Source organism: Capra hircus, chromosome 9 (assembly GCF_001704415.2).
Source record: "Capra hircus breed San Clemente chromosome 9, ASM170441v1, whole genome shotgun sequence".
Lineage (NCBI taxonomy): Eukaryota > Metazoa > Chordata > Mammalia > Artiodactyla > Bovidae > Capra > Capra hircus.
This window is the reverse complement of record NC_030816.1, coordinates 68,165,142-68,371,145: the sequence shown is the minus strand read 5'-3', so window position 1 is coordinate 68,371,145 and position 206,004 is coordinate 68,165,142. Positions and strand designations below refer to the sequence as shown.

The following is a 206,004-nucleotide window of genomic DNA, read 5'->3' as shown; positions in this document are numbered from 1 at the left end:
AGGAGACTGATGCTGGGAAAGATTGAGGGCAGGAGAAGAGGGTGACAGAGGATGAGATGTTTGGATGACAACACCAACTCAATGGATATAAGTCTAAGCAAACTCCAGGAGATAGTGAAGGACAGGGAAGCCTGGCATGCTACAGACCATAAGGTCGCAAAGAATTGGACACAATTTAAGAGACTGAACAACTACTGATACATAAAACAACCTGATTCAATCTCACTGCTGAGTGAAAAGTTGTTCTCAAAAGGTCACATATGATTCCATTTGTAAAATATTCTCGAAATGACAGAAGGAGAGATGGAAGAGATTAGTGACTGCCAAGAGGTAGGGATGGTCAGTGAGGGAGGTGGAATGAGGAAGACCTTTGGGTGATGGGCTAGTTCTCTATCTTTACTGTGGTGTTGATGCATGTAGTAACATGGCATGGAATTACACTTGATCTTAGCTGAGAAGTGATGGCATGGAACTACAAACACTCACTGTACCAATGTATACTTTCTGGATTTAACATCTGTAGTTAAGATGTAACTTGGTGGAAACTAGATAAAGAGTGCAGGAATCTCCACAATTTTTTATGAATTGCATCAAAATTAAAAGTTTAAATACCTTTGCGTTGGCAACTCATGGCCCTTGGGCCCAATCTGAGGCTGCATGATCTTATAAATAAAGTTTTAATAGTACCCAGTCAGCCCCATTTGTTTATATATCTATTGCTATTTTCAAACTACAGAGGTAGAGTTGCATAGTAGTTGTAACAGAGACCAAATAGTCTGCAGTTATAAATACTTTTTGGCCTTTACAGAAGTAGGTTGCTAATGAGTGAATGAAAATGTAGTAATTAAAAATGATTTGTGGGAGAATAATAAGAAAATTTTAAGATGCATTTTATTCATGTATTTACAGATAGACTGGAAGGATATATATACATATATATATATGGTACACATACAACACATAATTACCCAGAGTGCAAAGAAAAAAGGTGAAACTTGAGTTTCCTAAATTTTCAATTTTTCTATATATATTATGCATTGCTGTTTAAAAGAAAGAATGACATTTAAAAAAACTTTTGATAGAAAAGATTCTAAAACAATGACATTAACTTACCTATTTCTAACTTTACCCTAACTGGAGTCTCGGGAGACTATTAAAGTGGCTATTGTTTTTATACATTGGTTCACAATCTTAAGACAATTTTTAAAATGAGGAAAGTGATCTGGAAGCGATCAACAGTTTTGTCTAGTATGTTAACAATGATAAATAAGCATTACAAAATCTCAGTTCAAAAATTTTATAAGAAACCTGGAGAGGATTATGGCTGCAGTGAAGTTGGAAAAAATTCTACTTGAGAGTAGACATTCTCTTTCTGAGCTGGAAGTTAAGATGCTTTGTAGAGACACTTATCAATCCACATTACTTATATTTCACCTTATAAAGACATTGCAAAGAAGGAAAATTATTTAGTTGTCAGTGAATCAAAAACTCTTGAGTCCTTTGCAGTCTAGAACATGCAAATACGAGCAATACAGACATCTTTCTGGGCCCTACAGCAAAGGGGCTGGCATACTAGCCAAAACTTATTATCTCAGGAACATGAGTTATAAAATAAAAGGAATTGAGACTAAGGAAATTAGGATGGCAGAGAATACCCCATTTTCTTTCTGCTTTCTCCCCACATCCTATGGTAAAGGGACTTAGAAACACGGAGAACCCTGAGGACAGGGAGGAATGAGGACAAAAGAAAAAAAAAAACAACTGGAATCCGGAAAGCTGAGGACATGGTAACCAACTTGGAGGACATAAAACTACATCAAAATCCACTTCCCAAGCTGATGGCAGAAAAAAAAACCGAGAACCATCCAGATTTACACACAGAACCCTTCAAAATCACAGAAACTTCTGAAGCAGGACATACCTCTGACACAGGGACAGGATACATGAGGAAGAAGAGATTGCAAAAATATGGAGAATCAGGGAGAAAGTCTTCTAAAAAGAGGTAGAGATTCCTAGACTCTTCTCCCTTCATCCCACAGCCGCTGCGTGATTGCCTTTCTCCAACTCTAGCAGAAGACTACTCTTCAGAAAGGATAAGACGGAAGGTCTGTGTACGAGTCAACAAGAGGCACAGCTGAAGGCATGGGTAGGTAGACACCACTCATATACACATAGTTGATTCTCAATATTTGTGCTAGTAACATTCCATATATCCCTGCCAAGCACTAAATGGGCAAATACTGACATTACTCCTGGGGGAAATACAAAGTTAAACTCCTGAGCCTCTGGGTCACATTTTAACCTCCTTTGTATTTGTTCAAAGACACCTTAAATATAGTTGATTCAACAACACTGAACTCATAGCCAAGCACATACTTCAAGCTGGCATGAAGATTATCTAACATATTTTAGATATGTAGCCCTGCAACACTATGCGTGGGAGCCTTTTAAACAGTGAAACCATCAAGAAAAAGTACATCATTATGAAAAGCATGGCATGAAGTAGACCATAAAGTGTTCACTTGTTTACAGTAGGACAGCTGAAACAAGCAGGCAGAGCGTCACATCGTGCTACCCTACCTGGGAGTGTGGGTGTTAGATGACTCAACTTTTAAACTGCTATGTACATGGCTGTGATCAGCCGTGAAAGCACCTTTGACTACTGATTATAAATTTTATGGAGTAGGTCAATTTGCAAAGAGGAACTCCATGGTTAATGAGGACTAACTGCATATGTGACATATGTGTGCATAATCTAGTGATTAATCTCATTTACAGTGATGCTGAAAGCAGAAAATATCCCACACCCACCTTCCTCTACTTGGCTCACAGAACTCTGCCTGCCAGACCCTTACTCTCAAGGCAGGATGCAAGCTTTCCTGAGAATATAATCATTCCATGGAGAAAGAGCTAAAGATACTGACACTGGGAAGATTCAGGAAACAGCTCACCCCAGACCACCCTACAATAAAAGCTCAAAATCATCTGATGCTACCCATCCATTCAGTCTCCAGTGTTTTCTTCCTCCAATCTTAACTGTGAACAACAGACAAGAATTTCCAAAGATCTGAGGGAAGTCTCCAGCATGTAAGCCCATAGCAAACACTATAAAGGAGAATTCAAGCTCTTAGAAATTAAAAGCCTTACATGAGAAATTGCAGGCAGAATTAGTGGAGTCTCCCTAAAAGTAGAGTAAAATGACAGAAATACTGAAACATAAGCAAATTACAGTACCTCTCCAGAAGGTCCTACTCCAAAATAGAAATTCAGGAGACAAAGGAGAAAATACAAGGAAGAAAATAAAAATAATTTTAAACTATTTCCAGAAGTGAAAGGACATCAGTCTCCTAAGATACAGCACAAATGAAAATAGATCTGTACCAGTATTATTGTAAAATTTTATAACACTGGAGACAGATTCTATTGACTTAGAAAAAAGTTAACTTACAAAGTATCAGGAGTCAGAATGGTTTCAGATTCACAAACAATAAAAATGAAAATAAGCAGGGAAAATTTTTCTAAACTTCTGATGGAAAATAACCTGCAATCTAGAGTTTCATACCCATACAATCTACCAATCAGATATGGGGGTAGAACACATTTCCAGACAAGTAAGCCTTCAAAGACTACATCCTATGTTCTCTGTCTCAAGAATTACTGGAGGATATATACTCCACATGGTGAGTACGAGATACAGCAACAGGCATTCAACACAAGGGGGAGAAGGATGACAGGACGACAGCTGGGCCCCGGAGCTAGAGAAGCAACCAGCTCCGACTGGAGGAGAGTGACCAAGATACAGATATGCTGAAGGTAGTCAGAACCTAGATATTCACAGCCTTTGTAATCTAAGGATACTATCTCCTATATTTATCTGGCTCTCATTCTGTTCTGTACTTGGTTTACTTGACCAAATCCCAGAAAAGTGCCTACTTGCTCTTCATATTGATGTCTAGATCAGCTGAGGAGACTCATCTCACTCCACAGGAAGGCTCTGCACTCATCTCTTCAGAGACGGAGAGAGGTCATGCTAAGTGGAGAAGCAGAAAACAAAACGACTAAGCAGACAGCCGCTAAGCCTATTTTGGCAGGAGATCCAGGATGCTCCAACTGTGGTGACTTGTGTTCCCAGGACTCACTCATCACCCAGTTCAGACATCTACACATGGGGTTCCTTAAACACTAGGAGCTGAAGACTCAGACTATTCAGCTATCTTCTCAAGGATGCCTTGATCAAAGAGTCACTGACCTAGACTTGTGCTTCTCAGGTGTTCAAAGCTAAACAAGATATTGTGTTCATAGGGATACCATGCAGATGTCGATTAATATAAAAGTCTAGATTGTAAGAGTTACCAAAGGGAAGAATAAATTGAATAAAAACACACAGGTGGTTTCTGTGTTCTATTTCTTAACTTGAATAACTCGTTCTACTTAACTTGAATAACTGGAATGTTTATTATATATTCTCCTGTAAGTTTTACAAGTAAAAATCAAGGCCATTAGAATCTTTACCTTCTTCTGACCTTTAACTGGAACAAGTAAGCTGAATAAAATATACTAATGGCAACACACAAGAAGGAATATAAAAGCATTGATAATTCAAAGTTACTGACAATCTTTATAAAGTTCTGTAGTGGTCACCTGAAGTGATCTGATGACATCACAATGGATGTGTGGATACGTCATAGGTGGCATAAATTATAACAGCTCTCGATACTTTGACTTGTAAAATAAGTTCTAAAGTATCCAAAAAAGTGACTTTATACCAATTACAGACAGTGTTTAAACAAAATAGGTCCTTAAAATACAGCAGGCAAATTCTTAAGTAATTTTTAACCACTATCTGGGATGCCTGAGGCCTTCTTTCTGGCTAAGACTGAATCTAGGTCCTTTTAAATTTAAGCAATTCTTTTCTGAAATATCTGTCCAAATAGCCATTCATTTTATATTACTTACTAATCACTTACTGAACGCCAAGCTCTGTTCTAGACACTGGAGATAACTTTGTAAAGAAAAATACTCTGCCCTCAGTGTGTTCTAGTGAGAGACTGAAAAGATAACATCTCAGATGCCAAAAGATGTTACAGAGAACATAAAAAAAGAAAGGAACATAAAGAATGCAGAGAAAGGTTTGAGCTATTATGAAAAACATGGTCAGGGAAAAGTTTATGGGGTAGGTGACAATTGAGTATCACCCTTAAGAAGATTTATTTACAGTTAAGGGCACTTCAGAGGGAACAGCAAGTACCAAGATTCTCATTTCAAGTGATACTTATCGCAATGACTTGACATTGCTGGTCATATTTTGTTGCACACACCCTGCCCCCTTGGACAATGCTGTCCTTGAAGGTGAAACTCCCTTATTACTTAGGACACCATACATTTAAACATAGAGCTGAAGTTTCCAACCATTGTTTATACATGACTCACATCATAAATATTTCAAAAAGTTATGAACTTATGTTCCTGATTAAAATCAAGATCTTTATATTTGGAAGATAATCTGCCCAAATCACAATGTTTCTCAGGAAGACTAATGGTTTTTAGTCACATTCTCCTAACTGCAAAATATATAACATGTTGACTTAAACCATTTGAGTCAGGTGTGGTAAAATTAGAAGTTCCACAGATGGAGTGTGAACACCACCAAGTCAAAGTAACATTCCACATCTTGTTAAGATTCTTGTGGTTTAAAAAACCTCCAAATGAGACAGCTACCAAAATATATGGTCATCTCTTTAGGATTTAGTACATTCCCAAAACAAATATAAATCATCATCTGGCCCTTTGCTTCTACAGGTTGGCATTTAAATTCATGCTCTCCAGTTTTCTACTTCTGTAACAAGCTCTTCAGCAAATTTTTTTTTGTATCAATGTCAGTAGAGCACTTAATGCTACTGTTTTCCACAACTCTTTAAATTCTACAGTAATTACTTAAGATTTAGAATACATAACATACAGAGAAAGATAACACCTATCAGCTTAGGAAAAGCCACAATTAAATTACAGATGAAGGCACTTCCTAATAATTTAGATATCAAATATAGCTTACCTGCTAAGAATGGTTGGGCCCCAGCCATTCTGTACCCTGCTCAGACCAACAGTGTCCAGATTTTTTTTTTTTTTTTTTTCAGAACAGTCCAGTTAACAAAGCATTAGTCACAGACACATGAACAAGGATCACTAACAACTTGTCTGTTGCAAGAAAGTCACACTTACCAAATAATTAACAATTGTGATGGTATCATTGCTTGAGCCTTGAAAAAGTTAAAAAAAAATCTCACCAAAAGACCGGGAGTTTTTTCAACTATGTATTTTAATCAGTATGAATGGTTCCAAGCATTAAATAATACTGAAAAGACAAGCTCTCTAGTTTGAACTTAAGTAAATATTTCTGATTTTGAGCCAGGTACTCACTGAAGCCAAGGAAGTTTTCTTGATTATTTCTTGTTTCCTGTCTTCACTGTTCCTAAATTCCAAAAACAAGTCAGCCAGTAACTGAGTCCCAATGACCTTGATATTGTTTTACCACCCTTTTGAAATAACCCTTTGCATACAGCAATGGGAAATTTAGCTTCCAACCAGTGGAACCTTCTCAAGGAAGCTTTTCTTGCCACTCTTGTTTCAAATTTGAATTTTTAACTGGGTTACTTTTCAACATACAGGAAATCAAACCACTTAAGTCTTGAAAAGGAGTGGAAAGCTTTCAAAGAAATATTTGAGAACATCTGCAAAAGGCAACTGGGACAACTGTACAAATAAATGAAGAATAAATCAATTCCATTTACGTTACGAAGATATTTTTCCTTTAATTTATCCAAACATTTCATGTCCACTGTTATTTATTTAAGCAAATTTAAGCCCATATTAAATTCTAAAATATTACCATATTTACAAGACAGCTGGCAGAGAAAACCTGGTGATATAAATACAAATACTGTACTGTTTTTTGTTTTTCAAAAAATACCTGCCAATAAAAATGGCAGACTGAACAGTTTTCTCTCTTTGAAGATCCTCGTTCATTTTTTAATGTTTAAGTCCCTAATGGGGAAAGCACCTTATCTTAAATGTTCCACTATCATAGCTTTAGCCCCTCAACATTCTTCTTCAAGTTCAGCAGCTCTTTTTCCTGCCTTCTTTTCTCCAGTTTGAAGGCTAATTTGTTAGCTTTCTTCTCCACTCTCCGTTCCTGTGCAAGAAAATGTTCATGTCACTCAGATCTTCACACTGACGTAGACTAACTTTACAAAAGAAACTCCCCATGAGCATACCTGCGCCGCCCCAGCTCTTTCTGAATCTCACATCTGAGACTAGTTTACCTTGCGCTCTTCTTTGATAGCTTGCTTTCGTGCTCTTTTGTCCTCCTTGCTTTCACTTTTAGAACGTGGTTGGGTTGACATCTTAGGGAGATCACTGTTATTGATCATCTGCATTCGTTCAACTTGCTTTGCTGTGAGTCCTTTCTTAGGTAAGACATTGAGAGGTATTCCTGTTTTAGAAGATAGTCGGATTTGTTTGGGCTGAAAGAAAGATAAAATGGAAATCGGGTTCTTTTCCACTCCTACTAAAAAACAGCTCACTAATGGCACATATTGTTGCTTGTCACAATGGTGTTGAAAGCCACAAAGAGGTAAAGCCCTGAGAAAATAATCTGTACACTCGTTCCTACACTGCATACTTCAAATAGCTCAGAACACTATGCCTTACCTTTGGTTGATATTTGATAAGCTGTGGATGGTTATATAAATTTGAGTATGTACCTTAAAAAAAAAACACAAACACACAAAAATCATGTATTAACAAGTCCACTTTCAGTTCAGCGAAAACATTACCGAGTTCCTCCTATATTCTTTAGTGTTTTCACAGTTCAAAATAACAATTGTGTCTGCTACATTTTTAAATATTTCGATTTACAACTAAGAAACTCCAGTACTTTGGCCACCTCATGCAAAAAGTTGACTCATTGGAAAAGACTCTGATGCTGGGAGGGATTGGGGGCAGGAGAAGGGGACAACAGAGGATGAGATGGCTGGATGGTATCACTGACTCGATGGACGTGAGTCTGAGTGAACTCCGGGAGTTGGTGATGGACAGGGAGGCCTGGCGTGCTGCGATTCATGGGGTCGCAAAGAGTCGGACACGACTGAGCGACTGACTGAACTGAACTGAAATGAATATTCACTGAAAGGACTGATGCTGAAGCTCCAAATCTTTGGCCACCTGATGTGAAGAGCCAATTCACTAGAAAAGATCCTGATGCTGGGAAACACTGAGGACAGGAGTTTGAGCAAACTGCGAGAGAGAGTGAGGGTTCAGGGAAACCTGGTGTGCTGCAGTTCCATGGGGTCACAAAAGAGTCAGACACCACTTAGTGACTGAACAAAAACAAACTGAAATATTTTCCCAAAATATGTACTTTTCCAAAAAGTCAATGTATTCAGTACTTTAAAATTATTACTGTACTTTCAGCAGTAAAACAGATACTTAAGATACTTACTACAAATAGATTCACAATCCCACTTTTCTTTGGCTTCTTCAAGAACTACAGTAACGATCTCTTCCTCCTCAGACCCATCTAGCTCATTCACTGGCAGGTCCTGATCCTCGAAGGGTTCAAGAGTATTCAGTTTTACACAACTTTTGGTTGAGTTTTCCAAAATGAAGATAGAGGAGGGGAAAAAAATACCACTTATTATTACACTATATGTTACTGAAACTACTAGCTAAGGAAACAACAGCCTTTTTTCAAATTCACAGACTCATTTGCCCCATCTGTTACTTCCTGTCACAATTAGCTCTATCCAGCCTTGCCTTTCCCCTGTCATTCTGCTGACAGGAAGGAAAAACCTATCTGTATCTTAACACAGTTTTAGCACATTAAACAAGATGGAAGTTTTCCTATATAACATTATCTTTTTTAAAGCCTTGAAAAGCATTAGCCCATCTGTCTCATCAAAGTATTCAAATAACTCAAAAAATGTAACCCTTGTCCTGCACTGGGATTTACATATGATAGTCATCAGGCAACACAGACCTTTTGAGCAGATGTAAACACCTCATTAGTTTCTCTCAGAGAAATCACCTTGATGTGGGTGATGATTTACCACAACGTTCAGCTAGAAAGTTATGCTAATCAGGTTGAAGAGACAAACTCTGATCTACTTCTCAGAACACCTTTTCATGAAGATGAAGAGTATATATACTGAGAAGTCAGAATGGTTCTTCAGCCGAAGAGACTAGAAGTACCATATCCTCCAAGTGTACGTGACCTTGTACTTTAATCCTGTTATTCCATCATGACTCAGGTCAAAGCTACAGAAAGTGGCTCTCAGTGTTTCCACTTACTGTTATATTCAGCTTCAGGACTCTTAATAGCAAAATACAAGTGAAAGGTTAGGGAAAATGTATTATTTTCAAAACACGGATTCTGACTGAGTAATTTTTGAGATTTTGCTGTGCGATTACAGACTTTATTTGAAAATGAAAACAAGCAAGAAGTCAAAGAAAAGTCACCATACTTCTCTGCCTTCTCTTTATAGTAGTCATTCAAAACTTCCTCTAAGCGATTGCTGTCTACTTGAATGGAACCTTCCAATTCAGCATTATCCAGAGCTCCAATTTCATCATCATCATATTGCTCATAAAACTTGAATGTAAAGAGAAAACATAACATGAAAAGTGAATGTAAAGACTATAGCATTTAAATGTTAATTTTACTCCTGTACAATATTTAAGGACTACCATGAGATCAACTAATCAAGTATTAGGAGAGATTTAGCACCGTAATCATATGATGTGGAAGACATTCTACTCAGCATTCTAAAACTGACATCAAGACTGAAAATAGGCTTTCATTTAACATGAAAATGACCACTGATATAAGAAAAAAACGCCTACACAATGGGAGAAAATATTTGGAAATGTTAAGACCATTAAAAGGTTAATACCCAATATACATAAACAGTTCATAAAACTCAACACCAAAAAAAAAAAAAAAAAAGCCCAAATAATCTGATTAAAAATGGGCAGAAGACATAAACAGACATTATTCCAAAGAGGAAATACAGATGGTCAACAGGCCATAAAAGATGTTCAAAATTGCCAATTAGCAGGGAAATGCAAACCAAAACTATAATGTGGTATCCCCTCACACCTGTTTGAATGGCTATCAGAAACAATAAAAATAACATATACTGGTGAGGATGTGGGGAAAAGGGAATCCTTGTACACTGTTGGTAGGAATGCAAATAGATGTAGCCAATATAGAAAACACTATGTAAGCTTCTCAAAAAACTAAAACAGAATTACCATATGACCCACCAATTCCACTTCAGGGTATATATTTGAAAGAAACAAAAACACTAACTTGGAAAGATATGTGTATCCCAATGTTCATAGAAGCACTATTTATAATAGCTAAGGCACAGAAGGAACCTAAGCACCCATCAACAGATGAATAAAGATGTGGTATGTGTATACACACCTATAAACACACACACACAAGACTACTACTCAGACATAAAAAAGAATGAAATTTTGCCATCTGCAGCAACATGGATGGACTTGAAGGGTATTACGCTAAGTGAAAGACAAATACTGTATGATATTGCTTATATGCAGAACCTAAGAAAATGCAATTAGTGAATACAAAAAATACTCAATATGGAGTACAAACTAGTGGTTACCAGTGGAGAGGGAAGGGACGAGGGGCAAAATAGGGGCAAATTAAGATGCATAAAAACTATTAGGTATAAAATAAGGACATACTGTACAATAGCCAATATTTTACAACTATAAATATTTCATAATAAATATAAATGGAATATAATCTTTAAAACTGTGAACCACTATACTGTATACCTGTTATTTATATAACATTGTACCTCAACTATAGTTTAATTTTTAAAAAGAAAGGCAGTCATTCTGTTCAGCTTGAACAAATCCTAGGCAGAAATCTTTACCTCAGAATATTTCAGATACTTCCATATTCAATGATTATGCAAGCTAATAGATTGTGTAAATAAATGGTGTTAATGCACAGATTTCACTCTTTGTTTAGATGATATTTACTGTATTATTCAAATGCTGTAAACACTGTCAGGGTTTGTAGAAGAATTAAGGGGTGATGTAACTCCTGAAAAGTGAGGTTATTAATAACAGTTTGCCTATTTCTTGGAGAAAAGAGGGAAATGAATACTCACTGAAAAGACAAAGTTAGAACCTTTATCTTAGGTATTCCTTGAAGGAATTTATTCATCATTTATTTAACAGTCTGAACTTCTGCCATACGCCAGATACCATATTGGTCTTGGGATATAACAGTAAGAAAAACACTCAAAAAACAAAAGAAAAGGGAAAAAAATAGAATTTTGTTTATGCCCTGGCCAATGCTTGAAGATAACATACTCTTAAGAGATTAGGATCAGAGAGGTTCAGAATCAAATTATCAGATTCTACGAGGAATGTCAGGAGGTTTGATCAGTCACTTTCTGACTTAAACACATTCTTTCCAGAATGAAAACTGGGGCCATTTTATGATCTGTTATTAAAAGACACAGTCTAACACTGAAAGTTCTAGCTTTGGGTTCCAATGCCATAATGTATACTAGGAACTGGTGTTAAAAGGCTCCCCATTTGGAAACCTTACCTTTTCAAACCTCTCATCATGTAGGGTCAACTGTTCATTCCTCCTCATGACTGAGGACGTCAAGGAATACTCAGTAAAGCGACTTTTTGTTTCCTCTTCCCAGAAGAAGTGATTTTCTACAGCCCCAAGAGGTTTGCCAGGGGCAGACAGATCCTCATCTGATGAGCCTGCACGGTCGTATCTACTGTCATCACCACCTCCTTCCTCATCACCCACATCTTCCCACTCACTGTCATCTTCGGCCTCAGATTTCCTAAAGTCAGAGCCATAAGTTAACTGTCAAAACAACTTGAAAAACAACAGAACCAAATGACTTTACACAAGTAAAATTTGAGGGTATTTCAGGCAGGATGCTTGTTTAGGCAAGAACAGCTGTGCTGTTTGACCTGTATGATTTGGTTGGAAAACTAATGAACTAGCAATCAAGCGACTTGGACTTTAGCCCCATCTATTGATGGCTTGTAGGGACCTCAAGTCCTAAAATGAGAAGACTCAGACTGAACGCTCTCAAAGGTCTCTTCCAGCTATAACTAATGGTTATAGTCCTACGGAAGCAACAGTCAGGGCATTCCTGCTTCAAAACAAGCCACACGTACTGTATCTCCATTCCCTCTTCCTCTTCTGTTGGCTTACTGGCCTGAAGGATGAAATCATCTTCAAGTAAGTTATCCGGATTATCAAAATCAAAATCATCATCAAGAGCTGCAACAATGTCAGGATCAAAATCTAACCGAGGTCCTAGAAGAAAAAACAAAAATTGAGCAGTAATTCCCAAGAAAGCATGATTCATTCACTTAACTAATATAATTCGGCAGCTATTACATGCCTGACTCTACATACTAAAAAACAGTGACTAAAATTTTTAAAAGTTCAGGAATAAAAACATAACTGCAAGAAAATTTAAAAAAGAAAAAGTCCCTCTGGTTCAAATACTCACTGGTAAAACATAGATCTAAAATATTAAGCTTTGTCTATTTAGCAAAATTCAAAGCTTTTACCCACAGGAAAAAATTGGGCTTTAAGTTCACCTGTTAGAAGAAACAAATTATTAGGCTGGTACAAAAGTAGTTGTGGTTTTGGACTGTGAATTTTACATCATTATAACTAGGCTCAAACACATCTTTATTAATCAAGGTAGGAACCATTATAATCAACACATTTTTGCTAATGAGAAATAAGCTTATTCCTATAGTGTAAAAATCCATGATTCAGGATTCAGTGAACTCCCAGAAAGTATTTTCTACATCCTATTGGTTGTGGAAGTATTTTCCCTGCAAAGTTGTTGAAATGCTTGAAGAAGTGGTAGTTGGCGAGAGGTCAAGCAAATATGGCATATGAAGTACAACTTTGTAGCCCAATTCATTCAGCTTCTGAAGTGTTGGTTGTGTGATGTGTGATCAAGTGTTGCTGTGGAGAACTAGGCCCATTATGTGACCAATACTGGCTGTAGGCTTTGCATTTTTTGGTGTATCTCATTGATTTGCTGAGCATACTTCTCAGCTGTAATGGTTTTGGTGGGATTCAGAAAGCTGCAGTGGATCAGGCCAGCAGCAGACCACCAAACAGTGATCATGACCTTTTTTGGGGTGCAAGTTTGACTTTGGGAATTGCTTTGGAGCTTCTCCATTCAACCACAGAGCTGGTTATCTCCAGCTGTTGTATCAAATCCACTTTTTCACTGTATGTCACAATCTGATCAAGAAATGGTTCATTGCTGCGTACAATAAAAGACATTTCAAAATGATTTTTTTGAGTTTCAGTCAGCTCACAAGGCACCCACTTATCAAGCCTTTTCATCTTTCCAATTTGCTTCAAATATCGAATGACAGTAGAATGGTTAACACCGAGTTCTTGGCAACTTCTCGGGGAGCTGTAAGAGGATCAGCTGTGATGGTTGCTCTCAATTGGTCACTATCAACCTTCTCTCATCGGCCACTATGCTCCCTCATCTTCAAGGCTCTCGTCTCCTTTGCAAAACTTCTTCAACTACTACTGCACTATAAGTTTCTTAGCAGTTCCTGGGCCTAATGAGTAGCTGATGTTGTGAATTGTCTCCACTGCTTTACGACCATGACCCAGTTTTGAACTCAAAAAAAAAAAAAAAAAAAAAAATTGCTCAAATTTGCTTTTTGTCTAACATCATTTCTACAGTCTAAAATAAACATGAAATGAACAGCAAGTAATATGTCATTAGTAAAAAAACACATAAAGCAGGAAATGCACATTAAAATGATGTATAACATAACCACTTTTGCTAAAGAATGGATTCCCATATCAAAGGGCAAAGTTCAATAATGCAAATCACAATTACTTTTGCACCAACCTAACAAGTATCTGTAGCCTGTGAAACTCCTGTCTTTTCAGACTTTTTGTCCTTTTAGACTATGAGATTTTATCAAATCCCAACCTGTTTCTTTGGCTGTGTTCTTCTATATGTAAAAATATTAGTCCTAGAAACACTTTCTAGTTCAAACCTGTAAACTGACATGGCTTTCAACACCCTTCACAGAGTGGCCATTACTTGACCTCCAGCCTTGTTTCACATTAACCCTTACCCTTCCTTCCAGGCCTACTACAGATAAAAGGTGTGCAGATTCCTATATTTATGCTTTTTCTTGGAGTATCCTCTCTTCCTCACCCCACCTCCATCTACCTACTTAAGTTCTACCTAAGACATCAATCACGACATCTTTGGGGCTTTACAACAATTCATTCATTTGTACTATGATTGTAATTTCCCATTCTTTGTCTATCTCTCCCAGCTGATGATAATTAAGAGGTCAGAGACAATGTTTTTTTCTGATTTAACCCAAACTCGGTCATAGTGCAACTAAAAAAATTTGCAGAATGGATTAAATGAATGAATGACACATGACAAGTGTTGGTCAATAATTAAGGCAGTTTAGTAAGAAATATCAAACACCACATCTGTGGACTTCTGTTTGTTCATTTTAGTCCTGGTACTGCAAAAAAGAGCCCAAACATTATTAATTTTTGGTGTATCTAGAATAAACGGTAAGATGGACTTCTATAAAATACTTCTCTACACTCTTGGGATAAATTCTGAACGCAAACAGATTAAGTATTTTCATGACTGCACGACATGAATGTAAGGCTGAGTTATCACTGTTTCCTTTGTGAGAGGTTAGGTCAAGGCTAAAATTCCCCTACTAGATCACCAAAAATAATTTTCCCACTTTTCTCTCCAAATAGGAACTTTAAAGATTAAGAATTTGATGGCAAAAAAGAGACGCTGATCACAGTTACCCTTCCTAATTTAATGATTTCTAATCTGAATTCAAATACATCTCAACTGTTCCAACACTTTATCAGGTACAGAAAAACTTTGTATCATTACTATATGTTGCTTTTTGTAAAATAAAGCTCTGTCCACTTGAAGTTAAAATTATACATACCTGAAACAGGAGCTGCTTTATTTAACAATCCAACATCTTCCTCAAACTCTGATGCAAACACTGAGGAAGGCAACTTAATTCCACTGGTCTTGAAAAATAAATTATGCAATGGTTAGATTTAGAAATACTTTTGAACTACTAAGAGTTGAAGTTCCCCCCAAATTCATGTCCATCCAGTTCAGAAAGTGACCTGGTTTGGAAACAGGTTCCTCACAGATGTAATTAGTTAAGATGAGATGATACTGGATGATGGTGTGTCCTTATAAGGAGGCCACGTGAAGACAATAAGACACACAAGGGAGAAAGGCGTATGAAGATGGAGGAAGACTGGAGTGCTATACCTACAGGCAACAGGAAACTAAGGATTGCTGGCAACTACCAGAAACTAGGAGACAGGCACAGAAAGATTCTTCCTGTGAGGCCCCGAGAAGGAACAACCTTCCAAAAGCTTGCTTTCAGACTTCTTGTGACAGAATACATCCCCGTTGTTTTAAGCCACCCAGTGGTAATATGTGGTAATTTGTTACGGCAATTCTACTAACATAACCATATTCTGCATTGTCTCACTTATACTCCAGTTACCAATTTTGAACATGCATATCCCCATCATCTCAAAAGCAACTTCCTTGTAATACTTCACAAAACTTAATCTAGTATATCACTTCACTTAATCCTATCGACTCCATGAGTTGTCAGCATGTTTTAGTCAAACACAAGCTATGAAAGGTTAAATGGCATGATTGCCTGAGACTAGTTAAGTGAGGTTTGGGGGATTCAAATCCTGGTCTCACAACGCCACTCTTCAAATTTCAAAACAAAATTAGTCTCCTCCTACCTAAACCAGAGGTAATGTCCTCAGCTCTGGTATTGGCACAACTTTTCTCTGAATTGGCTGCTTAAATCCTAGGAAGATCATATATCATTGTTACCCACTCACTGTTTTGAACTTCTGCATACAGTTACTTCACATCTATTTCCTGGGCACCATCTTACTCATGGCTAACCAGGGCACAGATGACAGTTAGATGTTGCTTAATCTACATCTAGTCCCATCTTTTATTCAGTTCAGTCGTTCAGTCGTGTCTGACTCTGAGATGCCATGAACTGTAGCATGCCAGGCTTCCCTGTCCATCACCAACTCCCGGAGTTTACTCAAACTCATGTCCATTGCAACAGTGATGCCATCCAACCATCTTATCCTCTGTCGTCCCCTTCTCCCACCTTCAATTGTTCCCAGCATCAGGGTCTTTTCAAATGAGTCAGTTCTTCACATCAGGTGGCCAAAGTATTGGAATTTCAGCTTCAGCATCAGTCCTTCCAATGAACATTGAGGACTGATTTCCTTTAGGATGGACTGGTTGGATCTCCTTGCAGTCCAAGGGACTCTCTCAAGAGTCTTCTCCAACACCACAGTTCAAAAGCATCAATTCTTTGGCACTCAGCTTTCTTTATAGCCCAACTCTCACATCCATACGTGACTACTGGAAAAGCCATATCTTTGACTAGTCAGATCTTTGCTGGCAAAGCAATGTCTCTGCTTTTGAATATGCTGTCTAGGTTGGTCCTATCTTTCCTTCCAAGAAGCAAGCGTCTTTTAATTTCATGGCTGCAGTCACCATCTGCAGTGATTTTGGAGCCCCCCAAAATAAAGCCTGTCACTATTTCCACTGTTTCCCCATCTATCTGCCATGAAGTGATGGGACCAGATGCCATTAGTTTTCTGAATGCTGAATTTTAAGCCAACTTTTCACTCTTCTCTTTCACTTTCATCAAGCGGTCTTTAGTTTTTTGTTTTCTGCTGTAAGGGTGATGTCATCTGCATATCTGAGGTTATTGATATTTCTTCCAGTAGTCTTGATTCCAGCTTGTACTTCATCCAGCCCAGTGTTTCTCATGATGTACTCTGCATATAAGTTAAATAAGCACGATGACAATATACAGCCTTGACGTACTCCTTTCCCTATCTGGAACCAGTCTGTTGTTCCATGTCCAGTTCCAACTGTTGCTTCTTGACCTGCATACAGATTTCTCAAGAGGAAGGTCAGGTGGTCTGGTATTCCCATCTCTTTCAGAATTTTCCAGTTTGTTGTAATCCACATAGTCAAAGGCTATTACTGCCAGATTAAAACTCCTTGTCTACTCTGTGTCCAGATTCCTTACTGTTACTCAGTAATGGAACCTCCACATAAAATCAAGTCCAGTTCCTTACATCATGGACTAATTCAAAGTAATTTATGGAGCACACATGTGCTAGACACAATGACCCACAATACTACCTCATGTCCCTTCTTTCTGAATGCAATGATCCTTCTCTCTTCACTAGAATCCACCCTTTTTAGTGGCCAGCTCAGTTTCTTTGTTCTCCATGAAGCTCTTCCCGATTACTGTTCTGGAACTTTACTGTGTCAACTCTCTCATTCTGCACACCATACAATCTACTTCAACATGGGCTGGCACATATTTTCTGACTGGTCTCTAAGCTTTAGTTTCATATTTTCAACCACACAGTTGACAATGTAAGAATCACTACACTGTGTTCTTGGACCTCAAAACTGTCCCATCCTCAGTCAAGGAGCAGGCAGGAAGCCAAGCTGCACACTCTCACCGGCTCACAGACAGAGCCTGCTGAAAGCCACTGAAGAGCACAAGGGCCTATCTAGTAAGCTCCTAGGGCTTCTAAAAGAGTTTTTTCAGGCGCATAAACATGGGCAAAGATTTGGCTTTCTGCTATAGAATCCTATTTCTTAAAAGATTTACTGACATATGGTTCACATATTACACAGTTCAGCCATTTAAAGTGCATAATTTAATAATTTTGATACATATTACAATAACTTTTTAAAAACTGTTGTAAAATATGTACTTTTAAAACACTTTGTGATTATCTATCCTTGGACTCTGGGGTTAAAAAGAGGAAGATCAGCTTGTGCTCAATGAATTACCTTTGGAGAAAAGAATCACATATATAGAGTTTAGACAGTAACTACATTTTGGATAAAGGCCTGTCACTTTTTTAGTGGTTGCAACGATTCTGAATTGCTCTCTGCTGTGACAGCACCTGCTTTACTTCATGAAAAATTCAGGGACTGATCACACATTACTAATTTCTTCACTGCCTTTCTGTACTGCTTTACTTTCTGTTTTTAGGGCATATTCAGTACTCCTAGTTTACTCACTTTGGTGGTTTGTTACACGTTACAGCTGAAGAAACACATGGGACCCATCCATATTTTTGCATCATGCTACTGAAAACCAATGGCACTTGTTTTTCCAACATAATCCACATATCCTTATAAATATCACTGAAGTGCCCTTCAATAGTCTTAGTCTGTTAGAAGAGTTAACTAGATAGTGGTTAATTTTATCCAAAATGAATTAAACAATCTTTTACTGGCCAATACAATTTAGCCAGAAGAATGTTAGGACTTCACAAGAATACACAGAAGAACTGTACAAAAAAGATCTTCAAGACCCAGATAATCACGATGGTGTGATCACTCACCTAGAGCCAGACACCCTGGAATGTGAAGTCAAGTGGGCCTTAGAAAGCATCACTATGAACAAAGCTAGTGGAGGTGATGGAATTCCAGTTGAGCATTTCAAATCCTGAAAGATGATGCTGTGAAAGTGCTGCACTCAATATGTCAGCAAATTTGCAAAACTCAGCAGTGGCCACAGGACTGGAAAAGGTCAGTTTTCATTCCAATCCCAAAGAAAGGCAATGCCAAAGAATGCTCAAACTACCGCACAATTGCACTCATCTCACATGCTAGTAAAGTAATGCTCAAAATTCTCCAAGCCAGACTTCAGCAGTACGTGAACCGTAAACTTCCAGATGTTCAAGCTGGTTTTAGAAAAGGCAGAGAAACCGGAGAGGAAATTGCCAACATCTGCTGGATCATGGAAAAAGCAAGAGAGTTCCAGAAAAACATCTATTTCTGCTTTATTGACTATTCCAAAGCCTTTGACAGTGTGGATCACAATAAACTGTGGAAAATTCTCAAAGAGATGGGAATACCAGACCACCTGACCTGCCTCTTGAGAAACCTATATGTAGGTCAGGAAGCAAGAGTTAGAACTGGACATGGAACAACAGACTGGTTCCAAATAGGAAAAGAAGTACGTCAAGGCTGTATATTGTCACCCTGCTTATTTAACTTATATGCAGAGTATATCATGAAAAACACTGGGCTGGAAGAAGCACAAGCTAGAATCAAGATTGCCGGGAGAAATATCAATAACCTCAGATATGCAGATGACACCACCCTTATGGCAGAAAGTGAAGAGGAGCTAAAAAGCCTCTTGATTAAAGTGAAAGAGGAGAGTGAAAAAGTTGGCTTAAAGCTCAACGTTCAGAAAACAAAGATCATGGCATCTGGTCCCATCACTTCATGGCAAATAGATGGGGAAACAGTGTCAGACTTTATTTTGGGGGGCTCCAAAATCACTGCAGATGGTGACTGCAGCCATGAAATTAAAAGACGCTTACTCCTTGGAAGGAAAGTTATGACCAACCCAGATAGCACATTGAAAAGCAGAGACATTACTTTGCCAACAAAGGTCCGTCTAGTCAAGCCTATGGTTTTCCCAGTGGTCACGTATGGATGTGAGAGTTGGACTGTGAAGAAAGCTGAGCGCCGAAGAACAGACGCTTTTGAACTGTGGTGTTGGTGAAGACTCTTGAGAGTCCCTTGGACTGCAAGGAGATCCAACCAGTCCATCCTAAAGGAGATCAGTCCTGGGTGTTCATTGAAGGATTGATGCTGAAGCTGAAACTTTAATACTTTGGCCACCTCATGCGAAGAGGTGACTCTCTGGAAAAGACCCTGATGCTGGGAGGGATTGGGGGCAGGAGGAGAAGGGGACAACAGAGGATGAGATATCTGGATGGCATCACCGACTCAATGGACATGAGTTTGGGTAAACTCCAGGAGTTGGTAATGGACAGGGGGGCCTGGCGTGCTGCAATTCATGGGGTTGCAAAGAGTCGGACATGACTGAGTGACTGAACTAAACTGAAAACGTTTATTACTTAGGATAAAGAAATTGAGCCACTTTCCCTCCTTTAATGGGTCATTGGAAGGAAATGAGTCAATAAGATACATATCGTACTCCGGATATAACAGGCTTGGGGAAGGTGTAGAGAAATAGGTTCTGGTAAAGATGTGGTAATGGGGTATGTGGCCTCCCAAGAGAGCTACAACCTAGTGGATGAATGATCAGGTGAACAGTTATTGTTAATAACTCTTTGGTATAACATGCTAATGCCTAACCCTTTTGACTTTTCTTAAGCAACAAGTATGGACTGGAGGAGCTTAGGATCACATCTTCCCCAAGGAAAAAGTGTAGACCATGGCAGGACTCGCGATGAGAAGTAGGGGAAATTGACACTCTTTGTATCTCTCCTTTCTGTCTATAAGCCCAATATATTCGTCTTTTTTTTTTTTTAAGTGCCAAAAGTGATATAAAAGTTTCACAGGAAAATTTACTATACACTCATACTAAACTAAAAAGAAGGACTTCCCTGGTAGTACAGTGGGTAAGAATCTGCCTGCCAGTGCAGAGGACATGGGTTTGAGTCCAGGTCTGGAAGATCCCACCTGCCGTGGGATCAGCTAAGCCCGTGCTTAGAGCCCATGAGCACCAACTATTGAGCGCAGATTCAGTTCTCTAGCTGACACCAATTTTTGCCTCAAACAGTTACCGTGATTTAAAAGTGATGGTTTACTCACTCACGGCCCTTCACACACACTCATACTCAAATTGCTAAAAAGTCTTACTGAAGTTACTAAAGGCTCTTCTCTCCCATCTCCCCTGTAAGGTGCACCGAAGGTACTTGTGGGAATGAGCTCCGAGGGGCCAGATGGTTCCTTCAGGTGCTGCAGGTAGTCATAGTCATCGTCAAAGAATACTCCATACTTCCTCTGCTCTGCTCGCCTTTCTTCATCTTTTATCTAGGGTAATAAACAAAATGGACATAGTACCTGTTCCAAGGATAAAACCCAGGAAACTTCCAATGAGCACAACTTTCAGAACATGGGGCAGATGACCCATGAACACTCTAGCTGATAGGAATGAGACAAAGACTTCTTGACAAACTCAGGAAACACAGGATGCCACATAAAATTAAAATGGAATGAAAATAGTTCTTCCTTCCATTAGACACTTCTGTACAACAATCCAAGCCAAGAAACACACACACACTATTTTACCAGGTTATGTGGAGAATTAAAAGACTAGGGCGCACTGAAAGGTAAGTACAATTTCCTGAATTTATATGCAAAGAAACTTCTCAAGGCATAACACCAATTGGCTTTACAACAAAGCTGAATATGCCTGGGTTCCCCAATACTTCCTTCCACATTACCCATACTTAACAAGTATACTCTGACTGATAATTACCAAATCGACCTCTTAAAAGCTCCCTTGCATTTTCTAAAGCTAACTCATGAGTTTTATATTTCATGAGATGACCAGGAGGCAAAAATACAGTTTGTGGTTATGAAATGCCAATATCTCATGGAAAGCAAAGACTGAGCATATGGTTGTGCCCTAAATAACACCATAAAGCATTGTTGCTGATGGATTAGTAAATATCTTCCATTACTCTACAAGAGTGCTCACTTAAACATCTCCAATAAAAATATTCTCTCAACAAAATAAACATGCATGATGTAAAAATGAACATATTTACTGAGAATTAAATCACATATTTTGTTTCCCAGAAGATCAGTTATCTGAGAACAGCAGCTGACTAATATAATTAAAAACAATCAACAATCCACCTACAAACTTACTGGCTATAGAAGAGGACCTACCTTCTGTGTAGGCAACAGAACCCTCTGGGGTGCAGTCTCGTCTGCTGCTAAAGGATCTCTTTGGCTCCGGTGGACCAGGTGAAAAGACACAGCTTTCTTCTTCTCTATAAAGGGTTTTTTCTTCCTGTGAGGCTTCAAAGAAACAGAATCACAGTAATAAATCAGAACAACAACAAAAAACACTGATTATACCCCCCACAGGCATCTTCAATAAGTTATGGGAAGGATCAACAGACTGTCAAAACTTGCACTTTCAGGGCAGGAAACATCAACTATGTTAAAAAAAAAAAAAACAACAAACTACCTTCCTTCAACAAACCTTTTTGGGGGAGGTACTCCGTGCCAAACCTAGTTACCAGTGCCGGGAATATGGCGATGGGAAAGTTAAAGTTCCTGTTCTCCACAGGCAAATCACCGAGAACCGGGTTTCAGGTGAAGGCAAGCAAAACAAGACACAGGAATGGGTAACGACTCATCAGTTACTTTAAAGTAGGGGCTCAGAGAAGGTCCCCGAGAGTCTGAACCAGAATGGGAGTCCACCACAGGAAAATCTGAGGAAGAGTTACAAGCAGGAGAAACACTTCTGTACCAACTATTAAAACCATGACACAACAGCTGAAGTTGAAATACAGGATTCACCATCGTTCTACCTTCTCGTTTCACTGCTCAACCTCGAGTTTATAAACTGAAAGATCATTCCAGTTGAGTAGGCCCAATCTTAGAAGCTCGTCTTCCCCAGAGTAGACAGATGAGCAGACACCTGCCACTGCAACGTCTGGAGACACGAGCAAACCCCTCTCCGCCTGACGTCACGGAGCACTGGGTGTCGCATCTGTGTGCTTTGTTATAGGTTGTTAGGCCTCTAGGAGGGTAAAGCGTAGGCCATCCCCTTCTGTCTACTCCACAGGCACGCTAGGCCGTAGAAGCCCCGCTCTAAACTGCAAACTATGCCCGCGGTGGTGAGGGTGACCCAAACCGAGACAATGGGCCCAAAGCCGCCTGCCTTTACCTTCGGACGTGCCATCCCAGTTCCAGGATGCAGAAGCCATTGGCTTAGGGGACCCAGCCTGGCCTCTGCCAAACCAGGGCGCCCCAACTCCTACTTACCATGCTTGCAGCCGCGCGGCGCTCACGCCAAACAGGGACGACAGCACTCTCCTAGTCGGACGGACGGTGACACGGTATCTCCCGAACGCCTCTGAGAATCAGCTCACCGCCCAGTCTTTAACTCCACTCCACACGTGCGGCTCCAGGAACCGGCTGGAAATCACTCAGCAGGCCGTGGAAACGGACCAATCGCCGAAAGGCTGAAGGATCACGACCGGAAATTACGCAAAGCTCACTCCGGCTCAAGGATCGCGAGAAGCTATTGGTGGGTGGGGCTGTTTCCACTCACGGGAGGGCGGGGCTCTTCTGTCCGTAAATAAATCAGCTGGGGAAGGGAATCGTGGGCGCTTGTGTGAGATGAGGCGCGAGAGGGGGTCGCTGTTTATGGGCGAACTTGCTTTTATATCGCCCTCTGCTGAGAACAGAAGCCACGGATCTAGCATCCCCATTGACAGTTGTATTTCCTGACTATTCCTCGCCGTAAACAAGACAAACAGAGCACACAAATAAACTACACAAAAGAAAGGTGGCCCCTCTCCTGGGTCCCCGACATTTCAGGTTCCCTTTTTGGGTGGGACGCAAAGCAACGGAGGAGCCTCAGTTCAGTCGCTCAGTCGTGTACTCTTTGCGACCCCATGGACTGCAGCACACCAGGCTTCCCTGTCCATCACCAACTCCCAGAGCTTACTCAAACTCATGTTCATGGAGTCGGTGATGCCATCCAACCATCTCATTCTCTGTCATCCTTTTCTCCTCCTGCCTTCACTCATTCCCAGCATCAGGGTCTTTTCACATGAGTCAGTTCTTCACATCAGGTGGCCAAAGTATTGAAGTTTCAACTTCAGCATCAGTCCTTCCAGTGAATATTCAGGACGGATTTCCATTAGGATGGACTGGTTTGATCTCCTTGCAGTCCAAGAAACACTCAAGAGTCTTCACCAATACCACAGTTCAAAGCATCAGTTGTTTGGTGCTCAGCTTTCTTTATGGTCCAACTCTCACATCCATACATGACTACTGGAAAAACCAAAGTTTTGGCTAGACTAGACAGCTTTGTCTGCAAAGTAATGTCTCTGCTTTTTAATATGCTGTCTAGGTTGGTCATAACTTTTCCTCCAAGGAGTAAGAGTCTTTTAATTTCATGGCTGCAGTCACCATCTGCAGTGATTTTGGAGCCCCCCAAAATAAAGTCTGACACTGTTTCCCCATCTATTTCCCATGAAATGATGGGACCAGATGCCATGATCTTCATTTTCTGAAATGTTGAGCTTTAAGCCTACTTTTTCACTCTCCTCTTTCACTTTCAAGAGGCTTTTTAGCTCTTCTTCACTTTCTGCCATAAGGGTGGTGTCATGTGCATATCTGAGGTTATTGATATTTTCTCCTGGCAATCTTGAGTCCAGCTTGTGCTTTACCCAGTCCAGCATTTCTCATGAAATGGGGCCTTGCTATTCTAGGCAGCACTTGGGCTTAATCAGGTCTTTATTTTCCACTTAATGAACTGTGTTCAAACATCCAGTTAACAACCTTTCCCCCCAACTCTGTTGCCAGTCGAGGCATTCAGACTAATATATTCAGAATCTCTTTGGTGTTTGCATACCTTAGCTTAGGAGGTGGAAACTAATGTTTATTATTTTTCAAGCTATCCCTCAAACATTTGGTCATAGTTTGAGCAAAGGCTATAAGCATATCTACTTAGGGCTTCCCTCGTAGCTCAGTAGGTAAAGAATCTGCCTGCAATGCAGGAGACCAGGGTTTGATTCCTGGGTCGGGAAGATCCCCTGGAGAAAGAAATGGCAACCCACTCCAGTATTCATGCCTGGAGAATCCCATGAACCGAGGAGCCTGGCAGACTACAATCCGTGGGGTGGCAAGAGTCAGGCACAACTTAGCAACTAAACAACCACCACCATTATCTACCCATCACCACCACAAGATTTCAGATGGGTGCTGGCCCACTCTCAGAGCTTTTCCTGGGCAAAAGAGGATGGTAGTGTAGTCAAGTTTTATCAGCAGCCCTTTCTTCAAATTTGTATTTCCTCTTCCCAATTGTTGGTGTCTTTCCAAAGTCTAAGTTTCCTTGAATTGTGTCTTTATATCCTACCTATGGTGGTGCAGTGGTAAAGAACCCAACTGCCAATATAGAAGGTACAAGAGACATGGGTTCCATCCTTGGGTCAGGAATATCCCTCGGAGAAGGAAATGGCAACCCACTCCAGTATTCTTGCCTGGACAATTTCATGGACAGTGGAGCCTGGCAAGCTACAACCCATGGGGTTGCAAAGAGTTAGACATATCTGAGCACCCCATGCATTGCTATTATAAATTTGTATGGAATATTATACTTTTATCACAGTGAAAATTACAGACAATTTAGGATCACAGAACTTGTGTTGGAATAATGCTTTGTAACAGGGATACTATCAATACAGAAACACTCCTATGTGCTACACATTCAGTATGACTAAGCTTCATGAGTGAAGGTTTTGTTTTGATCTGTTTTGTTTACTACCGTATCTATCTTCAGGACCTAAAATAGTGCCTGGCTGGTACACTCAATAAATACTTGTTTAAATGAAGTAACATCCTGACACTTTACCTGAATTATCTTAGATCTTCCTGACCATAGCACTATGAGAGAGATACTATTATAAACACTGAGTCAAAGCCAAGTCAAATCAGAATTGGATGGGTTTGCTTGTCTAAAAACATGCATCATTTTCCACTGAAGCACAAATTTCCCCCTATAATATTAAATAATAATAGTAATATACTTGGTATACTAGCTGAAATTGGTTTCTTGCCTTTGTTTTATTCTTATTGTGTAACCTGGGGCAAGACACCTTCAGTTTAGTGACCTGAATGTAAAATGGGATGAGAATATTATTAACACTTACCTCATGGGATTGTTGATGGGTTAAGTGAGAAACCACACGTGAAATGCATGGACCTGTGCATGGCTTGTGATCAGCGCTCCATGAAGGTGAGCAATTGTTCTCATCTCAGCTAAGTGTAATTATTTACCTATCATCGTTGCCTTAGAATCACCAGCTCCTGAAACTAGGGCCTTCAGCATCTGAGATCTGTCAGTGAGTATGTTCTTTGCCTCACTTCACATTTCACATCATAGGAATCTGTAAGCTTGCATCTTGACCCAAACTATCGGCTTCCTGGAATCCTAATCCTTTTGCTTTCCTTTCATTTCTGGTACCTTTCATGTCACTTAGATTACATGCATAGATTTTTTACTTGCTTCTAGTCCATAGTAATTGTATGTTCTTTAAAATTCTTTTTAACTGCACAATGATATTGCTTGGCTTTCTGCTTACTGACTCCTGTTCTTAGAGTCACAAGTACGTACATTTCATTGGTGAATACACTTTGGAAAGACTGATCCAAATTAATTTTCTTTACTATATCTTTCCAATTGTAAAATGATTTTTGAGTGTTTTTTTGTACGTTTCAGTTGTGTTCAAAGCACTCAGATGATGTGTAAATGAAATGATTTTACAGTCTTGGAGACAAAGTCAGGTGATGAAGAAATAGTTTATTAAAATTTCATTGTAGTACTTTCTTAATAGTCTTAGGCCCCATTGTCTACGGGGGTGTTTTTATCCTTTTCCACAACTTCCGTTACATGTGCTGATGAGTCTCATCTTCCTCTCTATAGCCCAGACCTTTTTCCTGACTTTCAGAGTCATGGATCCAACTGTACACCTATTGGCATATTGCTGTAGATGTTAACTCTTCATAATTGAATAAATACTCTAGAGAGAAAAGAACTGGCATTTTCAGTGCTCGTTGACCTAACGGTGTGTTCCTGGATGAACTTTTAACTTTGGTTGGCCCAAGTCAGACAATCTGGAATAGGGAGTCCTCAACGTAGAAAATAATTTGCCCCATTTGTTCTTGTAGGTATACTCAGCAGTTCAAATTCAAGCCATAAATGATCCCCTCCCACAGTTTAATAAGTTTGTTACCTCTTTAGTTCAGTCCCTGATTCCTTCGAAATCTTGGTCATTGCCTCACTGAGTCTTCTCCAACCTTTATTAACCTTGCTACCATATTATTCTTTCTTAAAGACAACTCTCGTATTATTCTGACTCAGAATTTTCCAATGAGTCTCCACTGCCTATTCAATACTTCCCAGGGGCCTTAGTCAGCCCTCAAGATCTTGTGCAGTTTCACCACAGACCACAGTTTCACACTACCTTCCTTTTATTTTTCACTCAAATTGAATGAGACCAATTTTCCCCCCAAATACAGCAGCGGCTCTTTCAGCATTACTTTGTTTACATCATTCTCTCCAACTGGAATTTTCTTCCGTTTTGTGACATCCCACTCATCCTATTAGGAGGGACTGAAATTTTTCTCCCACTATTTGCTTCCTAGAAATGGCACCACTTGTAGCTAAAGAGCAAAAAATCTTTACACAAATGTTACATTTTAAACCTTTCTCTAGAGTTTTATGCATTCTACTGCTGGCGTCCACTTTCTACAGGACAGACTTCAAAGTTCACAAACTGGACAAGGACTTGGGTTGTCTGGACAGCAGTGCTTGGCAGCAACTCCATGCCACGTCTGAGTTTATGTTCCACGAAGAGTTTAGTCGAATTTAATAAAATATCATCAATTTGATGCTATGAAAGCACTGCAGAAAATGAGAAAATTGTCTCTTACCTCCATTCAGTTTTATCTATTTATTGGCTGTGTTGCACAGCATGTGGGATCTTAGTTCCAAGATCAGGGCTTGAATCCACACCCCCGGCACTGGAAGTGCAGTCTTAACCAGTGGGGAAGTCCCTCTGTTAGGTTTTACAAAGTAATGTTTCCATTACTGATTCTTTTGGCTCTTTTCCCTTACCCTACAAACCTGAAATAAAACATTTTGGTTATGAGGAAAAAAGAAAGTAATGGTTCCATGTAGAAACTGGTTTTGTGTGAGAAAAATGAAAAGTGGTTGTTGAACTACTACACCTACCTTGGAGATGCACCCCTAAGTTTTAATAGCATACTTGGGTCCAGTTTTCAAACCTACTCTATTTTTTTGGTCCCGATCTTTTCTCTTACAAGTCCTCTCTCTAGGGTTGTTTTATTTCAGTTGCTCAGTCCTGTCCAACTCTTTGTGACCCCATGGAACTGTAGCAACCAGGCTTCCCTATCCTTCACCATCTCCCAGAGCTTGCTCAAACTCATGTCCATTGAGTTGGTGATACCATCCAACCATCTCGTCCTCTGTCGTCCCTTTCTCCTCCTGCCTTCATTCTTTCCCAGCATCAGGGTCTTTTCTAATGAGATGGCTCTTTGCATCAGGTGGCCCAAGTTTTGGAGCTTCCATTTCAGCACCAGTCCTTCCAATGAATATTCAGGGTTGATTTCCTTTAGAATTAACTGGTTTGATCTCCTTGCAGTCCAAGGGACTCTTAAGAGTCTTCTCCAGCACCACAGTTCAAAAGCATCAATTCTTTGGTGTTCAGCCTTTTTTATGGTCCAATTCTCACATCCCTACATGACTACTGGAAAAACCATAGCTTTGACTAGATGGACATTTGTCATAAAGGTACACAAAATTGCTTTTCAACTTCCATCTCATACCTTTGCTCTTGTCTTAGAGCATGAGGGAGGTTCACATATAATTTTTAACTACTGCTGAAAAACAGGAAAAGTATATTGCAATTCCTTTTCTAGTCAAAATATGTTCCCAAGCTCTCTCCTTGCTTGTAAACATATTCAATAGTAGGCATAATGAGGAAGTCTGTTTATTTTCTATATTACTAACTCTAAAGGGACTATCTTATTTTTTACACATTATAATGTGAATGAAAATAGCATTTTCAAATCTCTTCAGATGTCAAAAAGACAGACATAAAAAGACAGCTTATTTTTAAATAAAATGTAAAAATAAACTGTAAGTTGCTGTTTAAAGCAGTAATTCTTTAGACAGATATTTTTAATTAAAGGTACAAACCATGAGGACTTGCATACAAAAAGTTTTAAGTCAGGTGGAGTTGAAATTACAGGCAATTAGAAAAGCTATCTTATTCTTGCTTTACAGGTATGGACTCTGAGCTTTTAATTTAGAAATACTGAGCCCTGTCTGAATACAACAGAAATTGGAACAAACTAAAGCTGGGATTTCCCAATGATTTTATTGAGGTAACTTTTCCCAATTTTATACATATATGCATTTATATATACTTAAGAAAGCTAAACAATGTTCTAAGGCACTTGGAATTGTGCACGGCAAAGCATACTATAATATCATACAACTACACAGAGCATAATTTTGCATTTTAAATAACACAAACACCAATACAGAATAAAAAAGATAATACATAGTCTTTCTTTCAGGTTACAATAGTGGAATTACATATACATATGTGTGTATACTTGTAGATATTTATACCCACATACTATAATACAGTACAGGTTTCAGAACAACACACAAAAAAGAGAAACTGTCATGTTAATCAGTATACAGTTCCAGTTATTTACAGTCACAGATATTATACCTGTGTAATATGTAGGGTAAGATCACTCACTGGAAATTAGAAATCAGTCAGCCTGATAACGATCACAGCTTACCATTCTTATCACTTTCACCAAAGCTTGAAATAACAGAAGAATGTATATAGTTCTTTATTTAAACCTCACTGTTACGTAGAAAAAAAAATGACTAGGTTGAATTTTTAGTAGGTACTCAGTCTGGTGAAATTGGTACAGAATGTTTTGAATGCATTGGCACATCTCTAAGCCACAGAAGAAATATTTTTAAAAATAAAAATAAATAATTAGTGCCTCTATTTTTAGTGATGAAAGTGGTTTGACCCTAGATTCATTCAGGTTGTTTATGAATGCTAGTTAGCACTGCCATGGTGACTTCTTCATGTGGAAGCTCTCTAAGCAATGTAATATAGTCAAACTATAACAAAATATCCAGTAAGGGAAAAGCCCCCCAAACTGGCAAGTGGCACAAATGTTATTGGCATTTTAACACAGCACAAAATTGACCTGAGGGTGGAGTGGCGTTCTGCCTCATTTACTCCCTTCAATTTATTCTTAAAAAAAAAATTGGTATTTAACAAGAATTCTTAAGCACCATCTTAAAGTTCACAATACAACCACTTTTATTGGCTGAGTTAGTCTGCTTCAAAAAAGATTTAAGAAATTTTCATATTGAAAAAAAATTATAGTAGCTGACTTAATTTGATCCACTAGTCACAATTCATCCAATTATTTCAAGACACATTTATCATTCAGTTTTGATGATAAAAAGTTACAAAGAGAACAAGTATGTTTATGTATAGTTAATATAATAATACTTCCCCCAGGTAAAACTCGTTTTGTGAATGACTGTCATTGAAGTATGGAGGACAATATGCATGCAATCCAGAGCTCACCCTTCTTTCCTTCATAATTTAGTATTCACAGATCTAAAAGTTAAACTGCATGACTGTCTCTGCAGGGGAAATGCAAGCATTTGCGTGTCAATTAAATGCTTCTTTAACAGGATAAATGAGACTGTTTAGGAACTCATGGGATGCAGCTTACTAGGTGAAACCTAAATGGTGATTTTCAGAGACCACCAGTTTTGTTTATGTGTGGATAGTTAGCAGTCGTGTTTGTGGTTAAGCCATGCAGTGATCCTCATGACACTGACTAGGGCTACAACCAACAGTGTAGTTGTGAGGTAAAATTGTGAGGCAAAAAAAAAAAAAGTGTGCTTCATGTGAACTCTGTCCTTTACATACAGGGACTAACCAAGTGATGATGCCTGTTGGAACTGCCAAGCCTACCCAATAACCTTCTCCATGAAGAACTGGAAAACTAAAGTTGCCATCAGAAGGCTAGATGCGGAAGGCAAGAAAAATGACAGGGAAAAATGATTCAGGGCCCAAAGAAATGCAAGGCAGTCAAGATGAGGTTTTGAGATAGACACTTTTTCCTGTGTCCTCAAATTGCAGTAGACAGTGGTATTTAAGGGAGGTGGCACTGCCCTCCCAGGAGGGCATTTGAACATGGGGGAGGGCTTTTTACTTTTAGTATTTACAACAGTTGGGCATACTACTGGCATTTAGTTAGCAAGGGCCTGGGAGGGTAAACATCTTGCAACGCGTGAGACATTTCTGTAGAACAAAGAACTGCCCAGCTCAAAGGCCAGCAGCAGCCCTACTGAGAAACACGGATGGAGTGCTCTGCTTACATGCACAGCTATGCCAGCTAAATGGCATTGTTTCTGTAGTAAATCCTAGCATGGCTAAAAAATGACCCTTGCATTGAGGGCTGGCCTCCAATGCAAATAGCTGCTATAGGATTCTCTCTCTTTTTTTGGTGCCAGAAATCTTACAGTCTATACAATAGGGTTTCTTAATTTGGGATGACTGTCTTCAAAAAAGCACAAGTGGACTATTTTGGGGTTGTTTTCTAGAAATGCTACTGGTGGTCTGCCATTTCCACAAAGAGTTTAAGCTTATTGGTTACAAAAAGTAAACAAAAGTGAAAATGAGAATGGTTTGGGAGTATTCCACCCTATTTCTACCACCCTTTGATCACTAACAAATTATAATAGCACCTCATGCTGCTCTTTGAAAATTGGGTGTCCTCTATCTGGAGATGTGCTCTCTCTCAGAAAGATGGTCCTATTAATTTGATGATTACTTTTGCTGTTGCATTCGCCTCTAGGAAATAGTTCAGCTGGAAAAGTTCATTCTGCTTTGGCAAGTGAAGTACTGTGACAGACACTTAAACACGCAACAGTGGAAGACTAGCTGGTTCAAGTGGCCAAGGGAAAATTCTGTAAATAAGTCGTTATCTTAGTGGTTCCTTAGTGCTTATAACATTCTCTAACCATGTGAAGAAATTAATTCTTGTCTCAAAATATATATTTTTTCATTAGTAAGGTTAGGCTTCATAATATGATTGTATCTAGGAATGTTTAAGGCTACCATACTGATGAAATGACATAAATTTATGTCTTATACTAGCTTGATTCCATCTTACCTCCTTTGAAGATTTCTCATTAGATGTAAAAGGTGCTGCTGGAACCACTTAAAGAAGTACTCTGACGTTTCTGAAGAGCTGTTTAAATGTGGAGACACTGTATGAGACAGACAAGGTTGCTTTCTTCTATTGTGAAAGCAGTATAATTTGCGACAGTTGTGTCTGCTTCTATTAAGGATAAATACAAAGCCTATTTTGTGTTAAAATGTGGTACACATTAGGATATCTGCATTAGTGCAGATTTTTCTCTTTTAGGTGTAAGCTATTGTATTTTTTTTTTTTTTAAGTGCCAATGCAGCACTGAATTAACCACAGGTTGTAAAACTTGAGTTATGAGTTTTAAGGACTTATCCTCATTTTCAAAATTTGATGATTATTAAGGAGTGTATTCAGTTCCTCTATTTCCTTAAAAAGATTTTCACTGACATTTCACAAGTTTCTCCTAACACAATATATTTACTAATGTAAGAGAAAGATAAGTGATCTCAATCAATATGCTAATATAGGATATGAAAATGAAAGCAGAAAGTCAAATTTTCTGGATAAATCAGATAGAATGTGTTTTTTTCCCCCCTCAATTTGAAACAGCTGTTCAAATATCCAAACTAGTTCTCTACTATGGATTTTAGGAATTATCATAAAGGTAAACTATATTGAACAACAACAACAAAAAAATGCAAGCTATTTCACACATGTAGGAAATTATCAGGCAAGGCTGCCTAAAATTAACACTAATCGTCAGAGAACTAATTTTGTCAGACCATGAAGATAATGCTAAAGCTCATGGCATCTTCTTATTACCTTAACGTTAAGGTTCATTTTCTCTATTTTAAAAAAGATGGAAATGACCACTTTGGTTTTTACAAAACCAAACTAGTCTGTCTAGTTCTTTCGTGCCTGAGCTTTTCTGGAGATGGACTTGTTTTTCTTCCTTAATCATATCTCAGGGACTCAGAAAAAGCACTTACTTCTATGTCAGCCTAATGTCACATATTAAATAGGAAAAACCCTGATTCTGTACTGGAACAACCCAATTCACACACACACATTTATTTTTACAGAACCACAGCTTAATGGCTGGATTGCAGAAATGCTGGCACTAGGCTGATACATAATTCTATGGCGGCTGGTCCACATCCTTGTGTCCTTTCAGAGCTGCTTTGCAAGAGACCTCTGGATGGGCTGCTGATGTGGATATGCAGTGTTTCTGCCTTTTAAAACTAGCTATTAAAACAGAGCTTCATCTGTGAATGTAGCTTAGCTCATAATCCTTCCATTCTTTTTATTTAAAGGATTATCCCAATGAAATAATTCATGGTTTCAATTCTTAAACTAGTAGTGGTTAATATTTTTTTTTTTACTTTTAAATTTTCTTAAAAAAAGAGAAAAGTTTAAAACTTTTCCCTAGACACATCAATCAGTAGAAGAGAAAGTATGGGTAGTTCATAAATCTGACATATCACAGAAGGAAAATAATATATTGAGGACCCAGAATCTCATTTTCTTTTTCAGAGTCTTATTTTTTGTACTAAGTGCATCTCACTATAGGGAATAAAAAATTATATCACATGTACTGCTAGGGGGAAAAAATTGTTCCTTTTATCAACCAAATAGAGACTTTCTATGACATGCATCTTGAGTGATAAAACAGTGATAAATGTCTTATATTTGCCATTTTTATAGGAGCCTTGTGACTAGAAATCAAAACAGTGTTCTAGGATTATAATATAGAAAATTAAAATAACATTATAAGCCTTGGTATTTTTCCTAAGACACTAAAATGACAATAAAACAATACAAAAGGAAAAACATGACTTCAGCAAAAAAAACCTGGAACATAGTTAATATCTATGGCTGGATTTAAACACTATGAAATGAACAAAATTTCAACCAGATTAAAGACACTAGGACATGCAGAAAATTTTTTTCAAAGCAAAAATAAGTTATTCTATCAAAGAAATGACAATAGTGCAAAATTCTAGGTTTATTGTATTAATGCACACAGCTCTGTACAGCAAGAGATGCAATGATGCCAGCTACTTTTCTTAGTTAGAAATGGTCCTGGCTTTTTGTAATAGGCCAAGTGGGATGACATTTTTTATTTCTTACAAATCCAATTTTAAGTGATTCTTTAAAATATAAATGAGTGGCAGGACCCACATTTACCCATTAGATTAAATGTTTGCTTTTGGTTGAATAGAAAATTACAGTTTTCCATACAATGAACCAGAATCACTTCAGAAAATCGTAGTCCAAACTCCAAGAATAAAATAGTCTGTTTAGATCCTGTCTTGTTGTTCTACATCACATGTGTTTTTAACCAAAGGGGCACAAAATAATTGTGAAAGAACAATTAGATGCAAGGTAGTATTTACACGTGGTCATAGGTACTTGGGAGCGGAAGCCACGCTATGCCCATGACTCCATGGAAAATAGCAAGATGACAATAATGGCTTCTTAATGTAAACAATATTGACTGTAGGCTCATGGGGAAATCTTTCGTAACTTTGATTCACTGATCCTTTTGTACTGAAAGTCAGTTCTGTATTTATGGATGCAATTTGCAGACTCTTAAAATACCAAACGAGGTTCTCCTTACTTAACAACTTAGCAGACATTTTCTGTTCTTTTAAGTCTTTGGGTGAGTTTTTTTTTTTTTTAATCCATGTGCTTTATTTTTTTTTAATAGCAGCAATCCAACTTAATGCAGCATGAAAACTAAGTAGTTCTTTCCATTCCCATTCAGAGCCAACTGCTGGCAGAACACCTGTATTTTGCTTAAGTTTAACTTTGGATTCAGACTTTTTAAAAAGGTGCCATGATTGTAGATAGTATCTTCCTTAAATCAAGTAGGACTGTTTCAACTTTGGAGATAATTAAGCTAGGGAAAGACCAAATGATTCGTTTCTAAAGCTTGCTACAGATTTATAGGGTCACATTACATCTTGATTCCCAGTCCTGTTATCCTTGTGGAAGATTGGTATGTTAGGTAAGGAGTATTTAAAAGAATGTAAAGTGTGTATGTATAGCTATGCTACTTGAAGCATGCAACAAAATTTGGGTAAGCATGCTTATTAGAGTCAGTAAAAGCCTCTTGCATTTAAGAAAAAGATACATGAAAACACTCAAACTTATTTCTGGCAACTGGATTCACTGGCACAATGACAAGAAAATAATGGTACTACGCTGTACCAATATAATGGTGAAACAAGAATATTCTTCTGGGATCAGGTCTAAGAAATCCACATTCAGTGATTAAACTCCCAAATTCCTTAATAAGTTCTCAATTACCCAAAGCCTCTTCAAAAATACATTTATGCTTCTATTTCCTTTTTTCATTAACGTAATGAAGTATTTCTCTTGCTTTCTGATTTTCATCACCCCTCCCCCCCCACCCCCACAACCCTTTCCAGTGCTCAGAAATTCCATTCCCCATTCTTTAACCCACACTCTCAAATGTGGTTTTCTGGCAACAGCGATTGTCTTCTGCTCATCTTCTTTGATTAAAACTCCTGATGAAGAATAACTGGCATAAACATGGTGTCCCTTACCATCAATCCACATGCTGGATAGCAGGGTCGCTGAACAGCCGGGATGCTGAACCATCCCCTTTGCTTGTTGGCCCACCCGGGCTGTACAAGTGGGGAGCACTTTCCACACGCTTCCTTCACCACAAGTTAAACAGAAACACATACATTCAAATCCCAGTGCAATATCAGGTTTTCAGGAAGCGAGGCTTCCCCGCAAGATGATCAGTCTGTTTCCCAACAGTCTCATGCTTCATTATGGACGATGAAACCTGAAATACGAAACAGAAACTCTGTGATGTGGTAGAGAAACACAACTCTGTTCAGTGACGTGAATATGGTACAATCATGTTTAGCATCCCCAACCAAATTACTGTTCTCTTAATAAATTACTGTCATAACAGAAGATTATTATACATGTCATGTGGGAAAACAGAGACAGCTCTGCAAAAGATGCTGGTTTTATCATCCGAGATAGAGAGTAATCAATACACAAAAACATCACTATCTTGAGGGTCATGTTCTAACCTATATTGAACAAAGTGAGATGTTTCACAAAGGATTTGGTTACACCTGAACTGTCATTACAAAAAGGAAAACACCATCATGTAGACAATTTCACTAGCTTCAGCTTCTCTTCACTTGCCATTGAAGACTCCAAATGTACTTTCTATACCTGAATTTTCAAACACCTCCCAGGCATTTCCTTACAAATGTTCCACAGGCAACATGCTAAGCATGTATACAACAAATTATCTTTCCTTGTGAACCTGCCTTTATGCTTTCTATCTTGTTAAATGTTATACCTTTAAAAATACTTTCAGTCTAGAAGCCTAAGATTGCAATGTTCTCCCTTTCACCCTCCACATCTCATTAGTCACCAAGTCCTGCCCCAACTGCCTGTCTCTGGATTCATTCAAGCCTTCACCACCTTTTGCTGAAATTACTAACGATACTAACAGCATGCTAGCTAGCTGGCTGGATTCATGCCCCTCCATGAGAGTTCCTAAACAGTCCTTGTGATTTTGTAGCCCTCTGCTTTTGAACATGTTCCTCTCTAATACTGCAATCACTCCCTTCATTTTCCATATATATTTTCATATCTAAGATCAAAGTTAAAAGCCATCTTCTCCAGAAGCCCTTATCTGATTCACTTCTTCAGCCTACTTCTGTGATTCCACAATTATGCAATTCTACTTGGTATTTCACTTATCTTGCCTATTCTCATGTTCATTTGTTCAAGTAAAATCTAATGTTCATCTGCCCAGACTCCAAATTAATTTCCTGCTCAGGCTCATAGACTGGGAGATCAAATCTATGCTCCACACTGTCACTGGCACTATTACCATAAATACTGACCCAATCATCCTAGATCTTTGTTACTATCATTGCACTGTTCCCCACTATTGATAAAATTGAAATTTCTTAAAGTGATGGCTGAGGCTTTTCAGGGTGTGGCCCAACCCATGTTTCTAACTTCACAACCACTCCCTAAATTCCAATCACTTGCCCTCCTAAAGGCTCTCCACTTTTTCCTTTACCCTTATCTTTCCTCCCATCTCCATCTCCTACAATCTTCCTCTGTGAGTCCTCAAACTCCTTTTTCCTCCACCTCTCAGAAAAGTAATAAATGCTCCTATTCTGTGTACCCACAATATTTGGTTTATACCAGTCACTGATCATTGTGTGTGTGTGTGTGTGTGTGTGTGTGTGTGTGTGTGTGTGTATGGGTGTATCTCCTTTTAGACCGTGAGATGCTGAGAAAAGACTTGGGCTTACTTTCATATACTCATAGAATACAATATCTAGTGTATGGTATTACTTAATAAATGTTGCTATGTTGAATCAAGCATTAAAAATGAAAAATTAAAGACATAAGAACAGATGAAACAAGATTGGCTATAAGTTGATAACTGGAGCTATATGAAGGATGTACGGAGCCTGTGACATGACGTTACTTCGGCATGTTCGACAGAAGTCAAAATAAAATAGGTTATACCAAGTTTTCCAAAATGAGCAAACACGTTGTGATTCAAGTAGGGATGTGTCCACCGTGAGTTCAATTCTTGACTCTATTCTGTCCACAACCTTGGGCAGGTGTGTGAACCTCCATGTTCTACAGTGTTACACAGGGACAACATGACTGTTTCAGTTGCCTGAGCTTTATTCCTGCCCTCTGATCATGCAAAATCCTTGCCACCTCAGGCCTCTTGCAGCAGCTCTCCCCGCTACATTAGCTGATACCCTTAGGGGAAGTGTTTTTCTCTCCCCAAACAGTGCTGACAACTTCCTCTTGTCATTTAAATCACAGAGTAAGTTTAATTTCCTCAAGAGACCCCGTTCATAGCCATTCTATCCATATCTACCCTCACTCTTGGCACAGTGTCCTGTTAACGTTTTTTTTTTTCATAGCACTTAGCACTGTCTGAAATGATCTTTTTTTTTTTTTTTTCATAGCACTTAGCACTGTCTGAAATGTCTAGGGACTTCCTGGGTGGTCCCACGGCTAAGACTCCGTGCTACCAATGCAGGGGATCTAGGTTTGACCCCTGGTCAGGGAACTAGATCCCATGTGCCGCAACTAAGACCCAACATAGCCAAGTAAATAAATATTTAAAATAAAAAAGAGCACCCACCCTTTTAAAAAGAAAAGAAATGATTATTGTCAACTTGTTCATTTACTTGCTAACGGTCTGTCTCCCTCACTACAACACAAGCATGTGCGAGTGAGGACTTTGACATGTTCTAAACTCCTAGGGTCCAGCAAAGTATGACTCACTCTGTGCTCCATAAATACTTGCTAACACATGAACGATTGAGTACATATATACAGGTGCACTTGGTTATTTGATTACTTGTTCTGTAAGTAATTCTATGTAACTGAAGAGTTTAATCATGAGATTCACTTAACATTAATTATAGGAAAGTGAAGTCGCTCAGTCGCGTCCGACTCTTTGCGACCCCGTGGACTGTAGCCTACCAGGCTCCTCCATCCATGGGATTCTCCAGGCGAAAATACTGGAGTGGGCTGCCATTTCTATAACTGAGCAATATACTAATCCATGATAACCCATTGCTGTCTAGGAAGAGTCAACTATAACCTGAAGAAAAACTATGGAAATTGTATAAAAATGTCTCAAGAGCAATCGAAAACCTCTTAAAATCAAACATATAAAATGTGAAAGAAAGGCAGATAATAATAATACCTAACAATTAAATTTGGTGCCCCTAGCAGTAAAGAATCTGCCTGCCAATGCAGGAGACATGAGATGAGGGTTCTAGCCCTAGGTCGGGAAGATCCTCTGGAGGAGAAAATGGCAACCCACTCCAGTATTCTTGCCAGGAAAATTTCTATGGACAGAGGAGCCTGACAGCCTACAGTCTATGGGGTTGCAAAGAGTCACACGTGACCGAGCACACACATTAAATTCTACTATGTGTAATCTTCAAAATAATCCTAGAGGTAAGTACTCCTGTATCCTTGTTGTACAGATGTAGAAACTGAGGCACAGGCACAGCGATGCTCAGTCATGTACTCAAGGCAGACAGCTTGAAGGCCAGGCTCTAGACTCTGTATTCCTAACCTATCTGAGACTATGAGATTAAAACATGTCTATCTATGCATGCGTGCATCCTAAGTCTCTTCAGTTGTCATCCATGCTTTCATTCAAAGGGTACTTTTGTTGCTCTCTGGGTAGAATGGAATGGAAAACATAATCAGTTGGATTTCTACATTCACCAGTTTTGATCAATTCTGACCAGAGAAAAATCTTGGTCCATATTTCTAGGCTACACTTTGATTGTTACAGTTGTCTCAAACACATTTGCCTTTTGCCACACAGCGAACTAGATGAAAATGGGCTCAGCACAAACTTTCTCAATTACCAGAAAAAGCCAGGCCAGTGATGCCCTCGGGTGGGGGGCGGCAGGGAGAGCGAAACGAGAAGCAGGACAGAGGAGCACCACCCACACCACGAGGAGGGAGGAGGAGCACCGGGAGCCCTGAATACACAAACATACCGCACCTGCAGGATCTTCACACCCTGACCGAGCAAAGATCCCTCTTTGCTGGATTCATTTCCACCCCCCCCCCCGGGAATTAAATATAAATTCATCCAACTTAGCAATTTTCTAAGGTCTCTCCAAATTTGCAGGACCAATCATTCCACAGTGTCCTAATCTTCACTTGGCCTTGGGTTCCAAGAACAAGTGTGGGGAAGACACAAGAGGCTTTCTCTTCAATCAGTAATGTCTCTGGGAGGAAGACGGTAAATTAAGAATAGGGTTGGGTGAGACCTCCCAATGCAAGGGCCCTGGGTTCGATCCCTCGTCAGGGAACTTAGATCCTGCATGCTGCCACTAAGATCCGGTGCAGCCAAATAATAAATAAATAAATATTTAAAAAGAAATTGGGTTGGGCAACAATGGGAGTAGCCAGTGGACCAGATAAGATTTAGCACCTTTTAAAACCCAGCATTTTCCTGGAAAGTGTCTTGCTTTTAATTTCCAAAAATTAGCAGGACACTACAATTTTTTTGTGTGTTTTTCTGCAGACACTATTTGCCCATGGATCCCATTACAGAATGAGTTCACAGACTGGATTTTGTTGGAAAGTCAGGCCATCAGCATAGCGTCTAGACTGGGGAGAAGACGACAACTAACCAATACTCTGAATGCAGTAATATGCTGACAAAGCTGGGGGGTCAGAACTGTAACCTCTCCTTATAAGCACTGCCCAGATCTGGTCAAAATACCCATATATTTCCTTATACTATCCAATCAGAAAGGAACATTTATATCCTGTTTAAATTAGGCATCTTATCTTCAAAATCCACTCCAACATTTTATGGTTAGAGGTGCTGAAAATGCAAAATTATTCTTAAGTTTGGTACCGCTCAGTGGTTTGCATTCATTTTGAGGTACACGAAGTTCAGCTTTACCTCCGGGGAAGTTTGCCTACCTGACAGAATGACAGCTTGGCTTTAGGCTTCAAGTTGATGAAGCAATAAATAGCATTACTGTGCCCTCACGATACTTAAGCTTTTCATCTACCCTTTTTTCAGAACTTTCCTGAAACTCAAACTTGGAAGCTATATTTTCTTCGCGTTAAAAACGTCAATAATTTTTTTTCTTATATTCATAGTTTTGAGAGAGAGTGAATAGGAGCAAAAAACTAACTTTAAGTCATGGAATTCAGGTAAAAATAACTCTTTCCCATAATGGCTCCTCCACAAATACATAAAAATTTCTTCACCTTCCTATAAATTCAGTTCAGACAATATAAAATATGAAATGTCTCTCTAAGTGTAAAACATTACTTTCCTGTACTCTCCTAGTTGATATTTTCAGAAATCCTGAGTAATTAATTTCCTCTTTATTTAAAAGGGTTAAATGGTCAAGGCACATACAGTTATGTTAAACAAATGAGGACGTTCTCCTAGACCACTGCTCCTTGTTCAACTGAAGTCAGATCACATGCTGGATGGGAATTCGTGAGTCCGAATACGAAGCCATGCTTGCAACTCTGGGGGTCTAAGCGACATTTTGCAATTCTTTTCAGTTTCTGTCCAGGCAGCAAGGAAATGGAGCCCTCAAGAGAGTATCTCTACAGAAGCAGCCTTCTCATTCTCTGTGGTGGTAGTGGTTTAGTTGCTAAATCATGTCTGACTCTTGTGACCCATGGACTGTAGCCTGCCAGGATCCTCAGTCCATGGGATTCTCCAAGCAAGAATACTGGAGTGGTTTGCCATTTCCTTCTCATTCTCTGCGGAGGGCCCTTAATTAAATTTTTTTTTTTTTTTTAAATTTTTGGCCACACTGCACAGCATGTGAGATCTTAGTTCCCTGACCAGGGATCGAACCCTTGCTGCCTGAGCGGAAGCACAGAGTCTTAACCACTGGACCACGACGGAAGTCACTGGATTAATGTTTATTGAGGTCACAAGTATAGTTCTTGCCATGTCGCATTTTGATAAGCCTGTGTAGAAAGCTCAAAGGGTAGTTTAATTTATCTGTAAATCTACATAGGCTATAATAGCTCAAGATGTCACAGAATGAGATAATTACCGTATTAAAAAAATATTTACTTATCTGGCTGCACCAGGTCTTAGTTGCAGTATGCAGTATTTTAGTTGTGGCATGTGGGATCTAGTTCCTTTACCAGGGACTGAACCTGATTTCCCTGCATTAGGAGTACAGAGTCTTAACCACTGGACCAGCAGGGAAGTCCCTAGATAATTACTTTAAACACACACACATGCACAAACACACTTCTCAACATAACTACATTAGGGAAACTTGAAAAGTAGAGAAAAACTCCCTATAGGTCCACTCTAGGACACACCATTAAGAGTTGTTTTTTTTCCCTTAAGACTTGGCATTACTTATTTTTATCTATCTATTCATTTATTTATTTTTATTGAAGTAGAATTGATTTATAATATTGAGTGTGTTTCAGGTGTACAACAAATAGATTCAATCATATAAAGACTTTTTTCAGACTATTTTCCATTATAGGTTATTAAAAGATACTGAATATAATTACTTATGTTATATAGTAAATTATTGTTATCTAGTTTATGTATAGTAGTTTATATATATTAATTCCACACTCCTAATTTGTCCCTTCTACCCTTTTTCCCCTTTGGTAACTACATGTTTGTTTTCATGTCTGAGTTTGTTTCTGTTTTGTATATAGGTTCATTTGTATTTTTTAGATTTTGCATATAAGTGATATCAGATAATATTTGTCTTTCTCTGTCGGACTTACTTTACTTAATAGGATATTCTCTAGGGCCATCCATGCTGCTACAAATGGCAATATTTCATTCTTTTTATGGATGTTTTAATGTTATGTCCCAATCTTTCTCCTATGCATCTGAATTTTAAAACAAACCACTGCTACATACGTATACTTTAGTCAGTATCTGGATTTCTCCACTCAACATTATGCCAGTAATCTCTTGAGGCCCATTTTGATTCTAAGAGTTATCAATTTAATGATTCTTTGCTTAATATATTAAGCAAATAATATAGAAACTAATAAAATTATATAAGGGGCTTCCCAGATGGCTCAGTGGTAAAAGAAACCTCCTGCAATGCAGGAGATGTGGGTTTGATCTCTGGGTCAGGAAGATCCCCTGGAGGAGGAAATGGCAACCCACTCCAGTATTCTCGTTGGCAAAATCTCATGAACAGAGGAACCTGGCAAGCTTCCATCCCAGAGCGTCAGACACACTGAGCAGCTGAGCACCCAAGGCACATACATGCACCCACAGAGAATTATACGTATGAAAGCATTATTTTGCACACTCTAAAAATGTTCTTGTTTACAAAATTCGATGTTTATTTTTTAAAGCAATATTCTCTCTTGATTATAAGTCTGATACATGTTGACATTTTAAAAAATTTGGAAAACAGAATATTCAAAGGTTACAACTAGTCATAGATCCTACCATTCAGCTGTAACCATTTTAAAGTTTAGTTTTTTATGTAAAGTCTTTTCAAACAATTTACATGTCTTTATAATTTAAAGAATTACTTTGAAATTGTAGAAATCCCATTTACTTTGGAAAGGGAAGTGGGTTTTCTTTGCCATGGTGATTTCTTTCCAGAATGCACTGGCCCTATTTAATAGTCCAGTGCTCTTCAAATGGTCTTTTGGGGTTTGAACAGTGGACCAGGTGGGCAGCTGCTGGGGTGGGGAGAAATGCAGCTGGACAAGCTGAAAATGTTCTAAAGAACAGAGGTTAGAGCTTGGTACCTTGCAAGCCAAAGGATGAACTCTTATACGGGCCACTTATCCTCATGCTTCTCATATGGCCCTAGAATGTGTTTCAATTTCAAGAGCTATCTGGAGAAACAGAGAATCAGATGAAGGAGTGGACCTTTCCACTCTAGATGGATGGGCTACAATCCATCTTCAGGTCAAGCGTTCAGAGAACGTACTCATGACGGAGTTTTTAGAAGTGTCTTCGTGGTACACCAATAGCAGGCATGTCACGGTAGCAGTGCCAGCACACTACTCAGGAAAAACCACCATGCTGGAAACCTCACTGATAGAAAGACAACTTCGGAAATGGATCCTTCATTTTTTTAAAATTTAAAACCATGTTCAACAAGGTGATACATTCTCATGTTTCAAAAATCCAAAAGGTTCAGAAGGGTAAGTAGTGTCGTCTCCCCACCGTGCCTGGCCCCTAGTCATCTAATTTCCCTCCTAGAGACAACCAATGTTACCAGCTTTTTATGACTCTCTCCGGAGATACAGAGCTAAGGAAGGGAATGGGGAATGTGGGAATGGGTCCTCCTAGAGTTGACTAACACATCACTATGTGGGAGATTATCTCTGGATAAAGAGGTGCCTGGACAGACGAAGCAGTGCTGTCTCAATCCTTTTATTAACCATCCTAAATCCGCAGGCAGCTAATAGGTTTAGATTTTGAAGGGAAGGCTTCCTCTTATAAGCAGATAACGCCTGGCACTAATGAGAAAGGCTAATAATTGAGTTGCTCTATGTCGGGTTCCATTTAAAGAGCCAGGTCATGATTCATGCCGTGTTTATTCCCTCTAAGGATGGCTGGGGCTAAGAGCACCATAATCTTCCATATGAGCAATTTTCTAAACGTAAAACATTATCATATGTTTGTATTATTTTGATAAGACTCAGCAGCATTTACCAAACCTCTTACTGTTTAAAGAAATACTGAAAACAACTTGAAAATCATAAGTATTATTTTTATAAGTTTCAGAGCCTAAATATCTCAACCATAATGTAACACTAATGATGTAATATAAATTAATGGAAAAATACCAGGAGACATTTGCTTTACTGCCAAGTTTTAAAGAATACCTAAGCCCGGAATATTCATCTCAGTGATATGAACACTTTTTCCTTCTCTGGAAATTTAATTTTCTAGAAAATGGAACTGTAATTGACTTGTGTGTGCTTAGTTGCTCAGTCATGTCCGACTCTTTTCGACCCCATGGACTGTAGCCTGCCAGGCTCCTCTGTCCATGGGGATTCTCCAGGCTAGAATATTGGAGTGGGTTGCCATGCCCTCCTCCAGGGGATCTTGCCAACCCAGGGACTGAACCCAAGTCTCCTGCATTGCAGACGAATTCGTTACAGTCTGAGTCACCAGGGAAGCCCAAGCATACTGGAGCGGTAGCCTATCCCTTTTCCAGGGGATCTTCCTGACCCAGGAATCAAGCGGGGGTAGGGCGGGGGGTCTCCCGCATTGCAGGCAGATTCTTTACCAGCTGAGTTACCTGGGAATTATATTTGTTTCAGATATACAACATAAGTGATTCAGTATTTTTATACATTATGAAGTGATCACTATGATAAGTCTGTTACCATTTATCACTGTAGAAAGTTATTACAATATTATTGACTGTATTTCCTCTGCTGTACATTACTTTGCTGTACATTACTGGTAGTTTGTACCTCTTAATCCCCTTCATCTAATTCACCCACTCCTCCACCAATGTCTTCAAAGACATTTTAAAGAGTGTTAACCACTATATTGTGGGAAATACTTTTAAAGCTTACATTCATATCAGCTGTTACCAAAAACAAAACAAAACAAAACCCATTGCAGATACCATCACACCCTGATGTAAGGCTGCTTTACAGAGGCTGTTTCTAGTTTTGGGATCAGTATTTGCTTTCCAGAAAGATCTACCATGGTATTCTTCATGTAATCATCTGTCCCAGTAACTTTGTTTTTTTTTTTTTTTTAAACAATGTAAGTTTCAAAGTAAGGAGATCAAATCAGTCAATCCTAAAAAAAAAATCAACCCTGAATACTCATTGGAAGGACTGATGCTGAAGCTGAAGCTCCAGTACTTTGTCCACCTGATCACTGGAAAAGACCCTACTGCTGGGAAAGACTAAAGGCAAAAGGAGAAGAGGGCAGCAGAGGATGATATGGTTGGATAGCATCACTGACTCAAAACATGAACCTGGGCAAACTCTGGGAGATAGTAAGGGACAGGGAGGCCTGGCATGCTGTAGTCCATGGGGTTGCAAACAGTAGGACACCACTTAGTGACTGAACAACAACAGGCTTCAAAGATTTGACTGACATGCAAATTCTTTGAAAAATCTTATAGAACATCTGTTATGTATATATAGCAAAGGGGCTTCCCAGGTGGCTCAGTGGTAAAGAATCCACCTGTCAAAGCAGGAGATGCAAGAGATGGGTTTGATCCCTGGGTTGGAAGATCTTCTGGAGTAGGAAATGGCAACCCACTCCAAGATTCTTGTAGTGGTAAAGAAGCTTGCCTGGAAGATTTCATGGACAGAGGAGCCTGGCAGGCTTTAGTCCACGGGGTGGCAAAGGAGTCAGACACAACTGAGCACACACACACACACATATAGCAAAGCTCTTAAACCCATACGAGAGAAATAAACAGAACACCTATGAAGTACGGGGGTCAGACTATATGATCACTCAAGCCTCTTCCAGTTTTAGCGGCCTGTGAAACTGAAGTGTGTTGGCAGGAAAAATGGTAGGACTATAGTGAGCTTCTGTGGCATCAGTAAAAATCAGATTCCTTTCTAAGCTATGCCTTCTAAAAACTGAGCTTCTACCCTTTCTAAGCTATGTCTACTGTGAGTCCTAAGTAGACATGTCTGTGCCCACACTGACTTTCACCAGCATCTGTTCTGGGCATAAAACTTCAACTGAGTCTCTTTAAGAGCAGAATAAATGATGCTGACGCTTGTTTTTTGGACCAGAATATAAAACTAAGAAAAAAACCAAAACACAGCCGTCTAGAATGATTTAGACTTCTTTGGAAGAAAACAAACAAAAAAAGGGACTTAATTTCAGAAATGTTCACTAGATGGTGTTGTGCTAACCTATATTTTTTAAAAAATTAAACTGTGATGAAATACATGTAACATAAAGTTTACCATCTTACTCATTTTTAATTTGCACAACTGCATACCTACCTGGTAAACTGTCGACTCTCTTCATGAACTTCCATTTCTGTGCTTTTAAATTCATTTAGTTCTTTCCTTATTGCTGCCTAAGTAGGAAATAATAGATAAACAGAATTTCTAGTTAGAGCACACATTTCCTCAGCATATATAGAATCAATGAAGCAGACATTCTTTTATGAAGTATCTTGAAGAAAGGAATTTCAAGTTCCTACCTCTAAAGATGGGATAAATGTAGTATCGATACTACAGCCAAACAAAAACCAGGACAGATCTCTGCAAGTGTCACTGACAAGGCAGAGAGGAAGGGGGCCTTTGCCAAACCCACCCTGGGGCCTGATCTATGAGTCACACACCCACTGCATCCTCGATGACCACAAGGATAGTACAGGTCATGAGTTTTTCTGAGAAACAGTATCATTTTCCTATGAAAGTTCTGCATTTCATACCACCCACAGCAGCATGGCTTTGACAAGCTGCCACAGAGCTACAGAGAAGGCAACTGCTCTTTATTCTTTGGTATTGAAAGTTTAGACAATTAGAATTAAACATTTCAGCACAGCACTTAAAGCCACTCAAAGAAAATATCTAAGAGAATGCTGTTTCCATTATTATTTATTGAATACATCATCCAAGCCATGTACATGCTGGGGTTGGAAGAGATGCTTACAGGTTGAAAAGCTGAGATACTCATTCAAATGTGAACACCGGTTATCACTAACAATACTGGCTAGATCATGGATGGTTTTTTGGTTTCAATTTTATGCTTATCTTTACTTTCTAATTTTTCTATGAAGAAGATTTTTTTTTTTTTGGCTGCTTGAGATCTTTGTTGCTGGGAGTGGGCAGATTGCTCTAGCTGTGGCAAGCAGGGGCTACTCTCTGGTTGTGGTATACAGGCTTCTCATTGTGGTGGCTTCTCTTGTTATGGAGCATGGGCCCTAAAATGCACAGGCCCAGTAGTTGCAACTCACGGGCTTAGTTGCTCTGAACCATGTGGAGTCTTCCTGCAACAGGGATCAAACCAGAGTCCCCTGCATTGGTAGGCAGATTCTTTACCACTGAACCACCAGGGAAGTCCTTATGAAGAAGTTTTGTAAATGAAAAAATACTCATAAAAGCATCCTCAGAACCTCTGAGAAATGGACTTCTCAGCTGAAACACAGAATGAAGTTACAAACCACGGTGATAAGAAAATCTACTTTGTGATTGGGGGGCTTTCCCACTAACTCATCAGGTAAAGAATCCACCTACAATACAGGAGACACAGGACATGCAGGTTTGATCCCTGGGTCAGAAGGATCCCCTGGAGGAGGAAATGGCAACCCACTCCAGTTCTCTTGCCTGAAAAATCCCACGGAACCTGGCTGGCTACAATCCAAAGGGTCGAAAAGAGCTGGACACGGCTGAATGACAGAGCCCAGAATACACACTTTGTGGTTGGAAAATGATGTATTTTAGAAAAGGAAAAAAAAAAAAAACAGAAGAAATCCCTGAGGCTTCTCTCTGGCTTTCTCTCATCGCTAGCTATCACTCTGCAATATATAAGCTTTTCCCCAATGCTGTTTTCAATCTTATGTTTAAATCCTACAGTCACAGATTGTTTTTCTCTCCAAATCTATTCCTCAGTCCCTGTAGTTTCTATGAGGAACCTGAGGCTGGGAACTGTGGCCATGGTCCTTGCCACTGGCTTTTGAAAGAGGATGAATCCAGTAGAGAAACATTTCAGGGCCCAAGTCCCCTGTGATAAGAGTACATATCTTGTTTCACAAATGAGATCAACAGTAAGGACACTGTTCTTTACTCACTGTAAAAACTGATACCCAGAACCAGGAGCTAAAATAGTGAAGAATGGGGCTTCCCTGATGGTCCAGTGGCTAAGAATCCACCTCACAATGCTGGGGACACCGGTTTGATAGCTAGTCTGGGAAGATCCCAAATGTCAAGGGGCAACTAAGCCTGCATGCCACGACTGCTGAAGCCCACGCTTAGAGCCTGTGCTCTAAAACAAGAGACGTCACCACGAGAATCTTGTGCACTGCAAGGAAGAATGGACCCCACTCACTGCAACTAAAGAAAGGCTGAGTTCATTTCAGCTCATTTCAGTCGCTCAGTCGTGTCCGACTCTTTGCGACGCCATGAATCGCAGCACGCCAGGCCTCCCTGTCCATCACCAACTCCCGGAGTTCACTCTGATTATGTCCATCGAGTCAGTGATGCCATCCAGCCATCTCATCCTCTGTCGTCCCCTTCTCCTCCTGCCCCAATCCCTCCCAGCATCAGAGTCTTTTCCAATGAGTCAACTCTTTGCATGAAGTGACCAAAGGACTGGAATTTCAGCTTTAGCATCACTCCTTCCAAAGAAATCCCAGGGCTGATCTCCTTCAGAATGGACTGGTTGGATCTCCTTGAAGTCCAAGGGACTCTCAAGAGTCTTCTCCAACACCACAGTTCAAAAGCATCAATTCTTCGGCCCTCAGCCTTTATAGTCCAACTCTCACATCCATACATGACTACTGGAAAAACCATAGCCTTGACCAGACAGACCTTAGTCGGCAAAGTAATGTCTCTGCCTTTGAATATGCTGTCTAGGTTGGTCATAACATTTCTTCCAAGGAGTAAGCATCTTTTAATTTCATGGCAGCAGTCACCATTTGCAGTGATTTTGGAGCCCCCCAAAAATAAAGTCTGACACTGTTTCCACTGTTTCCCCATCTATTTCCCATGAAGTGATGGGACCAGATGCCATGATCTTCGTTTTCTGAATGTTGAGCTTTAAGCCAACTTTTTCACTTTCACTTTCATCAAGAGGCTTTTTAGTTCCTCTTCACTTTCTGCCATAAGGGTGGTATCATCTGCATATCTGAGGTTATTGATATTTCTCCCGGCAATCTTGATTCCAGCTTGTGTTTCTTCCAGTCCAGCATTTCTCATGATGTACTCTGCATAGAAGTTAAATAAGCAGGGTGGCAATATACAGCCTTGACATACTCTTTTTCCTATTTGGAACCAGTCTGTTGTTCCATGTCCAGTTCTAACTGTTGAGCGCAACACCAAAAACCCAACGTAGCCAAAAAAGAAACATATTTAAAACAGCAAAGACTCTCTATACTCATCACCAATTAACATCTATCAAAAAGCTTCCCTTCGTCTACTCAAGTGTCCACTGATAGATGAATGGATAAAGAAGATACAGTATATGTACATACATATAGTATGTATGTATACTATACTACATATAGTATGTATGTATACTATACTACATATAGTATGTATGTATACTATACTACATATAGTATACGCACACACGTATACACACACACACAATGGAGTATTACTCAGCCATAAAAATAATGAAATCTTGCCATTTGCAACAACATGGATAGACCTAGAGGGTACTATGTTGAGTGAACTAAGTCAGACAGAGAAAAATAAAGTATGATGATTCATTTATACGTGGAATCTAAAAAAACAAATGAACAGATATAACAAACAGGAAACAGATGCATGGATGCAAAGAACAAACTGGTGGCTGCCAGGGGTAAGAGGGGTAGGAAGAAGGATGAGTAAAATAGGTGAGAGAGATTAAGAGGTACAAACTTTCAGTTATAAAATAAATGAGTCATAGGGATATAATGTATAGCACAGGGATACAGTCATTATTATTGTGACGACTCTGTACGGAGACAGATAGGCCCTCTTACTTCAAGTCCCACACTCTTTCTAATAAAATGAACTCCAGGGTCTATGTCATCCACATAACTGTCTCAGATCTCTACACTATGTGTGCTGGTTATAATTAGAAATGCCGAGTCAATTACAGGCAGTGAATATGATAGGAAATTACAGGGGCTGGTTATTTGAAAAGATACATCAGGAAGATGTGACTCTAGGCAGTTAAAGGAATGCAATACTCATTTAAAAAATCTACTGAAGAAAGACCACGGCTTTGTTCCACAAGTTACTCCCTCTTATCATTTAAAGTTTCCTGAGAGAGTTTTGAAAGGAAAAAAAAAGTAATTAAATGTCCTTTATGTTAGGGAAATGCATGGACAATAATCTTAACTCCTTTCTATAAAAATGAGACCAGAATTGAAGTCTAATAACTATTCACATAAGTATAAATGGCACTGATATTTTTTTGAGTTGTTTTTTTGTGTGTGTTTGTCTGTTTTTGGCCTCACTCTGCAGCATGTGGGATCTTAATTCCCTGACCAGGGATAACTTGTGCCTCCTGCATTGAAAGCATGGAGTCTCAACCACAGGACCACCAGGGAAGTCCTGGGACTGATATATATATATATTTTTTGAAAGATAATGGGACAGGAAGAGGTAGGCAGAGTTAGTGGGATTGGAGCCTGAATGGTGCTGAGTTCTATCAACCATGGGAAGTCATTCAGCCAAAACTAGGTATTTCTAAGATAGAAACAAATCAAGCCCACAGAAGACAGTACTGGCACCAAGTAGTAATTTTTGGTACCATGAGAATTATGAAAGGACAAACGAAAAAAACAAAAAAGACTGGAACTAGGTTTAAAACTGATGACTGGTTACTTGTGATGACTGGTAACAGAACATCTATTTATCCCTCCCAGTCCACTCAAGGGTCAGCCTGGCCAGAGGCAACAGGTGATTTGCTGAATACACAGACCTTGCTGCTTTCTCAAATAACATAATCTGTGAAGCCACGATGAACTAGAACTCCCATCATTTTCATGTCTTTTGTTTATTTCTTTGATAAAAATCTGATATTTAACATGGAGAGGATTTCTTGACTACTCATCAAGATCAATGCCATGGGTAGGTAAGTATACTCAGCTGTCTGGGTAAGCACGAACAAGCCAAAGAATATCTCCATATGGCATTAAAATCTCAGTCTTTCCTAGGACCTGTTTAGACACTGTATCCCTGGAAGGGTGGTATGTTCTATTCATTCTTATGTTCCCAGCATTTAAGATAATACTTAATATATTAGGAGGTTTTTAATAAATGACTACTAGGTAACTTGTTGGACAAACCCATGTATCATCTGAAAAATTCTGGATTCTCTTTCATTGGATACATTTAGACTAGACTGTAAACTGAGGCTTCAATGAGTAGTGAAAATGTCACCAGTGGGGAACAAAGCTTCAATTATCAAGCCTGACCATGAATGTAATACTGGTAAGAGTTACCATTTATTGATGAGCTGAAACTTCACAAATAACCTACCTAATTCTTAAGATAGATCTAATTGGATCTACTTTACTAGTGAGGAAACCCAAGTTAAATGCCTTGGCCAAGGTCAAACATCTACCAAGTGGCCAAGCAGGAATTTAATCCATAAGCACCCAGCTCTAAAGCCTGCCTTCCCCACCCATGGAGCTTCCATGGCCAACCCCAGGGAAATGGCAACTGCTGTGTGAGCCTTGGTCTTCAAGCCAAGCTGATGGCCTTCTCTGGCTCTACTTGTCACCTTAGGGTTCATCTACCTCAGCACAGATACTGATATAGGCCATATGTAGATTACATAGGCCACATATATCTTACTATATGTGTATTTGTTTCTTGTGCTCTACCCAAGCACTGACTCAATGGACATGAGTTTTGAGCAAACTCCAGGAGATGATGAAGGGCAGGGAAGCCTGGCATGCTGCAGTCCATGGGGGGGGGGTGGGGTCACAAAAAGTCAGACACAACTAAGCGACCGAACAACCTACCTGAGCACAGATATTCTAAAATAAAAAATTTTACCTTAAAGGTGACTTAAGCTCCATTGAGTCTGCAATTAATAAGGCATTTCCCCCACCACTTCTCTTTCCCATTGTGGGCAGTTTAACATGACTACCAGATTTAAGGGTTTCTCTGGTGGCTCAGATCGGAGAAGGCAATGGCACCCCACTCCAGTACTCTTGCCTGGAAAATCTTATGGACGAAGGAGCCTGGTAGGCTGCAGTCCATGGGGTCGCAAAGAGTCGGACACGACTGAAGTGACTTAGCAGCAGCAGCAGCAGCTGGTGGCTCAGATAGTAAAGAATCTGTCAGCAATGCATGAGACCAAGGTTCAACCCCTGGCCTGGGAAGATCCCCCTGGAGAAGGGAATGGCTGGCTACCCACTCCAGTAGGCATGCCTGTAGAATTCCATGGACAGAGGAGCCTGGTGTGCCATACAGTCCATGGGGTTGCAAAGAGTGACTAACACACACCAGGTTTATGACATTTCCCAGAGCACCTGACAGTGTTTTCATAGACTGGGCATTGATTGGTTATTGACTAATTGACACTGATCCCTTTTCTTTACACTTGAAGTTCAAAGAAATTTTAAATGCAAAGTGGTATCTTAGTGGGGCTAAGAAAATAGCACTAACAAAAGAGAGAGAAAGGATGGCTTCTTTAGCCTGGCAGGAAGTTCAGTGTTTATTCTGAGAGCAGAAGTAGAAATATTTACTTTCAATAGTTTTTTTTTCTTTAAATGGGATATATAGTTCAAAAGCAAAACTTCTTAATATGAAAGGTAAATACAAGTTTTTATTATCAATTAACTAAAACTATATTATTATAAATCTTATTATATATTATGAAATGTTTTAAGGTAAAAAGCAACAGATATCCAGAAATGATTTTTATAGTAATGATAATTAGCATACATTTTCATTCTAAAATAAAATATATCCTAAGACTGTTGATACTTTTAGTATCTCTGGGCAATAAGTAACACTTCACTATACAAATCTTTTAACATCAAGAGAAAATAAATGATCTTTCCCAGTGTTAGGTTAAAAACAACATTTTTAGGAACTCTTAAAAATATCATGCATTGATATGCACTGTAATTGTTATTTTCTCATCTTGTACTTTTGAATATTCTGATTTCTGCCAATGAACATGAGTCACTTGTGTGTATACAAAGTACTATACATTAAAAGCATTTTTATTTTCTTTTAAAAAATTTTTGTTGAAGTACAGTTGATTTACAATCTGTTAGTTTCAGGTGTACAGCAAAAGAAGTATTTTAAATTGCCTTTTTTTCTGTCTTTAAAAAGTATACAACATTTTTTTTCTATCTAAAAAGAAATTGTTCTTATTTTTCTTTAAGGAAGGAAAAAAACCTACAATACAAATCCAGTTCTAAAAATGCAGTCATCGAGACCTTCGGAAATCTTAGGGTTAAGGGGAGAGAGAATGCCAAAGGAGAAAATGAGTCTCGTGTATGGGTAGAGAGGCCCCTGGCTTAGCTCTGCCGCTCAGGGTTCAATCGGCAAGGGAAACTTGAATGTCATGTGCTTTCAAGTTACTCATGAACAGACCTTAAGCCTGCAGAAGAAAACCTGACCAAATACATATCCCCTGCAGCCTACAAGTTCAGCACAAGAATCTATTCTTGTTTCAATAACAAAATTTAAAAGAAAGACCCTTTCTGTTATTATAGCTCGAGGTGGATAAACTTTACCTTCCAATAACAAACAAGAGTTAGGAAGGAGTATTTCGAGCATATGGGAAAATGCAGTTTACACACGAGGGTGGTTAATCATTTAGATTCTCACTGCTTGTACACTCTGCACTTGCATGGGATTTCTACTCATTTACCTGGCCACCCTCTACCTGCCTTTCTGAAGTTCAACATTTGAGTAACATAACAACTAGGAATGGTGGAAATGGCAAACTGCATTTTCCAAAGATGGCAGCAATAATTATTCCAGCTCACACGCTCTTCTGCAATCTGACCTTGCCACCATTCCCCCCACTGAAAGATAGAGCTAATTATCTTCCCTTTGAATCTGAGCTGACCTTATGACTTGCTTAGAACTAAGAGAATGTTGGGAAAGTGAGGCTGGGTGCCTTCTAAAGCTGGGTCAGAAAAGTCCACGCAGCTTTTACCTGGTTTTCTCTGGGCACGTGCTCTGGGACAAGCCAGCCACCATGTAAGAAATCTGACAACAACTCTGAGGCCACCATGCTGAAAAAGCCACATGTTGGTGGTTTGGTGGACAGCCCCAGCTGAGCCTAGGGCTAAGCCTAGCCTCTGAGACATCGTCAGGTGGTAAACAATCTGCCAGCAATGCAGGAGACCGGGGTTTGATCCCTGGGTCAGGAAGATCCCCTGGAGAAGGGAAAGGCAACCATTCCAGTATTCTTTCCTGGAGAATTCCATGGACAGAGAAGCTTAGGGGGGCTACAGTTCATGGGGTCCCAAAGAATCAGATGCAACCGAGTTACTAACACTTTCTTTTCACTTTTTGCCAAGGCACCAGATATGTAAACAAGCCACTTCAGACCCTCCACAGAAGCCCATTTGTCAGCTGAGCAACAGTCAATGACCTGGTCTCTCTTGCCTAAGGGCAAGAGACCACATTAAGTAGTTTACAGGCAATTCTTGGAAACCCATAAACTTGACTAGTTCCTTCAGGAAACGTGGTAGTGATTGATGGTGGGCTTGACCCAGGACCTGAGTATCACAGTCTCCTTCACGCCCTCATGGCTGCCCTCAATCCACGTGATTCCACCTGCCTGGGAAAGCCTCCTCCTTCAGTGCACCTTCCTCCGCCTCGCTGACCATCCCACCCTCAAGGGTTTTCTCCTCACCTTCTCTGCATAAGCAGTGACTTGCCGCTCCATTGATTATGCACCACTCTGTCACTGACTGACTTTTTCTCCCAGAGGCAACCTTTCCCTTTCTTTTGGCTCCTTTCTCATGGCATAAAAGATGGCTCGAGTATTTCCCACAGATTAGAAAAAAAATCATTCTCTTGATATTCTCATTTTCCAAATCTACTCACTCAAGCTTGCAGCATCCCCAATCATTCTCCCTCAAGTGACTAGCTCATATTTCTTCTTCACAGCAAGACTCTTGGGACTGTGTTTTATTGTCAGGGTTCCCACCACAGTCAGACTTCCACCTGCCAGTCTGTTAAAATGCCTCCTCTCACTACGTAACCAACCACTTGTGAGCGGACACTCCCCTCCCCAGGCTGCTGGGCTAGCTCTTCTCTCTCCCCACCTCATAGATATTTCATTTCAGTGTTTTTTAATGGCTCTTCATGTTGGCTTCAATTCAGCTCAGTCGCTCATTCGTGTCCAACTCTTTGCGACCTCATGGACTGCCGCACACCAGGCCTCCCTGTCCATCACCAACTCCCCGAGCTTGCTCAAACTCATGTCCATTGAGTCGGTGATGCCATCCAACCGTCTCATCTTCTGTCATCCCTTTCTCCTCCTGCCATCAATCTTTCCCAGCATCAGAGTCTTTCCCAATGAGTCAGTTCTTCGAATCAGGTGGCCAAAGTACTGGAGTTTCAGCTTCAGCATCAGTCCTTTCAGTGAGGGACTGATTGGCTTTCCTGGGTGCTATTTCTCAGCCTCCAGAATTCCCTTTTCATTCGGAACATTCTTCCTTTGTGACCTTACTCCTTCCTAGTTTTCACTTCTTATGAGCTAAGAATTACTGACTCTATATCTCCAATATGAGCCTGACTCAAACTAGGTGCTTTACAGAATGAATTCAATTAAATGGTGTCAGCATAGAGTATAACTAAACGCCTAGTTCTAATATTAAGACTGGGTATGACATGGGTTTATTTGATACCAAATTTTGTTCAGAGACAAAAATTAGGAACCATTATTTGGGAGATCAGGAAAACTTTAAAATGAAAAATGTAAAGACAAGCAACTGATTGGCAAAATTCTTTAACTATGTAATCATAATACTCATAAGACTGTCTTTCTTCATGATGGAACCCTCTATATATATCTATATATTTTTCTGAACCGTGAGGCATGAAAGAGATTGAGGGTTGGTAAACCATGACCCACAGGCCAAATGTGGTCCACGATCTTTTTTTTTTTTTAAGTTTTTAATTGAAGGATAATTGCTTTACAGTTTTGTGGCTTTCTGTCATATGTCAAGGAGAATCAGCCAGGGATACACCCATGCCCCCTTCCTCCTGGACCTCCAGCCCATCTCCCTCCATCCCAACCTTCAGCCTGTCACAGGGACCCTGTTTGAGTTCCTTGAGTCATACAGCAAATTCCCATTAGCTATCTATTTTACATTTGGTATTGCAAATTTCTATGTTACTCTCTCCATAAATCTCCCCTCTCCCTCCTCTGCTCCCACCATGTCCATAGGTCTGTTCCCTATGTCAATTTCTCCACTGCTGCCCTGAAAATAAATTCATCGGTACCATCTCTTCAGATTCCATATATATGTGTCAGAATACAATATTCATATTTCTCTTTCTGACTTACTTCACTCTGTATAATAGTCTCTAGTTTCATCCACCTCATTAGAATAGATTCAAATGAGTTCCTTTTTATGGCTGAGTAGTATTCCATTATCTATATGTACCACAGCTTCTTTATCCATTCATCTGTTGATGGACATCTAGGTTGCTTCCATGTTCTAGCTATTGTAAATAGTGCTGCAATGAACACTGGAATACATGTGTCTTTTTCAGTTTTGATTTCCTCAGGGTATATGCCTAGGAGTGTGATTGCTGGGTCATATGGTGGTTTTATTCCTAGCTTTTTAAGGAGTCTCCATTATGGCTCCCACAGTGGCTATATCAGTTTACATTCCCACCAGCAATGCAGGAGTGTTCCCTTTTCTCCACACCCTCTCCAGCATTTATTGTTTGTAGACTTTTTAATGATGGCCATTCTGACTGGTGTGAAGTGGTATCTCATTGTAGTTTTGATTTGCATTTCTCTAATTATGAGTGATGTTGAGCATCTTCTCATGTGCTTGTTAGCCATCTGTATGTTTTTTTTTTTGGAGAAATGTCTCTTCAGGTCCCTTTCCCACTTTTTGATTGGGTTGTTTGCTTCTCTGGTATTGAGCTGTATGAGCTGCTTGTATATATTTGGAAATTAATTCTTTATCAGTTGTTTCCTTTGCTATTTATTTTCTCCCATTCTGAGGGTTGTCTTTTCACCTTGTTTGTAGTTTCCTTTGCTGTGCAAAAGCTTTTAATCAGATCCCACTTGTTTATTTTTGTTTTTATTTCCATTACTCTAGGAGGTGGGTCATAGAAGATCTTGCTTTGATTCATGTCATCGAGTGTTCTGCCTCATCATCTGTTTTTATAAAGTTTTATTGGACCACATACAGATCCACTCACTTACATATTGTCTATGGCTGCTTCCCTGCTATAAAGGCAAAGTTGAGCCATTGTAATAAAGACTGGATGGCCTACAAAGCCTAAAATATTGACTTTCTGGCCATTTATAGAAAATGTGTGCCAGCCTCAATACACATCAATACCTTTTCCAAGAATAACTTGTTTATTTTCTAAGTGTAAGGGTAAATATTGGTTGTGGGAAAGCACTCTCCCACCCCAATTCAGATTTGTTTGCAGATGGGTTACATGGTAACTAAGAACAAGTTTTTTTTCTGAAACTCAGTTGAAAGAACTATGTCGATATTAAATATATCACTTAAGCGGCTTAAATAATCAAAGGCAGAAAAGTATTAGGATATTTGGTAATACTTGATCTCCCAAGATGACTAAGTAGAGGGTAAGTAGGTACTGGCAATTTCAGAAAAGCAATAAAATCATAAATAAATAAAATCATGGCTCATGCCACTGAAGTCTTGCCTTGTCTGCAGGTGTTAACCTGGCCCAGGGCTTGTCTGCCCGGCGATCATAGTCAGGTGAATCGGTGACTTCCACATACTCGTTAAACCGCAGGATCCTTCGAGCCTGCAGCTCTGCCACTGTGGGTCTCAGGCTGAGCTGCAGGAGGATAAAGAAAAAAGGATAGTTCAATAAACCATTTACAGCCTCATGGTGGCATGTTTTTCTATAGAGAACTTCAAAGTTATAAGGTCACTTTCAGATATCAAAAAAAAAAAAAAGGCAGCAGCATCTTGGGAGTTTCTAATGAGAACTAGAAAGCAGTATGCCCTAATTTTGAGGCTATAAAAATCATCCTTGTTAGATAGGTCACAATCTTTGGCAACTGGCTGCATTGTGCTATCTTCCCCACCTTGCCTGGCATCTCTGACATGGGGAACAGGAAGCAGTACAGACACAATAGTAATCCAGATATGGAATGGCTGGCTTAAAGATTGAATTATCAAAACAGAAGCCCTACAAACTGTAGAAATGAGAATAAAAATCCCTGTTCCTTCTACATTATACCTGCATATTCACAGATGCACAAAGTTATAACAAAGAAATAGTCCAGTGAAGGGTGAGCCTACAACAGTCTTCTGTGAGAGTCTAAGGACCCAGGCCAAGATTTGACATTTACCCTTGGCCAGGGAAACTGATGTGCAGGAATGATGAAGGGGGGACTTACTGGAAAACTGCACTTTAGGGAGGTCACAACTGCTTAAAACCAGCTGCAACCTTTAAGACACTTCCAGTGGATTCTGTCTGTGGTCTTTGTGAAATTCAAATTTACAGTTATATTTAATCTACCATACCCTGTGCACATTTGCTTTCCTCTTTTGGACCCTTCTCAAGCCCAAGAATAAGACAGAAATGGTTCTTAAGAGACTAAAGAAACTTAGCCCCTGGTTGACAGGTATCATCCACTCTCCAATATAAAGATTCATGATTTTGCAACCTTTCTCAGTTGGGAGGTGTCATAGTATTGTCAGTTTGGTAGACTCAGTCCTCTGTTTTACAGAAAAGGTCCATTTTCAGTCTCTCTCTCTCCATGTGTATATATATATATGTATATGTATACAGCCAGACTATCTATGATCTAAGTGGACCTCTTTGGAATCATTCCTTATTTGCATGGGCTCAATTTTTGGAAAAATTAAGCATGCTCACCCCAAAATGGATGCTTTTGTAGTCAAAAATATTTCCTTTCTTCAGCTTCCTCTTGAGTAAAACCAGAGGCTGAACTGTCAGTGCCCTAACATTCAAGGCATTCAGGGATTCTTAGATAGTCTGGGTCTACACCCTGAACCCATTTGACCTGGGATATAGCAACTTGGCTCCTTCTATATTCATAAAGCCCTGGTAGGTGATGGACAAAGGAAGGAACAATCTAAGTGGTTTTGTTATCGTCTCAGTTACTGTCCTATATATATAATGGAGAAGGAAATGGCAACCCACTCCAGCATTCTTGCCTGGAAAATCCCAGGGACAGAGGAGCCTGGTGGGCTGCCATCTATGGGGTCGCACAGAGTTGGACACAACTGAAGTGACTTAGCAGCAGCTTCTTACTGCCTTTCCAGGGTGGATACAGTTGAGGAAGTAGAGAAACCCTTGCCTCTGGTGACTTCCCAAAAGGCAAGTAACCAATGGCCACACAGGTTAGAAATTCTCCATCCAGTCTTGTCCTTCAGGGCTGTGCCAGTCCCAGGGTGGCTATTAGGTCTATGGAATGTTTTGCATCTGTAGGAGGGAGCTCTGTGCAGTACAGGCAATCGGAGGTAGGGCAGGTCTGCTGCCTCCTGGAAGCCCCCAAACGGATTGAGAAAAGATCATATGTATGACAGGAGTGGACTGAGCAAGGGGAAGGGGTTATTGCTCATCCGTAGTTGGTAACATGCGCACGAAGTTGCCTTAGTCGTGTCTGACTCTTTGTGACCCTATGGACTGTAGCCATCCGGGCTCCTCTGTCCCTGGAATTCTCCAGGCAAGAATACTGGAGTGGGCTGCCATACCCTTCCTCCGAGGGAGCTGGTAACTTAACGGCCATGAATTGCTAGAAGAGCCATCTCTAGAATGGCTTACAGCATCTTTCTCAGCTTATTATTTGATGTTTAGGCTCTTTGAGGAAAAAAAGAGATGAATTAAGGATCTTTTGCCCTAAAAATCAAAACCAAAACCTCTCGACATACAGTCTCCACCCTTCCAATGGGAATGGAGTGCTTCTTCTACCTGCCTGTGAATGCTTTTGCTGTGAATCCACAGCCAGCCCAGATTAAATGTGGGTCAGGTCACACACTTTGCCGCAGATGTCATATTTTAGTCTTCCTGCCTGATTCAGGTGTGAAAGGTTTATCTAAAGAATGTCTGAACAAGGTGTTTATAATACATGAAAATTCGGATAGCGCTTAATTTTTCTGAAGACTATTACTATTTTAATACTTAAAGAAAAAAGCTATGGTCTTAGTATCAGATTTTTATTTTCATAAATCAGTAGAAACAACTGACTGAGTTTTGGAGCAAAACCATTTGTCAACTTGGGTAACACTGCAGCAGGCAAGCTGGATGATTAAGTTCACTTTATAAATTACTCACTCAGTTCAGAATCTTCAATAATAACCAAATATTTATTCAGTATTTCAAAGACCATGTGGAAAGCGTGAGCGTTTTTTAAAACTATAGACTGAAATGTTAATAATGGCTATTATGAATAGGAGATATTTGCATGATTTTCCAGTCTTTTCTGTTTCTTGTGGTGTTTAAGTTTTTTCACACAGATTATGCTATTTTCATAATTGGCACATGTAATTTAGAACTTTTGATTGTCAACTTTTCAAAATTAGCATATTATGCAATTGTTAATATAAACATAATTTACATTATAAGCATTGCATTTATTTTAATGTCCGTGATTAGTTAGCACGTTAATAGGAATGTTTATGGTTAGTAGGTTAATAGGAATATTCCTAAATATCAGATTTACATGTATAGCACTGATCTACAGTTTACAAATGAAGTATATCTCAAAATACACATGCTCATTAACAGTCACAGTTTCATTACCTTTCTGCTGAGTCTGCGTTTAAGTTCCATTTTTGCTTCTTGCTCTTCTTCTTCATTTTTTTCTGTTTATTAATTGAGTGGGGGAGGGGAGGAAAGGCATGAAGATTTAGTTACTATAAAAGATTATATAATCAGAAAAGTAGATTAGGCCAGGTATTTGACTTCACATTGATCAAACACTTCACCAACATCTTTAAAAAGCTGTTCAAGATTCTGCAGAAAGATTGATCATTAATTTATAGATATATTATTTTTTTCCTTACAGCATTGGTTTATTTACTAACAGTAAAACTTTTGCCTCCTGATTTCTTGTTTCCTTCTGAAAAAAACCCGAGAATGCCCATACTCTGGTGAACGTCTCTCACTGCTGATCATCTCATAGGCGTATAAGAACAATCTATCTGAATTCAGATAAAAACATTACTGGATCTAGTCTTCATGTGAAAATCTGAATCACATCAAAAGAACAAATTAAAACCATCTGATGCATGTCTGAGTTGCTGATTTCCATTCAAATCCAAGCAAAATACTTGATTTTTTTGCTTTGATTTCCATAGAAGCAGAATGTAATCATTTCTTTGGATTTTGCTTTCAAACCAGAATGTTCTGAATGGGGTTATGGTGTTTGGTTGATGTGGATGATTTATTTTCTTGTGACTCTAACTTTCCAAAGTCTTCTCTTTCTCCAGCGCTTCACCAAGTAGTACAATTTAATGGCCAACTCAAATGAATGCTGTCCAACAGATGGGATTAAGAAAAAAATGTCCAGAACTTTAAAAGAAATAAACACTGCTCAGGATTTAATGCTTGCTACTTGATGAACTTCTCTTGGTTGCTTCCTGTCGCTCAGTATTTGTTTGGTAAGTGAGCACAGATTCTCGGATACCAAAGCTTATGAAAGATTATCTTTTAGAAAGTGCCATAATGAATTCTACTGAAGGAAAGTCACACTTAGTATAAAGGCTCAACCAAAGAGCTGAAAAAGTCTCCTCTACAATTTTTAAAATCAAATAGACTTCTTACTGTTAAGACTGTTTTTACTGTGAATATAATATCAGTATTCAATATTGCAACATTTGTATTTGCTTGCTGAGCATGCTAAATTCTCTATTAATTTTCCTTATCTGGACAGGGAAAAGTTTTGATGTTCTTCTGAAATGCTAGTTTTAATTCATAAGAAAGAGGACAATCTGGTTATTTAGACAGAGAGTGGACATAAACTGAAATCACCTTGTAAGACAAGAAATGACTAGTTAGTATGTTTTCATTAAGTGTCTGAGAGAGCCAAATAAAATTTGATTATAATTCAGATTTCTTCTGAAAATACTGTAGGTTTTTCAATTGCTTCACAAAATATATATCCTTTGATATCCCTAAAATACATCCTTAGGGTCAAATACTTTATATGAGTTGGATAAGGCATGTGGGTTGTAAATTACTTGTAACAGACAAACACCAAACTCGTGGTTCACGTGATCCAAACAAGGGCTTTACAAGGTTAGGTATTTGATGATTTTAAGAAAAAAAACATAATCATTAAAACCTTTTTAGTCATTCTTCCTATACAATGATTATGCTACAATTTTCAAAAGTACTTTTCAAAGACAAAATACTCATCATCTAATATGACTCAAAGCTAACAAATGCCCCAATATTCATTAAATATATGAAATTTCATTTCCTTGAAGAGACTATTACCTAATTTTGCTCTATGAAGCACACTGCACATCTAGGTGTCAGCCAGTGATGTTTTTAAAAAAGAAGGGCCAACTGTAGTTAGTTAAATACATAGGACTTTATATACCAATTGGGAATTCCTCTCTAACATCAGGAACTGACTTCCTTACATTTCCCATTTTTGAAATTATGTTTCTAAAGAAATTAGAGGAAGAGGGTGAGATGTGGAAGAAGCCTAATGTGATTCTTCCTCTGAATGTGTTAAATAGTCATTGTTAAATCTTTTACTAAGAGTCAAAATTAAACCTTAAACTTAGTTTGAAAAAATTCACCAAGTTTCTAGAACTTAAAAAAAAATTATTAGAGGGTTAATTATAAAGTAGGATGTAAACATGTCACTTTAAACAGACTGGAAGAATGCTCATGAAGGAAGCTGCTGGCTCACTGACAAATCTTGCCCTCAGTAGCTCATCAGAGTCAGAACAGCCACAGAAAGCACTTGCCGTGAACCCACAAAAAATACACGCAGTTGAACATCAGTGTACACTGCAGGAAACTTGCCCTCCAAGTGCTGCCCAGAACCTCATATGGATGAGCTAAAAGGAGAAACAGAGAAGCAGCAAAGTGCCAGCAACCGGAGTGACGATACTCTTCACCAACCCAGACAAGATGGGTTCAAAAAAAGCTAAACATTTTTTCGTGAGATTGTTTTCACTTTGTGCTGTTTTACGTTTCTCTATGGGTTTTGTTAACAAACAAGAATGCAGTAATAAACCTACTTTGAAATGCATCCAAAAACAAAATGACTCCATAGATGGACAGATGTGTGACAAAGTAAGATGTTAATGGTAGAATATAGATAGTAGATACATGCATATTACTGTAAAATTGTTTCAAGTTTTCTGTATGCTTAAAAAATTTCATAACAAAATGCCAGGGAAAAATACATGTAGAACTCAATGACTTAACACATGTTTTTTTCTATGGAAGATTGAGCTGGAATTATAGTCATAACTAAATAGTATAAGAAGATCTGAATATTTTATCCCTACCCTGTCAAAGGTGTCCCATGAACATCTCTTTTCCTGATAAGCAAAAGCTGACCTTTCAAGCACCAAAAGTTGCTTTCTATTTTAACAATATTAAGAAACTAGTACAAAAATCTAACTTAAATATATATATATATATATATTTAAAAAACACCTAGATGCATTAAAATAAGAAAGAGATCAAGTCAGGTGTGATACTGGGAATGATACTAAGAAATAAAATTTGTCCTGTGGTCTCTGATTAAAGCCATGAGCGTTGTGTGCCATTTGATTCATGTTTATGAAACTAGTGACAGGCTTGGATTTGAGAACTGTTGAATGTTTTATGCTGTGAATTAGCTCCCTAATCTGTCAAGAAAGGATGACCCAGTTAAGCATGTATCCTTAAAAATCACACACCACACACACACTTCTTCAAATAGACAGTCATTATTTCTTTTGAACAAAAGGCTGGAGATGAAACAAACAAGAGTAATCTGCATGGAAGAACATAAATATGACCCGACTGATGAGTAAAAAGTAAAGTCAAGGAAAGTAGAGGAGGAAAGAGAATGGGAAAATGAAGCCACCTGGTTCCCTGGGACTGCTCAGAAGAATGTTCTGGGCGACCTCCACCAGTTCTCTTTTCTGCTTCCCTTGGCCACACAATATTGTGTCAGGAGATCATAGCCATTTATCAGCCTCTATAGACTGGAAACGTGTCTTTTGTTTCCAGAATAAGCATGCACAGACAAACTAAGAAAGAAGTTTAAAAAAGAGGGGCTGGAGTCAAATCTGAAGTTGACTTTGGCGTTTCACCCTTTCCTGAACCTCCAGGAAAATGGAGTATTAACGCCAAGACAGCACTTAAGATCAATGTGTGATAAATTTCTAGATCTATGAAACAGTTCCTCAAATAACCAAACACCAATGTGGTTTGGCACAGTCTGTCTCCCAGGAACAGGAAAGAATTACCCAGAATTCACTCTTTCTTTTTTTCTAGGTATTGCATCAGGCAGCCAATAAGACACACTCTGTGTTTCAGGAGCTTATGGACTACATTTGAGCTTATCTACAATTTAATTCCACCAGTATTTCCCAGGAACCTATTATCAAAAGCCATGAGTCTTTCTGGTTTAGGTTTTTTCTCAAAATTAGACGTTGCTTTCATTCTTCTTCCTCAGAAAGCTAAACGCAAATTTTTTTTTTTTTCTTATCTAGCTGTGACTTTTTCCATCTCCAAACTGGCTTCTCTACACACTGATGATCACTTAAGTCCTTGGGTTCCACTTCAGTTATGCTCACAGCCAGAAAGAAACCTTCCCAAGGAAAGAACCTCATAGACAGTCTTCATAGTTGGCTTTTCTTAGCAAAAGCAACTGCAGAATACATATGCTGCTAAAAAAAATCTTTCTTTTCCTTTGGGAAAGAAAACAACCTACTTGGAGAATGGGGATCATCCAGACAGGCCAACTTGACTCTAAAAGCCTGGTTGAAAAAGATTTCCCACACACTGGCGACTCATTACTATTACAGTACTCTCTGGAGTTTTGCCCAGCCCTACTCTTTGATATTTCATACAATAAAAAGCTCTTTTGAAACTGGGCTAATAATATATAAAACTACAGCTAGGCTCAATTTAAAAATATCCATTACTTAACTCACTGCGGTTAGTAACCACATCGATCCACTACAGCAGGACAAGCTGCTTCTATTCATTTTATAGCTTCAACATATGAACTCCAGTAACGTAAATACGACCAGACTGATGAGTAAAAAGTGAAGTCAAAGAAAATAAAGGGGGAAAGAGAATGGGAAAATGAAGTAGGAAAATGAATGGAGAACTCCTTAGGAGCTGAGAAATTATAAATAACTCAGGAGGGAAATAAGTGTTATCATAACAAAGGAAAATGAAATGGATTGAAAAATTCCTTTTCCCAAAATCCTGTTTTAAATGGAGTCATTTGTTAAACCTGGCAACAAACTGTATTATTAATAATAATATAGGAATGTTTGATTTATTTCCTTGTGGATTCTTAGGCCTTTTCTTTGACATTTAGTTGCAAGCACACTAAAGCATTTTCTTCTATTTAGTATCTGGGTGAAAGAATACATGGAATATATTTCATGCTTTTCAAAAACAAATGTCACAACCGCAACTGCTGTGCGGGATATCAGGCTTCAAGCCATAAAATTAAATTCATACTTCAAGAAATTATTTTTAACACGACAAATAAATAATTGTATTAAAATGTGATCTAAATGGGTCATTTCAATCATTTGTGAATAAATATATTAAGGTTCCCTGTTGATAAATGGATCGTCTCTAGAGGGAGCTTGTTCATGTTTACCCAAGGAATTCACTGTGTAGTACATGATACTCACGCTTCAGGATATTTCTCTGTTCTAATTCTTCAGTGGTGGGCCTCTGGCTAAGTCTCCTATGATGACAAAACAGATACACGGCAGGTTACAAACAAGGTCCCCTTAGTGGGAGATGCAAAATAAAGCAACAAGCAAAGCTGCATTTTTTCATGTTTTGAGAAACAAAAATCCATTTAAAAATTATTTATTTATTTGATTGATTGTGTCAGCTCTTAGTTGTGGCACATGGGATGTTAATTTAGTCATGGGGGATTTTTTTTTTTTTTTTTTTTTTTTGCTGTGGTGTGCAGGCTTAGCTGCTCCATAGCATGTGGGATCTTAGTTCCCTGACCAAGAGTTGAACCCAAGTCCCTTAACTGCAAGGCAGATTTTTTACCACTGAATCACCAGAAACGTTTCACAAAAATCCATTTTTAAGCCTACAAAATAAAAGCCTCCTTTCCAATAGTTTGGAGACTGGAGATTGTGGCTAAGACTGCTAACTACACATCCTCCCTTCTTTTGTCTAGAAGCAGAACTCCCAGAGTTTTAGCTAAACACACAACTATAAATTTCTGCCTCCCCAGTGGCAAGGTACAGTCACGTGACTGAGTTCTTGTGATCTGGGATGTGAGCAGAAGTGGTGTTTGTAACGTCTGCTTTTTACCCTTAAAATGACTGGGAGTGTATTCCCTTCTCTCTCTTTCCTTCTTCCACAGGCCAGAACTTGAACGTGGTCATGTGGGCCAGCTCAGATTATACAGATGGGGATATCATGGAGACCAAAGAGCAACACGATGGAAGGCACCTGGGAACCTGTCTGACTGCCAGAAGCTGCATACCCCACCCACCCTGGACAGCCCACCTCTCTCTACACTGCTATGTCAAAAAGAAACAAACACGTCAAAGTGCCTTGCTTGGACCATGGCACTTTTTGGTCTCTGTTAAGGGGCTTCCTTGGTGGTTCAGATGGTAGAGAATCTGCCTACAGTGCAGGAGGCTCGGGTTCAATCCTTGGTCAGGAAGATACCCTGGAGAAGGAAACGGCTACCCACTTCAATGTTTTTGCCAGGGAAATCCCATGGACAGAGGAGCCTGGCAGGCTACGGTCCATAGAGTCGCAAAGAGTCAGACGTGAATGAGCAATTAACAGTTTCTTTCAGATCAGCTTAGCCTGTACCCTAATTAACATACAAATCATTAGAATCTAAGAAAAGGCTGCTGCTCAGGGATCATACCAACTCATGAGATGATCAATCTCTAATGTACAGTGTTTTCAGGAAAACACTGCTTTGGGATCTCAAATAATTTTACCATGCATATAAAGTTATCTCGGGCTACATAAGCCCTTCCATCTACCTTTGAGAAAAGCCAGGCTCAGTTGGGATTAGTACCTAACCATTTATACATAAGAGCTCAATGTCCTAATAACCCTTGGTCTTGGTCTTACTTACATTACTAATTTGTTGTTAATCACTGACAAAAACTTCCTCTGGATGTAGACTGAATCTGTGCAAATTAAACTACTATACATGAAAGGCAATCAGTACAAGACACTGTCAACTCTGTTTATGGCTGTATAGAAATGGTATGAAGAATTAAAATCAATGCTATCTTGAATAACTCATTAAAAAGTCTAACATTTAATCTTCATTAGAGCTATCCTGACAGAGAAGGCGATGGCACCTCAATCCAGTACTCTTCCCTGGAAAATCCCATGGACAGAGGCGCCTGGTAGGCTACGGTCCATGGGGTCGCGAAGAGTCAGACACAACTGAGCGAATTAACTTTCACTTTTCACTATCTTGCATTGGAGAAGGAAATGGCAACCTACTCCAGTGTTCTTGCCTGGAGAATCCCAGGGACGGGGGAGCCTGGTGGGCTGCCGTCTATGGGGTCACACAGAGTCGGACACGACTGAAGTGACTTAGCAGCAGCAGCAGAGCTATCCTGAAATTCACTTAATATGTGAGCCCACCGGAAGCCTCAGTGAAAATCTATGCCAGCCAAATTCTGTGCCATTCATGTATCCTATATTACATATCTGTACCTTATTGTCCCCCAAAGACACTGTTCTTCTCTTGCTTATGGACTTTCTTTATCTGGAATGCCCTTCTCTCCCTCTTTGCCCACTGAAATCTCATAAATTATTAAAGGCTCCTGGTTCTTTATCCCTCTACAATGGTTCTAAATAAATTATGAAAGTGAAAAAGTGAAAGCTAGTCACACAGTCGTGTCTGACCTTTTGTGATCCCATGGACCATAGCTTACCAGGCTCCTCTGTCCACAGAATTCTCCAGGCAAGAGAACTGGAGTGGGTTGCCATTTCCTTCTTCAGAGGATCTTCCCAACCCATGAATCAAACCCAGGTCTCCTGAATTGCAGGCAGATTCTTTACCAATTGAGCTACTAGGGAAGCCCCCCCGCCCCAAAAGTGAAAGTCACTCAGTAGTGTCTGACTCTTTGCAATAGTCCACGGAATTCTCAAGGCCAGAATACTGGAACGGGTAGCCTTTCCCTTCTCCAGGGGATCTTCCCAACCCAGGGATCGAACCCAGGTCTGCCACATTGCAGATAGAGTCTTTACCAGCTGAGCCACAAGGGAAGGCCAAGAACACTGAACACTAGAGTGGGTCACCTGTCCCTTCTCCAGGGGATCTTCCCGACCCAGGAATCGAACCAGGGTCTCCTGCATTGCAGGCAGATTCATTACTAACTGAGCTATCAGAGAAGCCCCACATAAATTATACATCTATTAAATTAAACATTAAAGAACTTATCAACATAAAGATAATAATCACTGCATACAGTGAGAGCAGCCATGAAATCAGAAGACGATCGCTTCTTGGCAGGAAAGCTATGACAAACCTAGTGCGTTGAAAAGCAGAGACATTACTCTGCCAGCAAAGGTCCATATAGTGAAGGCAGCAGTCTTCCCAGTGGTCATGCATGGTTGTGAGAGCTGGACCATAAAGAAGGCAGAATGCCAAAGAATTGATGCCTTAGAACTGTGGTGCTGGAGAAGATCCTGAAAGTCCCTTGGACAGCAAGGAAATCAAACCAGTCACTCTTGAGGGAAACCAACCCTGAATACGCTTTGGGAGGACTGATGCTGAAGCTGAAGCTCCAGTATTTTGGTCATCTGATGCAAACAGTCAACTCACTGGAAAAGTCTGTGATGCTGGGAAAGATTGAGGGCAGAAGGAAAAGAGGGTGTCAGAGTATGAGATGGCTGGATGGCATCACTGATGCAATGGGCATGAACTTGGGCAAACTTCGGGAGATGATGGGGAGAGGGAGGGCTGTGTGCTGCAGTCCATGGGGTCGAAAAGAGTTGGACACCACTGGGCAACTGAACAACAACAACATGGTTGTTTCATGGTGTCAACTTCTCACAGTGTTCTTCATCAGTCCCTGTCTTGGAGTGTTTGGGGTCTGTTTTAATTTGTCACTGCGATAAATACCCTTGAAATAAATATCTTTGTAAAATATAGCGTCTTTTTTTCTCCCCCTGGTTGGATTATTTCCTTCTTGTGTAAAACCTTCCAGATAGTATTATCATGTAAAGAAATACTGCTTTAGAATTATTTTCTCATATTAAGTCGCTCTTCAGAAACACTGAACTAGAGCAATGTAGACATGTCTATTTTTTCATAAAGTTGCTGACTTTGGGTTTAATGTTTAGAAGTGTTTTACCAATTTAAGGGATACATAATAATTTAACTTAATGAAAAATACTTAATTGTATTTAGTGCTCACTAGGATCCACGGTTTCAGTGTACTATCTATTTTACCAGCATAAGCGCTGGGCTTGGCCCCAATCTGTAAAACAGATAATGGCTTCTGGAACCCTCATGGCCAACCCTGCAGGTACATCACAGTCATAGAAATCTCCCACGCTCAAGCAAGGGGAGGACTTCTCTCCCACCTCCAAATTTTGTTCTGGTGGTTCAGACTGTTCTCTTCTCCCTAATTGATGCAACCTGTTTTTTTATGCAGTGTGAGGGAAGGTAGCAAAATAATACTTAAATAAGCTTATATCGATAATAAAAAGGAGAGCTTCAGCACTCACTGCTATTAAAACTGCCAGTTATGAATATACGTGGCATCTGGTAAAACAATATGGATGAACCTATTTCCAGGACAAGAATAGAGATGCACACATAGAGAATAGACATGTGGGCACAGGAGGAGAAGGGGAGGGTGGGGCGAACTGGGAGATTAGGATATATACACTAATATGTGTGAAATAGCTAGTGGGAAGCTGCTGCACAGCACAGGAAGCTCAGCTTGGTGCTGTGATGACCTGGAGGGGTGGGATGGGGGGAATGGGGTGGAAAGGAGGTCCAAGAGGGCAAGGATGTATGTATTCACGTGGCTGATTCACTTTGTTGTACAGCAGAAACTAACACAACATTGCAAAGCAATTATAAAATACATAACTCCAATAAAAATAATACTTAAAAAAAACCTGCCAATTACATGGCTCTCGAAGACACAAGTGGCAAAGTAGACATCCTACAATGACTAAAAGCAGGAAGTACAGTCAGAGACTATTTATTTGGAGTAAAAAGTGGGAAGTTTTCATTAAGGGGCTATGGTTCCCTGACTTGGATGTAATTGGCCACTGACACTAACTAATATTTCTATCGTCTCACAGCCCCAAGGGCAGAACCTTGAGGCAATCACAGCAATGTTAGGGAGTCCATGAATCAGACCAGGAGATGAGCAAACTATGGGTGGCTGGGCAAACTGTGGGTGGCAGGTCAAATGTGGCCTGTTGCCTGTTTTGGTGAAGAACGTTTTCTTGGAATGTAGCCACACTCATCCATTTCTGTGTTGTTTATGGCTGCTTCCATGCTACCACAGCACAGTCCAGCAGCTGCAACAGGGACTGTCTGGCCAACAAAGCCTAAAATATTTACTAACTGGTCCTTTATAGAAAGAGCCTGTCCCTACTTGGATCAGGCTTTGGCGACCTCAAAGCCAACTGGCTAGCTGGACCAATAAGCAGGTGCCTTGCACTTCCTCAGTGGTTCAGTGGTTAAGACCCCAAGCTTCCACTGCAGGGGGCATGGGTTTGATCCCTGGTTGGGGAACTAAGATCCCATATGTTACAGGGCATGGCCAAAAAATTAAAAAGTAAAAAACAGTATTTTTTTTAAAGCCAGGCTCATTAAGTGATTTACCATTGAAGACCAACTTTAAAAGATCAGAGAGGCCACGTATGCCCTTCCAGGAGGAATTCACAGTGATCTCAGTCAGGCAGGGAATTGCAAGAGAGGGAAAAGTAAGAACTCATCAGAGCTCTTCCCAAACGTCAGCAATCACCTGACGAGCTTGGTTCCAATCTGCTGTCGGATTTCCTGCCTCTCTTCTTCAGATGTGCACTGCAAGATGTTTTTGTCCTCTAATTCCTTCTTAGATGGTCTGTTGCCAAGTTTGATAGCAAGAGTGTCCCTTCGTCGTATCTTGCTTGCCAAAGCACCTGAGGATTAGAAAAGGCAGAAGCCCAGAGAAAGGCTTTTAACAAGTGGCCCTCAGGTTACACATGGCAGAGTCTTTTTAAACAGAGCCAGACCAAATTCTTTATCCACATGCAAGAGCAGAATTTCAATTAACCTAAAGTAAAAAAATGTTTCGCGTTAGATGCAATTCATGCTGAAAAACTGTTTGTTTTTTAATGTTCTGAAAAAAGTCGGGAAACTCTGGAAAAACCTGCAACTATCACCTCATCATTTGGACAGTGATGATGAATGAAGTGGCTCAGTCGTGCCTGACTCTCTGGATCTCATGGACTGCAGCCTACCAGGCTCCTCTGTCCATGGAACCGGACAGTGGTGTCTGAAGTTTATTCTGCTGAGACAGCATATCATGGAAATCACTGAATGCATAATACCCTTTTCTTTTCTTTTTCAAGTCTTAAAACCTAGCCTCCTTGCTTATTTTGTATAGTAAATCTTTGTCTTCTCTTTTCCTCCCCTCACTCAGAAAACCACACCAAAAGAAGTCTATCTCCAATGCACACACGTGTGCTAATTCACTTTAGTTGTCTCCGACTCTTTGTGAACCCATGGATTGTAGCCTGCCAGGCTCCTCTGTCCATGGGATTCCCCAGGCAAGAATACTGGAGTGGGCTGGCATTTCCTCCTCCAGGGGATCTTCCCGACTCAGGGATTGAAACTGTGTCTCTTCTGTCTCCTTCACTGGCACGCGGGTTCTCTACCGCTAGTGCCACCTGGGAGGCCCCTATCTTCCATACCAATGTTTTAATCCTAAATTACCCAAGAATCTCTGATATCTCAGAGGATAGTAAACACCAGAGGATGACAATGATTTTTGCTGTTGCTTGATTTTATTGTTGTTCAGTACAAACTAGAAGGAATTTGACAAACTGCTATTTAATCATGAATATATTAATAACTTTTCATAAACTGTAAATTCCATAGCGAATCCCTCCCAAGTCATCCTTCTCAGAAGCTTTTTAAAGAATAGCGTCCTTCCAGTTGCCTAAGTTATATGTACATGGTTGGCCTTATCCACTTTACTATCATTCCTTCTTAGAAAGCATACCATTATATTATTATGACTGAGTGACTGCTTTTAGTTCTTAAAAGGTATTAGTCATTCTTGACTCATTCCTCATTTTAAACTACAGTATAAAAGTGAGTGAAATTCTCAAACACCTCCCATGAGTAATCCAGCGAATCCCCGTTGATGCTCATTATTCAAGAAAGGCCCCAGGGTAGAAGGGTCATCTCGGACCAACCTGAGGAAGGCCTCTGTCGTCTGACTTTTTAGACAAGTTCAAATAGGCATACTAGCCTCATAGACTGTCTCCCTCACCCCTCTGCCCTGTGGAATCATCTTTCAGAAAGGTCTGTCATCTACACTTAAACTTCGGAAGATAAACATTTCTAATCTGAGAAGAGCAGATGAGGGGAAAGAAAGCATCAGGTGTCTGGTTCCTGATGACGCTTTTGTTTTTTCAGAATGCACCTGCTTCTGGCCACCGTGGACTTCCCTCCCTCCCTCCCTCTTGAAAAGTCTTACTTTCTCCACTGCCGTCCTCGTCCTCATCTTCTTCATCGTCGTCGTCATCAGTGTACAAGATAGGTCCGTCAGAGTCGGAATCATTGGCCTGGTATTCCCTTTGGCCTTCGTCCTCTGAAGATTCTCCCATCAGCCCAGGAGTCAGGAGCCGAGGCGCTGCCTTCCCCAGCTCGTCTTTGGTGGTGAAGCTATGAAAGGCACAGACACATGGGGGTGGTGTGAAGCTCAGAGCAACCCTCGAGCAAGATGCCAACACAGGAGACAGAGCTCTAGTTTCATAAGCATCCTTTGGGCTGTGAAAGGAGAAAGCAGACACCAGCCAGCTAAAGTCGCTGAAACAGGGCAACAGTACTGCCGTCCTTAATTCTCAAGGTTTTAGTCTCATCTGGCAAATGAAAAGGATTGACCAGGTAGTGACCAATACATTTAGTATGTGAATACTGGAAAACTGTATTTTGAAAATGTATTTTTCCCTAGCCTTAGGGAGGTTCAGTGGAAAGAACAATGAGCCAGAAGCGCTTGGATATTTGACTATGTACTTTTTCTTGAGTCTGTAACTGACTTATCCTTCCTGGTCTAGGTTAGAGACTAACTCTCTGAGGAATATTTCACTGCCCATCAAACTAGTACCTTGCCTCCCTCTCCCTACTCCCATGGTGACCTGACGCCCACCCTACTGGCGCACTTAGCACATGCATCTCAGTCTGCCTCCCCAAACCTGCAAAGTTCCTTGACAAGGAGGACTCATCTTGTTTTACAGCCCAGCACCTAGAAGGCTCCTGCCACAGAAATGTACATCTTCTTCAACTGCTATGTGAATGAATCCTATTTTTTCATCACAGCCAGTGTACTGTCAAAAACTATATATCTTCTTTGTGCTTCAATTTCTCCATTTATAAAACTTCTGTCATATTATATGATATTAACATTACCATAAGATGCTGGGAAGGATTGGGGGCAGGAGGAGAAGGGGATGACAGAGGATGAGATGGCTGTATGGCATCGCCGACTCAACGGACATGGGTTTGGGTAAACTCCGGGAGTTGGTGATGGACAGGGAGGCCTGGTGTGCTGCGATACATGGGGTTGCAAAGCGTCAGACATGACTGAGTAACTGAATTGAACTGACGATTATATTAACAATACAAGATGGAAAATGTGAAAGCTAAGTGGCCTCTCTAGAAGAAAGATGATACGTAAGGATGCAACGATTTTCTATTATTTAGCTCGATAACAAAGCTTGCCAATTTCACAGACTAGAATTTTAAAAATACTTTACATCAAAAACATATCACATCAGAAACAATGCAATCTTCATTTTAAGATACAGAAGCTCCCCACACTGCTTTCTGATATAAAAAGAATCCAAATTTGAATGTCACACTTCTGAACGACCATTTAGTGCCAAACATGTGCTTGTGGTTCACACTGCAAAAGAAATTTTTTTTAATAGTTGTTTGAATGATAAAAACAGGTATGCTTTGTCAGACTCTAAGGTATTGAAAATCCTACTTTGTGTTTGATAAGCCTGAAATAGTCAATTTTAAACTTATTAGGAAAATCCAACAGCCAAAAATTCTTATTTTCAAGTGAGGAAATACGAAATTTGAGAAGGAAATGGCAACCCACTCCAGTATTCTTGCCTGGAGAATCCCATGGACAGAGGAGCTTGGTAGGCTACAGTCCACAAAGAGTCGGACACGACTGAGTGAACCAGTGGTAGTAGCTCTTTAATTGCATAAAATACATAAAGCATAAAATTTACCATTTTAACCATTTTGAAGTGTTTAGTTCAGTGGCATTAAGTGTATTTATACTGTCGTGCAACTGTCACCAACATCCATCTCCAGAGTTTTTCATCTTCCCAAACTCAAACTCTGTACCCACTAAACAGAAGTGTCCATTCCTCCTCCCTTAACTCATGGCAACCACGTTCTGTCTCTATAAATCTGACAGTCTTTGGTGCTTCTTTACGTGAAATTATGCAACACTTGTCCTTTTGTGTCTGACTTACACTCACTTTGGATGTCTTAAAAGTTCCTGCATGTTGTAGCATGTGTCAGGATTTCCGTCCTTTTCAAAGCTGCTTAGTGTTCCACTGCATGTATATGTCACATTTTGTTTATCAGTTCATCATTCTATGGACATGTGGGTTGTTTCTACCTTCTGGTTGTTGTGAATGATGCAGCTATGGATGTGTGTGTGTGCTCAGGTGCTCAGTCATGTCTGACTCTTTGCGAGCCCATGGACTGTAGCCCACCAGGCTCCTCTGTCCATGGGATTTTCCAGGCAAAAATACTGGAGTGGGTTGCCGTTACCTACTCCAGGGGATCTTCCCACATCTATGGACATTGGTGTATAAATATCTGTTTGAGTACCTGCTTTCAAATTTTTTGGTTATATGCACAGAAGAGGGCTTCTCCAGTGACTCGCCAATAAAGAATCCACCTTCAGTGCAAGAGACGTGAATTTGAGCCCTGAGTCAGCAAGATCCTCTGCAGGAGGGCATGGCAACCCACTCCAGTATTCTTGCCTGGACAATCCCATGGAAAGAGGAGCCTGGCAGGCTACAGTCCATAGGGTCGCAAAGAGTCAGACACAACTGAAGCGGGTTAGCACACACACACAGAAGTAGAGTTGCGGAATCATACAGTAATCTTATGTTTAATTTTGTGAGAAACTACCACATTGCTTCCAAAGTATGAAATCTCACTTTAAATACGAGAAGATTTATTTTGTGGAAAAACTTTTTCACAGTCTGGATTTCTAGTGTACTGCCACTGGAGGCCATTCTTGCTTGGAGAGTCTGCCACAGTGGGTGACTGAAGCACATTAAAAAGATATGCCAACTATTAACACATTCTGAGAAGCAGAACAAAGCTACCTCAGGAATGAGTCCTAGTATTTGCTCATATCACTGTTCATTAATTTATCATGATACTGATTATTATTTTAATCTTATCATTTGCGTTTTATACTGCTTTGCAGTTTTTAGACTTCTGCCTACATTGACAACTTAACCATTGTTCTACAGCAGCAGTCCCCAACTTTTTTGGCAGCAGGGACCAGTTTCACAGAAGACAGTTTTTCCATGAATCGAAGTGGGAGATGGTTTTGGCTTCACCTGCTGTTCACCACCCGCTGTGTGGCCTGGTTCCTAACAGGCCATGGGCCTGTGTGGAGGGGAGACCTATGTTCTATAGTATAAGGATGGCAGGTAATGTATAGTTCATGGAACCCAAGAATGCCATGAACGAGCTGCCCAAACAAGGTGGCAAGTCCAGTCTACAACCCAGACTCAAAACTCTATCAAATGTTATGTTATTAAGATTCACAGTCTACCTATCAAATGTGATGTTATATTTTAATTCATACCTAATAATATGTTGATATATTATATATTATATTTAATTTAAAGTTAAATATTTTACTCTAAATTTTTATCATTCAATTCATGACTTGGCTCTTATTTTACCCCTACATTTCTTGGGCACACTGTAAAATACAGTGAACTCTATAAATGTTTGTGGATAAAAGAGTTGAATCTCATTTGGATATGGGCTTCAAATGGATGCATTAGTTTCTGCTTTACATTACACCAGAATTATACACTACTAAAGAACCTACCAACAAACAGAAATCTACCAAATAGTTACTAGTCTGCACTATGTGAATAAAAGTAGGTGTTTTTACACAGGGCCACTTGTCTTCTTTCAAGTGTTCACATTTGCATTCCCAACAAAAGCCTCTTCATAAAATGACAGAATTTTCATACATTCGTTGACTAAACATAACTGAGGGAGAGTTCTAAGTACAGAAAGAGACGAAGAGCCAGAAATTCTAATTCACATCTCCACTTAAAAACGGAAGAAAGTATTTGGAAGGAAATTTGAGAGACTACTTACTCCAAGCTCATTAACTCAAAAGCAAACACAAACTGTCCCTGTGGGATGAACTGTAATTTAAATTTTTAATTTTGAAGAATGTACAGAGAAGAAAATCTCCATGCCCTCTTCTAGGAAAGCATTATAGTTACCCTGACTGACAGGAAACTCTATTCTAAATACCTTGTGGTCTAATGATGTTCTCAGCTCACTCCCTCTGATCACAGTCCCAGTGGAAATGGAGCAGAGATCCTCACCTCTCTTGTCTGTCAATCCTCCAAGTACTCAGGCTAAAGACGGATATTAAGCCTCCAGCATGAAGCTTAGCACTGTATAGTGCCCTTCCTAAAATGATTCTGCTAGTGAGCTGGACAGAATCAGGTCACCTTTGGAAATGGGCTTTCTCAGCGCTTGAGACTATCCGAGGAATTATTTCATATTTTATATCTTGTTCTTTTATATACTGAATAGTGAATCCATGTATTCAATCTTCTTCCCTAATTATTTTGGTAAAAACTAATCTTGGTTTTTTTTTAATCTTTTTTTTGGGGGGGGCCATGCACCATAGCATGTAGGATCTTAGTTTCCTGACTAGGGATCAAACCCACGGCCCCTGTTATGGAAGGGCAGATCTTAACCACTGGACTGCCACGGAAGCCCAGGTAAAAACTAATCTTAATTATAATGTCTTGTCCACTTTTTTTATCTTTGGTGCTTTATATATTGCCTGGCACATAGCAGGCAAGCAAAAAATATACAGTCGAATGACTGTTCTGTTCTAAAGACTGGAATTGATGCTGATGTTAGCAAACACTAATAATTAAATGAAGACATCTGCTCTGGGCTGGAAGTATTCAGGACAGCATAAGAATTCAATATATTCTTTTTCATATCATTTATTAAAATATAAAAAAATTGTACGTTAACATTTATGTATCTTCCCTTGGCTTTCTTTTGAATGATAGTACTCAAAATGATAGAAACAAACACAAAAGAACCTGCAAAAGAAGTAGAAGCAAGGGTTTGGAAACTTATGAAATTCCATAGTCATGTATGGATGTGAGAGTTGGACCATAAAGAAGGCTTGAGCACCAAAGAATTGATGCTTTCAAATTGTGGTGCTGGAGAAGACTCCTGAGAGTCCCTTGGACAGCAAGGAGATCAAATCAGTCAATACTAAAAGAAATCAACTCTGAGTATTCACTGGAAGGACTGATGCTGAAGCTGAAGCTTCAGTACTTTGGCCACCTGATGCGAAGAGCTGACTCACTGGTAAAGACCCTGATTCTGCAAAAGATTGAGGGTAGGAGGACAAGCGGGCAATAGAGGAAGAGACAGTTGGATGGCATCATCAACTCAATGGACATGAGTTTGAACAATCTCTGGGAGACAGTGAAGGACAGGGAAGCCTGATGTGCTGTAGTCCATGGGGTCACAAAGAGTTGGACATGACTTAGTTACTGAACAACAGAGCACTGAATTTGATGTGCAGCTCTGGGTTTGTATCCTGTCACTTCCTACCTGGGTGATCTTGGGCAAACTCTCTTATCTTTTTTGGCATCAATTTTTTCACCTATTAAACAGAAATACTTCAGGAGAAACGGATGTGAATTAAATAACTGGCAGTTCCTGACATCAAATAAGTATTCAGTAGATGAAGGTCAACATTATTAGCAATTAAATAATTAAAGTTGATACTTGAGTCTCTTGATCCAAATCAATTTAATTAATGTACAATCTTTTTTAAGTATAACATACAAAGTTTTTTTGAAAGGAGAAATAGTAAATTAAACAAAGAGTGAATTTGTATATTATTCTTAGAAGAAAGAGACTGGATTTAAGAGCTCCAGGGCTTTCCCAGACAGAATTGGCAATGACATCTACTACACTCTGACAGTCTTCTCATACTCAAGGGACAGGAGAGCTAACGTGTCTTATTGATCTTTAAGTAGAAAATTTATAGGACTTTGTGAGTGATTGGATCTGGAAAGCAGAGGAGAATGAGCACCCTATGATGAATTCTGGCTTGGGAAACTGGATGATGTCATACCTATGTCATACCAGATTTTGTACTGGTTGCTGCAGATAAGAAGCAAATAAGACACAGTGGTTAGTTCTGTCCCATGTTGTTGTTTGTGTTTAGTTGCTAAGTCATGTCCGACTATTGTGACCCCATGGACTGTATCTCCTCTAAACATGGGATTGTCTAAGCAAGAATACTGGAATAGGTTGCCATTTTCTACTCCAGGGGATTGTCCCAACCCAGGGCTCGAACCTGCATCTCCTCCACTGGCGTGTGTACATGCTAAGTCACTTCAGTAGTGTCTGACTCTTTGTGACCCTATAGACTGTAGTCCACCTGGCTCCTCTGTCTGTGGGATTCTCCAGGCAAGAATACTGGAGTGGGTTGCCATGCCCTTTTCCAGGGGATCTTCCTGGAAGGCAGGTTCTTTACCACTGAGTCACCAGGGAAGCCCAGTTCTGCCTCACAGTTGGGAGAAAAAAAGCACTGTCAGAGTATATGTAATAGCCAATTTTGTCTGGATGAATATCAAAAGGCTTCAGAAAGGATAACACTTAAACTGGGTTGGGGACTGAGAAAGCAAGAAAGATAATCACTCTAAGGCTGGAGGAAAAGGAGTTGGAAAAGAGTTCTTTTCTGATCCTCTTTATTTTCTTGGAGATGGAGAATGCTAAGCAACTTGTTGAAATGAAGATGGCTTTCAGGAGTGGGTGGAGCAATCTGGACACTGGTGGTAAAGATCTAAAATAATCACTAAGAGGAGGAAACTGTTTAGGAAAGAGAAAAAGGACTGCTAAGTACTGATGAAGCAGACTCTACTGTTCTTGAAGCCACAGGTCTGAATATCTGTCAGTAGGACCACTGTCTCCAGCAGCCCCTGGCAATCCTGGGGCAGGGCTATGAAAAATCAAGACTCATGCACCCCAATGCTCACAGCAACACTATTTACAATAGCCAAGGCAGGGACACAACCTAAATGTCCATCAACAGATTAATGGGTAAAGAAGATGCGGTACACATCTATCTATATATATGAGCGAACAGTACTCAGTCACAAAAAGAATGAAATAATGCTATTGGCAGCAACATGGTTGGACCTAGAGATTATCAGGCTAAGTCAGACAAACACAAATATCATGATATCACTTATATATGGAATCTAAACAAATGAAACAAATGAACTGATTTATAAAGCAGAAATAGACTCACAGAGAAAACAAACCTATGGTTACCAAAGGGAATAGCAGGAGGAGGGAGGGATAAATTAAGAGTTTGGGATTAACAGACAGACTACTTCCAAGCAGACAGTGTTATATATGGTAGTATATAACACTGCCATATATAAAAGAGATAAACAACAAGGGCCTATTTATACAGCACAGGGAAATATATTCAATATCTTTCAACATATAAGGGAAAAAAATCTGAGAAACAAAGTATATACACACACATACATACATACATACATACATACACATATATATATATATATATATGAATCACTTGGCAGTACTCCTGAAACTAACATTGGAAATCAGCTGTACTTCAATTAGAAAAATAAATCGATGATTGGATTACAGGTGTGCTTAGCTAACATTAACTAGATTACATTATAAAAGAAACCAAAGTAAGTCCTTCATTGCCAGTAGAGTGAGTTAGTGATCTTTAGTTCCCAGCTGCATAGTAACATGGACAGAACATGGGGTTTTGCCCCAACTCACCATTTTCCATTTTCTCTGCTAATACTTATGCCAGTGCCTGAGCGGACAGTGCTTCTGTCTGTCGCCTCTTCAGTCCAGAGAAGCTGACCTGGGTCTAAGGCAGGGAGGTCGGCTCCATTGCTGATCAGGACGACAGGGGTGTCCGAGGCCACAGCATTCTGCTCCTCCCGAGGGAGAGAAGGGGCGGGGGTGGGAGGCGCTGGAGTCACCGGGGGCGGAGGGACTGCGGACTTGGGTTTGCCTGTGGTCTGCTCCTCGGCCCCAGGGACAGTCTGCTCGGGGGTGAGACTCTCCACCCTGGCCTCCGAAGGCTCCCCTTTAAGGTCAGATGTGCCAGAAGTGGTTGCCTCTGAGGACAGTCGAGACGTTGGCTGCTTGCCAGTTTTCTTCTTGCCCTTTGTGATTCCCACTGTCCCCATTTTGCTAGAAACTGTCTCCTTGGAAGCTTTGGGACGAGATGAGGTGGAGGAAGTAGACGGTGAAGCTGATGCTTTGGAGCCAGTTGTTTTTCTTGAATGAGAGGATCCAGCTGAAGCAGAGAGATTTTGCATTAAGAGTCCAAGAAGAGAACACATTTTAAAAACAAATAACCGAGTTGTAATTGCCAATGATACTGTTCCCTTTAAACTCTAAAACTCTGAATAAATGCATTAAGGAAAACAGGTAAATGATAACAATGGTCTGGTTTCCTGGCCCCTCCCTGCCCCAACCTAGAAGGGAGCAAGTCATGCTTGAGGCCAAACCCTAAGGTACAAGGTCCTCTCCCTCCTCCAGTCTTTAGCTGAGCCAAAGAGAATGCCTCACCTCTTTGCCCTATGGTCACCTGAAAAAGTCTCTGTATGCTCCAAAGAAGGGACATTATAGTGTGGAGAGGACAAGACACCAGCAGCTACCTGGGCATAGTACAAGCTTCCTCTCATCACAAACTATACACATTGTATGATGCCTTTCTGGGAACAGAGCAGCCCACACTCAGAAGAGGCTGGTGTCTATACCATCTGCTCCTTTCTGGCCAAAAGCAAATTTACTCATCTTACTGCTAAAAGAGCGAACTCCAAACCAGCTCTCCCCGGTGGCTAGAGACAGACGCTTGCCATGCTGCCCTATCTCTTCGTCATGCAGGGGTGATGGGGCAAAGGGAAAAAAAAAAAAAAAACACATGGTCGCATACGAAAGACAAGTCCCTTTCAAAACATCAAGAGGCAGAAAACAGTCTTTTTTTTTTTAAACCAAAAATGTGTTAATGGGTAGTGTTTGAATAAACTGAAGGGAAGGAGTATCATTATCAGATCTTCTGAAACTACTTATGTTCCTAGAAGGAGGACAGCCGGGGTCATGATCATGGCCGTGGCACGTTGGTCTACTTCTGGACAGAACTGCCTTCAACCAAACCATTTTCAGGGAAAATAAAATTTAACCCTCTTTTTCTTTATATCATAGAAATACATTTAAACTAGTATTTCATGACCTTTATGATCAATGCATTTCCCTTAATTGCTTCTTCTGTGACAAGGCTGTACATTCCCTCTTTTTCCTGAGGGATCAAACTATCTTCCACAGAAAAATTAGAAAAATCTTGTTAGATTGTGGAGCCAACCCACACTGCACACAGATGTTATTTATTGTAACTTACCTCTGGTTATAACTTTACTGAAGCCAACTGGGAGGGTCAGGAGAAGAACAAATAAAGGAATAGACAATGAGATGTATGACTCTCCCAACTCTGACCTACCGAGAAAAGCCAGTCTTACTGTGTGTGTGTGTGTAAAGACGCAGGCTTAAAACAAGTCTCTGTGGCTTGAGGGCTTTATTGTTTTAGATACCTGTAATTACAAGAATTCTCCTCCCCCATGTCAGGGCTTGTCAATGTTTCTTTGAAATAAACAATCTTCACTTGCTTATTGGACAAACATAGGAAGCACACTCTGGAGTCTAAGTACAGTTGAAATTTATCTTTCACAACCAAGATGCTAAAGACTTGCTGTCTGTCCAATCATGTTCAGTTAGGTCTTAGATAAGGTGAACAGAATTTCTTCTACACATCAGTTCTAATTATTTTTTCTTTTAAAAAGTTCTTTCTTTTCTAACAGCAAAGTTAACTTCAGCCTTGCTTAAGAAAAAAGAATTTTTAAGCCTAGTGTGCAAATTCACACCATGTTAATATATTTCTCTTTGACCATCTCCTAAAAAGAGGATTTTGCTGAAGTGTTGCTCAAGTTACATTTAATTATGGCTACGATTAAAAATGAAATGCTACCTCTTCTCGGTTAAATATTTCTGTTGTTAACAGAGTGTATAACAACGAGAAAGAAAAACATATAAGATGTTACTTTACTAGCAAAGCAGGTGAATGTGCTAACCTGCATCTGGTGATCTGGAGGACTAACTAACTTAGTAACACAGGAAGAATCTGAACCAACAGATTTTTTGAAACAGCATAAACCTTCTGACTAAAAATCGGGAGTTACATTTGAAATAACTTTTCCGAAATGTCAACATTACTCATATAAAGCAAAGTTACCAAGTAGAAAGTTCCAGATGGTTACAAATGGAATATGAGTAGGATTCAGAAGGAGCATGACTGACATTCAATAAATGGATCTTCACACGCTGGGCTTGGTAGACTTCAAGGCAATCCTGTTTCTCTCTGATAACCCTGAGAACAGCAACCTTCTTGTTCACACTAAGGGCCAGTTGGGCCTCTTTTAATACAGTGGATAACATGACTGTACTTTGCTCTTAAGAACATCCTGAGTTAATAAATTAGTCTTCAAATAAAATACCTGGAAATAACTCAAAATCTCTCCTGAAGTAACAGAGGACAAGCCAAGTCTATTGTGAGCTGCTGCTGTGTGGGGCGTGGGGAGGTGGGTCTTCATGCCCAGAAACGGGGTAGGACTTTCGGGCTTCTCTTCAGGAAATAAATCAGCAACAGCCTCACTTGAAGCATTTGTCCTGGGGCGTGCTAGGTAGTCTGGGTGATACACATAGACACCAACAGGAGCGGACGCTGATGTGTGATGGCAGCTGGTCCCTGAGAAAATGGCCTGTAGGCCCTGCAGGCACAGCATTCTGAGATGTTCATTTCAGAGCTTATTAGAAGAGACCCAGACAAGCCAGGTCAAAGGTGGACAACAGGAACACTGGCAGAGAGCAGCCTATTTACAGTGAGTTCTGTTATACTGTCACCTAAGCCATTCCCTGAACCTGAGCATTATGCGTATAAATTATCATGGGGAAAGATCAACACCAAGGCATATCGTGGTAGTTGATTTTGAGAAAGTGGCTGCTGATTTTAAGGAGAATAAGGTTTGCTAGGCACAGCAGACCTTCTAACATGGAGAACTTTTATGCATGTGATGGGAAAAAGCCGCTCAGCGTATGTATTTGGATTAATATCCTTTTAAAAGCTGGATGACAGGGGAGGCTTCTTCATTCCACTTTACTAGAACGGTGACTGCACTTTGCATTAAGCATGTCTGACATGGAAGGGAAAGCTGGACACACACGACATGAAGTGACAGAATCACCCAAACATCCCCTGGTGATCTGCAGTGGCAGCTTGCAACCGCACCCCTTGTAACATGTTGAAGTTTATGGGGTCAGGAAGCGGACACTGAGCATGTAACGTCCAACTCTGTTGAGCAGTTGTGACCTCAGTAGAGAGTGGGGGAGGGGTGGAGCAACTAAGTGATGTGAGCCCTTTCTCATTAGAAAGATGACTATAAGATTTAAGACATTAAGATCCAGCAAATATGTCAAAGATGTGTCGTGTTGTAATGTGCAAACTTGAGATGTTTTGAAAGAAAAAACTCAAGCCAAAGAGCCACCCATAAACTCAATAGGCAGGCCAGTCGAAATTTCCATAATGTCAGATCGTGCATGCTAAGTCGCTTCGATCAGGTCCAACTCTTTGTTGACCCTATGGACTATAGCCTGTCAGGCTCCCCTGTCCATGGGATTCTCCAGACAAGAATACTGGAGTGGGTTGCCATGCCCTCCTCCAGGGGGTCTTCCCAACCCAGGGATCAAACCCACCTCTCTTATGTCTCCGGCACTGGCAGATGGGTCCTTTACTACGAGTGGCACCCTGAGAAGGCACTAATGTCAGATCATATCATCGCTACTCATCAGGCAGACAACTCCCTGTATCCTTCTGCTGGGTTTTGTGCAGATAGTGGAGACTCAGGAAGAAAGACATCTGCTCACCCTAAACCTAATGAGGGATCCACCTGGTAGAGATAGCAACAAAGGAATCTCCAGGGCATTCTGTGTTACAACTGAATCTGCTGGTGTTACATCCAAAGATGCCAGACTCCAAAAAGACTATCGTTCCTAGAAGAAGCAGTGAACCCACCCCAGAGCCAAGCACCCTAGACTCAGCCCCACAGAGGGCATACTCACCAGCCTCTCGGGTTGCATTTCGGCTTGCCGGCTTGGGTGGTGGGACGGGGACCTGCTTACCAGGAGCCTTGGTGTTTTTTTTAATAGGAGGCACTTCGTCACCCTTGGGGCTGGCCCCAGCAGCGGCCCCTTTTGGAGGCACAGGTGTTTTTTTGGGCTTAGGTTTGGGTTTAGGCTTAGGAAGAGCTGGAGGAGGTGGAGCAGGAGTTGCCGGTGTTTCAGAGTGGTTTTCAGTGTTCTCTACAAATGAGAAAGTGAACAGAAGCAGACTGATACAGACACACACCATACAGATAGAAGGAGCGAGGCACAGGGCGACAGTGATACAAACACGTGGCTGCTTAGCCCTGGGAACCAGCGGGGCTTCTGCACCAGAGAGGCTGAAGGTTGGGGTAAAGGGGATCAAAGGCTGAAAACCAACCTGGGGTGTGTTCTCTAGGTCCCTTCATCACTCCTGTGATAAAACAAGAGTTGCACAAGTGACTGTGATGAGGTCTACGGTGAGTGTAAATGTCCACCATCAGGGGCTGACACCTGGATGGGGGGTTGGTCGACAATGATGTGGGTATGAGTGCTAAATTCTCAAAGAAACTGAAGGGCCCAAGGAGTGGCAGATCAGTGCATTACACACACCGCCATGGGGTGGGGGCTGACTGCACAGCTGCGGCTGGGCTCAAGGTTACCCTCCACTGAGGGACTTTCTCGGGAGAAAAATCCCCATCAACTTGAAAGGGATGTGTGCCCTGTGTCTGTCTCACTGTGGTCAAAAAAATCAATTATTTTTTAAGTGAAGGGAGACTCTCTAGAATCTGGTACAGGAAACACAATGCACCGAAGAATAAACTATTTTCTGCTACTGAATTTTTCTCAAGCTCTCCCAGTGTACTCGGGCAGCTTCCTGTTTTACTCTAACTTCCTCTGACCTTTTCAGTGTCACAACTGTAGGTAGTGGAGGGTGCAGAATCCAAAAGAAAAAAAAAAAAAAAACCACCAAACTTGTTTTGTCATGTAAACACAAGTAACAAGTTTGAAAAAATAAAGGTTAAAATTCATTTAAAAAAAATCACACCTACAAACAGAAGCCTCGTGTAAGATTTTGCATAACTAGAGGAGTATTAGTCTGTCATTTTAAAAAGTGGAGACGCTGAATGTTCATTCATATTTTCATATCCTTATCTTTTCTCATTGTGACTAATTAAAATTAAAATACAGTTTGGATCCAAAGAGCTAAGCAGCATTTCTTTAAAAGTGGAGCACAACAGAAAATGTAAGACAGTGTTAAGACAAGACTAAGCCTTTACTGAAGGTGTTGTTCTATTAGTAAATGACCAAGAAAGGATTTTAATATTGAAATGCATCTTATTTTATTATCTCTTTCGTTTCACTGCTCACCCCAGTGCATGTGAGGTGGGACTCCTCCCCTCTTTTCTACATCCCCATCAATTCATGTATAACTACCATAAAAGTGATTTAAAGTGCAGTAAGTAATGGATAAAACTTTTCTTTTACCTTTCCTCAGCCATGAAACCCACCCATCACAACAGCCCACATGGAGCCCTCCTGCATTTGAACTTAACTGTACACATAGTCTGAGCTCCTCAGTCAACATTTATCAGAGGCTCCTTTGTATGTGTGCCTTTCTGTTTACACATCTTGACTCCTCAACTAAGCTGCTAAGAGTCTTTAACACAGGAATAGCTCTCCTAACCCACCTGGTCTGAACCGGCAAACCAGTGCATCACCAAGTGTTAGTTGGGGCTGAGAAAGAGATGAGTTGACAGTCACTGAAAACATCTTAATGTAAAACTTACAAATACCCATTGACTTGCTAGTCTTTTGATTCAGGGTAGAGGACGGTTCTTTCAATACATCTTTGCACCTTTAGCCTCCTGCATGATAATCCAGCCCTATAAGAGCACCGTCCAGACTGAGAGCCAGAAACAATGATCTGCGCATTTGGTCCCTTAATTCTCTCTTGCTACAACCCTCGCATCTCTTATTTTCTGCCTTTATGCCATATTACTGGGGGATCTTTTTTAGATCTGCCTAAAGGTTTTCAAATTCTAAAGTTATCCAGCTACTGGGTTTGAGAAGGAGATGGTTCACTCTATGACAGTTGGGAATGACAACCCCTCCTGGATTGAGAATGTACTCACTACACAAAATTTCTGGCCACTCTTGGAGAAGCACAGTCCATCCTCCTTCCTCTGTAAGTTCTATCAATTATCTGTGTGTGTTTGCCAGGTAGCCAATGTTTATGTTTATTCTCTGGTGATTCCTAATGGGTGCGTGTGTGTATGCGTGCGCATGCATGCAAACAGTATGCTTTTCTGACTAAATCATGACCTCCTTTTGTCTGAAGTGTTACATCCCATCAAGCATGATGCTCAAAACATTATGTCTGTTCAGTGAATGTGCCTGATCAGCTGACAGATATTAACACACACATCAGGAGGGAGCAAACTCTTGTATCTGGGAGACAATGAACATAAGTCAGGAAGTATTTTTTACTATTACCATATGATCTGAAGAAAAGACCGATGGCGGAGAGAGTATAATGTTTTCAAGAGGAGGTTAAGAAAGGGCTGCCTGTGCTCTCTGGCTTGATGAGGATACTACATGTCACAACAATGGTCTGGAGGCGAGTGGCAGACTGCTACACTTCCAGGTCTGCCTCCTTCCACCACATCGAGAGTCAAGTTTAACAACACTGCAGGCAGCCTGAATCTTGCCTAGAATGCCCTTCTGCCCCCAACTCCCTACTTCACCTGACTGCTTCCTTCTGGTCTCCTCCAGGTCTCCATTTGGAAATATCTTCCTCTAAGATCCTATTTGGTACCTTGCAAGCTCCCTGGCTTGCTGTCCTCAGGTCTCCCAGAGCACTTTGCACTTGCACTGCAGTGGCCTGTATACATGCTGGTCTCCATAGAGGCCACGATCTGCTTGAAGGCAAGGATGTCTCTCACGTTCACTGTGCTCTTTGATTGGCCCCTGTGGCCAACATCTTCATGCTCACATGGGGAACAACTGCACACATGTGACCTGTTACTTCACGGAAAGCCCTCTACAACAACTCAATAGAAATAATATCTGATACTTTTTCTGATTTCTCATATTTAATACCATGCTATATTTAACAGATTGCAGATCAGTTTTTCTGCCTCTTATATATTTATTGAGAAGGAATAATGAGAGACTAACAGACCCAGAAGGCTTACGGGAAAAGTCTCCAGCGATAGGCAGAAAAGGCCACACTGCTCCAACTCCAGAATGGGGCACTTGGGAGCCTCTTGGGAGCCCCAGAAATACCATGAGTCCTAAGTAGAACCTACCCACAGAGTAGGGTAAAGGTCATTTGCCATTTGTTTGTTCTCTTTGATGCAGGTATTTCAAATAGTAAAATGTCAATATGCTGTCTTAAAAAGATACACAAGCATCCAGGTTGGCACTAGTTTTGCAAATATAACCAATTAACAGGTGAAATGAAGCTCATGGGTAAGCTGATTTAATGCAAAAGGAAGGGGAACACTGAACCCCCAAATAAAGGATAAACTGAGAACATGGGAAGGTGGATCTACACAGCAGTAAGCTCACATAAGAAGTGAGATCAGAAGAGGAACAGAGATAAGAGTGACTCTTAAGCTATATATATATATATTTTAGAATTAAATGCTGTCTTTCCAGAGCAATGAATTGGTTGTTTAAAAGGTATTTTCTATTTAACATGATACTCTGTGATGTTGGTTAGGACTGATATTCCTTTCAGTGTCAGCAAACGGCTTCTCCTCACTCAGCATGGCTTCGGTGGGGACACTGTCCACACAGTGAAAGGGAGGCTCCTCTGTCTTACTAGGGCTGTGGTAGCAAGACCAGCATTTTCATCTCCTCATGTACAGACCAGCCAAAGCATGATGCTATCTCGGACCTTATATTTGACCAAAACGAACAGAATGTACTAGTCCAAAATAAAAAATAGGAAAACAAAAACATCTCTCAAATATCCATGAACCTATGAAGTCTGCCATCTTTATGGAACGTCCAGGCCTGAGGGTTTAATTAACATAAAACTGTCAGCAACTTTTTATTATGCTGATAAAGGAAACCCGTCCTTTGAAGCCTGTCCAGTCCACTGACTGATACTCCACATGGACAAGGCAAGCACTAGAGATAGCTCTGTTACACAATGAAGGATGTGAAAAGGCTGGACCAGGGCAAAACCACAGGTGGATCTAAAATTTAACAATGTGGTGAGACAGGACAGTTGGACTGAAAAAAAAAAAAAAGATATAAGTAAAAAAAATGAAACGACTGCACTAATGCTTTCACCTAAATACTCTTAAAATCTATTCAGGTCTGTTTTGCTTTTATTTTCCAGGAATCGTATCACTAAAAACACTAGTAATTTCTTATAATCAGTATTCTTAAGCATAACCAGAGTTGTTCAACAGAAAGACTAAAGTAAAGCTCCATGAGCACCATACTTAATACTGAATAAAGCAAAATAATTTTCAACAGGTTATTAATAGAGGCTTCTAAAAACTTTAAAGGCTAATTTACATGCAAATAATAAGGCGCTATGGACTACCCGAGGACATGATCTTAAATTATAACATCTGTCAAATGTTCTTTCATTCCCTTTGTCTTTGGAAGATCTGGGTCAAGAACAGAGGAAGAGAAATTTCCTTCCAGCAGTTTCTAAGAGTCTTCAAAACGCCTAGAAAGTTCAGATTAGGTCTGACAAATTTTTGCCATCCAACTCAGAAGGAGACATTATGGAAAACTAGCCTACTTCCTGACGATTCATTTATATGTAGCAGGAAATCATCTAAACTGTTCCACTGGGCATTTCAGTTCAGGCTGGCATAAGAGGCTTGGGGGTTCCTGCAGCTGTGATAGATGTGGTATGGATAATGCAGTCTCTGTCAGTGCCCAGGAACCCCTGTGAATGTTCTGGGGGTCCCTGACAGACATGTATTTTGCAGCTCTGTAATTTACCACAGTATTTCACACGGGAAACCAAGGTCTCAAAAGAAAGCTTCTGGGAATGGCATAATCGTTTCTGGCATATTTTAAAATTTCCAACTGCACAGACAAATCATGGGGCAGAGGCTATGGCCACTCCAGCAATCCAGATCCCTGGCATTACTGGGAACCATTCCTGGTCTCCCAGAAATGTCTGAGCCTGGATCAGAACTACAGTGTTGGGTGTGTGGATGCTACCAGCCAAGCTCCCACTTCGGAAGAGGTGGTGCTGGGCTGAGTGAGCCATCTTGTTTTGCTATTCCTCCAAGCTAAGCTGCTATAACTGTCAAGTAACCTGCAGAGAAAGGTTCAGACTGCTGGCTTCTTTTTTTTTTAAAGAAGATACTGAGAAAAAACTCCTGATGAAAGGATAACATTCCCAGACACCTCTAATGATAGAAGAAGCCACCACTTCTGATTCTTACCATTAATTAGCCCTCTTTAATAAAACATTAAATGATGTGCTTATAAAATGTATGTATCTACCTGAGGAAACCATCCCATTTCTCTTTGCTAGTTATCATTTCTCTCCTTGTATTTATAGAACTCCTCTCTATTGGTCTCAGGGTCACTATGTGGAGCCCAAGACCTGCTTCTCAACTTTGAGCTGTAAAAGAATTGTGGGGTTTCTCTTGATTTTACCTTTCTTATCTTCTGCCTTTTCCTCCAGAGGTGGTCCTTTTTCGGCTACAGAGCCATTACCTTCTTCAGATCTTACTACATTTTCCTCTCGGGTAGATTCCTCTCCGATGGGTATCATGTGCCCGTTTGAATTTTCAAAGTTAACTGTTACATCTCCATCTACAAATGGGGAGAGAAACACCTAGATGTCTAACTCTGACGGCTTTCTTAACCCCCAGTTTTTCAGGTACTGGGAACCAAATACATTCTGGACTATTTTCACCATGTTTTACTGAATAATTCATTCAAATGAAAGAGCCAGGAAGTTCTTAGTGTTGGGGGAAAGTAGCTATGGAGGGGGTATTCAGATGCCATCTCAAGATAGGAATGATTAGCCTAATTATAAAATATCCCTGGACAGGAGAGTCCCTCTCTTCTTGGACTTAGTTTTGGTTGAAGTCACACTTGGGAGTCTCTTTGTCATTCAGAAACTGAACGATAAAAGGAGGAATCTGAAAAATGGAATAAACATTTTTAACAAGCACCAAAAACACAAGGTGAATGCAAATACACAAATAACATGAAAAGCAATCACACATACAAACGATTAGTGGGAGACATGAACATTTCCAAGCACCACTGTCTTCAGAATATTATATCCATGACACGTTAACTTTACACAGTAGTATACCCTCCGCTCTACTTAGGGAAAGATGTCAGTAAGGCTAACTGTATTTTCATTTTTTTATTTATGGAAATATTAAAATGTACTCAGGGAATTGTTGTATATTGCTGGCCAAAAAGTCTTTAAGTTGGGTCAATAATAATTTGAAAACATTAAGAAAAAAATGTTAAGAAAAAAGCAATTAGAGGGAATATTTTTAAAAATAAAAACTGAAATTAAAATTTAATGTTATCTAAACCATAAATAATTAATTTAACACCCATGAATGTTTATACATTTCTAGGAGTTTCTAAAGTAAGAGAGATTTTGCAGGAACTCTTAATTCAGTGATGCTTGAAAATTTAACACTAGTTCATACCAGGAAAATTTTAAGAAGCTGTGCTACCATTGGAAAAAAAACTAATGATACTATTTTTACTTAGCAAACTTGAAGAAATGTATAATTAGAGCTAATTTTAGGCAAGTTTGATTAATTTTACTTTGGCAATTATTCTGAACAGAATGACCATCTCCTAATTTTTCTTTAAATATGATTGAATTGCTTTGGCTCAACAATAAAATCCACTGGCCTTTTTGACAAAAACAAATATGGCATTTTTAACAAGTAAAATACATATAATGCAATCATATTAAAAATGAACAAATAATTGTCCCTCAGTCATGTAACTTCTAAGCACCTATAATCTGATACTTGTATAAAACTAAAATAGATAACTGGCAATGTTATTGCAAGTAAATCTTAACTATGTCAATAAAACTAAGGTAATAATTTTTAAAAGACTATATGACAAATCAAAAAGAAAAGATCCTTGGTTCTTATTACTGAATCCCAAGAAATTTACTATTAAAAAAAGAGGGAGGGGAGACACAATATAATGTTCAGGTATTGGATTCAAAACAATAAATAATCTAAGAATGGAAAATCCCAGACAGAATAGAAAACCATCTCTTTATATAAAAAATCCTCAGTTTTTAGGTAACTCAAATACAAATTTATTTTTGTTTTCTATGACTTTCCTAGTAATACAAACATGCTGAAATCATGTTAATGACAATTTAATTCTATTTTAACCATATTACATTAAAAATTCTTTAGTAGATTAACTAATTTTTAAAATTCAGAACAAAAATGCTAGAGAGAAAATTAAACAATTGTGGCATAAGAAGAAACTGGATTAGCACATGATAAAGAGAAATGGTCAGTAATGTATAAAAATACTTACTGAGATATTTATATGAAATAAAGCTAAAGTATAGGCAATAATAGAAAAATGAGCCATGTTTGTAATAAATATGGAATTCAAGAAGAAAAACAGAGGAGAACTAAAGTTAATTAACTAGTGTGTGTACTGAAAAGGTTTTCTAGTTTTTTGTGTTGTCTTGGAATTAAAGTAAGTCCTGAGCCAGGCTGCCAGTTATAGTAAGATGTCTTACAGGAGCATTTGTATGCAAAGAAAGGAGAAAACTCAGACAAGAGTCCTAAGCTTAAAGTAAACCAAGAGATAAAGCATACAGAAATAAGTGGTTAAATAAGAAGCAAGAGAGCCTTTGAGGGGTTTCCCTCTTTCAGGTAAACAGGTTCTTTGGGGATACAGTTAACAGAGGAACAGAGACAAGAAGAAAATCATGAACAGAAGATAAGTGACTCATTAAAAAAGGCATCCCAGGAGAAAAGGAAAAGAGGCTGGTATGCAGACAAAAACATCTGCATGCCTTCAGGTTAAAGCTAAGGGAAAAGAAAGGTAAGAACCAGAAGATGACTAAACTTGGATTAGATCATGGACTTCTCAGGAGAGAAGACCAATCACTGAATTTTTAGATTGAAGTTAGATTTTGGTATAAAAAAAGGTCATCTAAGAGGAATAATAATAGCTGGGAGTAAGGGTATGGGGTGGAATGGGACGAGGTCAAACCCAGGGTAGTTGGCGGTACTTTAAAAGTCTATTTGGCTGACCGAATAAAGGGCATAACTGACAAGCACTGTCAAGAGCTAAGGCAAGGTCAAGAACATCAAGGAAAGAATGAACCTTGACTGGCAGAAGAGAGCAGGTTGTCACCAAGCACAGCAGTTTCCAGTTTCTGGCTAGGGCTGAAAACAGACTGAAATTCTCAAGATAACTGCTTTTGGAAAAATGACAAAAACTATTTTCTACAGCCCCTGGCTGAAACGGGGGTGGGGGTGGGGGGGTGGGGGAAAGGAGTCTATTTACAATAAGCCTCACTGGGAACTTCTAAGTATTAGGTAATTTATGTAGTTCTATATAAGGGCACACAAAAAGTAGAAAGTAAAATTCAGTTAATTGATGACTTCCCAAACATTAAACCTATTACACCATGCTTAGGTTTAAAGCTTAAGCATGTTTGTTATTTTATGATTTGAAACTTATAATGTTCAGTCTGCAAACATTAAACAAAAAGACTGAACAGAGTTAGACTTCTGGAAAATAAGTAAACGAAATTGCAATCTATCTTGCAAATAGCTTAACAGATTAGGCAAAATAAAAACCAAGCAATACTAAGCATTTCCTTAAGCCACTTGTTTTTAGAAAAAGTAAATGCTTTTCTAGCTATAATTTTAAATGGATTAAAAAAGAGACCTTTAGTCTCTATCTTTAATATTCATTAACAGTTCTGGTCATAAATTTTTCCACTTCTTTTTCTTCCTTTAAAAGGTTTCCAAATAAAGGTTACCAAACCAGTGCAGTGGCCCATCCTGTAATGGTGATCACCCAACACGGAGTTTTCAGTGGACATGCAATTTCTCTGCCTTTTCCAGGGAGATAAGAGAGGAGGCAGACTTTGATACTGCAAGTCCACCTTCAAGCACAAAAATATTAAGGACGTACATTTTTTATTTCTAAAAGCCCTAGGCAGACAATGAATAGCTTCAAGGTTAACAGAAAATTAGGGGCTACTTAAAAGTTCATTCATAAAATGAAGTGAAAGTGAAAGTCACTCAGTTGTGTCTGACTCTTTGCAACCCCATGGTATAGGCCAAGGAATTTCCAGGCCAGAATGCTGGAGTGGGTAGCTGTTCCCTTCTCCAGGTGAACTTCCGAACCCAGGAATCAAACCCAGGTCTCCCATATGACAGGCGGATTCTTAACTGTCCGAGTCCAAAATAGAGTGAGAGAAGTATAATAAGAAAAATACCTAAAATTTTGAGGGCTCAAGAAAAATGGCATTATTTATTCAGGACTTCCCTGTTTTCTTTAAAGCAGGAATAAAATAGGAAAGCATCTCTTAGCTTCTTCTAGAATATTCATACGTTGAATATCATGTCATTTGGATTTACGAATAGTGAATACCAAAAGACGTTAAGCTCTTTGCAAGGAACATATTTTAGGAAAAGAGGAGTACTATTGTTTTGATTCTAAATTAATAGCACTTTATTGTGCCCATAAAAGCACAACAATATTTTACCTCAGTAAGCATTCAGAGGATGAAGTGAGGAAGGCATGAGGTAAACCAACAATGTTGCAACAAAAATTTCCATAAGTTTTATAGTAGTGGGAGCAATGACGATTATTCACTATTATTTATTTGGAGAAATAACCAATCTCGGTATCTTCCTTTGAGGGTCTATCTCAGTTTCTATCTAATCCTTGTCTTTTTGAGCAAGATTACCCCTTGGGAGGATAGAGGGATAAAGGGAAGAAGATTAGATGTAGGGGATAAAATACTTGGAAACAATAATTGTTAGTGAAAAGGTGAGGCAGATTCGAAGAAATGAAAAGAGAACAAAGCTGGGAAAATTACTTGAGAGGTGCATAAAGCAGACTAATGTAATCTGCCCATTCATGCCTTATTGAATGTACATGAGTGTATTATAGAGAATAAAGGACAAGAGGTCCGTTTATCATGTCTGTTTTCTTTTACTGGTAGACTTAAGAAACCAAAAGGCATGAGTTAAAACTTTGAGCTAAAACTTTGCATTTACTCAAACAATTGAGTTTACTTGTAGAGACAGACTGAAGCTCAAGAACAGAGCATGAATCAGGTAAGCATTTGTATCTTGTCTGTATCTCCTGCCACAGAGAAGCTTTGTTAAGCTTTAGGTTTAGGATGACACATGGTGAAGGACTCACCAAAAAGTTCATTGAATTTCTTCTTTAGAATACCTTAGATACCATGCAGCCCACAAAGGCTGTCTGAATTAAAGCAAGATTCTCAGATTGTCGTACTTTATCTCCCAAAGACCATGATCATCTTAAATTTCAAAAGAAAATGAAAGAAAGAAAGATCAAAGAATGAAGGATCAAATTACTTTAAATGTATGATTAATTTCCTCACCTTGATCAGGCAATTCCTTAAGAACTCCCCTTCTTATCAGCTCCTCTCTACTTTGTCTTGTAGAAATCTTCCTTTCTAATACTTTTAAAAAGAATAAGCACAAGTAAGAATCTTCATTGCTTAAAATAATTATGAAAAACATTCCAACTAGAATTGAGTATATTCATTCTGTTCACTTGAGGGCTCAGACCCCAGGTTTTCTAGTTGCCCCACAATCCACGTGAATGGAATCAACATAATCAGGATGGGCAAATGACCCGAGCTGACGATCTGAAGCCCAGTCGCTGTGTCTTGTCTTCCAAATGATGGTATTTGGCCTAGAATTCAGACACATTACCTCAAATCAAGTACGGAGCACCAAAGCTACTTCCCACTTTGAAATATTCCTTTCTTAATGCATTCTAAAACATAGGCTTTTATGAATGGACAATGAATACAGAGGCTATGCATGCTTACATGAAAACAAACTTTCAGTAGACATTCAGGTAACTCATCTGAATCCCAGACAGAAGGACCACTTTCCTAGTGTTTTCTTTCTCACACCGTCTATTACAGAAGTCCGACATTTATGTAATTCTTTTCCCTGCCATACTCACAAGTTCTAGAGTATTCTGGTGTATTCCCTGACAAATACCAAGTTTTGGGAGGATGGAGTCAATTCATGCTTTCACAGAATGTAATGGGACAGGAAACTCAACAGTGATTCTTCTTCAGGAAGAAATCTAAATTCCTGGTGCAACTTCAGAATGGAGCTTAGGGGCTCAGGATGAGACTTCAGTAGTAGTCATCCTATGTTTACAGTGTTACTTCCTAAACCTTACATGTCATATAACCACTAGCTGCAGTCCCCACTTTCAGGGGCCAAGAAGGTGTGTCAAGTTAACACAGGGCAAACCATCTATGAATTCTTTGAATCAACATTCCTCACAGTGCATTCTGCCATACTCTATTTCCTCCAGATGCCCTGTTCAAGAAAGCACCTTGGCACTCAAAAAAGGGCCAGAGCAGGGGTCAAGCCAGGGCTCTTTAGGGGAGAAGGAAAGGTTCATTGGTGGAGAGTGGGTAGCCACAGCAGGACTAGATTCTGACTCTCCCTAAAATTTCTACTCCTGGCCTCGTAATCTGTAACTCCTAAAGTCACCCTGGACAATAAAATTCAAGACCCAACCAGAACCCCATTACCCTACGCCATCAGTTCAGTTCAGCTGCTCAGTTGTGTCCAACTCTTTGCGACCCCATGAACTGCAGCACCCTATGCCATCCTTAGCACATACAAACAGAGCTCGTAATGACGCTAATAACATGCCTTTTGGGGGTTCTCCAGGTGGCCTGAAGCTAGGACACTGGGGAGGGAGTGGGGAGGGAGCCGGGGGTGCCTTGGATCAGCAGCTTTGTATTAAGCAATGACATGAACCCCAGAAGAGCTACACTGAGCATCTTTTGAAGAAACTGGAATATTTTTCTCCTTTCTGATAACTAGGAATTGTGTATCCTGGTTGCCAGAAAAGTCAGAGTAAAGCTTGATCTATACCACCGATTTCATACGGCAATTCATGGATGAATTCTGTTTCCTCCTTCTTAGGGACCTCACTTCATTTACATTTTATTTAGCGCATATGTGTTCTTTGTTCTAAGTTTTGTCGAACTTTTTTGGGCTGAATCAAGTGTAAACAAATGAGGAAATGAACGAGTGAATGAATGAAAAGTCAAAAGAATAATAATGAACATCTCATTGGTTCACATGAAGACACACAAAGAATTCGCCCTCCTTCCTTTAGCTCACTCACCCACCCTCCAACATCCCTTCCAGAAACAGATGAACAACAGCTCACTGGAACGTTGGCAGTTTCAACAGAACAAAGTTAATTGGGTGTGGGGGCCAGCAGGAGTAGTGGGAGCTCTTGTTTGTAAAAAAGAGTGCTGTTACTTAAATGTAGCTTCAGTGGGTTCAAGCTTTTGTCAAAGAGGAGAGAACTCCCTTCAGCACAGGAAGCCAAATGCCACCCCCCACAGTGATGCTGGGGCCCTGCCCAGACAGAGCAGGGTTCAGCAAGACCCTCGCCACTGCAGTCTCCTAAGGATGGTACCATCCATTCATGCTTGACTGGGGCTCCAAGAGGTCTAAGACCTCTTGCAGCCAAGGTCTCAGCCCCCACTTTTGGGGGGTGGGCCCTGATCATGCCCTCCCTCCCACCCAGCTGTGTGCAGGAAGCTCGAGGCTGCAGGTGCCACTGGACACGGATGAGGCCACATCCTGGGAAAGCGAGGGCACTGCTGATACAGAACAGTCATTGTGGCTGTCTGTCCCTGGTTCTTAGGAAACAGAGCTTCTCACTGTGTTTGCTGCTTCGATAAAGTGCCCTAAAACCCAAAACAGTTGTCAGAAGTCCTGGATTCTAGTCCCAGAACTTCCACGGCCAGTTGTATGATGCTGGGAACTCTTCAGGTTCCAAGGCTTTGATTCATTAGCTGCAAACTGAGGGATGCGATTCAATGGCCGCTAAAGGACAGCCCATCCAGCTCAAATATGGGGTGATCCTGGATCATTAATGAAGGCCATTCTGTAATCTCTGTTTGTGCATGCGTACTTCACCCACGGCTGGCTCTTTGCAACCCCATGGACTGTAGTCTGCCAGGCTCCTCTGTCCACGGGGATTCTCCAGGCAAGAGTACTAGAGTGGGCTGCGAAGTCCTCCTCCAGGGGATCTTCCTGACCCAAGGATTGAACCCAAGTCTCTTGGGTCTCCTGCATTGGCCGGTGACCACTAGAGTCACCTGGGAAGCCCAATCTCTGCTTCGGGTATCTTTAAAAGCTTTCAAACTTGAACTTAAAAAAAAAAAAAAAATCAACAGACGGCCCAGAAGTTATCCCCTTGTTGTTTCTGCCTTTCCATTATGGATCTCCAAGAATCCCTTAGTTTTAGAGTTAAGTTTTCTGTTGCTTTCATTCTAATTTAATCTCAGCTAAAAATCCCCCCTCTTTCTTCTGTGTAAATACTGCAGCTAGAAGCGGCAGCTTGGCTTCTTGCCAAGAATCAAACTTGACAGCGTTGTTCTTTCGCTCTACCTCGCATAAAGGGGCCCTGATAGGAAAATGCCTTTGGATATTTGTTTGGTCTTTGGCTGAGGGCATTTTTAACACAGATGCAGATAACTGTGTCCTGGGCCAAGGAGAACAAACTGCAGGCGACTAAGCAGGGAAGGTATGCTGTCAGGGCACCAAGTTCCAACCACCGCGCTCCCAGAACAAGCATCTCACTCTTCATCTTTTAAAATATGTGCCTCATGTTTACAGAGTGTCTGTCTGTTTGCAGAACACATTCACAAGACAGTTTTTCATGGGCCCAGAAGTGTTTTGCATTGGAATGAATCTGCGAGGTCATTCTAGTCCAACATGCCACACCAAGCAAGAGTCCTTTCAGGAACATTCCTGAGATGTGCTCACCTGTCTAAAGATATTTGAAGGCAAGAGGGTCCCTTTACAGCAGAGTCCCCTCCAGTTCTCCATCGCTTCTCACTTCTCACTTTATTCCTCGTAAGAAGGAATTCAAACTTAACATTCAAAAAACTAAGATCGTGGCATCCGGTCCCGTCACTTCATGGCAAATAGATGGGGAAAAAAATGGAAACCGTGGCAGATTTTATTTTCTTTGGCTCCAAAATCACTGCAGATGGTGACTGCAGCCATGAAATTAAAAGATGCCTGCTCCTTGGGAGAAAGGCTTGGACAAACCTACACAGCGTATTAAAAAGCAGAGCCATCACTCTGCTGATGAAGGTCTGTAGAGTCAAAGCTATGGTTTTTCCAGTAGATGTGAGCTTGAGCAAACTTCAGGAGAAAATGAAGGACAGGGAAGGCTGGTGTGCCGCAGTTCATGGGGTTGCAGAGTTGGATGTGACTTAGCAACTGAACGAAGAAGTCACCACTGCACTCCATCCCTGTAACTGTAGCCATTAATCAAGGTCACACTCCCCACTGCTCTAGACCTGAGCAAGTAATCTGCGAATGGAAAACAGCACAGGTGCCACTGGGTCCACTGGGAGCAGAGCGTGTCATGGGAGCCTCCTAGAATCTGATCCTAAGTATCCACCAGCTGCTCTTCAACTCTGAAGCTCTCACTCGTCTGTGCAACAACAGCACTAATACTGGGGGCAGGCGGGGGGGATCTCACTCACAGCAGCAGCATACCCAGAATCTTGTAGGACACAGATCACTGGATGGAATAGCGGGGCTTTTCCATGAAAAGTATTGTTGCCAGTTAAGTAAATGGCTCACAGTTACTCACTTTTATCCTAATTAAAAAAGCACATGTGTTTTTTACACCAAGGCCAAGGAAAACTATGATTTCTTTTTCCCTTTTTTTAATATAGCTGATTTATATTATTACATTAGTTTCAGGTGTACAACACGGTGATTCAATATTTTATAGATTATACTTCATTTAAAGTTATTACAAAATCATTGCTATATTTCCCCATGCTGTACAATATATTCTTACTGCTTGGTGCTTTTATATGTGATCGTTTCTATATCTTAATCCGCTACCTCACCTTGGCCCTCCGCCCTTCCCTCTCCCCAGCTGGTAACCACTAGTTGGTTCTCTATTTCTGGGATCTGTTTCTCTGTCGTTATATTCACTCATTTTAGTTTGTAGATTCCACATATAAGTGATAATACAGTACTGGTCTTTCTCTGTTTGACATTTTTCACTAAGTAAAATAACCTCTAGGTCCATTTATACTGCTGCAAATGGCAGGATTATATTCTTTTTATGGCCAAGTAATATTCCATTGTAAATATAGACCACATCTTCCTCTCCATTCTTCCACTAATGGATGTTTGGGTGTGTCCATATTTTGGCTATTGTAAGTAATGCTACTGTGAACACTGGGGTGCATGTATTTTTTTCAAATTAGTGTTTTCATTTTCTTTAGATATATTCCCAGGGATGAAATTGCTGATTACATGGTAGTTCGACTTTAGTTTTTTGAGGAACCTCCCTACTCTTTTGCACAGTGGCTGCTCCAATTTACATTTTCATCAACAGTGTCAGAGGGTTCCCTTTTCTCCACACCTTGGCCAGTAATACTCTGTGCAAAACCGTGATTTCTGTTTAACTCCCCACCTTGGGTGACTCAAAGTTCTGACGGTTCAATCCTGATTACAACAGCTCATGTTCTAAGTGAAGGAAGCACTGTGTCCCATTTTCCTGACTTCACACTTAAACTCTGGGTTTTCAAGTATTTGAAAAGGACTGATCTTCCAAACACTTCTAATAGCCATCTGTCCATCTCATACTGCATAATATCTCAGCTCCTTGGCATGGTCTCTATGATGCCCCCCAACGCAAGATGGCCTTCCCCCCAACCTGATCCTCTCCTAACCACTCCCTCCCCTGGCTCTCTCTGCTCTAGCCCCTGCTGCTTCTCACCTGAGGCCAATCCCTGCCTCGTGGCCTCTGGCCTTACCAGGATGAGATTTTTCAAACCCCACATGGCTCATCTCATCAATTCCTTCAAGTCTTTGCTCAAAGGTCCCCTTATCTGAAGTCCTTCCCCGCACACCTGATGGAGGACAGTTTGTTTCTTTTCTGATCTTTATCCTTAACCCACAGAATGTGTCCTGACACATTTGGGGACCTACTACTTTGGGTAAGTGCAGGACTCACACAAAGTAGCAAGTAGGACCTACTACTGTGTGTAAATGTAGCCTCCACTGACTGCTGTATGCCCATCAGTGCTCTGCAGGTTGTTGCGTGCATGCGTGCTAAGTCGCTTCAGTTGTGTCTGACTCTTTGCGACCCTATGGACCATAGGCCACCAGGCTCCTCTGTCCAGGGGATTCTCCAGGCACGAATACTGGAGTGGGTTGCCATTTCCTTCTCCAGGAGATCTTCCCAACCTAGGGATCGAACCCGAGTCTCTTATGTCTCCTGCGTTGGAAGGTGGGTCTACCACCAGTACCACCTGGTTGTTGCAGGTTGTTGACACTCAGTAAAAAAAAAAAACCGTATTTGTTAGAGGAAAAAAAAAGGATTAAAAAATGAGTTAAAAAAGAAAATAGGCTAATAAGATCTTATTTTCTGCCCTTTCCCCACCTCCAGTCTAGAGAACACACAGGCAAGACCTGTGGCTAAACTCTAAGAACAAGAGTCTTCAGTCTTCTCCCTCTTGGACTGCTTGGCTGGACCAGCCGAAAGGAAAATCCTCCGTTCTCCGTCCTATGGCTCATCTGAAAAAGTCTCTGTATGTTCTGAAGAAGGGAGGTCACAGTGCGTAGAGGACAGACACCAGCCAGCTAGCAGGGTGTAGCACACGATGGGGCTCATCATAAATTATAAGTGATTTATGGTGTCCTTCTGGGCACCGAGCCCGCATTCAGGGAAGGAGGCTGGGGCATATGCCTCCGGCTCCTTTCTGTGGACGCTTGGCCAAGATTTTATGTTACTCTGGAAGTATCTGTGAGAATAAATCTTGCAGTCAACAAGCCACTTGTGTTTTCTTTTGGCAAGGAAAGAGAGTCCTAATTCTCGATTCTAACACCGTTTAATGTCGGAACAAAATAGAAGAGCAAATAGAAGACCATTAAATAAGTGGACCATGTTATCTTCTTGGTCCTGAGTACTGAATGGCCTTACTGTGAAACACAGACAGACACAGAGACCCGCTTGTCTTGGGTGGAAAGTGTTCTATAAGCGCCTGGCTTTGCTTTACCTCGCCCCAGTAGTCGGTACAGAAAGCAGAATGTCAAGAAATGATCTCCTTTTTAAAAGACCCTTCACTAAGGCTTAGCTAAATCATTTAAAGAACTACAGCCACTGAAATGCCACCCAATGGGACATTTGCAAAAACCTTCCAAAACATCTCAAGAATGTCAGGCAGAGAAATAAAGCCAACATCTCCATCTCAAAACACTCAGGGGTCTGGCTGTTTTCTTGTTTATCCAGGCCACTCCCCTACTCACAAATCCTACGGACTCCAGAACAAGTCCAGCTCCTTGGAGCAGCTGCCAAGCTTTATAACCGGCCTCAAAGCACCATTCTTCCCCCTACTTTTTCTTTTTCGTTTCACTTTTGCACAAGCCCAAAGTTAAAGTCAACCATTGCTTCTTGTCATTTCCTCTTCCTGCACGACCTCTGCTCCGTCCCTTCATTTGTTTCCTTCTCCTAGAATCAGGCTATTTCCCTCTCCCTCTCCACTGAAATCTTGCTTGAACTTTAAATTCTCTTCAAACAGCGCCCCCTAGACGGCGAGCTCACTGTTCTGGTTGGTAAAATGTATAACTCCCAGCACCTAGAGCACTTTTATTTTCCATTCAAGTATAGTTGATTTACAACGTTGTGTTCGCTTCAAGTGTACAGCAAAGTGATATATATATATATATTCTTTTAAAGGTTTTTTCATATAGATTATTAAAAGATATTGAATATAGTTCCCTGTGCTATACAGTAGGTCCTTGTTTACCTGTTTTATATATAGTCATCTATATATATCAATCCCAAATTCCTAATTTATCCCTCTCCCCTCTCCCTTCTCTCTTGGTAACTGTATTATCTAAGTAGAGAAGTTTTAAATAACTTATCTGTGCCTCAGTCTTCTCACCTATAAAATGGGATAAGAGCTGCTACTTTCTAGTTCTTCTGGAGGTTAAATGAGTTAAGAAGTGGAAATGTTAGATTAATACCTAGAATCTAGAAAGCACTGAATAAATGTTAGCTATTACTATTAGTGTTATTAGCTACTGTTAGCTACTATTATTAAGTTATAGAACTACATTTTTGATTGTGCACTATGTGTACAAAGTTGAGTATTCACGTGACTCTAGTCCAAGCCCTAACAAGGAAGCTCTGTATATCATTCCACCTCCACTATGCCAAAAACTATACAATGCACAGAGAAGATACTGTGGACTTCTGCTTTATTTTGTTTTTACAAGGAGGCAGAGGAGCTATATCTACAGCTCCTTTCTACCTTTTCTACTCATCTTAGAAATAGCCCTCGTGATCTGTAGCCTTTCACCTTCCCCGCTCTGAGTCCATGTTACCTGTGTGAAGCCAATCCCATCTCTGGGGTCCCAGACTCCCAGGCTTATCCAATCAGAGCCCAGTATCTTACAGGCATTGGTGACTGGTGCAGAGAGGGGCTGTGTCCGAACTGCACCAGTGAGATTCAGGCCCGAGAACTCTGGTGTAACAACAGGAAAGAAAGATGTTTCTTTTCTTCTGGATCTGTAGAACTAGCTGAACAGGAGCGTGGGCCTGCTAGTGGTCAGTCACTTTGCCTCCAAAAAAAGGAGAGCCTAACTTAAAAAAAGAAAGAAAGAAAGCCAATACAGAGGAATGCAGACTCAAAAGGAGGAGAAGGATTCCTAATCTTAGTTTCTAAGGACCTAGATCCAACTCCATGCTTGAAGGTTGTTTGCCCCTGGGCTTCTTGGTTAAGTGAACCAATAAATTCCCTATTTGCTAAAGCCTGTTACCATTCATCAGCAGTGAAAAGCTCTGACTAATCAAGGTTTTAAATAGATGCTTTTTAACGCTAAATTTTCTTCCAGCAGAGCCCAAGAAGTCTCTAGTTTTCAAGGCAGAAATATGAAAGAAGAACTATAAAGACCCTCTTTTTCCCCCTCAAGGCCTTAAGAAAGAGGAAGGTGTCTATGGTCCCTTCTTCCTATTGGGAAATCAGTGTCACAACTTCCTCCAGAAACGTGACAGCAATCATCTGTTTATGTGGTGCTTAGATAGCATTTTTGTATTTATTTTCTCATCAGTCCTCCCAGTATTCCTGAAAGACAGGCTAATCAATTATTATTCTTATTTCTCTCAAATAGATAAGGACACTGAGACTTAAAAGAAGCCAAACATGTTTTCCAGTCACAGATTTAGAATCTGGTTGAACCCTAATGTGTCTGAGCAAAAGCCTACCACTTGCATTCTCCATCCTGAATTGACAATTACAAAGATTTCAAATTTCTCAAGAGCGACAATGCTTTTTAATTTTCCTTTAAGACATGAGACAGAAGAAAACCTTTTATTTTCCCCGAACAGTTATGAACTGTTTTCTATGAACAGTTATCATAGCTTTGTTTCAAGGCATTAAATCAAATTTTATAAAAATACTAGGTAATATTTTGTACAGGTAATAGTCACATTCTGAAATTTTAAAATATAGTACACATTTGGAAGTCTCGCTCTTATTGGTCATATGTATATTCTTTCATTGTTTATGCACATATAAACATATGTAAATATATATTCTATTTTTAAAAGTTGAAGTATAGTTAATTTATAATGCTATATTAGTTTCAGGTGTACAATACAGATATTCAATATTTCCATAGATAATATTTCACTTAAAAGTTAACTAAAAACAATGACTATATTTCCCTATGCTGTACAATATATCTTGTTGCCTATCTAATTTTATACATAGTTGTGTTTTTTAATCCCATACCTCTTCATTCTCCCCATTAGTATCCACTAGTTTTTTCCCTATAGCTGTAAGTTTGCTTCTATTTTTTAATATACATTCATTTGCTTTATCTAATAAATTCTGCATATGTGGTAACGAAATCGTCTCAGAAGGAAACCTTTTTAAAGTTAATTTTCAATGGGCAATTTTTGAATAGTAGTACACTCTCATAGTTCAAATTATAAAAGGATCAAGTAGAAAAAAAATCTCACTTTCTTTCTATTCCCCACTGGCTCTCACCTTGACCCCACCTATTCAAACTGAACCTCATCTTTACTCCACAAGCAAATAACCACTTTTATTAGTGTTCTTGTATCCTCCCAGACTTTCTTAGGCAAATTCAAACATTCATTTTAATTTTTTCCATTTTCTACCCAAAAGATAGGATGTTTAAAAACTGTTCAGCATCATTCTTTTTCATTAAACAGTTATTAATGCTTCTAAAATTTCAGGTGACAGAGCTGAGATGGAAGAGGTGATGGCTTCTGCCTTGTGCAAACAGCAGTGGCAGCTGAAATCATTGCTGTTTCCAAAGGGGTTGAGCTGAGAACGGTCATGGTAAATCCATCCAAAGGGACTCATGGGGTTTATTCCCAAGGGATAAAGGTTCAGGACTAGAACAATGAGCAAGTCCTCGATCCCAGATGGGCCAGGAAGTACAAGTGATCTCAGGAGAGTAATCAGAGGCCAGGATTTGTGAGCTACGTGAAACTCTGCTTGTCATTCCCCCTTCCAGGCTGATTCTCGTAAAGTCATGAGAGGCAAAATTGCACTAGACAGGTGCCCTGGGGGTTCACCCCGTTTGATGGAAAGTCTGTGTGTTTCCATTTCTTGTTTCTCCACATTCAAAGAGAGTAAACTCCAAATAGTGTGAGACTAGCAAAGGCACAGATGTGTGGAAGAAGAATAATGATAATCATCCTTAGAGAAATTAAATTCTAACTTCCCAATAACAGGCTAGAGAAGTGACCGAAAAATGAATCTCAGCTCTGAATGGTGAAGAGATATTTTAAGCTAAAAGATTGTAAACAATACCCGTGAAAGAAGAGACATCTAGAGACTGAACTTCGGATTCTGACACACTTCCCCATAATCTGCTTTAGGACAGTCTTATCCATTTCAGGGATTTGACACAGATTGAAATGGGACAATGTTTAATTTTAACACTGATCAGGTAGCCAAATGACAAGCCAAGAGCGGATATGAAAGAGACCTCGGAACTATAGGAAATTAGGGGGCTTGCCAGGTGGCGCAGTGTAAAGAAGGTGCAGCAGTAAAGAATCTGCCCACCAATGCAGGAGACGCCAGAGATATGGATTCAATCCCTGGGTCAGAAGATACCCTGAAGTAGGAAATGGCAACCCACTCCAGTATTATTCCCTAGAAAATTCCCTGGACAGAGGAGCCTGGCAGGCTAGTCTGTGGGGTTGCAAAGAGTCAGACACAATGGAGCACACACGTGCACTCACAATTAAGATATTCTCACCCATTTAAATATCAAATTCCATTGTCCAGGATTAAAAGCATCTGAAAATTAGGCCAATATATATATTTTTTAAACGGGGGTTACCATAACCCTGGGATTTCTTTGGAAGGAATGATGCTAAAGCTGAAACTCCAGTACTTTGGCCACCTCATGTGAAGAGCTGACTCATTGGAAAAGACTCTGATGCTGGGAGGGATTGGGGGCAGGAGGAGAAGGGGACGACAGAGGATGAGATGGCTGGATGGCATCACTGACTCGATGGACGTGAGTCTGAGTGAACTCCGGGAGTTGGTGATGGACAGGGAGGCTTGGCGTGCTGCGATTCATGGGGTTGCAGAGTCGGACACTACTGAGCGACTGAACTGACTGACTGACGGACTGACCATAATCTTTAACAGCCTGCTTTTTTTAAATTGAGAAAAATGTAACTGAGATACAACATTATATCAATTTCAGGAATTTAGCACCTATTTAGTTAGCCTATGACCAATATCGGAAAAGGCAATGGCAACCCACTCCAGTACTCTTGCCTGGCAGTCCATGGGGTCACTAGGAGTCGGACACGACTGAGCGACTTCACTTCCACGTACAGGAAATGGCAACCCAGTCCAGTGCTCTTGCCTGGAGAATTCCAGGGACTGGGGAGCCTGGTGGGCTGCCGTCTATGGGGTCATACAGAGTCGGACATGACTGAAGCGACTTAGCAGCAGCAGCAGCATGACCAATATATCTTAAAACATTAGCAATTAAAACTGAGAGGTGTGAGTACCCAGTCTGTGGGAAGATTCAGCAGGCATGACCCCCAAGTCCACGTTCACGACTTTCACGTACACATCTAGCAGGCTCCCCTGGTGGCTCAGTAGTAAAGAACCTGCCTGCCAATGCAGAAGACACAGGTTCGATCCCTGAGTTGCAAGATCCCTTGGAGGAGTAAATGGCAACCCACTCCGGTATTCTTGCTTGGAGAATCCCTTGGACAGAGGAGTCTTGTGGGGTATAGTCCATGGGGTTGCAAAGAGTCAGATACGACTGAGCAACTCAACAACACATCTAATCAGATCAGCTTCCTTAAAATGACTAAGAAGTTAGTGCTCCTGAGCATTTTAAACATTCCTCTCTTCTACCAACTATCTTGCCTACACAACAGAATGAACAATATCTATACAGAACAGTATTTCTCTGGAAAAACTGGCCCATGCCTAGACTAAACCCAGATGCTTGCCTGACACTTCAGAGAGACAACCAAGAGTATTCACTAAAACTTATTTTTCAAGGTAAAACATCAGTTTTTTGGGGGGAAAAAGTACCTTTTGATGAAGGTAAAAGAGGAAAACGAAAAAGCTAGCTTGAAACTCAACATTCAAAAAACTAAGATCATGGCATCCGGTCCCTTAACTTCACAGCAAACAGAAGGAGAAAAAGTGGAGGCAGTGGCAGATTTTCTTTTCTTGGGCTCCAAAATCACTGCAGACAGTGACAACAGCCATGGAATTCAAAGATGCTTGCTCCTTGGAAGGAAACCTGTGATAAACCTAGACAGTGTTTTTAAAAGTAGAGACATCACTTTGACAACAACGGTCCATATGGTCAAAGCTATAGTTTTTCCAGCAGTCATGTATGGATATGAGGGTTGGACCATAAAGGAGGCTGAGCGCCAAAGAACTGATGCTTTTAAATTGTGGTGCTGGAGAAGCTCTTGAGAGTCCCTTGGACTGCAGGATCAAATCAGTCAATCCTAAAGGAAATCAACCCTGAATAGTCATTGGAAGAACTGTTGCTGAACCTGAAGCTCCAAACTTTTTGGCCACCTGATGCAAAAGAGCTGACTCATTGGAAAACACCCTGATGCTGAGAAAGACTGAAAGCTAAAGGAGAAGGTGCCAGTAAAGGATGAAATGGTTAGATAGCATCATCGATTCAATGGATATGAATTTGAGCAAACTCTGGGAGATAGTGGAAGAGAGAGGTGCCAGGTGTGCTGCAATCCATGAGGTGCAAAGAGTCAGACACGACTTAGCAACTGAACAACAACAACAACAACCTTTGCATTGTAACTGGAACTATAATGTTCAAAGTCTGATAGCAATGCATACTTTCCATTTTGATATAATGCTCCCTTTTAGTATTCTTTCCACTCTGTTTTTAAATTTCTGATTATGGAAGTGAGAAAGCTAGCTTAATAAAGCTAGAAAATAGAAAATGAAAGTATATATTCTAGCCCTTCAAAAAATACAACTCAAGCTCAAATTCAGACCTTGCAACTTGCAGGTGATCAGAGGCAAACTCCTCAACTTCTTCATGCCTTAGTTTCTGCAGATGAAAACAGAGGTTGTGCAGCCTGACTTGGAAGCAGACATTAGAATGATTAAAATGTCTTATAAAGTGTTTGACACAAAGTAGGGACCCCATAAGTATTAGATATTTTCCTCCTCTGCTTTCCATCTTCTCTTTCTATATATCTGTATGCCTTTGACAATATTCTGATATTTTTACCTGATAGGCTTATTCATGCACGCACAGGCTTATTGATCTAGAAAGCAGCACAATACAGGAGTCAAGAATGAAGACTGGAGGTTCCTGAGGTTCAAATACAGGCTATTCTACTCACAAGCAAAGGAACCTGCTGCTGCTACTGCTGCTAAGTCACTTCAGTCGTGTCCGACTCTGTGCAACCCCATAGACGGCAGCCCACCAGGCTCCCCCATCCCTGGGATTCTCCAGGCAAGAACACTGGAGTGGGTTGCCATTTCCTTCTCCAATGCATGAAAGTGAAAAATGAAAGTGAAGTCACACAGTCGTGTCCAACTCTTAGTGACCCCATGGACTGCAGCCCACCAGGCTCCTCCATTCTTGGAAGGAATCTAGAGCAAGTTATTTAACTTTTCTGTGCTTCAGTTTATCCATTACTGAAATGAGGATTATAATAGTGACCGATCCACAGAGTAACTGGGAAGACATCAAGCATTTAATACAGCATCTGGTTAAAAACTCAAGGGTTCAGTTCAGTTCAGTTCAGTCACTCAGTTGTGTCCAACTCTTTTTGACCCCATGAATCGCAGCATGCCAGGCCTCCTTGTCCATCACCAACTCCTGGAGTTCACTCAGATTCATGTCCATCAAGTCAGTGATGCCATCCAGCCATCTCATCTTCTGTCATCCCCTTCTCCTCCTGCCCCTAAGCCCTCCCAGCATCAATAAGTTGACTTATTTTCCAATAAGTCAACTCTTCGCATGAGGTGGCCAAAGTACTGGAGTTTCAGCTTTAGCATCATTCCTTCCAAAGAAATCCCAGGGTTGATCTCCTTCAGAATGGACTGGTTGGATCTCCTTGCAGTCCAAGGGACTCTCAAGAGTCTTCTCCAACACCACAGTTCAAAAGCATCAATTCTTCGGCACTCAGCCTTCTTCACAGTCCAACTCTCACATCCATACATGACCACTGGAAAAACCATAGCCTTGACTAGATGGACCTTAGTTAGTTATTATTAATATCCATGTTTCTTGTTCCTCCTTTAAGTTTAATCACAAATAGAACTTCAAGTGAGTAACAGAAATAAAGTTTATTTTATCTGTATTTAAAAAAAAAACACTTTGTATGCTACACATGTAGTAAATTATTCGAAGGGAACATTTTTTTTGGTGCGCCTTGTGTAATCTTAGTTCCCTGACTGGGGATTGAACCTGTGCTCTCAGTGGGGAAAGCGCAGACTGAACCACTGGACCACTAAGGAATTCCCTAAAGGAACACTTATTCAACCTCATAAGGTAGTAACTAAAGCTAACGTTTTAGCATTGAATTGAAAAACAAAGAAAGACTATGTAAGGCTAGCAATATGTTAACACCAGATTTAAATAGGTGATTATGTTTTAGCTCCTGTCACTGAAGTTTTACATTTGATTCGCTTAAGGTTTTTTAAGACAAATTACAGGGGCCGAGGAAATGGGGAATTGCTGTTTAATGGGCAGAGTTTAACTTTTACAAGATGAAAAGGTTCTGGACGTCTGTTGCACAACAATGTAAACATACTTGACCCTAGTGAACTGCACTTAAAAATGGTAAAGGTGGTAAATTGTATGTGCCTTCTACCACAATTTTTAAAATAAACTGTAAGATATTTTTGAACTACATTAAGGATGAGAGCCATATCTAAGATCAAGAAGAGATCAGAACGAATTTTCAAAGAATTTTAACTACACTGATGTATTATGTGTTCACTCTTTTCCAGAAACCAGTTTTCCCTCCAACCATGCTGTTTATTCTCATCTATTTCTCACATTTTGGGCTTCCCAGGTGGTGCAGTGGTAAAGAATCCACCTGCCAATGCAGGAGACGCAAGAGATGTGGGTTCAGTCCCTGGGTGGGAAAGATCCCCTGGAGGAGTAAATGACAACCCACTCCAGTATTCTTGCCTGAAAACTGTCACGGACAGAGCAGCCTGGTGGGCTTCTGTCCGTGGGGTCGCAAAGAGTCAGACACGACTGAGAGACTGGAGCACACATTTCTCACAATGTCTCTCATGCCGTATCTTATAATAGGTACTAGGTAAACATACTTTCAAATAAAGAAAAATTTAAAAATATCTATTTCAAAAACTAAAGGGTCTGAATTTGAGAAAGCAATTGAGGAAAACTCAGGACAAAAAAAAAAAAGTTAAAAACCACGATGAACAAAATCCTTTCACCTAACAAAGAGAAATACAAATTAAGCTCTAATTTATATTCCAAGTGGGAAACAAATCAGGAAAACATGCCAAAAACCAGTCACTTTCCAGGACTTAGCCCTTAGTGATAAAGACCGGATTCGTATCACAGGATGAAAAAAAAAAAAAAAAAAAAAACCACAAAGGGAAATAATATGCAAAGGAAATAAAATAATGGACTTTCCTGACATGAGTTCTCTGACTCAGGCCAGAAGGAGCTCTGTAGTACCTTTAAAAGTGTTTAAAAGTGGCCCCACTCCCAAGGAAAATGAAATTAGGAAATTATCCACCCAAGTAAGGCATATAAACAATCAGATCCTCTTTTAAAACAATACAAAGTCACTAGGTCTCATCCCTGTGGAAGCTGTTTTTTATTAAAAATATCAATGGGAACACTGCTCCTTTCCTCCACATTCCCCTTGGGAAGTAAATATGACAAAGAAAAAAAGAATCAAGAGTTAACAATTCTATTTCATACTAGTGGGTGTGATTTTTTTTTAATGTCATTTATAATTAGCAAAATCTGATTATTAGATATCAGACAGTATCCATGGCATGTTGGAGGATGTTTTCATAGGATGCTCAGCAAAAATGCCTTGCATGAGTTCACTTGCCCTAAAAAACCTAAATTCCCCCTGGAAAAGGCTAGAGGCCTCAGATCCTAGTCAGCTCTATAGTTCAACAAATTTAAACCTAGAGCTCAGCCTGGATTCAACAAACAAGATCACATTTTCTAGAATGTTCAGGAAACAAAGGAGTCTCTTCAACTCCTTAGAAATAAGGTTTCATGGTTTCTAGTTATCTATAGGAGATGGGTCATGATGGTTTGGTCATTCATTGTGCAGCTGGCTATTTTAAACCTGTGATGGAAGGTTTTCATATTTATGAAACCACTAATTTCAATTATGACAAACATACAAAAAGTTAGCACTCATAGTATACTACTCTTTCCCATAAATTGGTTCTACCCTAGAACAGATCTATAATGAATAATAAATGCTCCATATGTAAAAAGGTGGGGCCATAATGATCCTTCACATTCATCTGTGAGTAAGCCTGAAACCAAGAAAAAATTCATTCTACTGGGAGAAAAAAAAAGGAAGAGAAATAGTGTCTTTCACATTCAATGCACAGAGGAAATTTGTTTAAACATCATATATCTTTAGGAAAACAGAATAAAAGCATTTCAAGAAAGTATGATGGAAAGATTATTATACATTATCTCTTATTCACAGAATTTCTAACTCTCATTTGGTCTGATTAGCTTCAGTTATAAAATATGTAAGTATGTAACTGGTTGAACTAAAACACAAGGCCCACCCTCCTCTGTTTTTTGTCAATGATGCCCTCACATTGAGCTTTAAAAGGCTGTTACCACACAGTGCAGACAGTAATATTTACTTAAGTTCATCATCCATTCATGAAGAATGGGCCCTCATCCTGTCCATTAAATTTGATGAAATATTCATTTTGTCTATTTTGGCTATTCCTGATTCCTTAAAGCTCTTAAGAAGCTCTAAAATGATATGAACATGAAGTAAAGATGAAAATGAGGATAGATGTTCCCCTCCAAAATTCTAACATTTTCCAAATCACAAATTTATTTGCCAAGGTACCACATGACTGAAGCGACTTCAGTTCAGTTCAGTTCAGTTCAGTCGCTCAGTCGTGTCCAACTCTCTGCAACCCCATGAATCACAGCATGACAGGCCTCCTTGTCCATCACCAACTTGCGGAGTCCACCCAAACCCATGTCCAACGAGCCGGTGATGCCATCCAACCATCTTATCCTCTGTCGCCCCTTTCGTTCACCTCCTACCCTCAATCTTTCCCACCATCAGGGTCTTTTCCAATGAGTCAGCTCTTTGTATCAGGTGGCCAAAATATTGGAGTTTCAGCTTCAACATCAGTCCTTCAGTGAACACCCAGGACTGATCTCCTTTAGGATGGACTGGTTGGATCCCCTAGCAGTCCAAGGGACTCTCAACAGTCTTCTCCAACACCACAGTTCAAAAGCATCAATTCTTCAGCGCTCAGCTTTCTTCACAGTCCAACTCTCACATCCATATGTGACCACTGGAAAAACCATAGCCTTGACTAGATGGACCTTTGTTGGCAAAGTAATGTCTCTGCTTTTGAATATACTGTCTAGGTTGGTCATAACTTTCCTTTCAAGGAGTAAGTGTCTTTTAATTTCATGGCTGCAATCACCATCTGCAGTGATTTTGGAGCCCCCAAAAATAAAGTCTGACACTGTTTCCACTGTTTCCCCATCTATTTGCTATGAAGTGATGGGACCAGATGCCATGATCTTCGTTTTCTGAATGTTGAGCTTTAAGCCAACATTTTCACTCTCCACTTTCACTTTCATCAAGAGGCTCTTTAGTTCTTCACTTTCTACCATTAGGGTGGTGTCATCTGTATTTCTGAGGTTATTGATATTTCTCCCGGCAATCTTGAAGCAACTTAGCACAGCACAGCACACATACTGGGATAGGGTAAGGCCCACCAAGAGCCTTTCATTAACTCATTCATTTGACAAACTCTTACTGAATGCTTAACATAAACCAGGCACTATTCTAGTTGCTTGGGATTTTATCAGGAAAAAAACAAAAATGAAAAGCCCCATCCTCATGGAATTTATAATCTAGCAGGAAGTGGAACCAGATAACAAACAATAGAAAGAATAATAACTGTTAGAAAGTAAAACATGCTATGGAAAACAAAGTAAGGCATATATATACATGACTATGTATAAAAAAGACAACTAATGAGAACCTAGTGAATAGCATGGGGAACTCTACTTAATGCTAAGTGGTGACCTAAATGGGAAAGAAATCCAAAAGAGAGGATATATGTATACGTACGGCTGATTTATTTTGCAGAAAATAACACAACGTTGTAAAGCAACCATACCCCAATAAATCTTTTTTTTTAATGCAGAAAAAGAGGAACCTAGAGTGCCAAGGGATCAATTTTATATCCATCAGGATGGTAACAATAAGACAAATAGGCAAGACAAATACTTCCCAGAATGTGGATAAACTGGAACCCTCATACACGACTGCTGTGAATGTAAAATGATGCAGCTGCTTTGGAAAACAATCTTGGCAGTTCCTTAAAATGTTAAACATCGAATTTTCATACGACTCAGCTATTCCATTTCTAGTTATATAATCAAGAGAAGTGAAAACATGCATCCACAGAAACTTATACACAAATGTTCCTAGCAGCATGATTCATAATAGCCAACAGTAGAAACAACTCCAATGTTTGTCAACTGCTGGGTAAAGTGTGGTTTATTCAAACAATGAAACATTATTTGATAATAAAAAGAAATTAAATCTTGACACATGTCACAACATAGATAAACCTCGCAAACAGTACGCTAACTGAAAGGAGCCAGTCACAAAGACCACATATTTATTACATGATTCCATTTCTATGAAACATCAGGAATAGGCAGAACTATAGAGACAGATCTATAGAGGCAAATCTATAGAGACAGAAAATAGAGCTGGGGGTTGGGAAGAAAATGGGGAGTGACCCCTAATGGAATGGGGTTTTTTCAGGACGCTGAAACTGTTTAAAGTTGATTGCGATGATGGCTGCATAGCTTGTGACTATTACTTAAAAGCACTGAATTACACATTAAACAAGTGAATTGCATGGTAAATATGTTATATCTTTAAAAAGCTGTTAAAAAAAAGATTGCTAGTGGGTAAAAGAGATTCAACATAGGATGAACTAGGTAGGACTCACTGAGAATTTAGAATATGAACATGGATTTCAATGAAGGAGAGGAGATTGTTGCTGTTGTTCACCCACTAAATTGTGTCTGACTCTGCGACTTCATGAACTCCAGGCTTCCCTGTCCTTCACCATTTCCCAGAATTTGCTGAAACTCATGTCCACTGGGTTGGTGATGCAATCCAATCATCTCATCCTCTGTCGCCCCCTTTCCCTCCTGCCGTCAATCTTTCCCAATATCAGGGTCTTTTTCAATGAGTCAGTTCTTCCCATCAGGTGGCCAAAGTGTTGGAGCTTCAGCTTCACCATCAGTCCTTCTAATGGATATTCAGGGTTGATTTCCTTTAGGATTGACTGGTTTGATGAGGTTGCTCAGTTCAGTTCAGTTCAGTGGCTCAGTCATGTCCGACTCTTTGCAACCCCATGAATCGCAGCACGCCAAGGCTCCCTGTCCATCACCAACTCCCGGAGTTCACTCAGACTCACGTTCATCGAGTCAGTGATGCCATCCAGCCATCTCATCCTTGATCGTCCCCTTTTTCTCCTGCCCCCAGTCCCTACCAGCATCAAAGTCTTTTTCAATGAGTCAACTCTTCACATGAGGTGGCCAAAGTACTGGAGTTTCAGCTTTAGCATCATTCCTTCCAAAGGAATCCCAGGGTTGATCTCATTCAGAATGGACTGGTTAACCATAAAGAAATCTGGAGGAAGGGCCTCCCTCTGTTTTCCATTCAAAGCATCAGAGGTCCTATCAAAATGCACCCAAGATAAAAGAGATAAACTTAATGGTCCTATAACAATTAAAGAAATAAAATTTGCAGTTTAAAACCTTCTTTAAAAAGAAGTCTTCACAGCAAAAAAGACACAGGTGTGTATAGCGGACTTTTGGACTCAGAGGGAGAGGGTGGGATGATTTCGGAGAATGGCATTGAAACATGTATACTATCATGTAAGAATCGAATCGGCAGTCTATGTCTGATGCAGGATACAGCATGCTTGGGGCTGGTGCACGGGGATGACCCAGAGGGATGTTATGGGGAGGGAGGTGGGAGGGGGGTTCATGTTTGGGAACGCATGTACACCCGTGGTGGATTCATGTCAATGTATGGCAAAACCAACACAGTACTGTAAAGTAAAATAAAGTAAAAATAAAAATTAAAAAGAAATAAATAAATAAAAGCACTGGAAAAAAAAAAAAAAAAGAAGTCTTCAAGTCCAGATGGTTTCACTGGTGAGTTCTATCAAACATTTAAGGAAGAAATAATGCCAAGTCTGCATAATCTTTTTCAGGAATAGAAGGGGAAAGAGTAAAGAAGGGCTTCCTAACTCACTCTATGGGATCAGCATCACACTGATACCAAAGAAAGCAAAAACAGTACAAGATAAGACACTACAGACCAATATCATGAATCTTCAACAAAATATTATTAAATAAAGCCCAGCAGCATACAAAAGAATAATAAATTACAACTCAGTGGGGTTTGTCCTAGGAAAGCTGGTTCAATATTCAAAAAAATCTATCAATGTAACCAAGCACTGTAATAGTCTAAAGAAGAAAAACTATTAATACATAATTATATATACTGAGGCAGAAAAAATATTTGAGAAATTCAACATCTATTCATAATATCTTAGGAATTCAGGCATTATATGGTACTTCACCCTGATAAAGTGTATCCACAAAAAACCCATCAGCTAACATCATACTTCATAAATGCTTCCTTGTAAGAATGGGAACAAGGCAAGACTCTCCCTTTCACCTACTCCTACTTACTGTTGTACTGGAAGCCCTACCTAGTGCAAAAGGGCAAAAAATGACATGAAAGGCATAAAGATTGGAAAGGAAGAAATAAAACCGTCCCTACTTATAGATGATATATTAATAATTATCTAGATAGACAATCATAAAAAATTTACTAGAATTAGTAACTTTGGCAAGGTAGCATGATACAACTGTATTGCTAGAAAGTAGCAGTGAACAACTGCAAACAGACATTTAAAAAATGTCATTTACAATAGCTTTTATAAAAAGAAATAATAAGTTTAATTAGGTCCCATTTGTTTATTTTTGCTTTTATTTCCAATATTTTGGGAGGTGGGTCATAGAGGATCCTGCTGTGATTTATGTCGGAGAGTGTTTTGCCTATGTTCTCCTCTAGAGTTTTATAGTTTCTGGTCTTATGTTTAGATCTTTAATCCATTTTGAGTTTATTTTTGTGTATGGTGTTAGAAAGTGTTTTAGTTTCATTCTTTTACAAGTGGTTGACCAGTTTTCCCAGCACCACTTGTTAAAGAGATTGTCTTTAATCCTTTGTCAAAGATAAGGTGTCCATAGGTGCGTGGATTTATCTCTGGGCTTTCTATTTTGTTCCATTGATCTGTATTTCTGTCTTTGTGCCAGTACCATACTGTCTTGATGACTGTGGCTTTGCAGTAGAGCCTGAAGTCAGGCAGGTTGATTCCTCCAGTTCCATTCTTCTTTCTCAAGATTGCTTTGGCTATTCGAGGTTTTTTGTATTTCCATACAAATTGTGAAATTATTTAAAAGCTTCTGCACAACAAAGGAAACTATAAGCAAGGTGAAAAGACCGCGTTCAGAATGGGAGAAAATAATAGCAAATGAAGCAACTGGCAAACAACTAATCTCAAAAATATACAAGAACCTCCTGCAGCTCAATTTCAGAAAAATAAACGACCCAATCAAAAAATGGGCCAAAGAATTAAATAGACATTTCTCCAAAGAAGACATACAGATGGCTAACAAACACATGAAAAGATGCTCAACATCACTCATTATTAGAGAAATGCAAATCAAGACCACAATGAGGTACCATTTCACACCAGTCAGAATGGCTGCGATCCAAAAGCCTACAAGCAATAAATGCTGGAGAGGTTGTGGAGAAAAGGGAACCCTCTTACACTGTTGGTGGGAATGTAAACTAGTACAGCCACTATGGAGAACAGTGTGGAGATTCCTTAAAAAACTGCAAATAGAACTGCCTTATGACCCAGCAATCCCACTGGTGGGCATACACACCGAGGAAACCAGAATTGAAAGAGACACGTGTACCCCAATGCTCATCGCAGCACTGTTTATAATAGCCAGGACATGGAAGCAACCTAGATGTCCATCAGCAGATGAATGGATAAGAAAGCTGTGGTACATATGAACGATGGAGTATTACTCAGCCATTAAAAAGAATACATGTGAATCAGTTCTAATGAGGTGGATGAAACTGGAGCCTATTATACAGAGTGAAGTAAGCCCAAAAGAAAAACACCAATACAGCATACTAACGCATATATTTGGAATTTAGAAAGATGGTAACGATAACCCTGTATGCGAGACAACAAAAAGATACAGATGTATAGAACAGTCTTTTGGACTCTGTGGGAGACAGAGAGGGTGGGATGATTTGGGAGAATGGCATTGAAACATGTATAATATCATACATGAAACGAATTGCCAGTTCAGTTCGATGCATGATACTGGATGCTTGGGGCTGGTGCACTGGGACGACCCACAGGGATCATACAGGGAGGGAGGAGGGAGGGGGGTTCAGGATGGGGAACACGTGTATACCTGTGGCAGATTCATTTTGATGTATGGGAAAACCAATACAATATTGTAAAGTAATTAACCTCCAATTAAAATAAATAAATTTATATTAAAAAGAAAGAATAAGAAAGAAATAGGAATAAACTTAATATTGTTTTCTAAAAATTTCCAAATACAAATGAAAGAAACAGATGAGCTCATTAAATGGAGAGGCATATCAGTTTATACATTAGAGGATTCAACATAGAAAAGATATCAGTTCCACCTAAACTGCACTATGGATTTAATGTAATTCCAATAAAAATCTCAGTAGGAAATTTTGAGAATATAAAGAAGCTGATTGTAAACTGTATATGAAGCACAAAGAAACTAGATTAGTAAAACAATTTTGAAAATGAAGAATAAAGTTGGAGAAACTGCAGAACCTGATTTTCAGGCTTATAAAGCCACAGTAATCAAGATAACAAGATATTGGTGAAGGAACAGATGTACAGATGAAGAGCACAGAAGAGTGAATCTGATAATAGATCCACACAAACATAGATCTTAATTTTTGATAAAGACTACCTGGTCAATTAATTTTTGACAAAGCTGCAAGGCAGTTCAATGGAGAAAGAATAGCTTTTTCAACAAACGCTCTTGAAAGTTCTTTGCATTTTTGTTTTGCATATGAATGTTCACAGCAGGTTTATTTGTAATGAAAGTTCTTATACATGATACCAAGAGCATGATCCTAAAAGAAAGAAGTGACAAACTGTGCTTCATAAACAAAAAGACTTTTTGCTCTATAAATGACACTGTTAAAGAATGGAAAGACAAGTTACAGTCTGGCAGAAAATAACTTTAATAACATATCCGACAAAAGCATTGCACATATCTAGACCATATAAAGTACTCTCAAAACTCAACATTAAGGAGACAAACAACTCAATAAAAAATTGGTCAGAGGACTTGAACACACCTTTACCAAAGAAGAGTATATGGAAGAAAAACATGTTCATTGGTCTTCAATGATGCAAAAGCAATTTAATGGGGACAGGATGGTCTTTTCGAAAAATGCTATTGAAAAAAATGAACACTTAAATGCAAAAAATGAATCTTGACAGAAACCTTATACCTTACATAAAAAATAACATAAAAATGATCATAGATTTAGATGTAAAAGACTAAAATATAAAACTTTCAGGAGAAATTATAGGAAAAACTTTTTGTGGTTTGGGGTTAGGCAAAGAGACCAGCTGGGAGAAAATATGTGCAAATCACATACCTGACCAAGAACCTGTATCCAGAATACATAAAGAGCTCTCAAAATGTAACAGGAAGAAAGCAAACAATCAGAAAACAGGCAAAATACTTAAACAGAAACTTTACTAAAGAGGGTTTATAGATGGCAGGTAAGTATATGAACAGAAATTGAACGTAATTAGCCATTAGGGAAATACATCACCGATTCAATGGACATGAATTTGAGCAAACTGCAGGAGCTAGTGAAGGACAGAGGAGCCTGGAGTGCTGTAGTCCATTAGGCCTCAAAGAGTCAGACACAACTAAACGGCTGAACAACAACAAGGGAAATGCATATTAAAGCCATGATAAAATTCTACTACATACCTTCTAGAATGGCTAAAATAAAAAAATAATGACAGCACATCCATGTTCTGAGTAGCAACAGCCAAGAGATGCAAGCAACCCAAATACCATTGATGACCGTACGAACAAAATGTGGTATGTGTATGCAATGAAATACGATGTTATTTTTAAAAGGAGGGAAATGTTGTCACATGCTTCAACATGAATGAACTTTGAGGACATGATAAATGAAATAAAACAGTTATAAAAGTGACAACTACTCGACGGTTCCACTTATATGAAGTATCTAATGTAGTCAAATAATAGAAAGAGAAAGTAGACTGGTGATCACCAGGCACTGGGGAGAGGGGGTAAAGGGGAATTGTTTAATAGGTACAGAATTTCAGTTCCTTACAAATGAAAAAGTTCTGGAGATTTGCTTTATTATTATTATTCTGGCCACACTGCACGGCATGAGGGAATCTTAGTTCCCCAACCAGGGATCGAACCTGTGTCCCTGCAGTAGAAGCATGGATTCTTAACCACCGGATCACTGGGGAAGTCCCTGGAGATTTGCTTTACAATAATGTAAATGTGTCTTACTACTGAACTGTACATTTAAAAAAATGATTGAGATTATAAATTTTATGATATGTTTTCACCACAATAAAAAACATTAGAGTGATAACACAAAGTGCTGACAAGGATATGGAGCAACTGGAACTCTCTGACACTGCTGGTAGGAGTGTACAAGTCTGGGAAATAGTTTGGCAGTTGCTTATAACGTTAAAAACGCATTTAACATAGGACCCAAAATCTACTCCCACATATTTTCCCTAGAGAAAGAAAACCTTTTGTTCACACAAAAACCTTTACAGAATGTTGACAGCAGTTCTACTCATAATGACCCCAAACTGGAAACAATCCAGAAGTCCTTCAACAGGTGGGCAAATAAACAAACTGTGAACATTCATACCAAAGAATGCTACCTAACAATCACAAGGAACAACTGATACACACAACAACCTGCATGAACCTCAGAGGTGCTATGCTGAGTGATAGAAGCCAGTCTCAAGAGATTTCATGCTCAATGATTACAAGTGTAATGACATACGTGAAACAACAATATGACAGTGAAGAAAAACACAGCAGTGTCTGCCAGAGGTCAGAAGTTCAGGGGGTGGGTAGAGAGGAAGTAGGGCGTAACCATAAAAAAAATAGCACAGGGGAGATTGTGGGAGTGATGGAACCGTGATCTATCTTGATTATGGTGGTAGTTACCCAAACTATACATGCATTAAAATTCACAGAACTGGGACTTCCCTGGTGATCCAGTGGTTAAGATTTTGCCTTTCAATGCAAGGGGTGAGGGTTCAGTCCCCGGTCAGGGAGGTTAAGATCCCACATGCCTTGCAGCCAAAAAAAAAACAAAAGAAAAAACAGAAACTATATTGTAACAAATTCAATAAAGACTTTACAAATGGTCCACATCAAAAAAAAAAGAAAACCTTTTAAAAATTCATAAAACCGTGGTGGTGGTTCAGTCACCAAGTTGTGTCCAACATTTGTGACCCTATGGACCGCAGTCCTCCAGACTCCTCTGTCCATGGGGTTCTCTGGGCAAGAATACTGGAGTGGGTTGCCACTGTACACACACACACACACACACACACACACACACACACACACACACACAGAGAATGCAAGAGTAGTGAATGACCAAAAAATGACCTCTTTAGAGAAAGTCCTGATCACAAATGCTGTGACAGAGTATGAACTAGCTGGTGGTTCCTTTGTATATCTGCCTCCTACAGCCACTTCTAAGAAAATCTCAGGAGTCCAACATCACAACTGTCAGGAAGAAACGGAGTATCTTCCTGTGGAATACAGGCTCACTGACTCAAGACCACAGTCCAAAAGAGAGGCCAGGCAGGGAAAAGTTTCAGAAAAATACAAATCCTATTCATGTTTTCTGAAAGAGGTATGGTTTGACATTGCAAGCACAAACCAGTGCTCTGTGAAAAGCCTCCTTCCGAGGGGCCTGGTTTGTTGGGGAAAGTTGACAGCAAATGTTTCCAAGAGGAGCTGCCAAAAAACTGACTACAGGTAACCTTGAGACCCAGGGGTCTGGACTGTGCAGAAACCATTCCAGTGATCTCTTGGCTGTGACCTTTGCTTCTCTTCCTTGGAGAGATGCCACCGGTAGAGCTATAAATACAAAGCAGTTTTCCCACAAGGGAAAGTAAAGGAGTTAGGGAACATCACCCTTTGCTCTGGAAAAGGTGAATAATATCTAGAAGGAATGGGAGAATAATACAGTTAAGGAAGTTACAAAGAGAAATATTTTGAGGAAGAAAAAAAGGAATCAAAACAGCAGTTGAGAGGTTGAGAAGAGGAAAAAGTTAACACAAAGGAAGGGGAAAGCTGACGGGCTCTGCAGATCTGGGGCTGGACAGCAGGTCAGAGACAGACGAGAACAGTGGTACCAGACACACTAAAGCAAAGAGCACAGGACAAAGTTCATAAGCCCGGGAACTTTCCCTTTTTGTTAACTCTTGTGTCCCCCACGCCTGGAACAGATCTGAGCTCCCAGTAGATCAATGAAGGTTTGCTGTACGAATGAACAAGAAGGGCGATGGATGAGAACCAGCAGCAAGAGTCCAGCCGCAGTCACCCAGGAACTGCTACTGATGCGTGGACTGTGTGGGCCAGCAGACGGAAGGCTGGCTTTTCATGATGTTTCTTAGGACACCAAGGAGGACATGCCAAGATGTCGCCAACTTTCCTCTACTGATTTTTTTTAAAATAGGAATAATCGTCTTCCTAGAAGCAATCAGACAGAAGTCCTGAGGGGGAAACAGAAAGGTATGGAAGACTGGCTGTGGTTTTCTTCTCTTCTGGCTGGAGATCATGACATGCAAAGAGCGAACAAAAACTGTGAACAGCCATTTGAACAAATAGTGTCACAGACGAGGGCAGATTTTCTGGACCATAACATCCATACAATAATGTTAGGCCTGGCGGGACACAGGGTCTGCTCCATGAAGAAATGATACACTGGGTGGAGACTAAGCTGGTCTACTGAAGTTGAATGAGGGATGAAGGAAAAACAACTCAGATAATAGCATAAAATCAGCCATCTTGGAGGACAGCAGTGTGGACATAAAAAACAAGAATGGAGAATGCCACTTGTTTTCAGAGCAAACAGCATCCAGAGGAGTGGGTGTAGTACGAATGGGTGCAATAAAAGTAGAGTATTAATAATAAAACAAAGTGCTATGAGGTATCAGCATAAGAATAATTTTTGAGGCATGGTGGGACAGGATTCTGGATGGCTCAAAGGAGACAGATCTGATACAAAAGAGAGGTCTAATGTCAGGAGGAAGTATGTCTTGATGGACACCATCAGAAAGGTGAATGCCTGTGGGAAAACGCACAGAACTGAGGGGGAACACGTCTTAGAGAGTGTGTAGAAGTGGAGACCTAGAAAGAGCATACAACATACTGTTGTAAGGAGGTGAAACAGATCACCCAACTAGGAGAATCTGGGTGATATTTTTCTATATATAGAACATTCAGTTCAGTTCAGTTGCTCAGTCGTGTCCGACTGTTTGCGACCCCATGAATTGCAGCACGCCAGGCCTCTCTGTCCATCACCAACTCCCAGAGTTCACTCAAACTCATGTCCATCGAGTCGGTGATGCCATCCAGCCATCTCATCCTCTGTCGTCCCCTTCTTCTCCTGCCCCCAATCCCTCCCAGCATCAGAGTCTTTTCCAATGAGTCAACTCTTCCCATGAGGTGGCCAAAGTACTGAAGTTTCAGCTTCAGCATCATTCCTTCCAATGAACACACAGAACTGATCTCCTTTAGAATGGACTGGTTGGATCTCCTTGCAGTCCAAGGGACTCTCAAGAGTTCTCCAACACCACAGTTCAAAAGCATCAATTCTTCGGTGCTCAGCCTTCTTCACAGTCCAACTTTCACATCCATACATGACTACTGAAAAAACCATAGCCTTGACTAGATGGACCTTTGTTGGCAAAGTAATGTCTCTGCTTTTGAATATACTGTCTAGGTTGGTCATAACTTTCCTTCCAAGGAGTAAGCGTCTTTTAATTTCATGGCTGTAATCACCATCTGCAGTGATTTTTGGAGCCCCCCAAAATAAAGTCTGACAGAGTTTCCACTGTTTCTCCATCTATTTGTCATGAAGTGATGGGACCAGATGCCACAATCTCAGTTTTCTGAATGTTGAGCTTTAAGCCAACTTTTTCACTCTCCTCTTTCACTTTCATCAAGAGGGTCTTTAGTTCTTCACTTTCTGCCTTAAGGGTGGTGTCATCTGCATATCTGAGGTGATTGATATTTCTCCTGGCAATCTTGATTCCAGCTTGTGTTTCTTCCAGCCCAGCGTTTCTCATGATGTACTCTGTATATAAGTTAAATAAGCAGGGTGACAATATACAGCCTTGACATACTCCTTTTCCTATTTGGAACCAGTCTGTTGTTCCATGTCCAATTCTAACTGTTGCTTCCTGACCTGCATATGGGTTTCTCAAGAGGCAGGTCAGGTGGTCTGGTATTCCCATCTCTTTCAGAATTTTCCACAGTTTACTGTGATCCACACAGTCAAAGGCTTTGGCGTAGTCAATAAAGCAGAAATAGATGTTTTTCTGGAACTCTCTTGCTTTTTCGATGACCCAGCAGATGTCGGCAATTTGATCTCTGGTTCCTCTGCTTTTTCTAAAACCAGCTTGAACAGCAGGAAGTTCACGGTTCATGTATTGCTGAAGCCTGGCTTGGAGAATTTTGAGCATCACTTTACTAGCGTGTGAAAGTGAAAGTGAAGTCACTCAGTCGTGTCCGACTCTTTGCGACCCCATGGACTGTAGCCTATCAGGCTCCTCTGTCCTTGGGATTTTCTAGGCAAGAGTGCTGGAGTGAATTGCCATTTCCTTCTCCAGGGGATCTTCCCAACCCAGGAATTGAACCCAGGTCTCCCGCATTGCAGGCAGATGCTTTACTGTCTGAGCCACAGATGAGTGCAATTGTGCGGTAGTTTGAGCATTCTTTGGCATTGCCTTTCTTTGGGATTGGAATGAAAACTGACCTTTTCCAGTCCTGGGGCCACTGCTGAGTTTTCCAAATTTGCTGGCATATTGAGTGCAGCACTTTCACAGCATCATCTTTCAGGATTTGAAATAGCTCAACTGCAATTCCATCACCTCCCCTAGCTTTGGTCGTAGTGATGCTTTTTAAGGCCCACTTGACTTCACATTCCAGGATGTCTGGCTCTAGGTGAGTGATCACACCATTGTGATTATCTGGGTCATGAAGCTCTTATTTGTACAGTTCTTCTGTGTATTCTTGCCACCTCTTCTTAATATCTTCTGCTTCTGTTAGGTCCATACCATTTCTGTCCTTTATTGAGCCCATCTTTGCATGAAATGTTCCCTTGGTATCTCTAATTTCTTGAAGAGATATCTAGTCTTTCCCATTCTGTTGTTTTCATCTATTTCTCTGCATTGATCATTTAAATGAGCATAAATGTAATCTAGATTGTCAACGGGGGACTTTCAATTCCTTAGACATTTAAAAGATTTTTAATTCCTACTGACAAATTCTTACCACTTTAATAACAGAATAAATTTCTCTTCTGGACACTGATTCTAAATATTAAAAATGTGGATGGTAAAGTGCCATAATAGGAATTTGAGGGAGAGTTACCATGTTATCTTGGCATTAAAACAGTCAAGACTAAGAACATGAGGTATGGCTAGACCCACAGGCTGCCTTATAGGCTCCATGAAAGGCAGGTAGCTTGTCAGGCTTGTTCCCCTCTATAACCCAGCACCTGAGGCATTAGGTCTGGCACTCAATAAAAACTACTTGAATAATTAGGCAATTTAGAATGGTGAGGAACTCTAAATCGAAAATAGATTAAGGGGATGAAAGAACTTCAGAAAGAGATGGGAGGACCATTTTGTACCAATGTGATTAGGAGACAGAGAGACAGATAAGTACCTAGGTGGTGCTAATGGTAAAGAACTCGCCTGCCAATGAAGGAGATGAAAGAGGCCTGGGTTCGATCCCTGGGTCAAGAAGATCCTCTGGAGGAAGGCATGGCAACTCCCTTCAGCATTCTTAAATGGAGAATCCCATGGACAGAGAAGCCTGGTGGGCTACGATCCACAGGATCCCAAAGAGTCGGACATGACTGAAGCGACTGAGCGTGCATGCACCAGGGGATAGACAGTTAGAAGAACTGGAGAGAATCTGTTTCAGGACAATATAAAAGAAAACATCCTCAATAATGAGAGCTAGGAATTAGGATCTCAGGAAGAAACTGACTATATATTATTAGGGTTGCTGGAGCCGAGAGTGATTCCCTGGAGACAGATCTAGATGACTAGTAAAGTTCTTTACAACCCTGAATTTCTCCATTAAAAATTTCCATTGAAAACTCAGACGGCGTCTTGCTTCAGTAACAATAAATAGTGTTTGGCTGTATTTGGAGGAATGAGTCTTAATAGTCCCAGGTTTCAGGTGTGTTGGGGATTAAACTGAATTTTGTAAATTAATTTGGGTACTTACTTGTCATTCCTTGTACTCTAACCCAGCAATATGGGGACATCACTAACTAGCGGTGTTTGAACACTGAAGCAATAACACATTGTTTTGACTTACAGAGGTAATCTTGAACTTGATATTTGGAGCCACCAAAAAAATATCATCATATGAGGGATTCGAAATTTGGACTCCATGAAGCTGACTATCTGATCGCCTGTCAGAATCTGGCTCTTAGATTTGAATTTGAGAAAGGAAGCCATAATGAAACATTTGTATTATAGAGCTAAATCCCTTTCTTGGATTCCTGTTCCTCTTCTAGTAGAGTTGTAGAGTAAAATTATGTGATTTTTTTCAGAACTAGGATGCCAACAACAGACATCAAGATTCGCAACCGTGAGGTTCATGAATGTGAAAGCATTTAACTGTTAAATTATTGGATAAAGTTTATATTGGATTTTACTTACAGTGTATTAACTCTATTATCAGGTAGAAGAAAACACATGCTATCTCTTAACTCATGTGATCACTTAATAGGATTTCCTTGTGCTTTTCTTTCTTTCCCTCTTGTTTTTGTTCAAATATTGCCTTCCCAGTGAAGTTTCCCCGACCATCCCAATTTTTTGGTTTGTTTGTTTTGTTTCGGGTTTTTTTTTTTTTTCTTTTGGCTGCATGGGGAGACTTGTGGGATGTTAGTTTCCCAACCAGGGATCAAACCAAGTTCCTTTCAGTGGAAGCGCAGAGTCCTAACCATTGGATCACCAGGGAAGTCCCTGACAACCTCATTTTAAACTGAAACTTCTCTCCCACATTCCTCACTCTTTGCTGTATCTTTTTCCCTCTCACGTTATAACACACCATGTAATGTATTGAGTTTACTCTGCCTCCTACTCCTCTTATAATGCACATCCCATAAGAGAAGGCGGTTTGTCTCTTTTGTTCCTGCTGTATCACAAGAGTCTACAACACTGCCTGACATTTAACAGACGTAGATGCTCAACAAACGTCCATTGAGAGGGCAAGAGTATTGTCTAGCATATAAGCAAGGGGCCCTACCTACATGGACCAGGATGTGTCGTGTGGTCTTTGTGAGCTATGTGACTTCTTTCTGCTGCTGTATGTTGGGAAAAGTGAGAGAGTCTCCTCACTTCCTCCAGTATGACGTGAGAGTGAATGATCCATGAAGGCAGTTCCATCTTCTTAGTGGAACAAGACAGAAAATCAAAATTCTGTCATTTATTCATGCAACCAGACCAGTCCTGAACAAATAATACCCCAGGAAAATCCTCTAATTTTGCCCCACCTTCTAGATATACGAATTAAACACCATAAGCAACATTATGCCTCTATGACAACAAAAACCACTATCTTAACTGAACCAAACATAATTTTGATCCTTGTCAACCATTCTTCTGTGTACACAGCCTGAAATCAGGCTAGGCAAGTAGAACCAAAATAATTCTTCAGACCAAATCCTTTTTAAAGCAAAAGCTCCAGTAACAGAAGCATATCCAGGAATTAGGATCATCCTTCAGTGATCAATCCTTACTGGTCTGAATATGAAGTTATCTTCCACAGAGGCCACAAGGTGTAACGGTACAGAGTTTTGGCTATAGCACCATACTGCTTGGGTTCAAATACTGCTTCTGCCTCCTGCTAGGTGTGTTTCCTTGGGTAAGCCATTTGAATGTTCTGGCCTTAGTGTTCTCATTAGTAAAATTGGGATAATAGTAGCACTTAAACTGCATAACCTTTGAGAATTAAGTGAGTTAACAGGAACAAAGTTTTTATAGCAGAACCTGGCACATATAGCATTCAATAAAAACGGAGCCATTATATTATCAGGGAGTGAGAGTTCCTTTAGTAAACTGAAGTTTTTACCAGATGACTTTGAGCAAATTACTCTGACGCCTAGCTGCTGCTGCTCAGTCGCTCAGTCGTGTCTGACTTTTTGTGACCCCATGGACTCTACCAGGCTCTTCTGTCCATGGGGTTCTCCAGGCAAGAATACTGACTGGGTAGCCATTCCCTCTTCAAGGGATCTTTCCGACCCAGGGATCAAGCCCAGGGGTCCTTCCACATTGCAGGTGGACTCCTTACCATTTGAGCCACAAGGCAAGCCCCTGACTCCTAGAAGGCTGATAATTTGCAACAACGTTATCTGAAAATTAAGACAGGCATTCCCTCTCCATTACTAGCAACACAAGTAAAAGTCACAATTATAATGAAAATAAACTGTCTTGATTTTCATCGTTTAGGAGTATAACTTTTAAAATAAGGATAAAAAGATAAAATTTCCCCTAGATATTTTATTGGCTTTTTAATAGTTGTACATAGTTGCAATTGTGCATACATGCTTTTGGTTTGTATTTTAATTTATTGTCATCCTTCTACATGATATTTTTTCAATCTTCAATTTCTTTTATAAAGTCCTAAAGCACCCAGGACTGTTTCCGTTAGACTGTTTCCGTTATAGTGGAGAGTCAATAAATAACCAACTCAAGGCGTATTTTAAGAGTACATACCAGGTTCAAATTATCATGTAAAGCACAGGAAGTGGGGCAAAGATGAGTGAGAGAGTCACCTCCTTTAAATAATTTACATAGTAAATTGGCAGCAGACACCTAAACCAGGAAAGAGGTTCAAGTCCACACGTCCTAACAGAAGGATAAGCACAAGAGAGGAGGTTCCTACTAGACAATGCTCAATCAAGGACAAGAATATCTTACGGAAAGAAGAGACAAGTTGGGACCCTTGCAGGTCTGGCTTTTCCCCAGGTGCAGCTGTAGGAGGAAGGTGCTCAGAGAAAGGGAAGAGCAAGAAGAAAGGCCTGGGGACAGGGAGGCTCAGGGCATGCTCAGTGAGGGACCCAAGGGGACGGAAGTCCAAAGCAAACGACTAAAAGCAGAAAGATAAGGCAGGAAAGGTCATTTTGAATTACACTGAGAAGAGCTGAAGAGGCTGGAATTCATTCAGGAAATAATGTGGAGTCAGTCACACTTGTTGAGCAAGAACCAAAGGACCAAAGCTCCACGTGAGGCAGAGTTCCTAGTGGTACACAGGATGATCCGGGAGGGTGGGGAGAGATTTCCCCATCTAGTCCCAAATCCACAACAGTCCCTGATCTCTCGGGCCACCCAACTCTTGGGCTGTGTCCTTGTAGAAAAGAGGAGCTCCAGTATCTGAGATCTGGCATCTAAGGAGGCCACTCTTGCAGACCTATCCCCTGTGTTCCACTTCAAACAGTGAGTTTCTGTCCTGAATCCTTTGATAACTTCCTGCCCTAATTACCTACTCTATTGCCTGGTTCCTTAAAAAAAAAAAAAGTGGGGGTGGTGAGGCCTGTTTGAGTCTTTTTGGTTCCGGCACCATCTGCCCATGAATACTACCATCTAAATAAAGAACACACTGACTCCTAAAGCTTGCCTGCACTGCCCAGCCTCGCTCACAGGGTGCTCTGTTACCCTTCCTGGTGGAACAAGTGCCATTTCGTTGTGAAGGACCCATTGCTCTATTTGCTGGTCTGAGACCCGAACACTGTTCTGATTACTCTAGGGTTCCTGACGGCCTGCACCATCCTGAATCTTCTCTGTCAGCCTCACCAGCTGGGTTAGGTTCTCCTCCTACAGGGAGGCTTAATGCTAGAACCCAGCCTCTCCCTGCTCCTCTAGCATTCCACAGCTTTCTAGAGCCAGGATGGCTCATACCTAAGTAGAGCAAAGAGGCAATCTGCAATCATTGAGACCTTCAGTGATAAGGACCAGATAACGGAGAAACCGAAAGAAAGGCCGAGAGTAGAGACCTGCACAAGGAGAAAGAAATCAAATAAATCACAGGTTCAGGACCTGAAAGAATGCAGAAGACAGCAACAGGCAAGGACAGATCAAAGAACTCCATGGTCAAAGTCTGGATGACGAAGAAAGCCAGACTGGGGAAGGCGGGGGATCTGCTTCGATTTGGAAAGCATTTATACACAGAACTTTCCCCCTCCCCGTCTCCTCCCTCTCTGTGCTCATTCAGAGCAGGTGTCGTCCCTTTCCTCTCTAAAACCTTTTCCTCTCTTTAGTTTAAGTTAACAGATAGAAATAAGTAGGGCTAGCATAATGAAAATCCCATGGATGGAGGAGTCTGGTGGGCTGCAGTCCATGGGGTCGCGAAGAGTCGGACACGACTGAGCGACTTCACTTTCACTTTTCACTTTCATGCACTGGAGAAGGAGATGGCAACCCACTCCAGTGCTCTTGCCTGGAGAATCCCAGGGATGGGGGAGCCTGGTGGGCTGCCGTCTATGGGGTTGCACAGAGTCGGACACGACTGAAGCAACTTAGCAGCAGCAGCAGCAGCAGCAGAATGAAACCTTCTGGTGACCGCTACTGCTGCCAAGTGAACTTTAAATTTTCTACCTCGCTTCACTAAAAATAATTTGTTTCTATTCCTGAAATTGTATTTTAATACCATCCCAAAACACAGAAGTATTTCTGAACGTAGAAGTTTGCTGTTGCTGTTTAGTCGCTAAGTCGTGTCTGACTCTTTGTGACCCCATGGACTGCAGCACGCCAGGCTTCCCTGTCCTTCACTATCTCCTGGAGTTTGCTCAGATTCATGTCCATTGATACAATGATGCTATCTAACCATCTCATCCTCTGCCACTCTCTTCTCCTTTTGCCTTCAGTATTTCCCAGCATCAGGGTCTTTTCTAATGAGTCAGGTCTTCACGTCAGGTGGTCAAAATGTTGGAGCTTCAGCTTCAACAACAGTCCTTCCAATGACTATTCAGGGTTGATTTCCTTTAGGATTGACTGGTTTGATCTCCTTGCACTCCAAGGGACTCTCAAGAGTCTTCTCCAGCACCACAATTCAAAGACATCAATTCCTTGGCATTCAGCCTTCTTTATGGTCCAACTCTCACGGAAAAGTAAAGATATTAAAGTGAAGACATTTTAGATGTTAAGCCAATATTAAGCATTAACTGCGGATATGTGCTGAAGAGAATCAAGAATCAAGTTGTAAGATCTCTGGTGCCACTGCCTTAAACAGTATTGAAGAATCATTCTCACAAAAGATTATTGCTGGTATATCATACTCTGTTCAAATCTTGTGATACCTTTAGGGAGGAATGGAATTAGATGATTACTACTCCAGGCACCTGCCCCATCACTCAGCAGTTTGAGGAAGAACTGAATATGGTCAGAGGTCCACAGACCCTCTCTTCTAAACCACAGGGCATACAGCAGATATTCACAGCACTGCTCTCAGACATCAAAATATCTCACTGCAAAAACTTCTCAGTCTAACTCTGCAATCTTACGGTCCAACTTAACTGAATGTCTCTCCTGACTGTGTGAAAGCAAAGTCTGATGCATGTTTCTTAAAAGAAAAGCCTCATCAAAATACCTGATTTTAATTAAAAAATTGACATCCGGAAGGAAATTAATCGATGCCTGGCATGTACCATCTTTTCAATATATGGATAGATTATATAGACCATATGAGTGGATTTTGAGTTAACACATGGTCCTCAGGCACTGCTGCCCATCAGGTACTTGGGTCAATGTGCCTGGGCCTCCGTTGGAACCTGGGTTTGAGAGATGTGCACACTGAGAAGAGCGTGGGGTGAGGAAGGGTACATGCACAGAAAGAGAAGGGCTGAGACAGGTACCAAACCTCTCCCATGGGTTTAGGAGAAATGGGAAGGGGAAGAGAGGGGACAAAAGAGAAAGAAAAGTCAAAGACAACCAGAATAAAGGCATCTTTTGAAAGTCAGTAAGAGCTGTTTTGTGAAAGAAGAAAGGCACGCCAGAGAAGGCACAAGTGGTGGAGAATGAGATGGATGAAAATGAGAGTAACACTGAATGTCAGGATTGGGAGGCTTGGTGCCTCCTGGATGGAATGAGTGCTGGGTGCAGGGGCAGATGGCAGATGGAAAGCGATGATACTGTGGAGGAAGCAGAAGCAGAGGAAAAGGCTGGGTTTTCAAGACGTTTGGTCTCGGTCATAAACAGCCATGCAGAAGAGGAACAGCCATGTTTAGATAGGGGGCTTGTTTGTATTGTCAGCTTTGGGGAGATGAAAGTAGGGAGGAACCTCAGCCACCACTACCTACCCACCCCTACTACCCCCTAAAAAAGGGGAAGAAATGACTATGTAGGGGAAACGTCTAAATGAGATTGTGAATTCTAAAGATAGGGAAGGGACAGAGCTTAGGTGGGACCCAAGAAGGGTCCTTTCACTCAGGAGATGAAAAGTGAAGAAAAGAATCACTGAGGGAGAGTAAACAGACAAAGGCAATTCTTCCATAAAACCGAACAGCCTGCAGATTGTTCCAAACAGAACTGAAGACACAAGTAAATTTCTGCTATAAAACAAGCCCAGAGAACTTGAAGTCAGGGCATAGGCCCAGCCTGCCTTAAGAGGACAAGACAGCCTTCCAAATCTAACTGACTCAAGGATGATCAAGCAGGCAGAAGACAGGACCTTTCTTAACTTCCACTGCCATAAATGTGTGAGAACAATGACATTTATTACAATGGAATTAATAAATCAGTGTTGCGTCCTACCTTCCACCCATGAATAGAGCAATGGATAAAGAAGATGTGGTACCTATAGACAATGGAATATTACTCTGCCATAAAAAGCAACAAAATTGTGCCTTTGCGGAGACATGGATGGACCTAGACACTATCATACACGGTGAAGTAAGCCAGAAAGAGAAAAACAAATATTGTGTAACATCACTTACATGCGGAATCCAGAAAAATGGTACAGATGAACTTATTTGCAAAGCAGAACTGAGACATAGCTGTAGATAACAAACATAACGCTACTAAGACGGGAAGGGAGGTAGGATGAATTTGAGATGGGGATATATACACTATATGAGATTGACATATATACACTACTACGTGTAAAACTGATAACTAATGAGAACCTACTGTATAGCACAGGGAACTCTACTCAATGCTCTGTGGCAACCTAAATGGGAAGGAAATGCAAAGAAAGAGACGATATATGCATATGTATGACTGATATATATACACACAAAACTTTGCTGCACAGCAGAAACTAACGCAACATTGTAAAGCAACTATACTCCAATAAAAATTAATTTGAGAAAATTCCTACAACAGACACCCAGACTAGGAAAAGTGGTAATAATCACTGTGTAAAGAAAGACAGTAAGATTCACATTCTTATGACTCTAAAGTCAAGAGTTTAGAAGAAAGCAAAACAAAGAAGAGTTACTTTTCTTGGAAGAAATTAATCTTCTTTCATATCCCCAAATATTGTAGATCTTGCATAAGGTGATCTTTGACTGCAGATGGCCTTGGTCATATCCAAACCCCTAGATTTCACTGCTTGGGACAATGTATGAAAGAAGAGAACACCCTTCTCTTGGTTATTTCCAAATGCATCAGTCTTCCTCTAAATGTGACATCTTCCCTCAATGTGGAAAAAACATGTTAGACCATTTCATCCCACCCTTTATTTTAGGCTTTACTAATACATTCCATAAAGCTCAGCAGAAATTGAAGCCTTAAAATAAGCATATGTATATATACATTTGAGTGAACTCCAGGATATGATGATGGACAGGGAGGCCTGGCGTGCTGCGATTCATGGGGTGGCAAATAGTTGGACACAACTGAGCGACTGAACTGAACTGAACTGAATATATACATATGTTTATATATAAGGTGACAGCAAAGTACTTGGGACACTTGATAACATCTTAGGAAAATTTGAGCCAAATATCAGTAATAATATGGGTTTAAAAAGAAATGATGTGAGTAAATGCAGCAGAAAAATTCACAATGAATTATTAATACATCCACTTGGCTTGTTTTTACTCTGTTATGTCACAATTTTGATGCAAATACAAAAAACAACCCAGTGAGGCATCTAATAACTTTCTTGGGTTTTTAATGTAATTCAGTAGTCTTAGGAACTAGAAATAGCATATCCATAAACAACTTCTATATAAAATCTTGTGTGAATCTGAAAAGGAAACAATAAAAAGATGGATAAGCTATCCTCAATAAATATGGGATAATATAAAGTAACACTTAGTGAAGTTTAAAATGACTTTTCTTAAATATTCTGGGTTGGTAGAAATGTTATAGCCTCCCTACTATTAAAATAATTAAAAAGAGGTGACAAAAAAAGATGAAGGGCAGTTCTTTGTAACTGCTTCTGCTTTAGGGAGAGAAGTTAGCAGACGAGATTCAGGAAAAGGGTAAGAGAGACAACTGAAGAGATGTCCATCACCTCTTTTCAATGTCTTCTTACTGCTACTGTCCAGAGACTTACTTCCATCTTGGCTTTCCATGGTAACTTGAAAAGCCAGATTCCTCCAATGCTTAGGAAAACCTGAGAGGGATGTACTTAAGAAGGCCAGTGTAATTCCATCTACAACTGAAGAACAAGGCAGAACAAGATGCCCAGATAGGAGTTCAAAGGAGTTAAGGACCCACAACAGAATCTGGGACTGAAAGCACATTAGCATTCAACTCATTCAATTCTGATCTAACTTGTTCAAGGTTACATGGCATCTTGGTGGCAAGGACTCAACTAGAACCCAGGTATCTTGCCTAGCACCAGGCTCAGTGCATCACTTCCCACTGCTCCTAACCCAAGAACCCAATTAGGAGCTAAAGAGAATTCAATAAGCAAGCTATCATTATTGCCCCTAAGTCAAGCCTTTTTTCTTTGCCTGTCTTTCTATTACAGAAACTTTCCAATTCCCACGAATAGAGATAGGAGAATAATAAACTCCATACACCTATCACCCAGCTTAAATAATTACCAACTTATGCCTGATCATCTTTCATCTATCCTCCTCTCCCTTCCAGGATTATTTTAAAACAAATACCAGACATAGTATCATTCAGTTCAGTTCAGTCGCTAAGTCGTGTCCGACTCTGCGACCCCATGAATCAGAGCCTAACAGGCCTCCCTGTCCATCACCAACTCCTGGAGTTCACTCAAACTCACGTCCATCGAGTCAGTGATGCCATCCAGCCATCTCATCCTCTGTTGTCCCCTTCTCCTCCTGCCCCCAGTCCCTCCCAGCATCACAGTCTTTTCCAATGAGTCAACTCTTCGCATGAGGTTGCCAAAGTACTGGAGTTTCAGCTTTAGCATTCCTTCCAAAGAACACCCAGGACTGATCTCCTTTAGAATGGACTGGTTGGATCTCCTTGCAGTCCAAGGGACTCTCAACAGTCTTCTCCAACACCACACTTCAAAAGCATCAATTCTTTGGCGCTCAGCCTTCTTCACAGTCCAACTCTCACATCCATACATGACTACTGGAAAAACCATAGCCTTGACTAGATGGACCATCATTACTACTTTTTAAATATGAAAGGCTCAAAGAAATGACATAGCTGTAGATGCAGCAGAGACAGTTTTCTTTAGGAAGTCCTGGTGTCTCTATCTTATACCCTTGTGCTGTTGGTGGTGTTTTCCATTTTATTTCACAGCTCTCGAACTAAAGGCCAGCTCTTATTTCAGCACAGACTGGTAAGACATGCTCTGTAATCCACGGATGATACTAGATTCTGGGGCAGTGAGGAATTTTTGATGAAGGGATTATTTTAGACAACAAACATGGAAAAAGCTGAACTTACACCAAGAGATAAAATGTTTTTCTACCTTAAACAATACCACTGATATTGTACACTTGTTTAAATCAAGCTTAATTCTGGCCTGAGATTTAAAACCAACTTCATCCATGAGTCCATATGAAAGGTACTAAATAATGTAATTCTTAAGGCTTAACAAATTCACAAAATAAAATAACAATAAAAAGTTTTCACACCAATAGCACTATGTGTCCTCCAGGACACACACCATTTATTTGTCCTAAGGACATGATAGAAATTTAAAATTAATAAATATAGCAACATTTCTTTTTCATACAGACATTTAAAGTCTGCCCACAGAACAAGTACATTTGAAAGACATTTTGAAAATTCTTAATTAACAAATAGGATCATGCTAATGGAACTAAGAAGACAGAGATAATAGAGTGTGTATATATATAAATGGATACTTGCAGCTATAATACTGACAAATAACATTTCCACTTCTAATTTTCCATTTCGTCTTCCTCTCCCTATACATTAATTTTTATATGAATTTACAAGTACATATTTAAAAATAAGACTACGTTAAAAAAGCCAAAGTGAATAGAAACAGAAGACAAATCAGAACCTTAAGTTGTATCACCCTTAAATGAAATAATTTCATTTCAAATACAGATTAATTTTTTTCCCAGAAAAAAAAAAAGTCTGCAAAATACAATCTTTTACCTTTTGGAAAATTTAACAATTTATCCTTGAATAAAGTTATGATATTCATACCTGCTGATGTTTCTCTAAATTTGTCACTCGTCTTCTTTTTCCTCCATTTCCAAGGTTTAAAAATTTTACCAATGGTGGAGAGTTTCCCCTTTCTCTTGAAGGGAGGTGTTTGGGAGCCTGCTGTTGGGCCATCTGAGTTTGCTATAGAAGCTTTGTCCAGTCCATCAACTGTAGAAAGAAAAGTCAAGTCAGAGAAAAGCTGTAATAAAACAACATCATCTATTTCTTCCTGCATTGTTCAGAGTAAGCATACCCACTTTAACTGGAATTTCACATAAAGTTTATTTTGCCCATTTGCCTGCTGGTAGAGCTCTCCTCTAATATCAATCAATAAATCAATCACTCAGAAATTATAGTCCCTTAGATACTCATTGTGAGGTAACAGAAAAGAAGCAAAAGACTTACAGAAAAGTTAAGGCCAGATAAATAAGGGTCTGCAAAACACAGCTGAATCCATCTGTAACAATTACATCTATATTTTTGTGCAGAAGTAGAGTATTGCCTGGAAGGTCCCATGGACGGAGGAGCCTGGTGGGCTGCGGTCCATGGGGTTGCTAGGAGTCGGACTCGACTGAGCAGCTTCACTTTCATGCACTGGCGAAGGAAATGGCAGCCCACTCCAGTGTTCTTGCCTGGAGAATCCCAGGGACGGGGGAGCCTGATGGGCTGCCGTCTATGGGGTCGCACAGAGTCGGACACGACTGAAGCAACTTAGCAGCAGCGGCAGCAGCAGAGTACTGTAAGTGAAACAGGATGTTCTTCCAGAGACTAATTTGGCATTTTCAGTAATGAATATGACATTCATGGTGTAGTTGAAACCAGGCTTTTTTTTCTTCACAAAATAAAATTTAATGCCGGGAAGCTTAATTTTAAATATTACCACACCAAAACTCTTTTGCTTCTATTACCAAAAAAATTTTTAGCTTCAAATAAACTGATAGCTATCACAAATGACAAGAAATATGTGAGGAAGGTGGATGTTTTAGGTAATAGAATGCATTTTTATGTGCCTCAATCTTTTCGTCAACCAGAAGAAAGGCCCTGAACTTTATGTTGCCGTGTACTACATTCATAACTGAAAGAAGACGGTGATAATTTATATTACCCAACAATCAAATTTTAGTGACAAAAGATTGGAAGCAACTCAGAATGAATAAATGATGGTATTATTCATGCAATGAAATAGCACTTAGCAATTTTTTTAAAAGGCGCTATTGGTACCTACAACATGAATGCATCTCAGAAACACCGTGCTGAAAAAACTAAAAAAAAGGGACACAAAAAGAATATGTGCTGTGGGGTTTTATTCATATGAAGTTTTTAAAAAAGGCAAAATGAATTTTGGAGAAAAGAAAGAAGAAAACAATCAGAACAGATGTTGTTTCCTGGAGTGAGATGGAGGTAGAATTAATTGAGCAGAGATCTGAGGTATCTTCCTGAGGTCCTAGAAATTATCTCAGTAAAGGATGGACTATACAAAATACGTGCTTCCCAGGTGGCACCAGTGGTCAGGAACCCACCTGCCAATGCAGGAGATGTGGGTTCGATCTCTGGGTTGGGCAGATCCCCTGGAGGAGGGCATGGCAACCCACTCCAGGATTCTTGCCTGGAGAATCCCATGGACAAAGGAGCCTTGAGGGCTACAGTTCATGGGGTTGCAGAGTCAGGCACGACTGAAGTGACTTAGCGTGCGTGCATACGAAACACATCAAATGGTATTTATGATATTGTGTATTTCACTTTATGTAAAATCTACCTTTAAAAAACTATCAATAGTAAAGTCCAATTAATGGCATGCATGCTGATAGCGATGAAGTGTACTGATGTTCATCAAAAATAATAAATTGATGGATAGAATGGGGATAGATAAATATATAATATAGTAAAATGTAGCTAAGTATTGAATCTAGGTGGTGGATGTGTGGTGATTAGTTGTATAATTCTTCCATCTTCAAAACTTTCAAAATAAAATATTAGGAAATACTAGGATAAATAAAACAAAAATTGAATGGCAAGAACCTCTGCTTTTAGGAAAATGGAATAGACTTACTTTTTACTATTTCTCCTGCTAAATACAACTAAAAGATACCCTGGAGGCTATATATAAAACAAACACAAGGGACTTTCCCTGACGGTCCAGAGGTTAAGACTCCATGCTTCCACTGCAGGGGGTTTGATTCCTGGTCAGGAAACTAATATCCTGTATGCTGTGTGGGGTGGCCAAAAACAGACAAACAAACCAACCATGAATAGACTAACAAGCTGAAAAGAAAGTAGACCAGCTTGGGACCTCGAGACCTAAGAAACAACATGGAGGTAAGATCCCTGTGTTTTCTTTTAGTCTCATGTATTCCCGACTTGCAGCTGAAGTGGTCACCAACAAATAGCCTGCTCCCTCTAGTCAAACGAGCCAAAAAGGACAGGCTAGCAAAACAGAAAATTTTTAGACGAAAACTGCTCCACTCCAGATAAACAAAGCAACCCACTCCAGTACTCTTGCCTGGAAAATCCCATGGATGGAGGAGTCTAGTGGGCTACAGTTCATGGGGTCGCGAAGAGGCGGACACGACTGAGCGACTTCACTTTCACTTTTCACTTTCATGCATTGGAGAAGGAAATGGCAACCCACTCCAGTGTTCTTGCCTGGAGAATCCCAGGGATGGGGGAGCCTGGTGGGCTGCCGTCTACGGGGTCACACAGAGTCGGACACGACTGACGTGACTTAGCAGCAGCTCCACTCCAGACAAACACCACAGAAGGAACTGTGACCACCCAAGCCAACAAAGGCTGAGTAGGGAGATCAGATGTCCATCCTCACAAAGCTGTAAGGAGGAGCCCCAACACCCCTCAAAGAGTGGTGTCAGAGAGGACCAAGTAGAGAGCCGGAACCTTCCTGCGTGCCAGCTATAACGAAGCATCGTCTACAGTGTCAGTGGAGACCACACGGGAGCCTGGACTTCCACCCACACCCAGGCACGAGGCATCTCTTCTTTGCCCTCCCTCCCCAAATTGGGATCACACCAAACCACTGCCCAGAGGAACAAGACAACCTCCATCCACTATGGTGTCACTAGAGACCACGTGGGGATCTGGAAATCGAACTATGCCCGGAGTAACGAAGACCCCTCTCCCTGTTTCTGCCACGAGATACCAACAGAGAATGAAGGGCTGAACCTGGGTTTTTAACCTCCTGGCAGGAGTGAGGCAGCCCCCTTTGCCTCCTTGCCTGGAGAAGTGTCAAACAAAGCCAGTTAAAACAAAGGGTTTCAATAAAGATTTACAGTCTAATACAATACAAAAGTGCTGAAGCTTCAATCAAAAATCACCTGACGTAACACAAACAAGGAAAATCTTAAACTAAGTGAGAAAAGATAATCAGTACACACCAACATCTAAATCCTTAGGAGTTCTCCTTGCAAACAAGAATGATAAATCCCATTCTTCCCACTCTGAACGTCGACTCTAATCTCAGGCAGAAATGCAAGAACTACAGTGACTGAGTCTTTAGTAAATGATCCCATGCTGGCCACAGTGCAGCAGGCAGAGAGAGAGATGGGTCAGACTAATCGTAAAGCTAAGTCAGAGTTTAAAAGTAAAATCCTTCTTTACTTCACTTCCAACTGCTGTCCAACTGCTTTCCTTAAACTAGGAGCAAAACCAGGGAAAAACTGAGTGTATGATATTTCTTCTTCATGGAGACTTTGTGCTGAAGATTCAACTTTGAAACAATTTAAATGTTGTGAAATATAAAAGGACTACTACAAACCTGGGAACTAAAGCTACCATCTCCAATTCACCTCTGTGGCTACAGACACACACTTAGTTCTCATTTTCTCTAAACCAACAACCCTGACACACCATCAAAATTCTGCTTTTGATCTGAACCACTAAGGAATAATCTATTTTTTTTTCTCCTGAAAAGAAAAGCAAATGAAAACAAAAATTAATTCCTTCGTTGACAGAATGTGACAGGTAGGGAGATTGAATGAGGTAGTTGAAAAATGAAAAATGAAGGTCTTAAAGTTAAATTCATAGCTACACGAGACATCAACTGCCATACTTTTTTTCATTTTGCATTTACAGTTTTAGTCTTTATCTCTGCCCTGGAAAGTGCCAGGGCAGTGTCCTGGGCCAATGACCACAGCACAGTTCACACACACATATCTTTTTCCTGATTGAAAGAATCCACCCATAATTTTGTAATTATGGGGCGATTACAGTAAACCACACTTACAATTAGGAAACATATATTGGCATAGTTGGCCACACTGCCATGGTATTTCTCTTCAGTTATGAACATGAAGGGAACTGTCACCTGCTTTGGAGTCATATGAACAGAAATTTTACTCCCTTCTTTTCCCCAAACACCTACGATACTGCCAGGACCACTGATCATTCTACTATTTTTCATCTGGGCCAGTGTACCATTAAAGTTGACTTGAAACTTTCTAAAATTGTTTTCACAACAAGTCTAGTGAGTTTGGCATTTACCCACAGATAAAAACAAATCACCAGGTAAATCCTAGATGAAAGTCTGAATTTCCCGTTTTAAATGTTAATTTTGACTGACTTACATGTTATGAAGAGAGACCTAACATTCATCAGGTTTTCCTTTTTCACAATGAAAATCAACATTATAAAATAATTTAAATATTATTTAAATATTGTTAAAACCAGTCATTAGCTCTTTGAATGTAGACAATTCAAATGACACAGCTCAGTCTATCTTCCCACCAAAGTCAGTCCATTCCTAACAGAACTTGCCCACACCAACCAGTAAGATCCAGAAAACACATGAAGGTTTTCTCTTTCATTTAAACAGAAATTTATCAATTAGGCAATCCCAGTGCTAATGTGGGAGAAGGCAATGGCGCCCCACTCCAGTACTCTTGCCTGGAAAATCCCATGGGCAGAGGGGCCTGGTAGGCTGCAGTCCATGGGGTCGCTAAGAGTCAGACACGACTGAGCTACTTCACTTGCACTTTTCACTTTCATTCATTGGAGAAGGAGATGGCAACCCACTCCAGTGTTCTTGCCTGGAGAATCCCAGGGATGGGGGAGCCCGGTGGGCTGCCGTCTATGGGGTTGCACAGAGTCGGACACGACTGAAGCGACTTCGCAGCAGCAGTGCTAATGTGATCATAGAAGCAAAAAATAAATGAAGCTAGATAATTATCATATACATTAAATTCTAGACTTGGGAGAACCTTTTCTTTGATATTTGAGAACTGAATGACAAGGATTCTTAGAAAAATGAAACTATTCAATATGAGAGTGTGTCGTACTTTTTATAATACTTGATAGTTCTCTGATATTCCAGATACTCATTTCTGATTTTTCTCCACACAATTATTTCAGTCATTGAGAAAGTGAGATAAATGTGACAGAGCATTCCACCTCACAAATTTCACAGGTGAAAGAACATTTAGAAAAGAACCTCAATAAAAGAATTCCTGGGGACCGATTCTAAAGAAAGTGATAGCCACTCTATGAGAGAACAAGTGGTGAAGATGGCCTCAACTGTCCCCTGAAATCCTTACATATCTGAAGGTTAATGAGAACACGTTTTTGAAGCCCAATAATAACAAAAACAAAGAAAAATCATATGTGATTTTAAGAAAAATGCTGAGAATTCTCTGTTGTACTAAGTATACACTTACAATACTACTCATAGTGATTTGACTATATCAAAGAATATACCTATTAAAAGGGCACTGTACAAAAATGTTTGACATTCAAAAATCAAGAACCTAAAGGAAGTAAGAAAACAAGCAAACCAATGTTTATTTCCTTAAAATATGGCTTCTAGGCTATCCTCTTCGTGCATTTGTAAATTATTATGCTTACATAATATTATCACCATATATAAATATATTCATTTTAATTTCTATTACAGTTTTTTTACATTTCCACTATAATTCTGCCACCTTCCTCTTTAAAAGCTACAGAACACACAGCAAAGAAACATAGGGCAGCACTCGGGGAACATTTAACTCTATTTCCTACCCTTCCGTGAGGCCTCTCTCTCATAAAGTGACTTAAAAAATATGCTGTCAGACAGGGGCGTACATGCAATTCTGGGCACAGAACCAAGTAGACAACGAGGTCAGAGGGAACTGGCGCTATGCGCCATTGCAGATGAAACTGGCTAACAGTTTCTAGGAAAGCCGGTGGCTCTCCTTGTCTTCAGTCATCTAAAGGAGATCCTTCTTGTTGCTGTTGTTTAGGCACCATGACTCTTGGGACCCCATGGGCTGTAGCCTGCCAGGCTCCTCTGGCCGTGGGATTTCCCAAGCAAGAATACTGGAGTGGGTTGCCGTTTCCTTCTCTAGGGGATCTTTCTGCACCAGGGATCGAACCTGTGTCTCCTGCATTGGCAGGCGGCTTCTTTACCACTGAGCCACCTGGGAAGCCCACAGAAGAAGATCCTTACTCTTGCTAATCAGCACAGACATTTGGGTTGGATCAAATCTCTCTCTTTTGGGGGGAAGGATGAATACCCAGTGGAAGGAAAGTGAAAAGGAACAGAAGAATAAAAATGTGTGTTATTACATGGGGTTAGGAGTTAATCCTGAAACTGGTATACTTGTAAACAGGATGGAACAATGGATAATAGATGTTAGGAGCCAGATTTCTCATTCTTGGAAATGGAGGTTACAGATAAGCAAAGGGGGAAGCCAGAATGATTGATGTGGACTGGATTAGAGTCAGAGATATCAGTATGAACTCCTGTTTTGAATAGAGAGAGAGAGGGAGGGAGAGAGGAAAGATATAGATAGATAGATAGATTGTAAGTATATGTATATACATGGTTTGGTATACATACTTGTATTTTCCATTCATTCTAGGGGCTAGAAGTAGTGACATCCCAGTGAGCACTCAGCCTTTGGTTTCTAACAGCATGCTCCAATAAAAGGAAGCAGACCTCTTTCCAGAAATGGCTGCTTCCAGGGCCGGGGCAAGGAAATTACTAGATAAGCCTGGAGCATTTTCCTTTTCAGAAAGGAAACAAGTGCTCAAAACACATTCTCATGAGAGAATGTCAAAGTCACACAGGAGCCAACAGAGAGTTCCACAGGCCAAAGACAGAACAATCTGGGCAATAGTGCAGTTTTAGATCATCATCCAAACTGATGAACAGTGAATAAATAAATAAGTATGGGATATAACATCTGTATGGAAGAATTGCAACTAATTTATACAAAGCTCCACTCTCAAGAAGGTGGGTCTTAACTTCCCACTCCTGAAATGTGTGGGTTTTACATGGTGACTTCCCTTTAAAGACTTCAGTATGGAAAGGTGGGGGAAAGGAGGCACTTACAGTGAAGAAACTGACAAACACTGCCTCAGCCACGTGACGGATGTTGACTTGATCACTGCTAAGTCATGTTGAGAGCATGGACCCTTGATACGATGGATGAGAATCAGACCTCAAAACCTATAACCCCACTGTATACCTTTAAGACCATGGATCTTTTCAAATGAGTCAGCTCTTTGCATCAGGTGGCCAAAGTATTGGAATTTCAGCTTCAGCATCAGTCCTTCCAATGAACACCCAGGACTGGTCTCCTTTAGGATGGACTGATTGGATCTTCTTGCAGTCCAAGGGACTCTCAAGAGTCTCCTCCAGCACCACAGTTCAAAAGCATCAGTTCTTCGGCGTTCAGCTTTCTTCACAGTCCAACTCTCACATCCATACATGACCACTGGAAAAACCGTAGCCTTGACTAGACGATATTTACAAGTCATCAAATTGCTGTCTCAACACTTTGTATTACCTGATGGATTCTAATGAGGTAAGTGGCATCTAACATCCTACAAAAGAGTAGACCATGGGCCCAGTAACTACTGATCCCAGTTACTGTGGAACCACACAGTGGCAATTAAACATGATGAGTTTTTTCACAGCTCTTCTTTTAAGAAAGGATATCATTTCCACTTTCTTTATCTGGAAAACATAAATAATAACTCCTTTGCCTTACTAGATTTATGAGAAAACTAATAGACCATTCAAACCATCTTTTCAGGTTGCCCTGAAGCCATGCTAAATTGGAAGCTCACCTCAACAAGCTTAGGGATGGAGAAGCAGTTTATTTTCTGTAAATAATGACAGCTTTTTAGTCTTATTCTGCATCTGACAGCAGCAGTAGTCTGAGCAGCGCAGTTCAGAGAAACACTGAGTATAACATTATCCATTAAAGGATCAACTGTGTTAGTACAGGAGTCTTCCACTATCTTAAGTACATTAGAGACCTATATATGAGGACACTGAGACCCAAGAAGGTTAGTGACTTTCCAAATCATTAACTACTCACAGATACATAGTCTAGGTCATCTGATTCCTGACTAGGGGCTTTTCTCCCATTCTCCCTGCTGTCCTCATTGGAATATGATAGCTAAACTCAAGGTGAACCAGCAGCACATCCTAGTACCTCTAGATGAGCAGTAAGACTCTGTTTATAGAGCAAAAAGCAAAGAAGACATCACATAATCAGCATAGACAATAACTCTCAGTTAATATTCGGAATTTTGAGCATCCAGTTGGGATGGCTCACTGTAATCTGAGAAGAGAACTGAGTCCCAGACTCAGCTCTGCTACTTAACTGGCCCTGTGACCTTGAGCAAAGACCCCAATATTTCATTGCTGAGATTATCAGATTCAGTTAAAGGGTCTCTAGGTGCAATAAAATTGATATACTTTTATGTCACATATAGACCTGTTCTAAGTGCTTCATGATTATTGCCTTGTTGTCATCACAACCCTATAAAGTAAGGTGCTATTAGTATTTCCATTTTATAAATGAGGAAGTTGAAGTCCAGAGAGACCGAGCAGTTTACCCAAGGTCACAGAGCCCGTCAGAGAGATTTAAACTCCAGATGGTCTACCTCCTGAGTGTCCCTTGCACAATATGGGCCAGGGGCTTGTGGGTGGGAATATGGCTATATTTTAAGAGAAGGCAAGACATAAAGCCTGATGAATAATAATTCAAGTCTATGCCCAACTGCTTCTTTGGACTAATCTAACGAGTCGGGGCAGATACTGTTCTAGTCTCTGAAACGATGCCCACTGTCATCACAGTTAAGTTCATGTGGGCTGCAGGCAGTGTGTCCTCTTCGCTTATAATAACTACGGTCCTTTGATTGCACAGAATCCTTATTTAACACAGCATTAATTTTAGAAATTTGATACCATCAATTTTTGGACTTGTTTTTCTAACAGAGGCAGCCATTATTTTTAAACCCCCAAAGGGAAAAGCGACTAAAGACTTCCATCTGTCTCGCAAACACAGAGAGAATTTCAGAGTTTAAACTTGCGGGCCGATGGGCTGCAGAAGGGGCGTGTTTGTGCAGCTGTGTGACATCCTGGCGCACTGACGTGAACAACAGACCCTAGACTTACTTCAGGACATTTAACAGATTAAATAATGTCACTTGTGCTTAGGGTTGGAAGAAATTCTGATTGAACAGGAGAAAGGTCACCTGACAAAAGAGAAATCAATTTTAATATAAACAAAAGCATAGTAAGTTTCATATATCACTATTATTGCTGCAAGTCAAGGGTTCTAGAAAGAGTTAGGATGGCTGTGTTTAGGAATAGCGAGACGTGTGCTATAGAGAAATGAACAAACCCACTTCCTACCTTCCTGAGCCATCTCCTCAGAGACCGGGGTGGAGAGCAGGTCATGGTGTATGGTGGGTGTGCTGTCTTTGTGGAAAGGTTTGACACACCTCCAGTGGGCAAACTGCCAAGTAAGAGAAAATCTCACCTCTAAGTGAAGATGGTGACTATTTCCTTTACGCTGAGCTTGTACTTAGGGAGGAAACTTTAGGAGAGAAGCTGGAAGACCTTAGATATAAATTATAAAATAAACTGCAAAATAAAATCTAACAACATCTGGGACTTCCCTGGTGGTCCAGCAGTTAAGACTCTGCACTTCCACTGCAGGGGGCACAGGTTTGATCCCTGGTCAGGGTACTAAGACCCCACATTTCTAGTGGTGTGGCCAAAAATAAAAATAAATAAATAAATAATACAAGAGACTTCCCTGGCGGCCCAGAGGTTAACACTTCGCCTTCCAATGCAGAGGGTGCGGGTTCAATCCCTGGTCAGGGAGCTAAGATGCCACGTGACTTGCAGCCAAATAATCAAAACATAAAACAGAAACAGCATTATAACAAATTCAATGAAGGCTTTTTAAAAAATATGGTCCACATAAGAAAGTCTTTTAAATTTTTTTAAAATAAAAAATATGCTAAAGACAATTAAAATTTTTTAAATGTAATGATTTTGGATCCACTTTGCCCCATACAAAATTATGAAAAACTTCCCAGTAGAGGATGAATGTAATAGAAATATTATTAAAATAACACATTAAATCTGGACTAGTAGCTTTGGGTCAAAAGATCCATAAGAGTCTACTTATACTGTGACTAATCCTCTCTGCAGTCCAACAGTCCCCTGGGAATCACACCAAGTTCTGTGAAGAGATGGGTGGCCACGTGTAAAATTCTGGACTATCCCCCCAAGGCAGAAATGAAACCTTATACAAGGGAACGCAGGACACTAGGAGATACAAGCTGTAGGCTTATACAATAGAAGGCAGAAAGCTGGGAGAATTTATGTCAATTAGTCATAAAGAGTCCCCAATGCACTCAGCTTTATATCCCTATCATTCAGTTAAAAGAGGGAACTGTAACAACCCAGGCATCTGAACTTGGACTGGAGCAAAGAAAAAGGACTAGAAATGATGAATGCCTCCAACAGACATTGAGAAGGAAGAAGTAAGGAGGCCAAGGAGCTGCCTGGAAAAGACATGGGCAGCTCCAGGGTCTGAATCTCTCCGAGGATGCAGTGGGATGTAAAGAGATGAAGGCTTAGAGAAAAGGTTTGTGGCTTGAGTTCAAGCACCCTGAACATTCAAGGGAAGATGTGAGTAAATACAGTACTGCTGGTGCTGCTAAGTCGTTTCAGTCGTGTCTGACTCTGTGCGACCCCATGGAGGGCAGCCCACCAGTCTCCTCTGTCCCTTGGATTCTCCAGGCAAGAATAATGGAGTGGGTTGCCATTTCCTTCTCCAATGCATGAGAGTGAAAAGTGAAAGTGAAGTCACTCAGTCGTGTCCGACCCTTAGCGACCCCATGGACTGCAGCCTACCAGGTTCCTCCGTCCATAGGATTCTCCAGGCAAGAGTACTGGAGTGGGTTGCCATTGCCTTCTCCATTACAGAAACTGATCTATGTTAAAAAGAAAAAGACATTTAACAGTACTAGACATTAGCAAGAAAACAGAGGTGAAGTTAAAGAAGTTATTAGGAGTGGTTTTTCCAAATAAAAGCAGAGCTAAGTTGACCTCTTAGAGGATGATTACATGAAGGAGATAGTAACTTCCCTGGTGGCTCAGATGGTAAAGAATCCGCCTGCTATGTGGGAGACCTGGGTTTGATCCCTGGGTTGGGAAGATCCCCTGGAGGAGGGCATAGCAGCCCTCTAGTACTCTTGTCTGGAGAATCTCCATGGACAGAGGAGCCTGGTGGGCTACAGTCCATGGGGTTGCAAAGAGTCAAGACACGACTAAGGGCAGACACAACTGAGCAACTAAGCACACCCACACACTTTCACTAGGAAAGGTATCTAACTAAATTGGAGCTAAAACCCAATTGCTTTTGTTTTTTCTATTTTTCAGGGATTACACATGAGAATTCGAATTTCTCATATTAGGAAACCAGCTAGAAAACCACGAAACCGTTTTTTTAAACCTGTTATATTCTTTCATAACATTATTAGGGGTATTGAGCTATGTGTTGCTACTTAAAACTTTTGATTCACTCAATACACTGCAAACTGGTAGAATTACAAGGCCCTTTGCATAGCAGCCCAGTGTCTGGTGGCAAATATCTGACTATATAATGTAACATGCTCAATTATCAGGAATCATTCTTTAAAATAGGCAACCCACAAGTTACTGTTCCATTTTAAACAGAAAACACCACCTCTTCTATCTTCTATCTTCTCAATTGAGAATCAAATATCTCCTGGGATGCCAGTCTGTTAAAGCAGGCAAACACAAATCGAGAAATGATTGATACTTACGTTGCTCTATATGAAAACTTCCAGAGAAGTAAGCAAATGTTTTGTTAAATTCCAAGAACCTTGGACTTCTTTGGTACTGAGAGTCATCAGGTAAAGGAAAAAGTTTATTTATTTTTTTAAATTCACACAGTGTATATGCGTGTGTTGAGGGGTTGAGGGGGGATGCTGCTCCACCGTGTTTATGGGCTAAGAAGAAAGCCTGGAGGGAGAGAGAAAGTGAAGATCTGAGACAGAATACACTAGAATGTGAGAACTGAACGCCTGCAGGATAAGGGCAAGGCGTGGGTGGAGGGGCAGAGCCCGAACCTCACATGGTGAATATCAGGAAGTCACCAGAAAGTCAGGAAATGACAGCAGCAAAGACGTGGGAAGAGAGACTCAGCAGGATGGCACATATTTCAAATGAGAAATAACTTTCAAAAGAAAGTTGACCTCCTAGAGGATGATTACATTAGAGAGGTAGCAGCTTCCCTGGAGGCTCAGACGGTAAAGAATCACCTGCAATGTGCGAGACCAGGATTTAATGCCTGGGATGGGAAGATTCCCTGGAGGAGGGCAACTTAACTCCTCTTCCACGCAATACCAGAAGCAAAACAGGCAGGAGTGGTGGGCGATCAGGAATGGATAGAAGGTCAGTAGTGAGGGGTGAAGGAACACAGCCTCTTCCACCAAGGCAGAGTTGCCAAGGAGAGGTGGGTTTCTGATCAAACAAAAAAGAAGAGGAAGAAGTCCACAAAGAGATGAGGATGTAGGGAACTCTGCTTCCTGTGGAACAGAGTCATCCATCCGTAATTAATTTCTTGAGACAAGGTAATGCACTGGGGCTTTGAGTGAGCAAAAATGGACTGGATCTCTGCCCTTAGGACGCTTATTTATGGTCTCTGATGGGAGCTGACATTATCCTGGCAACATCCACTCCAGCACAGAAATACAGCAGGTACTGAGAGCACAGGGGGTGAGGCGGCTGAGTGAGGCAGGGCAGCACGAGTTCTTGGGACAGGCATAGCATGAAATGGTCTCCCAGTTCTGAATTAAAATTCAGGATAAAATTGTTTGAGGGGTACAGAGATTTAGCCCAGTTTCATAACACTACTTAAAAAGTAGAAACACCCTGTCTCAATTAAGCAGGAGACCACTGAAAACTCACTGAAAAGCAAAGGATTAACATTCCTTAGTTTGAACAACACCTAATTCTCTAACTACAGAGACAGAGACAAGAAAGACAGAATTCCATTAGCTGTGTTTTGAAAAAATAATATTACAGTAATGATGCTTTCAAAGTTGATGTTAATTTTTTTTCTCCAATATAGTCACTAAAGATATCCCAATTACAAGATGTTCTATTTCAGTTTCCTTCTTGAAAATGACATGTGTGTTAAGCAAGCATTCCAGAGAACGAGCTGTACCAGCAGGACTTGGATATAACACTACACAGAAAGCCTCTGAATCCAATTAGGGCACCATCGAGCCAACCAGCTGATTCCAAAGTCCTTTTCTGATATTATTTTTATTAAGATTTTCAATACTGGCCAGAAGGAATGTTGACCGTGTACTAGAATGATGAAAAATGCCCATAACTGAGCTTCAGAAGTAGCTAGTTGTTACAGACTTCCCGGAAGCCACAAAATTATTCTTAACTACTGTTCTTATCAAGTGAGTAGGGGAAAAAAGATTGTCTCTTTGAAGAGTTAGGACATGAAACAAAAGAAAAAAAGGACTAGTCTTCCCTGCTATATCGGGAGTCCCATGATTCCCAGTGATACCCCCCACCCTGAACATAAGCCACAGAAGGTACTTGATAAATATTTACAAAATGAATAACTAAGTCATGCACAAACGTTTGGCAATAATTTACAAAGCCTGGCCTATCTAGGCTATGATTTATTTTAGCAGGTCTTTAGATTTTTCACACAGGGGAAATTGTTTCCAACAGCGCTTTCCTGTAGAATTCCAAATATTTTGAAAGATAATATAACAGACACTAAAGTTTGAAATTAAGAAAATATCAAAGCCACCAGAAAGGGTGATTAACACTCAGAAGAATGGTACATGCATTGTTGACAAACTTTTCAGGTGCACAAACACTTGCTGCTTACTATGTAATTTTAAATAATGTAAAAAGACAATAATTAAAGATAAATCATGAAAAAAAAAAACCAGTTGGAATTATTTAGAGGTGAACTTATCTTTTAAGAACTTCCTACTGAGATTTCCCTGGCAGTCCAACACTTCAAATGCAGGTGGTGTGGGTTCGATCCCTGGTTGGCAAACTAGGATCCCATATGCCTCATGGCGCTCCCCAACTCCCACCAAAAAAGAACTTCCTATTTTCACCACACAGCGTGAGTGGTGAAAATTGTCAGTTTTTAAGAAGCTACTCATCCACACACACCACACTGACATCGCTTTTTGCTTCTCTGAACACTACAAGCACATCAGGCATCCCAGGTTTGCCGATCTTCCCAACCCAGGGATCGAACCCACATCTCTTGCATCTCTTGCACTACAGGCAGATGCTTTACAGCTGAACCATGGGGGAAGCCGCAAGCAACTAGAAAGGAGCTATGAAAAGGTCTGGAGGGGAATAAATGATAGAAGTGGATTATTTCTGATCTGGAGCAATGGAAGCAATGGGATGTCTTTGAAAGCTATTTTTCTGGTCTTCCAGCAGGTTCCAGAAAAACAAAAACATCTCCCTCCACAACAGATACCTGCATAGAGCCACCTGCAATCTCCACTGGTCTCCAGACAATTGCTGGGAGCTGCTGAGGCGAATGAGTACTCAGGGGAGATCCCTGTTATCCTCCAGCAGAAATGCTCTGGACTCAGGGAAGAAACAAAGCAAGAAAGCGGACATCACCGAGAATGAGAGAACAAACCCACATCTGGACTCGGCTCTAAATTGCACAATTTATTTTTATGCTTAAACTTGCAAAAAATTTAAAGAGTTAAAAAAAAAAGTTTTATTCAAAAGACTGGTTGCTTGCTTGGTTAATATAATACTTAGTGATTCATGTTGAAAACCCAGTTATAGAACTGCCTACATGTAGTGGGGCTACAAGTTGTTCCTTTAACTTTTGTTGTTGTTGCTGTTATAGCTGCCAAGCACAGGAAGTTGCATTTTACTCCTGTTTCCAAATATACCTAATGTCAAAATCTAAAGAGGGAAAAAAGTTCCGCTTTATGACTCTTAACCTCAGATCCTTTGCAGTTAAGGCCTTTAGGTTTAACACAGGTAGCTCAGTCCTTAAGGACTCTAGTTCACTGGGATAGGTTATCCACTGGACTGGCTAAGAAATCGCTGCAAAGGAAGCCTCTGTTTATTCTGCACCTTTCCCTATTTGAAAGTTAACCAGAACCTTGTGCCCATTCTCTTCACCCCTAGGACCAGATCTCCAGCAAGAAAAATAAGGTTAGACTGGCACTGTGAGACCACAAGTAATTATTCATTAAATCCTGATCTGTTATTTCCATTGTATAAGAAGTTCATTCCTAAGCCTGAGGCTACTGAATTTTGCATCTGAAATATCAGGGTCTTGGGCCAGGTGAAATGCTCTCACTTGGAAGACAGCAGTGTTCTGTGACTTTTAACCTTCCTTAGATTGCGTGTTTAGCAGATTCTAATCTGCAAAATGCCTTAAAAGATGAGAAAGTGACAGAGTCACAATTAGTGGGAGAGGGGGCTTGGCTAAGAGTTTCTGTATGCCCCCACCTCCACCCCATCACTATTAGGATTCAGATCAAGGCCCCCAAAGAACCAGGTCTTTTGTGAAGCTCTTTTGGGGCAGTGTTTTCTATCTCAGCTATATCAAGGTCTAACTTACTTCTGGGCTTCCCCGGTGGCTCAGCAGTAAAGAATACACCTGCAATGGAGAAGACATAGGAGATGTGAGTTTGATCCCTGGGTCGGAAGATCCCCTGGAGGAGGGCACGGCAACCCACTCAGTTTTCTTGCCTGGAGAATCACACACACACACACACACCCCTTAATTCTAGGAAACTCCTGGTCCAGAACATGCCTTAAACAATGAAATAATTTCTGACGTTACTGGAGAATTTTAAATCCTTTTCAGAAAGGACCTAGGATTGCTAGACTCAGATGCACCCAAATCTTACTTGTGTGCTTAACTCTCTGGAGGGACCTATTCAATTTAAATTACGAAAATTTGAACCTCAAAAAGGTGAGTGTGCTTTTGAAGCATTATCTTCATGATTTGTGACAAGATGAGCAAGTCCACCCAACTGTGCATCCCAGTGAATAATGTCTTTTAATACAGGATAGGAAGGTCTTCTGCCCATTTTTTGATTGGGTTGTTTGTTTCATTGATATTGAGCTGCATGAGCTCTTTGAATATTTTGGAGATTAATTTCCTGTCAGTTGTTTCATTTGCAAATATTTTCTCATTTGCAAATATTTTCTGAGGGTTGTCTTTTCATCTAGTTTATGTTTTCTGGCCAGCGGGGGGTGGGGGTGGGGTGGGAGGGTGTTGTTGTGGGATGATGAGTTAGTGTTTAATGGGAACAGAGTTTCAATTTAGGAAGGTGAAAAATTCCAGAGATGGATGAAGGTGAGAGTTGCATAGCATGTGTATGTATTAGGACTACTGAATAGTAGACTTAACTATGGTTAAAATAGTATATTTTATATTATGTGACTTTTACCACAATAAAAAGAAACACACATTTAAAAAAAGAGAGGTAGGAAGGTATCAACGAAAGCCTTCTGAGTATTTTGCAATGTGATGGGATATAACACAAATGTGTTTAGTCACACACGAATCATCTTTGGATTACCAACGCGATTCAATGAGGCTGTGAGAACATTCCTGTTCGGGTTTTACTTTGACAGGTGTTTAAACACTATCTTTCTTTAGCATCCCTATTCATTTCCTTTCTTATTTTAGCAGCTCTTTGTGAAGAGACATGTCACTCTGCTGGATACCAAACACATCTAAGACAATGAAAGCATACCAAGTAAGAAAAATCAAACCCAGCACAGAAAAAGTATATATGGAGTGACATTTGGAAACAAAACATTTCTCTATATAGCATGCCTCACCCTCCAGGGGCCTTGAAGAAGATTACGAAACCAATCAGGTAGCACATATATAGTGGATGACCACACTGGAATTAGGATCTTGATAAGCTATTTTTTTCTCTCTCAGTGTTACTCAAATCAAGTTGGTGTTCCAGTCACAAGATACTGGTAATTATTTCTTATGCAATTATGGTGGCAATGTAATATTCACGTAGACTATTTCCCAATTTCACCCTATAGATACTTTACATTCTACGCTTCACTTCCTGAGTGGCACTGCCTCATGACATTCGTTGATTGCCATTGCTGAAAATCGCCTTCAGAGCATCTTCTCACTCAAGTCATTCCTGCTGAATATGTGGTACTGCTGGAGGTGAGCAGAGAAGAGGCTGGGATCTGTTAGTGAGTGGAATTGAAGAAACCAGAGAAAGATAACAGATCTGAGGTGCTTTATGGGCCACTGTGAATGGACCCCCCAGTTTGCAAACCTGTTTCAAGAACAGGGTTACAGGCTGAATTGTGTCCCCCCAAATTCACATGTTGAAGTCACACCAAAAGCCTCAGAATGTGACTATATTGGATATGGCCTTCAACGAGATAATTACGGTAAAAATGAGGTCCTATGGGTGGGCCCTCATCCAATATGACTGATGTCTTTATAAGAAGATGATTTTGGACGTAGACATGTGTATGCGCAGAGAAAAGACCCCAAGAGGACACAGGGAGAAGGGGGTGCCTACAAGGCCTCAGAAGAAAACACACCTTGATCTTGGATTTCTGAGTCCTCAGCTCTTGGACTCAAAACTGAGAAAAGAAATTTTGGCTGTTTTGACTCTGACCATTTGTTATAGCTGCCCTGGCAAACTAACACAGGCATTTACCATTGTCTGTAAAGCTATTTATTCAAGGGCTTCCCCGACAGTTCAGCAGTAAAGAATCCACCTGCAATGCAGGAGACGCAGGTTTAATCCCTGGGTTGGGAAAACCCCCTGAAGGAGGAAATGGCAACCCACTCCAGCATTCCTGCCTGAAAAATCCCAGGAACACACTGAAAGCGATGAAAACGCCGCATGGCTTTCAACTTCACCTCTACCTCTCCCCACTGAAAAGAGGGGAAAAGAAAGCTTCGTTAAAGACTTCTGCTCTGCCGACTGGATGGCGGCTTTGTAAATTAAAACATCATCGTTTGGAAAATGAGGTATAAAGTGTTCTGATATTCTGTGGTTGGATGACTCAAGAGGGGGTCGGATTTCTAAAAGTGCACAGTTCTAGATTCTTTTCCAAATCTCCAGTTCGATTTTATCCTTTTCATGTTTTCTTTCCAAAAACTGGCAGCCAAGTACTTTCCAAGAGACAGAACACCAGTCGCGCACATATGTATACAATTCCGTTTTAGAAGACGTTAGGAAAATGAGGCTCAGCTCAGTCTGGCCCACAGGAACATTCGACGTGAGCTCCGTTAACTCCTTCTTCCAAGTTTCCATCCTCAGCCGGCTCCTCCACAGACAGCCTGGCATGTCAGCACAAGTAAACTTTACAGATGTAGAGGAAATTTTTAAAAACACAAAAATAGATGGAATCAGCAACAGCGATCCTGAATTGTCCCGTCACGTTGTCCCATCTCAGCCCCGTGGTGGCTACCCAGCTATGGTCAGAAGCACTTATATTCTAGAAGGAAGGTCCGAGGCCAACTCAGCAGGCCCACCTCAGAACACCTCAGGCAGTCAACGGAGGCCTTCCTAGGAGAGGCTGAGAGACTCTTTAGAAAAAGCTTTTAAGAGAACTGACTAGAATTTACTTCACAATGGGCAAGGTACTGCAAATAGGCCCACCGTTGACAGGAAAGACCCCTGAAGTACAGAGGCAAAAATAAAAAGCTAAACGTTTCCAAAAAGGAACATATGAAAAGAATTTTTAAATAAACGACTGCTTCCTTTTGGAGTTTTCAGAATGTGCTGCCTACATCTCTGAAGGGCTCGCCTTCTTTTTAGAAATACGTTTCAGTCAAATCTTTCTTACAGTTCCTCCCACTCATTATTAAACACCTGTTTTCATCCAGTGCCCTGTTCTTTGACTTTGGTTCCTCCTTCAGTAATTAGACCACAGCTACCTCCAATGCAGTTCACAGGGGTCTTCCTGAAAAGGCAACAGAATTGAAATTCTATGACTTTCCCTTAAATAGTAACTGACCTTCTGAAGCCTCTTTCCCTTTGAATGTAACTACATTTAGCTCAAACGTGACTACTGTGGGAAATGAATTATTTTGCAGCTAATAATATCAATAAAATGTAAGCAAGATTTTCCAGCAATGAGATTTCACCAAAATTGTACTTGGAAATGGGAATACTTGCTTCTGAACAGGACATGTTAATGAGCAAATCCATCAAGGCACTGGGTACAGAACATCAGTGTTTTTTAACTGGACGCTCTGTAATTTCTACCTCAAGTCAAGACAAGATACACATTGCTGGCAAAGAAATTTTGATCTGAAGCCACCCTCTGAATATTACTAATCTCCAAAGGAGCTTTCTCACAAGAATCTTCTGGAACACTTGTTAAAAAACCAGATTTCAAGACCCCTCTTCAAAAGATTCTGATTTTGCTCATCTAGAATATGGAGCCCCAAATTGAGGGTTTTTAGCAAGCATGTAGGTGATTCTCACAATTGGACAAGTTCATGAAATACTAACCTTTAATTGTAACACGCTAGGTTTCTGTTTGGACCAGTATCCCACATCCTTAAAATGCACAAAATACAGGAAAATTACAGTTATTCTAAACAGACCTTAAACATGTATCTTTTAAAAAAAATGGTAGCAGATTATTATCAAAATAAACTCTGGCTGCTCAAAGGGTAAGGAATCCATCTGCAATGCAGGAGACTCAAGTTCAGTTCCTGGGTTGGGAAGATCCCCTGGAGCAGGGAATGGCAACCCACTCCAGTATTCTTGCCTGGTGAATTCAATGAACAGAGGAGCCTGGTGGGCTACATTACATGAGGCTGCAGAGTCGGACATGATTGAGCAAATAACACTTTCACTATTCAAACATTTTAATAAGTCTGTTCAGCTATGAAACTTGTAAACTTTCATAAAACATTTTTTACATTGTGATAACAAAAGTAGGTCAAAGTCAAGTTCTTGTGGGACAATCATCCAACAAAGTCTTGAAATGAATAAAAATCTGCTAAACTTCTAAAAAATAAAGTCTTCTAAAAAAAGAGAAAAAGTTAATCATGATGGATTATAAGTGGCAATGGGTGTTTGCACATATACAGTAAGTTTGCTTTTGCTAGCTTTATGACCCACCCAAGCAATCAAGTATGAAGGCAGGAAAAACAGGTACTAACACAAGGTGTGTGGGGGTGGGGGGTGGGGAAGAGGACTTCCTTGGTGGTACAGTGGATAGGAATCCGCCTGCCAATGCAGGGGATACAGGTTTGATCCCTGGTCCAGGAAAATTCCACAAGCTGCAGAGCAACTGAAGCCTCAGCTGTGGAGCCTGGGTGCTGCAACTCCTGAAGCCCGTGCATCTGGAGCCTGTGCCCGGCAACGAGAGAAGCCACCACAATAAGAAGCCCACGCACCACGACAAAGAGCAGACCCTGCTCACTGCAACAAGAGAAAGCTGATGTGCCGATGGGCAGCAAGAAAGACCCAGTGCAACCAAGTAAATAATTTAAAAGGGGGGAGGGGCTTCCCTGGTGGTCCAGTGGCTGGGAGTCCACCCGCCAATGCAAGGGGCATGGATTCGATTTCTGGTTGGGGAAAGACTGCACATCCATGGGATAACTAAGCCTGTGTGCCACATTTACTGAAGCCCACTCGCCCTAGAGCCCACGCTCTGCAACAAGGGAAGCCACTGCAATGAAAAGCCCACACACCAAAACTAGTAGAGGAGCCCCCGTCACTGCAACTAGAGAAGGTTCGCACACAGCAACGAAGACGATGCGGCCAAAAATGAGAAAGAGATAAATTTTAAAAAACGAAAGAAAGAAAGAAAATCCCCAGGAGCTTTTCTCAAGAAGCTATCTGTGTGCTCGGCCAAAATAAGGAAATAGATGCAGGGAAAACGTCAGACATGGCTCTAGCTATCTGGAGATCCAACAGAAGAGGGAAATAGTAGAAATCCCCAGAATGATGAGACGAGAGATCCCAGGGCAACAGCCTATTTCCTATTTAGAGGAAATAGGGCCCAAATTGGAACAAAGACCTCAGATAAACTTCTCAAAGAAGAACTTGAAAGAATAACGAAATTGTCTGGACATACTGAGAAGAGACCTATGTAACTGGGGGAAGGTTTGGGGATGGGAATACAGGATCCTCAGCCAAAACATTAGTAGGGAAAGCAAAAGCAAGGCAGGCAGGAAAAAGGAACCACGGTTTACCTCAAGGCTTAGCTGTCATCAGCTTTTATGTAGTTATAAGTGATACTGATCTAATCTAAAGGACAACAGAAAAATGTTGGGAAGATGAGAACATCATCAAAGGACGGGAAATGCATGACTGGGGTGGGGGCAGGGGTGAGACAGTTTGAGAAAGGAATGTGTCAAGCTGAACAGCCAATAATTAACATTGTAAACACAGTATTTAGAGATTGGAGGCAAAATACTAAATCAGTTTAAATGACTCTAGTTTCTTGGATGCCATTTAACTTTCCAATCACGGCCTATCACTCTACTAATATATGACACGGTCAAATAGACTATTCATTTATTCAGCAGTTTTTTGTGTCCAGACCCATCTAAGAATAAGAAGGGTCTTCCTTGGTGTCTCAGACGTTAAAGAATCTGCCTGCAATGTAAGAGACCAGGGTTTGATCCCTGGGTCAGGAAGATCCCCTGAGAAGGGCATGGCAACCCACTCCAGTATTCTTGCCTGGAGAATCCCATGGACAGAGGAGCCCTGCAGGCTACAGTCCACGGGGCTGCAAAGAGTCGGACACGACTGAGTGACTAATACGCTCGTGTTCACAGGAATAAGAAGACACGCTGGTAGACAACACAGGTAAGTCCTTCGCTCTTGGAGCTTAGGTCCTAGTGAAGGGAGGCAAAGAAAAAACAACCACATAAACAAGATAATCTGAGTGATAAGTGCAATGACAGAGAAGTGTGACTGAGGGGTGGGCAGGAGAGGTTCCTGTGAAGAGGGTGATGCAGGAGCTAAAAACAAGGAGCCAGCTTTGGAAAGAGCCAGAGGCAGAGTGTCTCAGATCTCCTGGACTTACAGGAACCAACTGCCAAAGTCATGGGTAAAAGTGAGCCAGGCTTGTGAGATGACGGGAAATGGAACTGAAATTGTTGGGGTTAATAGTGAGGGGCAACGTAGTGGAGATGAAGTCAAGAGTTGGTGGTTTAGTCACTAAGTTGTGTCTGACTCTTGAGACCCCATGGACTGTAGCCCACCAGGCTCCTCTGTCCATGGGATTTCCCAGGTAAGAATACTGAAGTTGACTGCCATTTCCTTCTCCAGGGGATCTTTCCGACTCAGGGATCAAACTCGGGTCTCCTGCATTGCAAGAGGTCTCCTGCACTGCAGGTGGATTCTTTACTGACTGAGCCACCAGAAAAGTCAGAGAGATGGGAGGAAATCAGGGATCACATGGAATCATGTATGGCTTTGAGGATGCCAGGGTGAAATCCAGATTTTATTCTAAATGCAACAGCAAGTCATAGGAAGGTCTTGTGTAAGGAAGTGACATGATTTATGCTTTTAAAAAATTATTTTGGCTGTTGTGTGGGAAATGAATTGCACAAGGTTGAGAACACAAGCAGGATACAAGTGCGAACCTACCGAGGTTAGGGACGCAATGGATGGACCGTAGAGAGAGACGGTGGATTGGACGGTGGCAGTAGACAGAGAGGGAAGTGAGCAGACTTTGAGATGTACTCTCAAAGAAGAATGGGCAGGACATTCTAATAGATCAACATGAAGAGGAAAGGGAAAAACCCAAGGATGAATCCTAGATTTCTGGCTAGAATGAGTGAGTGATTAAGAGGTATTTTGCTGAAATGTAGAAAGTCAAAGGAAGAACCAGTTGGGAGGGCAAAATCAAGTCTTCCATTGAACTTCCCTGGTGGCTCAGATGGTAAAGCGTCTGTCTACATTGTGAGAGACCTGGGTTTGATCCCTGGGTTGGGAAGATTCCCTGGAGAAGGAAATGGCAACCCACTCCAGTACTCTCGCCTTGAAAACCCCATGGATGGAGGAGCTTGGTGCAGGCTACTATCCATGGGGTCGCAAAGAGTCGGGCACAACTGAGCAACTTCACTTCACTTGTGAGATGCGCATTAAGGATTCAAGCAGATCTGTGAAATAGGCAGCTGTCTATTTGAGCCTGGAGCATGAAGAAAGGGCAGATTTGCAGATACAAACTTGGGCATCACCCAGGCACCTCCCCCGCCAGGTCAGGTGTTCATTCCAGCTTGATGGATTTTCGGAGTCTACCTCTTGCTTCTTGTCTTCAGTCTACCCCCACGAAATCAGTACTGCAAGCAGCCAGGCAAATTCAGCCCTTTAAAGAAAAGCTCTCATCATCTCTCACTTAATAAAAAGCCTTCCATCATTCTCACCACCTGCACCCCCCATGTCTTGCACTCTTGCCTTCCTGCCCTCTCCAGCTCAGGTTGAATTCTTGTTCCTCTTCTGTCATTTTTAGCCTCCCAGGTCTGCCCCCACAGTTTTCTGGCATCCCTTTCCCTTCCAGCCCCATTTCTGCACATCTTTACTAAGTGTCTCCTTGGTTTGAATCCTGTGGGCAAGGTCTGTGCCTGATTTATCTTTGAATCTTTCCTCCAAAGTTTAGCCCGGTACCTTACACATAATTACTCCAGTTCCAGAAACTGCTTGTTAGATGAAGGTGCCACTCTTTCTCCTCACTATCCCCTCACAAAATGAGTTGATTTGTAGGAATATCTCAAAACTGTCCTAGTATTAAGGCTTCCAGTGTTATAGCTGACAGAAGGCTTACATGAATAAACACATCCAGTCCCTTGAAATGGAGATAAATGAAGGAGTAATTTACAAACATAAGTGATAATGGTCAGATCCGACTTCGAAGTCATATTATCTGCCCATTCCCTTCTGGGAAACAAAAGCTATTTCAGTTTTGGTTCCCCTGCTTCAGATGGGGGTGGGGTGGGGCAACCAAGAAGTGTTTCTTTTCTTAAGACTATTTCCATCTCAATATCACTTTTCTATAAGTTGAGTCTTCACTAAATATGATTCTTTATTTCCAAGAATAGAAACTCACAGTCAGTTACACTAAAGTCCCTAGGACAAGAAAGTATGTTGGAACCTTTCCTCTATTTAAATTAAACAGGCTTAATTAAAGGATCAACAATTCAAGTTTCTTATCTCCTTCCCTCCTGCATTAAGTAAGCAAAGGATGAAGTCTGACTCGCCCATCAGTTGTTATCTTTTCAGACAGCTGAAGATAAAATGAATTTATGTTAAAAACATCACTGCTGACAGTGACTGCAGCCTTGAAATTAAAAGATGCTTGATCCTTGGAATAAAGGTTATGACAAACCTAGACAGCATACTGAAAAGCAGAGACATCATTTTGCCAACAAAGGTGCAGAGTCAAAGCTGTGGTTTTTCAAGCAGTCATGTATGGATGTGAGAGTTGGACCATAAAGAAAGCTGAGCGCCAAAGAACTGATGCTTTAGAATTGTGGTGCTGGAGAAGATTATTGAGAGTCCCCTGGGCAGCAAAGAGTTCAAACCAGCCAATCCTACAGGAACTCAACCCTGAATATTCACTGGAAGGACTGATGCTGAGGCTGAAGCTCCAATACTTTGGTTACCTGATGGGAAGTGCCAACTCATTGGAAAAGACCCTGATGCTGGGAAAGATTGAGGGCAGCAGGAGAAGGGGGCAACAGATGATGAGATGGTTGGATGGCATCACCGACGTGATGGACATGTGTTTGCACAAACTCTGGGAGATAGCAGTGAAGGACGGGGAAGCCTGGCGTGCAGCATTCCACGGGGCTACAAAGAGCCAGACACAACTGAGCAACCCAACAACAACAAAAAACCATTCAGGATATTACTCACTGGCCAGACCTGATGGGCAACAGACCAAAGAGAAGTAATAAGGTTCACATTTGTGTTCATTTTCTTTTTCTCCAGTGGATTGACATTTTTCTTAGTCAAAGAAAAGAAAAACTAAAAAAGCAGGTTTACTATAGGCTATAGTAGGACCTATATTTTTGTTTTATCATTGAATTCACAGGAAATAGTAAAACTGGTTGAAAAACAGTCATTGACCTTAAAGCTGAGTCAGAGTCCATGACAGCTGGAGAAAAACTGATACACCTGCAGGTCAGCTATGGCTTTAATTCCAGAGGAGGTCCCGGTGGATGCTGCGCATGGAAACTCTGGCCTTGATCATGTCCAAAGCAGAGGAAAGCCATGACTGTCACACTTTTCATAAATGAATTTCCTCTTTGTCTGCCTGTATAGATTTTTCTCCATGCACATATTTTAAAACTAGAATTATATAACTTCAAATAACTGCTTTTTCACATTCTTACACTATTTATTATGAAAATCACTTTATAATAATATTGTTACATCATTTTTAACTGGCCAGTTTTATTACATGACTATATCTCAGTTGGGATTCCCTCAGCGGTAAAGAAGCTGCCTGCCAATGCAGGAGCCATAGGTTCGATCCCTGAGTCAGGAGGATCCCCTGGAGAAGGAAATGGCAACTCACTCCAGTAGTCTTACCCGGAAAATTTCATGGACAGAGGGGCCTGATGGGCTACAGTCCATGGGTTGCAAAAGAGTCAGACAAAACTTAGTGACTAGACAACAACAAATCTCAACTAATTAATTATATTGTTTGACTATTAGGTTATTTCCGATTTGGGGCTTTGAGAAACACTGCTCCAGTGAGCAATGTATAACATGCACATTTTAAGATTTTTAATACATAATACCAAGCTGCTCTCCTGGTTGCTGTTGTTGTTCAGTCAATCAGTCATGTCCGACTCTTTGTGACCTCGTGGACTGCAACACACCCAGGTTTCCCTCTCCTTCACCATCTCTCAGAGCTTGCTCAAACTCATGCCCATCGAAGTGATGCCATTCAACCATCTCACCCTTCATCATTTCCTTCTCCTCCTAACCTCGATCTTTCCCAGTATCAGGGTCTTTTCCAATGAGCTGGCTCTTCGCATCAGGTGGCCAAAGTATTGGAGCTTCGGTTTCAGCATCAGTCCTTCTAAAGAATATTGAGCGCTGATTTCCTTTAGGATGGACTGGTTGGATCTCCCTGCAGTCCAAGGGACGCTCAAGAGTCTTCTCCAACACCACAGTTTAAAAGCATCAATTCTTCGATGTTCAGCCTTCTTTATGGTCCAGCTCTCACATCCTGTACCAATTTCAACTACCACAAGACAACATCTCCCAGAAATCATTCCTTTTAATCTTTACTAAATTCATAGGTGATCACTGGCATCCATTTTTTTTCACTGAACTGCTTAAATTTTACTCATTATATCAAATGGTCGCTTGCATTTCTTCTTTGGTTGAGTAATGTGGGCAAGTTAATTCTTATGCTTCAGCTGTCCTCATCTGCAAAACGTAGATATTCCAGTATGACCAGTGTCCTTATAAAAAGACAGCTATGAAGACGACATAAGAACACCATGTGTTCACAAAGACAGAGATTGGAGTTATGCTGCTGCAAGCCAGCGAACATGAAAGATTGTCAGCAAACCACCAAGAGCTAGGGGAGACGGAAGGAAGGATCCCCGACAGGATTTAGAGAGTAGCCCTGCCAAAACCCTAATGTTGGACTTCTAGCCTCCAGGACTCTAAGACAACACATTTCTTCTGTTTTAAGTCCCCAAGTTAGTGGTAGGTACTTCATTACAGTAGCCCTGGGAAACGAATACACCAAGTAACTTAGAAACACATTCTAGTGTCTGCCCAGATGACTGTTTAGCCCCCGAGCGCTTCTCAGATAGTTATCACTTGCCCCTGTCACATCTGTCAGATAACTTGGTGCCCAATCACATGGGCTGAAGACCAAGGACAACATGTGTGCAATTGAGACCGTATGTCTTGGAAATACCTAAGAACACTGACTCACAGCGAATAGTTTATTGAATTTGCCAACGCTGTGTTCACTTTCTGGGAAGCTAGTAATTGTATATTTTTGTTCATTTTTGAAAGGGCAGTGATTCACAGTATGAACTATGCTGTTTTCATGTAGCAGCATTTAGCTGTGCCTACCTTGAAGGAAAAACTGTGAGGTTTAAACAACTATAGATTATCCATGAGTCTGTCCTTTTGTCTTGATTTCATTGCCATATTTAGTGAGACTGCAGCTTGTCCAAGTTTGGAAAATCACTATGCTCCTTGGCTTAAAAAAACCTAAACCAGAAGTATAGTTTATTCCATACTTTGCTAAAAAATAAGTCTTCACTAGGAAAATAACTGTTATGTTGAATGAACATATGAAATATGATTTAAGACCTAATTTTCCTTTTATAGTATCAGAAGGAGAGAAGAGTCGAGAAGTATCACCAATCTCACAGGACACCTTGTTGTAACATACTTTCCCCCACAATCTCTTAACATCCCTGATTTATTCTCCTCCTCTCAAAGAATACCCTCTAAAGCCTGTGACTGGTGCCTGAAATTCTAAAAACGATCCTGTTGTTGTTTTTTTAAATAATGGGCACTGCCTTCTGGCAGATATGATTTAAAAGCAAAACTGACAGTAGCTTTTTCACAATTCTTTTACAGTGCCAAGTACTGTGTTAAATGCCTTTATGGATATCACTGCACTAAACTTTATGAAACTCTATGAAGGGTAGCGAGGTATGTCCTGATGAAGAATTTAAAGTTCAAATTACGTTATGTTACAAGATCTAGTAAACAGCACTTCGGGTTTATATCCAGGGCTGCCTGAATCACAACGTATTTCCATGCCCTATGCTCTCGTTTTCCCAGAGTCAGAGTGTGAAGGGCAAGAGCACGGGGCGAGAAGGGAAGCAGGAAGGTGTCTCAACAGAGAAGAGAGAGAAGAGAAGCATTGAGGACAAAGTGCTGGCATCTTCTAATTTTGCCTAAGGCCTTCCTTGAACCATTTAGATGTGCTCTATTACGATGGCATGAATGGTATTACTGAGCACTTGAAATGAGGCTAATATACTTGTGTGTATAAAATGCACACAAGTCTTTAAAGACTTAATATGAAAAAGAATGCAAAATATCTCACTAACATCTTTATTTTGATTACATGGTGAGTGATAATAACTAGATGTATTGCATTAGATAAAATGTACTATTAAAAATTTAAGTGCAGATATTAATGGTAGTTACTCTATATGGATGTTGTGAGGATTAAAAAGTTAATTCAAGGGAGGGGGGTTCATGTTTGGGAACGCATGTAAGAATTAAAGATTTTAAAATTAAAAAATAAATAAAATTTAAAAAAAATTAAAATAAAATAAAATAAATTTAAAAAAAAGTGAATTCAAGTAAAGCACTTGGAATAATTCCTGACTCATAGTGAATTCACAATTATGGCCAATAGATATTTTGAAAACTTTTTGTTCATGATCTCCACTCAGTTTTCTATTTGAGTGTTTGCCTTTTTCTTACTGATTTCTTTCTCAGATTTTTAAGATGTCTTACTACATTAAAATATTAATCATTGTTTTCTATATACAATGCACATTTTTTTCAACTTTATGATTTCCTTTTTCAAGTTGCGGATGGTTTTTTGCCAGGCAGTTTAAGGATTTAATATCATTATTCACTTTAAATGAGAATCACTTACAGAGATTAAATGTCAAATATGAGAAAAACAGCAAAGGAAAACATGTTTCTTAATAACTCCAGTTAAGAAAGAAAAGGATAGGTATGACTCTATAAAATTTTGAAGTTTTAACATTAAAAAAAATCAAACAAACATGAGGTAAGAAAAACACAGAAAAATATTCACAATATATGATAGATACAGACTAATCTTGACATACAAATCTTTGAGAAAAGAAAATATAAAATAAGGAAAGGCTATAAATAAGCAGTTCAAAGAAAAAGAAATACAAACATCCTATTTCACTTATAATCAAAATGAGATACCACTTTTTTACATATAGATTTACAAGGATTTTTAAAAAGTTAATTATGCACAATATTGTGGTCCCATACGGTTGGCTCAGTCGGTAAAGAATCTGCCTGCAATGCAGCTGACCCAGGCTCTATCCCTGGGTTGGGAAGACCCTCTGGAAAAGGGAATGGCAACCCACTTCAGTATTCTTGTATGGAGAATCTCGTGGATAGAGGAGCCTGGCGAGCTATGGTCCATGGGGTCGCAAAGAGTCGGACATGACTTAGCGACTAAACAATAAGAATTGTGCAAGAATGTTTACTGCGCAAAGGCAACCAGACAAGAGGGAGAGTTGGACTGAAGTCCTGCTACTGAACTGCTAGTTAAACCATATTCCTGCAGTACTGCCTCACCCAGAGGGAGTGACTTCTATTTCTTACAAAGGACCGGGTGCTTCAAGAGAGATCCTGATATGCAGTGCTGGTGAGAGGGCAGAAAAAGGAAATCTCATCCAGCGAGAAAATATACTGATACAGCTCTTAGGGAGTAATCTGGCAAAGTCTATCAAAATAAAACATATAAATCTTTTAACCCAGCAATTTCATTGCTATGATTTTACTGGTACACAGAGTGCAAGAAGTTTGGATAAGGATGATCATTTCAACTTTGTTCATAATAATACACACAAAACAACCTAGAAACAATATAAAAATACAAACAAAATATAAAAACACAATAGAGTTCTTTTTAAAGGAAATTATGATATATCCACATATTACAATATTGTTTATAAATTAAAAAGCATTAATATGAAATATTTTCAAGTTACATTGCATGAAAAATCTCAGCCTCTAGAGCAGTAAGCACACTATTCTTGCTGGTATTTTGATAAAGATATATACATGAAGGAAAACTGGAGTGAAAAAAAGTTGTTCATGCTTAGTTATAATTTTAAAGGGACTGAGGGGCCTAGAAAGGAATAAAATTCACTTTTATCCTGTCTGAATTGTCTTGTAAAGTTTGACTTCTGAACTTTATGCATGTTATTTTCATTAAGAAAAACAGACAATCAATTTTTGTTTTATGATTTCTTCTAATATGGACTTTGCAAGGAAATGGATAAACATCCTGGGCAGGACAAAAATAAGTCTCTGATCAAACTACGGAAACACAGAGAGATACAGGTTCTACCATGGCCTAGGCATGAACTTATATACTTTATTCATTTGTTCTCTCATCTCCTAAAAGTGAGAAAAGAGGTTCTGTCTGCCCTTTCAACTCAAGGGATAATGCAAAAACACCCAAGAGCTGATCTGTTGCACAGTGAGCATGGGGTGGGGCTGAAGACTGAAAGAAATAGTTACTAGGCTCAGATACCATCCTTCCAACAACAGAGCCAGAGCAGCATGCAATTTTTGAAGTTAAAAAGAATAAAAATAATCTCATTCACATAATCATTGGCTTAAAGTAGTCAGACTGCATTGAGAATATGTGTTGACTAATTCATATGCTCAACAAACTTCTTTTGTATCCAATCTATTATGCCCTGTACTTGGCAGTGAGATTACTGTAAGTCTCAACTCTTCTAAGGCATGAGGTTAGAGAGCACGGAAACCACGCTATCTGGGGACACACTTGTTTAGCCTGTGCTTAGAAATAATAAATCTAATCCTCAATAAAATAAAAGGAAATCAAAACCAGCAACATATAAATAGGATTATATATCATATTCAAGTAGACTTTATATCCCAAGAATACAAAGTTGGTTTAACATCTGAAATATTAATAGAATGAAGGACAAAAATATGCCATATTAATAGAATGAAGGACAAAACCCTTATGATCATCTCAATAAGGGCAAAGAAAAAGCCTCTGACAAAATCTAACATTTGCATGATAAAGATGCTCAAAACTAAGACTAGAAGGGAACTTCTTGATAAAGGGCATCTATGAAAAACCCACAGCTAACATGACACTTAGTGTTGAAAGACTGATTGCTTTCCTCCTTAGATGAGGAACAAGACAAGAATGTTCACTCTTGCTTCTTCTCTTCAACATTATACTCTATAAAAAGTGAGGGCAATTAGACAAGGAAAAGAAAAGACATTCAGATGGAAAAGATGAAGTAAAAGTATCTCTATTTGCACATGACCTTGTATATATATCTTGTATATAATATGATCTTGTATATAGCAATGCTAAAGAAGCCACTAAAGAACTATTAGGACTAAAAAACTGAGTTCAGCAAATTTACAGGCAACAAGATCAATATATAAAACTCAATGTATAAATCAATATATAAAAATGTATATTCTATCACTGGCAAGCAACATTCTGAAGATGAAATAAGAACACAATTTCATTTAAACTAGCACAAAATGATAAAAATACTGATAAACAATAAATTTAACAAAGGAACAACAAGCCTTAATACACTGAAAACTAATAAACATTGTGGGAAAAAATCAAAGATCTGAATTAAATGGAAAGACACTGTCCATGTCCATTCCTTGCCTTTATGGGTTGAAACACTTCATTGTTAAGAGAACAGTATCACTCAAATTAATCTACAAGTTCAACACAATCCCTATCATACTACACATAAAAACTAACTTAAAATGTATCACAGACCTAAATGTATGAGCTAAAATTATAAAACTTTTCAAAGAAAACGTATGTGTAAATCTTGTTGTTGGTTAGGCTATGGTTTCCCAGCAAGGAAACCAAAAATGCAAACAACAATAAAACATATAAACTGGACACAATAAAAAATTTCAGTTGCCAATCATAGGATCAGAAAAGTGAAAAGGAAGAAAAAGTGAAAAGACAACCTAGAGAAGGGGAAAATATCTGCAAATCACATTATCTGATAAGGGATTTGTATCCAGTATACAAAGAACTCTTATAACGCAATAATAGGAAGTCAAATTGCTAATTAAAGTTAGGCAAAAGATCTGAATAGACATTCTCCAAAGAGGATATACGAATGGCCAATAAGCACACGAAAAGATGCACAATGTCATTAGAAATCAGGGAAATGCAAATCATAATCACAATGAAATATAACTTCACACCTATTGGATAGCCATAATCAAAATATAATAACAATTGTTGATGAGGATGCAGAGAAACTGGAACCTTCATACACTGCTGGCGGCAATGGAAAATGGTACAGCCACTCTGCAAAGCAAGCAGTTCCTTAAAACATAACATAAATGTAGAATTAACATATGACCCAGCAATTCCACTCCTATAAATACTGCTGTTACCCAAGAGAAATGAAAATACACTCAAGAAAAACTTTTACCTGAAGATCATGGCAGTACTATTCAGAGAGACAAGAAGTAAAAATATTAATAACCCAAATGACCAACTGACAGATGGATAAATAAAATGTGGTACGTTAATACAGTGGAATATCATTAGGCAATACAAAACAAATGAGGCACTGATACAGGCTACACACGGCAGACCCTTGAAAACATCATGCTAAGTGAAAGAAGCCAGTCACAGAAGGCATGTTGTGTTGTATGATCCCACTTACATATATTCTTCCTACAGAGACAGAAAGAGGATTCGTGGTTAATTAGGCCTAGGAATGGAGGGTTGAGAAGGATGGGAATAGGGACTGATGGTTGCAGAACACTGTGAAAATACTGAAAAACGGTATGCTAATTATATGTCAATAAAGCTGTTTTAAAAAATAGAAACAATGACTCTAATTGCATGTTTTCAGCAATAATTAATTATCACTGGTCTTCTTAGAGCCCAGAGAAATAGTCGCGGTCCTAAACTGAAGGGTTCAAGAGGGTCTGAAATGGACAAAGAGAAGCAAGCTAACCTGTGGCCCACAGAGCTGATTTTCACAAAAGCCCAAGTCGAGTAACAGCTGTAAACTATCCTACTCTGTGCTACAATTGACTCCTTAGACTCAGATTCTGTTAAGCATTTAACATGGGAATTATCTTCACCACTGTAATCCCTAGCAGCCACTCTAGACTAAAACACCTAGTAGATAACAGATCACATGGAACAAGGATCTTCATACCACTCGTGAAGCCACTGGCAAACAGCTAACAAGGAGTCAACAAGATACTTGGAAGAGTAGAGGGTTTGATGTTTTCAGACTCAGAGAAGAACACCAACGTGAATACAAAACCTAGATATGGCAATCACAGGTTCTGTTTTTGTTGTATTTTTAATTTTTGTTTGGAATCTGATGGCAAAACTTCAGGGAAATGGAGTGATAATAATACACTGAGAGGACCTAAGCGGGTTATCATTAGAAAATCGGACTGCTTTTAACCATCAAAAAACCAACCAAACAAAACTAAGAAACCCTCTACTCATGACGTTTGGATTGGACACTTCAATATATACAAGCTTTTAATCAACTAAACAGAGGACCTGTTATTTAATTATAACACCATTCCATGAGATATTTCTTTGAAATATCTTTTATGGTCAAGCACAATTTTTTAAGTTACTTTTTGTCTTAATAAACTGCCCAATCTTTTGACATGATTAATCAGTGTATTAGGAATTATAGCAATCTGGGTGTTTTTTGCTGTACTGGGTAAGAGTTAGGAGGGCTTACCAGGGGGCACGGTGGTAAAGAATCCACCTGCCAATGCAGGAGACACAAGAGAAATAGGTTCAATCCCTGGGTCGGGAAGATTCCCTGGAGAAGGAAATGGCAACCCACTCCAGTATTCTTGCCCTGAAAAGGCCATAGACAGAGGAGCCTGGTGGGCTACCGTCCATGGGGTAGCAGACTGTAATAGAGCTGAGCACTCACACAACCCAAGTGGTTGTGTTTTAGGATTCTACTCTGCATCTTAGCATCATTTATGTAACATTCCTTGATTTTTATAAAAGCAAAATTCGCTTTTTACCTATTAACCCTAACAATACTGTGTGGCTAAAGAACTAAATTCAGAGCAGTACTCTATACCTACTGTACCAGAGTACTCATCTAATTCTGTTTTGCCAGTGCAGAAATTTAAATATATAACTCTTTCTTGAAAGAAGTCACACTGCTTTAAAGACAAATGAGAGTAAGTCTTAATTGCACAAAATAGTTTATACTAAGATTAAGATCCTAATGAACACTCCCCTCCAAAATGCCCCCAAACACTATCAATATGAAGTCTCTTCTGTTCCAACCTTGTCATGAACAGTAAGGGAAGGTGTGATTTCTTCTGGACTCTGATTTCTCTCCTTTGCAGAGGGGTTGGTTCTCCTGAGGCAAAATCTTATAATATATCAAGGAGTGAAGTTCTGCAATCTAAACCAACCCAAGTGGGGTGAAGCTGGAATGGTAGAATCCTATCGAGTTAGAGACATCCTGGAGCTGATTAAAAACAAAAAACAAACAAACAAAAAAAACTTCATCTGCGCCCTGTCATTTCCTTTCAGCAAGATCCCTTTGATGTTTACTCAATTTGCAAAGTGCATCAAATATCTCAAGAAATAACGTAAATCTTCCCTCTGAGGATTTTTTTAATTCTTGACGGAAAAAAAATGTCAAAATAATACCTTTCAAACTTGTCTCATTGTCCAAGCACAAGTATCCCCATCAAAAGGTTGTTTGTCCCTACAGTACTGGAGAAACGCCAGACATACGTACCTTCCTTCCTTTTTTTTTTAAGAAAATGAAAAAATGATACTTCAAACGGGGCAATAGACTTCAGAAACATTACACATGTTTCCATAAAACTAGATAACTGAGTTCATGAAAAGTTTCCCCTAGTTTTACAGCCTGTCTAATAAAAAGCATCATTTAAAACAATTAAGCTTTTTTCTGTTACTAAGTATTCAACATTCTGCCTGGATAAGAGAGGGCAATCAGCACTCTACTCCGAAAAAACAAACCATAAATCAGTTGACAAGCTTGAAAGAATTCAGTTCTAGTCTGCTCAGAAGCCAAGTGTGAATACAGAGAAACCTGTTGGCGCGTTTATCTTGCTCTTTAAGTTTCGCGTTTTAAAAACAAAGCAATACGCATATGGCGTTTCTCGTAAATTTCAGGCTCAGAAGTGATTCAGACCGACCCGAAAGCGAGGCATCTCCGACAGAAAATGGAGCCTGTGCCTTTAAGGTAAAATCGGCTGGATCCCAAAAGGCATTCCACTTTTCCACGACAAAGAGTTTGGGGGAGCGCTACCTCTCGGGTTTCTCGGAGGGACTCGGCCGGTGCGGGCAGAGCCCGGCTCGCCGCAGAGCCCTCGGCCGCCCCCGCTGCCCTGAGCCGGTCCCGCGCCCGCGCGGCGGGAGCGCATCGCGCGCGCCCCGGACTCACCGCTGCTGGGCTGCGGGGACAGCGTGGAGACCGAGGTCTGGCCCATGTCTCGGGTCGCAGGGCCAGCTCCGGCGATCACGCGGCTCTTTCGGTCCTTGGATCATGGGTCCGCTCGCAGACAGAGTTCCAAGCGTTCATTTCCCAGTCGGTGCGGAGCTGCCCGCCGAGTCCCCTCACCTTCTCCCCCTTCGCGGGTCTCCCAGTCCGGCCGGCCGCAGCCGGCGCGGCGGATCCTGCCCAGCGGATGCCTGTCATTCCTCTATGCAGATTAGCTGGGGTCAAGGGTCACGGGGGAGGAGAGAGGGGGAGTGGGCGACTGGGGCGGTGGAATGAGGGGGCGAGGAAGTGGGCAGGGGAGAGGCTCGGGCTGGTCCGGCCGCGCCTGCGGGGTCTGTGAGCCCCGCAACCCCCCACCCCACCCCCCAATAGCAGAGAGTTCGGGCGACTCCCCATTAAACTTAAAAGGTTCACTGGCAAATGATCCTTTAGGGCTGGAAGAAAAGGAATTAGAGTACTTAGTCACGGTACTTAATTTAAGAAAATTTGTTTCTAGAAAGTTAGTTCCTTCCTCTCATTGCTGTTATGTGTGCGGTTTTTTTTTTTCTCGTTTTAAAAATCTTCCTTTTAACAAATAGAATTTTGCAGTATTAGTGGCCTCAATCAGGTTGAACAGTGAATCTGAATGATGGGTCTATGTGTCAGATCAACAAAGGATACACTTTGCTCTCTACCATCTACACTCTGCGATGCTCACCTCTCCTATATTCAAAAGAATCACTGTGAGACTATGAAACTGTATTTAAAATGTCCTAAAGGTGAAGACCACAGTAATTTATTTTAGAAGTTAAAATTCCATAAAAGTTAAACAATCCTGCTGTAATTAAATGATAACCTCTAACTTCTTGAAAATATGAATAAAAGTAAATACTCTTGGTATTTAAGACATGAGAACTTTAGATGCCATGTCTATCTCCATCTATAGATCGGTAGGTAGAGATAGATATGGCATTGGGGTGGTGGTTACAGAAATGTGATTCACTTTATGGAAATTCGTTGAACCATATATTATGATTTGTACACTTTTATGAACCTATATATTTCATTGAAAAGTTTTTGAAGTGTATTTTTTTTGAGAGGGCTGGGCTACGAGGCTTATGGGATTTTAACTCCTCTACTACAGAGAAAATCTTGGACCCTGGCAGTAAGAGTGCCAAGCCCTAACCACTGGACCAGGAAGGGATTCCAAAAAAAAAGCGTATGTTTTAATTTTTAACTGATTTTTATTGAAGTTTAGTTGATTTACAATGTTGTGTGAGTTTCTGCTGTACAGCAAAGTGAATCAGTTATACACACACACATACTCACTCTTTTCCCATATAGGTCGTTATAGAGTATTGAGTACAGGTCCCTGTGCTACACAGTAGGTCCCCATTAGTTATCTCTTTTATATACAATAGTGTGTATATGTCAATCCCAATCTCCCAATTTATCCCTCCCCTTCCCTTAAACGTGTATTTTATTAAAAAACATATTTAGGTCACTTGCATAGGTTTCACATTTTAGGTTATCCCAGGCAGTTGACTCAGAGAAGGTGATGGCACCCCTCTCCAGTACTCTTGCCTGGAAAATCCCATGGACGGAGGAGCCTGGGAGGCTGCAGTCCATGGGGTCGCTAGAAGTTGGACACGACTAAGTGACTTCACTTTCACTTTTCACTTCCATGCACTGGGGAAGGAAATGGCAACCCACTCCAGTGTTCTTGCCTGGAGAATCCCAGAGACAGGGGAGCCTGATGGGCTGCCATCTATGGGGTCGCACAGAGTTGGACACGACTGAAGCGACTTAGCAGCAGCAGCAGCAGCAGCAGCAGGCAATCGACTGTGAACTATTAAAAATCTATATAGTGTATAATTATTACAGAAATGCAAATCAAATGAGATATCACCTCACACAGGTCAGATTGGCCATCACTTAAAAATTTACAAACAATAAGTGCTGGAGAGGGTATGGAGAAAAGAGAACTGTCCTACACTGTTGATGGGGGAATGTAAATTGGTATAGTCATTATGGAGAACAATATGAAGTTTCCTTAAAAAACTAAAAACAGAGCTACCATATGATCCTGCAATCCACTCCCGGGCATATATCCAGAGAAAACCATAATTTGAAATGATCCATGCACCCTAATATTCACTGCAGCGCTATTTACAGTAGCCAAGACATGGAAGTTATCTCAATGTCCATTAAGAGAGAAATGCATAAAGAAAATGTGGCAGATATATACAATAGAATATTGCTCAGCCATAATAAATAGCAAAATAATGCCATTTGCAGCAACATGGATGAGTTAAGAGATTGTCATACTGAGTGAAGTAAGTCAGAGAAAGACAAATATCACATGATATCGATTATATATGGAATAAAAAAAATTATTGCTGGGAGGAGGGGAGAGGGAGTGGGAAAGAGAAAGATAAATTGGGATATTGGGACTGACATATATACACTACCATATATAAAATAGATAACTAAGAAGAACCTACTGTATAGCACAATTAATATTCTGTAATGACCTATATGGGAAAATAGTCTTTAAAAGAGTGGATATATGGATGTGTATAACTGATTCACTTTGCTGTTCAGCAGAAACTAACACAACTTTGTAAATCAACTATATGCCAATAAAACTTTTTTCAAAATAAATCTGTATAGTATATCTATTTTATAAAATAATAAATTATTAATGCTTTACACATGCAAATTTTTTCCTAAAGTTTGTATTATTAAGATCACATAGAGCCTAGATTTGTTTTTTGAAAGATGTTTGCTTCTCTGTCTCATCATTTAAATACATTGCCCTATTTTTTTCATACCCAAATAGCCCACCCTCTATTGTGGGGAAAACTCTTTCCCTAGAATAGTATGATCAATTATCTACTTCCTTTTTCCTAATTCACTCTAAAGAAACTCTGATATTTCTTTTGAATGGCTACAAAGACATTTTCAAATTATTTAAAATGTTGGCATTTATGTAATCACGTGTACACATAAAACAATTACACAGAGTCTTCAGGTCTCTGGGGTCTAATGTGGTTCACACATGACCCTGCCAGGGACTCAGATGAGACCAGGCTTGGAGCACTGGGCTTTGAAAAACATCCTCCTAAGAACCTGAGAGAAGTTGGGTGACAAGGAGAGGGTCACTTCACGGGTTTGGCTTAACCCCACTGCTCAGATCTCCACTTTGAGCTCCTTTCCCATCTTCACAGAAGGGGACCCATTTTCAGACTGTATCCCCACTGCATACAAACCCAGTCCCTAACATCTCGATGCAGCAAATGCATCCAAGAATCACTGGACCAGGTCTTTATTAACATATTTATATCAGAGAAAAAAAGGCACTTTGGGAGCAATACAGTTCACTCGCCTACACATTCATCATTCTAGACAAAGTAAAAAATGGTTAGTTTCTCAAGTGAGTTAACTGAGTGGTTGACACAATAACAAAACTGTTCCCTAGTCCTTCCAGGGGCTTCCTTGGTGGCTCAGAAGGTAAAGAATCTGCCTACAATGCAGGAGACTCAGGTCCGATCCCTGGATTGGAAAGATCCCCCAGAGAAGGGAATGCAACCCACTCCAGTATTCTTGCCTGGAGAATCCCATGGACAGAGGAGCCTGGCGGGCTACAGTCCATGGGGTCACAAAGAGTCGGACACAACTGAGCGATTAACACAAACACAGCCCTTACAGGGGCACTGAAGGAGGCACATCTCTAGATGAGGCCCGGTGCCAGGTCAGCTGGACCTTGGCAGAGCTCAAAGCCTGATGCCCAGGAAGCCTGACATCTTTCCTAAGCAAAAACACCTAGCCTAGAGGTGCTGTCTTCTCCCCAAACCCCGAGGGCAGGTGAGGAGGGCTGCAGTGGTAGCCAGGCTGGGAGCAGAGCCAGGAGAGGCGGGGTGGGAATGCTTCAGTCGGGTCACCAAAGCCGTAGAGACCTCAATCCATCCAAGCTGCCACTGCGGAGCTGGTGGATCAGTGCCATAAAGAAACCCTGATTTTTTTTTTCCAATGAATTTGAGGATTAACCAAACTGTGAGTTCTAATTAGGACAATGAAATTAATCCCAACTAAATTTCCTTATAAAGTGAAAAACTGGTGAGCTTTGGGAACACATTCTACCTAGAGGGTTCGGCAGTGAGAGAAAACAATTACAACGGCTCTTCTGTTTCTTCCCTTAAATCGCCTTAAAACAACAACCATAGAAAGGCAGATTGTGTGTTCTCTCAATCTAGGTTGAGAAAAGGAAGCTTCTCACTCCTTTTCCTATCGATAGAGCCTGAGGGGAGGTCACTGATCAGAGGCAATATACAGTAAATTTTGCATATTAGAATATGTTGTTGTTCAGTCACTAAGTACTGTCAGGTTCTTGGCGACACCATGGACTGCAGCACGCCAGGCTCCCCTGTCCTTCACTATCTCAGATTCACGTCCATCGAGTTGGTGATGCTATCTAACCATTTCATCCTCTGCCATCCCCTTCTCCTTCGCCTTCAATCTTTCCCAGCATCAGGGTCTTTTCCAATGAGTTGGCTCTATCTGTTTGGTACATTTACATTATATATAAATATAACGATTTTCTTTGAAATTGACAAAAGCAAAACTTTGAGGTACAATGTTATTTTTGCTGTCATTATTCCTCCTTGAGAAACAATGTGTTTCCTTTTATTTCTTCTCCAAATTTGTATTTCAAACATCAAAGGGGTACACTATAGCTCTGGTCTTTCAGGATTTGCTAAATCCATCTATATTTACTTTATTCAAAACCTTTCATGATTTGCTAGTTAATATAATCTTAGCCTCATCTGGGATTCTTATAATCCCTCGATCGGGTTACACACTTTCCTCTGAAATTTTTCCAGTTCCATTACAGTATCCTTGAAGCATGTCAACCAAAACTGCAGGAAGTGTGCATTAAGATCTCTTTATAAGGGTGGGACAGTTTATTCTATTTTGTTTCCAGTGCTTCCGATGAGGCATGGTGTTTTAACATCCTTTTTATCATAACTAACAAATTATATTAGTGAACACAGAAGAAGTCTACAGAAATCCCTAAATTTCATTTATAGGTCAAAATATAAAGGTTAGAATCTATCATCTAACAAGCTTATGTTAAGATAATCTTCCCCCAATTGCCTTTTTCTTGTTTTATTACAGCTCATCTGCTATTATTGAGCCAACTCACAATTTTACTAAGAGCTCTGGGTGTTATTTCCTTGAATTTATAGTTTAACTGTGCAAATGTTTGTCATCTGAAAAGAAAAAAAAATAAGGACATTTCTCTGTGTGTTACCTCTTTCCAGAGAATTTACAAAAGTGCTAAAGAAATTAGTGCCAACATCTAACTCAGAGGAAACTATCTGTTCATAAATCTTCAGCATTTATCCCATTGGTCCTGCTCTTTGGTCTATATTTCTAAACCAGTTTCTTATCCAGTGATATCCTGGCAAATGCTCAATGATTGGTTTGCTATTTTTCTATGATATAAATATTCCTATGATGACCAATTCAGTGAATGGTCAACTGGCTTACAAGATTATATCACCTGGTTTGCCAAATTTCTGGAAATATAACAACTGGCCTACATAAGCTGTCTTCAGCATAGCACCATTTCATCTTTCATAGCATGCAGTCATCAAATTATATCATGACTGACTGTGTGAAACAGTGTATGTTAAACCTTCCTAAAAATATAGATTGACAGCATCTACTGATTTTTTCCACAATACAGTCTAAATATTTTTCAACCCCTGAAAGATCTTCTGTGATTTTTTTTTCTTTACTTTCGGAAAGAAATTAAATTGGGTGGATTAGAGAGAATTTTCTCCCTGAAACTTGTTTGCCTTTTGACAGAGGTTGCTCTTCTTGAGGTTTTCAAGCATTCTCCCCTATAACTGGCTTGTTAGATTTCACTGGCTTGTCCAATGTAGGGGTTATTAAGTTCATCCATCTGGGGTACCCAAGTGACACTTGCACTTTTCATGGGTGGAAGACACTCATTACATTAGATAAAAGTTAAAAGCAGACATAAACTTAAACTTTAGCAATCTATTTGTGGAAAAGTCCTTTCCTACTAGGTCAAAGTCCAAACTGTAGACATACAAGTTGGTGGCCAGAGAGACAGTTTACAATAAGTATAGTCATTATTACCATCCCTGGTGGCTCAGAGGGTAAAGCGTCTGCCTGCAGTGCGGGGGACCTGGATTTGATCCCTAGGTTGGGAAGATCCCCTGGAGAAGGATATGGTAACCCACTCCAGTACTCTTGCCTGGAAAATTCCATGGACAGAGGAGCCTGATTGCCTACAGTCCATGGGGTCGCAAAGAGTCGGATACGACTGAGCAACTTCACTTTCACTTTAACTGTAACTTAGGTCACTGACAGGCTTTTCTAGTGGCCAAATCTAGCTTGGAGCAGGAGAAAGAGTGAGATCTACCCTCAAAGCACACATGCCATGAGAACTCATCCTGGGCGTCTTCTCTCCCAGATGATGTCTGCTAAGACCCCATTTTGAGATACCGGCAGGTGGGCAGGGGCACAGGGCTGGGGAAAGGGTTAGGCAGAGCTCGGAAGATGAGACAGTTGATCAGAGCAGTGGTGCTTCAGGAAGAATAGTGGTTGGTGGTGGCCATGTACAAGTAGGTGAACTCTCTTAACTGGTGACACTTATTCCTGGACTTGGAGAAGGAAATGGCAACCCACTCCAGTGTTCTTGCCTGGAGTATCCCATGGACAGAGGAGCCTGGTGGGCCACAGTCCACAGGGGTCACAAAGAGTCGGACATGACTGAGCACATCACAACATTCCGGAATTTGGCCATGAAGATCTAGTGAATAACCGACGTTTGCCTGAGTAATGGGAGTTACAGACACAGAAAACCTTCTCCTAGTGGGAAGAAAATGAAATTTAGTAATTAAAACTTAGTAAGGTGGTGCAGTGGTAAAGAATCCGCCTGCCAATGCTGGAGATGTCAGAGACGCGGGTTGGATCCCTGGGTTGGGAAGATCCGCTGGAGGAGGAAATGGCAATGCACTCCAGTATTTTCGCTTGGAGAATCCCATGGACAGAGGAGCCTGGCGGGCCATAGTCCATGAGGTCGCAATGAGTTGAACATGACTGAGCATGCAATGTAGTTTGTTTTCTAGATACAATGGTCAGAAGAAACAACAGACACTCACAGATCATCTGAAAGTATCAGTTTCTTCTACCTACCATTATCAGATTTATTAAAGAACAGAAAACTGTCTTTTCTCCCTTTCTCTGATGGAGGTTCTAAAGGGCAAAATTTTAAGTTAGAAGGCTATTTTTAACACAAGAGGTTCTAATAATCCTGTAAAAAAAAAGTATATAACTCAGAAACTAAACAGTGGCATGCAAAAGTTTTTAAGCATTAAGGTAGGTTTTTATTAGAATATCTTCCAGTTTTAAAATACTTTGTGTTACTCCAAAACTTGGCTACATTTTGTAAAAGTCAGCTTACTTAGAAACATATAACTGCTAAGAAGCAAATAGAATGTTATAATTTCAGTTGAAATTCTGTATATGCAACCTTTTTGAAAAATGTTACCCTATAGCAACTGTCACCAAATGCTTCCTATAACTTTTGTTTGGACAGTTCTGAGAGATTTTAGTTTTAACAGGGTGATAATATACACAGACAAAGGAGAACTCTGGCTAAGAAAAGAATGACAACTTCAGACCTTCTAGTTATATTCAGCATCAAGAGGAGAGAAAACCACATTCCAGAAGTATTAGAACAGGAAACAAACCTGTAAGACAGGCTTTTCTTTCCTATTGTTCTCATATTTTTATATGATTTATTTCCTGAGTTTTTCTTCTACTGCTTGTTCAGGCTAAAAGGATTAACAAAATACCTACTCTGTTTTGCCCTGAGTGAGTCTCTGCAGAGGGCGTGGTGTGTCACATGTGTGCTTACTTAGTGATTGAGCTGGATGGTTGGAAGATTTACTCTGGAAAATAAATACCTCGAGGGGTGGTGCTGGAATTTCCTTTTCCAGAAACTTTCCCTCACCCCCGGAGAAAGAGTGTAGTTTGCCACACTTCGTTTTACAAGAAAAACAAAATACTTACCCACAGCATTTAAAACTCTGACAACTGTATAAAATTAATAATCTTTAAGTTACTAACCAAAATCTAGAGAGAACATTTCCTCAAGACATCTTTAATAATTACTGCCCAATTTAAAGGAAGTAATTGTTTAAAATAAGTTCCAAATCGTTGTTTTATTAACTATCATGTCCATCCTTAGAACTTAGAAAAGTGTGTGGCACATAAAGGGCACTCAATACACACATGATAAATCAAAGAATAAGCATTTATGTGATTTCCTCAATTATAGCAGCTTGAAGCATGGATGAAAAAATACAGCTAGGAATAAGTGTATGATTTTGGTGATATTATATGGACTGCATAGCAAGACAATATCAGTTTCTGTCGCTGGTAAATTTCCTTTTATATGCCATTCTACTCGTAATCATCTAGTCCTTGAGCTAGAATTATCTCAGGATCTCCCATGGGTCTCACACCTCTAGGGCATAGGACATGAGGATAAGTGAGGGACAGACCATACCCTGGAGTTCAAGGCAGACCATACCTGTTCAAGCTCAGACCGTACCTGGAGTTTATATATATTATATATATATGTATGGTAGAGGGTGGGTGTTGGGTCTTACAAGTAAATGACTATAACAGTGAGTACTGTGATAGAGGTGTGTTCCACCAAGAGTAAAGGATGAACACTGTATGGTTACAGGGAAGGCTCTGAACTTTATGAACTGCTAAATCCACATCTTCCCAATACAGAGTCAGCAACTTATTCTGAAGATGTGCCAAAGATTGTCAAGTGCTTCCTAATTAAATTCTGATCATATGCAGTTAATATGAATTGTAATTTTTTTTATTGCTTATAGCTTTTGAGGAATAATTTACATACTCTAAATTCTGCTATTTTAAGTAAACAATGAGTTTTAGTTAATATATAGTGCAATCGGAGAAGGCAATGGTAACCCACTCCAGTATTCTTGCCTGGAAAATCCCATGGATGGAGGAGCCTGGTAGGCTGCAGTCCATGGGGTCGCTAAGAGTCGGACATGACTGAGTGACTTCACTTTCACTTTTGACTTTCATGCATTGGCGAAGGAAATGGCAACCCACTCCAGTGTTCTTGCCTGGAGAATCCCAGGGATGGGGGAGCCTGGTGGGCTGCCGTCTATGAGGTCGCACAGAGTCGGACACGACTGAAGTGACTTAGCAGTAGCAGCAGCATAGTACAATCACTACTATAGTCAGATTTAAGAAAATTTTGAGAACCCTAAAGAGTTCCATCAGCTCTTGGAGTTAATCCCAGTCCCACCCCCTGGCATCAGGCAACTACTGACAGGCTTTTCATCTTCATAGTTTAGACTTTTGAAAATTTTATATAAATGGAATAACAGCATATGACATTTTCTATATCCGTTTTTTTTTTCACATAATGTTTTGATATTCTTCCATGTTGTATTTTATATCAGTATTTTGTTCTGAGTCAAGCTCCATTGTATGGCTATATCAAAGTTTTGATTATCTATTTACCAGTTAATGAGCATTTGGGTTGTAACTATATTTCACTGTATTTCCATTCTCTAAAAATACAGAAGATAAATATATATATATCATATCATATATATATACATATATCAGTTGGGCTTCCCAGTTGGTGCTAGTGGTAAAGAACCCATCTACCCATGCAGGAGACACAAGAGACGTGGGTTCGATCCCTGGGTCAGGAGGATCCCCTGGAGGAGAGCATGGTAACCCACTCCAGTAATTTTGCCTGGAGAATTCCATGGACAAAGGATCCTCACAGGCTACAGTCCATAGGATAACAAAGAGTTGGACATGACTGAAGCAACTTAGCATGCATGCACATATATATCAGTCATCTAACAAATATTTATTATGCATCTTCTTTGTACCAGGTTCTGTTCTAGGTATTTGAGATATAGAATTAAAACAAAAAGTGTAAATGTATGCACTCAGAGAGCTTACATTTTTATGAAAGAACAGAAAATAAGCAATGAACATAATCCATAAAATTTATAGCAATTTAGAAAATGAAAAGTGCTATGAAATAGACAGGGAAGGGTAAGAGAGATGGATTTGTAAGTCATAGTTAAAGTAGGCCTCACTGAAAAGGCAGTCATTGAACACAGACCCAAAAGACATGATGGAGTTAGCCACGTGGTTATCTGGAAAAAGCACATCCTAAGCAAAAAAGACCACTTCATATAAAGATGAGAGCATGCTGCGAGAAACACTAAGGGGCCAGTGTGACTGGAGGACAGTAAGTTAAGGGGAGATGGGAAGGGGATTATAAGCCATGTAAGACCTTGTCACTGACCATAAAGACATTGATTTTTACTATAAGTGAGATGGGGAAGCAATGACAGTTTTGAGCAAAGGAATGGCATAATCTATCTTATATTTTAAAATCACTGTTGCTTCTGAGCAGAGGATAGAAGAGACGAGGTGGGAAGCAGAGAGACAAGGAGAAACTACAAGAATACACAAGGCAAGATATAACAGGGGCTTAGACCCGGTTGGCAGCAGTGGGAAAAGTGAAATGTACCTGGATTCTGGATGCATTTTTAAGGTGGAGCCAAATTTCTTCATAGAGTGAATGTGGAGTATGGGAGAAAAGAGATGAAGCAAGGAGGACTTCAAAGTTTTGTCTGAGCACTCGGAAGGACTGAGTGGTTCTTAATTAAGTCTGAGACAAGAGTGAGTGAGGTGGGTTTGGCATTAAAAAATTAGAAGCTCAAATTTGAAATGTTCAATTAGATATCCAACTACAGAATGAAAATAATCCTAGATGTCACCAAGGGAAAAAATCAACCTATACTTAGATATATCGTAGGACACTGAGTATTAAGAATAAAGAGAAAGTAGTGGGTAGAGAAGTCAGATGCCACTACAAGGAATCACAATAAAATCAAGATGACTAGAATCATATATTCTTGGTGCTATAGGGACACAACTTAGAATTCCATACCCAGATAAATAGTTATTCGTCAAATCAAAAACTCACTCACTGAAAGTGGTTAATCACTAAAGGAACGTCTATAGAAAATTCGTCAGCAAGAAAGAAAGAGTTCAGAGTAAGGGTGGGATACAGGGCTTCCATTGTACCTCAGCTGGTAGAGAATCTGTCTGCAATGCAGGAGACCCCGGTTTGATCCCTGGGTCAGGAAGATCCCCTGGAGAAGGGCTAGGATACTCACTCCCATATTCTTGGGTTTCCCTGGCAGCTCAGCTGGTAAAGAATCCACCTGCAATGCGGGAGACCTGGGTTCGATCCTGGTGTTGGGAAGATATGCTGGAGAAGGAAATGTCAACCCACTCCACTATTCTGGTCTGGAGAATTCCATGGACTGTACAGTCAATGGGTTCTCAAAGAGGTGGACAAAAAACAACAGTGAGCATCAGTTCAGTTCAGTTAAGTCACTCAGTCATGTCCGACTCTTTGCAACCCAATGAATCGAAGCACACCAGTCCTCCCTGTCCATCACCATCTCCCGGAGTTCACTCAGACTCGCGTCCATCAAGTCAGTGATGCCATCCAGCCATCTCATCCTCTGTCATCCCCTTCTCCTCCTGCCCTCAGTCCCTCCCAGCATCAGAGTCTTTTCCAATGAGTCAACTCTTCGCATGAGGTGGCCAAAGTACTGGAGTTCAGCTTTAGCATCATTCCTTCCAAAGAACACCCAGGACTGATCTCCTTTAGAATGGACTGGTTGGATCTCCTTGCAGTCCAAGGGACTCTCAAGAGTCTTCTCCAACACCATAGTTCAAAAGCATCAATCCTTCGGCGCTCAGCCTTCTTCACAGTCCATACATGAGCACTGGAAAAACCATAGCCTTGACTAGACGGACCTTAGTCGGCAAAGTAATGTCTCTGCTTTTGAATATATTATCTAGGTTGCTCATAAACTTTTCTTCCAAGGAGTAAGCGTCTTTTAATTTCATGGCTGCAATCACCATCTGCAGTGATTTTGGAGTCCAAAAAAATAAAGTCTGACACTGTTTCCACTGTTTCCCCGTCTATTTCCCATGAAGTGATGGGACCGGATGCCATGATCTTCGTTTTCTGAATGTTGAGCTTTAAGCCAACTTTTTCACTCTCCTCTTTTACTTTCATCAAGAGGCTTTCTAGTTCCTCTTCACTTTCTGCCATAAGGGTGGTGTCATCTGCATATCTGAGGTTATTGATATTCCTCCCGGCAATCTTGATTCCAGCTTGTGTTTCTTTCAGTCCAGCGTTTCTCATGATGTATTCTGCAAATAAGTTAAATAAGCAGGGTGACAATGTACAGCCTTGACGCACTCCTTTTCCTATTTGGAACCAGTCTGTTGTTCCATGTCCAGTTCTAACTGTTGCTTCCTGGCCTGATTACAGATTTCTCAAGAGGCAGGTCAGGTAGTCTGGTATTCCCATCTCTTTCAGAATTTTCCACAGTGTATTGTGATCCACACAGTCAAAGGCTTTGGCATAGTCAATAAAGCAGAAATAGATGTTTTTCTGGAACTCTCTTGCTTTTTCCATGATCCAGCGGATGTTGGCAATTTGATCTCTGGTTCCTCTGCCTTTTCTAAAACCAGCTTGAACATCAGGAAGTTCACGGTTCACGTATTGCTGAAGCCTGGCTTGGAGAATTTTGAGCATTACTTTACTAGCATGTGAGATGAGTGCAATTGTATGGTAGTTTGAGCATTCTTTGGCATTGCCTTTCTTTGGGATTGGAATGAAAACTGACCTTTTCCAGTCCTGTGTTCACTGCTGAGTTTTCCAAATTTACTGGCATACTGAGTGCAGCACTTTCACAGCATCATCTTTTAGGATTTGAAATAGCTCAATAGGAATTCCATCACCTCCACTAGCTTTGTTCATAGTGATGCTTCTAAGGCCCACTTGACTTCACATTCCAGGATGTCTGGCTCTAGGTGAGTGATCACATCATCATGATTATCCGGGTCGTGAAGATTTTTTTTGTACAGTTCTTCTGTGTATTCTTGCCACCTCTTCTTAATATCTTCTGCTTCTGTTAGGTCCATACCATTTCTGTCCTTGATTGAGCCCATCTTTGCATGAAATGTTCCCTTGGTATCTTTAATTTTCTTGAAGAGAGCTCTACTCTTTCTCATTCTGTTCTTTTCCTCTATTTCTTTGCATTGATTGCTGAAGAAGGCTTTCTTATCTCTTCTTGCTATTCTTTGGAACTCTGCATTCAGATGGTTATATCTTTCCTTTCCTCCTTGCCTTTTCACTTCTCTTTTTTTCACAGCTATTTGTAAGGCTTCCCCAGACAGCCATTTTGCTTTTTTGCATTTCTTTTCCATGGGGATGGTCTTGATCCCTGTCTCCTGTACAATGTCACGAACCTCCGTCCATAGTTCATCAGGCACTCTATCTATCAGATCTAGGCCCTTAAATCTATTTCTCACTTCCACTGTATAATCATAAGGGATTTGATTTAGGTCATACCTGAATGGTCTAGTGGTTTTCCCTGCTTTTTTCAATTTAAGTCTGAATTTGGTAATAAGGAGTTCATGATCTGAGCCACAGTCAGCTCCCTGTCTTATTTTTGTTGACTGTATAGAGCTTCTCCATCTTTGGCTGCAAAGAATAGAATCAATCTGATTTCGGTGTTGACCATCTGGTGATGTCCATGTGTAGAGTCTTCTCTTGTGTTGTTGGAAGAGGGTGTTTGCTATGACCAGTGCATTTTCTTGGCAAAACTCTATTAGTCTTTGCCCTGCTTCATTCCACATTCCAAGGCCAAATTTGCCTGTTACTCCAGGTGTTTCTTGACTTCCTACTTTTGCATTCCAGTCCCCTATAATGAAAAGGACGTCTTTTTGGGGTGTTAGTTCTACAAGGTCTTGTAGATCTTCATAGGACCGTTCAACTTCAGCTTCATCAGCATTACTGGTTGGGGCATAGACTTGGATTACTGTGCTATTGAATGGTTTGCCTTGGAAACGAACGGAGATCATTCTGTCATTTTTGAGACTTTATCCGAGTACTGCATTTCGGACTCTTTTGTTGACCATGATGGCTACTCCATTTCTTCTGAGGGATTCCTGCCTGCAGTGGTAGATATAATGGTCATCTGAGGTAAATTCACCCGTTCCAGTCCATTTTAGTTCACTGATTCCTAGAATGTCGAGGTTCACTCTTGCCATCTCTTGTTTGACCGACCACTTCCAATTTGCCTTGATTCATGGACCTGACATTCCAGGTTCCTATGCAATATTGCTCTTTATAGCATCGGACCTTGCTTCTCTCACCAGTCACATCCACAGCCGGGTATTGTTTTTGCTTTGGCTCCATCCTTTCAGTCTTTCTGGAGTTATTTCTCCACTGACCTCCAGTAGCATTTTTGGCACCTTCTGAACTAGGGAGTACCTCTTTCAGTATCCTACCATTTTGCCTTTTCATACTATTCATGGGGTTCTCAAGGCAAGAATACTGAAGTGGTTTGCCATTCCCTTCTCCAGTGGACCACATTCTGTCAGACCTCTCCACCATGACCCGCCCGTCTTGGGTTGCCCCACAGGCATGGCTTGGTTTCATTGAGTTAGACAAGGTTGTGGTCCTAGTGTGATTAGAATGACTAGTTTTCTGTGAGTATGGTTTCAGTGTGTCTGCCCTCTGACGCCCTCTTGCAACACCTACCATCTTACTTGGGTTTCTCTTACCTTGGGCATAGGGTATCTCTTTATGGCTGCTCCAGCAAAGCACAGCCGCTGCTCCTTACCTTGGATGAAGGGATCTCCTCCCGCTGCCCTTCCTGACCTTCAACGTGGGATAACTGACAAAATTATGGTGAATTTAATAAACCATTGGTTGTGCAAAATGGAGAGGTAGTCAGTGAATTTTAACATATGTTGAGGTCCTGATTTTGATATTAGGAGGGTAGACAAAATAAATACTTCTTGAGTTTATCAGAAAAATGTGCTATTTCAAATAATAAGAAAAATATAATAATAAGTTTCCAAATCAGTAAATAAAAGGAAGGGGAATAAAAAATGTTTCACTAATCCAATAATGAAAAAAGAAAATGAGAGAAAATTTGAAAAAGAGCTGGCTAAAAGAGATGACACAAATTAAGATGTCAAATTAAGTCCAAAACAGTAATTGCAAAAAATGTGAAAGGAATATTCATATCTAATGACAGTAAAAGATTGGAGGGAGCAGAAATATAGTACATGTCTCTATCTGCCAATTTTAGAAGATACATCCCAAACAGCAAAAGCTGAAAATAAAAGCATGAAAAATACATCCTTAAGCAAATACTTACTAAGGGAAATTTGGTATTTCAATATTAATAATAGATGAATTAAAGCTGAAGTAAAAACAATAAAAAATAATAAATGGGATTCCCATTTATTTATGTATTATCCCATTTATTATTTATTCCCGGTGGTAAAGAATCCACCTGCCAATGCAGGAGACACAGGAGATGAAAGTTCGATCCCTGAGTCGGGAAGATCCCCTGGAGGATGAAATGGCAACCCACTCCAGTATTCTTACTTGGAAAATTGCACAGGCAGAGGAGCCTGCCTGTGGGGTACAGTCCATGGGGTTGCAAAGAGCTGGACATGACTGAGCATGCACATATGCATGCAAAAACAATAAACTGCATAAAGGTATTGATTAGATAATAATAAAAAGTAATTTAACAAGAAATAGATGTGTAAATTATCAGCTAGTATGCCCCTAGCGTCAGAATCTTAAAATATAAAAATCAAAAACAGAATTAGTTATGATTATTAGCTAATATTTATATTAACAAGTTAAGATGAGTAAGAATTAGTTAAGATTATAATTAGCGGAGAGTGAAAAAGCTGGCTTAAAACTCAGCATTCAAAAAACTAAGATCATGGCATCCAGTCCTATCTCTTCATGGAAAATAGATGGGGAAAAACTGGAAACAGTGGCAGATTTTATTTTCTTGGGCTTCAGAATCACTGCAGATGGTGATGGCAGCCATGAAAATAAAAGACGCTTGCTCTTTGGCAGAAAAGCTATGATAAACCAAGACAGTGTGTTAAAAAGCAGAGACATCACTTTGCCAACAAAGGTACGTATAGTCAAAGCGATGGTTTTTCCAGTAGTCATGTATGGATGTGAGAGTTGGATCACAAAGAAAGCTGAGCACCGAAAAATTGATGTTTTTGAACTGCGGTGCTGGAGAAGACACTTGCACAGAAAGGAAATCAAAGCAGTCAGTCCAAAAGGAAATCAACCTTGAATATTCATTGGAAGGACTGATGCTAAAGCTGAAGCTCCATACTTTAGCTACCTGATGCAAAGAGCTGACTCGTTGGAAAAGATCCTGATGCTAGGAAAGATTGAGGGCAGTAGGAGAAGGGGACAACAGACGATGGGATGGTTGGATGGCATCACTGACTCAGTGGACACCAGTTTGAGCAAGCTTAGGGAGACAGTGAAGCACAGAGAAGTCTGAAGTGCTGCAGTCCATGGGGTCACAAAGAATCAGACATGACTTAGTGACTAACAACAACAGAATTAGAAGCATAAACAGACAAATCCACAATAATATGGTGAGATTATCATAAAGTAATACGATACGAAGGGTTTCCTCAGGATTCTCAGTGGTCAAGAAACAACCGTCCCACACTTTTTTGGAAACAAATAAATAAAAAAGCACTCCTAAGTAACACAAGGAAATCAAATTGTAACATAATGTGTGAAGAATAAAAAATGAAAGCATTAAAAATTATGAGAGATGGTGGTAATGTGGTAATCAGAGGTATATTTAAAGTCTTAAATGCATCTTTAAAAACAGAGGTTTATTCAGAGAGAAGTAATACATAAGTAAATTAGGTAAGTATTAAACTGATTAAGCTAAAAAGGAAAGAAAAAAGAAAAAGAACAGAGTAAGAAAGGAAGATATTTAAAAAAAAAAGATTGCAAATGAAAGAACTAAAATTCAAGAAATTTGCTTTGCTATATAAAGAATCTTCTACAGTCCATGGGGTTGCAAAGAGCTGGACACGACTGAGCAACTGAACTGAACTGACTGATACAGAACCTTCATTCACCCATGTGAATAAGGTTAATTCTCTTAATAAGAGAATGTTCTGCATTTTTCAATGAATAAAAGCAAATGAAATGCAGGTAAAGAAAATTCAAGATGAAAAACAACTATCTGAGTAATTCCAAAAACTGAAACATCACTAGTAGAAAGGTGAATTAAAAACTTACTATTCTGCATCCTGGGGAAAACACAGATGCATATTTAGTATTTTATTCCATTATTAAATAACACAGCATTCTATAACTAAAAACAGATGAAGAACTCCAATCTACTGCTTATTTCTGTTTTCTTTAGAGTAAATATCTCTCTGTAGTATTTGTTATTTGTAGTACCGTGGTATCTTTAAAACTCCAAATGACATCTTAAGGGAATTACAAATAAGTAGTTTCTTATATTTAACAAGCTTAACTTCAATTGTTCTTTACTTTTATGCTTCTGATATTTTAAAACAGAATAAGAAAAAGCTATAAGATTGGTTTCTGAAAACATATTTAGTTTTATTAGAACTTAAATCTAAACCTAAGATGCCTCCAAGTAAAACAGCCCTCTAGGGAAAGTTGTACATATTGAAGCATTAGAATATAAAATGGATTTCAGTAACTGCAAATTACTTCTCAACTAAGGAAAGTTGACACATTCTTCAAACAGGTGATAAAGATGGAAGCCAAGAAGGGGGATGAGGCAACTTGCAGGTGTTTAGATTTAATCTTTCATCAAAACAAGATTTATTCAGGGGGAAATCATATAATCACACAATTAAGAAGTAGATATACAAAATGGGCTTGGAATATCGCCATATAAAATCTATATACCACTCTCCAAAGCAATGAGGCTCTGACACTGAAGGGTTTTCATTCCCCAACTTCCTTAAGCAGAGGGCTTTCAATTATGAGAATGCACAAGGGAAATCTTTACCAGAGAGAAAGAGGCCCAATATACAATACAAAGGAATATTAACCTGAAAGATTTATTGTTATACTTTAAAAGAATAGTGTTATTCTCTGTCTCTCTTTATTTATTTATTTATCAGGAGAAAGTGTTGTGGGTTTTGCTTTGCTATAAATATTCCAAAACCCACATAAAGCTCCAAAGATTTCACCATCTCTACAGATTTTTATGTCTTCTTTATAGGTGTATATACCGTACTGTTTTGTGAGCCAATTATACATCTAGTGATTTGTTTCTGTGAGCCAATACTGACTACAATACTCAGTTACATTTATCAATGAAATACTCAACACTAATATACATTTCTCACTTGAGTCTGTGATTTTAGGATGATAAGTTTTGCTTTTTTCTGAGCTAAATATTACCCTATTTCATCTAAGGTAATAAAATTTTCATTTTATGCAAGAACATACGAGTATTTAGTTGTAGTCCATTATTTGCGTCAATGTAGAAATATGTAGTACCTTATTCTGCAAATAGTTATTACCATGTGAAAAATGAGACTTTCATTATAGCTTGGCAAAAGTGCACTTACTAAATATTCATGGCTTATTTTCTTCCCATGTTCTGTCTAGGTTTCTATCAAGGCTTGGTTCTCAGAGGGTAAAGAATCTGCCTGCAATGCAGGAGACCAGGTTCAATCCCTGGGTCGGGAAGATCCCCTGGAGAAGGGAATGGCTACCCACTCCAGTATTCTTGCCTGGAAAATCCCATGGACAGAGGAGCCTGGCGGGCTATAGTTCATGGTGTTGCAAAGAGTTGGACATGACTCAGCGACTGACACTTTCTGGTTCTCAAACCTCTGTTCATCTCCCTCTTTTATTGCTAACTGGAGCACTCCTCATTCCTTGAGTTTTCTGTCTACTTTGGTTGGTTAATTCTCAATATCTTGCCTCCAATTCTCCTACATTTTATGATCTAAGAGATACATTGGCTTAGATGTCAAATCCTCTGGGACCTAAATCTGTATATCTCCATGGCAACCTGCCGCCATGGTATTTACCTCAAGGCTGTCTCCTCATCTGTCTCTTGCACTGAACTGAATGTCACCTGGAGGCCATGTCTGGTTCACCATTATAACACCAGTACAGGGCCAGAACATGGGTAAGTGCTCAGGAAGTATGTACTTTATATGCAAGTGAATGAAGGAATGAATGGATCTGATCTGCATCAATGCACCATTTAGATCTATGGCTGCCAGGAGAAACACAAAAAGAAAACTGGGGATTCGTAACAGTGGGTTACTATCAGGTCCAGCAATAAGCGGTAGTCAGTAGAACACCATTTACAGAGGATCACTTAGGTTTTCTGGTTCAGCGATTCAGAAAACACAGAATCAGAATATTGTCATAATTACATTCATATGCATCTAATAAACACATACATTATATTTTCAAGAGCCCTAGTTAAAGCTTTGTTCAGTTTCTCATCTGAGATTACTGGCCTATGTCTTATTAAAAATTCAGTATTTGGTTGAGATATAGCTGTGCTAAAACCAAACAGGAATGTTCATTAACTTACAGATCATTGTGTACAGTGCTGTATACAGCACTTACCCATTGTATACATTGATGAACAAACTGGATGGAGACTTCTAGCTTACTCTGCTTTTGCAGAGAAAAAACGTTTGACTGAAGTAACACAAGAAGTGTTTCTTAATATTGAGGGTGCAGTAGAAAGGGTAAGGTGGCCTGCGGATAGTCACACCATCATGGAAGTCCCTTCTCTTGAAGGCAGATGGGATCTGTGACTTTCTTTTAACCAATCGACTCTGGGGATGATGTGTGTGTGTGTGTGTGTGTGTGTGTGTGTGTGTGTGTGTGTGTTGCATGTGTGATTATGTTGTATAAGATTGAAACACCTGTCTTGCTGGAAGACACTCATGCTCTTCCTGGCTTTGAAGAAGCACCTGTAAATCACCACCTGGAGAGGGCCATGGGGCAAGGAGCAGAGGGCAACCTTGGGCTGATGGCCAGCAAGAAACTGAGGCCCCCACTCTGGCATTCTGCAGGGAATGGAATGCTGCCAGCAGCCACGTGAGCTTGGGAATATAGCCTTCCCCAGTGAAGCCTTAGTGAGATCACAGCTCCCGGCTGACACCGTGATTGCACCTTTATGATATGCCGAGACTCTAAGCAAAGGACTCCACGAAGCTGTGCCCTAACTGCTGACACATAGCAACTGAGATACAACACATGTTGTTTTAAGCTGCTCAGTTTGTGGTAGCATTGTTCTCCAGCAATATGTAACAAACACAGGTGGGAACATGGCTTACTTAAAAAGAAGATCTACTCAGTCCAAATGGAGGACTGGAAGAAGTAGGGTAGATGAAGTTTCTTCACCTTTGAGGGAGAAATGTAGCCTGGAATAGGAAGGAGAGGCAGCAGAGGAAGAAAGCCAGGTGGTTAAGCTGACGCTCTCCCCTCTGATGACTTCAGAGAGGGCCAGAGCCAGAAAAGTAAGACTACAGACAATAGCTGGGGAGAAATGTAGCTCGTATAGCAAGATATGTAGCATTTATGAACCTAGATCATATTTCGTTTAAAAATATACTGGCATAGCCAAACTGTCCATACCTACCAGGCATCTCTCAATTGCAGAAGCAATTCTTTGAGGTCACTTAAATCAGTCAGAGCCCAGAGAATGAGTTCAGGTTCCAAAGAGTGTGACCTGTGATCTATTCTCAACTCTCAAACAATTCTCTGGACCCATATCTGCAACCCTGAGACACTCAGTTGTCAATGCCTATTGTGCCACCTAATGTAGAGTAGTTTACTAATAGAGTGCACTGTAGGTAGTTTACATCCTAACACTCTATCTTTTTAATTACTATCCCAAATAGAAAACATGGTCTGAAAGCCCAAGAAGAGTAAAACTGCTCATATTTCCTATCTATCTGTTTCCTACTATTGGAATGTAAGCTCCACAAGGAAAAGATTTTTTTTAAACACCTTATCTCTTTGCAAGTTGGTGGCAATCAATCAATATTTGTTGAATGAAGCAGGTCCATCTTTCCCTATCCTTTTTTCATTGGTAAAAATGGGGGTAATAATAATAGTACTTCCGAATCAAGTGTAAGGATTAAGTGGTGTAACACATGTGAACAGATTAGAACATGGCCTTGTCTTGCATATAGTATCTGATCAGTAAAACTTAGCTGCTATTAAGTCATAATACCTAAATATACTTTGTTGAAGGAAGCTGTTAGGAAAAAGAACCTGAGTACTGTAATTCATTTTCTAGTACAAGAGAACCTTACCAAGGCCTTCCTTCATGGGTCAGCAGTTTAAAAACTCTGCACTGCCAGTGCAGGGGACACAGATCCAATCCCAGGTCAGGGAACTAAATCCCACTTGCCACAGCTGAAAGCTGGCATGCTGCAGCAAAGACCCCACATGGCCCAACAAAGACCTAGCATGGCCAAATAAATAATAAATAAAAAGAAGTAAACATGGGCTTCCCCGATGGCTCGGTGGCTAAGAATCTGCCTTGCAATGCAGGAGACATGAGTTCGATCCCTGGTCTGGGAAGTACCTACATGCCACAGGGCAACTAAGCCTGTGTGCACAACTACTGAGCCTGCGCTCTGGAGTTCTTGATCCGCAGCTACTGAAGCCTGCATGCCTTAGAGCCTGTGCTCCAGAAAAGCAGCCACCACAGCGAGAAGCCTGAGCACCCCAACTGGAGAGCAGCCCCGCTCTCGGCAACTGGAGAGAAAGCCCACACAGCAACGAAGACCCAATACAGTCAAAAATAAATAAAATTTAAATAAATGAATATTTTTAAAAATAGAAATAAGTAAACATTAAGAAAAATAAATCAGCTGCATCCCCTGGGAAAAAATAGAGAGAAACCTTACCTCTAAGGAGGTTCAACTACAGGTTAAGCTTTAAGTGCACATTTAGTTTAATCTGAAGTTCAAAAATTTAAACTAATTTTGAAATAAATTTGCATATGGCAGTACATCACCAAAAAAACAAAGGGCTTGAAGTCAACAAGTTAAATGTGATTTTTGCTGTAGAAATATGTATGAAATTGTGCTTGCTGTGTATCATAAATTCAGAATCTGTCTAGTCTAAACTCTAATTCAAGCAGAAATTCCTTTTGCTATTTCCATCTAAGTGATCAGGACACTTTCCGAGTCTTTTCTGTATGTCTTTAAAAAGATCGATCATACCAAATGCCGGCAAGAATATACAACAACTGGGATTTTCATACATTGTAGGAGTGTAAAATGACAATTTGGAATTGGGAAACCTGGCCTGGCATTTTCTATAATGTTAAACATGCACTTATCCTATCAGACAGAAGTTCTACTTCTAGACATTTATCCAAGACAAATGAAAACATATATCCATAAAAAGACTGTTCGAGAGTGCCCATAGCAGCTTTCTTAATAATAACCCCCAAGTTGGAACGGATCAACAGCCCATCACCAGAAGCAGGAGTGAATGAATATAATTTGGTGTGTCCATTTTGGCAGAACACTACTCAGTCATAAAGAAAGCACTGTGCTGTCCACTCCCCTCAGAATTGAAGGACTTACTTCTCCATCTGCTGGGGCTGTTCTGGAAGACAGCCAACAGCAGTCAGCCCCTCTGGGGAAGGGGCATATTTTCTTGGCTGAAACAGTCTTACCCAAAGTACCAATCTCTTTCTGGAGAAGCAGCCCCTGTCCAAGGCCAGATTAACATGGGAGTGGGGGCAACTTGAAATTACTCTGACAGGCCATGCAGCTCCAGTGCTCCCATTGGCAGGCGAGAACTCTACCTGTGGCAGCTGATGCTGAGAGCTCCCCAGGGGACCCAGCCAGAGCTGGTGGCAGTGCTGTCAGAAGTTTCACTTCTCCCTCTGCTCGATCCTGTTTCTTTCCCTCCCTTCCAAAGCCTTAGATCCCAAGAGCCTTCCTTAATAAATGCCCTGCAAGCTAATCATTGTGTCTTTCCAGGGAATCCAACCTGTGAGAAACTACTGATAAACCCGGCTCAATGGATGACCCTCAAAACCAATTTACTGAGTGAAAGAAGACAGACACAAAGGGGTATATGTTGTATGAGTCCACTGATAGAGTTCTAGGACTGGAAAAACCAATCGAGGGAGGAAGAAATTAGAACCGCATTTGTCTCTGGGTAGGGACTGACTGGGAGGGGCCATGAGGGATCTTTTGTGGGGTTGGGAATATTCTGTATCTTGATAGGGGTGTAGGTTGCATATAAGTATGTATGCAATTGTCAAAACGCACTGAATTGTTCTCTTAAAAAGAGAACAATTTATATGTTCAGTGCGTTTCACTGTATATAAATTATACCCCAGGCAGAAAAGAAAAGTAACCACATCAAATTTGGTTCAAATAGAACTTATCAGTCAACACTGGATATATTTTAAAGTTTCACTATGGCCAGCTGAGCCTCTATTCATTTGGAACCTGGTAGTTAGCTTTAGAGAAGGCAATGGCAACCCACTCCAGTACTCTTGCCTGGAAAATCCCATGGACGGAGGAGCCTGGTGGGCTGCAGTCCATGGGGTTGCTAAGAGTCGGGCACAACTGAGCAACTTCACTTTCACTTTTCACTTTCATGCATTGGAGAAGGAAATGGCAACCCACTCCAGTGTTTTTGCCTGGAGAATCACAGGGACAGAGGAGCCTAGTGGGCTGCCGTCTATGGGGTCGCACAGAGTCGAACATGACTGAAGTGACTTAGCAGCAGCAGCAGCAGCAGTTAGTTTTATAAACTAAGTTTGGAAATTGATGTCTGTTGTGCTCATCTTTATATGGGTCACCAAACTAACAGACTTGCTCTTTCTTTTTGAGACATTAACTTAAAATGCCATGCTAATGGATTCATGCATATGTATGGCTGAGTCCCTTTGCTTTCCACTTGAAACTATCACAACACTGTTAACTGGCTGTACTCCAATATAAAATAAAAAGTTTAAAAATTGCTATGCTAATCAGTTACAGCTCCAGAGGCCTAAGAAAAGTCATGAGATTGCTTCTTTTATGACATTTACTCATTACTCCAAGTATTGGGTACAGTTTTCATTCAACTGTAGATTTATCTACTTGTATGCTCATGTAGCAGGCTTCCCAAGTGGCACAGTGGTAAAGAATCCAACTGCCAATGCAGGCAACACAAGAGACATGGGTTTGATCCTTGGGTCAGGAAGATCCCTTGGAGTAGGAAATAGCAACCCACTCCAGTATTCTTGCTTGGGAAATTCCATGGACAGAAGAGCCTGGAGGGATACAGTCCATGGTGTTGCAAAGAGAGACACGAATGAGCACCCAACACATGCTCATTTAGCAGTGATCTTCAAAGAATTCTAGATCAAATTATGAAAGCATAAAATCTAGATTTTTAGATCTAGAAAGACTTGAGATCACTCAGTTCAATGACAAAGGGAGCTTAGGCTCACAGGAGACAATTGAGTTGCTAAAGTCAGTTGCCTAGGTCTAGGCAAGAGTAGGCTGACATCCCAGGGTGCATCCCATCAGGCAGCCGTGCCCCATGCTCTGAACCAATGCTCCCCTCCGCAGCTCGGCTTAGCGAACACCTAAAAGTGTATTTTATCCTGTGGATTTTCTCTTCCCTCCATTGATGTTCCTTACTTAATAACACTTGCCCAGCTTAGGATAAGAAGTTCAGCTGGTGGAATAAAGTACTCTTCTTTGATTTTGACAGAGATATAATTTTTGCCATAAAGTAGGGGGAAAGAGCACATCTGTGTGCTCTCTGCTTTCCTCTACCTCTCACGTGGCAATTTGTTGAAGGCATATTTGGTGAAAAGTAAACTATATCTGATTCTCGGTAGACAGATTTGAGCAAGAAACTGAAATTTTATTAAGATTTCAAAGCTCTTCCATCTCTGTGCAAGAGAAGAGAAGAGCTCGTATGTGGTAATAGGTTCAAAGTTAAGAATTAAGTCGGAAACATGAACAAAAAGGAAATCTTAAAAGTACACACTGTATGCAACCATCTTTATCGCTAGCTTTTTCTCACAAATCCTATGGTTTCCACAATGGGTTATAAATCTTTGCTTCTTTCTAAGAAACATCTGGAAAAGAAGATGAAGGCCAAGAGAGGAGAACGAAAAATAGAGGAAACCTACAATTAATAAGAGAGTTCATCCTCTCTATCCATCTATTTTTTTTTAATACCCATGAGAAAGATAAAAAGTTAAAATTTGGTCAATATCAAGTGTTGAGGATGTAGAAATAGCAGAGTTTAGTTCCACACTGACTAGAGTGTCATAGGTATGAGCACTTTGGAAAAGATTGGCATCAGCTAATCTCTACACCACACACACACACACACACACACAACCTGGAATATTACTCAGCCATTTATTATACTCAGATTTATTATAAAGAAAAATCTAGCCATTTGCAACAACATGGATGGATCTAGATGATATTATGCTAACTGAAAAAAGTCAGACACAGAAAAATATTGCATGATCTATTTATAGGCAGAATATAAGAAACAAAAACAAAAAACAATGAAAACAGATTCACAGATATGAAGAACAAATGCGTGGTTGTTGCCAGAAGCAAGGGCAGTGTGGTGCCAGGTAAAACAGGTGAAGAGGATTAAGCTCAAGCTTCTAGGTATTTATGTAAGTCATGGGGGTGTTATATCCTATGTAAGAAATATGTTCAAAAAATATTGTAATCACACCAAGGACAGATGACAATGTTATCTCACATATGTGGGCTTCCCTGGTGGCTCAGAGGTAAAGAATCCGCCTGCAGTGCAGGAAACCCGGCTTCAATCCCTGGGTCAGAAAGATCCCAGGGGAGGAGTGGGAAGTGGCAACCCACTCCAGTATTCTTGCCTGGAGAATCCCACAACAGAGGAGCCTGGTGGGCTACAGGCCATGGGGTCGCAAGAGTTGAACACGACTTGGCGACTAAGCAACAACAACAGTCTCTTCCCACCTATTTTCTATGCTTGCTTTATTATAACATCTTTTTTTTTGGCCATGCCATGCAGCCTGTGGGATCTTAGTTCCCCAATCAGGGATCAAACCGGTGCCCCTTGCTTTGGGAGGGTGGAGTCTTAACCACTGGACCGCCAGGGAAGTCCCTATAACATCTTAACTGAGATGTGATTCTCATAGCATACAAGTCATTCATTTAAAGTCTATAAGTAAATGGTTTTATTACTCACAGAGTTGTGTGACTGTCATTACAACCAATTTTAGAAATTTTCATCACCCCAAGAAACTCTATACCTGCTAGCATCACTCCCCATTTCGCCACCACTCCCCAGCCCCAGGCAACCACTAAAGGCACTTTCTGTCTCTAGGAATTTGCCTATTCTGGACTTCATATACAGAGAAGGTAGTGGCACCCCACTTCAGTACTCTTGCCTGGAGAATCCCATGGACGGAGGAGCCTGGTAGGCTGCAGTCCATGGGGTTGCTAAGAGTGGAATACAACATGTGGCTTTCTTTAACGAAGTACAATGTTTTCAAGGGCCATCTGTGTTATAGCGCATATCAGTATTTCATTTCTTTTTATTGCCAAATCATATTCCATTGTGTATAGATACTATATGCTTTCATCCATTTATTGGTTGGATGGACGTCTGCATTTTTTCTACTGTGGGGTTACTATGAATAATGCTGCTAGGAAATTCATGGACAAGTTTTTGTGAAACATATTTTCATTTTTTTGTGCATATACCTAGGCGTGAAACTGCTGGTCATATTATAAGTCTATGATTAATTATTTGAGGAATTTTTTTTTTTAATCTTTGGTTGTTGGATCTCTTTATTTTGTACTTAAGAGAAACCAGTGTCAGAATACAGCATCTAAAACTTTAAATTACAATTGAAAAAAAGAAAAGGAATGAAAACACATTTACCTGGACCTCAGCCCTAGTAAATAAAATGGAATATTTATATGGAGGCTTCCCCCTGCTCTGGCATTAATTTTATTTCTTTCTTTTTTTTTTTTTTAAATTTTAAAATCTTTAATTCTTACATGCGTTCCCAAACATGAAACCCCCTCCCACCTCCCTCCCCACAACATCTCTCTGGGTCATCCCCATGCATCAGCCCCAAGCATGCTGCACCCTACGTCAGACATGGACTGGCGATTCAATTCTTACATGACAGTATACATGTTAGAATTCCCGTTCTCCCAAATCATCCCACCCTCTCCCTCTCCCTCTGAGTCCAAAACCTCTCCCTCTGAGTCCAAAATATTTGAGGAATTGACAGACATTTTCTTCAACATATCCTTTGAAGCACAAAAGCTTTTAGTTTGATGATGTCCAAGTTATCTATTTTTTCTTTGGAGTCTGGTATCATTTTTCTTCTTTTTTTTTAGTTGTAGCATGTGGAATCTGGTTCCCTGACCAGGGGTCAAACCTGGGAGCGCTGCACTAGGAGCTCAGAGTCTTAGCCAGTGGACCACCAAGGAGCCAAGATACCTCTGGTATCATATTTAAGAAATCATTGCCTCATCCAAGATCATAAAGATTTATATCTATGTTTTCTTTTAATAGTGTTATAGTTTTAGCTTTACATTCAGATCTTCAGTCAATTTTGAGTTAATATTTTAAAATATGATGTGAGATTGAGTTCCTACTTCATTCTTTGGTATGTGGATATCTAGTTTCCTTGGCATCATTTACTGAAAAGATGGTTCTTTTCTCTATTGAAGTATCTTGACAGTCAATTTATCCTTGTTGAAAAACCAATTTTCCATAAATGTGAGAGTTTATTTCCAGATTCTCAATTGTTGTTGTTATTTAGTTGCTAAGTCATGTCCAACTCTTTTGCGACCCCATGGACTGTAGCCCACCAGGCTCCTCTGTCCATGGGATTTCTCAGGCAAGAATACCACTTCCTTCTCCAGGGGATCTTCCCAACCCAGTGATCAAACAGGGGTCTCCAAGTTTCCTGCACTGCAGGCAGATTCTTTATCACTGAGCCACCTGGGAAGCCTGAGACTCTTAATATTCTCCCATTTATTGCATATATAAACTACATCTCCACAAATAAACTTGGCATGTGGAAAGCTTGTTCATTCTTTCAGGTCAGTAGTAAACTACTAGTCCTTAAAGCCCTATAAGAAACAGTTCGGAGATTTTAGCTTCATGTTTCCACAGTCTATTAAGGTAAGAAGTTTAGTAGCAGCAGTGGAAAACCAATCCATTGTCTCATTCCAAGTAAGAAGGTGAAATTCACAGGGAGGAGTCAGAGCAGCCTTCGTTGTGTCTGACTTAGCGGACTGTATGACTCATGGACTGTAGCCCACCAGGCTCCTCTGTCCATGGGATTCTCCAGGCAAGAATACTGGAGTAGGTGCCATTCCCTTTTCCAGGGGATCTTCCCGACCCAGGGATCAAACCCATGTCTCCTGCATTGGCGGGCAGTTTCTTTACCGCTGAGCCACTTGAGAAGCCCAGCCTTCATTACACGAAGTGGAAAGACCAACTCACTTTAACAGCTTTTCCAAAATCCAGAGTGAAACCTCAAAGCAGCCCGGTTTCTAAGCACGAGTCAGCTTCCTGGCGTGCCCCGTGACTGGCCTTGTCCCAAAGGGTCAAAGCTTAATCGCACAGGATGCCTCAGAGACAGCCGGTTGCAGAGGTGTCCGGGACAAATACTGCGGCAGCGAGGTGATAGACACCACATGCAATAAAGCACGTGCAACCAAGTGCTCCTCTCCTCTTTTGGGAAACCTGCCAAACACAGTGTTTAAGGGAGGAGGAGGAGGCTGCTGCTGGGAACACCTGGTGCTTTTCTATTGTCTGCCAGGAACTTCCGGCCTAAAGCCTGCCGGAAATAACAGGGATGTTCCCGAGATGGGGATGGGGCCCTGCCTGCACCGGGCTCATGAATTATCCTGTTGAGCACGGCTGCCAAAAATCAACTGAATTTCAGATGCTATGAATTATTATCTCACATACACACACACACACACACACACACACCGATCTACCAAGAGACAAACAGTCCAGGTGTGACAGCCAAGGCTTAGCTCCAGGTGGGTGTTCAGCTTCATTTCAGCTCCTGGGTGTGCAATGTCACTGCTTCTGATAAAATCACTCTCAGTTCTGTCTACCTCACAGGTTATTTAGAAATTCTGAGGGCTGCTCACTTTTGTCAACAGGAATTAGCCCCACAGTTGGGTTCCCAAAACTCTGAGCTTTGTTATAAGACCTTAAAACTGACCCACTTCAGAAGGAACTTATGTAACGGCGAAGCAAAAGCCAAGCACATATATGTATTCATGATATCTACAGGTAATTCTCACATCTCACAGTGAAAAATGAATCACTCAGAAGAGATTTTTCATTTGAGAAATGCTGGCTGAAAAGCCCTTCAGCTAAAACAATCAAGCAGACACAGGAAAAGAAGCAGGTGCTCAAGTACCCTTGTTGAGGTCAAGGTTGGAATCTGATGCAGTTAGGTCAAGCTTCATTTTCCTGGAAGAAGCTAAAACATTTTTTATTGAGGATTTCACATTTAATGACAAAGACCCCCAAAACTCACCTATACTTAAAAAATTCATTTCAGTGGTGATCATTTTGTAATATAAAGAAATATCAAGTCAATATGATGTGTACCTAGAACTAACCCAGTACTGTAGATCACTTATATTTCAATTTTTTAAAATGGGAAGGGAAAAAAAACACTCGTCAAGACATAAGTGCATTAGGCAATGGCTTTCTCTCCTTTTTGGTCAAACATCCTAGAGTTCTCTAGCAAACTCGTGGCCCTGAAAACACACACACACATACCCTTCTTTAAGTATGAATGAGAATCTACAAAGCCTATCAACACTTTAAATTCAAGGCAAAAAACCTCATTTGTGCACCCCTTAAATTTTCTCTGATTCAGGCTCATTCCATACCCTTCTTAGCCTTTAAGCTTGAATGTCAGTGTTTATAAACGAACATACAAAAAGAAAGGAAAAGAGGAAGGAAAAGCTGTTGACTTTGGATTGTGGTTGGTAGGGCACAGGAAACCACAAGGGACGCAAGATCTGGTCGGCTTCACTGAGCTGACACGCGCACGCACACACGCACTTCTGGGGAGAAGAAGCCTTTGCGGGAAAGAAAGGCCCCCGTCCACCCGCCTCAGCAGACTGAGAGCTGGCTTGCCCCTTCCACGGTGCCCACAGGCGTCAGCTAGAGAATGAGTGCCTTAGAGCCTGGAAAAACCCACCTGTTCTTCACTCCTTCTACCTCAGGCTACCACCCTCACTGACACAGGCTGGGACCTGAAACCTGGGGCCTGGGACCCTCTGCTGCAGTGCTTGCACCTGGACAAACATCTCAAGGCGACAAAATACAAAGAAAATATAACAGACCAAAAATAACTCTATATGTGCACAACTGGGGCACATTACGAACAGTAAGTTATAAAAAGACCAAAAACCCAACTGCCGCTTCTGAGGAGTCGGGGCACAAGCGGGATGTGCATTCTGCCCATAGCACCATCAAGGCAGTGGGCAGACCACCCGAGCCACCCTGCGAGCCCAGCCCCAGGATCCACCCTTGCCCTCCCGGATAAGAAACCGGCTTGCCAATCCCTCCCTCCCTGCCTCCCATCCCTGTCTCTGCCTGGGGCAGCATCAGTTCAATTCAGTCACTCAGTCCTGTCCGACTCTTTGCGACCCCATGGACTGCACGCCAGGCCTCCCTGTCTATCACCAACTCCCAGAGCTTACTCAAAATCATGTCTATCGAGTTGGTGATGCCATCAAACCATCTCATCCTCTGGCGTCCCCTTCTCCTCCCACCTTCAATCTTTCCCAGAATCAGGGTCTTTTCCAATGAGCTAGCTCTTCACATCAGGTGGCCAAAGTATTGGAGTTTCACCTTCAGTATCAGGACTGATTTTCTTTATGATGGACTGGTTGGATCTCCTTGCAGTCCAAGGGACACTCAAGAGTCTTCTCCAACGCCACAGCTCAAAAGCATCAATTCTTCGGCACTCAGCTTTCTTCACAGTCCAAATGAGCTCCCCAGGGAAATGCAAACGGGTTATAACAACCTTCCCCTATCTCAAAACACCCACCACTGTGACCAGATCTTGCCTTCTCCAAGGATATACAGGAGATACTGGAAGAATTTGCAGCCTTCAACACAGTTCTCTCTATTTTTCCCCCTTTGGTCCTACCTGAAGCATGTGTGATTTTAGTTCCCCAACCAGGAATCAAACCTGCAGTGGAAACACAGAGTCTTAACCCCTGGACTACCAGGGAAGTCCCTACAGTGCAGTTCTTAACAGAACATTGTCTTTATTGATCAGTTGGTCTGTTTTGAGTTTTATTCGTATCCCCAGCTAGACAGTAAATCCCCTGGATTCTCAAAATAAACTCCAAATGCAACCACTCTCAGTCTTTCCACTGCTGACGCTGCATCTCAGCCCTTATCTCTCTCTGGGGGATGAGGGCAACATCTTAACTGCCCTTCCTATTTTCTCTATAATTGCTTGACAGCATGTCCTCCAAAAGCCAGGGTTATGGAGACCCAGTCTCTCCACTGTGCCCAACTCTTCAATGGGTTCCTATTGCATATGTAAAAGAAAAAAAAAGTAAACTCTTACCACAGGCTACAAAGCCTCCTGGTTGGCTCTGTTTCCTCAGTTCCACTTATCCTTTCCTTCACTTTTCCCTCTCCAGCCACACTGACAGTCCTTATTTTCCTCAAACACAAGCGTGTTCCCACCTCAGGGCCTCGCTGTTCCTTCCTTGACACATGCTCCTCTCTCCAAATATCTGCATGACTTCATGCGTCGTTCATCCTCACTTCATCCAAGGTCTCCTGCAAGCCAACAATTCTCAAGGAGGCTTCTCTGCCTCTATAGAAAGTTGTCCCTCTCATAAGGTCTGTCTATTTTCCTTTCTTTTCCTCCCATAAAGTGAAAGTGTTAGTCACTCAGTTGTGTCCAACTCTTTGTGACCCCATGGACTGTAGCCTACCAGGCTCATCTGTCCATGGAATTCTCCAAGCAAGAATCCTAAAGTGGGTTGTCATTCCCCTCACCAGCAGACTTCCAAGCCCAAATATTGAGCCCTGGTTTCCCGCACTGTGGGGAGACTCTTTACCAACTGAGCCACCACTTAACTATTATCAGGTATTTATACATTTGGAACAAATGCAAGCTTACAAAGGCAGGGACCTAGCCTGTCCTCACCATCGTACCCTTAGAGACTAGCTGAGGGCCTAGCACACTGTCAGTGTGAATGAGCAGACACATGTTAAACTGTCCTCCTCTACTGCAGGAAGTTTGAGAGGAAAGTAGATCATTGGTTAAGAACAGGGTTTAAAGTCAGGTTGTTCTGGATTTGGATCTTGCTATGAGAACTCAGCAAGTTTGTTAACCTCTCTGAATCTTGGTTTCTCTCCTGCAAAATGGAAGTAATATCAAAATTACATCAAAATTATGTGAAGTGCTTATTGCAACAGGTATCATTTAGTAGTGGCTCAATCAGTTCAGTTCAGCTCAGTCGTTCAGTCATGTCTGACTTTTTGTGACCCCATGGACTGTAGCATGCCAGGCTTCCCAGTCCATTACCAACCCCTAGAGCTTGCTCAAACTCATGTCCATTGAGTTGGTGATGCCATCCAACCATCTCATCCCCTGTCATCCCCTTCTCCTCCTGATTTCAACCTTTCCCAGCATCAGGGTCTTTTCCAATGAGTCAGTTCTTTGCATCAGGTGGCCAAAGTACTGGAGTTTCAGCTTCAACATCAGTCCTTCCAATGAATATTCAGGACTGATTTCCTTTAGGATGGACTGGTCTGATCTTCTTGCAGTCCAAGGGATTCTCAAGAATCTTCTCCAACACCATATTTCAAAATAATCGATTCTTCAGCACTCAGCTTTCTTTATGGTCCAACTCTCACATCTATACATGACTACTGGAAAAACCACAGTTTTGACTAGATAGACCTTTGTCGGCAAAGTAATGTCTCTGCTTTTTAATATGTTGTCTAGGTTTGCCATAGCTTTTCTTCCAAGGAGCAAGCATGTTGTAATA

General features: G+C 40.4%; 2 protein-coding genes and 1 pseudogene across 4 annotated transcripts; 1 reads left to right on the top strand and 2 right to left on the bottom strand.

Annotated features, from left to right (window-relative positions):
* LTV1 (LTV1 ribosome biogenesis factor) lies at positions 6,298 to 23,192 on the bottom strand. The gene is made up of 11 exons (XM_005684864.3): positions 22,989 to 23,192; positions 21,882 to 22,013; positions 20,844 to 21,017; positions 15,064 to 15,151; positions 12,244 to 12,385; positions 11,648 to 11,900; positions 9,519 to 9,646; positions 8,498 to 8,637; positions 7,708 to 7,760; positions 7,320 to 7,520; positions 6,298 to 7,189 (listed from the first exon to the last, which is right to left on the bottom strand). Exons 1-11 carry the CDS (start codon positions 22,989 to 22,991, stop codon positions 7,079 to 7,081), a joined length of 1,425 nt encoding a protein of 474 aa, XP_005684921.1. The 5' UTR covers positions 22,992 to 23,192; the 3' UTR covers positions 6,298 to 7,078.
* On the bottom strand, positions 29,119 to 173,216 carry PHACTR2 (phosphatase and actin regulator 2). Of its 3 annotated transcripts, XM_018053285.1 has the most exons (13): positions 172,867 to 173,216; positions 137,360 to 137,527; positions 95,891 to 95,971; positions 90,934 to 91,092; positions 85,270 to 85,509; positions 80,866 to 81,394; positions 73,238 to 73,425; positions 71,516 to 71,672; positions 66,206 to 66,261; positions 61,116 to 61,177; positions 58,038 to 58,175; positions 46,476 to 46,552; positions 29,119 to 35,787 (listed from the first exon to the last, which is right to left on the bottom strand). In XM_018053285.1, the coding sequence occupies exons 1-13, from the start codon at positions 172,910 to 172,912 to the stop codon at positions 35,772 to 35,774; spliced, it is 1,917 nt and encodes a 638-aa protein (XP_017908774.1). In that variant the 5' UTR covers positions 172,913 to 173,216; the 3' UTR covers positions 29,119 to 35,771. The 3 variants fall into 3 exon arrangements, with proteins under 3 accessions (XP_017908774.1, XP_017908775.1, XP_017908776.1); XM_018053286.1 differs by lacking the exon at positions 85,270 to 85,509 and having other exon boundaries at positions 172,867 to 173,198; XM_018053287.1 differs by lacking the exons at positions 29,119 to 35,787; positions 85,270 to 85,509 and having other exon boundaries at positions 46,472 to 46,552; positions 172,867 to 173,200.
* The window catches only part of LOC102190694, a 15,136-nt pseudogene continuing 7,646 nt past the window's right edge, over positions 198,515 to 206,004 (top strand).

What these genes read in the sequence shown, in the direction of transcription:
- PHACTR2 (XM_018053285.1), bottom strand. Translation starts at nt 172,912, where the DNA reads ATGGGCCAGACCTCGGTCTCCACGCTGTCCCCGCAGCCCAGCAGCG. An exon ending in AGCAGAGAAAATGGAAAATG is followed by an intron (nt 73,426 to 80,865) that starts GTGAGTTGGGGC and finishes TGCCTTTCATAG; the next exon opens with CTTCACCACCAAAGACGAGC. An exon ending in GGTTAACACCTGCAGACAAG is followed by an intron (nt 46,553 to 58,037) that starts GCAAGACTTCAG and finishes TTTCCTACTTAG; the next exon opens with GCAGCAATAAGGAAAGAACT.
- LTV1 (XM_005684864.3), bottom strand. An exon ending in TTCTGTTGCCTACACAGAAG is followed by an intron (nt 21,018 to 21,881) that starts GTAGGTCCTCTT and finishes TTATTACCCTAG; the next exon opens with ATAAAAGATGAAGAAAGGCG. An exon ending in CTATCAAAGAAGAGCGCAAG is followed by an intron (nt 7,190 to 7,319) that starts GTAAACTAGTCT and finishes TTTCTTGCACAG; the next exon opens with GAACGGAGAGTGGAGAAGAA.